General features: G+C 44.6%; 3 protein-coding genes and 1 pseudogene across 7 annotated transcripts in view; 1 reads left to right on the top strand and 3 right to left on the bottom strand.

Annotated features, from left to right (window-relative positions):
• Positions 1 to 2,936: 2,936 nt before the first annotated feature.
• LOC311135169 (tripartite motif-containing protein 44-like) lies at positions 2,937 to 122,009 on the bottom strand. Of its 4 annotated transcripts, none has more exons than XM_084169090.1 (6): positions 121,523 to 122,009; positions 118,522 to 119,192; positions 99,695 to 99,772; positions 74,917 to 75,210; positions 50,315 to 50,340; positions 2,937 to 4,257 (listed from the first exon to the last, which is right to left on the bottom strand). In XM_084169090.1, exons 2-6 carry the CDS (start codon positions 119,143 to 119,145, stop codon positions 4,185 to 4,187), a joined length of 1,095 nt encoding a protein of 364 aa, XP_084025216.1. In that variant the 5' UTR covers positions 119,146 to 119,192; positions 121,523 to 122,009; the 3' UTR covers positions 2,937 to 4,184. The 4 variants fall into 4 exon arrangements, with proteins under 4 accessions (XP_084025216.1, XP_084025213.1, XP_084025215.1 ...); XM_084169087.1 differs by lacking the exon at positions 121,523 to 122,009 and adding an exon at positions 119,926 to 120,341; XM_084169089.1 differs by lacking the exon at positions 121,523 to 122,009 and adding an exon at positions 119,894 to 119,979.
• A 20,178-nt stretch (positions 122,010 to 142,187) lies between these two features.
• LOC311134433 (four-jointed box protein 1-like) lies at positions 142,188 to 145,087 on the bottom strand. The gene has a single exon (XM_084168113.1). It carries the CDS (start codon positions 144,879 to 144,881, stop codon positions 143,598 to 143,600), a length of 1,284 nt encoding a protein of 427 aa, XP_084024239.1. The 5' UTR covers positions 144,882 to 145,087; the 3' UTR covers positions 142,188 to 143,597.
• Positions 145,088 to 200,423: 55,336 nt separating this feature from the next.
• LOC311135295 (putative nuclease HARBI1) lies at positions 200,424 to 214,712 on the bottom strand (annotated as a pseudogene). Its single transcript has 2 exons — positions 214,659 to 214,712; positions 200,424 to 201,382 (listed from the first exon to the last, which is right to left on the bottom strand). The product of its transcript is annotated as a putative nuclease HARBI1 (transcript).
• A 15,273-nt stretch (positions 214,713 to 229,985) lies between these two features.
• The window catches only part of LOC311135218 (inactive serine protease PAMR1-like), a 56,928-nt gene continuing 43,120 nt past the window's right edge, over positions 229,986 to 243,793 (top strand). The window contains exon 1 of the mRNA XM_084169150.1: positions 229,986 to 230,231. Within this exon, the coding sequence (XP_084025276.1) occupies positions 230,069 to 230,231 (163 nt within the window). The 5' untranslated portion in view covers positions 229,986 to 230,068. The remainder of the gene's footprint in view (positions 230,232 to 243,793) is intronic.

Below are 243,793 nucleotides of genomic sequence, written 5' to 3'. Positions count from 1 at the left end.
CGGATGTTTCCTGTAATCCATGGCTTCTGGTTGGGGTATGTACGTACAGTCACTGTGGGGACGACATCATCGATGCACTTATTGATGAAGCCAGTGACTGATGTGGTGTACTCCTCATAAATGGCATATTATTATATTATTATTGTTTATGTCCATGTTCCTCATTGCTCCGGTGTCTCATACCCCACTCCGTTGCCAGCAACATTGCTCTGCAATATTGGCTAAAAAAATTGCTAGTGTATCATCAGTTTAATGATTTTAATTACAACAGGACATCCATTCCATTTAGCTACTTTTTTTGTTGTAGTAGCAGCTTGTGACTAGTTCCTCATGTTGAAGAATATGGATAAGTAACCTAGGCTAGATCTAATAGCTGTATTATATGAACTCAGACCTGGCTGATCTGTTGTTATTGTCTTCTGTGGAATTCAGAACATTGTTGGAGATGTTTAAATGCTCTTTGTTCTTTGTATTCATAGAGACAGTTATTTTGTCAATCCTCCAATCAGAAATTGGGAGAACACAAATTTAGAATACCTGAAGCTTTAACAGTACTTGAGTGTGTGTGTGTGTGTGTGTGTGTGTGTGTGTGTGTGTGTGTGTGTGTGTGTGCGCATGCATGTTAAACTTCAAGAACATTGATAAGAGAGAGTAGGCCTACAAAAATATTGGTAGCCTTAATAGCTGTTTTATAGGGACTTTTGTGTTGTTTATGGTGAAAATGCTATTATAAACATTATGATACAGATTATTTTGTGTTTCTGTCCCTTACAATCAAAGCATAGTATGCCTGTAACTCAATGCACTGCTTTTTAAATGGGAAAATCTTGTGATTTTTTTGGGGGTCATTTAGCAGACGCTCTTATCCAGATCGACTTACAGTTAGTGAGTGCATACATTTTCATACTGGCCCCCCGTGGGAATCGAACCCACAACCCTGGCGTTGCAAGCGCCATGCTCTACCAACTGAGCTACACGGGACTGATTAATCACAATTAATTATTACAATAGTTTGACAACCCTAATTCATACTAATGACTATTGTATCCAAGCTTCTCAGTGTTCAACAACCCGTGAATAATGTTACTGTTTTGAGACTCCTTTTATTAAAAATGGTTGTTGCATACTGAACAATTAGTGAATTGATGCTGTAGGAAAAAGGACTTAATTGTCTGTAGTAGCAGGGTTCAAGAGCCAGAGGAATGCAGGGTGGAATCCTGCTGTTGATCATTATTTCGAGGGGGCTGGGTAAAGATGAATCAGAAAGTGCATTTACCCTGAGACAGGCAATACATTCTCTTCACCTGTGAGGCAATATGTAATCTAGGCAGGGGTGGGTCTCCTTAAATAAACGTCTTCTATCTTAGACAGGCCATCACGCACGGGCACACACAAAAGTGTAGCCGAATATTGAAAAGTGCAGCAATAGAACCAGGTTTGAGCGACTTGCAGTGTGTGGTCTGAACATTGAAAATAATTACAATTTCCCCCTGCTACTCCAGGCTTGATGCCAATAAGCAGAATCATTAAAGCATGTCATAGTGGGAAGGTGGGCGTGTGAGCTGCTCTGCTACTCTGAAACCACAGCCTACAGACGTCTTTTAAATGACAGAGAGAGACAAAGGGTCTATTAAACACAGTAATTAAAGCCACCCGCCACTAGCATCCCCGTCACGTAGCTAATTTAATCTCACAACCCACAAAAGCAATTAATTATTGTCAATACAAACACACATATTCTCTATTTTTCCTGTCGGAAAGACGGAGGTCTAACGGATGTGTGTGTGTTTGTGTGTGAGTGTAGGTATCTGTGCCGGTGTGTGTGTCTGTGTGTGTATACATGTGTGTGTTTGTGTACAGGCGTGCATGTTCAGCCAGGTGAGCCCATTCTGGGAGAACAGGTGTAATTGGGTGTGGAAAAAAGGGAACCTTGTGGTCCCTCTCGCTAAATTAGATCAGACAATCTTCTCCTCTCCATTTCCTCCTCATTGGGCTCATTGTTCCCCCTCAGGCCTGTTATTATGGCTTTGATCACTTCGGAATCGACGATTGAGGTTACGTGTTGAAAACAGCCCTCGTTTGATAGCATGAAAACCCCTCTCCCTCCATTTGTTTTCTCTGGCCAAAATCTATTTAGCAGAAGAAAAAAAGTCCCCTCTAAAAGGGTTTGAGTGCTTTGGTCCGCTGACACTCAGCAGTGGCTTAGCCAGGCCTGGGGATCAATGCCTCCTACAGTAAGTCATTAAGGCCCATTATTTCTATAAAGGGAAACAGGTGAGGAGAGCGAATGCAGAACCGCATACACTCCAGCTCCAGCTAACCATTACCAGCGGTTAAATTATTTTCTAGCCATCGATATCTCAATGCAAAGACATTGGCAGGTCTGCTGAGACAGCAGCTCCACACTTAATGGAGTATTCCATCTCCGCTTGAAAGCAGGTGTGAATCCGCAGTGTGTGCTGCGCCCCGATTGTGTGAAGGCATAAAAAGGAAAGTGGGGGGAGTGGAAGATGAGACAGTGTTTTTGATTGCGGCTGTGAGGGGATGAAAGTGGTTCTTTCTTGATGGGGTCTAAGGGAATATCTCCCTGGCTGTTGACTGCTTTTAAAATGTGCTAGCTGTTAGAAGACATCATTTAAGAGCACCTCTCCTTCTCCTCTTTCCTCCATTCATTCCTCCATTCACCCAACCCCCAATCCTGTTTGAATGAAAGGCTGCCATGAATCTTGATAAAGAAAAGACTGAAAAATACTCCCTTCCTCCCTCCCTCACCCAGCTCATCTACAAAGACCTTCCTACCTCCCTCCCTGTCTCCCTCCCTCCCTCCCAAAGTTTTCTGGTGAGGTGCCGAGAAGGAATGGCCCTCTCAGATGGGACTGGAAAATACCTCATCACAGGACTCAGCTTGTGTAACACATTACTTAGGGAGACAATATGCTTCTGAAACCATTATCTGTAATTTCATTTATTTATTAATTTAAGGCAACAACAAAAATTAAAACAATTTCATGTCTTGACTATTTTCCTTTTACCCTCTTTACTCTTACCATTATTGCTGAATAGAAACAATCAATACATCACTTTCTATAAATCATTATATGACTGTTACAAAATAACATGGTCCATTGGGTAGGGCTTGGTCCTGTTCACAACTCAAATCAATTTGATTAGGTCAAAGGTCACTTTCTCCTTTCAAATTAAGACTTGTTGTCTGTAGATCACATCACAAACAAAACACACACACACACACACCCTCTGTATGTGAATATTGAAAGACATGATGGAGTAAGACATAGTACTATGTGAAGTCAGTCATCAGGAGTCAGGACTGTGCTGTCTGTGCAGATTGTCTCGGGGTAATGAGGCGTAGTATTACAGAGAACGCTGACACTGCACAGAGAACTATTACATACAGGCCAAATACACTTTGATTTTCACCTAACATGTACTCTGCAGCTCTCACAAATTAATAATGTGTCAACCCTTCATCTGATGATGGATCTGACAAACACACACACACAAAGGGGGGAGGGGGGGGGTGGGGGGGGGTGGGGGGTTAGGTGAGGAAGAAGAAGAAGAGGAGAGGAGATGAGAGGTGAGTGCTAGGTTGTGTTTATACGTCAAGGAAGATTTTCGAGACACTTGTAATATATTTCCCTTTAGAGTATAAAACAGGAACACCCACCTTGTCCTGTACATTCTATGTTCCTCCTCTGATCTAAGTCCTGTCACCTGTCAACTTTTGTATTTTATTTTTGGGGGGTCAAGGCTGCTTGTCAAAACTAAATATACAGAAGAAATGAAAGTAAAGCACAGCGTGTCACATTCAGGATTTCATGTTCTATTCCTGACCTCTGCTGGGTTTTAGCAGGCACGCAGCCGCTACGCTTTCCTACCCACAGTCCTCTCTGAGCTAAGCTCACCAGCCAAATATCTGATTGGGTGTGAAAACTGAGCCTGACATAAATTGATTGCATGGAACTCATGCTCCTCAATTAAAATAGTTATTGTAGTTTTAAAAGTTCTTAAAGCAGAAAGATAGAGCCATCCATTTTGTTACACCACCAGCAGCCTTCTTCAAGGTCACTCCAATGTCAGCAGACATGAAGAGGAAAGGAGACTCTCTAGTGTTGCTGGTCTCCTGGACAGAGGCAGGAGGAGAGAGAGGAGTGGGAGGTGATTTGTCAGGGGGCGTGTCCCATTGAGGATCCGGATCCCTCTCCGTAGTCCCTGGGGTCTCGTCTCGGCTCAGGGAGTCTGATGGAACGAGACACACAAGAACATCATGGTGAGAAGAAAAGTGCACTCTCTCTCTCTCTCTTTCTCTCTCTCTCTCTCTCTCTCTCTCTCTCTCTCTCTCTCTCTCTCTCTCTCTCTCTCTCTCTCTCTCTCTCTCTCTCTCTCTCTCTCTCTCTCTCTCTCTCTCTCTCTCTCTCTCTCTCTCTCTCTCTCCAATCAAAAGTCTTCATTTTGAAATTTTGGATAGAAATATTTTATTCTACTTAGTGGCTGTCGAGTGACGCAGATAAAGGGATTGCCAAATTGGTGGAGCCTGTAGCAATCAGAGCGAGTGTAATAGATTCCATTCCACTGGGGACAGGCTGCACTAATCATATCCCCTAATTGGACAACCTTCTGAGGGTGATAGAATGACAGAACCTAGAGAGAAGGGAGAGGAAAAAGACAGACTTCTCCCCCTTCTTCTCTCATCCCTCCTCTTACCTCTCCCCGTCATCCCTGAGAGAAAAAAGACAATAAACAGACATTCTCCTCCTCACCTCTCATGTCTGCACACTTATCCTCCTCTTTTTCCCTCTATCTTTTCCTCCCTTCCTTCTACCCACTTCCTACTCTTCCTCCTCAAACGATCTCCCCACTCTGCTAACTGATCTTTCTCTGTACTTCTAACCATTCTCCTATCACTCTACTTCTCTCTTCTCACCCCCACATCCCCTCCCAAAGACCACATCTCTGCTGGTGCTCACTCTGTCTGAATCCAAAAATCCCTCTCCTCTCTCTCCTCTCCTCTCTTGTTGGGATCTCGTCAAAGAGCCTATCCTCTGTTCTCTCCTATTTTAACAACCCCTACAACCCATTCCTCTGTCCTTCCACCCTCTCGTCCTCCCTCCTGCTCCCTCTCTTCCTCCCTCCCGCCCCCCTTCCTGCTCCCTCTCTTCCTCCCTCTCCTGCTCCCTCTCTTCCTCCCTCTCCTGCTCCATCTCTTCCTCCCTCTCCTACTCCCTCTCTTCCTCCCTCTCCTGCTCCCTCTCTTCCTCCCTCTCCTGCTCCCTCTCTTCCTCCCTCTCCTGCTCCCTCTCTTCCTCCCTCTCCTGCTCCCTCTCTTCCTCCCTCTCCTGTTCCCTCTCTTCCTCCCTCTCCTGCTCCCTCTCTTCCTCCCTCTCCTGTTCCCTCTCTTCCTCACTCTCGTCCTCCCTCTCATCCTCCCTCTCCTGCTCCCTTTCTTCCTTCCTCTCCTGCTCCATCTCTTCCTCCCTCTCCTGTTCCCTCTCTTCCTCCCTCTCCTGCTCCATCTCTTCCTCCCTCTCGTCCTCCCTCTCCCTCTCTTCCTCCCTCTCTTCCTCCCTCTCCTGCTCCCTCTCGTCCTCCCTCTCCATCTCTTCCTCCCTCTCCTGCTCCATCTCTTCCTCCCCCACCTGCTCCCATCCTGCTCCCCAGCCTTAGACTGAGGTGCTGTCTCAGGCAGCAGAGCACCACATCCATTAACCAGGAGCAGGCATGCAGCTATCCCTGAGCCCTACTAAGCCCACCTCTGTGTGTGCGTGTGTGTCTTTGTTTTGCTCTGCAGTGTGTGTATGTGTGTGTGCATGTGTGTATGCTCTACAGTGTTTGTGTATGCTCTGTTATGTGTGTGTGTGTGTGTGTGTGTGTGTGTGTGTGTGTGTGTGTGTGTGTGTGTGTGTGTGTGTGTGTGCGTGTGTGTGTGTGTGTGTATGCATGCTCTGCTATGTGTGTCCCTGAGCTCTACTGAGCTCACCTGCCTGACACACTTCTCTTCTGGCTGCAGATATAAAGAGCCGCTTCCTCTGGTTCTGCACCTCAACAGACCTCTCAACTAACAAAGAGCAGACACGCAAGAAAACACACACGCGCACACACACACACACACACACACACACACACACACACACACACACACACACACACACACACACACCATTCCCCCATGCCTGACATGAGGGGGAGAAGCTGTGTTAAGGGAGAAACTCGGAAAGGCTTTTTTGTGTTAGGCAACTTCATCTTTCATCTCCAGTCAACCAAAAAGTATCCCTGCTGTTTGATATCAAAATGTAATTACAAATATATTTACATGGCTCTCCTACGGTGATAAATGAACTATTTATATTGCAATTGTCCTGGCTCAGCCCTAGGACACATGGATGTAACAAGTTATAAAGTATATGCCAACCGACCCGCAGGAGAGAGGCCATTTTGTCTAGAGAGAGAGAGAGAGAGAGAGAGAGAGAGAGAGAGAGAGAGAGAGAGAGAGAGAGAGAGAGAGAGAGAGAGAGAGAGAGAGAGATGTCAGAATAACGAGATAAATATTCCCTATAAGGTTAGAATACCTGTTTCTTTTTACCTGTCTCGCTCTCTTTCTCTGCAAATGCACATACGCACTTCCCCATCACCTCTCTGTCACTCTCTCTTTCTCTCCACCTCTCTCCACCACCTCTCCCTCTCTCCCTCCGCTCTGCCCTGGTTAGACCAGTGGGGTTGTGGGGAAGTGCTATCTTAATGAGGACTTTCCGGGTTCTTACCAGCCATTTCTTATTCATGGACTTTAGTGTAGTCCATGCATTATTGATCACCACCAATAATTTCCTCCTCCCCTTGCTTGTGACCGTGGCCCAAGGATAGGGGGCACGCTGTGCTGAAAAGCCCACTGCGGGGCTTACTGCAGAGTCTGGGGTTGGGACAGTCCTGGGGCTCCTGGGTGATGGATGGAGAGATGGGGTCTAAATGGATGGGATCGGATGTGTATCGTGTGTATGTGAGAGAAAAAGTTGTGAGAGAGTTCTGTGGGTGGAAAAATGTGCTGAAAGTGTCGAAAACATCTCCAAATCGTACTAATATCCACTGACTGGGTAAATTGGAAATGCCTAGCCAGTCTCCCCTAAAATGAAACCATCGCTCATTTTGGAAAACTTTAGGTGCCCCGCGAGGAACCAGAGGGTAGGATCAAACACTGTGTTGCCGACACACATTTCTCTCTCTGTTCTTTTTCTGGTGTCGTTGCTGAGGTCTATAGAGACAGACAGAGGGAAGGAGGGAGGGAGAGAATGGCAGAGAGGGAGGAGGGGAGCGAGCTGTGCCCTGATTGAGTTTGAATTCCCTGCTCTTGCCCTAGAAACCGCAGGGCTTCTAAGTCATCATCCGGAAATGCGCCCATCACGCTCCAGCCTTTCCGCCTCAATCTAGCCTTATTGCTCCGTGGATAATCAGAATGTGGTACTTCGGATGGGCTTAATGGGACGGGGGAAACAGGGATGGTGGTGGGGGGAGGGGGGAGATTTGAGACTGTGGCAGTGCCAGCTAGTGAACACTGCAGAGCTGCCTCCAAAACAAGATTCATGATGAAAAATGCTAACCTGTGTGAGGGAACAGAGATGCAGAGGAGAGGCACTCATGGCAGTCATCTGTGGGGTAAATAAATATCTTCATTTGCATTTCCAAACAGCGGTGACGCCGACTGGACCTACTCCATAACATTAGGCAGGGAGAGAGAGGCCCATTTCTCAGGGGACCCAAGGGCCCGCGAGGATAGGGGCCGTAATGAGAGAGGATCCTTAACGGTTATTGATAGGGCCCCCAGGACAGCCTCTTACCCTAGCTCTCCAGTAAGCAGTGCACTCTGCCGCTACTTAAAGTAAAACTATAGCTTCTCCGGGATGAATTAATATCGCAAACAGCTCTGAGACATGGACCAATCGATAAGGAGAGGGGGAGTGATAGAGGGAAGGAAGGAGAAAGGGAGAGAGAGAGAATGAGCGAAAGTATGAGTGATGAAGAATGAATGCGGGTTAGCAAGAGAACAAGAAAAGAAAGATAGAAAAAGAGAGAACAAACACGAAAGCGAGAGTTAGTCCACCCACATAATAAAATACTACAGTTTACTATAGAATACTACAGTACTTACTATAAAATTCTGTAGTAAACTGTAGTATGCTGTAGAATACTATACTACACACTGTAGTATCCCCCGATCATGTGTAGTACTTAGTATATAATTTTGTAGGATACTGTAGTAAATACTACAGAAATGTCCACAAAAACACTACAGTCCGCAAAACACTACATTTTTTAAACTATAGTAAATACTACAGTTTCAATTTGCATATACCCTGCCCATTCCCCTCCCCATATCCCAATTTGTGCCACCCGTAAGTGAGAAACCTACATGCCAGGTATTGACCATATTGTGTTCCCTGTTTTTAGAAAAAGAACAAAAGCCCTGAACTCTCCATTCAGAACCCAGTCCTACCTAAAGGCTATGGAACATTTGCTCTTTTAGTCTTTCTCCATGTCACGATCGTCGGGAAGAGAGGACCAAGGCGCAGCGTGGAATGCGAACATATTTTATTTAAATAATGATCACACGAACAAAACGATAACGTGACGTCCCTGGTTACATACACAAACCAACACGGAACAAGAAACCACACCAAATGAATGCCTAACGGCTACCTAAGTATGGCTCCCAATCAGAGATAACGAGCAACAGCCGTCTCTGATTGGGAGCCACCCTGGCCAACATAGAAATACAAAACTAGACTATCACCCTAGCACACAAAACACAAAGAAACAACACACCCTGGCTCAGAGTCCCAGAGCCAGGGCGTGACACTCCAGTAGGTTTCCTCAAGGAGAAAACACTCCACTTCTACATCAAAGATAATAAAACACTTTAGTAAATACAGTAATGTCCCCAAAAACACTACATTAAATACTATAGTATACTACAGTCCACAAAAACAATACAGTAAAAACTACAGTAAATACTATCAGCACTGCATATTTTGCTACGAAGAGACAGAATCATTAGATCACTTGTTTTGGTGCTGCCCTTATATAGCTTGTTTCTGGTCGCAGGTTCAGGAATGGCTGAATAATTTCAACATTTAACTGGAGCTAACTCTTCAAATTGTACTCCTGGGTGAGTCTTAATCCATAATATAAAAATGCTCTAAGAACATTTTTTTAATCTTTAATTTACAATCTGTAGAAACTATGAGAATAGAAAGGTTCAGAACTTTTATAAAACATCACAGCACAGTTGAAAAACATATGGCAATTAGAAATCAAAATGGGATGGTCTTCAGAGATAGATGGGAGGGGTTGATGGTAGCTGAATGGTGGGACTAAAAACAACAACAAAAAAGATGACTATTGTAAAATATACTGTGTAAGTAAAATGTACAGTGCATTCGGAAAGTATTCAGACCCAATGACTTTTTCCACATTTTGTTACGTTACAGCTTTATTCTAAAATGGATTTAATGTTTTTTTCCCCCTCATTAATCTAGACACAATACCCGATAATGACAGAGCAAAAACTGTTTTTTAGAAACGTTAGCAAATTAAAATAAAAAAAGTACTTTGTTGAAGGACCTTTGGCAGCGATTACAGCCTTGAGTCTTCTTGGGTATGACGCTACAAGCTTGGCACACCTGTATTTGGGGAGTTCCTCCCATTCTTCTCTGCAGATCCTCTCAAGCTTGGTCAGGTTAGATGGGGAGTGTCAATGCACAGCTATTTTCAGGTCTCTCCAGAGATGTTTGATCGGGTTCAAGTCCGGGCTCTGGCTGGGCCACTTAAGGACATTCAGAGACTTGTCCCGAAGCCACTCCTGCGTTGTCTTGGCTGTGTGCTTAGGGTCGTTGTCCTGTTGGAAGGTGAACCTTCACCCCAGTCTGAGGTCCTGAACGCTCTGGAGCAGGTTTTCATCATGGACTATTTTGTGTATGTCCATTACATGAAATCCAAATAAAAATCAATTTAAATTACAACAAATGCAACAAAATAGGAAAAACGCCACGGGGATGAATACTTTTGCAAGGTACTGTAAGTGTTGTTGTCCATTAGTTTACTCCAATTAGGGGAGGGTTGGTAGGGTTAGGGGAAAACAATAAAGAAGGAAAACATATTAACAAATATATATTTAAAATAATATACCTGTATATATTTACAAAAAATATATATGGAGGATTGGAAATGATGCAGACAATTACATTGATGGAAGCCACAATTTGTCTGCAATATTAAAGCTGATCTACCCCCTAAAAATAAATAAATATAAATACTATAGTGTCTCGTACTACAGTCCACAAAAACACTACAATAAATACTACAGTATACTACAGTCCGCAAAAACACTACAGTAATTACTATAGTATATGTGTTTTTTACTACAGTATTTATGCTATAGTAAACTGTAAATACTACAGTATACTGCTGTAAATTCTACAGTATACTGCAGTAAATACTTTGCGGACTTCAGCAACACTATAGTATTCTTTCAATTGAGCAGACGGCGATCCCTTGTGGAAAACGGAAGCAGGAGTTTGATGGGTAAGTTGACATATCACAGCGAATGCTCCACTGGGTCTAATTGGCCATTGTCCTGCAGGACACTCCATCTCTATTTTCCTCTCTCAGTCTCTCTCTCTTCATTTGTCTGTCTCTCTTTTCCTCTCTTTTCCTCTCTCTTCCTCTCTCCATAACAATCGCTCTCTCTCTTCTGGTTAATGTCAGTAGATCAGTCCTCCACCATTCATCCGACAGCTGTTCTGTGGAAAATGTGTAATTTAGAAATGGCCCCTGCTCATCCACCTGTCCCTGGGAGACCCTGTGCCAGCCCCCAGCACTTTGTACTGCAATCATCCTGCCACGGAGAACCTCAGCTGGGGATGAAGTGTGATGAGAGGGAATGCTGAGTGGAAGGAGGGGATGGAGGGAGGGAACGGAGGGACGTAGGGAATGAGGGAGAGAGAGATATGGAAAGGTGGAGAGGAAGATAAAAAAAAGATCAGTGCTTCACATGAAGCCTGAGGAGGAAATGGATTCTCTGTCAGAGTGATTCAGAGGAAGCAGGAGGAACTGCTATTATGTAAATTGGAGATGTGTGTGTGTGTGTGTGTGTGTGTGTGTGTGTGTGTCTCTGTCAGTGTGTAGCGTTTCATAGGTTGAAAGGGAAGAGAGGATTTTGTAAATGTATGCTTTCACCACAGCGCCTCTAGATAAGAGCTGTGAATAGCTATTCAATAAGCTGATTGAGAGTGGATCTTTCTACATACAGCTGTTATTGATGTTGGAGTGTCTATTATAAACTGCAGCAGCTTGCTGAGGCAACCTTCCCCGACCTGACAGGGAGTGAACGCCTGCCGGCCAGTCCATTCACTCATCATCATCTCACTCTTCACTTCACAGCAGCCACCACACACACACAACCACACACACCCACACGCACCCCCACGCACCCACACGCACACACACAACCACACCCACCAAAATAGAGACAAAGACAGGACAGATGGTCTAATAAAGCTGTGAAACAAAGCCGCAGAGGGAAAAAAGACATGAGTAGAGGTACTATTCCATGATAAAGGAGATACCAGCGCAAACCATTCAAAGCGTTGCTTGACATAATTCCCAGAACATTCTTTTTAACAATTCCTTTGATAAAGCTATCTGAAGACTGAGTTGCAGTAGAGAGAAAGAGAAAACAAAAAGCTGTCTAGCCACCAATCACATCCTGAATCTACAGGGAGTCTCAGAATCATGACCCTATGCAACAGCAGTGACTAGGGTCTGCTTTCAACGACGGGCTCCTTTGGCAACTTCGATAAGAGTAAAAAAAAATTCTGGGGTGGGTCCTCTTCAGACAGACAACTCTCCCAACAAATCACGAGGCAGACATGCCAGAACATTGCGATTTGAAACCAAAGTTTGCAGGCAAAACCTTTAGTGGTTTTAGTGAAGGTTGTTGATGCAAACTAGCCACTTGCAAAATGCAGTCATTAAATGACTAGGGTTGGAGCGAAAACCTGTGGGAGACAACCCGGATGTCTAGAGAGATTAGGGGGAGCCTGTCATGTGATGTACACATACTGTACATGTATACCAATCTATTTACTAGCCATGTTATCACAGCTATATACAGTGCCCTCCACAATTATTGGCACCCCTGTTTAAGATGTGGTCGAGGACTTTCAAAAATTCTCCTTTTTTTTTTAAACAACATAGAACCCAAATGCAAAAAAAGAGAAAAATCCAACCTTTTATTTAAGTACATTACTTTGGTGTAAAAAAAAAAAAATCACACATTTAGAAAAAAAAAAACTTGAAATCATGTGTCCCACAATTATTGGCACCCCTGATGTTAATACTTTGTACAACCCCCTTTTGCCAACAAGACAGCACTTAATCTCCTCCTATAACATTTCACAAGATTGGAGAACACAGAGAGAGGGATCTTTGACCATTCTTCTTTGCACAATCTTTCTAGATCATCCAGTGTCCTGGGTCCTCTCTTATGCACTCTCCTCTTAAGCTCGCCCCACAGGTTTTCGATTGGGTTGAGGTCTGGGGACTGAGATGGCCATGGGAGGACCTTGAGTTTGTGACTGCTGAACCATTTTTGTGTAGATTTTGCCACATGTTTTGGATCATTATCCTGCTGAAAGACCCAATGACGACCCATCTTCAGCTTTCTGGCAGAGGCCATCAGGTTTTTATTTAAAATGTCCTGGTAGTTCAAAGCGTTCATAATGCCATGCACCCTAACAAGGTTCCCAGGGCCTTTGGAAGAGAAACAGGCCCACAGCATCACAGATCCTCCACCATACTTCACGGTGGGCATGAGGTGCTTTTCGGCATACTCATCTTTTGTTTTACGCCAGACCCACTTAGAGTGTTTGTTGCCAAAAAGCTCAATCTTAGTCTCATCTGACCAAAGCACACGATCCCAGTTGAAGTCCCAGTGCCGCTTAGCAAACTCCAGACATTTACGTTTGTGAGTGTTAGTGAGAAAATGCTTTTTCCTTGCATGCCTCCCAAACAGCTTGTTGGCATGTAGAGAGCGTCTGATGGTTGTTTTGGAGACTTTGTGACCCCAAGATGCCACTCTTTGATGCAATTCTGTGACAGTGAGCTTAGGACTTTTTTTTACTTCTCTTACCATCCTCCTCACTGTGCGTTGTGGCAAGATAAACTTGGGACCTCTTCCAGCCTTGTTTGTCACTGTTCCAGTTGTTTTAAACTTCTTAATGATTCCTCTGACTGTAGATACGGGCAAGTTAAGGCGAGTGGCTATTTTCTTGTAGCCATTGCCTGACTTATGAAGGTCGACACAAATCTGCCTTACTTGAATGGTGTGTTCTCTTGTCTTTGCCATGTTGACAAATGGGTAAGAGAATTAGGCCTCTGTGTCACGTCATATTTATACCCCAGGGAAACAGGAAGTCATGAATTACTAATTAAAAGTTCCTAGATACCCTGACCAACTTTAGCAACTACAGAAAAATATATTTAAAAAAAAATCAATTACAATTTTCAGCGGAATTGTTAGGGGTGCCAATAATTGTGGGACACATGATTTCAAGTTTTTTTTTTTCTAAATGTGTGATTTTTTTTTTTACCACCAAAGTAATGTACTTAAATAAAAGGTTGGATTTTTCTCTTTTTTTGCATTTGGGTTCTATGTTGTTTAAAAAAAAGGAGAATTTTTGGAAGTCCTCGACCACATCTTAAACAGGGGTGCCAATAATAGTGGAGGGCACTGTGGATACTGCATTCCCTCTCATACATACATGTATACAGTACTGTACTGTCAATGGTGACTGAAGTATATTCCCTTGCAGGGCCAGGGGATCATCTTCTCATAGGAAAATAATGCACCTATGATTACACTGGCACTGTGCGTGAAATATATACTTTTTTCGCTAAGGGTAGAGAGATAGTATTCACCAATGGGAGATGTGTGATGCTACAGGCAGAGAAGCGGAGGGAGCTCAGTGCAGTAGGGTAAGAATCCATCTCATTAGCTTACTGATCCACAGCCTCCAGCTGCCCTGATTCCAGCTCATGTTCATGCATGCCTTATGTAAAAATGTACATTATGAAATTCACTGGATAATACCACTCACTTGCCCAAGAAGAAATCCATGCAATCTACCTACCATGTGTAGCATACATTAGCCTGAATATGCCTCTGTGTGCTACCGGCTCTGAACCACAACGCTGGAACACACAAGGTCAGTGATGTGGAATTAAATCAAGCGTTGTTGATGTTCATCCAATCTGAATAATCATTGAGGAGATAGATTGTGTGTGTTCGTATCAGTGTTACAGCTGGTGTTATCCACTGTTATCCACCAAGAGCCAATTTCCCGTGCGCATCGACAACGTACGCACCTGCCTTAATCGTTTACAGGAATTAACAAAGAGACATTCTGATAAGAGCATTAATCATGGTAAAGAGTCAATCTGACATGGGCTCATTTAGTTCTTTATCAATCACTGTTGCCACAGGGGCAATTGAGGAATTAATTGAGGAGAGTTGCATCGAGAAATGCTGCCGCCTGCATAGGGCAAATAAATAAAATCACTCATTAATTAGTAATGTGAAATAAAATTGGGGCTAAACAGAAAGATACAAAGCGGCCTAGTGGCTCGGCGCTCCAGGGAGGGATGTTCGTGTAGCCTGGCGTCACGTGGTTGATAATTCATCCATAAAGCCATTCTTCACAGAGATGTAAATAGACGATAAACAATTAGAGTACATCCTGGGCTCAGTCTGCGCCTGCCTCCTATACCACCTCCAGAGTCGTTAAAGTCCTATTAGCCGTCATTAGTTTCTAAAGAGCATCCTATAGAAGAGAGGAGAGGGGGAGAGAGAAAAACAAACATAAAATGGAAGCCCATGTATAGAAATAGGAGGAGAAGGAGGAGAAAAAGGAGAGAGAGAGAGAGAGAGGAGAGAAAGCGCGAGAGAGAGAAGTCATCTATAATAATAATAATAATATGCCATTTAGCAGACGCTTTTATCCAAAGCGACTTACAGTCATGCGTGCATAATTTTTTTTTGTGTATGGGTGGTCCCGGGGATCGAACCCACTACCCTGGCGTTACAAGCACCGTGCTCTACCAGCTGAGCTACAGAGGACCACGTCCTCTCTATTAGAAGCTATGGAGCAGTCCTGAAAAGCAGATGAGATTTGTTTCATTCTCCACCATCATTCTATTTGGGGCCAGATGGAGAAATGGAGCATATCAGTGCCTACAGTAATGCTGTAGTTTAATGTAGGACAATGTGCCGGGATCCCCAAAGCAAGCAGCTTGCAGAACACACCAGGCAGACAGGCAGGCAGGCAGGAAATGGGGAAGTGAAGGACCCATAACAACCAAGGCCTTGCATAGTGCTGGAGCCCTCTGTGTTTACGATGCACTGTAAAGACTTGTCCCCTGAGTGTGAAATGCCATTTGGTCCTGGGTTTCATTGGGACTGCATATGGGAACAGGGCCTGGAGCGGTATGGTACTGTACCACTCACCACCTCCCAGAAGGTTACTGTAGGTTGTGTCCCAAATGGCAACCCATTCCCTATATAGTGCACTACTTTTGACCAGAGCCTCATGGACCCTAGTCAAGTGTACTGCACTATGAAGGGAATAGGGTACCATTTGGGACGCAGCCGATGACTCTAGAGTCCCACCATGTGTCAGAGGGTAATAGAGCAGAGGCTCTAACCAGCTTGGACAAGCCACTCTTATGGAACTGCTGGGAGGTCACAGAACGGTCATAATTGGGTTCTGGAACATTGTGGAAATTATAAGCTGTAGCACGTGGTTGAATGGAGAAAAAGTTATTTGGAGTGACGAGGGGGTCATGGGAATTCCAATGTGACCAAGTGCCGGTGTTGCAGCCGGATGCTGCCAACTGTGTTGTAGAGTGTAACCATAGCATTTGATCACAACATTAACCATTGAATTATAGCAGGGATGGACCTTGATTAGCTGAATCAGGTGCTTTGGAGAAATGGGTGGCAAAACGTGTTGGAAGAAAGTCTTATGCTAATCAGGAAGTAAAATAAGTATTTGGATCTTTCTGCGGTTTACTTTGACATTTCTACAGAGGAGAGCAGAGTTTGGAGGAACTTTTGTTGTTTCTCTCCAGCTTCTTGCCAAGGATCCAAACTTTAAACCAGGTTTATTTTCCTACTCTCAGTTGAAAAAGCCTCTTTCTTCACCACTGCTCTAAATATATCTTAAACTTCTCTCCGGAAAGTTGGAGATTCAAGGACAGCAGAGAGAAAAACAGCAGGAAGATAAACTTGTATCTATCCCTCTATTAAAACACACCTCTGTTGTGCTGAGAAACCATATCAATAGCTAACAGGGAATAAATAACAGTAAAACCCTCCACCATCCCCACACTCTCCCTCCCTCCCTCCCTCCCTCCCTCCCTCCCTCCCTCCCTCCCTCCCTCCCTCCCTCCCTCCCTCCCTCCCTCCGTCAATATTGCTCTACTAGAGGGGGACTCCCCCTGGTGTGATATGCATATCTGGCCCATGTGATGTGATGTTTGGGTGCCGGGCCGGGCCATTATGAAGAGTGACTGGTCACAGCGTCCTCCCGCCCACAAACACAGACAGACAGACAGACAGACAGAGAAAGGGAAAAGAGAAAGAAGACTGGCACATCTCCCTCCTTCCCTCCCTGCCCTAACGGCAGATTACTGGCGCCGCCACCATTGGAGAATCACCCAGGTGCCGAGACAAGCTGTCCGGGAATGCTTCGGAATTCTGTCTGTGCGTGCTCTCTCGGTGCGACGTTATGGAAATCACTTCCTCCCCTTCTCTCCCTTCATCAGAGATGGAGAGATGGCAGAGGCACATATGGCAGCAGAAAAGGAGGAGAGGGAGAGAGTTAGAGAGAGAGAGTGTGGCGGAGAAGTGACAGCCTGGCTATTAGGCAAAGGCTTCTGTCATGTGAACACTCCCCCCATCCAAGTCCTGTCATCCACACGTACATAACCCTAGTCTGAAGGATACACAGGAAGCCTACAGCATCCTCTCTGCCTGCCTGTCTGCCTGCCTGTGTGCTGCTGTCAAAACTATCCCTCAGTTCCACATGTCCTCTCATAAATATATTTTTTTATCGACTGACAGAATTAGAACATTTGCCCTGAATGCTAACCACTGAGGATATCATTGATTACATAACTTTTAATGTTTGAGCATACAATCTGTGCCCTCATAATGAACCAGACAGAAGTGAATAGAAGCAAATCAAATAGAATACAAATAGAACAGAATAGAGCTGTGAGTATGTGTGTATGTTGCCTGGTCCCCGTGTCTGTGGTTCCTGTAGTAGCAGCAGCAGACTAGGTGCTGAGCTGAGACAGGAACAGAAAGAGAAGAAACAGGCAGAGACACTGTCACCGGGGCCTGACAGCTCCACAGCGCTAGCTGCTAGCTGGATGACTAATAAACTTTTATGTGTGCTAATGCATCTTGTAAAGCGTCTGTCATAAAAGCATGCCAACTCCTGGAGGTAACACCCCCCGATGATATTTAATCATAGCACTAGACAGAAGGCAATTTAAGTGTTTTGGGAAATCCAGTGGCCTGTCCATCCATGCCTATTAGTAAAAACACACCCCTACTACCCGGACACACCCACATAAATCCCTTCAGTGGAGGCTAGGGGGGAAAAAACACTAGACACTGTCATTTAAATCAGTCCAAGTCCACAGCAACCACCAAACATTCACATCTACAGTATAAGAAATACCATGATAACAAGATAACATCCTTCTCAACCCACCTCAAACATGTCATTCAAACGAAGAAAAACTGATCAGCAATCTGCCTCAACAATCTGCCTCAACAGCCCCACTCAATCCAAAGCCACCCCCCCCCCCCCAAAAAAAAACACAAAGTGAAAATAGTAAAAGAGAAAAAAGCTGTCTGGATGTGTGACTAGTGAGATGAGGTGTGCTATGTGGTATGCATACTAACACTCCTCTATAGCAGGGTAATTAAGAACTGGCTCCCTCCACTCTGCTCTACTCCCTGCCTCTACATTCCACTCAAGGTTGCCTTCTCCCTCCGCTGCCGAATACTGATGCTGAGGTGGGAGGCAACACAACGCCACGGCAACACATAAATCGTGAAAGCGATTGTCGGGAGGCTGCTGAATTAAACATGCTCATGACAATTTTCAAGTCGTCCCTCTCTCTCTTTGCTCTCTCTCTGGATGGAGGGAGAGAGGCAGGGAGGAAAGGAGAGGAGGGACAGACGTCTTCCGCATTTCTACCCTGCTGAGTTGGGGGCCATGAAGCGTGTGTTGTGATGTCATGCGATTGGGCGGGCCCCTGCCTGCAGTGGGACGGGAGTGGGGCTGGGGCTGGGGCTGGGGCTGGGGGATGAGGGGTTGTGATGTGGCACTGCGGTGGTGCTGGGTGATGATGTGGCTCTGCTGCTGCCGCGTTGACAGGTCAAACGAGGGGCAGGAGTTTGATAAGCAGCTGATTCATCAGCCTTTGTTCAGCTCACCGCTATCACCCTCCAGCATCTCCACTGAGCTGACACCAAACTTAGAACACTACCCCGGGGTGTCAGGGTTTGTTGCAGTGTGTGTTTAGATTGGTCGCAGTGTGTGTGTGTGTGTGAGTGTGTGTGTTTGTGTTTGTGTATGTGTATGTGTATGTGTGAGTGTGTGTGTGAGAGAGAGAGAAAGAGAAAGTGAGAGAGAAAAAGTGTGAGAGAGAGAGAGAGAGAGAGAAAAAGAGAGAAAAATACGCAAAATGAGCATGTAGTGTGTGTGCGTGTTGTGTTGTGTTCAGTCTTGTGACTTATTGCATGAATAATGCAATGAATAATTTTTCTATGTGCTGTAACTTCTAGTGTGTGTATGTGTGGGAGTACTCTCTAAAGAGATGCAGGGTGACAATCTGCTTTGGGAAGCCCACCGGCACTCAAAGAGAGAAAGAAAGAAAGAAAGAAAGAAAGAAAGAAAGAAAGAAAGAAAGAAAGAAAGAAAGAAAGAAAGAAAGAAAGAAAGAAAGAAAGAAAGAAAGAAAGAAAGAAAGAAAGAAAGAAAGAAAGAAAGAAAGAAAGAAAGAAAGAAAGAAAGAAAGAAAGAAAGAAAGAAAGAAAGAAAGAAAGAAGGGAGAGAGATTGTGCACTTCCTGTTTTCTATATCTGTTTCTGTACGTGTGTTTTCACATACAAAGGAGGAGGGAGTGTTATCCCCCAGTTACTGAGTCACAGTGCCCAGTTATTCCAACTCTACAAAACTCTTTGTCCCAGAAAACACTAAAGCAGACATTGACTTTCTTTTCACAAAAAATAGGCCTGCCTTGTGTAAGACCCATGATTCTACCAGCTTGGAGACTGAGACTGGCAGCTGCTAGTTGAAGTGGATGCCGTACGTCGCCAGTGCTCAGTTAGCCATCGTAGCCCATTACGGACCATTAAATGTTCTCCACTGCTGCTGCGTCCACTCCGTGACGATGGTGACCCTGCCTGGTCTCGTCACACTGTAACAGAATGATTCCCTCCAGAGGATGACTAGCATTTGATGGAGTCAAACTATAGACAGAGAATCACAAAACATCTGTGTTCTACTATACACTGCTACCACCTTCTCCTGCGGTCTACCTCTCATATAGGCTCTCTCTCTGACACACACATCCTTTTTCTCTCTCAAGCTTGCTGTTTCTTTCTCTCACTGTTTTTCTTTCTCTCCCTCCTCCTCAATAGCAGGTATCTGTTTCCTCCAGGACAATTGTTTTAATTAACACATTTACTGCGTCATATCCTTATTTATCTTGTCATCTAACACTTTTCTCTCTCACGCGATTACTTCCCAGGAAAGGAGAGTTGAGTAAAAGAGGAGAAAATACCCTTTTAATGAGCAGCTACAGAGAGAAAGAGACAAAGAACAAAAAAATGAGAAAGGATGAAGAGAAGGAGTGTTTCACAAAAACAAACCATCAATGTTGTGATTAATAAGCAGAAAATCAAATAATGGGAGAACACAGGAGAAGATAGCAAACTGTTTATACCACCGTACACGCTGAAGTTTGCTGTCAGACTAACTCATTGTTGTTGTTTTGTGAGATACTGTATGATTCACTAGGCTTGCTCCCATTTATCCTCCCCTATCCCTCTATATCACTGCATGCAGAGAAAGCTTATTTCCCCCATTTTACCATCTCCCCTCTTTCCCTTCTCTATTCTGAGTTAAACATGATCTCACCTTCTTGAATACTTAAAGCGGTACCCTCTTGATTTCCTTGTTAAATAGTTAAAGTACATCCTCTCCTGGCTCCTTTTCAATGTCACCAGAAAACGCTGAGGATAACTGCTTTCAAATGAATGTGTAGGCAAACACACTGTGTACATATACATATACAAACCGACACACACCGACAAACACACTCAGAAATAGACCATTCATTATTTACAGATACTACATGCTTATTTCATTTTAATTAACCAGGAAAGTTAACTCAGTAACACTTCCTAGAATCACAGTCCTGGTACTATACTAGTCTGCAATTGGTGCAGATTGTCACGGATGCCGCCGAGGCTGCTCCTCCTCCTTGCTCGGGCAGGCTTCGGCGTTCGTCGTCCCCGGAGTACTAGCTACTGCCGCTCGATGTTTCGATGTTTGTCTTGTATTGTCTAGTTGGTACACCTGTTTCGTATTCTGTATTGATTATGTACCATTTAAGTTCCCTTGTTTTATGTTTGTCTCTTGTATGTATGTTCGGCATTGACCATCTTGTTTATTACGCACTCCGCGTACATTTCTCCTCTTGTGTTTGGAGGCTTTTGTTTTGTGCGTATTTTACTTTGGAAAGTAAAGTAGTCGTTACTGATCCTCTGTGTCCTGCGCCTGACTTCACCGCCGCATACACCTCAGCATTGACAGAATAACACACCACCCATGGAGTCAGCAGGAGCAGCGGCGGTGACCGAGTCACTGGAGGATCGGGTCAGCAGCCAGGACGCCATGATCCATAGACTCGGCTCCGCCATGCAAGACGTGATGGACACCCTGCGCCGATGGGAAAGAGGAGGTTTGCCCACACCTCCTCCTACATTACCACCACCATCGGCCAGCCCCATCGTACCATCTCCGGAGTCCAGTGGGATTCGGCTCTCGCTCCCGAGGGCATATGATGGCACCGCAGCCGGGTGTCAGGGTTTCCTACTTCAAGTGGAACTCTACCTGGCAACCATACACCCAGCGCCCTCGGGATACGAGAGCGTTTCCGCCCTCATCTCCTGTCTATCCGGCAAGGCTTTGGAGTGGGCCAATGCCGAATGGAGGGGAATAGACGCCGCCACCATCAGCTACGCAGAGTTCTCCCGCTGCTTCAGGGCTGTTTTCGATCATCCCCCAGAGGGTAAAGCGGCGGGGGAGCGTCTGTTCCACCTCCGACAGGGGAAGAGGAGCGCACAAGAGTTCGCCCTGGACTTCCGGACTCTAGCGGCGGATGCGGGGTGGAATGAGAGGGCCCTCATCGACCACTATCGGTGCAGCCTGCGAGAGGACGTTCGACGAGAGTTGGCCTGCAGGGACACCAATCTAAACTCGATCAGTTGGTGGACATGTCGATCCGTCTGGATACCCTGCTGGCTACCCGTGGACGTCCGGAGTTGGGGCCGTCCAGTCCATCCCCCAGCACCTCCGAGCCGAGCCCTATGGAGCTCGGGGGTGCTGGCGCTTGAGTGAGGAGGAGAGAGATCCGGAGGGAGGCCGTCCTCTGCACCAACTGTGGCCGTAGAGGACACACTGCGGTTCGGTGCTGGGGAGGGTCTCCAGGGGATCGAGGCAACAGGTCACGCACTGGGGAGTCATTCCAGGTGAGTAGGCGCCCAACTCACCCAGAGCTCTCTGTTGTTCACCTGTGTATACAAGTAGTATTTCCCCAGGTTGCATCTCATTCCCAGCATAAGGCGCTAGTCGATTCAGGCGCAGCTGGAATTTTTATTGATCGTAATTTTTTGTGTTAAGTTAGGGATTCCCCTCCTACCAGTAGATGTGCCCTTTCCTATTCATGCCCTAGATAGCCGTCCGTTGGGATCTGGGTTGATTAGGGAGGTCACAGCGCCACTAAAGATGAGGACGCAGGGGGGTCATGAGGAGATCATTCAGTTGTATCTGATCGACTCTCCTTCGTATCCCGTGGTGCTGGGACTTCCTTGGTTAATCTCCCATGACCCCACCATTTCGTGGCAACAGAGGGCTCTCAAGGAGTGGTCTGACCATTGTGTCGGGCGGTGTCTAGGTGTTTCCGTAGGGGCGACCACGGTGGAAAGTCCGAACCAAATGCCCGCACTGCACATTCCTCCTGAGTATGATGATTTGGCACTCGTGTTCAGTAAGACGAGGGCGACGCGATTGCCACCTCATAGACAGGGGGATTGTGCGATAGACCTCCAGGCAGGTGCTGCACTTCCGCGTAGTCATGTGTATCCTCTGTCTCAAGAGGAGACGGCGGCTATGGAGACATACATAGCCGAGTCTCTGAGACAGGGATACATACGGCCCTCCACTTCTCCTGTGTCCTCGAGTTTATTTTTCGTGAAGAAGAAGGATGGAGGGTTGCGCCCGTGTATTGATTACTGTAGTCTCAATCAGATCACTGTTAAATACAGTTATCCTCTCCCTCTGATTGCGAGTATGACGGAATCATTACACGGAACGCGTTTCTTCACAAAACTGGATCTCAGGAGCGCCTACAACTTGGTGCGCATTAGGGAGGGAGATGAATGGAAGACAGCATTTAGTACCACCTCGGGTCACTATGAGTATCTCGTCATGCCATACGGGTTAATGAATGCTCCTTCAGTCTTCCAATCCTTTGTGGACGAGATCTTCCGGGATTTGCATGGGCAGGGTGTAGTGGTGTATATTGACGACATTCTAGTTTTCTCTTCTACACGAGCCGAGCATGTAGCCCTGGTGCGTCGAGTGTTGGGTAGGCTGTTGGAGCATGACTTGTATGTCAAGGCAGAGAAATGTCTGTTTTTCCAGGAGTCCATCTCCTTCCTGGGCCATCGGTTGTCCGCGTCAGGGGTGGAGATGGAGATTGACCGCGTTTCAGCCGTGCGTAATTGGCAGACTCCAACCACGGTTAAGGAGGTGCAGCGGTTTTTGGGTTTTGCCAATTACTACCGGAGGTTTATCCGGGGTTTTGGACAGGTAGCAGCTCCCATCACCTCCCTGCTGAAGGGGGGCCCGGTGTGTTTGCAGTGGTCGGCTGAGGCGGACAGGGCGTTTGGACAACTGAAGGACCTGTTCACCTCGGTTCCGGTGCTGGCGCATCCAGACCCCGCTTTAGCATTCCAGGTGGAGGTGGACGCGTCAGAGGCCGGTATTGGGGCTGTACTGTCTCAACGCTCAGGCACGCCTCCTAAACTCCGGCCCTGCGCTTTTTACTCGAAGAAGCTCAGCCCGGCGGAACGTAATTATGACGTGGGGGACAGGGAGCTGCTAGCCGTGGTTCAAGCCCTAAAGGTGTGGAGGCATTGGCTTGAGGGGGCTCAATACCCTTTTCTCATTCTGACTGACCATCGTAACCTGGAGTACATCCGGGCAGCTAGGAGACTGATCCCTCGTCAGGCTAGGTGGGCCATGTTTCTGGCCTGGTTTGTTTTTAAGCTCACTTACATCCCAGGGTCCCAGAACGTTAAGGCAGACGCCCTGTCCCGGCGATATGACACAGAGGAGAGGTCCATTGAGCCCACTCCCATACTGCCGGAGTCTTGTCTGGTGGCACCGGTGGTGTGGGAGGTCGATGCAGAAATCGAGCGGGCGTTACGTACCGACCCTACTCCTCCAGAGTGTCCATCGGGGCGGACGTACGTTCCGCTCGAGATTCGTGATCGTCTCATTTATTGGGCTCATACGTCACCCTCCTCTGGACATCCTGGTATTGGCCGGACAGTGCACTGCATTAGTGAAAAGTACTGGTGGCCAACATTGGCTAAGGACGTGAGGGTTTATGTCTCCTCCTGCTCGGTGTGCGCTCAGTGTAAGGCGCCTAGACACCTGCCCAGGGGGAAGTTACAACCCCTACCCGTTCCACAACGGCCGTGGTCTCACCTATCGGTAGACTTTGTCACGGACCTTCCCCCTTCCCAGGGGAATACCACTATTCTGGACGTTGTGGATCGGTTCTCTAAGGCCTGTCGCCTCATCCCAATGCCGGGTCTCCCTACTGCCCTACAGACTGCTGAGGCTTTGTTTACCCACGTCTTCCGGCACTACGGGGTACCCGAGGATATAGTGTCTGATCGGGGTCCCCAATTCACCTCTGGAGTCTGGAGGGCGTTCATGGAACGCTTGGGGGTCTCGGTTAGCCTTACCTCGGGTTTCCACCCTGAGAGTAATGGGCAGGTGGAGAGAGTGAACCAGGATGTGGGTAGGTTTCTGAGATCTTATTGCCAGGACCGGCAGGAGGAGTGGTCGGGGTATATCCCCTGGGCAGAGATCGCCCAGAACTCCCTTCGCCATTCCTCTACGAATCTGACCCCTTTCCAGTGTGTGTTGGGGTATCAGCCGGTTCTGGCACCATGGCATCAGAGCCAGATCGAGGCTCCTGCGGTGGATGAGTGGTTTCGGCGCTCGGAGGAGACATGGAACGCTGCGCATGTACATCTGCAGCCGGCTATCCGTAGGCAGAAGGCGAGCGCCGATCTCCACCGCAGTGAGGGTCCTGTGTACGCACCTGGAGATCGAGTCTGGCTCTCGACTCGAAACCTGCCCCTTCGCCTGCCCTGCCGGAAGCTGGGTCGGCGGTTTGTGGGGCCATTTAAAGTCCTGAGGAGATTGAACGAGGTATGTTACAGGTTACAACTGCCTAATGATTATCACATTAACCCCTCATTCCATGTGTCTCTCCTCAGGCCGGTGGTGGCTGGTCCACTCCAGGACAAGGAGATACGGGAGACTCCTCCACCCCCACTGAACATTGAGGGGGCTCCGGCGTACTCAGTCCGGTCCATCGTGGATTCGAGACGTCGGATGGGGGGTCTGCAGTATCTCGTGGAGTGGGAGGGGTACGGTCCGAAGGAATGGTGCTGGGTGCCTAGGAGGGACATTTTAGATCCCTCCCTCCTGACGGAGTTCCACCGGAGTCATCCCACGCGCCCTGCTCCGCGTCCTCCTGGCCGTCACCGAGGCCAGGGTCGGCACACGGCTGGAGCCGCGCGTCAAGGGGGGGGTACTGTCACGGATGCCGCCGAGGCTGCTCCTCCTCCTTGCTCGGGCAGGCTTCGGCGTTCATCGTCCCCGGATACCGCTCAATGTTTCGATGTTTGTCTTGTATTGTCTAGTTGGTACACCTGTTTCGTATTCTGTATTGATTATGTACCATATAAGTTCCCTTGTTTTATGTTTGCCTTTGTGTATTATTGTCCGCGTCTCTTGTATGTATGTTCGGCATTGACCATCTTGTTTATTACGCACTCCGCGTACATTTCTCCTCTTGTGTTTGGAGGCTTTTGTTTTGTGCGTATTTTACTTTGGAAAGTAAAGTAGTCGTTACTGATCCTCTGTGTCCTGCGCCTGACTTCACCGCCACATACACCTCAGCATTGACACAGATGTAGGATCTTAATTTGAGCCAGTTTGCTACAGCAGGAAAATAATCATGCAGCAACAGAAAATGTGAATTATTATGTGAATTATAATTAATGGACATTTTTGTAGGGGTTGATACATTTTTCGTAAGGGAAATTATAAACTTCAGAAACCTTTTTAAACCTCAAATATACTACAAATGTTAAATGTCCCTGCAACAGGGTGATCAAACTAAGAACCCACGTCTGTGCTTTATACCTTTGCTTTGATGGTCAATGCAGAAAACAACACCAATATTGTCCAGTATTGAATTCATACCTTAGGATTCAAAACGTTGCTCCATATACAGGCTACTGCTTGGTTGTGTGTTGTTGCAAGTCTTCCTATCTACAACTGAACTCAACCGGAGTTATCAGGCAGCTCCTCCACAGCAACATCCATTATAAAACTCTCTGTTACATCTTTTATGAAAAAACATTATTGTGGATAATTTTCTTGACGTGGGAGAACAGAATTTTGTGATTCAGATTGTGCCATTTCAGAAACTCAATTAATCTGAAAAGCTTTCATTTTGCAGTCTACTTTTAGCAGTACTACTCTTTCCATTTAAAGGCCCACGTCTGAAGAGGGGAACAAAATACAAAACCATAATGTACGGGTTGCTATGGCAACTCCCAACATTAAATTGTGATGGTAATCGGAAGTTTCTTGTGGTAAAATTACCTTTTATGTATTCCAGTGAATCCCTGAGAGATTAAAAAAAAACGACCATTAGTCATCTAAAGGAGCACATCAAAGATCACACACGCACACGTGTATAAGATATGTGCTGCTTTGAATGCCTTGTTGATGTCATTTGATAGTAGCCCTGAAAGTGAGTACCAGTGACATGTGCCTAAAGAAGTGTGTGTGCGCTGTGTCTAGTACATGTGAGTTATTCAATGAATAGTGCATGTTTATTTGTGGCGTGACATTCAATGAGTTGGTTTGTGTGTGTGTGTATTTGTGCTTGCACAGAGAACGAAATGAAAGGTGTTATGTCAGTGTGTGTGTTAGTGCGCACATGTCAGTGTGTGTGTAAGTGTGTTGTTAGCAGGATAGTGCAGAGGGTGAAGTAGAATGTGAGATCCACAGTCCCATTGGAGTGTGAATAAGAGAGGAGAGGAGTGTGAGGTGGAGGAGAGACACATGATCCTCCATCACCAACCACAGCAGCTAGCTGGGCCTTGTTACTCGTCTACTCACACACACACACACACACACACACACACACACACTCCCGAAATACACATACCAGCCGCACTTACTAAAACCCCGTTGGCTAATGTTATATAGCCTATAGCCACTAAAGTGTGGACATGTTGATTATACCGCAGCATACAGCACACACGTGATAAGGTGGGGAGAATGGAGGGATGAAGGACGGGAGGGGAGCGTGAGTGGGAGGCTGCAGTGCCTGTTCTTCTCTCTGGGTAATGTAAATATTTCACTGTGTTTCCATCTTAGGGGTCCATCCCCTGTCCTCTACCATTTCACTCCTTCCTCACTCCTCTCTTTCCTCCCTTCCTCCACCAGTCTGTTTGACCATCTGAAGAGCAAGTAGTCTCAACATCACACCCTTCCCTCTCCTGACCCTGGATGTGTTGACTGAACTGAACACCAGGAAGGCAACGCCAGAGAGCTCCCACTTCCTCTTCAGCCTCCATCCACAGAACCAGAACCCAAACAGAACACCACTATCTAGCCATCCATTCAACCAGAACACTACTAATTAACTAACTAACCATCCATTCAACCAGAACACAACCATCTAACCATCAATTCAACCAGAACACTACTAACAAACCATCCATTCAACCAGAACAGTGGAGAGTCAGGAGAGGGAAAGAAAGAGAGAAAGATAGTGTGTGTGTTTGTGTTTAAAGGCTCTGGTGAGAGCGATAGCCCTTAGCCCTCTTATCGCTAGTCTCTGAGGTTACGCTACTTCTCCTCAGGTCCTATGCATGATAAAACAGGAGAGGAAGTCAGGGGATGTTTTATGGCTCCAGAGACAGGGACAGAGCAGAGCACAGAAACATGACAGAGTGGAGGAATAAGTGGAGGGACCTGCTATCATCATTAGATGTGCCAGACTCCCCAGAGTGCCTATCATATTAGTGTGATTACATTGCATGATTTATATGCATGCCAATCCTTCCCTGCTAAGCAGGCTTTCTGCACATCACAGTCCCGTAGCTCTTTCTGACCCACATATGTCCTTTGTTACTGGAGTGGTTGCTCAAGTGGAGCAGTGTTGGCCAAACATGGTGTGAGCCAAAGCACTTTAAAAGCTCCACCACAGCAATGCCTTCTGGTGTATACAGTACAGTGCCTTCAGAAATTATTCATACCCCTTGACTTATTCCACATTTTGTTGTGTTACAGCCTGAATTCAAAATTGATTAAATAGATGTTGTTTCTCACCCATCTACACACAATACCCTATAATGCCACAGTGAAAACATGTTTTTATAAAAAAAATGAAATGTATTGAAAATGAAATACAGAAATATCTCATTCACATAAATATTCACACCCTTGAGTCAATACATGTTAGAATCACATTTGGCAGCGATTACAGCTGTGAGTCTTTCTGGGTAATTCTCTAAGAGCTTTGCATACCTGGATTGTACAATAGTTGCACATTATTCTTTTTTAAATTCTACAGCCTCTGTCAAGTTGGTTGTTGATTATTGCTAGACAGTCATTTTCAAGTCTTGACATAGATTTTCAAGCCACTTTACATCAAAACTGTAACTAGGCCGCTCAGGAACATTCAACGTCATCTTGGTAAGCAATTCCTTGTGTTTTAGGTTATTGTCCTGCTGAAAGGTGAATTTGTCTCCCAATGTCTGTTGGAAAGCAGACTGAACCAGGTTTTCCTCTAGGATTTTGCCTGTGCTTAGCTGTATTCCATTTCTTTTTATCCTAAACAACTACCTTGCCGATGACAAGCACACACATAACATGATGCAGCCACCACCATGCTTGAAAATATGAAGAGTGGTACTCAGTGATGTGTTGTGTTGGATTTGCCCCAAATATAACCTCTTCCACAACCAAGATGGCGTGGTAGTGCAGTCCTGTTTTTGTCGTGTGTCTGTAAATAGCCTGTAAATACCCTGTTTTTTTGTATTTTTCGTACATATTTCCCTATCAGACTTTTCATCCTTCTACAAAATATACTTTCCTGCAACCCGCCTCACTCAATGTGGAACAGATTCTATTATTGACTTAGCTTTTATCTAGAATCTCCAGTTGAAACTAGCTAGCCAGCTAACTAGCTACTTGCTATTAGCCACAGTTAGCGGTATTTCACCCAGAACATTGGATTTTTCTGCCGGGAATAATTTAATCACTGGACATTAATCACCGGATCGCAACTAGCTAGCCGCAACCGAATGGATGTTGCTGTTTGGCTAATCACCACTGCCCCCGATGCAAGCACCAGTTAGCCTCAAGCTAGCCTAGAGCCAGGCCCATATCCTGGCTATCTACCTCTCGGTCTACCGGACGGGAGTAGCCAGCTAACTAGCTACTTGCTATTAGCTACCGTTAGCGGTTTTTCACCATTGTCCGTGGCCTGCACCACCTACCAGCCAGCTCTAGCCTGGACTATTATTCGGCCAGTCTGCACTGTCTGCACAGCGCGTTATCGACCCAGAACATATCAGTTTTCCTGCCGGAATCACTGAATCACTGGACCTTTAACTCCGGATTCATCGCTACCAGCTAGCTGCAACAAAATGGACGTTGTGGTTTGGCTAATCATCCTGAGCTAGGCCCATCTCCCGGCTATCTACCTCTCTGTCAACCGGACGGGACCACCTAGTGTTGACAAGGAGCCCCGCCGATCCTACACGACTGGTCTGCCGATGAAATCGTCTGATGTGGTTACAACAGGCTTCCCGTTACGACGTCGACCACGAAGATTCCATCTGCTAGCCCCGGCTTGCTAGCACACGCTAGCCATGGCCTCTTGCTCGCTAGTGCCCCCGAACTACCTCCGAACTATCCTATTGCTGTTCACCGGACCTTATGATAACTCAACTATACAGCTGATGCCTGCTGGACTGTTCCTTTTTACGGTACCGCATCCTGTTTATGTTTAGCCTCAGCCCAAACTGTGTCGTCATTACCAGCTGTTGTCTTAGCTCTCTCAAATTACACCTGTGATTGCTTTATGCCTCTCTCCCATGTCAATATGGTTTGCTTATTGCTGTTTCGGTTATTTCTAATTGCACTATTTCACTGTAGATCCCCCAGCCCAGCTAAACCTGCCTTAGATAGCTCCTTTGTCCCACCCCCCATTCACGCAGAGACCGACTCAATCGGTGCCTCCAGTGATGCTATCTCTTTCATTGTTACCCAACGCTTAGGTTTACCTCCACTTTACTCATATCCTTCCATATCCTTGTCTGTACATAATGCCCTGAATCTTTTCTACAACGCACGGAAATCTGCCCCCTTTATTCTATGTACCCAACGCACCAGAAGACCAGTTCTTAAAGCCTTTAGCCGTATCCTTATTCTAGTCCTCCTCTGTTCCTCTGGTGATGTAGAAGCTAACCCAGGCCCTGCAGCCCTCAGTATCACTCCTACTCCCCAGGCGCTATCATTTATTGACTTCTGTAATCGCAAAAGCCTTGGTTTCTTGCATGTTTAATATCAGAAGTCTACTTCCTAAGTTTGAGTTATTCACTGCGTTAGCACACTCCGCCAACCCTGATGTTCTAGCAGTGTCTGAATCCTGGCTTAGGAAGGCCACCAAAAAATCGGAAATTTCCATCCCCAACTATAACATTTTCCGTCTAGATAGAACTGCCAAAGGGGGTGGAGTTGCAATCTACTGTAGAGATAGCCTGCAGAGCTCTGTAATACTATTCAGGTCTGTGCCCAAACAGTTTGAGCTTCTACTTCTAAAAATCCACCTTTCCAGAAATAAGTATCTCACTGTTGCTACAGACCCCCCTCAACCCCCAGCTGTGCCCTGGACACCATATGTGAATTGATTGCACCCCATTTATCCTCAGAGTTCGTACTGCTTGGTGACCTAAATTGGGATATGCTTAACACCCCGGCCATCCTACAATCCAAACTAGATGCCCTCAATCTCACACAAATTATCAACAAACCTACCAGGTACAACCCTAAATCCGTAAACATGGGTACCCTCAAAGATATCATCCTGACTAACTTACCCTCTAAATACACCTCCGCTGTCTTCAACAAGGATCTCAGCGATCACTGCCTTATTGCCTGCGTCCGTAACGGGTCCACGGTCAAACGACCACCCCTCATCACTGTCAAACGCTCCCTAAAACACTGTAGCGAGCAGACCTTCCTAATTGACCTGGCCCAGGTATCCTGGATGGATATAGATCTCATTCCGTCAGTAGAGGATGCCTGGTTGTTCTTTAAAAGTAATTTCCTCTCAATATTAAATAAACATGCCCCATTCAAAAAATACAGAACTAAGAACAGATATAGCCCCTGGTTCTCCTCAGACTTGACTGCCCTTGACCAGCACAAAAACATCCTGTGGCGTACTGCATTAGCATCAAATAGCCCCCGCGATATGCAACTTTTCAGGGAAGTTAGGAACCAATATACACAAGCAGTCAGGAAAGCAAAGGCTAACTTTTTCAAACAGAAATTTGCATCCTGTGGCACTAACTCCAAAAAGTTTTGGGACACTGTAAAGTCCATGGAGAATAAGAGCACTTCCTCCCAGCTGCCCACTGCACTGAGGCTAGGAAACACTATCACCACCGATAAATCTACAATAATCGAGAATTTCAACAAGCATTTTGCTACGGCTGGCCATGCTTTCCACCTGGCTACCACTACCCCGGCCACCAACTCTGCAACTTGCCCATGCCCCCCCCCCCCCCCCGCTTCTCCTTCACACAAATTCAGACAGCTGATGTTCTGAAAGAGCTGCAAACTCTGGACCCCTACAAATCAGCTGGGCTAGACAATCTGGACCCTTTCTTTCTAAAATTAGCCGCCAAAATTGTCGCAACCCCTATTACTAGCCTGTTCAACCTCTCTTTCGTAACGTCTGAGATCCCCAGAGATTGGAAAGTTGCCGCGGTCATCCCCCTCTTCAAAGGTGGTGAAGCTCTAGATCCAAACTGTTACAGACCTATATCCATCCTGCCCTATCTTTCGAAAGTATTTGAAAGCCAAGTTAACAAACAGATCACCGACCATTTCGAATCCCACCGTACCTTCTCCGCTATGCAATCCGGTTTCCGAGCTGGTCATGGGTGCACTTCAGCCACGCTCAAGGTCCTAAACAATATTATAACCGCGATCGATAATAGACAGTACTGTGCAGCCGTCTTCATCGACCTGGCCAAGGCTTTCGACTCTGTCAACCACCGCATTCTTATTGGCAGACTAAATAGCCTTGGTTTCTCAAATGACTGCCTCGCCTGGTTCACCAACTACATCTCAGATAGAGTTCAATGTGTCAAATTGGAGGGCCTGTTGTCTGGACCTATGGCAGTCTCTATGGGGGTGCCACAGGGTTCAATTCTTGGGCCGACTCTTTTCTCTGTGTATATCAATGATGTCGCTCTTGCTGCTGGTGACTCTCAGATCCACCTCTACGCAGACGACACCATTTTGTATACATCTGGCCCTTCATTGGACACTGTGTTAACAAACCTCCAAATGAGCTTCAATGCCATACAACACTCCTTCAGTAGCCTCCAACTGCCCTTAAACACTAGTAAAACTACATGCATGCTCTTCAATCGAACGCTGCTGGCACCCGCCCACTCGACTAGAATCACTACTCTCGACGGGTCTGACCTAGAGTATGTGGACAACTACAAATACCTAGGTGTCTGGTTAGACTGTAAACTCTCCTTCCAGACTCACATTAAGAATCTCCAATCCAAAGTTAAATCCAGAATCGGCTTCCTATTTCGCAACAAAGCCTCCTTAACTCATGCTGCCAAACATGTCCTCGTAAAACTGACTATCCTACCAATCCTTGACTTCGGCGATGTCATTTACAAAATAGCCTCCAACACTCTACTCAGCAAATTGGATGTAGTCTATCACAGTGCCATCTGTTTTGTCTCCAAAGCCCCATACACTACCCACCACTGTGACCTGTACGCTCTTGTTGGCTGGTCTTCACTACATGTTCGTTGTCAAATCCACTGGCTCCAGGCCATCTATAAATCACTGCTAGGCAAAACATTTTTTATCTTAGCTCATTGGTCACCATAGCAGCACCCACCCGTAGTCTGCGCTCCAGCAGGTATATCTCACTGGTCATCCCCAAAGCCAACACCTCCTTTGGCCGCCATTCCTTCCAGTTATCTGCTGCCAATGACTGGAACGAATAGCAAAAATCTCTGAAGCTGGAGACTCTTATCTCCCTCACTAACTTTAAGCATCAGTTGTCAGAGCACCTTACCGATCACTGCACCTGTACACAGCCCATCTGAAATTATCCCACCCAACTACCTCATCCCTATGTTGTTATTTATTTCGCTCTTTTGCACCCCAGTATCTCTATTTGCACATAATCTCTTGCACATCTAGCATTCCAGTGTTAATACTAATTGTAATTATTTTGCACTATAGCCTATTTATTGCCTTACCTCCATAACTTGCTACATTTGCACACACTGTATATATATTTTCTGTTGTATTTTTTGACTTTATGTTTTTTACCCCATATGTAACTCTGTGTTGTTGTTTTTATCGCACTGCTTTGCTTTATCTTGGCCAGGTCGCAGTTGTAAATGAGAACTTGTTCTCAACTGACTTACCTGGTTAAATAAAGGTGAAATAAAATAAAAATAACGCTTTGTATTCAGGACATAAAGTTAATTTCTTTGCCACATTTTTTGCAGTTTTACTTTAGTCCCTTTACTTTAGTCCCCCCCTGCAAACTGGATGAATGTTTAGGAATATTTTTATTCTGTACATGCTTCCTTCACTCTGTCATTTAGGTTAGTATTGTGGAGTAACTACAATGTTGTTGATCCATCCTCAGTTTTGTCCTATCACAGCCATTAAACTCTGTAACTGTTTTAAAGTCACGATTAGCCTCATGGTGAAATCCCTGAGCGGTTTCCTTCCTCTCCGGCAACTGAGTTAGGAGGGACGCCTGTATCTTTGTAGTGACTGGGTGTATTGATACACCATCCAACGTGTAATTAATAACTTCACCATGCTCTAAGGGATATTTAATGTCTGCTTCTTTAAAAAAAAAAAAAAAACATCTACCAATAGGTGCCCTTCTTTACGAAGCATTGGAAAACGTCCCTGGTCTTTGTCGTTGAATATGTGTTTGAAATTCACTGCTCGACTGAGGGACCTTACAGATAATTGTATGTGTGGGGTACAGAGATGAGGTAGTCATTCAAAAGTCATGTTAAACACTATTATTGCACACAGAGTGATCCCATGCAACTTAATATGTGACTTGCTGAGCAAATCGTTACTCCTGAACTTATTTAGGCTTGCCATAACAAAGGGATTGAATACTTATTGACTCAAGACATTTCAGCTTTTCATTTTGTATTAATTTGTAAACATTTCTAAAAACATAATTCCACTTTGACATTATGGGATATTGTGTGTAGGCCAGTGATCCAAAATCTCAATTCAATCAATTTGAAATTTAGTCTGTAACAACAAAATGTGGAAAAAGTAAAGGAGTGTGAATACTTTCTGAAGGCACTGTATGTAGAAGTACATTTCATTCCTCGGGGCCATCACTCAGTGATGTAATTGACAGCTAAAAAGGGATACAGTGATATACGGTATCAATCAAAAGTTTGGACACACCTACCCATTCAAGGGTTTTTCTTTATTTTTACTATTTTCTACACTGTAGATAACCTGCCTAAATGACTACCGACCCGTAGCACTGACGTCTGTAGCCATGAAGTGCTTTGAAAGGCTGGTCATAGCTCACATCAACACCATTATCCCAGAAACCCTAGACCCACTCCAATTTGCATACCGCTCCAACAGATCCACAGATGATGCAATCTCTATTGCACTCCACACTGCCCTTTCCCACCTGGACAAGAGGAACACCTACGTGAGAATGCTATTCATTGACTACAGCTCAGCATTCAACACCATAGTGCCTTCAAAGCTCATCACTAAGCTAAGGATCCTGGGACTAAACACCTCCCTCTGCAACTGGATCCTGGACTTCCTGACGGGCCGCCCCCAGGTGGTAAGGGTAGGTAACAACACATCTGCCACACTGATCCTCAACACGGGGGCCCCTCAGGGGTGCGTGCTCAGTCCCCTCCTGTACTCCCTGTTCACCCATGACTGCATGGCCAGGCACGACTCCAACACCATCATTAAGTTTGCCGACGACACAACAGTGGTAGGCCTGATCACCGACAACGATGAGACAGCCTATAGGGAGGAGGTCAGAGACCTGGCCGTGTGGTGCCAGGGTAACAACCTCTCCCTCAACGTGACCAAGACAACGGAGATGATTGTGGACTACAGGAAAAAAAAGAGGACTGAGCACGCCCCCATTCTCATCGACTGGGCTGTAGTGGAACAGGTTGAGAGCTTCAAGTTCCTTGGTGTCCACATCACCAACGAACTATCATGGTCCAAACACACCAAGACAGTCGTGAAGAGGGCACGACAAAGCCTATTCCCCCTCAGGAGACTGAAAAGATTCGGCATGGGTCCTCAGATCCTCAAAAAATTCTACAGCTGCACCATCGAGAGCATCCTGACTGGTTGCATCACCGCCTGGTATGGCAACTGCTTGGCCTCCGACCGCAAGGCACTACAGAGGGTAGTGCGTACGGCCCAGTACATCACTGGGGACAAGCTTCCTGCCATCCAGGACCTCTATACCAGGCGGTGTCAGAGGAAGGCCCTCAAAATTGTCAAAGACTCCAGCCACCCTAGTCATAGACTGTTCTCTCTGCTACCGCACAGCAAGTGGTACCGGAGTGCCAAGTCTAGGTCCAAAAGACTTCTCAACAGCTTCTACCCCCAAGCCATAGACTCCTGAACAGCTAATCATGGCTACCCGGACTATTTGCACTGCCCCCCCACCCCATCTTTTTACGCTGCTGCTACTCTGTTAATTATTTATGCATAGTCACATTAACTCTACCCACATGTACATATTACTTCAACTCCTCAACTAGCCGGTGCCCCCGCACATTGACTCTGCACCGGTATCCCCCTGTATATATAGCCTCCCTACTGTTATTTTATTTTACTTCTGCTCTTTTTTCTCAACACTTTTTTGTTGTTGTTTTATTTAACTTTTTTATTAAAAATAAATGCACTGTTGGTTAAGGGCTGTAAGTAAGCATTTCACTGTAATGTCTGCACCTGTTGTATTCGGCGCATGTGGCCAATAACATTTGATTTGATTTGATTTGATCAAAACTATTAAATAACACAAATGGAATCATGTAGTAACCAAAAATGTATTAAACAAATCAACATATATTTTAGCCACCCTTTGCCTTTATGACAGCTTTGCACACTTGGCATTCTCTGGGGGTGGCTACTTTGAAGAATCTCAAATATAAAATATATTTGTTTAACACTTTTTTGGTTACTGCATGATTCCATATGTGTTATTTCATAGTTCTGATGTCTTAACTATTCTTCTACAATGTAGAAAATAGTAAAAATAAAGAAAATCCCTGGAATGAATAGGTGTGTCCAAACTTTTGACTGGTACTGTATAACCCAGAAAAAAAATAATATGTAAAGAAACCACACAGAACAAGGGGTGGAGAAAGAGATTAATAGACAGAAAGAGACAGAAAGAGAGAGTGATTATAACGCGAAAGGGGGATGGCTTGTGACGCAAGTACTCCTGATCCTCTGCAGCTTTGATCAAGAAAAAGCTCACGATTTTTTAATATCCCTGAATATTCTATTAGGGCTTTCTCCATTCAAAACTCTGAATGGGGACATCTTAACTACTCAATAGAGTGAGCCGAAGAAAGCAGAGAGAGTTCCAAGTGGCATAGGCCTCAGTGAATGTCCCGCCTCTGTCTTTATCAGTGTCACGGATTCTGCCGAGGCTGCTCCCCCTCCTGGTACGAGCAGGCGTCGGCGGTCGCCGTCCCCGGAGTACTAGCTGCCACCGATCTATGTTTCTGTGTGTGATTGCTTTTGTCTGTCTGTCACACCTGTGTCCTATTGTGTATTCATCACCTGTCCTATAAGTTCCGTCTTTTTGCTTGGTAGGATTGTGTGTTGTTGTTCGCCTGTCGTTGTGCTGCGTGTTTTGTTTCTTGTTTGCATTTTTGTGTTTTACGCATGTTGCGTAAATGCTCGCCTCTTGTTGTTTGAGGTCGTTTGTTTTCCGTTTCCTTTTGGAAATTTTGAGTAAACTCTGTTGGACTGAGCCTCGGTGTCCTGCGCCTGACTTCCACCACACATACACCTCACCTTTTGACAGAACAACACACCATCTCCATGGAGTCAGCAGGAACAGCGGCGATACCCGATTCCTTGGAGGACCGGATTAATTACCAGGACGCCATGATCCGGCAACTCGGGGTCGCCATGGACGAGGTGTCCAACAGTCTGCGCCGGTTGATGAATCGGGAGGTGCCCACGCCTTCTCACACCATCCCAGCACCAACGGCCAGTCCTCCTCTCTCAGCACCGGAACCCAGTGGCATTCGGCTCTCGCTCCCGAGGGCATATGACGGTTCTGCAGCCGGGTGTCAGGGCTTTCTCCTACAGGTAGAACTTTACCTTGCCACCATACACCCGGCGCCCTCGGGATACGAGAGCGTCTCCGCCCTCATCTCCTGTCTCTCCGGGAAGGCGTTGGAGTGGGCCAACGCCGAATGGAGGGGAATAGACGCCGCCACCATCACCTACGCGGAGTTTTCCCGCCGCTTCAGGACTGTCTTCGATCATCCACCTGAGGGGAAAGCGGCGGGAGAGCGTCTATTCCACCTCCGACAGGGGAAGAGGAGCGCACAGGAGTTCGCACTGGAGTTCCGGACACTAGCAGCGGATGCGGGATGGAATGAGAGGGCCCTCATTGACCACTATCGGTGTAGCCTACGAGAGGACGTTCGTCGTGAGATGGCCTGCAGGGACACCAACCTGTCGTTCGACCAGCTGGTGGACATCTCCATCAGTCTAGACACCCTGCTGGCTACCCGCGGACGTCCCGAGTGGGGGTCGTCCATTCCATCCTCCAGCACCTCCGAGCCTATTCCTATGGAGCTCGGGGGTGCTGGCGCTAGAGAGAGGAGGAGGGAGAACCCGAGGAGGGCCAACCCCTGCACCAACTGTGGCCGTGGAGGACACACCACGGCCAGGTGCTGGGGAGGGTCTTCTGAGAGAGGGGACAACAGGTCACGCACTGGGGAGTCATTTCAGGTGAGTAGGCGCCCCACTTACCCAGAGCTCTCTGTTGGTCACATGAGTATTCCTGTGCGTTTTCCACAGGTGGCACCTCATTCCCAGCATAAGGCGCTAGTAGATTCAGGCGCAGCTGGGAACTTTATTGATCGTAAATTTTGTGCTAGGTTAGGAATTCCCCTTCGGCCGGTAGAAGTTCCATTCCCTGTCCATGCATTAGACAGCCGGCCGTTGGGGTCGGGTCTGATCAGGGATGTCACAGCACCGCTGACGATGACTACGCAGGGGGGTCATGAGGAGATCATTCAGTTCTATCTGATTGACTCTCCTGCGTACCCAGTGGTGTTGGGGCTTCCCTGGTTAAGTACCCACGATCCTACCATAGCGTGGCAACAGAGGGCTCTTATGGAGTGGTCTGCCCAGTGTGTAGGGAGATGTCTAGGTGTTTCCATAGGGGCGACCTCGGTAGAGAGTCCGAACCAAGTGCCCGCACTGCGCATTCCCCCCGAGTATGAGGATTTAGCACTGGTCTTTAGTAAATCGAGGGCAGCAAGGCTACCTCCTCATAGACAGGGGGACTGTGCGATAAATATCCAGACTGGAGCAGCTCTTCCCAGGAGTCATGTGTATCCCCTGTCTCAAGAGGAGACAGCAGCTATGGAGACATACATAGCCGAGTCCTTGGCACAGGGATACATACGGCCCTCTATTTCCCCAGTCTCCTCGAGTTTCTTCTTTGTGAAGAAGAAGGACGGGGGATTGCGCCCGTGTATTGATTATCGTAGTCTCAATCAGATTACAGTTAAATACAGCTACCCACTGCCACTGATTGCGACGATGACGGAATCATTACGCGGAGCGCGATTCTTCACAAAGTTAGATCTCAGGAGCGCGTACAATCTGGTGCGCATTAAGGGGGGGGATGAATGGAAGACAGCATTTAGTACCACCTCGGGTCATTACGAGTATCTCGTCATGCCATACGGGTTAATGAATGCTCCTTCAGTCTTCCAATCCTTTGTTGACGAGATTTTCCGGGACATGCATGGGCAGGGTGTAGTAGTTTACATCGACGACATCCTGGTGTACTCTTCTACACGAGCCGAGCATGTAGCCCAGGTGCGCCGAGTATTGAGACGACTGTTGGAGCATGACTTGTATGTCAAGGCAGAGAAATGCCTGTTCTTCCAGGAGTCCGTCTCCTTTTTGGGTTATCGGTTGTCCGCGTCTGGCGTGGAGATAGAGGTAGATCGGGTATCGGCTGTGCGTAATTGGCAAACTCCAACCACCGTAAAAGAGGTGCAGCGGTTCTTGGGTTTTGCTAATTACTACCGGAGGTTTATCCGGGGCTTTGGACAGGTTGCAGTTCCCATTACGTCCCTGCTAAAGGGGGGTCCGGTGCGCTTGCAGTGGTCAGCTGAGGCGGACAGGGCATTTGTCAAACTGAAGAACCTGTTCGCCTCGGCCCCGGTGCTGGCGCATCCGGATCCCTCTTTGCCTTTCCAAGTAGAGGTGGACGCGTCCGAGACCGGTATTGGGGCAGTCCTGTCACAACGGTCCGGCACGCCACCTAAGCTCCGCCCCTGTGCATTCTACTCTAAGAAGCTCAGCTCGGCGGAGCGCAATTATGACGTTGGGGACAGGGAGCTGTTAGCTGTAGTCCAGGCCCTAAAGGTGTGGAGGCATTGGCTTGAGGGGGCTCAACACCCTTTCCTCATTCTGACTGATCACCGTAACCTGGAGTACATCCGGGCAGCTAGGAGATTGAACCCTCGTCAGGCTAGGTGGAACATGTTCCTGACCCGGTTTGTTTTTAAGATCACATACATCCCTGGGTCCCAGAACGGTAAGGCAGACGCCCTGTCCCGGCAGTATGACACAGAGGAGAGGTCCATTGAGCCTATTTCCATACTGCCGGAGTCTTGTCTGGTGGCTCCGGTAGTATGGGAGGTCGATGCGGAAATCGAGCGGGCGCTGCGTACCGACCCTACTCCCCCCGAGTGTCCTGTGGGGCGGACGTACGTTCCGCTCGAGGTTCGTGATCGGCTTATTTCTTGGGCTCATACATCACCCTCCTCTGGACATCCTGGTATTGGTCGGACGGTGCACTGCCTTAGCGTAAAATACTGGTGGCCAACGTTAGCCAGGGATGTGAGGGTTTATGTCTCCTCCTGCTCGGTATGTGCCCAGTGTAAGGCACCTAGACATTTGCCCAGAGGTAAGTTACATCCTCTGCCCGTTCCACAACGACCATGGTCCCACCTCTCGGTAGATTTTGTGACCGATCTACCCCCTTCCCAGGGTAATACCACCATTTTGGTCGTTGTGGATCGGTTTTCTAAGGCCTGTCGTCTCCTCCCACTGCCGGGTCTCCCTACTGCCCTACAGACCGCCGAGGCCCTCTTTACCCACGTGTTCCGGCACTATGGGGTCCCCGAGGATATTGTGTCCGACCGAGGTCCCCAGTTCACCTCCAGAGTCTGGGGGGCTTTCATGGAACGCCTGGGGGTCTCGGTTAGCCTTACCTCGGGGTACCACCCAGAGAGCAATGGGCAGGTTGAACGTGTGAACCAGGATGTGGGTAGGTTTTTGAGGTCCTATTGCCGGGACCGGCCGGAGGAGTGGTCGAGGTATATCCCCTGGGCAGAGATGGCCCAGAACTCTCTCCGCCACTCCTCCACCGGATTAACACCTTTCCAGTGTATTTTAGGGTATCAGCCGGTCCTGGCACCGTGGCACGAGAGCCAGACCGAGGCCCCTGCGGTGGACGAGTGGATTCGGCGCTCGGAGGAGACGTGGGACGCTGCCCATGTCCATCTGCAGCGTGCCATCCGTCAACAAAAGGCGAGCGCCGATCGCCACCGCAGTGAGGGGCCGGTGTACGCACCGGGAGATCGAGTCTGGCTCTCGACTCGAAACCTGCCCCTCCGCCTGCCCTGCCGGAAGCTGGGTCGGCGGTTTGTGGGGCCCTTTAAAGTCCTGAGAAGGTTGAACGAGGTGTGTTACAGGTTACAACTGCCTATAGAGTACAAAAATATTAACCCCTCGTTCCATGTGTCTCTTCTCAGGCCGGTGGTAGCTGGTCCACTCCAGGAGAATGAGATAGGAGAGACCCCTCCGCCCCCTTTGGACATCGAGGGGGCCCCGGCGTACAGAGTCCGGACCATCTTGGACTCGAGGCGCCGGATGAGTGGTCTCCAGTATCTCGTGGAGTGGGAGGGGTACGGTCCGGAGGAACGGTGCTGGGTGCCCAGGAGGGACATCCTCGATCCATCCCTCCTGACTGATTTCCACCGTGGGCATCCCACGCGCCCGGGTCCGCGTCCTCCTGGCCGTCCCCGAGGCCGGGGTCGGCGCACGGCTGGAGCCGCGCGTCAAGGGGGGGGTACTGTCACGGATTCTGCCGAGGCTGCTCCCCCTCCTGGTACGAGCAGGCGTCGGCGGTCGCCGTCCCCGGAGTACTAGCTGCCACCGATCTATGTTTCTGTGTGTGATTGCTTTTGTCTGTCTGTCACACCTGTGTCCTATTGTGTATTCATCACCTGTCCTATAAGTTCCGTCTTTTTGCTTGGTAGGATTGTGTGTTGTTGTTCGCCTGTCGTTGTGCTGCGTGTTTTGTTTCTTGTTTGCATTTTTGTGTTTTACGCATGTTGCGTAAATGCTCGCCTCTTGTTGTTTGAGGTCGTTTGTTTTCCGTTTCCTTTTGGAAATTTTGAGTAAACTCTGTTGGACTGAGCCTCGGTGTCCTGCGCCTGACTTCCACCACACATACACCTCACCTTTTGACAATCAGAAAACGAACAGAAACTCTGTCCCTAATGACTGACTCCCTAAACGCCTGTCAGTCATCACTTGCAACTCACACAGGGTGAAAAACTGCTTAAAAAGGCAAGCAATTATCAACTTTTAGAGACAGAGAGACTTGATCGATTGGGATATTTAATTTGCTTTCTTTAAAAAAAAAAATATTTCTTTCTTTCTTTCTCCCTCTCCCTCTCCGTCTCCCTCTCCCTCTCCGTCTCCCTCTCCCTCTCCCTCTCCCTCTCCCTCTCCCTCTCCCTCTCCCTCTGTCGTGGAATCTTCTTCTTCTCCCGGCTATTTACACTGGACTCTTGGATGAAATTAGGACTCTGAAAAAGCGTTGGATCTGTTTCGGAAGCGACCACAGTTCCTAAAAAGGGACGGCCTGCACCCGAAAAGGAGAGGAGCTTGGATGCTGAGTGCTAACATCGAAAGGGTACTAAAAAAGTGATGGGATATCAGTCCTTGCCCGCAACAGGTAACACTCATTGATTCTTGTTTTAAATCCACGTCCTCTTTTGAGGCATAGACCAAATGACACAGTTCTAAGCAATTTGTATCTGTACCATTTCAAGCCAACCCCATGGCTATTTCATATAGAGGGTTACCTACTGATCATTGCATTGTTTGTATTAGAGACTCAGTCTGATCTGAAATACCACAGCTGTGGCCTTGGACTGATTCATGTAAATGTTAGAAGTTTGATTTCGAAAATTGATCGTATTGTAATTCTGGCCTCTCAGACCAAAGTGGCCATTTAGATAATTACTGAGACTTGGTGAAAACAGTCTGTGCCAGACTCTGATGTGTCTCTGAATGGATATAATGTGTATGTATCTGACAGAGCTGGCAGAGGTGGGGGTGTCGCCATGTTCATAAAGAACAACTTGAACGTTGCTGTGTGTATTACCACCTCTGTCCCCAAGCAATTTGAATGTCTTGTCCTAAATGTGTGCCTTGGTAATAATACCTAACTAACGTTAGTGGGAGTTTATCATCCTCCCACCGCCCTCCCAATTGCTCTTAGCAAATAGTCTGACTTGCTGTCTAACTATGCTAAATCTGAATTATTAATATTCAATGATCTTAACCTGGATTGGTTCAGATAGACTGAAATATATTTGTACTGAGCTAAATTTAACTCGTCTGATAACTAAACCAACCCGCCCCAACTAAAAGACCCTGAAAAATATACTCCTTTGGAAATCATTCTGATTAACGCCCTGCTTTGCTAACGAGCTCAGTGACCATTGTCCCATTGCCTGCATAAGAGATACTAAGTTACCTAAATCATGTCCGCACATTTTTTTTTTGAACGTTCAATGAGCAACCTTTCCTGTATGACCTGGGGTTGTATGATTAGGAGGGTGTGTCCTCTATCTCTGATTCGGATCAGGCCCTTGAATGTTTTAACTCTCTGTTTAACTGTGTTGCAGATAAGCATGTTCCATAGAAAATATTAAGGTTAAAGGACAGATCTAACCCACGGTTCACACATTCATTGTCTGAGAGATTTCATGAAAGAAACTTAGCCTGGGCTAAGGCTAGATTGACTGATACTACCTCTGACTGGCAGTCCTTCAGACATTTGAGAAATAGATGTCTTACTCGGGTTAGAAAAGCAAAGTCAACATACTTCTTGAATTGTGTATCTGAAAGTGGTGGAAATCCAGCTAAATTCTGGAAAGTGGTCAAATCTTTAAAACAAAATTCACCCACTCGTTGCCCCAGCAGGTTATGACAGCCTCTGGTCCCATAACAGTTAAAAATTAAATGTATGGTGCTTTTAATTACCATTTTGCCTCAGCTGGCCAGCTATTTGGAAGAATGCTTTCTGGAAATACCTCAAGTTATTCACCTCTAAACAGATAGCAGAGAATGATGCACTTCCAGGCACTGACTCTTTAAAAAAATAAATATGCAAATTAGTTGCCTTGCAAAAAATGTATGTAAAACAATTCATAGGAGATTATTCGCTTCATCCCTTTTTACTGCAGCTTTCTGCCCCCCTCATTGTCAAACCTTTGACCCACATTTTCTGTTTAACGATTGCTTCTGGTGCTATCCCTGAGATCTGGAAGGCGGTGAATACCCTCCCCCTTCACAAAGGCGGGGATTCTTCTGACCTAGATAACTATTTCCCAATTTCTAAACTATCTTACTTTGCTCAAATATTGGAATCACAAACTCTCAACTTTGTTAATTTCAAATTATATTCTTAATGTGCACCAGTCTGGTTTTATACATGGACATAGCAATGTTTCAGCAGCTATGTTTGTCTTAAATGACGTGTTAAATTGCTTAGATCATAGGCATCAGTGTGCTGCCATATTTATAGACCTATCCAAAGCCTTTGATACTGTCGACCATCCCGTACTCATTCAAAGGTTGTCTGAAATTGGCCTCGACCAGGCGTCTTGCAAGTGGTTTGGGAACTATCTGTCAGAGAGGACACAATGTGTGCTTTCTGATGGTGTCAAGTCAAGTTACCTCAATATTACTAAAGGTGTCCTGCCGGGGTCGACTTTACTATTTCTATAAATAATATTGGTCTATCTGCAAAAACCTGTAACATTCATCTGTATGCAGATGACGCGTCTGTACGCTATTGCACCTACAGCTGACCAGGCTATGTTAGAGCTGCAATCTGATTTTGTTGCCTTGCAGAAAGACCTTCTTGATTTTAAATTGTTACTTAATGCAGAAAAAACTAAATGTTGTTTTCTAATTCTCGTAGAAATATTTCATATGGTTCACACATTTAAGCATTGGATGGTTCTCTCATCGAGCATGTTCCCACCTATAAATATCTGGTCTTTTGGATTGTAAAAATCTGCATCTGCAGTGGAAGGTGGCCGAGCTACAGCGGTGTTTGTCAGAACATGAAACATCATAAAAATCGGTCTTCTCACAGAAGCTTCTGTAGCATCCGAACGGTTTGTCCTACAAACTAATACGACCACTCTATGGAAAGATAAGACTCTCACGAACACGATGGATCCGTTTCGCTCTATGACTCCCACAGTTGTCACGGAACTCGTCTGAAGGTAGCCCATACAAATGAATGGAAGTATGGAGGTAGTTTTGTGCCAACAAAAAGAAAGAGTTCAATATGTGTAGAAAAAAAAATATACATATATTTCCTGAGCTTTCTTATATCTCCTAGATACAGGACAGACACTTCAAAACCTTATTCCTTATGATTTATTTTTTACTGTCTTTTTTTTGCCATTTATGAATGTGTTATTCAATGCGTTTCTATGGGTTATAGTACTAAAGGCCAAATTCAATACTTTATCAAATAATTTCTATACCTAAAGGGATCCTAAAATTCAAAATCAAATAGCTAAATGATCCATGGTATGACCATCTTAAAACAATTCCTCTCTCTAAACATCAGGAAGCAGGTTGTAAAGGCAACCTTCCTGCCAGCTCTTGATTATGGTGACACCATTTATCAGAATGCAGCAGCCACTACTCTAAAACCTTTGGATGCAGTGTACCATAGCGTGCTTCGCTTTTTCAGGTTTAATACTCATCACTGCATCCTTTATCAGAAGGTCAGCTGGATATCTCTAAATTCCCGTAGATCACTTCATTTCTCCCTTTTTGTTTACAAAGCTCTGCTGCACAAGCTTCCAACATATCTCACTTCTCTGTTAAAGTATTAAAATACAAGGCACCAAACCCGCTCACAGGCTTGGTTAACTCTTGAGGTCCCTCGTGTCTCTACCAACCTAGGTAAATCAGACTTTAGTTTTAACGTCCCCCCATAAGTTACACATTTATTACATTACATCTTGAATACCTGGGGCCAATAGGGCAGTTTAGAACGCTGATGAGGAAGGAATTCACTGAGGTTTGCGAGTGTTTTGGTTGATTGTAATAATTTATTTGAAATGCATCTGTAACTGCTGTATCTGTATTTTCTTTTTTGCTGTTTTATTGAATTATCAAGTTGATTTGTGAGTTGTTTGTTCTCAGGGCACAATTGAGAATGAGACCCTGGTCTCAATAAGGCTCCCCTGAATAAATAAATGTTAATAAATAAATAAAAATCTTTCTCTCCCATTTCTCCTCCAATTCATTTTCTCCTCTCCACCGCCTCAATCCCCATCTTCCCGAGCGTGTAAGCTATAACCCTACAGACAATAAAAATATTTGTATTCCCTCCTCTCCCCCAGTCACATTCCTCCCTCTCTCCCTCTCTCCCTCTCATCCCTCTATCCCTGTCCTTCTTGTATTATGACTTCATTATATTTTATACCTGTCGTTATCTGATGCCTTTATCCAGGCAGGGATCTGGGCTAGATTCTGCACCCACAGCGTTTTATGAAGATGGAGAAAGGTAGTGTGTGTGTGCGTTCATGTGTGTGTGTGCGCATACCTTTATGTGTATGTGTGTATGTCTGTGTGTGTGTGTGTGTTAACCTTGACCAAGGGTATTGCAGAAGCGTTATCCCACCCTGTGGTCCCAAATTGCAGCCATCTGGTCTGGAGTAGAGAGTAGTGGATTGTGCTTGGGTCTCAGCATTACCATTGGCAGGCCCATCAGTTAAAGCCCCTATAGCCCCTGAGCTGGCAGTTATACTGGGCTTCTCCATGACCGCGTCAGGCTTTTTCTTTGCAACTCTGCCTAGAAGGTCAGCATCCCGGAGTCGCCTCTTCACTGTTGACGTTGAGACTGGTGTTTTGCGGGTACTATTTAATGAAGCTGCCAGTTGAGGACCTGTGAGGTGTCTGTTTCTCAAACTAGACACTCTAATGTATTTGTCCTCTTGCTCAGTTGTGCACCGGAGCCTCCCACTCCTCTTTCTATTCTGGTTAGAGCCAGTTTGCGCTGTTCTGTGAAGGGAGTAGTACACAGCGTTGTACGAGATCTTCAGTTTCTTGGCAATTTCTCGCATGGAATAGCCTTCATTTCTCAGAACAAGAATAGACTGACAATTTTTTGAAGAAAGTTATTTGTTTCTGGCCATTTTGAGCCTGTAATCGAACCCACAATTGCTGATGCTCCAGATACTCAACTAGTCTCAAGAAGGCCATCTTTATTGCTTCTTTAATCAGCACAACAGTTTTCAGCTGTGCTAACATAGTTGCAAAAGGGTTTTCTAATGATCAATTAGCCTTTTAAAATGATAAACTTGGATTAGCAAACACAACGTGCCATTGGAACACAGGACTGATGGTTGCTGATAATGGGCCTCTGTGCGCCTATGTAGATATTCCATTAAAAATCAGCCGTTTCCAGCTACAATAGCTATTTACAGCATTAACAATGTCTACACTGTATTTCTGATCAATTTGATGTTATTTTAATGGACAAAATTGCTTTTCTGTCGAAAACAAGGAATTTCTAAGTGACCCCAAACTTTTGAACGGTAGTGTATGTTCTGAAAATCCAACACAATTCCAAAGATAAAACACTGAGCCCTCTGTTATTTTTCAAAGCCTTTAGCTCAAAGCTTGTAGGTGTCTTTCTTATCAGACATTTTCTTCTTTAACCATTTTTCAACCAGATAGTACCTTTCAGATAAAGCATTTCTTTCCCACCCGAGATGCTGAGGCTGACATTTGCACAGCTCAGACAGGCAGACAGGGAGGCTCTGCCTGTGTCTCAGACCATTACTGATCATTTGTATGTGTGTGTGTGTGTGTGTGTGTGAGAGAGAGGTGGCGAGGTGGGCAGCCTGACATCAAGGCCTGGAGAGACACACACCAGAGAGACCGGACACAGCAGTGGGTGATGGGAAATCAGCTGCTGTGAGCAAGCGACTCCTCTCTGAAAGCCATGACAGTGTCAGGGGATCAATACGTGTTTGACTGGGTAAAGTCTATCTGTTACACCTACTGTTTCACACACTGTCTCACAAACTAACCTGCACACACAACATCTCACTCACTAACCTACACACACCGTCTCACACACTAACCTACACACACCGTCTCACACACTAACCTACCCACATTGTCTCACACACTAACCTACACACACCGTCTCACACACTAAACTACACACACCGTCTCACACACTAACCTACACACACCGTCTCACACACTAACCTACACACCTCTACAAGTGAGACAGACATAATGACAGTCAGACAAATGGACGAGAGGATGAACAGATGGACGTACAGATAGACAGAGATACAGACAAGTAGACAGGCAGGCACACAGACAGACAGGCAGGCAGGCAGACAAGACACACAACTTTCACACGACTACCTTCTAGACAAGCTTAGTACAACACAGACCATGCTGCCTAAGCAGGGTTGTTCCACCAGAGGGCTTGGGTGGACCCCAATAATCAAACTACAGCTTGACCACACACTAGTGGACAGTGTGTCTCTCCAGTGCCCAGCCTGGCCCGGCTTGGCCCAGTGACCATTGCAGTGGAAAGGGGCAGGTCACTCTGTGTGGCTGTTTAATTCCAGCGGGCATAGAGATTAGAGCAGCTAAATGCTGGCTGGGCCATGGATGTGACACACATAAGGCGCGTTCACACTGCACCTTAGCCCTGGCCTAAGGAAGATTTTAGCACGGGCCTAAGCAAGTGTTCTCTTTTAAAATAATATTACATTTGTCATTTTCTTATTTTTACTCCATATACAAACTTGTACATACGAACAACAACTTACAGACGCACACAAACAATGACTACATCTCCTCTGCCCAGACCTGCATGCTCACACCTCCATCCTTAGTGCCTGCATCATTGTTTGCCACTTGGCCTTAAATATAATCAATTTGCTTTTCTCGGTCGTGCATGCTAATTCAATATTTCAATAATAAATCATCTGATTTTTTCATTGTGTTAATGATGGCGGATTGATAGATTTCCAAGTGTTTAGTATACGTTTTATCAAGATGAGTGATGAGAAAAGAATCATCCAGCCCATTGGATATCTCACTACTCCCCCATATGCAGACAGACGGATTAAAATGTTTACATTGAAATACTTCTGACAGCCAACTTTCAAGCTCCATCCACAATTTTCAGACTTCATAGCATTCACAGAAAGCATGGATTTTTGAGACTTAAGACATGACTCTGCCGTTGTGCTATAGTCGCTATTGTCTCTTGGATAATACATTGTCGTTAACTGTAATTCCGTGAGTGATGCTCCAACTTTCCCTCCATCTTGTGCCCACATCAGTTATTTTTAAGACTTGGTCCCAATAGTTTATATTTTGCACATTCTAAAGTGGGCTAGCACCAACCTTAGCCCAGGGCTAGCTAACTCTGCTCCAGAGCAGGGTTAGCACCGAATTTTCAGGGTTAGCCCCAGAAACATGGTGCCAAAATAGCCTATGTAAAATGGGGTCAAGAACAACGCCTAGAATGCTCACCGTCCAATCACAAAAGCTGCATTGTCACTTAATTTACATATGCTTGTGATGCCTGTAATGCTTCTGCACATTATTTTGATAGGTAAATTCATACTATTTCATCCTTTCATCTGAGGACAAAAAACAATATACTTTCATCAGTGCAAAATCATGGTTGGTATGCCTAACAAAAATGGTTGCTTTGCAGGCTGGCTAACGTCTTCTCACGTAGCCATCTAAAGCTACAAACTCTACAGCTGGAAGGGCAGCAAACGCTCAATTTGCATCTGTTTTCATAGCTTTTCTATTAACATTTAATTTGATATATCCATGATAAAAATATTGTTACATGATTTCGCCTGGATCAGAAAAGTTGATGTATCGTTCGTTCACAGTATTCTCTGTACAGGGGCGAGATAGAATTTCAAAAGTGAAACATTGTTTCCGAGGTCAGACAGGCAGACAGCAAGGTTTGTACGGTTTATACAAACCATCACTGTTGGAAATCAAATGCTAGGCTAGAAGCAAGAGGAACTAATGTGTTAATAAATGTCTTGCTTATAACATTGGTTGCGTGCCAGAGATAGAATATTGGTCGCATGTTGTGTTTGTCCGTTAGCCCAGGGCTTTGGAATACAAGTGTGACTCCTTAGCCCAGGGCTAAAGCTTAGCCCAGGGTTAACAAATGCTTTGGTGAACACAGGCTAAGATAGCCCTGTGCTAAGAACAATGCAGTGTGAAAAGGTCTATACAGTACTACAGGGGAGGAGGAGAGGAGAGGAGATACAATGTTCAAGGGCTGGAAAGAGAAGTGTGTGTGTGTGTGTGTGTGTGTGTGTCTGTGTGTGTGTGTGTGTGTGTGTGTGTGTGTGTGTGTGTGTGTGTGTGTTTGTGTGTGTGTGTGTGTGTGTGTGTTTGTGTGTGTTTGTGTGTGTGTGCGTGTGTGTGAGAGAGAAGGCAAGAGAGAGAGAGCGATAGATAGAGAGAGCGTGCGGGTTTACTGTATATGTGAGTGTGAGCATGGATGTGTGTGGTATACTGATCCCCTCTCCCTGTAAACCCACTGTAAAATCAACTGAGTGTGGTGATTTGAAAATGTATTTTTTCTCCCTGCTCTGCCAGATACTGAGAATGTTATTAATCAGCCTTACCTTGGCCTGGCCTCAATGTCGCGCTGCTGAAAAAGACAAGGGAGACAGCAGTTTTAGTACAGGGGACCAGAACACAGAGGTGCTTTAGCTACACAGTATGCCTTCCAGTGGCGGCTCCTGAAAAAATTCTCAGGAGGGGCAATTTTTCTGATGATTTAGGTGACCTACACACATTTTAAAAAAGATATGTCCAGCAACAACATGAAGACAGGGGCAGCATATAAGTCAATACCAGAAGCATTTATTGACTGATCTGGGGAGATGGATTCCAGTTTCTGTGACAGATTATAAATAATCTCTGATGCCTTTGTTATATTAGCTTTTGGTTGAATGTACTGTCGTAGTAAATATATAATGTTATAGCTTGGTCTGACTAAAATCTTGTGCATGACCCATTTTGTGTTGGGCGTTTGTTTTCAATCAATGCTGTTCCTATCCTATAACAATGGACAAAAGAGTCCTATCTTGTCAGCAGGTGGCCAAGGACAACACCCACGCCATAGGTCTCTCAGTTCTTCCAACTCACGAGTTCTTGCTCTGAGGACACACACACACACACACACACACACACACACATCATCACTGATAACACACACACACACACACATCATCACTGTTAAACACACACACACAAAAATCCCCTCTCTTTAGGCTGAACATTTGAAGACAGAGAACCCGACTCAGAGCCAATGCAACAGTGGAGGGGACCTCGCCCAACTCATCAGGACCAATCAGAAGATCAGAACTACTAGATTCAACCTACATCATTTATTGTATAAAATGTCTGCACACAATGTTTTCGGGGCTCTCTTCAGATAGCTCCCTAAGAGTTTGACGAACGAGTCCGTGCACGCGATTCCAGATATCTTTACCTCTGAATAAACTGCCTTTATTATACCATATCCACCCTGTCCAAAGTCTCTACTTGGTCTCAGTTCTCCAGTAAACTTGTGATTATCAACAGTACACAACGGTAACAAACAATTGGGGGAACTCACGGGGCAGATAGTAAGGTCGCAGTGACACAGAAAGCAGTTCAATGTCGGGGGTACAGAGTCGCTCTCTTACCAGGATCGATTTTCCCTGTGACTGTCTCTGTCATCCAGCCAAGTCTCCCAGCTGTATTGGATTCCACTGCCAGCAGCGTTTTCATTATTTAGTCCGTTCGTAGCGGGTATGTACACGATCAACAAGATCAGTCCAAAACCCACCACTGGAAATCCATGGTTGGCAGAATGTTTGTAAACTAAGTGTACAAATTAAAAACATAAAATAACGCCACTAAGTGTACAAATTAAAAACATAAGATAACGCCACACTGCAGGTCGCAACAGAGACGCTGCTAGCCGCTATTTTCTTAGTTACGTTCATGGTTACGTCACGTATGACGAAAGCGCGTAAGTGCAAGCCCTCAGAAACACATAGAGATTGTATTGAAAGCTTTGAAATTTGAAAAAAATAGATTTTACATCAGAGTCTATGACAGACTTCTGGGCGATTTTCAACTTGACTGAAATCGCCCCAAAAACGGGCGGGGCCATTTGAAGCACGACTTTAGCCTGATTTGACATTTAGTGGCAGTCAGATCAGATTAGAACACTGATAACTACTGTTGCCGTGATATAATTGATTAGAAAAAAAATCCCTTCCTTTTCCCGTTTGGCAGTGCGTCGCCCATATCGCCCTATTGAACACACCGCCCCTGATGCCTTCACAAATCAAAAGCTATTCTCAAAGAGACTTACCAGTTCTTTAATACATTCACACTGTAGGAATTAGGTCAGACTTACTATAGACTTGCTCTACCACTACTTGTGGATTACATACACTACCCAAGGAGAAAAAGGGTTTAAGAAAGTGTCTGAGTATGAGTGTCTGTGTGATAGTGGCTTTGAGACTGTGCCTTAATGACAATGTTACAGTGTGACTTAGTAAGCGAGTGACTGTGTTACTGTGTGACTGTGGCTTTCACACATCAGTGTGTCACATGAGAAGAGAGTAAATTAATACAGTGGTGGAGCTCTACTCTGACAGTAGACACTGTTCACACTTTAATTAGCAGCCACCAGCCCAGCCACCAGCTATAGAGGAGGACCACAGAGACTAATTATACAGCACTATACTGCTAACACCATCTCTCTGCTTTTCATTAAAACAAGACTCATTCAACCCAATACTATCCTATTTCTTCCCACTTTGTTTAAAGTGGAGAATTGGATAGTAACATCTCATTGGAATAGGTGCAGAATTAAAATGAATTCAAAAGGTGAAGGTAAAAATAAGAACATATTGTGAGGCCGGGTGGTGTTTAGTTTACTATTATACAACGCTGATTGGTTAAATCCAGGCTCTGTCGTAGCTGGCCGCGACCGGGAGACCCATGGGGCGGCGCACAATTGGTCCAGGGTAGGCGAGGGAATGGCCGGCAGGGATGTAACTCAGTTGGTAGAGCATGGCATTTGCAATGCCAGGGTTGTGGGTTCGATTCCCACGGGGGGCCAGTATGAAAAATAAAAAAATTATGTATGCACTCACTAACTGTAAGTCGCTCTGGATAAGAGCGTCTGCTAAATGACTAAAATGTTAAAATGCCGGTTTACTCTGTTCCATCTGACTGCACAATCCAATGTCTCATCAGCCCAGCCAGGTATTTTATAAACTTGATCTCCACTATAAAAAGCATCTAGACATTATCTCACATTTCGTTTAGACTAACATTTAGTTGTCAACAGCAGAGATTTGTATAAACCTTGCTGTCTGTCTCTCTGATATTTGCAACATTGTTTCACTATTCAAATTTGATCTCTAGCTGTCCCATAGTAATGTTGAACGTGTCGGGAGTTGGGATGAGACAGACAGGCAGGCAGCTTTTCTCAGCCAGTCGAAATCATGAATCAGCATCATTTTTATGGATATATATACAAAGAACTACCAAAAAAATGACTAGAAAACAGCTTGAACAAATGCAAATGCAGCTACTTTGCTGTTATTCTGGCTGCACTGTTTGACGTGACTGTAAGTTGGCTAGCTAGCAAGCAAAGGATAAGAACAGTATGTCGGGCCTAACAACACCCGTGCCAATATATCCTCCAAACACCGGCTTCTCAGGCATTATCACTTAATTGTAACCCAGGTCTGATTGAGGCTGGTGAAAACATACTGTAGTATGAGTGGTCTACAGTGATGGCAGTAATTGTTTAGTCTCTATGAGCTTTACTTTCTAGACTTTTGGTTGTCTCAGATCAGCCTCTCTGCCCCTCAATGTGACCCAAGAAAGGACAGTTCAGGACCAGGTTAGGTCTGGTTCAGGACCAGTTCAGGACCAGGTTAGGTCTGATTCAGGACCAGGTCAGGACCAGGTTAGGTTCAGGCCTGGGTCAACACAGTCCGCACACCTGGTATCTAACGACTGACTAATGGCTGATTGGACCAACTCACTATACTCTCCTCTGCTAAACTCACACACACACACACACACACAATTGCTCATACAAAGGCACACATAGAAATGTGGACACTACTGTAACTTGCTCACACAAAGGCACACATAGAAATGTGGACACTACTATAACTTGCTCACACAAAGGCACACATAGAAATGTGGACACTACTGTAACTTGCTCACACTGTCACGCCCTGGCCTTGAGAGCCCAGTTGTCTTTAGTCGGTTTGGTCAGGGTGTATATCTAGTTTTGTAGTTCTATGTTTGGCCGGGTGTGATTCCCAATCAGAGGCAGTTGTCGCTCGTTGTCTCTGATTGGGGATCATACTTAGGTAGCCTGGTTGCCTACCTTAGTTGTGGGATCTTGTTTGTGTTCCTGTTAGGCTTGTGGTGTTACAGCCATAGGACTTCACGGTTACGTTGCTTTTGTTGTTTTGTCGAGTGCTTATTCGTTCTAATAAACATGTACGCATACCACGCTGCACCTTGGTCTGACCCGTCTCTCAACGATCGTGACAGAAGATCCCACCAAACAAGGACCAATCAGCGTGCCCAAGAGGAGCAAACACCCTGGACACAGGTGGGAGAGATGTGGTCTTGGGAGGAGATTTTTGCTGGAAAATGACCCTGGGCGAAGGTAAAAGCCCAGGTAGGAGAGGATCAACGGCGACATCAACGGTGCCGGCCGAAGAGGAAGCCCGAGAGGCAGCCCCAATATTTTTTTTTGGGGGGGGCTAAAGGGGTGGTCGGGGATCGAGAGAGAAGAGCCCCGACCATTGCACCCGTGGGGGTTCCAGGTGGATTCCCTACAACCATGGGAGCAGGAATGGGAGCAGTTTTACACAGAGGAGTCGGAGGAAGACGACGACGATGAATTTCTGTTCCCTCACTCGTGGGGGCTCCCGGAGGAGTCCTCACTGGAGGGGGATTGGCGGTGGAGAGGGAAGGACTGGAACAGTCGTACATCTCCAACGCCAGTTCCCAGCCCGGTACGCCCCGTGCCTGCTTCTCGCACCAAGCCAGTGGTGCGTGTTCCCAGTCCGGCACGGTCCGTGCCTGCCCCTCGCACCAAGCCAGTGGTGCGTGTTCCCAGTCCGGCACAGCCCGTGCCTGCTCCTCACACCAAGCCAGTGGTGCGTGTTCCCAGTCCGGCACGGCCCGTGCCTGCTCCTCGCACCAAACCAGTGGTGCCTGTCGCTAGCCCGGTACGCCCCATACCTACTCCCCGCACCAAACCAGTGGTGCATGTATCCAGTCCAGTACGGCCCGAACCTAATCCCCGCACCAAACCAGTGGTGCGTGTTGCCAGCCCGGTACGCCCCGTACCTGCTCCCCGCACCAAACCAGTGGTGCGTGTATCCAGTCTCGCACGGCCCGTGCCTGCTCCTCCCACCAAACCAGTGGTGCGTGTCTCCAGTCCGGCACGACCCGTGCCTGCTCCTCGCACCAAGCCAGTGGTGCGTGTTCCCAGTCCGGCACGGCCCGTGCCTGCTCATCGCACGAAGTTAGTGGTGCGTGTTCCCAGTCCGGCACGGCCCGTTCCAGGACAGAAACACGCACCTAAAATGGAGTCAGCAGGTACAGTTGGTCCGTCCGGATCTTTGGAGGAACGTATCCAACGGCAGGCGAGCAGGATCCAGGCTCTCGGCAGTGCAATGGAGCGCGTGGTGAGTACATTGGAGCGATGGGAGAGAGGTGGCGTTTCTACACCTCCTCCAACCACACAACTCACCCGACCTCCAGCGACGGTCCCCTGCAGGGAGCACTTTAACGTGTCGGTGCCCAGTCTGGGGCCGGCAACCAGCCCAATTACAGGGTTGGAAACCACCTCTGCGTCGGTGCCCAGGGTGGGCACGATGTACAGCCCCGTTTTGGAGCAGGAGCTCCTAAACGTGTCAGTGCCCAGTCTGGGGCCGGCAACCAGTTCTACTACAGGGCTGGAATTTTCCTTTGCGTCGGTGCCCAGGCTGGGCACGACGTTTAGTCCTGCTCCAGAGATGGGGATGGATACGGGTTCGGTCAGTGGCTCCACTCCAGAGCTAGAGCAGTCCGCTCCACCGGTGCCCAGTCCAGCTCCGGTCAGCTGCTCCACTCCGGAGCCAGAGCAGTCCGCTCCACCGGTGCCCAGTCCAGCTCTGTTCAGCGGCTCCACTCCGGAGCCAGAGCAATCAGCTCCACCGGTGCTTTGTCCAGCTCCGGTCAGCAGGTCCACTCCGGAGCCAGAGCAGTCCGCTCCACCGGTGCATAGTCCAGCTCCGGTCAGCGGCTCCACTCCGGAGCCAGAGCAGTCCGCTCCACCGGTGCCTAGTCCAGCTCCGGTCAGCGGCTCCACTCCGGAGCTAGAGTAGTCCGCTCCACCGGGGTCCAGTTCAGCTCCGGTCAGCGGCTCCACTCCGGAGCCAGAGTAGTCCGCTCCACCAGTGCCTAGTCCAGCTCCGGTCAGCGGCTCCACTCCGGAGCCAGAGCAGTCCGCTCCACTGCGGTCCAGTTCAGCTCCGGTCAGCGGCCCCACTCCGGAGCCAGAGCAGTCCGCTCCACCGGGATCCAGTTCCGGTCAGCGGCTCCACTCCAGGCCCAGATGTCAGTCCCTCTCCAGGGTCGGGGCCTCCCACACCAGGGTCGTCACGCCCGGAGCCGGAGCCGCCTCCAAGGCTGAATGCCCACCCGGACCCTCCCCTAATGAGTCAGGTTGGTGCGGCCGGAGTACGCACCTTTGGGGGGGGGGTACTGTCACGCCCTGGCCTTGAGAGCCCAGTTGTCTTTAGTCGGTTTGGTCAGGGTGTGAATTTCTATGTGTATATCTAGTTTTGTAGTTCTATGTTTGGCCGGGTGTGATTCCCAAACAGAGGCAGCTGTCGCTTGTTGTCTCTGATTGGGGATCATACTTAGGTAGCCTGGTTGCCTACCTTAGTTGTGGGATCTTGTTTGTGTTCCTGTTAGGCTTGTGGTGTTATAGCCCATAGGACATCACGGTTACGTTGCTTTTGTTGTTTTGTCGAGTGTTTATTCGTTCTAATAAACATGTACGCATACCACGCTGCACCTTGGTCTGACCCGTCTCTCAACGATCGTGACACACACAAAGGCACACACATTCTAGTACAATAACACAGACTCATACGGATGCAAACACACCTCACACAATTCAATGGAATGTGTTTCTTTGTGTATTGATGCACTGGGGCATGTGAGAGGGTCAGTGTGCATGACTGTCTGTCTGTATGGGTGGAGGCACTCCTTCCTGTCTGTGTCACTCTTGGAATATGTGTGAGTGTGACAAAAACGTGTTTTTCAGAAAGTCTAATCTGTGTCTGTGTCAACACAATTATGTGTAGTGTACACACATAGAGCAAATACATGTTGGTACTTTCCTGGCAGTCTGTACAGTACATCGTAAGCATAGGTAAATGAGTGTGTGTGTGCGTCCGGATGTACTCTGCTATATGTGTGTGTGTGGAAGTGTGTGTGTTCTCTGACTATGTGTGTATGCTACGTGAGGTGATGTGTATGTGTGTGTGTGTATTCTGTGAGACAGGCTGAGGGATGGTTTCCTCTGGGGTGACAGATCAGTGCTCAGTAATCATGGTGTGTGGTGATTGGAGGGTAAACACAGTGGCGTACTTCTGTACAGCTGCTTACCTACCGCCCGCACCGCTCTGTATTGATTTAATGACAGATCTGTAGATTACACTGCAAAACAGGAGCCCATGCATTTCTGTAATAAATGTCCACAGCAACTGCCAGAACAGCTGGCCCATTCTTTATCAGTCTTGCCTCTGGTTAGACTAACTGCTTAGCGAGCAAACACACACACACACACACACAATACAGAACTGAAACTCGTTGGATAATTTCTAGATTGTGTTTATAAATTGGTGTTAGGGGCTTCTTTCTCTCTCGTACAATGGCTTGCGGAAATATTCACCCCCCTTGACATTTTTCCTATTTTGTTGCCTTACAACCTGGAATTAAAATAGATTTTTGGGGGGTTTGTATCATTTGATTAACACAACATGCATATCACTTTGAAGATGCAAAATATTTTTTATTGTGAAACAAACAAGAAATAAGACAAAAAAACAGAACTTGAGCGTGCATAACTATTCACCCCCCCCCAAAGTCAATACATTCTAGAACCACCTTTTGCAGCAATTACAGCTGCAAGTCTCTTGGGGTGTGTCTCTATAAGTTTGGCACATCTAGCCACTGGGACTTTTGCCCATTCTTCAAGGCAAAACTGCTCCAGCTCCTTCAAGTTGGATGGGTTCCGCTGGTGTACAGCAATCTTTAAGTCATACCACAGATTCTAAATTGTATTGAGGTCTGGGCTTTAAATGTTTCCCCTTAAACCACTCAAGTGTTGCTTTAGCAGTATGCTTAGGGTCATTGTCTTGCTCAAAGGTGAACCTCTGTCTTTGGTTTGTTGTGGTGCCAAATTCTTTCCATTTTTTAATAATGGATTTAATGGTTCTCCGTGGGATGTTCAAAGTTTCTGATTTTTTTTTATAACCCAACCCTGATCTGTACTTCTCCTCAACTTTGTCCCTGACCTGTTTGGAGAGCTCCTTGGCATTCATGTTGCCGCTTGCTTGGTGGTGCCCCTTGCTTAGTGGTGTTGCAGACTCTGGGGCCTTTCAGAACAGGTGTATATATAATGAGATCATGTGACACTTAGATTGCACACAGGTGGACTTTATTTAACTAATTATGTGACTTCTGAAGGTAATTGGTTGCACCAGATCTTATTTAGGGGCTTCATAGCAAAGGGGGTGAATACATATGCACGCACCACTTTTCCATTATTTATTTTTTAGAATTTTTTGAAACAAGTTATTTTTTAAATTTCACTTCACCAATTTGGACTATTTTGTGTATGTCCATTACATGCAATCCACATAAAAAATCATTTAAATTACAGGTTGTAATGCAACAAAATAGGAAAAACCCCAAGGGGGATGAACACTTTTGCAAGGCACTGTATCTCTTGCACACACACTTTCCTATTTCTACCTCATCATGCACACACACACAATCAAATGTATGTATAAAGCCCTTTTAACATCAGCAGATGTCACAAAGTGCTTATACAGAAGCCAAGCCTAAACCCCCAAAGAACAAGCAATGCAGAGGCTTAGTGGCACACACACACCTAAGTGCCATTGTAGGAGCTCAGTCTCTCTCTCTCTCTCTCTCTCTCTCTCTCTCTCTCTCTCTCTCTCTCTCTCTCAGATGTCTCTGTCACAGCAGGCATTACTCACTGCAGCAATGACTTACAGGAGAGAACAAACAGGGCAACCATCACCATCCAATCAGGGCCTTAATGAACTCGGCCCACCACGGGCACATTCCTCACCCAGGAAACCAATCTGCAGGCCGGCCACAGCCATTAATACAGCCCCCCTTCCCTCTCTCCCTATAGCAGGTGAGTAATGGGCCAGCAGGATCTTTTAATTTAACCCTGTAAGTAATAAGAGCCTTCTCTTAACTAGTATGAGGGAGGAGGAGTGTGTGGAGAGGGGAGTGGGGATACATATACGCTACATGACCCAAAGTATGAGGACACCTGCTCGTCGAACATCGCATTCCAAAATCATGGGCATTAATATGGAGTTGGTCCCCCCTTTTCTGCTATAACAGCCTCCACTGTAATAAGGTGTTGTGTTATGTATTGTTTTATTGTATGTATGTTGTGGTTGGACCCCAGGAAGAGTAGCTGCTGCCTTGGCAGCCGCTAATGGGGATCCATAATGAATACAAAAATAAATACACTCTTCTGGGAAGGCTTTCCACTAGATGTTGGAACATTGCTGCGGGGACTTGCTTCCATTCAGCCACAAGAGCATTAGTGAGGTCGGGCACTGATGTTGGGCGATTAGGCCTGGCTCGCAGTCGACGTTTCAATTCATCCCAAAGGTGTTCGATGGGGTTGGGTTCAGGGCTCTGTGCAGGCCAGTCTTCCACGCCGATCTCGACAAACCATTTCTGTATGGACCTCGCCTTGTCCATGGGAACATTGTCATGCTGAAACAGGTAAGGGCCTTCCCCAAACTGTTGCCACAAAGTTGGAAGCATAGAATTGTCTAGAATGTCATTGTATGCTGTAGCTTTAAGATTTATCTTCATTGGAACTAAGGGGCCATGCCCAAACCATGAAAAACAGCCCCAGACCATTATTCCTCCTCCACCAAACTTTACAGTTGGTAATATGCATTCGGGCAGGTAGCGTTCTCCTGGCATCCGTCAAACCCAGATTTGTCCGTTGGAATGCCAGATGGTGATGAGTGATTCATCACTCCAGAAAAAGCGATTCCACTGCTCCAGAGTCCAATGACGGAGAGCTTTACACCACTTCTACTGCCAATGTTTGTCTATGGAGATTGTGTGCTCAATTTTATAAACCTATCAGCAACGGGTGTGGCTGAAATAGCCGAATCCACTAATTTGAAGGGATGTCCACATACTTTTGTATATATAGTGTATATACTAAACAAAAATAGAAACGCAACATGTAAAGTGTTGGTGCCATGTTTCATGAGCTGAAATAAACGATCCCAGGAATTTTTCATATGCACAAAAAGCTTATTTCTTTCTAATTTATGCACAAATTTGTTTACATCCCTGTTAGTGAGCATTTTTCCTTTGACAAGATAATTCATCCACCTGACAGGTGTGTCATATCAAGAAGCTGATTAAACAGCATGATTAGGGCTGTTCGGTGCCCGTATTATCGCCACACCGACAGTCACGAGTCATGAAGGCAGTCAAGTTCCACGTGACCGTTTAGTCACGGTAATGTGGCTTCTCCCAGCTCTGATGCTGCTGATGGTCATTAGTAGCCTACCAAACTTGCTAACTGCCTGGTACTTAGGATTCTATTGTCCCTCTAATCACTCTGACATCAATGCAAATGGTGTGTTAGAGGAATTTGGCTCTGCTTGCGGAAACATCTGGAAAACATTACTATAGGGGCCCCCTAAGACAGAGGAGATTCGGATGTGTAAAGCCAAGGGATTGGTCTATAAAAAACCACCCATATTATGTTATATATTATAAATACCATGGTTGGAACAAAGGACGGAGAGAATAACATATTAGAGATTGGGTTGGTTGTTCTCCAGATGTCTGCAGGAGTCTGTAAATTGATACTGTAATCTTTGATGTAATAAACCATTATAATCAAGGACAGTGTCAGCGGATTTCTTGTCATCACAGCATATCAGCATCGTTGTCTCGACACCACAGAATGGCGACGAGGATCTTTGGGACGTGTTGCGTCTTTTCTCAGCGTTCCATTCATGAGCTATGAAGTGACTCCCGCTCAAGACGCTGGCAGATAAGGTGAGATTTCTCACAATTTTGGGCGCTGGTCAGTTGGTGTGCTGTGTGTGTGCGTTGAGGAGATGTACCGTTTAAAAACTTGTGTGTGCACCTTGCTCTTATTTGCTGTGTGATGAGAATCCGTTCTAAATTTCAAAATTTGTTTGCGTTGGGAACAACGCAAACATGGTGGAGTGTCTATAGGAATTGATAACACTGGGCACAGGGATATTTGGCTTGAATAAAATTAAAGGGAAAAGGAATAGAATGAAGGAATAGAATAAGGAACTAAGGAAAAAAGTATACTTTTAGGACGTCGCTGATTTAAAGAAGCCCTCAAACGAGGCGATCATTAGGATGGGCCGAAAATCCTGAAAACTCACTAGGTTGATTTTTAAGGTCAGTTCTGGGAACTGGAGTTTGTGGAAGATACATTCCATTGTAAGTTACCTCTCGACATATAGTTGACGAGGTATGTGTTCGAAGTAACCTCTCATTGAATATCTACAACTCGAGGTAGCAGAAATGTAGGCAGGAACAATGAGAAATAAGGAGCGACGGTAGCATGCTTTAGAGGACCGTATGAATGGATGCATTCTTTTCATGTGTGTGTGTTAGGAAAGAGAGTGTGTGTGTGCGAAAAAAATAAAAATAAAGACGTCTCTGTTGTGTTTCAGCTGTGTGTCGACTCATGTTATGATAAGATTTATGTTAGAGATATATACATATATATGTTTTGGTTGAGAACAGGGGTTTTAGTTTTTTTGTAAGGAAATATGTTAGTTAAGGTTAAAATCTTATGAGTCTCTATAAAAGAGAACGTTTAATAATTGTTAAAAAACTATGAGCCCCCTGGGAGGACGTTAAGGTTAAAACCTTGTATGAGTCTCTATAAAAGAGAACGTTTAATAATTGTTGAAAGACTATGAGCCCCCAGGGAGGACATTATGATTGTATAGAGATTATTTGTAATGGATAAGAAAATAACTATAAATCTGCAGATTAGGATAAGTGAAGTTAAGAAACTTCGAAGTAGGATTTGTGTTCTATGTTCTGTGTTGGTTTGTGAGTTTTGTTAAGTGTTACTGTTTGTCTGTGTTGGAAATAACGGAGGGACAACTGGTCTGTCTGCTTTCTGTTGTTTAGCTTGGAGAGAGCTGCTTGGGAGAGCTCCTCTCACTCTGAAATCGCACTGGTGAATGAGCTGCGCATGCGTGGGATTTTATGAGTTTAGAGTTACGTAGAGCAAATATGCCACTCCCCTGCCTGCACTGAGCTGCTGTGACACCAGAATTAGTGCTACAGACAGAGAAGAAAGGGGGAGATTTTGAATACACACGGATAAAGTATTCTGTTTGATAAGTGGCTGTTGCTTAACTATGAAACTATTTGATTGAGATCTATTGAATTTACAAATGAGAGATATGTTGATGGATTAAAAATAAAAATAATTAAATAAATAAATAAAATAAAATGTTATTGCGCTATTTATAATATTCCTGAGTTAAGCTGTTTGCTTATTTCTTAGCGCGAATGTGAACATAGGTATGCATAAAATACTAAATTGTTGTCTGTTTCCTTTATTCTCCTGTCATGTGAGAGACGAGAAGGAGGAGACAGCGAGAGAGAGAGGAGGTGCTGACCAGTGCATCACGCGACAGTGTGTGCTTCTCCGGATCCAGTCCAATCAAGGCCAGTACTGCTCTGTTCACAAACTTACTTTCCCATACAGGATATTGTGTGTGCCTAGCATATTTCATGTTGTGACAATTTAACAGGGACTTGGCAACAGACTGATCAATTGATGTAATTAAGAATTGCACATTGGAGTTTTTTTGTGCATGGGTTGGTTTGATTAGAGTTGTGTTGGAAATCCAGCACTGACATTATTCTGTAAAATTAAGGTAATTGGGTGATTATTAAGCAATTGGTTTGTGAGTGCTGTAGTGTTGCTGGATTACAGGTCTTTCTTTTTTGGATTGCTCTGAAGTTGATACTTTCCTTTACTTTTCCTGATCGGATGTGGTAAGATTGCCACTAATCAATAATTTGGTAAAATAAAATAAAATAAACATTAATTAATACATTAATAAATTAATAAAAATAAATAAATTGATAAATTAATTAATTGAAAAGGAGGGAAACATAAGCCACATAGTCTAAAGTATGTTTTGGTAAAAAAAAATAATAATAATAATAATAAAATAATTCACAATAAAGGAATATAAAAGAGTTGTTACAATGGGGAAAAAGGACATAAAAACGATGAAAGTAATTACTCCTGTTGATGTAGTACAAAATAGTAATCCTCTAGTTAATGGTATTGCAAGGTTATCTGGAAAATGGAATAAACGTTGGCCTGACATTGAACAACCATGGCCAGTGGAAGGGACTCTTAACCCAGACGTCATCAAGATAATGAAAGTGCTTGTGGCCACATATAAGGCAGATCAAAAGAAGGGAAAAAAAGGGAACAACGTAAAGAAAAGAGACAAAGAGAGCTGGGTGTTCTTAAGCTGTTTGAAAATGAAGGACAAAAACTGATAAAAGATACAAAAGATAAAAGAGACAGAGGTATAGAGAAAATGGCAAAAGAGGTGAAGGTAACAGAAAAACTAATGGCAGAAGTCAATACACCTTTCTCACATATGGATTCAGCAAAAAGACCCCCACCTTACGAGGAAGAAGTAGAGTTTAAGGACGTCTATCCTCAGCTTCCAGTGATCATTCAGGAGGGTGATTATTGCATCAGAGATGAAGATTATTATTATTATATTATAAGATGAACGAATAATAGAGAGAGGACAAGCAGAAACGACCATAAAGATGAATCCAAACTCCAAAAGTAAGAAGAAAACGAGATGTCTGGAAACTAAGGGTAGAGTGAGGTTCAGGAGGATGGAACTTGAAGATGATGATGATGATGATCAGAGTGATTCAGAAGAGATCATGGGTGGATATGACCCTGTGATCAGACAGAGGTTGGCTAGAGCGGAAAGAAGGGGTGATGGAAGTTGGAAGAAGAAGGATACAAGAGATTCGATCTCTGATGAAAGTGAAAATGAAGACAGCGATGAAGATTTGGAGATTAAAGGTGCTTCATGTTCAAGAGGATTTTATCCTACAATGAAGGGAGCATAAGTACGAAGATGATGCCAGTGATAATTCGAGGACAGAACCTGGAGTATAAGCCTTTGCAGAATACCGATATGTCAGATATACTTGAGAAGCTGCCTACTCTTCAAGATGGAGCATATCCTTGGATTTCAAAATTGGAAGAAATTACGGTGGGAACACAGTCTGCCATAGGAGACATTAAGAGGCTTTTGGCTAATATCCTTGGGATTCCAGGTATGGGAGAATTTTTTCAGAGAGCTGGACTTCATCGATATGTGGGGACTGCAGTGAATGATCCTGAATTGTTGGCTGCAAGTAGAAATCGGCTGTGGAGAGCACTGAAAGATACGTTTCCAACAAATGTGCATCCTGACAACATTCTGATTGACCCACTAGGACAACAAGAAAATCAGAGAGCCTATGTGTCAAGAGTTCATCAAGTGTGGAGAAATATTACCGGAAATGATCCAGATGTGAGTCAAATTGAGCAGTCAATTTTGAGAGCTAAACTACAGATGGGACTGCCCTCACCAGTAAGGAGCAAACTGGCAGAGGTGGTTGGACTTGGAAGCATGACAGAAGGTGTCTATACAGATCATATAGCCCATCAAGTGGATCTGTACCGGAAAAAGGAACACAACCAGAAAGAACAGGACCAAGAAACTCTCCGAAAACTCAATCAAATACAACTGGTGGAGAATAAGAAGGAGACGAAATAAGCTTTGGTTAATCAGAATCAGTGTGCACCAAACGCATGACTGTAAGTCGCTTTGGATAAAAGCGTCTGCTAAATGGCATATTATTATTATTATTATTAAATCAACAATCACTGCCACAGCTTCAACCGAACCAGTTCCAACCGCAATTGTACCAGCTACCAATAGCGGTACCAGTTGTTTCATATCCACAGCCAGTTTCTGGACAGACACAGAATTGGAGAGGAAGAGGACGAGAAGGCTTAGGAAGAGGAAGAGGAGGAAGATTTAAGCCATACTTCCAGCAATCTTCAGAAGTGTGTTATAATTGTGGACAGGTTGGTCACTTTGCCCGTGAGTGTAATGGGCCAGGAGGAAACACCAGAGGGAATTTCAGAGGAAGATACAGGGGCCAGTCAAGATCAACTGGAGGACCGGTGAACCCTTATAGGGGCCCGGAGCAAGGATTCTAGGGGTGCCCAGAAGATCCGAAAGGGGGGTGTCAGCTGGTAGCATCAGGACCGGAAAAAGATCCAACAATTGAGGTGAAAGTAAACAACCGACCATTGGAAGTGATGGCGGATAGCGGAGCTGCTTTTACCTGTGTTTGGCCTGAAGATGCTACACATCTCCCTATGTCCAATCAACTAATTAGGACAATCGGATTTGAGGGAGTGAAACAGCTGATTCCTCTTACGGAACCAATTGAGCTCTGCTATGAAAATCAGAAAATTACAATACCCATACTGGTATCAGAACATACACCTATTGCATTGTTGGGAAGAGATGCATTGTGTAAATTGAACTGTACAATAAAATGTACACCAGACGGCTGTCTGGTAGAAGTGCCAAAGGAAAAGGTTTACCAATTGTTGATGACGACAGAGATGGATTCTTCTTCAGTATTCTGGATTGGAAATCTCAGTGAAGATTTTTTGAAGCAGGCTAAGATATGGGAGAAATTCATTGTGGCAAACATGCCAGATGCGAGGCTTCCGGAATATCCATTTCATTGTACGCTCAAGTATTTCAAGAATGATGCCCAATCGAACTCAGGGGAATGGTTGAGTCATCAACCAAAGAAAGTTCAACTCAGCTCAAGTTGCATAATTTTAGGACCACAAGGAGCAGCTATGAAGATAAACACAGACGATTATCTGGATAAAGAATTTGAGATTGAGAAGAGTGTGCCACATGTGACCTTGTTGGTTTCTGAAGGCTATGAGCAGAAGCAAATAGGAGAAATTATGACAGAAGCAGAGAAAGCTGTTTTCGTACCGATGAAAGAGAATTTGGCGATTTGGAGGAGTGAAGATCAGCGATTTCTCAAAATCATGATTTCGGCTCAAGGACAAGGAGAGCCACAAGCTGTACGGATGACACATGAATCTATTTGCAGTGCGAAGATGGATTCAGACCCTATGAAAGAGGAGATGTTGCAACAAGTTCCAGAATATTTGTTGTCTCAACACAGTACCGATATTGGACTTGTGAAATCAGCCCAACCGGTGAAAGTTGAACTTCGACCAGGAGCCAGACCTCCTTGGAAGAATCAGTATCCATTGAAAGATGAAGCAATCCAAGGGATCGAACCACAAATTGAAGGACTTTCGAAAGCAGGTGTTTTAAGGACAATAAAAAATCCTCAGAGTAACATGCCTTTGTTGTCTTTGGAGAAACCATGAGGGGTTGATAGTAGCGCCTCTAGACCTATTAGGTCTGATGATTCAGGAAGCACATGGGTTAGCTAATGTTGCAAGGGGGGAGGTTAGGAGAAAGATCACAAAGGAGTATGGTTTTTGGGAACCATATTTGCTTTAACAGGTTGACTATGTCATAGGCAGGTGCACAATCTGTCTGAAAAATAATATTCGCAGGGGTGTGACTGTTATTCCTGGTTACATTCCTACACCAAGAGGTGCATAATATGTCCAACTAAGCTAAAATATACTCAGTCGGTTGCAAAGTTCTTGTGTAAAGAAGTCATAAGCAGGTGGGGACTTCCCGATCGAATATCCTCAGAAAATGGGAAAGAGTTTTGTGGATAAATCAGTGAAATGGTTTTTGAAAAAATTGGGGAAAAAGTCAGACTAAAAAGTTATGGAAACTAGGGTTGAAATAACTCTAGGAAATTTTGAATATCCGATCATTTTTCACGTCTTTACATATTATTGTGATATTTAGTATTTTCTTATGAATCAAAGGGGGGAAATGGAATGTGATTCGTTTTATATATCATTTTATATATTATTGTATATATCATTTTTATATTATTGTTGATATTGATGTTTTAATTTGCATGTGTTGTTTTGCAAAAGATACTGGTTGGTGTTTTCTTTTCTTCCAGAAGCATATGGGGGAATGTGTAGAGGGGATTCAAATACTCAAACATGGACAATATGAATGGACTGGAGGAAGTGGAACAAGGAAGGTGTGGAAATGTTCAGATTCCATCATCAACGTTGCAGTAAAAGTCGACACTGCTGAGGAGATGCAGTGTAGTGGACTACATTCCAGTGTCTGCAATGATATATATATATATAGACATATTTGCATGTGTAATACATAATTTGTGTCATATTCTTTCTGTATAAATTTTTGAAGAATGATGTTTTCTGTTGTTGGGTACATGTGGGGACCTCAGATGTTGTTGTTTTTTTCGTCGATGCTTAGGGATATTGGGTCTAGGCAGGGAGAGAGAGAATCCACAGGAGGGTCCGATGGGTCGACCAGCCTGAATGTGGACATTTTTGATTGTATTTTGTTTTCTGAGGCTTTCATGTGTATTCAATTGCATCATAGTTTAAAATGCATTGATAAAGATTTATAAATTGATCTGGAGTACTTAGGTGGTCGCCTGGGGCAGAGGGGCCGTGAGAGAATTTTACTGTCTTGATTGATTGATGGATATTTGGAAAGAAAGCTGCCAGACAGGTTTTTCGCTCTTACACTCCATAACGATTTGTTTACACTTCATAAAAATGTGTTCATACTACATACATTTTTTTTTATTGTTAAAGTTACACAAGATTTGTCATAATCCTATTCTTTTTGTTTTCGAGACTTAATTTGTCTCGAAGGGGGGAAATATGTAGCATCTAAACAGTTTATGATGTTGCTGACTTTGCAAATGGTGTGTTAGAGGAATTTGGCTCTGCTTGCAGAAACATCTGGAAAATATTACTATAGGGGCCCCCTAAGACAGAGGAGATTCGGATGTGTAAAGGCCAGGGATTGGTCTATAAAAAACCACCCATATTATGTTATATATTATAAATACCATGGTTGGAACAAAGGACGGAGAGAATAACATATTAGAGATTGGGTCAGTTGTTCTCCAGATGTCTGCAGGAGTCTGTAAATTGATACAATAATCTTTGATGTAATAAACCATTATAATCAAGGACAGTGTCAGCGGATTTCTTGTCATCACAGCATATCAGCATCGTTGTCTCGACACCACACAAGCATCCCCCTTTTTCCTCCAAACATAACGATGGTCATTATGGCCAAACAGTTCTATTTTTATTTCATCAGACCAGAGGACAATTCTCCAAAAAGTACGGTCTTTCTCCTCATGTGCAGTTGCAAACCGTAGTCTGCCTTTTTTATGGCGGTTATGGAGCAGTGGCTTCTTCCTTGCTGAGCGGCCTTTCAGGTGATGTCGATATAGGACTCGTTTTACTGTGGATATAGATACTTTTGTACCTGTTTCCTACAGCATCTTCACAAGGTCTTTTGACGTTGTTCTGGGATGGATTACCAAAGTACATTCATCTATAGGAGACAGAACGCGTCTCCTTCCTGAGCGGTATGATGGCTGCGTGGTCCATTGGTGTTTATACAGTACTTGCGTACTATTGTTTGTACAGATGAACGTGGTACCTTCAGGCGTTTAGAAATTGCTCCCAATGATGAACCAGACTTGTGGAGGTCTACACATTTTTTTCTGAGGTCTTGGCTAATTTCTTTTGATTTTCCCATGATGTCAAGCAAAGAGGCACTGAGTTTGAAGGTAGGCCTTGAAATACATCCACAGGTACACCTCCAATTGACTCAAATTATGTCAATTAGCCTATCAGAAGCTTCTAAAGCCATGACATCATTTTCTGGAATTTTCCAAGATGTTTAAAGGCACAGTCAACTTAGTGTATGTAAACTTCTGACCCACTGGAATTGTGATACAGTGAATTATAAGTGAAATATTCTGTCTGTAAACAATTGTTGGAAAAATTACTTGTGTCATGCACAAAGTAGATGTCCTAACCGACTTGCCAAAACTATAGTTTGTTAACAAGAAATTTGTGGAGTGGTTGAAAAACAAGTTTTAATGACTCCAACCTAAGTGTATGTAAACTTCCAACTTCAACGGTATATATTACACTTGTGAATGATGCCCAGCATAAGAAACTGCCTTTTTTTGCGACTTTTTCAAATCATACAGTGGGGCAAAAAAGTATTTAGTCAGCCACCAATTGTGCAAGTTCTCCCACTTAAAAGATGAGAGAGGCCTGTAATTTTCATCATAGGTACACGTCAACTATGACAGACAAATTGAGAAAAGAAAATCCAGAAAATCACATTGTAGGATTTTTATGATTTTTTTTGCAAATTATGGTGGAAAATAAGTAAGATTTCTGACTCTCACAGACCTGTAACTTCTTCTTTAAGAGGCTCCTCTGTCCTCCACTCGTTACCTGTATTAATGGCACCTGTTTGAACTTGTTATCAGTATAAAAGACACCTGTCCACAACCTCAAACAGTCACACTCAAAACTCCACTATGGCCAAGACCAAAGAGCTGTCAAAGGATAATCAACTGTGGGAGCAATTATTAGGAAATGGAAGACATACAAGACCACTGATAATCTCCCTCGATCTGGGGCTCCACGCAAGATCTCACCCCGTGGGGTCAAAATGATCACAAGAACGGTGAGCAAAAATCCCAGAACCACACGGGGGGACCTAGTGAATGACCTGCAGAGAGCTGGGACCAAAGTAACAAAGCCTACCATCAGTAACACACTACGCCGCCAGGGACTCAAATCCTGCAGTGCCAGACGTGTCCCCCTGCTTAAGCCAGTACATGTCCAGGCCCGTCTGAAGTTTGCTAGAGTGCATTTGGATGATCCAGAAGAGGATTGGGAGAATGTCATATGGTCAGATGAAACCAAAATATAACTTTTTGGTAAAAACTCAACTCGTCGTGTTTGGAGGACAAAGAATACTGAGTTGCATCCAAAGAACACCATACCTACTGTGAAGCATGGGGGTGGAAACATCATGCTTTGGGGCTGTTTTTCTGCAAAGGGACCAGGACGACTGATCCGTGTAAAGGAAAGAATGAATGGGCCATGTATCGTGAGATTTTGAGTGAAAACCTCCTTCCATCAGCAAGGGCATTGAAGATGAAACGTGGCTGGGTCGTTCAGCATGACAAAGATCCCAAACACACCGCCCGGGCAACAAAGGAGTGGCTTCGTAAGAAGCATTTCAAGGTCCTGGAGTGGCCTAACCAGTCTCCAGATCTCTTTTCCACCATAATTTGCAAATAAATTCATTAAAAATCCTACAATGTGATTTTCTGGATTTTTTGTCTGTCATAGTTGACGTGTACCTATGATGAAAATTACAGGCCTCTCTCATCTTTTTAAGTGGGAGACCTTGCACAATTGGTGGCTGACTAAATACTTTTTTCCCTCACTGTATAGGCCAAGCCCATAGGCCTATATGTTTTGATAAGGTTTGATAAGTTTCCAAATAACTTCTTAAAATAGAGGACATTAATCCACTTTACAAGGGGTTTAGAGCCTAACTGGCATACATAAGCAGCGCGTGAGTTTCAAGTTTAGGGAAGATCATTTTTCACAATACAAATGCACCTTTATAATAAAATAAGGACAATCATAACCGCATTTGCGGTCACTTTTGATAATGGTGTTTTCCCGCTAATGGAATATTCACGCTTATAGCCTACTGCAATGTGCGCATTGCTGCGCTTATAACATGAAGAAATAGCCTAATAGTTTATCAACATTTTAAGCTAAACGTTCTGATCTGTTGCATCAGCCACATTGCATAAAACATTTTTGTGGTTGTATTATTTTGGGATGTATTGCACCCCACAACTGTCCCAGACTATATTAGGAATATTTATTTCTCGCACAGAATAGAATAGGTCGACTTTTGTACTATGGGGGATAGTAGATTGACATAGGCTAGTGCTTTGCTGTTCGTTAGGCCTACTCATCTTGTTGGCTGATGAAAAGTAAATGTGGACAGTTCTTCCAATATCTTAAACATGCAATTCAGAATTGGATAAGGACGTGCGCAGTTGCGTCCCCGATGTATCTGTCTTCACTTGTAGCCTGTGAGAAAGACCCGATCACGAGATGGAGAGCCATGTGAGTGAGAAGCGCTTCGGATTGTGTAGCGCACTCAGGGAGGAGGGCACAACCCAGCACACTGGGCCGCAAAAGGCATGGATTTTTTTAGGGTGCATTAGGACCACAAAGGGGATGCCGCCGTGAAATCTGAGGCAGTATCAAGTGCTTGTCAAATTGTGAATGAGAGACTATTGGCGTTTGTACAGCCTGAGCAAAAAAACTAAGCAGAGTTTAGCTTTTTCAAATCATCATTGGAGTCTCATCATGCAGCCTTACAATGTATTAAAAATAAAAACATATAGCCCAACGTTTGTAGAAAAACTAAAGTTACATTAATAACTCTAAATTAAGCATATAGGAGTACCAATTTGTTTTTTAACCGCTCAACACAGAATAGCCGCATGTGCGCACTCCCTCAAATCGTTTGGAGAAAATATTTATATTTTATTCAGCTTTGTTCAATTGCATTCTTCATACTATAAAATAATATAAAATAATGCCAAGGAATTATAAGCAAATCTTGTCTGCTAAATGAACTAGTATAGCCCACAGCCATTTGGCATAGCCACAGCAGGACCTAACATAAGGACAACTCAGAGTATGCTATTCTTTTCTTCTGAAATAGACTACATTTTCTTCATATCATGCTTCTTTAGACATGTCTAAAATAAATAATGGATTTATTGTGAAGGTGTAGGCTATATTACCTGGATTTATTAGACTTTTTAAAATGGCTTGTAGGCTATGTGTGGAAGCCAGGAGATGCTAAATGTGTTTATGTTAATTAACGGTCAATTACCGTGAGACCGACAGTTATTTGCTTGACAATCACCAACTGACTAAATTTCGTGACCGCCACAGCCCTAAGCATGATCATTATACAGGTGCACCTTGTGCTGGGGACAATAAAAGGCCACTCTAACATTTTCCGTTTTGTCACACAACACAATGCCACAGATGTCTCAAGTTTTGAGGGAGCGTGCAATTGGCATGCTGACTGCAGGAATGTCCACCAGAGCTGTTGCCAGAGAATTGAATGTTAATTTCTCTACCATTGGAGGCCAATGTCGTTTTAGAGAATTTGTCAGTACGTCCAACCGGCATCACAACTGGAGACCACGTGTAACCTCGCCAGCCCACGACCTCCACATCCAACTTCTTCACCTGTAGGATCGTCTGAGACCAGCCACCCGGACAGTTTTTGAAACTGAGAAGTATTTCTGTCTTTAATAAAGTCCTTTTGTGGGGAAAAACTCATTCTGATTGGCAGGTCCTGGCTCGCCAGTGGGTGGGCCTGGCTTCCAAGTGGCCTATGCCCTCCCAGGCCCACCCATGGCTGCGCCCCTGCCCAGTCATGTGAAATCCACAGATTAGGGCCTAATGAATTTATTGCAATTGACTGATTTCCTTATATGAACTGTAACTCAGTAAAATCTTTGAAATTGTTGCATGTGTGTGTGTGTGTGTGTGTGTGTGTATGAGTAAGTGAGAATACATACAGTGGGGAAAAAAAGTATTTAGTCAGCCACCAATTGTGCAAGTTCTCCCACTTAAAAAGATGAGAGAGGCCTGTAATTTTCATCATAGGTACACGTCAACTATGACAGACAAAATGAGGGAAAAAAATCCAGAAAATCACATTGTAGGATTTTTTATGAATTTATTTGCAAATTATGGTGGAAAATAAGTATTTGGTCAATAACAAAAGTTTCTCAATACTTTGTTATATACCCTTTGTTGGCAATGACACAGGTCAAACGTTTTCTGTAAGTCTTCACAAGGTTTTCACACACTGTTGCTGGTATTTTGGCCCATTCCTACATGCAGATCTCCTCTAGAGCAGTGATGTTTTGGGGCTGTCGCTGGGCAACACAGACTTTCAACTCCCTCCAAAGATTTTCTATGGGGTTGAGATCTGGAGACTGGCTAGGCCACTCCAGGACCTTGAAATGCTTCTTACGAAGCCACTCCTTCGTTGCCAGGGCGGTCTGTTTGGGATCATTGTCATGCTGAAAGACCCAGCCACGTTTCATCTTCAATGCCCTTGCTGATGGAAGGAGGTTTTCACTCAAAATCTCATGATACATGGCCCCATTCATTTTTTCCTTTACACGGATCTGTCGTCCTGGTCCCTTTGCAGAAAAACAGCCCCAAAGCATGATGTTTCCACCCCCATGGTTCACAGTAGGTATGGTGTTCTTTGGATGCAACTCAGCATTCTTTGTCCTCCAAACACGACGAGTTGAGTTTTTACCAAAAAGTTCTATTTTGGTTTCATCTGACCATATGACATTCTCCCAATCCTCTTCTGGATCATCCAAATGCACTCTAGCAAACTTCAGACGGGCCTGGACATGTACTGGCTTAAGCAGGGGGACACGTCTGCACTGCAGGATTTGAGTCCCTGGCGGCGTAGTGTGTTACCGATGGTAGGCTTTGTTACTTTGGTCCCAGCTCTCTGCAGGTCATTCACTAGGTCCCCCCGTGTGGTTCTGGGATTTTTGCTCACCGTTCTTGTGATCATTTTGACCCCACGGGGTGAGATCTTGCGTGGAGCCCCAGATCGAGGGAGATTACCAGTGGTCTTGTATGTCTTCCATTTCCTAATAATTGCTCCCACAGTTGATTTATTCAAACCAAGCTGCTTACCTATTGCAGATTCAGTCTTCCCAGCCTGGTGCAGGTCTACAATTTTGTTTCTGGTGTCCTTTGACAGCTCTTTGGTCTTGGCCATAGTGGAGTTTGGAGTGTGACTGTTTGAGGTTGTGGACAGGTGTCTTTTATACTGATAACAAGTTCAAACAGGTGCCATTAATACAGGTAACGAGTGGAGGACAGAGGAGCCTCTTAAAGTAGAAGTTACAGGTCTGTGAGAGCCAGAAATCTTGCTTGTTTGTAGGTGACCAAATACTTATTTTCCACCATAATTTGCAAATAAATTCATTAAAAATCCTACAATGTGATTTTCTGGAGAAAAAAAATCTCAATTTGTCTGTCATAGTTGACGTGTACCTATGATGAAAATTACAGGCCTCTCTCATCTTTTTAAGTGGGAGAACTTGCACAATTGGTGGCTGACTAAATACTTTTTTTCCCCACTGTATCTGTGTATATTTGTGTATGTGAGTAATGGTGTGGGCATATGAGAACTTAACCTTGGCAGGGATTGGTATGTAGAATAGGTGGTAGAGTATATCCAGCTGGTGTGTGTGTGTGTGTGTGTTTGCGTGTGCGTCCGTGCGTGCGTTCGTGCTTGTGTGCGTGCAGTCAGAGGGCATAAATAGCTACACTTAAGCCCGCGGCTATGCAGTGCTAAACATGTTTACATCTAAGAACCCACCATAGTTTTACACAAGCTGCTTTCCAATAAAAAGAAGCTTGTATAAACTGATTTTATCCCTGTACTCTTTATACCAATCAACATGAAGCTGCCTGCTATGCCTTTCAGATATCCTAGTGTGATGGTAGGGGTAGGATCAAATTACCCCTAGACATTGATATAGGTTCAGTTATAAAGTCATTGCTGCTTTACCACCCAATGATTAAGGTTAGTATATTTAGGGATGGTAAACTGATCCAAGATCAGTACCTATAGTGGTAACATCTACCCTGACCATGGTGGTGAATAAGGGAGAGGGGCCTCACCGCTGGTCTGGGGCTCGGGCCAAGTGCTCCTCCCTGGGCTAGGGCTGCTATTGCGGCCCCAGGCTGTGCCTCGGCCTGGTCCAGCTGGCCCAGCTGCTGTGTGATGCAGGCCATCTCCTCCTGGAGCCGCTCGGTGTGGACGGTGATCTCAGCGATCTTCTCAGCGGCGGCGGCAGTCAGGAAGGCTTCCTTCAGGTCCACCAGGTGGAGGGTCCTCTTCTCCTCCAGACGAACCAGCCGGTAGAGCTCATCAAATTGACTGTTGACATACTCCTCCAACTGCTCTGTAGACATCTGAAGAGACAGAGGGAAGGAGAAAGAGAGAGAGATATGGAAAATATTTCAGTTCAAATACTCTTGGAGAGATGGAAGGAGAAGGTAAAGAAATGAGTGGAAGAGGAGGAGGATGAGAGGGTGCGACAGTCACATTGACGGTCTACAGACACTCACCCTTATAAATTAAATGTTGTTTTGGCCAATGACACTTGTCGCATTCTAATGGTCTATAGACATGTTGTTAGACAGACTATAAACCAGCCTTAAGATGGAAACGGAGGTCAGAGGGAGAGAGTGTGTTAGGAAGATGTGTCAGGAAGATGAAGGAAGAGAGGAAGAAGATAAAATATGGAGAAGGAGGTGAAGAAAGTGAGAGAGAGTTCAGTAAGGTGAGGAGATACTTTACTGTAATTTCAAATGAACTACCTTTGTAGGATATTAATTATTGAGATATAGACCTAAAACCGGGAACAGAGACAGAGACATAGAGAGCGAGTGCATAAATGTAGAAGTAAAAGAGAGACGAGGAGACTATAAAATAACAGAGGTTGATGAGGTAAAAGACTAGAGCCAGAAGGTGACAGAGAAAAGGAGGAACGGTGAGAGAGAGAGAGAGAGAGAGAGAGAGAGAGAGAGAGATGAAGAGCAAGAGGGAGAGATAGAGGGATAGAGAGAGAGCGAGAGAGAGAGAGAGACAGAGACAAAGATTTCACTTTTGTTTATTATCTATTTCACTTGCTTTGGCAATGTAAACATATGTATCACATGCCAATAAAGCCCTTTTAATTGAATTGAGAGAAAGAGAGTGAGAGTGAAAAAGGGATGGGGCCTCAACCTCCTCTTTCTCTCTGTCTCTCACTCTCAGAGTGTCATGTTAATGCCTTCCCCTCTCTCTGTGCAGGACCAGTTCAAAGCGGTCGCTTAGGGCCCCCAGTCGCTATTTGGATTTCGTGTAACTGACATATACAAAATAGTCCAAATTGGTGGAGTGAAAAAAATTAAAATAAAAAATAATAATGGAAAAGTGGTGTGTAAATATGTATTCACTCCCTTTGCTATGAAGCCCCTAAATAAGATATTGTGCAACCAATTACCTTCAGAAGTCAAATAATTAGTTTTAAAAAGTTCACGTTGTGTGCAATCTAAGTGTCACATGATCTGTCACATGATCTCAGTATATATACACCTGTTCTGAAAGGCCCCAGAGTCTGTAACACCACTAAGCAAGGGGCACCACCAATCAAGCAGCGCCATGAAGAATAAGGAGCTCTCCAAACAGGTCAGGGACAAAGTTGTGGAGAACATCCCACGGAGCACCATTAAATCCATTATTAAAAAATGGAAAGAATATGGCACCACAACAAACCTGCCAAGAAAGAGGGCCACACACCAAAACTGACAGACCAGGCAAGGAGGGCATTAATCAGAAAGGCAACAAAGAGACCAAAGATAACCCTGAAGGAGCTGCAAAGCTCCACAGCGGAGATTGGAGTATCTGTCCATAGGACCACTTTAAGCCGTACACTCCACAGAGCTGGGCTTTACGGAAGAGTGGCCAGAAAAAAGCCATTGCTTAAAGAAAAAAATAAGCAAACACGTTTGGTGTTCACCAAAAGGCATGTGGGAGACTCCCCAAACATATGGAAGAAGGTACTCTGGTCAGATGAGACTAAAATTGAAGGAATGATGGATGGTGCGAAATACAGGGAAATTCTTGAGGGAAACCTGTTTCAGTCTTCCAGAGATTTGAGACTGGGACGGAGATTCACCTTCCAGCAGGATAATGACCCTAAGCATACTGCTAAAGCAACACTTGAGTCGTTTAATGGGAAACATTTAAATGTCTTGGAATGGCCTAGTCAAAGCCCAGACCTTAATCCAATTGAGAATCTGTGGTATGACTTAAAGATTGCTGTACACCAGTGGAACCCATCCAACTTGAAGGAGCAGTTTTGCCTTGAAGAATGGGCAAAAATCCCAGTGGCTAGATGTGCCAAGCTTATAGAGACATACCGCAAGAGACTTGCAGCTGTAATGCATGCTCCAGTTTTCTGTTTTTTTGTCTTATTTCTTGTTTGTTAGACAAAAAAAATATTTTGCATCTTCAAAGCGGTAGGCATGTTGTGTAAATCAAATGATACAAACCCCCCAAAAATCCATTTTAATTCCAGTTTGTAAGGCAACAAAATAGGAAAAATGCCAAGGGGCGTGAATTCTTTCGCAAGCCACTGTAAATGCCATTCTGCCATGCAAGCCTATTCCCCCTCAGGAGACTGAAAAGATTTGGCATGGGTCCTCAGATCCTCAAAAAAGTATACAGCTGCACCATCGAGAGCATCCTGACTGGTTGCATCACTGCCTGGTATGTCAACTGCTCGGCCTCCGACCGCAAAGCACTACAGAGGGTAGTGCGTACGGCCCAGTACATCACTGTGGCCAAGCTTCGTGCCATCCAGGACCTCTATACCAGGCGGTGCCAGAGGAAGGCCCTAAAAATTGTCAAAGACTCCAGCCACCCTAGTCATAGACTGTTCTCTCTGCTACCACACGGCAAACGGTACCGGAGCGCCAAGTCCAGGTCCAAAAGGCTTCTTAACAGCTTCTACCCCCAAGCCATAAGACTCCTGAACAGCTAATCATGGCTACCCGGACTATTTGCATTTTCTTTTTTTCACTATCTACAGTATTTTTTACTTAACACTTATTTTTCTGAAAACTGCATTGTTGGTTAACGGCTTGTAAGTAAGCATTTCACTGTAAGGTCTACACCTGTTGTATTTGGCGCATGTGTTAAATTTGATTTGATTTGACACGTTCCCAGGGGCCCTTACCTCCAGGGAGCCCCCATTGATTTTGTTAGTCATTCTCACTCAGATATCTGCAAAATGTCTAGAATTGCAGTAGATTAGCTGTAAAACTGCAAGTTGTTAATCTATGCCCCATGGCAAAATGAGTAGACTTGCATGAAATTTGTAATAAAATTGCAAATTGCCCCATGGCAAAATGTGTACTAGAATTGCAGAATACTTGCTTTAAAATTACAATATTTTCTCTACGCCCCATGGCAAAATTTGTAGAATTGCAGGAAATGAACTTTAAAACATAACATTTTCTCTCCACCTTGAAGAGAGGGGCCACTAAAATGTTTTGCCGCAAGATGCGGTGTCCCCCAACCAAATCTCGCTTAGGGCCCCCAAAAGGCTAGAGCCAGCCCTGTCTCTGTGCCATGTGGTTGCTGACTGGCTGCAGCCTGGCATGGTTTATCTCCTTCCCAGGCCCTCCTACATGTCTCCAGTCTGCAGATAGAGTCTTCAGAGCCCCTCTGCCGTGCCATCTGTTTGGCTTTCAGGGCAATTGAACTGCTTACTGAGATTCCCTTTTAATCAATTTCCCATCTCCCAAGACCGCCAGGTTCTCTTTAGCTATGACTCATTAGAATATGACACCTCCACTAGCAGGCCCCTCGCTGGGACGCCTCTGCCTCCAACACGCCAACGTAGATGGTGAAGCATTGAGGAGCACCACACTGCCCCCTGTCATGGTCCGCTGGCACCCCCTCTGCCTCTCAATGCCCTCACGTCACCTCACCTCCCGTCTTTATACTCCCTCCCCTCCCACGTCTTCTCATCTACCCTCCCCTCCACTCATCCTTCGCCTCCCCTCACCCCCCCCCCCCTCCCCTCACCTCATCCCTCCCCATAACTGCTCCGCTGTTTCACAGAAGTTGCCATAGCTGGGTGCCATTGGGGACTAAAGTCTTGTCAGTTATTGGCATTTCTGCACAAGCAATCAGATTGTCCAAATTACCCACTAACTCAACAAAGAGATGTTACATTTTTAATTTACTTCCTTTGTATGGGGAGAGTAGAAAAAAGCCCATCATTCATTCGGATCCAGGCGATCCAATCACAGCAAATTAGTAGGCACAGAACCAGTGTACTGATTCTAGAAGTTACTTTTTCAGTCCCATTTCACCTATTGGCGGGCAATTCCACAGAATTACAGTACCAGTCAAAAGATTTCACACACCTACTTATTCAAGGGTTTTTCTTAATTTTCTACATTGTAGTGAAGACATCAAAACTATGAAATAACACTTATGGAATTATGTAGTATCCAAAAAAGTGTTAAACAAATCAAAATATATTTTATATTTGAGATTCTTCAAAGTAGCCACCCTTTGACTTGATGACAGCTTTGTACGCTCTTGGCATTCTCTCAACCAACTTCACCTGGAATGCATTTCCAACAGTCTTGAAGGAGTTCCCACATATGCTGAGCACTTGTTGGCTGATTTTCCTTCACTCTGCAGTCCAACTCATCCCAAACCATCTCAATTGGGTTGAGGTCAGGTGATTGTGGAGGCCAGGTCATCTGATGCAGCTCTCCAACACTCTCCTTCTTGGTCAAATAGCCCTTACACAGCCTGGAGGTGTGTTGTCCTGTTCAAAAACAGATGATACTCCCACTAAGCGCAAACCAGATGGGTTGGCGTATCGCTGCAGAATGCTGTGGTAGCCATGGTGGTTAAGTGTGCCTTGAATTCTAAATAAATCACAGACATTGTCACCAGCAAAGCACCCCCACACCATCACACCTGGGAACCAAACATACAGATATCATCCATTCACATACACCTCACAAAGACACAGCGGCTGGAACCAAAAATCTCAAATTTGGACTCATCAGACCAAAGGACAGATTTCCACCGGTCTAATGTCCATTGCTCGGGTTTCTTGCCCCAAGCCAGTATTTTCTTCTTATTTGTGTCCTTTAGTAGTGGTTTCTTTGCAGTACTTCGACCTTAAAGGCCTGAATCATGCAGTCTCCTCTGAACAGTTGATGTTGAGATGTGTCTGTTACTTGAACTCTGTGAAGCATTTATTTGGGCTGCAATTTCTGAAGCTGGTAACTCTAATGAACTTATCCTCTGCAGCAGAGGTAACTCTGGGTCTTCCTTTCCTGTGGTGGTCCACATGAGAGCCAGTTTCATCATAGCGCTTGACGGTTTTTGCGACTGCACTTGAAGAAACTTTCAAAGTTCTTGACATTTTCCGTATTGACTGACCTTCATGTCTTAAAGTAATGGTGGACTGTCTCTTTGCTTATTTGAGCTGTTCTTGCCATAATATGGAATTGGTCTTTTACCAGATAGGGCTATATTCTGTATACCAGGTTAATGGTGCCGGAGAAGATGGCTGCCGTTTTACTGGCTCCTAACCAATTGTGCTATTGTGTGTGTTTTTTCGCGTTATTTGTAACTTATTTTGTACGTATGTTTCTACCACAGTCTCTTATGACCGAAAAGAGCTTTTGGATATCAGGACAGCGATTACTCACTTCGTACTGGACGAAGATTTTTAATGTCAATCATTGGAAAACAAAATAGACTAACTACGATCACGGATATCCTACCAACGGAACATTAAAAACTGTAATATCTTATGTTTCACCGAGTCATAGCTGAACGACGACATGGATAACATACAGCTGGCGGGATATACGCTACATTGGCAAGATAGAACAGCTGCCTCCGGTAAGACAAGGGGTGGTGGTCTGTGTATATTTGTAAACAACAGCTGGTGCACGAAATCAAATATGAAGGAAGTCTTGAGGTTTTGCTCGCCTGAGGTAGAATATCTCATGATAAGCTGTAGACCAAACTATTTACTAAGAGAGTTTTCATTTATATTTTTCGTAGCTGTCTATTTACCACCACAAACCGATGCTGGCACTAAGACCACACTCAATGAGCTGTATAAAACAGGAAAACGCTCATTCAGAGGCGGCGCTCCTAGTGGCCGGGGACTTTAATGCAGGGAAACCTAAATCCGTTTTACCTCATTTCTACTAGCATGTTAAATGTGCAACCAGAGGAAAAAAACTCTAGACCACCTTTACTCCACACACAGAGACGTGTACAAAGCTCTCCCTCGCCCTCCATTTGGTAAATCAGACCATAACTCTATCCTCCTGATTCCTTCTACAAGCAAAAACCAAAGCAGTGACTAGGTCAATAAAGAAGTGGTCAGATGACGCAGATGCTAAGCTGCAGGACTGTTTTGCTAGCACAGACTGGAATATATTCCGGGATTCTTCCGATGGCATTGAGGAGTACATCACATCAGTCACTGGCTTAATTAATAAGTGCATCGATGACGTTGTCCTCACACTGACTGTAAGTACACACCCCAACCAGAAGCCATGGATTACAGACAACATCCACACTGAGCTAAAGGGTAGAGCAGCCGCTTTCAAGGAGCGGGACTCTAACCCGGACACTTATAAGAAATCCCGCTATGCCCTCCGACGAACCATCAAACAGGCAAAGAGTCAATACAGGACTAAGATTGAATTGTACTACACCGGCTCTGATGCTCGTCGGATGAGGCAGGGCTTGCTAACTATTACAGACTACAAAGGGAAGCACATCCGCGAAATGCCCAGTGACACGAGCCTACCAGACAAGCTAAATGACTTCTATGCTCGATAGGAGGCAAGCAACACTGAAGCATGCATGAGAGTATCAGCTGTTCCGGACGACTGACCTTTAAACAGGTCAACATTCCCAAGGCCTTAGGGCCAGACGGATTACCAGGAGATGTACTCCGAGCATGCGCTGACCAACTGGCAAGTGTCTTCACTGACATTTTCAACCTGTCCCTGACTGAGTCCGTAATACCAACATGTTTCAAGCAGACCACCATTGTCCCTGTGCCCAAGAACACTAAGGTAACCTGCCTAAATGACTACCGACCCATAGCACTCACGCCTGTAGCCATGAAATGCTTTGAAAGGCTGGTCATGGCTCACATCAACACCATTATCTCAGAAACCCTAGACCCACTCCAATTTGCATATCGCCCCAACAGATCCACTCCACAATGCCCTTTCCCACCTGGACAAAAGGAACACCTACGTGAGAATGCTATTCGTTGACTACAGTTCAGCGTTCAACACCATAGTGCCCTCAGAGCTCATCACTAAGCGAAGGACCCTGGGACTAAACACCTCCTTCTGCAACTAGATGCTGGACTTCCTGACGGGCCGCCCCCAGGTGGTAAGGGTAGGTAACAACACATCTGTCACGCTGATCCTCAACACGGGGGCCCCTCAGGGATGCGTGCTCAGTCCCCTCCTGTACTCCCTGTTCACCCATGACTGCATGGCCAGGCACGACTCCAACACCATCATTAAGTTTGCCGACGACACAACAGTGGTAGGCCTGATCACCGACAACGATGAGACAGCCTATAGGGAGGAGGTCAGAGACCTGGCCGAGTGGTGCCAGGATAACAATCTCTCCCTCAACGTGATCAAGACAAAGGAGATGATTGTGGACTACAGGAAAAACAGGACAGGGCACGCCCCCATTCTACATATTACATCAGTTACCTCAACTAACCTCAGAAGGTCCACCCATGTACATTCTTTTCCCGTAAGCTCTCACCTGCAGAGAGGGACTTTGACATCGGAAACCGGGAACTCCTGGCAGTTAAGCTGGCTCTGGAGGAACGGCGTCACTGGCTGGAGGGCTCTGTAACCCCCTTCATCATGTGGACTGACCATAAAAACCTGTCCTACATCCAGACCGCCAAACGTCTGAACTTCCGGCAAGCCAGGTGGGCCTTGTTCTTCGGTAGATTCAATTTCACACTCACTTATCGCCCCGGTTCGAAGAATACCAAGCCTGATGCCCTCTCTCGCCAGTTCACCACCGACAACACGGGTACCGAGCCAGAAGCCATTATGCCATCCACCTGCATCATTGCCACCGTCACCTGGAAGATCGAGTCTCGTATTCGCCAGGCTCAGCAGAACCAGCCTGATCCGGGTAACGGTCCTAGTAATGCTCTGTTTGTCCCAGATTGTGTTCGCTCTGATGTTCTTCAGCGGGGCCATTCTACCCACCTCACCTGTCACCCTGGTATGAACCGGACCCTCGCCTTCCTGCGTTTGCGCTTTGAGTGGCCCACCATGGAGAGAGATGTCTGGGAGTTTGTATCAGCCTGTTCGGTTTGTGCCCGGAACAAAACCTCCACTAAACCCACTTCCGGTCTGCTCCGCCCTCTTCCCATACCCAGTCGCCCCTGGTCACACATAGCTCTGGACTTCGTCACTGGCCTTCCCCCATCTAACGGTAACTCCGTCATCCTCGCCATTATTGACAGGTTTTCCAAAATGGCTCAGTTCATTCCCCTCTCCAAGCTCCCGTCCTCCAGGGAGACTGCAACCATGTTAGTATCCCATGTGTTTCGTCTGCATGGCATCTCCACTGATATCGTTTCCGACAGAGGACCCCAGTTTACCTCACAGGTATGGAGATCCTTCTGTACAGCTCTTGGTATCAATGTCAGTCTCTCTTCTGGATATCACCCCCAGACCAACGGCCAGACAAAACGGGCCAACCAAGAGATGGAGACTGCCCTACGCTACGTGACTTCAGCTAACCCTTCCTCCTGGAGCGCACAGCTACCCTGGGTTGAATATACCCACAACACCCTCACCAACGCCTCGTCAGGTATGGGGGGGGGGGGGGGTTACTGTCACATCTGCTCCTGCAATGCCCGCTACTGCTCATCCTGTTACTCCTTGACCTGCCGCCACTCTCAGTCTCTGTCTCTGTGTGTGATTGTGTTGGCGGAGACAGGTGTGCTGGAGTCAGAGCAGATCCCCACCAGCTGCAACCTGTTCCATAACCAAGACCTCTACAAATACTCAGTCCTGCTACTTCCACACTGCCAGATCGTAATCTCTGCTCAGTCAGTCTACGGTTCTAGCCGTTTGTTACTATTCAGATCCTGTTATCCTGTTGTGCCTGTTTTCCTTGCCTGACGCTGTTTTCCTCTCCGCTACAGTTCTACCCGCTCTGAATCTGGTCCCTGTCACCAGTCCCACATCTTGTCATCCTACTACTCTGTCCTGGATTCCCCACTCTACTACTCCCTTGGATTCCCCTCCGGACAAGCTCACCCTGTCTCAACCCCCCTCGCCTCAGCCTCCGCACCTGGTTTCCAGCAGTTTCCCCTGACCTACACTCCATCTTCCCCCTGTGTTTCAATAAATACCTTTGTTACTTCATCCCAGTCTCCTCATCTGAGTCTGCTCTTGGGTTCCCCTGTTCCACTCTGCCTAACAGTAACATAATTACAAGGCACAAAGTAATGTTTATTAAACTTGGCAATACATATAATTGTTGGTATTAGTTGGCAGGGGTCTTCACTTCCAATACCTTTTTAAGAGTTTCTCTGGTAGATGCCTTTGCTTATTCCAAAAAAAATTTAGGATGGAAAATGGTTGAAAAATGTATATATGCTTTAATTTCTCTAAAATATAGACTCTTAGCTTCATTTGACACCCAATTTCACATGATCCTATGAACTTCATGTTGGTGCTCTCATTGGTCCTTTTAGATGGAAATGCCTTGGCCTTACAGCAGATCAATCTGAGAAGGAAAATAATTATTTGTCTGTACCCATTGGAGACTTAAAAGAGAAGAGCATTGCAGCCTGCAGCAAGGTTCTTAGGTCCTGTCCCTAAAGCATGAAACACACCAAGAATCTCACTGCCGAGAGGTACTTATCACAGTGGGATGCTGTTCCTTCTCTTGCTAGAACAAAAGCGGTACCTGCTGCATGCCGCCCTGGCAGCGACGAACCTACTATTTCTACTTGTAGAATCGCAATGCTCATCATTGGCCAGGAACTTGACTTGGAGCCAATCAGAGAGCACGAACCCCAATGTGGCGGAGCCACATTGTTTTTGTTGAAAAAATAGGGCATTTTCTCCATATATCCACGGATGAGCCAGTTACACTTCATATGCAATATAGCCTAGGGGATGGTAGTTAGCTAAATGCACAGACGCAATGCACACAACACTAAATACATCCGCCAAGCTAGCTAACCACTGTAGCTAGTATTGACATTATAAATAAATCACAATGGATTAGCTAGTTATCATGAAACAGCTGCCTGTGTTCACTGCTGAGTTAGTGAAGTGTCCTTAGCTAGTTAACTAGCGAAAATGCTAACGTTAGCTAGCTAGCTAAACATTTGGCTATGGGTTGGCACTGGCAGTATGGGTTTATGGAGAATGAATTAAATAGTTTTTTCATCTTGCTAGGTATTTATCTAGCTGTGACCATCTGTCTAGTATCAACAAGGGCTTTCTACAAAATAGCAACATTAGCGCAGCTAGCTTTGAATCTAGACCATAAGCCAAACACTTGGACATACATTGCCAAAAAAACTACTGCCACCTTCTGGTTTGGAGTATTTTAACAAGGCTGAGTGGCTGACATCTTCCAAGGTCTTTGCTGTGTGAACACAAAAGAGATCGACTGCCGACACTCTGTTCAGAGGTACTAAGTACTGTCGGCAGGCAAACGTTTGACAATCCTACTGCTGTGTCTGAGCTATTATCCATATAGCACAGCAAATTTGCGGGTGTTAAAATCTCAGTGTTGAGGTGAATGATGTTGTGAGTGTTATATCTGAGGGTTGATTCTAGTGGGGTTAACACCAGCGGGATTGAAATTGACACCACCTGCAGTGAATAAATGAAGTGTTATTTGAATCACAGTGGAATCAGCACTGTGTGGTGTTGTTGTTACAGTGGCTTGCGAAAGTATTGACCCCCCTTGGCATTTTTCCTATTTTGTTGCCTTACAACCTGGAATTTAAAATGATTTTTTTGGGGGTTTGTGTCATTTGATTTACACAACATGCCTACCACTTTGAAGATGCAAAATATTTTTTTGTGTGAAACAAACAAGAAATAAGTCACAAAAACAGAAAACTTGAGCGTGCATAACTATTCACCCACCCCAAAGTCAATACCTTGTAGAGCCACCTTTTGCAGCAATTACAGCTGCAATTCTCTTGGGGTATGTCTCTATAAGCTTGGCACATCTAGCCACTGGGATTTTTGCCCATTCTTCAAGGCAAAACTGCTCCAGCTCCTTCAAGTTGGATGGGTTCCACTGGTGTACAGCAATCTTTAAGTCATACCACAGATTCTCAATTGGATTGAGGTCTGGGCTTTGACTAGGCCATTCCAAGACATTTAAATGTTTCCCCTTAAACCACTCAAGTGTTGCTTTAGCAGTATGCTTAGGGTCATTGTCCTGCTGGAAGGTGAACCTCCGTCCCAGTCTCAAATCTCTGGAAGACTGAGACAGGTTCCCTCAAGAATTTCCCTGTATTTCGCACCATCCATCATTCCTTCAATTCTGACCAGTTTCCCACTATCTGCCGATGAAAAACATCCCCACAACATGATGCTGTCACCCCCATGCTTCACTGTGGGGATGGTGTTCTCGGGAGTATGAGAGGTGTTGGGTTTGCGCCAGACATTTTCCTTGATGCCAAAAAGCTCAATTTTACTCTCATCTGTCCAGAGTACCTTCTTCCATATGTTTGGGGAGTCTCCCACATGCCTTTTGGCGAACACCAAATGTGTTTGCCTATTTTTTTCTTTAAGCAATAGCTTTTTTCTGGCCACTCTTCCGTAAAGCCCAGCTCTGTGGAGTGTACAGCTTAAAGTGGTCCTATGGACAGAGACTCCAATCACCACTGTGGAGCTTTGCAGCTCCTTCAGGGTTATCTTTGGTCTCTTTGTTGCCTCTCCAATTAATGCCATCCTTGCCTGGTCCGTCAGTTTTGGTGGGCGGCCCTCTCTTGGCAGGTTTGTTGTGGTGCCATATTCTTTCAATTTTTTAATAATGGATTTAATGCTGCTCCGTGGGATGTTCAAAGTTTCTGATATTTATTTATAAGCCAACCCTGATCTGTACTTCTCTACAACTTTGTCCCTGACCTGTTTGGAGAGCTCCTTGGTCTTCATGGTGCCGCTTGCTTGGTGGTGTCCCTTTCTTTGTGGTGTTGCAGACTCTGGGGCCTTTCAGAACAGGTGGATATATACTGAGATCATGTGACACTTAGATTGCACACAGGTGGACTTTATTATACTTCTGAAGATAATTGGTTCCACCAGATCTTATTTAGGGGCTTCATAGCAAAGGGGGTGAATACAGTTGAAGTCGGAAGTTTACATACACCTTAGCCAAATACATTTAAACTCAGTTTTTCACAATTCCTGACATTTAATCCTAGTAAACATTCCCTGTCTTCGGTCAGTTAGGATAACCACTTTATTTTAAGAATATGAAATGTCAGAATAATAGTTGAGAGAATGATTTATTTCAGCTTTTATTTCTTTAATCAGATTCCCAGTGGGTCAGAAGTTTATATACACTCAATTTGTATTTGGTAGCATTGCCTTTAAATTGTTTGACTTGGGTCAAACGTTTCGGGTAGCCTTCCACAAGCTTCCCACAATAAGTTGGGTGAATTTTGGCCCATTCCTCCTGACAGAGCTGGTGTAACTGAGTCAGGTTTGTAGGCTTCCTTGCTCGCACACGCTTTTTCAGTTCTGCCCACACATTTTCTATAGGATTGACGTCAGGGCTTTGTGATGGCCACTCCAACACCTTTACTTTGTTGTCCTTAAGCCATTTTTCCACAACTTTGGAAGTATGCTTGGGGTCATTGTCCATTTGGAAGACCCATTTGTGATCAAGCTTTAACTTCCTGACTGATGTCTTGAGATGTTGCTTCAATATACCACATCATTTTCCTTCCTCATGATGCCATCTATTTTGTGAAGTGCACCAGTCCTTCCTGCAGCAAAGCACCCCCACAGCAATATGCTGCCACCCCGTGCTTCACGGTTGGGATGGTGTTCTTCGGCTTGAGAGCTTTCCCCTTTTTCCTCCAAACATAACGATGGTCATTATGGCCAAACAGTTCTATTTTTGTTTAATCAGACCAGAGGACATTTGTCCAAATAGTACGATCTTTGTCCCCATGTGCAATTGCAAACCGTAGTCTGGCTTTTTTATGGCGGTTTTGTAGCAGTGGCTTCTTCCTTGCTGAGCGGCCTTTCAGGTTATGTCGATATAGGACTCGTTTTACTGTGGATATAGATACTTTTGTACCTGTTTCCTCCAGCATCTTCACAAGGTCTTTTGACGTTGTTCTGGGATGGATTACCAAAGTACATTCATCTATAGGAGACAGAACGCGTCTCCTTACTGAGCGGTATGATGGCTGCGTGGTCCCATGGTGTTTATACTTGCGTACTATTGTTTGTACATATGAACGTGGTACCTTCAGGCGCTTGGAAATTGCTCCCAAGGATGAACCAGACTTGTGGAGGTCTACAATTTTTTTTTCTGAGGTCTTGGCTGATTTCTTTTGATTTTCACATGATGTCAAGCAAAGAGGCACTGATTCTGAAGGTAGGCCTTGAAATACATCCACAGGTACACCTCCAATTGACTCAAATTATGTCAATTAGCCTATCAGAAGCTTCTAAAGCCATGACATTATTTTCTGGAATTTCCCAAGCTGTTTAAAGGCACAGTCAACTTAGTGTATTTAAACTTCTGACCCACTGGAATTGTGATACAGTGAATTATAAGTGAAATAATCTGTCTGTAAACAATTATTGAAAAAATTACTTGTGTCATGCACAAAGTAGATGTCCTAACCGACTTGACAAAACTATAGTTTGTTACCAAGAAATTTGTGGAGTGGTTGAAAAACTTAAGTGTATGTAAACTTCAACTGTATATACTTATTATGGATACAGTATGCTTTACATTAGTTATCTTGTTGTTATTAGTTGTTGTTAGTTGTTATTAGTACCATCCTTCAACTCCATTCAACACCACAGATCTATCTCTTAACACCATTCATGTTGGATTTCTATTTGCCATATATTTTTCAACTGTACTGTGATGTTTTACAAAAGTTCTGAACCCTTCTATTCTCATTGTTTCTACAGATTGTAAATTGAAAATAACCTTTTCAGATCACCCAGTAGTGCTATCTGCAGGGTTAGCTCCAGGTAAATATTGCAAACCTTCAGCCATTCCTGGACCTGTGACCAAAAACAAGCTACAAATGGACAGTACCAAAACAAATGATCTAATGATTCTGTCTTTTCGCAGCAAAATCTGCAGAGCTGGGAAGATTGTATCCCCCATATAAATAACATTCTATTGGTAGCAAGAATTTTGAATAATAATTTTAATTGAAAAATTATAAGTTTTGAATCCGACGTCGTTTTGCGTAGCAGTTCATAAACACTATGCCATGGAATCGGTACGTCAAAAATCTCTTCCCAACTATTTTGTAATCTATATGGGACGGCTGGCAATCCTTTGGTCCTTAAATGAAACTGGAATACTTTTTTATTTATCACAATTTTCTTTAACCAATTATGTTCTTTAATAAAGGGCCGACAGACAAGTTCCTTCCTTTTTCCCCATTCCACTTTCCTCATCCATTTTTGCGGTAATGCTGCAATTATTTGGTTGTAATTTTGGGTAGAGCAGACATTTCCATATGTTTTTGTTAGCTGCATGTGACGGTTGTTCCCATTTAGATGGTTTAGGTAGTCTCAAATAGCAATCTTCTCTACCTTGGCACTCATTCTAACTGAGTTGTGGGTGATTAAAAGGTCAAATTGTTGGCTATCCTAACTGTGGCTAGATTCCAATAGGAATTACATACCACTTTGCAAGCCAGCATAATGTGACTTGCCAATGTGGCCTGCAAACCAGGAGTTTCAGACCACTGTGTTAGGGTCAAACTAGTCTGTTGAAGTATGGTATTGTAAAAAAATAAGTGAGGTATTGTCATAAATAATTACATTTTTATGATAAAATATTCACTTAGGCACTCCCTTGGTGAAGGCTACAAGACTGAAAGCCATCGAATGCAACAATCATGTCTCTGTCACTAGCAAACACAGTCATGGGTGGTACTGGTACCTCTAGAATTCACTGAAAGGCACCCTGGGAAATAAATATGTAAATAAGTCTTTACACCCTAGTGTTAAGAAAACAACCCAAAACGAGTTACTGAAACACCACAGGTGTTAATTCCCTAACACTGAGAAAGTGTAACAGCATCAGCTCTAATGATGTATTAAAGGAGAAGTGCTTTTTAAAACCAAATCTCTATTTTTGATGTAAATGGCATGTTATAGAAGGGTCCAGACACATTTGTATATTGAAAGCACGGGGTGCTTCCACACAGGAAGTTCCAGACACTTGTGGTGGCCCAACGCACTTTTAAGACGCTTTATGTTGGTGTTTCCTTTATTTTGGCAGTTACCTGTAGCAGCAGGCTACATGGAGAATGGAGCAGCTGGATAGGGGAAACGGCTTGAGTCGCGCAAAAGGGAATATAACATTGCAGATAAAGTTCGGAATTACACAATTTCATGTGTACAACATCTAAAGACCTGCATCACTATACTGAGAGCTTTTCCGTTAAAAAAATTACGTATTAGTATTAGTATTAGTTTTAAACTATTTGAGATGGTCAAATATACTTTCTAAGAAAGTGTTAAAATGTAACACTGTGGGTGTTAAAATTCAGATCGCAAATGTACTGTGTACATGGCATCAATCTGGCACGGTGACACATTCTCTCACCACCTCTACTATCCGTACCCTCTGCTGCTGGGTCCCTACGCTCCTAGCACTGGCCCCCTGTTTGTGGAGCATGGCCCTCTGCCCTTGGACCTCTCTCCCTGGTAGTCCTGATAGTGAGAGGGGAGGCAGCCATGCGTGCTAATCGTCATTTACACTGGAGCAGACTGAGGCCGCCAACTGGAGCCACCGGAGAGAGAGAGAGAGAGAGAGAGAGAGAGAGAGAGAGAGAGAGAGAGAGAGAGAGAGAGAGAGAGAGAGAGAGAGAGAGAGAGAGAGAGAGAGAGAGAGAGAGAGAGTACAGGGCTCAACAAGAGGAGGGGGAGGGAAAGAGGTAGAGAGGGCACTGGCAAGGGTGTGGACATTGGGCCACTGTGCCTCTGAGGCTACACGAAGACAGACAACGACTGTTTGGTATCAAAATGTTAAAGACAGAACAGCTGTTTGGTATCAAGATGTTACAGAGGAGAGTTGTGACTAAATATAGCAACATTTCTTAAACATTTGGCATGAGAGAGACAGAGAGAGAGAGAGAGAGAGAGAGAGAGAGAGAGAGAGAGAGAGAGAGAGAGAGAGAGAGAGAGAGAGAGAGAGAGTGCTGTGCACATGACTGCAGAAGTCTATACCGTGTACACTCCAATGAAATTGACAACGGACAGTGGCTCCGTTGGGGTTGGAGATTCAGAAGGTGGTGCTACCAATTAGTACTGATAGAGAATGCTAACATCGAGCCAACACTCAGAAATAGACCAAAGCAAAAGACACAACCAGCTACACATGCCATGTATAAGAAACAGGAAAACATTACACATTTAGCTCCAAAACAGCTAAAGCCTGTATGTGTTTATAATTTTCTTTCTGCAGGGTTAGCTTCAACTCATAGTCATGCATTGATTAGAAATCTTTAGCATACATATGCCCTAACGGCTACAGAAGATTAGAAAACATCTAAGGCCTGTACACTCAGGGATGGGCAAAAATGACAAAATACAATTACAAAATACCATAAAGATCAATGTATCAAAATAAAATGACAAAATACTTGTATTTTAAAATACAGGAATAGATTTTCAAGTAGCTGTCCCGAGCAGCAACAACATTCTCGGTAAAACAGAAACGTTTTACTTGCTATGACTGTGATATGTTGTTGTTTATCTACCTTAGTTGCACTGACTGCACTGACTGTAAGTCACTCTGAATAAAAGTGTCTGCTAAATGACCAAAATGTTAATGTATGTGTGAAATTGAACATACCAAAATGAACAGCAAAGCACACTGGGTATTATTATGGGCCTTGTTTCGGGGTCATGTCTAAATGAGATACAGCTTAACCTAAATATTCTAACCTGCTACGTTAATTATCCTAAACTGCTGCGTAAATTATCCTAAACCTGCCAAGAAAAGTACATTTTTACAAAAGCTGTATCCCTTCTTGGCAAAATCTTGTTTCAGGGCGGAGCTCATTCGAATAATACTCTGCATGCTTTGCGATTGTCCGTTTTCACATACACGTTTAGTCAATTTAGCAGACACTAAATTAACACACCATAGTGCCATCAGACTTCTGATACCAATACAGGGTGAAAGTGGGCCACAAAATGGTGAACCACTATAAAAAAATGGAATAGAAAAGTATTTTGTATTTTGAAAATACAAATTACAGTTCTCGAAAGTATCTTGTTACAACATACATTGGAGTGTAGTTCAGCCCAGTGTAATACAAATTACAAAATACTCAGAAGTAACTGAAATGCATATTTCAAATACATGTCACAGAAATACTGCACACCTCTGTGTACACTTGTTATGAAACTTTCTGTGAAGGTCCTCTCTTCCTATATAGGTCCTGCTGGTGCTTATCCCCAGTCCCAGGGTTTGTGTAATGTTTTTAAAAGGGCTAAAAAGCATTAATGGAACATTAGGAGCAAATGGCTTTGAACTGTCAGTCCCTCCCTCTGGCAACAATGGCCCGGTCCAAATTAACACTTTTCCAGGGAGATCCAAAGACCCATTCTGCGCTCTCTCTCTCGCTCTCGCTCTGTTATCGGTGTTTCTCTGCCAGCAATCAGATTCTCCAAATTACCCACTAACTCAACAGAGGAGAGGTAAAAAATAATATTTACTTTCGGTGGCATGTATTCATGGCTGCCAAGGGAAGCCAGGCTTCCCAAAAACATTGACCAAAAAACAAACATCAAATCATTTCAATTTAATCTCTCTCTGTTTCATAATTTCCTTCAATTCGCAAGAGGCTGAACGTATCTCATTGGAAAAAGCATCCAAACGAGCGAAGAATCGCCCCTCTCTGTGTCACGGAATCAGCCGAGGCTGCCCCTCCTCCTTGCTCGGGCAGGCTTCGGCGTTCTTCGTCCCCGGAGTACTAGCTGCCACCAATCTATGTTTCGGTGTTTGTCTAGTTTGTCCTGATTGTTTTCACCTGTTTACCATTATGTTATATTGTATTCCCTTTATAACCCCCTGTCTCTCATTGGTTATTATGTGTGATTGTTTTCCATGAGGTCGGCAGTTTCGGGTGTATGCGTATTTTGTTTCCTCCCTGATTGGAGGTTTGTTTGTATTTATATTACTGTGCTAGTAAAGTTCGTCTGCCAGTAGCTCGGTGTCATGAGATGGCCCTCATCGACCACTACAGATGAAGCCTGAGGGAGGACATGCGTCGGGAATTGGCCTGCAGGGACACCAACCTCAGCTTCGACCAACTGGTGGACATGTCCATTCGTCTGGATACCCTGTTGGCTACCCGCGGACGTCCGGATTCAGGGCCGTCCATTCCATCCCCCAGCACTTCCGAGCCGACCCCTATGGAGCTCGGAGGTGCTGGTGCTAGGGAGACCAGGAGAGAGACCAGGAGGGAGGCCGTCCCCTGCACCAACTGGGCAATGATCCCAAACACACCGCCCGGGCAACGAAGGAGTTGCTTCGTAAGAAGCATTTCAAGGTCCTGGAGTGGCCTAGCCAGTCTCCAGATCTCAACCCCATAGAAAATCTTTGGAGGGAGTTGAAAGGCTGTGTTGCCCAGCGACAGCCCCAAAACATCACTGCTCTAGAGGAGATCTGCATGGAGGAATGGGCCAAAATACCAGCAACAGTGTGTGAAAACCTTGTGAAGACTTACAGAAAACATTTGACCTGTGTCATTGCCAACAAAGGGTATATAACAAAGTATTGGGAAACTTTTGTTATTGACCAAATACTTATTTTCCACCATAATTTGCAAATAAATTCATTAAAAATCCTACAATGTGATTTTCTGGATTTTTTTTTCTCATTTTGTCTGTCATAGTTGACGTGTACCTATGATGAAAATTACAGGCCTCTCATCTTTTTAAGTGGGAGAACTTGCACAATTGGTGGCTGACTAAATACTTTTTTTCCCCACTGTAGGTTATCAGCCGGTCCTGGCACCTTGGCATCAGAGCCAGATCAAAGCCCCTGCGGTGGACGAGTGGTTTCGGCGCTCAGAAGAAACCTGGAACGCTGCGCATGTCCATCTGCAGCGGGCTATCAGGCGGCAAAAGGCGAGCGCCGATCGCCACCGTAGTGAGGCTCCGGTGTATGCACCGGGAGATCGGGTCTGGCTCTCGACCCGAAACCTGCCCCTTCGCCTGCCCTGCCGGAAGCTGAGTCGGCAGTTTGTGGGGCCATTTAAAGTCCTGAGGAGATTGAACGAGGTATGCTATAGGTTACAACTGCCCATTAATTACCGCATTAACCCCTCGTTCCATGTGTCTCTCCTCAGGCCGGTGGTGGCTGGTCCACTCCAGGAGAGTGAGATACGAGAGGCTCCTCCGCCCCCGTTGGACATCGAGGGGGCTCCGACGTACTCAGTTCGTTCCATCTTGGATTCGAGGCGTCGGATGGGGGGCCTGCAGTATCTCGTGGAGTGGGAGGGGTACGGTCCGGAGGAACGGTGCTGGGTCCCTAGGAGGGACATCCTAGATCCCTCCATGTTGAGGGACTTCCACCGGAGTCATCCGACTCGCCCTGCTCCGCATTCTCCTGGCCGTCCCCGAGGCTGGGGGGGTACTGTCACGGAATCAGCCGAGGCTGCCCCTCCTCCTTGCTCGGGCAGGCTTCAGCGTTCGTCGTCCCCGGAGTACTAGCTGCCACCGATCTATGTTTCGGTGTTTGTCTAGTTTGTCCTGATTGTTTTCACCTGTTTCCCATTATGTTATATTGTATTCCCTTTATAACCCCCTGTCTCTCATTGGTTATTGTGTGTGATTGTTTTCCGTGAGGTCGGCAGTTTCGGGTGTATGCGTATTTTGTTTCCTCCCTGTTTGGAGGTTTGTTTGTATTTATATTACTGTGCTGGTAAAGTTCGTCTGCCAGTAGCTCAGTGTCCTGCGCTTGACTTCACTCACCGCATACATGTCGCCCTGACACTCTGTATGTGTAGACCATCTATCTGATGCTGTCTGGTCAAAAGTAATATTACATTTTTGCTGCCCATAGCATTGAATGCAAGGGAAGCCAGCGAGCATTTGGCCTCCCTTGATAAAAAAAGTATAAAACAATAGCCAATCAGTGTTGAGCTAAACTAAGTGAGCTCAACTGTGAATCGTCCTGGCGAACCAAAAAAAAGTGTCAAGGGAAGCCAGTTTGGATTTGACTTCACTCCAATCACATCCCATTGAGAGCAAAAAAAAAATCTGATTCTGATCCAACCATAAATTCTTACATTGTGCCCCTGGCCTGAGAGGATGGAAGTTCAATATGTAGCTAGATGTAGTAGGCTAATGTTAACTAGCTGGCCTGGCGCATTGTTGTCCATGAAAGGAATTTAGGCTAGCAAGCAAGAATTTTAGCCAGGTAGCCTAGGACAACAAAAAAGAAAAGCGTGTAATGCATGACAGAGTCATAGACCGTTTTATCAACATGATCGAGGGAAGGATGGCAATAGCGTTTCTCTACAAGTAGGGTGAGTCAACATGTTTTTTCTACTTGCACAAATGCACACACAGACAGACAGACAGACATAAATCAGAACCATGGGCAGCCATATCATAGTTAGCCTACGTTGATTGGACTAAATTGGTTTTGGTATCTTTTAGGTGATTTGATGATGTTGAAGTTGAAATGATGCTGGCATAGTGGAGGCAGCTCCTGTTTTCTTTGCGACTTGTGATAACTTCCCATGGTTCTAACAATAGTTGTTTAGTAGTCTGAAATGTTGGAAACATTAACTTGCTTGACCATGCTGTAGGTCATGTAACTGTTTGTTTCACGCAATATATTTTGTGGACTTCACCGGACAGAGGTTACTCAAATCAAATCAAATCAAATCAAATTTTATTGGTCACATGCGCCGAATACAACAGGTGCAGACATTACAGTGAAATGCTTACTTACAGCCCTTAACCAACAGTGCATTTATTTTAAACAAAAAAAGTAAGAATAAAACAACAACAAAAAAAGTGTTGAGAAAAAAAGAGCAGAAGTAAAATAAAGTGACAGTAGGGAACTCTCAGGTTTTGTGATGAAACAAAGGTGTAGTTGAATTTATTCTGCCACTGTGTCTTCTTATTGTCTCGGCCTTAGGCCTATATATCACGGTCGCAAGGTATTTGAACTAATGGGTTATAGAGCAAACAACGCAATTATCACAACACATAGGTTGTAATATGGCTTTTTTTCTGGCTTCCCCAGTGATTTTACCCACGCACCGCTACTGTTTACTTTCACCCTTTTTTACTCTAAAATAATGTAAAATGGGGGAAAGCCAGAAAGGGGAAGAGAGAGAGGAAGAGAGAGGAAGGGAGAGAGAGGGCCTGTGGCATTCAAATGGCAGTAGTTTCAATGCCCTGCGCCTTTCACGGTTGTGAAGGAAAGTCAACTACAGTGAGCTCCTGGACAATGATACATACAGTAATTCAATTAAAATGCTGTGAAAGGAGAGAAAGAAGGACAAAGGGAGGGAGATGCAGAGAGAGAGGGAAAGATGGAAAGAGCAGGAGAAAGAAAGAAATAGGCCAACACCTTAGTTTTTCCCATGCATTTCTGTTTGTTCCTGGCCTCCCTGTGACAGTTTTAATGTGTACTTTTCTAGATTTTCTGAAGCAGGGAAAAGGGATGGAGCCGGATGGTGTGTGTGTGTGTGTGTTGCTCGGTGCTCCTGATATGGGCCCTGTCTGAAGCGAGCGAGCGAGAGGCAGCCAGCAGCACCACCCCAGCAGGCAGTGTGCCACTGACTGCATTATGCAGAGGAAACAGTAAATAAAATATGAGACAGAGGTAAATATGCTGACTACCTGCTGCCCTGATCCTCCCGGTTAACACATTGTTACCTGCTCTCTGAGACAGACACATAGACACACACACAAGCACGCGCACACTAAACACACACACCACACACACACAGAGACATGCAGGAAGGTTGGCAGGCAGTTAGACAGGCACGCAGGCAGGCAAGCAGGCAAGCAGGCAAGCAGGCAAGCAGGCAAGCAGGCAGGCAGTTAAGCCTAAATCATAGTCTACAGACGCTGAGATGCAATATTCCAGCGTCCCATTGTGACATAGCTACGCGGCTCTGACACCACCATCCGCGGGGGACGCACAGCCCGGACGCGCACCTCCCCACAATTCCCAACCAACGCGTCTCCGGTACGCGTCCTCTATTAATTTGAATGTGTTCACAGTTGGAGAAATTGCTTGAGCTGCGCTCAAATTGCTTGAGCTGTGTGTATATTACTATCCTCGTGGGTAGCGGAAATCCCCAAAAGTCCCCACAAGGATAGAAAAACAAGAAAATGCACAGGTCCCCATGAGGACAAAGGCTATTTTAAGGTTTGGGGTTAAGGTTAGGGTAAGGGTTAGGTTTAGGGGAAATCAATTTTAGGTCCCCACAAGGATAGTAAAACGTGTGTGCTTGTGCGTGTGTGTGTGCGTGCATGTGCGTGTGTGTGCATGCATGCTAGGAGGTGAGTGGATAAAAAAGTTTAACCCCTAACTGCTGTTTACTTATCTCCATGCTCCGTAGGGGGATGGAACAAACATACACCTCTTCCCTTGCTAGACTCATGTTTCCATGCTAAAGTTACATATTTTCAAACTTCCCCATCACACACACCCCTCCCTCTGCCACCGGTGACTGCACTGTATCAGCTTGCAGTCTTGCATAATGAGAAGCTGTGATGTTTGAGAGCGTGGAGAGGACACAGTGACAAATCCACCTAATGGTTCCTGACATGTCAGCCTGCAATGAGGAGGGAAGTGGATTCTCCTGAACACCTCTCTGGTGGGAGTACAGAAGTCAAAAGGTCCAGAAAGGCCTGAGGGCAGCGGGAAGGCCTGGGGGCAGTGCTGGTATTTCAGTATGATAAATTGCCGGGGCTGGTGCTGCCCATAAGGGTATTACCTGTTCAAATTAACCTGCTACATTATGGTGCATGGCTGCGGGTCAGCTCTCAGCGGGAGACAGAGTTATGTAACGACACAGCAGAGTGTTAGGCCTGCAGGGTTCGCTGGATGGCCAGATTCAACACTCTCTATGGTAAATAAATTAGACCTGGCTGGTTAGCACTGACCTAACTCCCAGACATGCACGCACACACACAGTTCTATTTCCAGTGACTATGTCCCTGTTACGTGAATTATTTAACAAACTATTTCAGTTTCTCTGTGCGTCTCCCAAAAGGTTGTAAGTCTTTTGGGATTTAAGTAACGGCCAGAGTCCCGGTCTGCATAGTCAGAGATATTTATTCATTGAGAATTCTGCCATCACAATTTCAGAGTCCATCTTTTATACTCATACGTCATACAAAAATAAATCCCTCCCCTCTGTAGGCGGGCTGTAGTTTTCCACTCTAAAACTGCTCTACTGACCTTCAGTTCACACAAACACACATATACACACATACATACACACATACACACACACACACACACACATATCCTACTCCCTGCTTTACTCAGTTATTGCCGTTCTCACAATATTCTGCACCATGTTTTCATAACAGTTTCTCCCCTCCCTAAATTGGGAGGCCTCTTTATCTTAGTTTCTCAGTTGTCTTTGTTGTCTGGCCTAACTCTTACTCACATTGCTAAATAGTGGCTCAATGCCATAGCCTTTACTGGTCCTACACTCACACATTTCTAACACATTATACACAGTTTCAGGGTGTAATAATTAGTCATTAATAATTAATCTATCAGTCCCCAAACTAACCAATCTGGGCAGGAATTACAGCTATCCTTTCCAAGGTCGACCTGGGATAGTGAAAGTCTATTTCAGTTGTAGGGAAACTCTACTAATATCACTCTATTAACAGGACCCCTGCCAAATAACCAACTCTATGTCAAACATGCATGTTCAATCACTTGCGCTAAACAAGAAGCTACCTAAAGGAACACCTGCAGTCACTAGCACTGTATGAATGCAATCCAGGACTCTGTGCTATGTCTCAGTAGTAAACAAGGATGTTGTGACGATATCTTGTCTATAGTACTGCTCAACAGAGCCATGTATGTGTGTCTGGGATGAGATGAAGACAGATTTAGGTGGTGATGTCATAAATCTCTAGGTTCTTAGACAGGGAGCCAAATGGAAGCCCTCCCAGTGAAAGGAACACAGTGAATAGATGGGAATAAGTGGCTCCCATGTATATCCCCTCTGTCTCATTTAGGACGTAATCTCTGTGTAATCCATCTTTAGCTCACGCTAGACTGATGTGTTATACTGCTGGGATTTGTTGTTATAGAATTTGAATGAAGAGAATCCTCATCAGACGTTCTCCTTCATTTTACATTTACATTTTAGTCATTTAGCAGACGCTCTTATCCAGAGCGACTTACAGTTAGTGAGTGCATACATTTTTCATACTGGCCCCCCGTGGGAAACGAACCCACAACCCTGGCGTTGCAAGTGCCATGCTCTACCAACTGAGCTACAGGGGACTGTACAAAGCAATGTTCGAGGTAGAAACACCATCGGCCATATTGGAATGTAAGTTGTAACAGTTTGGTTGTACTGACCTCAGGGTTGGTCCACTTGGTCTTGATGTGGTCAGCCATGTTCTGTGTGCAGCCCAGCAGGTCGTAACCCTCCCTGCTCTGGAGGAGAACAAAGACACCACAGAGACACAGTCAAACAATTTGAAGTTGATTTTTAAACTTTGTCAAATTCCATCACTCCTAGGCTTCATCTTTTATCATTCTAAATATTCCTAAGAGGAAAAATTGGTACTACAATGATACAATGATAAAGAATGTTTGTTTAGTTTTTTTGGATGCTCTTATCCAGAGCGACTTACTGTAGTGAGTGCATACAATTTTTTACTTAATCATCACTGATAATATCCTGATAATGTCATGATCATGTCTTGATAATATCCTGATAATGTCCTGATAATGTCTTGATAATGTCCTGATAATGTATTGTAACGGTCATCAAAATTGATAAAAGATTTTAAAAACAATTCTAATAAATGCAATAGTTGGACAATGGATGAAGATACTCCTAACTTTTAGAATGTTTTAAATTCATCAGATATTGACCGAATTATAGCACATAACACATTTTACTGGCACAGACAAATAATTAATGGAGTTCAGGGATTATGATGGGAATTCAGGTATTCAATGTATTGTCAAATTTCACTTATTTTTCTTAGAATGCACTCATATATACATTTTCTAATGGTATCAGATATTTGTTACAATATGTTGTGTTAAAATATAGAAAATGATATGTACCTAATTAGCATAAACACAATGGGTGTATTTTAGTATATGAATAAAGTAACATAAAAGGGGTGGAACAGGGCTGCAACCACCAAAAACTTGCTATGTCTACCTGCACTGTCTAGACTGCCTAATTAAACAGTTAAATTGGATTGAAAATGTAATCAGCGTAATCCCCAAAAGTGATTTTTATCATGAAAGGGCCATAAACAATAACTAGTAATGTTGCATACTCAAACAAAGGTTGAAATCTCACCTTTCTGGTAAAAACAGTTATAAATTGCTGAGGTGAAGTCACTTTTGAGGATACAAGCTCAAGTACACAGTACAAATATGAAATATTTTATATGATGTATTTCCTATTCAATAAAACTGTATGAATAAGGCTTGCATTGACTTATATGCTTTCTAAATATAGCATAATCAAATTATAAAATGACTAACTATAAGATTTTACCCTCCTTATAATTGTAAAATACATATTTGTATGTTTAGCATTAGAGACAATGTGCATAGAAGTCAATTCGACCTCAACCCAATTGAGATGGTTTGGGATGAGTCGGACGGCTGTCACGCCCTGACTCTGGGGACTCGTATTTGTTGAGTCAGGGTGTGTATTTTCTGTGTGGTATGTTCCTATGTTGTATTTTCTAGGTTTAGATCTAGATCGTCTAGATCTATGTTGGCCGGTGTGGTTCCCAATCAGAGGCAGCTGTCGCTCGTTGTCTCTGATTGGGGACCATACTTAGGCAGCCTATTATAGCACTCGTGGGTTGTGGGATCTTGTTCCGTGTTAAGGTATGTTGTGTTGTGCTGCCTTGGACTTCACATTTCGTTTTGTTTGTTATTTTGTCGTTGTGTTTGATATTTAATTTATCTAATTGATCAGCTGTGGTCAAAGCCAAAATGAGTATGACATCCGGGCATTTAAAGTATTCTCAATTTTGGAAATGCTGCAAACTTTTAAAATCATTATTTTTTCGCATTCTCAAACTGCCTACTATTTAGGACACGAGTATGAGTATTCATTGACCCTGAGATACGCCCACTCTTTGACTGGAAGGAGAGTGATAGCACTAATTGTTGAGAGTGAATTGTTTGTTGCAGAAAGTTAAGCTTAACAGGCTGGAGTCTATTTGTTTCATTTTCTTTTTCTTTGTTCTGGGTGTATTTACCGACAGCTTGTATGGGTTTGGGAAAATACATCAGTTATTGTCTCTTATTTTTTTACTCTACTGTAAATCGTTATATCTGTGACACGGATTCTGTTGCTATGTCTATTCTCATGGAGGCTTCCCAATTCGGAGGAAAAAATTAGAGTTCTGTGCGCTGCAGGGGCTGTATTTACTATGCTCTATTCTGGGACAATGTGGACCAACTGGAGTTCCAATGCAACCATTGTTCACTCGCAGAGGACTATAGCGAAGAAGTGGCTACTCTTAGCAAACAGATTTTACACAATCTACTGGGGAAAGCACTCACACCTTCCTTCTCTACTCCACAGACTGGACACCGTTTCGATGTGCTGAGAGTATCACTGCCATGTCAACACTCATTGAATTAATGGCCAATGCCTTCCAGGGACCCCTCCCAGAAGAAGTCTCCCACTTCCTTAGAAAATGGAGCAGGACCATTGCTTCTGATGGATTTAGTGGACGATTACTGTCACCATTCCTACTGCCCAACCATGGAAGCGCGTCAACCGCCGTAGGGCTAATGGAGGGAAGCGGCCTGTGGCGAGTGGGGCTTCTTTGGCGTTGGGAAGGCCGACCCGAATCCAGTTGTCGAACAGCTTCGCACTCCTGGCTTCAGAGGTTCCAGCGCAATTGTCCCCTATCCTGACTCCTTCCCAGGGGGATTCTGCATTGGATTCTTCCTTGGACTCGGATCACCTGACCTCGAGGGTGTCTGACGCACCGGCTCCTCCGTCAGCCACAATGTTTTTTTTTTGCGGCTGGCTCGAGGAGCAAAAACAGCCGGACCTCCTCTTCCATCTCACCAGCCGTTATAATCGGCAGCTCTATGGGGCAAAAACCTTTTGCTATCATGGGGCTCGGGTACAGGACATTACTAGGCTGCGTCCTACCATTTTACTCCAGAACACGGAGGCTATCGCTGTCGTAATCCATGTGGGAATGTCGTAATCCATGCGGTGTGCTGTCGTAATCCATGCGGTGTGTATCAGAGACTGGTGGTAATCCAGCCATCTTCTGGAAAGTGGTAAAATCTTTTAAACAAAACTCCACCCACTCGTTGCCCAAGCAGGTTTTGACAGCCTCTGGTCCCATTACCATTACATCCCATACATTATTACATTACCAATACTTATTTTCCACCATAATTTGCAAATAAATTCATTAAAAATCCTACAATGTGATTTTCTGGATTTTTTTTTCTCAATTTGTCTGTCATAGTTGACGTGTACCTATAATGAAAATTACAGGCCTCTCTCATCTTTTTAAGTGGGAGAACTTGCACAATTGGTGGCTGACTAAATACTTTTTTTCCCCACTGTATATGCCACATCGGCAGGATAGAACGGCTGACTCCGGTAAGATAAGGGATGGCGGTCTGTGTATATTTGTAAACAACACCTGGTGCATAAAATCTAATACTAAGGAAGTCTCGAGGTTTTGCTCGCCTGAGGTAGAGTATGTCATGATAAGCTGTAGACCCCACTATTTACCAAGAGAGTTTTCATCTATATTTTTCGTAGCTGTCTATTTACCACCACAAACCGATGCAGGCACTAAGATTGCACTCAATGAGCTGTATAAGGCCATAAGTAAACAGGAAAACGCTGGGGACTTTAATGCAGGGAAACTTCAATCCGTTCTACCTAATTTCTACTAGCATGTTAAATGCTTCGTCAACCATTTTGAAAAGAAGGTTGACGACATCCGATCCTCATTTATTAAGTGAAATGACACCGCTGGTCCTGCTCACACTGCCCTACCCTATGCTTTGACTTCTTTCTCCCCTCTCTCTCTCCAGATGAAATCTTGAGACTTGTGACGGCCGGCCGCCCAACAACCTGCCCGCTTGACCCTATCCCCTCCTCTCTTCTCCAGACCATTTCCGGAGACCTTCTCCCTTCCCTCACCTCGCTCATCAACTCATCCTTGACCGCTGGCTATGTCCCTTCCGTCTTCAAGAGAGCAAGAGTTGCACCCCTCCTCAAAAAACCTGCACTCGATCCCTCCGATGTTAACAACTACAGACCAGTATCCCTTCTTTCTTTTCTCTCCAAAACTCTTGAGCGTGCCGTCTCTAGCCAACTCTCCTGCTATCTCTCTCAGAATGACCTTCTTGATCCAAACCAGTCAGGTTTCAAGACTGGTCAATCAACTGAGACTGCTCTTCTCTGTGTCACGGAAGCTTTCCGCACTGCTAAAGCTAACTCTCTCTCCTCTGCTCTTATTCTTCTAGACCTATCTGCTGCCTTTGATACTGTGAACCATCAGATCCTCCTCTCCACCCTCTCTGAGTTGGACATCTCCGGCGCTGCTCACTCTTGGATTGCGTCCTACCTGACAGGTCGCTCCTACCAGGTGGCGTGGCGAGAATCTGTCTCCGCACCACGTGCTCTCACCACTGGTGTCCCCCAGGGCTCAGTTCTAGGCCCTCTCCTATTCTCTCTATACACCATGTCACTTGGCTCTGTCATATCCTCACATGGTCTCTCCTATCATTGCTACGCAGACGACACACAATTAATTTTCTCCTTTTCCCCTTCTGATAACCAGGTGGCGAATCACATCTCTGCATGTCTGGCAGACATATCAGTGTGGATGTTGGATCACCACCTCAAGCTGAACCTCGGCAAGACGGAGCTGCTCTTCCTCCCGGGGAAGGACTGCCCGCTCCATGATCTCGCCATCACAGTTGACAACTCCATTGTGTCCTCCTCCCAGAGTGCGAAGAACCCTGTCGTTCTCCGCTAACATCAAAGCGGTGACCCGATCCTGCAGGTTCATGCTCTACAACATTCGCAGAGTACGACCCTACCTTACACAGAAAGCAGCACAGGTCCTATTCCAGGCACTTGTCATCTCCCGCCTGGATTACTGCAACTCGCTGTTGGCTGGGATCCCTGCCTGTGCCATTAAACCCCTACAACTTATCCAGAACGCTGCAGCCCGTCTGGTGTTCAACCTTCCCAAGTTCTCTCATGTCACCCTGCTCCTCCGCACACTCCACTGGCTTCCAGTTGAAGCTTGCATCTACTACAAAACCATGGTGCTTGCCTATGGAGCTGTGAGGGGAACGGCACCTCCTTACCTTCAGGCTCTGATCAGACCCTACACCCAAATGAGGGCACTACGTTCATCCACCTCTGGCCTGCTAGCCCCCCTACCTCTATGGAAGCACAGTTCCCGCTCAGCCCAGTCAGCTCTGGCACCCCAATGGTGGAACAAGCTCCCCCACGACGCCAGGACAGCGGAGTCACTGACCACCTTCCGGAGACACTTGAAACCCTACCTCTTTAAGGAATACCTGGAATAGTATAACAGTAATCCTTCTAACCCCCCCCCCCCAAAAAAAAAAATTGGGTGGTTGTCCAACGGGCTATCCTAAGTTGAATGCAACAATTTGTTAGATAAGAGCGTCTGCTAAATGACTAAAATGTAAATGTGCAACCAGATGGAAAAAAACTCTAGACCACCTTTACTCCACACACAGAGACGCGTACAAAGCTCTCCCTTGCCCTCCATTTGGCAAATCTGACCATAACTCTATCCGCCTGATTCCTGCTTATAAGCAAAAACTAAAGCAGGAAGCACCAGTGACTCGGTTAATAAGGAAGTGGTCAGATGACGCAGATGCTAAGCTACAGGACTTTTTTGCTACCACAGACTGGAATATGTTCCGGGATTCTTCCGATAGCATTGAGGAGTACACCACATCAGTCACTGGCTTCATCAATAAGTGCATCGATGACGTCATCCCCACAGTGACCGTACGTACATACCCCAACCAGAAGCCATGGATTACAGGCAACATCCACACTGAGCTAAAGGTTAGAGCTGCCGCTTTCAAGGAGCGGGACTCTAACCCGGACGCGTATAAGAAATCCCTCCGACGAACCATCAAACAGGCAAAGAGTGAATACAGGACTAAGATTGAATCGTACTACACCGGCTCTGAATCTTGTCGGATGTGGCAGGGCTTGAAATCTATTACAGACTACAAAGGGATACACAGCCGCGAGCTGCCCAGTGACACAAGCCTACCAGACGAGCTAAATCACTTCTATGCTCGATTCGAGGCAAGCAACATTGAAGCATGCATGAGAGCACCAGCTGTTCCGGATGACTATGTGATCAAGCTCTCTGTAGCTGATGTGAGTAAGACTTTTAAGCAGGTCAACATTCACAAGGCCGCAGGGCCAGACAGATTACCAGGACGTGTACTCCGAGCATGTGCTGACCAACTGGCAAGCATCTTCACTGTAATACCAACATGTTTCAAGCAGACCAACATAGTCCCTGTGCCCAAGAACACTAAGATAACCTGCCTAAATGACTACCGACCCGTAGCACTCACGTCTGTAGCCATGAAGTGCTTTGAAAGGCTGGTCATGGCTCACATCAACACCATTATCCCAGAAACCCTAGACCCACTCCAATTTGCATACCGCCCCAACAGATCCACAGATGATGAAATCTCTATTGCACTCCACACTGCCCTCTCCCACCTGGACAAGAGGAACACCTACGTGAGAATGCAATTCATTGACTACAGCTCAGCGTTCAACACCATAGTGCCCTCAAAGCTCATCACTAAGATAAGGACCCTGGGACTAAACACCTCCCTCTGCAACTGGATCCTGGACTTCCTGACGGGCCGCCCCCAGGTGGTAAGGGTAGGTAACAACACATCTGCCACGCTGATCTTCAACACGGGGGCCCCTCAGGTGTGCGTGCTCAGTCCCCTCCTTTACTCCCTGTTCACCCATGACTGCATGGCCAGGCACGACTCCAACGCCATCATTACGTTTGCAGACGACATAACAGTGGTAGGCCTGATCACCGACAATAATGAGACATCCTATAGGGAAGAGGTCAGAGACCTGGCTGTGTGGTGCCAGGATAACAACCTCTCCCTCAACGTGACCAAGACAAAGGAGATCATTGTGGACTACAGGAGTAAAAAGAGGACTGAGTACGCCCCCATTCTCATCGACGGGCTGTATGGGAACAAGTTGAGAGCTTCAAGTTCCTTGGTGTCCACATCATCAACAAACTATCATGGTCCAATCACACCAAGACAATTGTGAAGAGGGCACGACATAGCCTATTCCCCCTCATGAGTCTGAAAAGATTTTGCATGAGTCCTTAGATCCTCATAAAGTTCTACAGCTGCACCATCGAAGGCATCCTGACTGATTGCATCACTGCCTGGTATGGCAACTGCTCGGCCTCTGACCGCAAGGCACTACAGAGGGTAGTCCCTATACCAGGCGGTGTCAGAGGAAGGCTGTAAAAATTATCAAAGACTCAAGCCACCCTAGTAATAGACTGTTCTCTCTGCTACCACACAGCAAGTGGTACCGGAGTGCCAAGTCTAGGTCCAAAAGGCTTCTTAACAGCTTCTACCCCCAAGCCATAAGACTCCTGAACAGCTAATCATGGCTACCCGGACTATTGTCATTACCCCCCCCACCACCACCCCTACCCCCTCTTTTACGCTGCTGCTACTTTGTTTATTATTTTTGCATAGTCACTTTAACTCTACCCACATGTACATATTACCTCAATTACCTCGACTAACCGGTGCCCCACACATTTACTCTGTACCGGTACACCCTGTATATAACCTCCCTACTGTTATTTTATTTTACTGCTGCTCTTTAATTATTTGCTATTTTAATTTTTTTTCTTTAACTGCATTGTTGGTTAAGGGCTTGTAAGTAAGCATTTCACTGTAATGTCTACACCTGTTGTATTCGGTACATTTGGCAAATACAGTTTGATTTGATTTGATTTGAAAGAGTTGCCAGAGTAAAATGAAAGCAATCAATCCAGCAAGATGTGACAAGTGGATTTTGCACCTCTCAAACACAGGAAATAGATGGCTGAAAAAGACCGATCCTCATGTGGGTGGGACATTCACGTTGCTAATGTTATCTCTCTACTCCCTCCGTAGTCAAGATGATGATGTGTCATTCTCGCTCCATGATATCTCCTCTGCCCACAGAGAGCAGTTAGTTAGTCGGTGAGTCACGGGACGGGAGGGGACGGCTTGTAAAACTCCTGCATTAAAAAGCCATCTGGGAAGGAGCCACGATGCAGGATGGAATTGATCCCTAGCCAAAATGACACTAGAATATCTTCCAAACACATTATTAATAGGGCTGGATAATTGGGAGGATTTGTCATGATGTCATTGTAGCTGTCACATGATGGCATATATTATTATTATTATTAATACATGACATCATTATGTGTTAAACATATGGAGATACTCTGCTCTACTCTTCTAGAGCCCTAGTGTGTTGACTTGAAGTACTCTATGAGTGCCTCAACGCTTTTAGTACACTACTATCATTTGATATTCCTCAGCTCTACTAGTGCACTACTACCATTTGATATTCCTCAGCTCTACTAGTGCACTACTATCATTTGACTTTACAGACACATAAACAATATTGTTTGTATCGTTTCTCCTATAGGGGATGTATTGTGCATGTTATGCAGATCATATACAGTAGAGAGCATATAAGGAGTCACATACAGGCTGTGTCACTGTGCTGTATGCTCTCTCACCATTAAGAATACATATGTAGTTCTGCTACTCAAGGACAGAGGTGGCTTATATATCTCACTCCCTTTACAATGGAATGTAAGTTATATGTTATATATGGTGGGAATGTGCTTATATCTATGTTATACATGGTGGGACTGTGCTTATATCTATGTTATAAATGGTGGGACTGTGCTTATATCTATGTTATAAACGGTGGGAATGTGCTTATATCTATGTTAGCACCTTTACAAAGTATTCATACCCATGCACTGCACTACACGTCACTTCCTGTTGAATGCGGAACGCTCTTTCCATATTATGTCTATCTCTGATAAGCTACCTCAGAAAGGGCTGAAAATAGCTGATATTAATATATGTAGCCTTAGAATAAGGTTCATGAAATCAATAACTTGTTAACAGCAGATAACATTAATATACTAGCCATTTCTGAGACTCACTTAGATAATTCATTTGATAATACAGCAGTAGCAATACAATAACATTGCTGTATATATTCAGAGCCATATCCCTGTAATGCTTAGAGAAGATCTCATGTCAAGTGTTATTGAAGTGTTGTGGTTGCAGGTTCACTTGGCACATCTAAAGCCTTGTCTTTTGGGGTGTTTCTATAGGCCACCAAGTGCTAACAGTCAGTATCTAAATAATATTTGTGAAATGCTTGATAGTGTATGTGATGTAAACAGAGAGGTATGATGATGTTAAAAATATATGTTGGTCTGATGTGATTAATAAGGAGCATCCAGACACTGCACTTGATGAATTTATGAAATTACTTCTTCCAATAATTGATAAACATGCACCTGTTAAGAAACTGACTGTTAGAACTGTTAAGGCTCCATGGATTGATGAGGAATTGAAAAACTGTATGGTTGAAAGAGATGGGGCAAAAGGAGTGGCTAATAAGACTGGCTAACTTACTGCAAATTAAGAAATGATGTGACTAAACTCAACAAAAAGAAGAAGAAACAGTATTATGATAGTATTATTCTCTCACGTCACCCCCCTCCTCCGCACACTCCACTGGCTTCCAGTTGAAGCTCGCATCCGTTACAAGACCATGGTGCTTGCCTATGGAGCAGTGAGGGGAACGGCACCTCCGTACCTTCAGGCTCTGATCAGTCCCTACACCCAAACGAGGGCATTGCGTTCATCCACCTCTGGCCTGCTGGCTCCCCTTCCTCTGCGGAAGCATAGTTCCCGCTCAGCCCAGTCAAAACTGTTCGCTGCTCTGGCACCCCAATGGTGGAACAAGCTCCCTCACGACGCCAGGACAGCGGAGTCACTCACCACCTTCCGGAGACATTTGAAACCCCACCTCTTTAACCCCCCCCCCCCCCCAAAAAAAAATAAAAAATAAAAAAAAGTTGTAAAGTGGTTAACCCACTGGCTATAGGGTGAATGCACCAATTTGTAAGTCGCTCTGGATAAGAGCGTCTGCTAAATGACTTAAATGTAAAAATGTAATGAAGCCAAGATCAATGATATACAGAATGATGGAAAAAAAACTTTGGAGTACTTTAAATAAAATTATGGGCAGAAAGACAAATTCAACTCCACCTTTCATCGAATCAGATGGCTTATTCATCACAAAACCATTTGATGTTGCAAATTATTTTAATGATTATTTCATTGGCAACATGGGCAGACTTAGGCAGGAAATGCCAACAACGAACAGTGAGCCATCGTACTGATGCATAAAAAAACTAATAATGAAAGAAAAGCATTGCAAGTTTGAATTTTGTGAAGTTAGTTTGGAAAAATGTATTGTTATCAATCAATAATGACAAACCTCTTGGCATTGACAACTTAGATTAAAAGCCATTGAGGATGGTAGCTGACTCTATAGCCACTCCTATCGGTCATATCTTTAATCTGAGCCTAGATGAAATTCTTTGTCCTCAGGCCTGTACGGAAGCAAAAGTCATTCCGCTACCCAAGAGTGGTAAAGACGCCTTTACTGGTTCTAACAGCAGACCTATCAGCTTGCTGCCAGCTCTTAGCAAACTGTTGGAAAACATTGTGTTTGACCAATGTGAGAGTAAAAATTACCTGCTTTGTTTTATATTTATAGTTAACAATTACAGTGGGGAGAACAAGTATTTGATACACTGCCGATTTTGCAGGTTTTCCTACTTACAAAGCATGTAGAGGTCTGTAATTTTTATCATAGGTACACTTCAACTGTGAGAGACGGAATCTAAAACAAAAATTCAGAAAATCACATTGTATGATTTTTAAGTAATTAATTTGCATTTTATTGTATGACATAAGTATTTGATACATCAGAAAAGCAGAACTTAATATTTGGTACAGAAACCTTTGTTTGCAATTACAGAGATCATATGTTTCCTGTAGGTCTTGACCAGGTTTGCACACACTGCAGCAGGGATTTTGGCCCACTCCTCCATACAGACCTTCTCCAGATCCTTCAGGTTTCGGGGCTGTGGCTGGGCAATGCGGACTTTCAGCTCCCTCCAAAGATTTTCTATTGGGTTCAGGTCTGGAGACTGGCTAGGCCACTCCAGGACCTTGAGATGCTTCTTACGGAGCCACTCCTTAGTTGCCCTGGCTGTGTGTTTCGGGTCGTTGTCATGCTGGAAGACCCAGCCACGATCCATCTTCAATGATCTTACTGAGGGAAGGAGGTTGTTGGCCAAGATCTCGTGATACATGGCCCCATCCATCCTCCCCTCAATACGGTGCAGTCGTCCTGTCCCCTTTGCAGAAAAGCATCCCCAAAGAATGATGTTTCCACCTCCATGCATCACGGTTGGGATGGTGTTCTTGGAGTTGTACTCATCCTTCTTCTTCCTCCAAACACGGCGAGTGGAGTTTAGACCAAAAAGCTCTATTTTTGTCTCATCAGACCACATGACCTTCTCCCATTCCTCCTTTGGATCATCCAGATGGTCATTGGCAAACTTCAGAAGGGCCTGGACATGCGCTGGCTTGAGCAGGGGGACCTTGTGTGCGCTGCAGTATATGAATCCATGACTGCGTAGTGTGTTACTAATGGTTTTCTTTGAGACTGTGGTCCCAGCTCTCTTCAGGTCATTGACCAGGTCCTGCCGTGTAGTTCTGGGCTGATTCCTCACCTTCCTCATGATCATTGATGCCCCACGAGGTGAGATCTTGCATGGAGCCCCAGACCGAGGGTGATTGACCGTCATCTTGAACTTCTTCCATTTTCTAATAATTGCACCAACAGTTGTTGCCTTCTCACCAAGCTGCTTGCCTATTGTCCTGTAGCCCATCCCAGCCTTGTGCAGGTCTACAATTTTATCCCTGATGTCCTTACACAGCTCTCTGGTCTTGGCCATTGTGGAGAGGTTGGAGTCTGTTTGATTGAGTGTGTGGACAGGTGTCTTTTATACAGGTAACGAGTTCAAACAGGTGCAGTTAATACAGGTAATGAGTGGAGAACAGGAGGGCTTCTTAAAGAAAAACTAACAGGTCTGTGAGAGCCGGAATTCTTACTGGTTGGTAGGTGATCAAATACTTATGTCATGCAATAAAATTCAAATTAATTACTTAAAAATCATACAATGTGATTTTCTGGATTTTTGTTTTAAATTCCGTCTCTCACAGTTGAAGTGTACCTATGATAAAAATTACAGACCTCTACATGCTTTGTAAGTAGGAAAACCTGCAAAATCAGCAGTGTATCAAATACTTGTTCTCCCCACTGTATATGCTTAAGATTGGTAAAGAGATTTTGATAACTTGCAATACTATGCTTCTGAGAAGGGATGGTTCCACTCTCTGCTCCCTGCAGCTGGTCTGTGCGTATCGTCAAGGATATGGGGCGACTCAGAGATAACTTGTGACTCGGGATAGAGATAAAACTTGAGGAACAACCTGTTATCGTTTTGTATCATCTTTACTTCTGAGTAACTTGGTCACACGGCATAAGACAAAGAGCCTCTGAGAAGTGACCACAGTGTCTCAGTTCATCCTGTTCTTCTGTTACCTTTCAAGGGCACAGCTGTGTAAGGATGTGAGGTGAACAGGTTGGCTTGAATGGAGGGGAGTAACGGAACTAACTTTATCACTTGTTTGTGCGCTATGAACCGATACACATAGCCACGAGAAGAAAACAAGGTAGATTGTTTTCTTCCGAGCTGACGTGGAGGAGTGGAACCAGCCATGACTAAGCATTTTTAGGTCCACTATATAAGATGTCTGTTTATCTCTGTATGTCAGAGCTCTCGGCCCAACACTCAAGAGTCTTGGGTCGACCAGCCTCATTATTGCAGACCACTCACCCAATTCACTTGTGTGTGTGGTGTGACCTACTCCCTTATTAATACGTTTTGAATAAAGTAATATCCTGATTGGTGATTGACCTTGTCTCTCCTCACTGTTAATGTAGAATTTCCACGACACCAAATACAATGCTATTTCTCTGTAAACAAATTAACAACATACTTTCAGCATGCTTATAGAGAAAAGCACTCAACATGTACTACACTGACACAAATAACTGATGATTGGTTGATGGAAAATTGATAGTAAGAAGATTGTGGGAGCTGTACTGCTAGATTTCAGTGCAGCCTTTGATAATATTGACTATAACCTGTTTAATAAATAAAAAATAAATTATGTGTTATGGCTTTTCAACCTCTGCCATATCATGGATTCAGAGCTACTGTATCTATCTAATCGAACTCAGAGGGTTTTCTTTAATGGAAGCTTCTCTAATGTCAAACATGTAAAGTGTGGTGTACCGCAGGGCAGCTATCTAGGCCCTCTACTCTTTTCTATTTTTACCAATGACCTGCCACTGGCAGTAAACAAAGCATGTGTGCCCATGTATGCTGATGATTCAACCATATACGCATCAGCAACCACAGCTAATGAAGTCACTGAACTCCTTAACAAAGAGTTGCAGTCTGTTTTGGAATGGGTGGCCAGTAATAAACTGGTCCTGAACATCTCTAAAACTGAGAGAATTGTACTTGGTACAAATCATTCCTTAAGTTCTAGACCTCAGCTGAATCTGGTAATGAATGGTGTGGCTGTTGAACAAGTTGAGGAGACTAAATTACTTGGTGTTACCTTCGATTGTAAACTGTCATGGTCAAAACATATAGATTCAATGATTGTAATGATGGGGAGAGGTCTGTCCGTAATAAAGAGATGCTCTGCTTTTTTGACACCACACTCCACAAAGCAAGTCCTGCAGGCTCTAGTTGTATCTTATTTTGATTATTGTCCATGTCATATGGTCAAGTGCTGCAAAGAAAGTTAGTTAAGCTGCAGCCGGACCAGAACAGAGCCGCACGGCTTGCTCTTCATCGTAATCAGAGGGCTAATATTAATACTATGCATGCCAGTATCTCTTGGCTAAGAGTTGAGGAAAGACTGACTGCGTCACTTCTTATTTTTATTAGAAACATTAACGTGTTGGAAATTCCAAATTGTTTGCATAGTCAACTTACACACAGCACTGACACACACACTTACCCCATCAGACATACCACCAGGGGTCTTTTCATAGTCCCCAAGTCCAGAAAAAAATCAACGAAACGTACAGTATTATACAGAGCCATGAGTGCATGGAACTCCCTTCCATCTTATATAGCGCATGTGAACAGCAAACCTAGTTTAAAAACAAATAAAGCAAACCTCACGGCACACCGCCTCTCCCACATGTGACCTACTTGTTGTGTGTATTTACAGACATGTACAGTTGAAGTCGGAAGTTTACATACACTTAGGTTGGAGTTATTAAAACTCGTTTTTCAACCAATCGACAAAATACTTGTTAACAAACTATAGTTTTGGCAAGTCGGTTAGGAAATCTACTTTGTGCATTTCACAAGTAATTTTTCCAACAATTGTTTACTGACAGAATATTTCGCTTATAATTCACTGTATCACAATTCCATTGGGTCAGAAGTTTACATACATTAAGTTGACTGTGCCTATAAACAGCTTGGAAAATTCCAGAAAATGATGTCATGGCTTTAGAAGCTTCTGATAGGCTAATTGATATCATTTAAGTCAATTGGAGATGTACATGTGGATGTATTTCAAGGCCTACCTTCAAACGCAGTGCCTCTTTGCTTGACATCATGGGAAAATCAAAGAAAATCAGCCAAGACCTCAGAAAAAAAATTGTAGACCTTCACAAGTCTGGTTCATCCTTGGGAGCAATTTCCAAGCACCTGAAGGTACCACGTTCATCTGTACAAACAATAGTATGCAAGTATAAATATCATGGGAACACGCAGCCGTCATACCGCTCAGGAAGGAGACGCGTTCTGTCTCCTAGAGATGAACGTACTTTGGTGCAAATCAATTCCAGAACAACAGCAAAGGACCTTGTGAAGATGCTGGAGGAAACAGGTACAAAAGTATCTATATCCACAGTAAAACGAGTCCTATATCGACATGACCTGAAAGGCCGCTTAGCAAGGAAGAAGCCACTGCTCCAAAACCGCCATAAAAAAGCCAGACTACGTTTTGCAACTGCACATGCGGACAAAGATTGTACTTTTTGGAGAAATGTCCTCTGGTCTGATGAAACAAAAATAGAACTGTTTGGCCATAATGACCATCGGTATGTTTGGAGGAAATAGGGGGTTGCTTGCAAGCCGAAGAACACCATCCCAACCGTGAAGCACGGGGGTGGCAGCATCATGCTGTGGGGGTGCTTTGCTGCAGGAGGGACTGGTGCACTTCACAAAATAGATGGCATCATGAGGAAGGAAAATTATGTGGATATATTGAAGCAACATCACAAGACATCAGTCAGGAAGTTAAAGCTTGGTCGCAAATGAGTCTTCCAAATGGACAATGACCCCAAGCATACTTCCAAAGTTGTGCCAAAATGGCTTAAGGACAACAAAGTCAAGGTATTGGAGTGACCATCACAAAGCCTGACCTCAATCCTATAGAAAATGTGTGGGCAGAACTGAAAAAGCGTGTGCGAGCAAGGAGGCCTACAAACCTGACTCAGTTACACCAGCTTTGTCAGGAGGAATGGGCCAAAATTCACCCAACTTATTGTGGGAAGCTTGTGGAAGGCTACCCAAAACGTTTGACCCAAGTTAAACAAGTTAAAGGCAATGGTACCAAATACTAATTGAGTGTATGTAAACTTCTGACCCACTGGGAAGGTGATGAAAGAAATGAAAGCTGAAATAAATAATTCTCTCTACTATTATTCTGACATTTCACATTTTTAAATTAAAGTGGTGATCCTAACTGACCTAAAACAGGGATTTTTTACTAGGATTAAATGTCAGGAATTGTGAAAAACTGAGTTTAAATGTATTTGGCTAAGTTGTATGTAAACTTCCGACTTCAACTGTATGTGTAACTCAGTGTTTCCCAACCCTGGTCCTCGAGTACCCCCAACAGTACACATTTTTGTTGTAGCCCTGGACAAACACACCTCATTCAGTTTATTGAGGGTTTGATGATTAGTTGACATGTTGAATCAGGTGTGCTTGTCCAGGGTTACAAAAACAATGTGTACTTGAGGACTAGGATTGGGAAACACTGGTGTAACTGATATATGCACACACACACACGCTATATCTTAATGTTTTTAAATGTATGTACATTGTAGTCTTTTGTCTGTAATGTATTTTTCATGATGTGTCGGACCCCAGTAAGAATAGCTGTTGCCATTGGCGTTGGCTAACGGGGATACTAATAAATCAAACGTTATAAACATGGTACTATGCTTATATCTGTGTTATAAATGTGGTACTGTGTAATGTCTGTGTTATAAATGTGGAATTGTGCTTATATCCATGTTATGAATATGGTACTATGATTATATCTATGTTATAAACGTGGTACTGTGTAATATCTATATTATACATGTGGCACTGTCTAATATCTATGTTATAAATGTGGTACTGTGTTTATATCTACGTTATAAATTGACATTTCCCCTCCGCTGCTCCCCCTATGGACATTTCCCCCCCACCATCCCAAATGACTTTTACATTCATCAATGTTGAGTTGTTAATATGTATATTATTGTTTTTTAAAATTATTATTGTTTTTATTTCACTTGGTCCCCACACCCCCTCAATGGTCATGCTGCTTCCCCTATGGTCATTACCCCACACCCCCTAAACAGTCTTTACTCTGCCTCCACCCCAATGGACATTCATTTATTCATCACTGCTACAGTTATGATGTACAGTGTATAGTGCTATTTCTATTTCAATTGTTGTTGTTTTTTATTACCATTTTCATTCTTTTATTTCACTTAGTCCTGCATGTTGGAGCGCGGAGCCTAATATTTTCACTGTACCCTGCAATCACACCTGCAACCCTGTACATGTGACTATTAAACACTCTTAATCTCTTCATCGGAATCTGAATAAACAGTGGTACAGTGTAATATATATGTTATAAACAGGTGTTGACAGGTAGTGATCATGCTCAATGTGAATTCACTGAGAGTCCGCCTACAGATACAGTGCTTTCAGAAAGTATTCATACCCTTTCCCTCTCACCCATCTACACACAATACCCCATGATGACAAAGTGAAAACATGTTTTTAGCAATTTTAGCTAATTTATTGAAAATGAAATACAGAAAAATCTAATTTACATAAGTATTCACACTCCTGAGTCAATACATTGTAAAGCACCTTTCGTGGGGATTACAGCTTTGAGTCATGCTGGGTGTGTCTGTATCAGCTTTGCACGTCTGGATTTGGGGATTTTCTCCCATTCTTCCTTGCAGATTTTCTCAAGTTCTGTTAAGTTAAATAGGGAGCGGCGGTGAACAGCCATCTTCAAGTCTTTCCACTGATTTTCAATTAAATTCAAGTATGGGCTTTGGCTGGGCCACTCAAGGACTTTCACATTCTTGTTTTGAAGCCATTCCAGCATTGCTTTGGCTGTATGCTTGGGGTTATTGTCCTGTTGGAACGTAAATCTTTGCCCCAGTCGTTTGCACTCTGAAGCAGGTTATCATCAAAGATCTGCCTTTATTTGGCTCCATTCATTGATCCCTCTATCCCTACCAGTCTCCCAGTCCCTGCCGTTGAAAAACATCTCCATAGCATGATTCTGCCACCACCATGCTTCATGGTAGGGATGGTGTTAGACGGGTGATGAGCTGTGCCTGGTTTTCTTCAGATGTAGCCCTTTGCATTCAGGCCAAAGTGTTCAATTTCTGTCTCATCAGAGCACAGACTCTTTTACCTTATGCTCTCAGAGTCTTTCACGTGCCTTTTTGCAAACTCCAAGCGTGCTGTCATGTGCCTTTTTATCAGGAGTGGTTTCCGTCTGGCCACTGTCCCATAAAGCCCAGATTGGTGAAGTGATATAGAGACTGTTGTCCTTCTCGCAGGTTCTCCCATCTCAGCCCAGGAACTCTGTAGTTCTGTCAGAGTGGTCATTGCGTTCTTGGTCACCTCCCTGACCAAGGTCCTTCTTGCCTGGTTGCTCAGTTTGGTCGGATGGCCAGCTCTTGGCAGAGTCTGGGTAGTTCCATATTTTCCACAGTGCTCTTGGAAACTTTCAACACTCTAGAAATGGTTTTATACCCTTCCCCAGATAATTTATATGCCTCTTAACAATTCTATCTTGGAAATCTACAAATAGTTCCTTGGACTTCATTGTATAATTTTTGTTCTGAACTGTACTGTCAACTGTGGGACCTTATATAGACAGGTGTGTTTCTTTCTAAATCATGTCCCCAAAATGTAATTGGCCACAGCTGGACTCCAATCAAGCTGTAGTGACGTCTCAAGGATGATCAAAGGAAATTGGATGCACCTGAGCTCAATTTGGTGTGTCATAGCAAAGGGATGTGAATACTTATGTAAATGAGATATTTCTGAATTTCATTTTCAATATATTTGCAAAGACTTCTAAAAACATGTTTTCACTTTATCATTATGGGTTATTGTGTGTAGATTTTTTTTTACATCCATTTTGAATTCAGGCTGTAACACAACAAAATGTTGAATAAGTCAAGGGTTAAGAATACTTTCTGAAGGCACTGTATGTCACGTTCATTTAAGGATGGGTCAGACCAAGGCGCAGCATGAAATGCGTACATGTTTATTTAACTGATAAACACACGACAAAACAACAAACCAACGAAACGTGAAGTCCTAGGGCTACACACAGAACAAGCCTACTCACGGAACAACTAGTGCCAATAGGCTGCCTAAGTATGATCCCCAATCAGAGACAACGAGCGACAGCTGCCTCTGATTGGGAACCACACCGGCCAACATAGATCGACACATACTAGATCATACACATAGATATACACAACATAGAATATTCACACCCTGACTCAACATATAAGAGTCCCCTGAGTCAGGGCGTGACACTGTATGCGTGAAGGATGTGCGACTCACCTTCTGCAAGACGTAGGCCTCGCGCAGGGTGATGATCTCATGTTCGCGGTGCTCCCCCTGCACGGCACACACCACACAGATTACCTTCTCGTCAGCCTTGCAATAGAGAGTGCCCTCCTGGCCGTGCTCCTTACAGCGCAGCCTCTCCACTGTCACTGTGTCCCTCTTACTAACCCCCTCTAGGGCCACCACTGCCTCTTCATCGCCATCGTCTTCTTCATCATCAACCTTCCCCTCCCCCTGGTCTCTCTCTCCTCCACACACCCCGTTCTCTTGTAACCCAGCCGCACCGCATGCCCCATTTTCCACCACCCCTGGCTCTGCCGCAGGCCTCATTCCCTGTACCCTTTCCTCCCCCGCCCCCTCCCTTGTGTCTCTGGCCCTGCCCAGCTGTTGGGACTGGGGCTGCAACACGTCCTGGCCATAGGGAGTCAGCTGGTGTCGTGTGCTGCAGGCGTGTTTCTCGGCGTGGGCAGGGCAGAAGGCGAAGCTGCAGGTGTGACACACCTGGGTCGCCGGCTGGGCCTCGTCAGGCTCGCACGCATCACATGACCCATCCATCTGCGGTAGCTCGTCCTCCTCAGGTCCTCCACTTCCTCTCCAGGGTTCCCCTTGGTCTGTCATTGAAGTGGGTTTGAGTAGGGTGAGTAAGGGGGTAAGTGAAGGACACCCTGTGGGAGAGATGAGTAGTAGAGGACAGGGTATATAAATAGGTACTTACTTTACCTAAGCAAGAGTAACAAGTTGTAGGGACTACTGTCAGAGGGAAAACAAAACACATCCCTTCCAAAGATACTGTATCTGCCAAAGTTTACTGCTTTTGTCTGCAAACACACCCTCTTTGTTTGCATACCTTTCCCCACATACACATACTGTAGATACACACGCAACTACTGAGAGTGCATACACGCATGATCAAATGCATACACACTCTCTTTCTCTCCTAGCTCCTCCTCCTTCTGTCCAGCATCAGGGCCTGACCATTTAACGCTTCACTATTTTTGTCTTTCTCTCCTCTCCCTCCCCCTTTCATTTAACTCTACGGGAGAGCATTTTAAGAATGGAGGCTACCCACGCTGCCTGCCTGACACACACAGCAGGGCCTGAGCTGCATACAAAAGTATATATTTTGCTCTCTCTCTCTCTCTTCCAATCTCTCTTTTTCTAGCTCGCTCTGTGGGGGCCTACCCCTCCTGAGCACTGCTCGGCTATTCTCTCTCCTTTCTGACACAAACAACCAGAACCAACTGGGCCTCACTGCACATAAAACTCCCTCTACTCTTCAATTCTCTTCTCCACTCTGCTATCTCCGTTTCTCTGACTCATTCACACACCGACACACACACACTCTCTCTCCCCCTGTGGGGCCTACCCGTGTGAAGCTCGGTTCCAATGTGTACTCACTGGTATATCTGTGAGGCAGGCTCTGCAGTCTCATTCGCTTTTTGTCACTCTCTGTTTCTCTCTCTGCCGCGGAGAGCACAGCCAGTGTTGACGTTAGCTAGCTAGCACTTCCTTAGCACAGCTGCCCTGTTCTCTGTGCTCTAGCCTGCTCTTCTTTCACTTCACAGTTGAAGCTCAGGCCCTGGCTGCATTAACTTCCTTGTTTTCCTCAGCTGCTGGGTATTTTTTTCTCTCTTTCTCTCTTTACTTCCTGGTTCTAGTGGCAGCCGGAGAGAGAGACACACAGAGGTGGGAGAGAGAAACTGGCTTGACAACCACAACAAAGGCAGAGAGAGTAGCCTGCTAGCAAACACAGACAATGCAGCATGATTAGTAGGCTTGAGAGGGAGAGGGAACAAACTCTTCCACTGTTCTCCTTAGAGAGAGCTAAGAGGCTATTGAGCTTAGCGCCACATTAGAAGCAGTGTTTGGTGTTTGGCCAGTGAGTGCTGCCTGCTACTCTATGGTGAAACATAAATAAGTTTTACACTCTAAGCTGTAATCACAGTCTGGGTCTCGCTGGATAAGGATGAAGATGTTTTGCCAATTGAGCAGCTGAAAGACCAATTGAATTGACTTTAATAAAAAAGCACTTCATGTTCTCATATAAAAGACCACAGCTGGAAAAAGCCTCTCCGCAAGAGAATAAACAGCAGAGGCAAAATAACAAAACAACAACAATGTAGTACAGAAACAGATGAGAAAATTATACCCATTGTCCAAATCTTTAGCAATTTGCACTGGAAAATAAATAAAAATCTATGGTAAAACAAAGAGGTCTGATTTCAAAGAAGGTAAAACATGGGGTCCCCCAGAAAGAGTGAAACTATGCAGAGGGGTTAGTACGAGCTTTAATTAATATGACAAGACCACCTACTCACTAAACCCTGATCAGATTATCCCATAATTTTTCTTGACCCAGTGAACCACGTTGTTTGGAGAGAGATGGAATCTGGAATCAATATAAGGTTGGGTGGCCATCTGACACTCAGCGGGGTTTGGCTGTTGACTTAGGAATGCGATAAGTTACAGAACAATACCTACCTTTACTGACCACTCACGTGGAAATTATTATTTTTCAGGTCAACACATGACAATACTTTATAGTGACAAATTCACAAAATTCACAGATACAGCTCCAGTCAACAAGCATACACAAATCAACAGATTTCGGGATCATGCATTACATCTCTCATTGGTTCCACCCAAACCCCGAAGCAGCTAGAGGGAGCAATGAGGTAATTACCATCAGCCCACGCTAAACTGTTTCTGGACAATTAGCAGGGCCATTGACTTGATTCTAATTACAATATACAACATAATTACACAATGAGCCCAAAAGCAAATGTGAAACAAACAAGTGTTTTTTATGTTTCACACTTTTTGTGACTCACAGTTGTATAATGAAAGTAAAGCCACAGTTATAAAATACTATACTGCAGTTTAGTAAAGACATTTCTTATGATAAAGATTCAAGCACACAAAGACCAAGAATGAATGGGATGTTTTGGCCGACAGACAGAGAGATGAACAAGATAGAAAGAAAACATTTACCTACTGCGTCATCTGTAACGTTGTGGTATTGGCATGAAAGATCAGACATCTGTCCTGGGCAGAGAATACCAAACAGCATCACTTTCAGGAGAACAAACACTTATAGCTTCTTCTTCTTCTTCTTCTTCTTCTCTCTCACTCTCTCTCGCTCTCTTGATGTCTGTCCCTCTCATTTCGTCTCTCTCTCTTTCAGAGTCACAATATCTCTCAAATCAGGTCGATAGTTAATAATAAAGAAGCATTTCATTCATGTCCATTATCCTCTAAGAGCAGTTGTAATGTACAACCTAGTTTGTTCTCCTGTTCATGCATCTTGGTTGAACTGAGAGGTACAAAATACATGTTTCTTTCTCTCTCTCATCTCAAAACAGGTCAGTTCCTGGGCCGCTCTCTTCCAGCACAGTGCACCCTGTGTCTGTTATAACACTGTGTCAAATCAAAAAGAAGAATCAATATGGTTTCAGAGAGTAAGTCAGTGTCTGGACTGGTGGTGATCAGCTGGGTCTGTGTGGAGGGAGAGAGGGACAGCTGTCATCAATGATCAGAGAGAAATTGAGAGGGGGGAGATGGAGAGAGAGAAGGGGACAGTGGGAATGAGAAAGAGAAATGGAAGAAGGAGAGAGATATAGAGAGGAGGGGAGAGAGATATTGATACATAGCGGGAGACATACAGTTTTAGATGCTATGCAAAGATAAATAACATTTTTTTTTTTCCTAAACTAATCCAATCTGTTAGTAATTGGACTTATTGCACCCGTTACTGAGACGGTTGTTCCAGTTTAGATGATTGAGGTAGTCTCAGTATTCAATCTTCCCTACCCTGGCAGTCATTCTGAGAGCAGGTTTCCAAAAGGAATTACACATCACTTTGCAAGCCAGAATAATGTGACTTGCAGGCCTGATGTGGCCTGTAAACCAGGAGATTCCTAACACCCCTGTGTTAGGATATAACTAGGTCCTCAAAGAAAGGCCTTATATATGTAATGTATTCTCATAAATAATTACATTTGAAAGGCTAGTAAGGCTCGTGGAACTGTGCATAGAGAACCCTCCAAAGATAAAAGGGTTCTAGGAAGAACCCTCCAAAGATAAAATGGTTCTTGGTAGAACCCTTCATAGAGGGTTCAAAGTATAACCATATACAAGGGGTTCTTTGAAGAACCCTACGTAAAGGGTTCTAGATAGAAAAAAAGGTTTCCCCTATGGGGACAAACCGAAGAACCCTGTATGGTCCTACTTAGCACATTTTTCTAATAGTGTAGAGGAAACAGAGATGGAGAAAGAGAAGGACAGACAGAAAGAGACAGAAAGAGAGAACGAGAGAGAGAGATTATAACGCCAAAGGGGGACATCGGCTTGTGACGCAAGTGCTCTTGATCCTCTGCAGTCCTGATCGAGGAAAAGCTCAAGATTTCAGAATCATCCCAGAATATTCTATTAGGGCATTCTCCATCCAAAACTCTGAACCAATTTTCTGCGGATTCCTACATTACTCAAACCCCCTAATGTATAATGTTCAGTATTCAAATATGCTCTGTATATTTCTGATGCAGTCAGAATGAAATTAATCAAAATACTGTACATACTTATGGCCTATAGTTCATTACTTGCTGTCCTGCTTTGATGTACAGGGAGAAATTGTGAGAACTCTGCACACATACTCTCTGTTTATCTATCTATTTATCTCACTCTTTCCATCTCCAGCGCTCTCCACTCTCCTCAGCTATACTTTCGTCCCTCACAGCACAGGCTATAGAAACACAATGAGCAATGCTAAGAGTGCTCTCTTTTGAAAATAAAATACCTCCTACTTGCGACTCTATTCATCCCACACAAAAGCCCTTGATGCGAGGCACATATAGGCCTACTGTGTCAGCGTGGGTTTGATTCTGGCCCACGCCGTTCTGGCACAAATAACTCAATCCCCCGATTGACTTGATGTAGTTACATTTTTCCAATATGGACATTCCAGGGTTATTTTACCCCAGATCTTGATAAGAAATGACCATACCAGACACTTGTGGATAACATAAATAAATCCACCAGGATAATCATGATATCCCAGGATAACAATGTTATCATGCAGATTTGTCAGGACATTCTAATTTATGAAGCTCATTCTAAAATGCAGAAATAATTTCTGTCCCAGGGGATTACACTGTGTGTAAGTAATTTAGACTATAATTAGTTGAATTAGGTGTTAGTGAAGGGCTGGAACCAAAATCTGTAAACTCCTGTCCTGTGTATAAAAAATATATGTGGCTGTCATGACTAAATTTGCCCTCATGTAATGAACAAGTTTATGAATGTTGGAGGTTAATCTCATTGATGTCCCTCACTTGGGAATTACTTATTTTGTACAATTTACTGTGTTTTTTAAGGACTCACGCACAGACAAAGGAAAACCAATAAAAATGTTAACATTTATTCCAAATTAAAAGTGGTGATGTCTCCACGTTTCTGGTTTTGAGGCTTGGTCATCTGGTGACTGCAGTTCATCTGTCTAATCCCCTGCAAGGAGAGAGAAAGGCATCAACAATATTACAAAGCTGTATTCATTTGATTGTATATATATTCTTGTTTGATATGCATTTATAGAATTATATTGGACATGTTATCCTTTATACATTTACATTTAGTCATTTAGCAGACGCTCTTATCCAGAGCGACTTACAGTTAGTGAGTGCACACATTATTCTTTTTTTATTATTCTTTTTTTTACTTTTTTCTTTCACCTTTGTTTTTTTACTTATATATTTTTTTAATTTTTTTCATTTTTTTTTTCATACTGGTCCCCCGTGGGAATCGAAACCACAACCCTGGCGTTGCAAACGCCATGCTCTACCAACTGAGCTACATCCCTGCCGGCCATTCCCTCCCCTACCCTGGACGACGCTGGACCAATTGTGCGCCGCCCCATGGGTCTCCCGGTCGCAGCCGGCTACGACAGAGTCTGGATTCGAACCAGGATCTCTAGTGGCACAGCTAGCACTGCAATGCAGTGCCTTAGACCACTGCGCCACTCGGGCGCAGTGGTCAGCAATGCATTTAGCTTACATTAGGATGGATTAGCCTTCTAATCTAGATAGAGTCCATATCACCGTTCAATATTAGTGTTCAACAAATATATAAAACCATGTTTTCTTGAACACCTGTGTCATTTAATAATATGCATGGGTGTGATAGTTGTATGAATTAATCACAATGCAAGCCTACTCATTAGGAAAAAAAACAGCAGCTCTAATGCATATTAGCTTCACAGTGAAACTCCACTATTCTCAGCCTGGTCTTATAGACTAGACATAACATGGTAAATTTAAATCCGGAACACAGACATTAGTATCATATGTTACGTTTGGTATGGTTACATAAGACAGAAGGTTACTTAAGGCAAAAACGAAAGTTGGTAGGCGTATAACGTAAAGGTCTAGCAACCCAAAGGTTGCACGTTCAAATCTCATCATGGACAATTTTAGCAACTTTGCAAATACTTACTACTTCTTAGCTACTTTGCAACTACTTAGCATGTTAGTTAACCCTAACCCTAACCTTAACCCTTTAACCTAACTCCTAACCTTAACCCCTAGCTTTGCTAACATTCACCACCTAGCTAACGTTAGCCACAACGAATTGGAATTTGTAACATATCGTAAGTTTAGCAAATTCGTTACATATCGTACAAATTGCAATTTGTAACATATTGTACGAATTGCAATTCGCAAAATATCATGTGGATTGTAATTCGTAACGTATCATACGAAATGGATGATGGACATACACAAATACCATATGAAACGTAACATATCATACAGATTGGAGTGTGCCGGATTTACATTTACTATGTTACGTCTACCCCTGATTCCAGGTTGCTATTCTGGCTATGAATCATTCTTAAACAGTCAGTAAAAACAGTCAGCTTATTTAGCTATAAAAACAATCGTAGCCTATATGATATCATGCATGCAATCTTACCTGTCATGTCCACCGATGGAGCAGCAGACCAAGCAATATGCAAAAGGAGGACCCTATACCGTAGGATAATTATTCTGGTCGGTGTCAACTTCATTAACAGGTACTGAGGAGATCGATTCTGTTACTTGTTTACTTGTTATTCGTGTCAGATATTTCCATTTTGGGATAGTTGTTCACTGAATTGCTAGCCCTAGTTGCTCACGCTGCTAAAGTGGCTACAATGTGGCTACAAACGTCTCTCGCTCAGTGGAATGTGAATGCGTTATCACGTGATGCTGCCTTCGAATCCCATCCCAAATGGCAATAACCTACTGAAAAAGTGCTGCATACTAAGGTAGGTGCCTTTGGAGGCAGATAGGTAGCAGCCTTTGGATTGGTTAAATAATAACAGTATGCTACACCAACATTAGCTTCCATTTATACAAAGTGTCAAAATGATTGCCCAGTACTGGGCGCAAACATGTGATGCTCAGAGCCGAAGCCATGCTGCTCAGACCACAGCGCTATGTCAGTTCACAATCCTCTAGCAAGCCTGAGAATACTTGATGAAACTTTATGATATGAGTTCGGTTGGTTTGCAGAGCCTTCCCCAAACCATAGCCCCTAGGTACGATACTGCATTGTATAGCCTACAAACACCGCTTCCAGCTGTCCCATGGTGGCGATCATACATTTTAAATATTTATTCAAATCCTCCTGCTGTAGGATTATTTTCCTCCTGCGGCGAAATAGTTAATATTAAGATCCGACATCTGTAGCAAATGGGAAGGCTAGGAGCCACAGTGAATTGGTGTGAGAGAGAGCTTCTTGGCAAGAAGTTGCAGGTCTGAACCTACTGACTAAGACACAACATGATGGAGCGCAATCATCTTCTCCTATACATATAAAACATTTAAAGATTCTCAGCCCCCAAAATAATAAAGAAAACACCCCAAATCACTAAATCCTCTGTTTATCTGTCTAAAACATTTAGATTTTGAGAGTATGTATGGTACAGTAAAACAATACGCTACAGTGAATGGGTTGACACTGGCATCTATTTGATTGACGAGACGATTGATACAATCAAATAACTGTTGGAACGAAACCGTATATTAATTCACGGTGATTCATTGAGTACCTACAGTACAATAATATAGATAATAGCTCCTGTCACTCTGTGGCTCAGATGAAAAGCATTTCCCCGATGCTGTCAAAGCCTGACACCCAGCTAGCTGTCTGGAAACAGAAACTGAAAAGGAGATGTAAGCTGGTAAACATCACCACTGTCATCAGCCTTATCAAAGCTTCTTTATATCAATCACTTTACCTATCAAAGCTAATGAACTGGTCTCCTGGTCCCAGCTCAGAACAGCCATCAAGACAGGGAACAAACACAGACTCATTTGTCCACTAAGGCCAATATTTGATGTTTTCTCTGCTCAAAAGGGTTGAAAACAAACCAGTCATCCAAAGGTTGAAAGTGTGCCCTGTTTTCCAATGACGTCAGAGCACAATATGTTTCTCTTCTGTTCCATCTCTCATGCTCTTGGCTCCAGCTGAGCTCCGCTGAGCTGCAAACGAGATGCTAGCGGTCGATTTGTCTATGGTTCAGATCCAGTGCCACGTCAGACAGACAGACACGTAAATAATCAGATACATCGGTGACGCACCGTCAGAGCCCTGGCGAATGCAGTCCTGTCCCGCGGCCTCGTTCCATCCTGCTGGATTCAAACGACTACCTCTTATCAGCCCCCTGCACACAAGCCGTCCCCACGGTAACGGTCTTCCACCACCAATCCGAGGGCAGCGATGTGCATCCACCGGTTTCCAGCCGGGTCGGCGCTGGCCTGCTTTTGCTCACTGCTGCAGAACTGGCCTCTATCTATCTATCTGGGGAAACAAGAGAGAGTTATTTAGAGCCAAACAACCCACTCAGCTAATATTATGACATTTGTTTTGCCCTCTAATATCTGCTTGTCTTAGATTTCCGTTTGTGCTCGATCTCAAGAGATACTGTCAAGTTACGATGCCAATCCGCTTAACTTCAAAACACTTATTTGAACAGAACCGTAGGTTAGCAAGGTTCAAACAGATATTGTCCTTGATAGATGATGTTGACCACTTTTTAACAGAATACTTCCCAAAAGAAATGTGAAGTTACAGTTAGTTTACTGTAGCCTCTGGGCTTGTTAAGGCCTTATGCTCCACAGAGAGCAAAGAGGAGTAGCTCTAAGTAAGAAAATACTGTCGCCTACGTTGTCAAGCACAAGTCTGTCCTAACACAACTTTAATCCTGTTAAGATCAGCAGAATAGAGACAGAAACACTGTGACTGCCAGGAAAAGCAGGGTATAAAAGTCCTAACCCAAACACAGTGGGGATTTGTCTGAGACTGTCATGTCTTGGCATAGTGTACAACGCTGGAGGCATCCGCTGTTATAGTGTATCAGTGGTTCATCTGAGGCGGGCAAGTCTCTGCCTGTTCCTTCCCTGAGCTCTAGTCATCCCTCATGCTTACTTACTCTCCCTTCTCCACTGAGCCTGTGCTGTGAATGCCTCCACTCACAGCGCACAATTAGCACACAATTAGCAGACTGTTTGTTCTATTCTCACGTTGTTACACCACATCTGGAACGCTCACAGTGATGACATCATAGCAGAGGACACAGAACAGATCCATGGACTCCTCCTTACAATAACACCCAATTTTCCCCCTCTCACTAGGGTCCTAACCGTGTGTGCAGGGCCCAAAATTGCCCTCTGTGTGCCCACTACCCTGCCGTATGCCATCCTGGTTTTGTTGTGGCCCTGGGGGGCTCCCAGGCCAGACTGTCCAGCCTCCTTTCCTCCCTCCTCTTGTCCTTCTCTTTTCATACTGTATCTAACCTTCAGACCGGGCCCTATTTCAGCACTCTGTTCAGGTTGGTGTGAAGCTCAGAAAAGCTTCTCTTAACAACTGTCAATCAGAGGTCAGCAGCATCAAAAAGCTGTTCTGTTCTCTATAAGAGAAGCAGGGGGTTCGGAGGGGTGGAGGGGGGTTGCTAGCATTTGGTTCAATTATTCAGGTAATTATATATTTGACGGTGAAAGAGAATGACATAATGTCCCCTCAAACAACACAACACAGCCTGAGGCAAACCCAACAGAAGAGAGGCGAGGATAGAGGTATGTGACTGATGGGGAGAGAGAGAAAGAGTGAGAAGGGGAGGGTGAGTGAAGGAGAAAGGAAACATGACGAGAGAATAGGGGGTAGAGAGAAAAAGAATAAGCGGTGAGTGGAAAAAGAAAGAGTGAGTGAAAGGAGGAAGATTCCATGTTGTCCCTCTCTTGATCTCTCTCTCTCCCTCTCTCTCCCTCTCTCTTCCTCTCTCTCTCCAGCTCTCTCTCTGTCTCCCTGTGTCAGTGTTCCAATATAAACTTCTAAAACAATTATTGAGCTGCCGTAGGGGGAGCACAGAGCACAGTCAGCAAACAGACCTGGGAAGAATACATGTCACAGAGAAAGAGGGAAGAGAGGAGAGAGTGGTGAAAGAAAGGATAGGAACAGGGGGAGGAGGGAGAACTGAAGAATCATCGTAAAAATGTAAATGTAATGAAAGTTAAGCCCCGTATTGATTCGGCTGACAGTTCACATATGAATGTGTGTGTGTGTGAGAGAGTGTTTGTGTGTGTGTATGTGTGTGTTCTCTAGCTGTATGTCGGGCATCTTCGGAAGAAGACAAATCTACTCAAGGCAAAAGCAGATTATGAGATTAAATATAAATAAATAACCATGTAAATGAATGCACTAGTAAAATGGGTTGGAAGTCATTCTGCTTAAGCTTGCTAAAGGACTGTGTGTGGATTTGCATCCCCTGTGTGTGTGTGTGTGTGTGTGTGTGTATGTGTGTGTGTGTGTGTGTGTGTGTGTGTGTGTGTGTGTGTGTGTGTGTGTGTGTGTGTGTGTGTGTGTGTGTGTGTGTGTGTGTGTGTGTGTGTGTGTGTGTGTGTGTGTGTGTGTGTGTGTGTGTGTGAGAGTGAGAGAGAGAGAGAGAGAGAGAGAGAGATGATGATGACTTTGTAATGGCATCTCTGAGAGGTGGGAAATGAATATCTTAATCAGTGCATGGCATGTTAGCTTAGTAATGGCCTCTAGGTTGGGAATTACCTGCAGAGCATCTCTGCCCCTCATGACTTTGCCCTTTTCCTTTCATTTACTGTAGCTGAGCACTGATTGGACTACCCTGCCTAAGACTGTATGGCCAGGCAGCGGTCAAACCAATCTCGGTTTATACAGTAGAGTAAATCTCCCATGCACGCTATTATTTTACTAAGACCTCAGCACAATGTTAGAGTAACACTGAACTGCTTATAACATCAACAATGGTGTAATCATATAGAAGTATAGGTCTTGTTTTGTTATGAGACTGCTATTGTTTAAATGGCAGGAGAAAGGTCTTGTGACACTTTTAAAAGTTTAATTACACTGTTTGAAATGGATGGAAGTAACATATGCATTGCAAACTGAGCACAGCAGACTTGGTGTGTGTGTGTTTGTGTGTACTGTATGTGGAAATAGTAAGGAGCACTCAACACCCAACATATGGCAGCAGATGTGAGAGGGTGTGTGTGTGTGTGTGAGAGAGAGAGAGAGAGAGAGAGAGAGAGAGAGAGAGAGAGAGAGAGAGAGAGAGAGAGAGAGAGAGAAAGAGAGAGAGAGAGAGAGAGAGAGAGAGAGAGAGAGAGAGAGAGAGAGAGAGAGAGAGAGAGAGAGAGAGAGAGGAGAGAGAGAGAGAGAGAGAGAGAGAGAGAGAGAGAGAGAGATGAGGGTTGAGGAATGGAGAGGAGTTTAGAGGCACCCAACACTTTGCACAGCAATGTCACATTCTGCCTGGCACAATGATCTGTGGGGCTGCTCTAGTTATATCCTTGTCTCTGTCACCACACACACACACACAGTCCATGAGTGTGCTCTTCTCCAACACAGAGGAGTAGGTAGGTTGCTGGGGCTCGCCACAGGAGAGAGAGAGCGGGAAAGAAATAGAGCAAGACAGGTGGAAAGAGAGAATAAGAGACATATAAAGCTGTGGGGGAGAAGGAAGGACAGGTTAGGTTCACAAGTAAGCAGAGAGGGTACAGGAAGAGGTGAGGTTGGGGTTGGTTTACAAACTAAATCATGACAGTTTGGTTCAGAAACTCAGGGATATGCTTAACTATAGTTAGGGTCACAAATAGCAAAACTTGGGAAGGGGTTAACTAAAGTTGGAAGGAGTGGGTTTACAAACCAAAGCAGGGTTAGGGGGTTCTCAGTCCAACTCAAACACAGCAAATGCCTGCCTGGTCTCAGGGCTGGCAGGCCAGACTGGCGCTTTGAGAGAGAGAGAGAGGAGTGACTGTGTGAGAGAGAGGAATGAACAAACAGAGTAGGGATGGGAGGGGAGGGGGGGGAGGAGGGAGCTGTGCCTTTTGGAGCCCCAGCTAGTGAGAATAACAGCCATCTTACATCAGCTTGTTCCCTTCCACTTTAATGACAACAAGAGCTGGGAACAGAAGGAGGAAAGGGAAGTCTAAGCGGGGTGTTGATAAAGAGAGAGGAAGAGAGAGAAAAAGTGAAGAAGTTTGACGTGTAAGCGATGGCACAGCAACACATGTTTAATTTAATTAATTTCTCCTCTCACATGGACAAAGACATTGTAGTAGTTAATGTGTTAAGAGCCCTACCACCAGATAGGAACAGATACTGTAGGGATGAGGATGTAACGGAAGGCAGCATGGCACCTTGACTTGGACTGCCTATCTTCTTATGTGAGTGGACAATAGCCTGATTACAAAAGCTCTTTTGATTTAACAAAATGCACAGTGTGGATAAGAAGATTGTGGGGATTATCTCTCTCTCTCTCTCTCTCTCTCTCTCTCTCTCTCTCTCTCTCTCTCTCTCTCTCTCTCTCTCTCTCTCTCTCTCTCTCTCTCTCTCTCTCTCTCTCCTTTCTCTCTCTCTCTTCTCTCTGAAGCTGTGTCGCAGTCTTAACGGTCGGGCAAGCAACCACTGCATGTTAAACGCTCTTTGTTTGTAATCAATCAGCACAAATGTTACAAGAGCAGAACAGGGTTTATTACACAAGCGGCTCAGAGGAATGACACCAGTCTGCACGTCCATCAACTTTGCACCATAGGGCCCTGCAAAATAACACTCCCTATTCACCAACCATGGCACATATAATGGGCGTGGATGTCCTATAACATGGCAGGCAAAGTCACGCAAAACAAATTCAAATATCATTGGAGAAGACGGTTGTCTAAGAGCAGGTTGAATACCTTTGCAGGTGGAATATAAGACGCTAGAAAGGCAATCGGTGAAATGTCACCTCTTCTGTCATTCGAAAAAGCTAAGTCCCCATTTGAGATAACTGCTAAGCTCTGTCACAAGCATTCGTCTGAGTAACAAACCAATTTCAGTAGGACATGTTTTCCCCATGATTTGGTCCCTGGCCGTACCACACTGAAACCTGCTGAGACCAGAGAGAAGAAGAGCATGTGTGTGAACACTCCAGCTATCAGACACACAGACTAAAAGAAAGAGAGAGAGAGAGAGAGAGAGAGAGAGAGAGAGAGAGAGAGAGAGAGAGAGAGAGAGAGAGAGAGAGAGAGAGAGAGAGAGAGAGAGAGAGAGAGAGAGAGAGAGAGAGAGAGAGAGAGAGGAACATAGAGAGAGAAACAGAGAGATAATGAAAGGAAAAAAACAAGAGGCTTGCTTGACTTTGAAGTGGCCCTTATCACCTTCCCTCCCTCCTTCCTTCACTCATCATCCCCTCCTCCCCCCTTCTCCCTCCCCGTCCTCAGTGAGTCATAGATCCGTCTCCTCACTGTCAGGATGCCTCTGAAGTTTAGGAATGTCTTCCCTGGATCTGAGGCCCTGTGTACAAAATTATGTACAAAATTATATGAAACCAAATGAGGTCAAATGGAGGGAATTCATCCCGCTAGTAGAGAGTGCCAGGACCACCGCACACGTTGTGAGAGAAAGAGTAAGTGGTGAGACAGATTTAGATTCATTTTCAGTGGCATTGATTTTGTAGGAAGGTGTCTTTGTAGCCAGCCTGCATGATTAGTCCCCCCAATCAATGACTCCACGGAGGATTTCTCACTGGCAATTTTTCCACAGGCCAAACGAGCCTGGGAAATTAGAATGATGAGAGATAGAGAGAGCAAGAGAGAGAGAGAGAGCAGAGAGAGAGAGAGAGAGAGAGAGAGAGAGAGAGAGAGAGAGAGAGAGAGAGAGAGAGAGAGAGAGAGAGAGAGAGAGAGAGAGAGAGAGACAGCGAGAGACAGCGAGAGAGAGAGAGAGAGAGAGAGAGAGGGAGAGAGAGAGAGAGAGAGAGAGAGGTAGGGGGGAGAGGGGAGAGGGGAGAAGGGGGATAGTGAGTGAGAGTGAGAGAACGAGAGAGAGAATGAGAGAGTAAAGAGGAGACGGGAGGGAGAGAGAGACAGTGAGAAAGAGAAGATAAAGAGGGGGAGAGAGAGAGAGAGAGAGACAGAAAATTAGAGGGCGAGATGGAGACAGAGCTTCCCATGAAACACAAAAGAACACCACTTATATTTATTGTCTGCGAGCCAACACGCCTGCATTGTTTGTTTGCTGTAATGGCTGCCCTGCTGTAATTCTCTGGGTGACACTCCCTGTCCCTGTCCCTGTGCCTCTATTTGGACCTTCTGAGTATTCAATTTAGTCAAGAGGAAAAAACCTACACTTTTTTCCCCTCGATTTACACGTGCTACAAAAGTGTCTCTCCACAGAAAAACGTCCATATTTGCCCCTCTCTTGTGTTTGGGTAATGTGAGGGTGTTCGGATGTGAAGTGTTCTGAGTAGGCAGATAGGACCGAGAGCTGAGCCCTGTAATTGTCTCAAACAGTGATTCCTGTGGCTCAGGGTGTGGGAGACCTCAGCCTGGATGTCAGACTTGTGATTTGAGGTGATTCAGAGTCAGGGATCAGGGTTTATTGCAGGTGTGCAAGGTTTGGAATGCATGCAGAGAGAAACCTGATGTTGAGGCTTTACATACAATTGGCTAGTGTCAGAGCTATATACATGTTTGTCCTGTTGTAGAGGTGGAAAGGATGTTATAGATATGTGGAAGTATAATCTTAAAATATACAACACTATTCCCCTCACCTTTATGTTTTATGGTTTGCTCTTTCCCTTTGTGTCAATTTCTCCTTATGTATCTACGTCTTCTTCACTATGTTGTGTTGCTGTGACCAGGGCACCCTTGAGAATGAGACCCTGGTCTCAATGGGTTTACGCTGAATAAATAAAGAAGACATTTAAAAAACTAAACATTTAAAACGATGGCATGTCCCCGCTTGCTGTAAGGCACTGATACTGAAACAGACTCAGCCCATAATGCTTCACTCCTGTCTGTCTATAATAAGCTGATACCCATGGTTCCCTTCCAAACGGTATTGGATCTCAACCTGACTGACTGACTGACTGACTCATCAGTTAAGCAGAGCTTTAATCATTTCAATGTAACACTGCGCCATCACTGGCCCGAGCATGTGTAGGCTACAACAGCCTAGTACGGCACAAAGCCCGATTTACATGGAAATTACCAAATTACCAAGCACAGGCCATCATTCAAAGTGACTGAAAAATAGTAACGACACACACGCCTCTAATATGCTAAAAGCCGTGAGCCAACACTAACATTCAGAAAGGCCATGGAGCTATGAAGGGAGGAGAGGGAAAGTGCTGAATCAGCGATGTGCTGGTATTTTGTCATCAAGTGCCACATATCCCCTTGCCCTTCTCTTTATCGATTCTCTCAGTACTCAGCGGTGATGTGGACAAAGCTCTGATGTCACAGTCAGGGCACACATAACCACGAGTTCCGCCAGTCATACTCAAATGTCGCTGGCATGAACGATGGCTATTTATTTTCCTTGCCTCTGAGCGCCATCCACATCCATGGTCTTATTGTGGATGGCGTGGTTGTGTTTATGTATTTCAAAAGCGTCAGGCATAAGGAGAGTACAGGTTCATAGTGTGTGGAGTTGTGGCTGCAGATGTGCTGCCTGCTGTATTTAGAAAGGTCACAGCCTCCACGGTGTTACGCAAGCGGAACCATATGTCCGTCCAGCTCATTCAGACCGGCCAACATCTAGAATGCTGCATCACTTGCCTTGCACCATGCAAATCCTAAACTCACACTGCACTGCATTAGCATAGAAATATCTTCATTAAGCACAGCCCAGGTGGGTCTGAAGGAGCCTCATTCAAAAGCCAAATGATAGATTATCTCTATGAATGTGATCAGTTATTCTCCCCCCTCAGAAAAATAGTCATTTCCATAAGCATACTAATTCACATTTACATAGAGATTAAGCCTTATGCTAATGACCCAAACTCAGTGTGCTTGGTAGAGGCTGCACCGAGGCTTCAACAAGCTTCACCCAGAAGATTATAGACACCCTTACTGACAGTTGTGGCTGCTTCGCGTGATGTATTGTTATCTCTACCTTCTTGCCTTTGTGCTGTTGTCTATGCCCAATAATGTTTGTACCATGTTTTGTGCTGCTACCATGTTGTGCTGCTGCCATGTTGTGTTGCTACCATGTTGTTGTCATGTGGTGTTGCTACCATGCTGTGTTGTCATGTGTTGCTGCCATGCTATGTTGTTGTCTTAGGTCTCTCTTTATGTAGTGTTGTGGTGTCTCTCTTGTCGTGATGTGTGTTTTGTTCTATATTTGTATTTTTTATTGCCACCCAGCTATTGGCACCAGTGTTAATTTGCTAGCTGTTAGAGACAGATAGAGAGAGATAGAGAAAGAGAGAGAAGGCTACAACCAGCACATAAAGTAAAGATAACCTTCAGATATATCCAAGCTACCTGTCCAATTAAAGCCACATAATGTATTGACTATTATTTGAATAATGTGTAACACCCAGTGCTTAATTTGTAAATCGGGAGGCCCGGAACACATAGTGAGCACGAGAAGGGGGGATTATCGGGGGGCTCTGAGGTACCGGAACACATTGAGAAAAAAAGTATCAAACACAACGTAGCAGCGCAACAGACAGAGTAAACAGCCAAGTAGCCTACTATCTATGCTGGTGAAACGGACAGCACTCTCAAAGGTGCTGATTAATTAAATGCATTTTAGACGTCACTGCATTATGCCCACACACTTTAGTATAGCTGCGGAGCTTACACAAGTCCGAATTACTTATAGCCTAATTTTCTAGACATCAATGTACACCAACATTTTTTGACGACACTGCAGAACACCCGTCATATGCGTATGCACACATATTCAGCTGTGGGGCTTACAAGACCCGAATTTCATTACATCAATGTAGCAATAGAACAAATATCACAATATCGGAATATAACTTCAAATAAAATAAATCAATGTTGGCTACAGCAGAACACACATATGAGAATATACACTATCAGTCAAAAGTTTGGACACACCTACTCATTCAAAGGTTTCTCTTTATTTTTACTATTTTCTACATTGTAGAATAATAGTGACGACATCAAACTATGAAATAACACATATGGAATCATGTAATAAACAAAAAAGTGTTAAACAAATCAAAATATATTTGAGATTTGAGATTCTTCAAATAGCCACCCTTTGCCTTGATGACAGCTTTGCACACTCTTGGCATTCTCTCAACCAGCTTCACCTGGAATGCTTTTCCAACAGTCTTGAAGGAGTTCCCAAATATGCTGAGCACTTGTTGGCTGCTTTTCCTTCACTCTGCGGTCCGAATCATCGCAAACAATCTCAATTGGGTTGAGGTTGGGGGATTGTGGAGGCCAGGTCATCTTATGCAGCTCTCCATCACTCTCCTTCTTGGTAAAATAGCCCTTACACAGCCTGGAGGTGTGTGGGCCATTGTCCTGTTTAAAAACAAATGATAGTCCCACTAAGCCCAAACCAGATGGGATGGCATATTGCTGTAGAATGCTGTGGTAGCCATGCTGGTTAAGTGTGCCTTGAAATCTAAATAAATAACAGACAGTGTCACCAGCAAAGCACCCCCACACCATAACACCTCCTCCTCCATGCTTTACGGTGGGAAATACATCCGTTCACCCACACCGCGTCTCACAAAGCCACGGTAGTTTGAACCAAAAATCTCTGATTTGGACTCCAGACCAAAGGACACATTTCCACCGGTCTAATGTCCATTGCTCATGTTTCTTGGCCCAAGCAGGTCTTTTCTTCTTATTGGTGTCCTTTAGTAGTGGATTCTTTGCAGCAATTCGACCATGAAAGCCTGATTCACACAGTCCCCTCTGAACAGTTGATGTTGAGATGTGTCTGTTACTTGAACTCTGTGAAGCATTTATTTGGGTTGCAATCTGAGGTGCAGTTAATTGCTGATTTCTGAGGTTGGTAACTCTAATGAGCTTATCCTCTGCAGCAGAGGTAACTCTGGGTCTTCCTTTCCTGTGGCGGTCCTCATGAGAGCCAGTTTCATCATAGTGCTTGATGGTTTTTGCGACTGCACTTGAAGAAACTTTCAAAGTTCTTGAAATGTTCTGCATTGACTGACCTTCATGTCTTAAAGTAATTTCTCTTTGCTTATTTGAGCTGTTCTTGCCATAATATGGACTTGGTATTTTACCAAATAGGGCTATCTTCTGTATACCAAACCTACCTTGTCACAAAACAACTGATTGGCTCAAATGCATTAAGAAGGAAAGAAATTCCACAAATTAACTTTTAACAAGGCACACCTGTTAATTGAAATGCCTTCCAGGTGACTACCTCATAAAGCTGGTTGAGAGAATGCCAAGAGTGTGCAAAACTGTCATCAAGGCAAATGGTGGCCATGTTATATGTTATATGACATGTGAGAAAATAGCGGTTTACACATTTTCCATGATACATATCACCACAAAAATCAGTCCATCTTGACTGCATATTTCCTAAGGAAGTTATTCTCATTAGATACCAGTGGAGGCTGCTGAGTGGAGGATGGCTCATAATAATGGCTGGAATGGAGCAAATGGAATGGCGTCAAATTATGTGTTTGATGTATTTGATACCATTCCACCAATTCCGCACCAGCCATTACCACGAGCCCGTCCTCCCCAATTAAGATGCCACCAACCTCCTGTGTTAGACACAATCTCTTTTTCAAGAGAGACCTGGTCCAGGATGATTGAATGAAAGAATGCTCTGGTATTAAATGGAGGGAGGATATAGACTAGTTGTTTCAGCCATGATTGGATAAGGAGATGCTGGGGTACAATGAGAGCAGCAGACCAGTGTGATGGAAGATTACAGGGCGGATGTAATCTTTTCTATAATTGCTGAGTGCAGCAGGCAGGCCAGGCACTGAAAGGATGGACAACAGCTGGAGATCTGTATGAGTGTTCCCCAGTGAATGATTTACTCTGACAGAGCCCTGCACAAACCAATTCCCCCACTCCACTCAACTCCACCATGCAACTGTGTCGAGCCGCACGGCCTTCAGATCTTAGGGAAATCTGCTCTGCTAGAGAATCAAATCAAATCAAATCAAATTTTATTGGCCACATGCGCCGAATACAACAGGTGCAGACATTACAGTGAAATGCTTACTTACAGCCCTTAACCAACAGTGCATTTATTTTTAATAAAAAAAGTAAAATAAAACAACAACAAAAAAGTGTTGAGAAAAAAAGAGCAGAAGTAAAATAAAATAACAGTAGGGAGGCTATATATACAGGGGGGTACCGGTGCAGAGTCAATGTGCGGGGGCACCGGCTAGTTGAGGTAGTTGAAGTAATATGTACATGTGGGTATAGTTAAAGTGACTATGCATAAATAATTAACAGAGTAGCAGCAGCGTAAAAAGATGGGGTGGGGGAGCAGTGCAAATAGTCCGGGTAGCCATGATTAGCTGTTCAGGAGTCTTATGGCTTGGGGGTAGAAGCTGTTGAGAAGTCTTTTGGACCTAGACTTGGCACTCCGGTACCGCTTGCCGTGCGGTAGCAGAGAGAACAGTCTATGACTAGGGTGGCTGGAGTCTTTGACAATTTTGAGGGCCTTCCTCTGACCTCTTTTATACGTTTTTATATTTTAACGCACATTCAGTACACACACACTCTGGCACCATCTGCCTATCTCTCTCCCTCTCTTTCTATTGCTCTCTCTCTCTCTATCTCTCTATCACATACACAATCACACAGAGAAATGTAAAAGCAGAGCCAGCCACTATAGATTAATGCAGTTGTGGGGATATACAGTAGATACGTATAAAAACAGATAACCCTTTGGGATAAAAATTATCATAAACAAATGTCCACCTCTTACACAATTCTCCCTCTACCACTCACGTAATCACATTATATAAACAGCATAACCAAAACTCTATAATTATATGCAACCGTATGTGTTTTGAATTTAAATTCATTTATTAGGAAATTCAATAGGCCTAGCTGCCTCTCCACCTTCCTGCATGCCTTCCTACCTCTGTCTCTGCATGGAGGGTTTAACAGGGTAACCCCCAGGACAATGACCCTGCTCTGACTGAACCAGGCAAAATGCCAGCTCGCCTGCCTGGCTGGCACACCACACAGTCCTCACCATTCCCTTCCTCTAGCCCCCCATTCCCCGTGCCAGCCTGTGCCATCCCAGCTCCTGCTCTCCGCCCCCCCCCCCGCCCCCCCCCACTTACTGCCCCTCAATTACCTTGTCCCCCAGCCTTGGCCGTGCTGCCCAGTCCCAATCTCTACCCTCCTCTAGCCCACCAATCCCCTAATACCCTTGCACCTCTCTAGCTCCCCAACCTTGATCTGTGCCTCCATTCCCTGGCCTCCATCCCCCCAGGTCCCATCTCCCTCCAGCACCCCAGTCTAAGCCCCTTGATTTCCTCTAGTCCTCTCTCCCTCTGGTACCCCAGCATGTGCTCTCCTACCCCACAGTCCGAGCCCCTTGACGTACCCCAGTCCCCTCTCCCTCCAGCCCCCAGTCCGTGTTCTCCAGCCCCTCAATACCCCTGCCATGGCCTGCAACCAGTCAACTGTGACTGAGTGACTCTCCTCTCCCCCTAGTATGCACACAGCTTTATAATGAAGTCACTCACTTACGCACACAGACAGGAAGTGCCATGTACTGTGCAGCCACGAAGGAATGCCAGTTATGTCCGTCCACTGGCCCACGATGTGGACATGGCCACCTCTCTAAAGCGAGCCAGGCTGGATAGTCCCCTGGGATCTGGCAACTGAGGCCCAGTTGTTACTCTGTGCTGTTTTGTTGAGTTGATTTTTGTGGAGGCTATTTACACTGAGTTGACATTCACAACTATGACATCTTTAATGAAGCGAATACAAAACAATATTGTTTAGTAGAAATTGCTTTGTGTTAAGTGAATATAAAACAATGTATACTCTATTTATATATCAAAGTCATGAGTATCCCTGTTTTCAAATGACAACCTGACCTGTTGAAAATAACATTATCTGAACGTGTGCCCTTGATCAAATAGATCATTAAAGAAATAAGTGAAAACCTCACTGCCGACAGCTGAGCTTCAATACACAGCTGTGTCTAACCCGCTCGCGGGATTCTGGGTTGTGTGTGTGTGTGTATGGAGGTCCACCCTTGCCTCCTCAGGTATGTCTGCAGTGTGGGAGTCTCTGGATTGCAGACCAGGGAGAGAGGATCTGTTTTTTTACCTTTACTCTATAAGCTCAGGCCCCATCCAGAGACAAACAACCCTAGCTCCTACCCTCAAAGTACTTCATGTAGATCTGAAAATATTAGATAGTTAGGTATAAGCAATATGGCGGTAGCTTGACCTAGGTTAGGAGGAATGTTTGCCATATTGGATATGGTAGCTACCAATCCAATACTTTCAAATCCAAGTGTAGGATGTAGGGCTAGGGGTTGTTTTTGGATAGGGCCTCAGGACTACAGAGAGCAGAGAGCCTCTGCCTGCTTATAGTACATAGCTGCCTGTGCCTGCCTGGCTCCCTGGCCGCCCTGTGACACTGACAACAAACAGAGCATGAATAGGCCCAGAGGACGGCCATAGAGGCCTGGCCCCTGCGCTCTGCATGGCTAACTAGCTCACACGTCCAGATGGATTGAATAAAAACCACTGCCCTTAGCAGTGGCCAATGAGGAGTTGCCATAATGAGGCCATGTCACATAGGGGGGCTTGGAGAGTTCACTGCCTCAGTGTGGACAGTGGGAGGGTGGTGGGATAGAGGGGAGGGGGCGGTACATTTTGTGAGGTTTGTGGCCAGTTGACACAAGCCAGACATTGAGTAAGAGGGCGAACATCTGATCTGTTAGGAGCAGTTCTGACAAAAGGCTTTGATATCAGCCGCTAGTGTCATATAAACCCAATCCATTAGAAGTGACATGAGCCATAGTAAAAAACAAGAGGGGTTTCTCATGCAAAACATATATATAAAAAAAATAACTATTAAGAAAATAGAACCTTTGTTTTCCATTTAGCTAACCACTATAGACAGATGCTAGGCAGGGACATGGGTAGACGAAGGGAGAGGGGGATAGAGGGAATGAGGGTGGGGTGCAAGTCTTATTTAGGCATGCAGACCTAGGTTTAACATTGGTTTTAATCTCTGGTGTCTGCAGCCTGTCGTAAATTTCCTGGACGGTTGGCCCTTACCTCCCCCACATACTCCTCTGCCTCCCCCTTCCCCAGACCACTGTTAAAATGACCTGCTTTCCCCCTCCACAGCAGTCAGTGCACTTATTGATCTGAAAATCCCTATTACAGGACCAACAAGCAGGAAGGCAGGCAAAAAGGCAGGCACCAGGGAGGCAGCTAGCCCTGCTAAAGCCTCCAGCTCCACCTGCTCAAACCCCAGCCGCGTCTCAGGCCGCTAATCGTTCCCTAATAGGGAGAAACACAGATCGATGGCAGTGACACGCGTAGTGGACACCACGGGTTGTGTTCTCATAGAAGTCAGGATAAGGCACCTCATAGTGCATAAACCCCTCCTCATAGTGCAGCCCCCTCCTCTCCCCTCCCCAACCCTACCTCTGCCTGGAACAGGATGATTAAATGTTATGGAGCGCCCTGCAGCTAGCTATCAACAAAAGGTGTAAAAGGAACCAGAAGAGATTAGGGATAGAGAGAGGGGATGGAGGGATAGAGGCATGAAGGGAGGGCTGGAAACCATTAGCCCTTCAAACATTATCACTGACATCCCTACGATGTGCCTCCAGCATGTCTGGATACAGGAGATCACAGGCACCTGAGAGGCCGCTGTGGAACTAATGAGAAAGAGACTCACTTTAGTTTGTGAAATCAAATAAATGCTGTGCTTCCAAGATGTGGCAGTTTATGTAACAATAACAAAAAAGGGGCCTCAGGTTAGCAGATGGATTTGGTCAGATGCCTTCACCTTGTCTGACAATAAAATGAACCCTTCAAATAAACTAATGAAGACACCATTTGTTTCAAATAAATGCTGTGGCTCCATGATGCAATGGTCGAGGGAACAATAACAAAAAGGCCTCAGGGAAATAGACGGGTTAGGAACAGTGGAGGCTGCTGTGGGGAGGACGGCTCATAATAATGTCTGGAAAGGAGCAAATGGAATGACATCAAACCATGTGTTTGATGTATTTGATACCATTCCACCTATTCCGCTCCAGCCATTACCACGAGCCCGTCCTCCCCAATTAAGGTGCGACCAACCTCCTGTGGTTATGAACAGTGTGGTGAAATCCTTTGTCTTTCAATAAAATGAAACATTTAACAACCCTTTTAATAACTTTTACATGAGGCTGAATTCAAATAGCGAAGTCATCACTAGTAATAGTTTTGTTAATATATTTAACACCAGTAACTGTTAAAATAGCACCACCAAGACAAAGCATTGATATCTGCGCGTTATGATAAAGATAGTTCTAATAGGCCTATGATACATTTCTCTGTTATATGAATCTTCAAGAAAAAAAAAATACTTCAAATGACCATGAACAGCAGAAAATTTCCCAGATTGTGCCTTTAAGCAGAGCTTGGATAAGGGGAGGGGGGTTAGAGCTTTGAGAGACAGCGAGAGAGAGAGAGACAGCGAGAGCGAGAGCGAGAGAGAGAGACACAGCGAGAGAGAGAGAGAGCGAGAGAGCTCAGAGTTCCCTGGTAACAGGCTCTGAGGGCACGGCATTTCAACAGCACAATGGGTGCACTGTAGTGGACAGGGATGGGATGGGGCCCTTTATATAAAAACCCCAGGACTGCACACACGGAACAGGCACATTTTTGACCCACCATTGTACCCCGCTGAAGAAGGATTGAACACGAAACACGTGGTCTGACAACTTAAATTACAATATATTTAACAAAAAGACAGAAAGATTGGAATGTTACAATGCACATTGAATTAGTGAAGTAGATTACAATTGTGAATGTCAAAAACTGGTTAACAGATACAGTATTCACATACTTACAGCATGTACAACAAATATGACTGGGTCATGACATTAAGGCTATAGATACAATCATAAGACAACCAAATACATGAAAATGAGTGTTTGCTTTGACAGTTGATTGTACAGTAGGCTAGAGCTTCTATAAAAGGATGTGACAGGTGACAAATTGTACATCACAAATGCATGTGTCAACAAATACTAAACTATTTAGGACTAACCTATTAAGGCTTGGTTCTTATGATCAAGCAGTCAGTTTCTTATTGAAAATATTAAGCACAATGCACCTTGCCCATAAAGATGATACAAAGTGGTTATTGTTAACCCCCCTGACACCACAATAGCTGATTCCTATTAAGGAACACAATTGTGTATCAAACTGGAGAGATTGAAGGCTGACCATTAAACCTAAATAGGTACAAAGATGCATTGGCTCTCATCACGTTATTATATTGCAGTTATGTTTTGAGGCTGGGTGAAAATAAATTATGGCATATCCTGCACGAAGCTAAAAAAACAACGTCAATATTTTATCCAGACATATAAAGTAGGCAAAACATTGGTTTACACGAGGTAGTTCATTAATATATTCAAAAACCGTTTCAATTGACGCGCGTTAATCTAGTACAGGTGTGTGGTTACTGGGCTAGGTTACTGATTAGCAGCACACGTCATTCTGTGTGGCAGGTGCGAGACACAGAACCATATATCTGAGAGGAATCAGAACTAAATGCTCACAGCTGGTGGTACTCCTCCTTGCAATGCGATATGTGTTTGTATAATCTGTCTATTCGGTTCTGTAATACTCCTGCGTGTTCGTAGGAGAGAAAACCTAATTCCGGAGACAAAGGTTCGCTGTCTCTGTACAGCTCGAGCAGCCGAGTCCTGGTGTCCCTGCGCCGGTGCAGTTCTATCACGCGCTGCGCTGTCCTCTTTCTGAACACAGACACGGAGCCCAAGACGGTGCTGTGGTACTTCTCCCACATATCCAGCACCCGGTATCCGTGTACAAGCCCTGCCTCGTTGTCTATGAAAACCAGGTCACCGCGGGGCGTTCTGAGCAGGTTGTTGGTCTCCCTCTCCATCACGCGCGAGTCCCACTGCAGGCTAAAGAGGTTGCTTACGAGCCTGTCGAAGTTAGCAGACAGGTAGTCCAATATTATCAGGTCGGTCCACTGCATTAGCTCGAGCAGCTCCGCGGTGGTTTTGTTCCCCAGTTCCCCTTGCAGAGGACGCAGCCCCTTGCTCTCCTGGCGCAGCGGCGCAGGTGTGACTACCCCGGTCAGGTTGGCGACCCACTCTGTGAGTGAGACCACGGCCCGCTCACTCCACTGTAAACCGCCTATTCTTCTCCTAACAGAAGCCCATTGTTCACTGTCAACGTTCAACTGGGCAAGGATAAGCGGCGGTAGATTTGTAATTCCTAGCAAATTAGCCAGGTAATAAGTCAGAGTTTCCCCCTGCACCTGTTCCGCGTTTATTCCATAACGCACGCAAGCTTTGGTTCCGTCCGAAAAAGTAGCCAGCTGATTGGATATTCTACCACAGCCTGGCTCCAGTCTGACTATCCGGTGTCCCCGGGCTCTCGCTCTCCATGCTAGGGCATGTTCCTCGCTGAAGCTGGCGGGAAGCTGAGCCTCAAGTCTTTCACTCCAGAAAATACCCTCAAGGAGAGAGCCTAATTTGCCCGGGACCCCCCTCTGTGCTGACCCCTTGTTATCTACATTCATATGGTAATCTCTGCTTCCTAAAGAGCCAATTTGATCCCTAACACCAGTAAGATTGTGGACATCCAGTCTGCCCCCCAAGTGCAGTCTCTGTGCGGCTGGAACAGCTAGCAAAGCCCGGAAAGTTTTAGCGGAGATGTCCGGGGATGGCCCAACGTGAAAGGAGCTCGATAATTGTAGTCCCCGTTTGTCTCTCTCCAGCCGACTCTCCAGCCTGCTCCATACGTAGAATACACAGGCACAAGTGCAGAGAAAGAGCAGTGCAAGTAAGTTCGCCGACACAGCCCTCATGGTTACTGACAGCAGCCCTTCCCTTTGTTGAGCAGAGACGACTTGCACAGCCCCGACGGCAACGAGGTTCGCATCTCTGTTCCCCTTGGGTGAATTAATTCCTTCTCCATCGATAGATGAGTATTTTATTTAACAGTCAATCTTTTTTTCAGCGTATTTGGTTTCCGACAGCGAACGGCGTTCTCTCTGCGTCTCCATCCCTCCGGTCTCCACTGGGTGCTGCTGGTTTAGTTTGATTTGTCTACTAGCTTCGGCTCAGAGATACTAGGCGGGGGCACACGTGACTCGGGTTGGGAGCTGGTAGGCGTATCGTGGGAAGTGGTGGGTCCTATGGAAGCGGTACTTTGGAGAGCTACACATCCAGAGCAAGTGCAACCGCGACGCAACAGGGGCACCCGAAGGTGTAGGCTTCTATCAGAATCAGACCGGCACTTTATTACATTCTTTCAGGTTTGGAAATAAAAAGTAATTCCAATTGTTCATGGAAAACTGTTATATAATTGCGAAAGAGTGCCCCTGAAATCCATGGAGTCTGCTAAACTATCCTAAACCGAAAACATAATGTAGGGTAACATTTAAAGGTCCACTGCAGCCATTTTTATTTCAATATCAAATCATTTCTGGTAACAATTAAGTACTTTACTGTGATTTGTTAAATCAAAATGGTAAAAACAAACAAAAAATAGCTTCTTAGCAAAGAGCAATTTCTCAAGCAAGAATTTTGGTAGGACTGTCTGAGTGGGGAAGGGAAAACTGAAAATGAGCTGTCATTGGCAGAGGTTTGGAGCTCTCTTTCTTATTGGTCTAACTACAGTAATTTATGCAACAATTTCAATGATTTTACTGAGTTACATATAAGGAAATCAGTCAATTGAAATAAATAAATTAGGCCCTAATCTATGGATTTCATATGACTAGGCAGGGTTTCAGCCATGGGTGGGCCTGGGAGATAGGCCCAGCCAATCAGAATGAGTTTTTCCTCACAACAGGGCTTTATTACAGATAGAACTAGTCCTCAGTTTCATCAGCTGTCCAGGTGGCTGGTCTCAGACGATCCCGCAGGTGAAGAAGACTGATGTGGAGGTCCTGGGCTGGCGTGGTTACACGAGGTCTGCGGTTGTGAGGCCTGTTGGACATAATTCTCCAAAACAAGGTGGCTTATGGTAGAGAAATGAACTGTAAGTTCTCTGACAACAGCTCTGGTGGACATTCCTGCAGTCAGCATGCCAATTGCATGCTCCCTCAACTTGAGACATCTGTGGCATTGTGTATTGTGACAAAACTGCACATTTTAGAGTGGCCTTTTATTGTCCCCAGCAGAAGGTGCACCTGTCAAATCAAAACCAATTTTTATTTGTCACATACACGTGTTTAGCAGATGTTATAGCGGGTGTAGCGAAATGCTTGTGCTTCTCGCTCCGACAGTGCAGTAATATCTAACAATTTCACAACATATACCCAATACACACAAAACTAGTAAGGAATGGGATTTGAGAATATATACATATATGGACAAGCAATGACAGAGCGGCATGGACTAAGATACAATAGAATATTATAGAATAGAATGCAGTATATACATATGAGATGAGTAGTGCAAGATATGTAAACATTATTAAAGTGACTAGTGTTCAATTTCTTAAAGTGGCCAGTGATTTCAATAGGCAGCAGCAGCCTCTGTGTAATGATCATGCTGTTTAATCAGCTTCTTGATATGCCACACCTGTCAGGTGGATGGATTATCTTGGCAAAGGAGAAATGCTCACTAACAGGGATGTAAATAACTTTGTGCACAATTTGAGAGGGCTTTTGGTGCGTATTTAAAATTTCTGGGATCTTTTATTTCAGCTCATGAAACATGGGACCAACACTTTTTCATGTTGTGTTTATATTTTTGTTCAGTATATTTAAAACACAGTAAAATCACATTTTTAACTGTGCTGGCCCTTTAACATCTATGCTCTCTTTTAGTTAATTTATGAATATGACCTAAATATTATTTCCTTGCTGTGACCTCAATTAAGTATGCTTCTTGCCTCAAAGCCTCATGCTCTAATTTATCAGAACACGTTTGCTTCTAATATGGCTTTGCAACATTGTGGATTGGAATTAGGCCTATAGGCTACTCATTGCATGCAAACAATTAGGTAAACATTCTGTGTGCAGTCTCTTATAGGCCTTGGCCGGGTTTCCCGATAGCGATGGAACTTAAAGGCGCTACTTGGTCAATCCGAGTTCTGCATTGGCCGTGCAGCATTTACGGTGATATGCAGAAGTCAGGGCATTCCTACTTCTTGTGCTTCGCCGAGCAGCGCAGAGCTGTGGTGAAGAAAGTGAGTTTGTGTTTATACAGGACCTCTCGCCCTCACCTACCGTCAACTAATCATGTCAATGCAGAGCTATAAGGAGCCCTCTGCATTGTTAGAGAATTTGAGAGGCACATGGCAATGCGGTACGGAGCTCAGTTTGGCCTCTGCGTACCTCTAGGGACTCCGCAATTGCGTCACACCGTCCATACGGCTTCTCCGACCACATTTCAGATCAAGCATAAATTGGCTTTTAGGCTTGCGAGTGATTTAAAGATGCATCTTTCCTACAACGGAAGAAGATGTAACATACGTTTCACAAAACACCATGCAGAGAGAACGGTCGCTAAGTCCGTCATTGGAGCATGTGTCGATACTGATAGGATCTAAAGAAAGGGAGCTCAGCTCTTGAATCAGGTTTCTCCATTCAAATATTTCCTTAACATTAGAAGTGTTTCACAATACTGACGACGGATCAGCTCCTAGAGAGATATTACCACCTACGGCTGCAAATATTGAGGTGGCTTGTTCTATGCTTACTAAATAAAAATGCACTAAATCACAGATTGGGCACATCATTGCGCACCTGTTAGGCTAAACATCATGAAATATTTTGAGACAAATTATAAGTAGCAAAATATAACTAAATTGATTGGACAATATAATTGAAATAACCTATAGCTTACTGTTTATTTTTAATGCAGTCATTTTGATTTTCTTTTGGTAACACTTGATTTTAAGGGGTCCTTAAGGGTTTAAGGGGTCCTTATTACAGTGTAATTACGTGTCAAACGACCACCCCTCATCACTGTCAAACGCTCCCTAAAACACTTCAGCGAGCAGGCCTTTCTAATTGACCTGGCCCGGGTATCCTGGATGGATATTGACCTCATTCCGTCAGTAGAGGATGCCTGGTTGTTCTTTAAAAGTGCTTTCCTCTCCATCTTAAATAAGCATGCCCCATTCAAAAAATTCAGAACTAAGAACAGATATAGCCCCTGGTTCACCCCAGACTTGACTGCCCTTGACCAGCACAAAAACATCCTGTGGCGTACTGCATTCGCATCGAACAGCCCCCGCAATATGCAACTTTTCAGGGAAGTCAGGAACCAATATACACAATCAGTTAGGAAAGCAAAGGCTAGCTTTTTCAAACAGAAATTTGCATCCTGTAGCACTAACTCCAAAAAGTTTTGGGACACTGTAAAGTCCATGGAGAATAAGAGCACCTCCTCCCAGCTGCCCACTGCACTGAGAATAGGAAATACTGTCACCACCGATAAATCTACGATAATCGAGAATTTCAACAAGCATTTTGCTACGGCTGGCCATGCTTTCCACCTGGCTACCCCTACCCCGGCCACCAGCTCTGCACCCTCCGCTGCAACTTGCCCATGCGTTGCAACCCCTATTACTAGCCTGTTCAACCTCTCATTCGTATCGTCTGAGATTCCCAGAGATTGGAAAGCTGCCGCGGTCATCCCCCTCTTCAAAGGGGGTGACACTCTAGATCCAAACTGTTACAGACCTATATCCATCCTGCCCTGCCTTTCGAAAGTATTTGAAAGCCAAGTTAACAAACAGATCACAGACCATTTCGAATCCCACTGTACCTTCTCCGCTATGCAATCTGGTTTCTGCTGGTCATGGGTGCACCTCAGCCACGCTCAAGGTCCTAAACAATATTATAACCGCAATCGATAAAAGACAGTACTGTGCAGCCGTCTTCATCGACCTGGCCAAGGCTTTTGACTCTGTCAATCACTGCATTCTTATTGGCAGACTAAATAGCCTTCGTTTCTCAAATGACTGCCTCACCTGGTTCACCAACTACTTCTCAGATAGAGTTCAATGTGTCAAATCGGAGGGCCTGTTGTCTGGACCTCCGGCAGTCTCTATGGGGGTGCCACAGGGTTCAATTCCCGGGCCGACTCTATTCTCTGTGTATATCAATGATGTTGCTCTTGCTGCTGGTGACTCTCAGATCCACCTCTACGCAGACGACACCATTTTGTATACATCTGGCCCTTCATTGGACACTGTGTTAACAAACCTCCAAACGAGCTTCAATGCCATACAACACTCCTTCCGTAGCCTCCAATTGCTCTTAAACGGTAGTAAAACTAAATGCATGCTCTTCAATCGAATGCTGCTTGCACCCGCCCGCCCGACTAGAATCACTACTCTCGGCGGGTCTGACTTAGAATATGTGGACAACTACAAATACCTAGGTGTCTGGTTAGACCGTAAACTCTCCATCCAGACTCACATTAAGCATCTCCAATCCAAAGTTAAATCTAGAATCGGCATCTTATTTTGCAACAAAGCCTCCTTCACTCATGCTGCCAAACATGCCCTCGTAAAGCTGACTATCCTACCGATCCTTGACTTCGGCGATGTCATTTACAAAATAGCCTCCAACACTCTACTCAGCAAATTGGATGTAGTCTATCACAGTGCCATCTGTTTTGTCACCAAAGCCCCATATACTACCCACCATTGTGACCTGTACGCTCTCGTTGGCTGGCCCTCACTACATATTCGTCGCCAAACCCACTGGGTCTAGGTCATCTATAAATCACTGCTAGGCAAATCCCCACCTTATCTTAGCTCACTGGTCACCATAACAACACCCACCCGTAGTATGCACTCCAGCAGGTATATCTCACTGGTCATCCCCAAAGCCAACACCTCCTTTGGCCGCCATTCCTTCCAGTTCTCTGCTGCAAATGACTGGAACAAAGTGCAAAAATCTCTGAAGCTGGAGACTCTTATCTCCCTCACTAACTTTAACCCTCCCGTTGTACTAGGGTCAAAATGACCCGCCACTGTGTTGAACCAACTTTATTAAATTTTTATATTTTTTGGATCATTTGTGAGAAGGAGGCAGTGATACTTACTTTAAAGTCTCACAGCCTCCTTCTCACAAATGATCCCAAAAATATAAAAATTAAATAAAGTTGGTTCAACACAGTGGCGGGTCATTTTGACCCTAGGACAACGGGAGGGTTAAGCATCAGTTGTCAGAGCAGCTTGCTGATCACTGCACTTGTACACAGCCCATCTGTAATTAGCCCACCCAACTACCTCATCCCCATATTGTTATTTATTTTTCTCATTTGCACCCCAGTATCTCTATTTGCACATCATCTTCTGCACATCTATCACTCCAGTGTTAATACTAAATTGTAATTATTTTGCACTATGGCCTATTTATGGCCTTACCTCCATAACTTACTACATTTGCACACAATGTATATAGATGTTCTATTTTGCTATTGTGTTATTGACTGTACGTTTTTGTTTATCCCATATGTAACTCTGTGTTGTTGTTTTTATCGCACTGCTTTTCTTTATCTTGGCCAGGTCGCAACTGGCCTACCTGGTTAAATAAAGGTGAAATAAAATAACATTAAAATTAAATACACTAATAAGTATTGTAATTAATTGTAATAACTCATAGTTACACTGTAAAACATGTAACTGGTGGTAATTGCGGTCTGTAATTACAGAGGTGTAACAACAAATGTTTGTTAACATGTCCCCTGTAGCTCAGTTGGTAGAGCATGGCACTTGCAACGCCAGGGTTGTGGGTTCGTTTCCCACGGGGGGCCAGTATGAAAAATGTATGCACTCACTAACTGTATGTCGCTCTGGATAAGAGTGTCTGCTAAATGACTAAAATGTAAATGTAAATGTGTTAAAACGGCCAACTTCAGTCAGCTGATTCTAGCCATCCCTTCTGGTTAGTTCTAGTCGGGCAGCTTAGTCTCCCATTCAGAGGACCCCCACTTTTGTTAGTGTCTTATTGGTCAAGGTCACTCCAAATACTTATCACCATATCTCGTTCAGCCTATCAGTGGCCTTGATTCCCCGGACTTCAGTTTCAGTTAGTATATGACACCAGCATGCTGTGTGGTCAGAAACATACTTTCCCCATCCACAGTTTAGTTTCCCTCCTGCTGAAATGTTCCTCCTGTGGACTGAATCCCTGTATGTCTGATGTTTAATTGTGCGCGCATCAAAACGTAAGTGCCTTGAGATCTGTGTCTCATTATGTGGAGCTATGTTCTGTGGTCTATCGTGTATAATTACCGTGTGTTGAACTTGTTGGCTAACTCGCGCTCCCGCTAGCGTTAGCACTACCTTTAGCATTTTGCATTGGAATGCATGAGCATTTTAGCGTGACTGTTAGTGTCACGATCGTCGGAGGAAGTGGACCAATGCGCAGCGTGATAAGTGAACACACTTTATTCTTTAGAGAACACCACACGAACAAAACAACAAACGATACGAAACGTGAAGTCCTTGGTTACAATACAAACCATACGGAACAAGATCCCACAACACACTGTGGGAAACAGGCTGCCTAAGTATGGTTCCCAATCAGAGACAACAAGCAACAGCTGATACACGTTGCCTCTGATTGAGAACCACACCGGCCAACACAGAAACAAATGAACTAGAAAATCACCCTAGCACACAAAACACATAGAAACAACACACCCTGGCTCAACATAACAGAGTCCCAGAGCCAGGGCGTGACAGTACCCCCCCCCCAAAGGCGCGGACTGCGACCGCGCCAAACATAAACCGAACAGGGGAGGGCCGGGTGGGCATTCCTCCTCGGAGGCGGTTCCGGCTCTGGGCTTGACCCCCACCCTCCAACAAACCCCCCAAAGCGCCCCTGGTCCGGTCTGGCCCTGCTGGCCGGAGCTGGACTGAACACTGGTGGAGCGGATTGCTCTAGCTCCGGAGTGGAGCAGCTGACCGGTGCCGGACCAGGCACCGGTGGAACAGGCACGGGCTGTGCCGGACTGACGACGCGCACCACAGGCTTGGTGCGGGGAGCAGGGACGGGCCGGACCGGGCTGACGACGCGCACCATTGGCTTGGTGCGGGGAGCAGGGACGGGCCGAACCGGGCTGACGAAGCGCACCACTGGCTTGGTGCGGGGAGCAGGAACAGGCCGGACCGGGCTGACGACGCGCACCACAGGCTTGGTGCGGGGAGCAGGGACGGGCCGAACCAGGCTGACGAAGCGCACCACTGGCTTGGTGCGGGGAGCAGAAACAGGCCGTTCCGGGCTGACGACGCGCACCACAGGCTTGGTGCGAGGGGCAGGAACATGCCGGACCGGGCTGGCGACGCGCACCACAGGCTCGGTGCGAGGGACAGGAACAAGCCGGACCGTACTGGGGACACACACCACTGGCCCTACGCGGGGATCAGGAACGGGCCGGACCGGACTGGCAACACACCCCAGTACCTCTCGCCGTGCCTCTACATTCTCCTTCCCCCTGGTGACCAGTGACTCCCGTAACCTGGCGGCCTCCTTTGCCAACCCGCTGAACCACTCTATCCCGGCCTCCTGCTGCCCCGTCGTCCACGGCGTGAGCCCCCCCCTAAAAATGTTCTGGCCGTCTCTCCTCCCCGTGGGCCAGGCCTCCATGGCTCTCGCCAGACTCTCGCTCCTCTGCTCCAAAGTCCAGCCTCTCTCCTCCTCACGCTGCTTGACCCAGTAGAGGTTGATATTCATCAGAGGCACCTCTGGCGTTGGCTCCTGGACACGCTGCTTGGTCCAGTTATGGTGGGATCTTCTGTCACGATGGTTTGTATTGTGACCAAGGACTTCACGTTTCGTATCGTTTGTTGTTTTGTTCGTGTGGTGAATTATAATTAAAGTATGTTCACTCATCACGCTGCGCATTGGTCCACTTCTATCGACGATCGTGACAGTTAGTGATCAGCCGTTTATTACTATTGCTCATTTATGGTGCTAGGCTATTTTCTATTCTATATATCACTCATGCTCATTGTAATTATATTATGTATACATTTCAACATTACTGTAATGTTTATTTGAGCACATTTGCCTGAATTTCATGTCTACAAGTCCAATAGGCTGTTTAGTCTATTGCCATGTGACTAGGCCTTATGCCTGCTGTAGTGTATAGCCCTTGCTGTTATACACTTACTGTGCTGGTTTATACATCCATGTCATTCATATTATAGCAGTGCTATAGCCTACGTTTGCTTTCTCCTCTTTCCTTTCATAACCACATAGTTAATGTCAGTTCTCACTGGACATGATTATCAGTTATCTGAACCACGAGTGATCAGATGTGTGTGAATGTGGACATCTTCTTCCATTAAACTCCCCTTAACCTGAACATCCGCCTCATCCTCGTTCTGACAGGACATTCAGTAGTGATTGCTACCGGCCTTAAGCTAGCACCTAAGGTTTCTTATTATTGGTCCTTCGATTCTCTACAACCCTACCCCAATTTCTCACCATGATTGTCACTAAATTCACTTAGTGTTTAGTTTCTTCTCAGCTGCATCCGATTCAGTAATAACTGTCACAAGATTGTAATCTCATGTGGACAAATGCGCTGGGTGTCCGAGATTACAAGGGTTGGAGGCTCAATAGGCTTTAATTACCTACCCGTGAATGAGCACTCTTCAAAATCTCCACTCAATGTTGTTGCTAGCACTTGCCCCCAACAAGTGTCCCATCTGGGTTAACTTGGTTGAGTTTACAAAAAACAGATCAGCTATAGGTCAACGTCACTGACTGGGGTCTACAATACTGGTGTCATTCCTGATTTATTATATAAAATTTATTTTTTTAAGTATAATGAATGTGTACATTACCCATTATGACAACCTGAACCTCCTAGCCATCCAAGTGACAGGATAAACCCACAAGTACAACACAGAGTACATGTAATATCTGCATAAGTACAATGTAATTAATTGGTGTAACTCAGGATTTAGCTACTTAAAATGAAGTGCATCTTGAGGGCTACTTACTTGTAATTAATGTGTACTTATATAGTACGTTACCCATCCTGACAACCTGGCCCTAATTTTAAAGCTTCTGGAAGCACCATCTAAGTGGGAAAATAAAAATACTAGTGAACCACACAGTTCATGCAATATCTGCATGAGTACAATGTAATTTGTAGGTGTTAAACTTAATTTTAACTATCTAAATTCTGTGTATCTCGAGTGGTACTTACTTGTAATACATGTGTACTTACACTACCGGTCAAAAGTTTTAGAACTCTTACTCATTCAAGGGTTTTTCTTTATTTTACTATTTTCTACATTGTAGAATAATAGTGAAGACATCAAAACTATGAAATAACACATATGGAATCATGTAGTAATCAAAACAGTGTTAAACAAATCAAAATATATTTTATATTTGAGATTCTTCAAATAGCCACCCCTTGCCTTGATGACAGCTTTGCACACTCTTGGCATTCTCTCAACCAGCTTCATGAGGTAGTCACCTGGAATGCATTTCAATTAACAGGTGTGCCTTCTTAAAAGTACATTTGTGGAATTTCTTTCCTTCTTAATGCGTTTCAGCCAATCAGTTGTATTATGACAAGATAGGGAGTATACAAAAGATAGCCCTATTTGGTAAAAGACCAAGTCCATATATAGTCTATTTTGTTTTCCAATGATTGACATTAAAATCTTCGTCCAGTACGAAGTGAGTAATCGCTGTCCTGATATCCAAAAGCTATTTTCGGTCATAAGAGACTGTGGTAGAAACATACGTACAAAATAAGTTACAAATAATGCGAAAAAACACACACAATAGCACAATTGGTTAGGAGCCAGTAAAACGGCAGCCATCTTCTCCGGCACCATTAACCTGGTATACAGAATATAGCCCTATCTGGTAAAAGACCAATTCCATATTATGGCAACAACAGCTTAAATAAGCAAAGAGAATCGACAGTACATCATTACTTTAAGATATGAAGGTCAGTCAATACGGAACATTTCAAGAACTTTGAAAGTTTCTTCAAGTGCAGTCGCAAAAACCATCAAGCACTATGATGAAACTGGCTCTTATGAGGACCGCCACAGGAATGGAAGACCCAGAGTTACCTCTGCTGCAGAGGATAAGTTCATTAGAGTTACCAGCCTCAGAAATTGCAGCCCAAATAAATGCTTCACAGAGTTCAAGTAACAGACACATCTCAATATCAACTGTTCAGAGGAGTGTGTGAATCAGGCCTTCATGGTCGAATTGCTGCAAAGAAACCACTACTAAAGGACACCATTAAGAAGAAGAGACTTCCTTGGGCAAAGAAACACGAGCAATGGACATTAGACTGGTGGAAATGTGTCCTTTGGTCTGGAGTTGGTCTGCAGTTGGATTTTTGGTTCCAACCGCCGTGTCTTTGTGAGACGCGTTGTGGGTGAACGGATGATCTCCGCATATGTATTTCCCACCATAAAGCATGGAGGAGGAGGCGTTATGGTGTGGGGGTGCTTTGCTGGTGACACTATCTGTGATTTATTTAGAATTCAAGGCACACTCAACCAGCATGGCTACCACAGTATTTTGCAGCGATACACCATCCATCTGGTTTGGGCTTAGTGGGATTATCATTTGATTTTCAACAGGACAATGACCCAACACACCTCCAGGCTGTGTAAGGGCTATTTTACCAAGAAGGAGAGTGATGGAGTGCTGCATCAGGTGACCTGACCTCTGACCTCAACCAAATTGAGATGGTTTGGGATGAGTCGAACTGCAGAGTTAAGGAAAAGCAGCCAACAAGTGCTCAGCAAATGTGGGAACTCCACATTCCAGGATAAGCTGGTTGAGATAATGCCAAGAGTGTGCAAAGCTGTCATCACGCAAAGGGTGGCTTTGAAGAATGTCATATATAAAATATGTTTAGATTTTTTTAACACTTGTTTGATTTGTTTAACACTTGTATGGTTACTACATGATTCCATATGTGTTATTTCGTAGTTTTGAAGTCTTCACTATTATCCTACAATGTAGAAAATAGTAAAAAATAAAATAAAAACCCTTGAATGAGTAGTTGTTCTAAAACGTTTGACTGGTAGTGTATATAGTACATTACCCATCCTGACAACCTGGCCCTCATTTGAAGGTGTCCGGAAGCACCATCCAAGTGAGAAAATAAACACGCTGGTACACCACAGAGTACATGTAATATCTACATAATTACAATGTAATTACTAGGTGTTACATATTTAGCTAGTTAAAATGAAGTGTATCTTGGTGTACTTACTTGTAATTATTGTGTACCTACAAAGTACATTATCCATTCTGACAAACTAATCGTCAGCTTCTGAATGCCTCATCCAAGTGAGAACATTTCTATATAATTATTTATTACTCAGTACCAGGTAAAAATACCTACTAACAAAAGATGAGCTTTACTTTTGTCAACTTTATTTCAACATGTAAAAAGACCATACATTTCATACAAAATTATAATGATTTGTATTATATTAATAATTTGATTAAACAAAAATATAGGCCTACTAAATAACATAAAAGTAACTGTTCTAGTGGGGACTCAAATCTGTAGCTTATAGTGTGGCGAGTAGCCTAGATAGCTTATTTAGAAAAATGGGATTGTCTTTCTTCCCTTTTAAACATTACAAGTAACAATGAAAATCGACAACTGTCTCTGACTGTCTTCATCTGTTTCTTTCTTGTAAGCATTTTCCCATACTGGAGTCTGAGACCTTGTGGGAATCTGTGGTAGAGAAGAATAATGTATAACAATTTAGCATTGACATTCTACATTACCCCTAGTTATCATGATTTCTATAGTTTAGGCATATTGCTAGCTAGGCCTAGCTAACTAAAGAAATGTCCCTTTTTCAGGACCTTGTCTTTCAAAGATAATTAGTAAAATCCAAATAACTTCACAGATCTTCATTGTAAAGGGTTTAAACACTGTTTCCCATGCTTGTTCAATCAACCATAAACAATTAATGAACATGCACCTGTGGAACGGTCGTTAAGACACCAACAACTTACAGACGGTAGGCAATTAAGGTCACAGTTATAAAAACTTAGGACACTAAAGAGGCCTTTCTACGGACTCTGAAAAACACCAAAAGAAAGATGCCCAGGGTCCCTGGTCATCTGCGTGAACGTGCCTTAGGCATGCTGCAAGGAGGCATGAGGACGACAGATGTGGCCAGGGCAATAAATTGCAATGTCCGTACTGTGAGACGCCTAAGACAGCGCTACAGGTAGACAGGACGGACAGCTGATCGCTCTCGCAGTGGCAGACCACGTGTAACAATACCTGCACAGGATCGGTCCATCCGAACATCACATCTGCGGGACAGGTACAGGATGGCAACAACAACTGCCCGAGTTACACCAGGAACGCACAATCCCTCCATCAGTGCTCAGACTGTCCACAATAGGCTGAGAGAGGCTGGACTGAGGGCTTGTAGGCCTGTTGAAAAGGCAGGTCCTCACCAGACATCACCGGCAACAACGTCACCTATGGGCAGAAACCCATCGCCGCTGGACCAGACAGGACTGGCAAAAAGTGCTCTTCACTGACGAGTCGTGGTTTTGTCTCACCAGGGGTGATGGTTGGATTCGTGTTTATCGTCGAAAGAATGAGCATTACACCGAGGCCTGTAATCTGGAGCGGGATTGATTTGGAGGTGGAGGGTCTGTGGTGGTGTGTCACGCTGTGCGTTACAGGGAAGACATCCTCCTCCCTCATGTGGTACCCTTCCTGCAGGCTCATCCTGACATGACCCTTCAGCATGACAATGCCACCAGCCATATTGCTTGTTCTGTGTGTGATTTCCTGCAAGACAAGAATGTCAGTGTTCTGCCATGGCCAGCGAAGAGCCCGGATCTCAATCCCATTGAGCACGTCTGGGACCTGTTGGATCGGAGGGTGAGGGCTATGGCCATTCCCCCCAGAAATGTCTGGGAACTTGCAGGTGCCTTGGTGGAAGAGTGGGGTAACATCTCACAGCAAGAACTGGTAAATCTGGTGCAGTCCATGAGGAGGAGATGCACTGCAGTACTTAATGCAGCTGGTGGCCACAACAGATACTGACTGTTACTTTTGACCCCCCCTTTGTTCAGGGACACATTATTCAATTTCTGTTAGTCACATGTCTGTGGAACATGTTCAGTTTATGTCTCAGTTGTTGAATCTTGTTATGTTCATACAAATATTTACACATGTTAAGTTTGCTGAAAATAAATGCAGTTGACAGTGAGAGGATGTTTCTTTTTTTGCTGAGTTTAGCTACAGTACCTAGCTAGTTGTTTGTTATCCAGCTAGCAATAATAGTGCTCGCTAACACTAAGTTAGCAAGTGTTTAGTTACATTGAAAATGAACTTTACTCATAGTGTGTTGACACAGTAACTAGCTAGCTAGCTAACATTAACATGCTGGGGTAAAGGATACCCTCTGGGAACAAGGTTCTGGGAAGACAAGACCCTCGAGCCCAGCTAACGTTAGCTAGCTGGTTATCCTGCGAGTAGCGACCATAGCATATTTGCCAGCTTTAGCTAGCTAGCCAGTCAAGGTAAAAATAACTAGCTAGCAAGCTCGTGTGCTAGCTAATCCAAAACAATGCCACATATTTCATGGAAAGTCTATTCTATAGATGGTAACTAACTAACTAGCTAGCTAGCTAGCTAGCTATTCTAGTTATAGGCCCAACAAAAATGCCAGCTAACTACCTATGCTAAATCGTCTAGCAGAATTCATGTATCCCAAAAAACTAAACAAATTGCATGGAAAACATACTTTCTATCTCCTGTGTTGATGTTTTTGACCTACAGCACTTTGTTTCTTTCGCGGCAATCTTTCATGTCTGGATTTTGCACACTGACCTTCTTGACCCCATTCTTTGCCCACTTCTTCTTCTTCTTCTTCTTCTTCTTCTTCTTCTTCTTCTTCTATGATGGCGTTCGAAACAATTTGATGTGCATTCCGCCACCTAATGTGTGGGTGAATAATAAGGATCCCCAAAAAGGAAGTAATGTGGGTAAAAATAAATCAAATATCAAACAAACGATCAAAAAATTAATTAAATCAACCTGCTTTTCTGTAAAAAACGAATTCTAATCAGGTCCCTACACAGGCTCGAAAGACTCCTGTGAGGGCGAAAATAGTCCTTGCGGTGCTTCTGTCATGAAGTTTTGGAGCCCAAAAAACTTCTCGGTTGCACATATAATGATGTCCAGCTTCTTGGATTTCTTAGACACTTGTGCTGTACAATTAATCACTGTGGCTATAAATGCCACAAAATCCACTTTCTTCACAGTGAGTGTGGTCCTCTGTAGCTCAGCTGGTAGAGCACGGCGCTTGTAACGCCAAGGTAGTGGATTCGATCCCCGGGACCACCCATACACAAAAATGTATGCACGCATGACTGTAAGTCGCTTTGGATAAAAGCGTCTGCTAAATGGCATATTATTATTATTTATTATTATTATCCAGATCACTCGATTGACTTAAAACACTATGCAATGCATCCACCGCCTCTTGCCCCTTCGACTCTCTTCACCACATCCATATAGGAGATCTGCTGCACAGCCCTGATCCTTGACACCTCGACCTCCTTCACCCTAACAGGACACTCAAGGAAGTCCGGAGTATGATCCCCACCACTGTTGCAACATTTTCCATTGACAGATTCTTCTCCCATCTGCAAACAATTGACACATGACCATATCCTTTACAATTCCACACACTATAATGGTTTGGACACATGCTCTCACCGCATACCTCACATATTCAAGCTTCACATATTCAGGTAGAGTCTCCTCAAACAACAATAATATCGAAAGGCTTTTTTCCTTCCTTCCATTTACAATACAGGTGCACTGACCACTCCTGGGATTTTCAGACTAAAGTACTCGTCATCTATATCCAACGAGACTCCAGCTATAACTCCTTTGGCAGGCGCCCTGAAGTGAACAATTTTGCCAGATCCAGTGCACGCTTGTTCTGTTAGAAGGCCGCTTCTAGTCACCTTGATTGAATCCACCTTTCCCGCTGCTTTCTTCACAGTCCTTGATATTCCAAATGGATTTCCCAAATGAATCTCCTTGTCCAAAAAATGTATTCCAATAAGAAATGTTCTTTGCCCACTGTTACATGACAACACGTGGACACATTCAAGGTCGTCGTTATTTCAAGCGTGTTGAGCAGATGGGCAGATCTTGACATGATGCCTTAATTTCTGTGATAAGTAAATAATTGCACCAATGCATCCCATCCAAAAGTGAGAATGTTCCTCAACACGGAAACCCTTGCACGGTTACATTATGGAATAAGAGTTTGTCTTATGACCAATTTAAGTGCATTTATAAACCATTTTTCAACCAAGCTTATTACAATTTGGCAAGCACGGACGACTATTTCACATTTCTAACCATAACTTTTTAAAATATGTCAAAACATTTTGAATTGATGGTTAAAGTAATTGATTGGGCTTGGGCATCAGATTCCAGAGCCCTCTATTGCAGGGTCAGTGCTATCAGGGATCCTTGGGACTTCCCTAAACCTAACCCTTACCTTAACCTTAACCCTTACCTAACCGTAACCTTAACCCTTACCTTAACCATTTAACATTTTAACTTCAATGGGGTAGGGATGTCCCAAGGATCCTCGGATAGCACTGACCCTTACTGCAGAATTGTGTCAATGAGGTGGTCTGTTTTCAATTGGCTAACACTTATTATGTGTTTTGTGCAGGCTGAAATATGGTGCGTTGAGATGCTATCGGAAACTTTAACATTTGTAAAGGGCATGGTAACAAGCATTTGTTGTTCCACCCATGTAATTACAGACTGCAATTACATGTTGGTATTACAGTGTAACTATGAATTATTACAATTCATTACAATACTTGTTACAGTTGTCGTGACGTGACTTTCATTAATCTGATGACTGTTATTTATCGAATCAACTAACTATGTTTAATTGTTACTCAATTATTATTATTATTATTATTATTATTATTATTATTATTATTTTTTTTTTTTTGGGGGGGGAATGGATCAGCTTAATATTGCAGATAGATTGTATCTTCTATCAATGTAATTGTCTGCATCACTTCCAATCCCCCATGTTTTTTATATATATATTCCCCTTTATTACTTTTCAACCCCACCATCCTTTCCCTACTTGGAGTAAATTAGTGAACAACAATGCCCAGGCCTCTACTTCCGGACTATACTTACTATCTAAACCTTATGGACAGAGTTAATTTTACAATAATTCTATTATATATATATATATATATATATATATATATATATATATATATATATATATATATATATATATATATATATATATATATATATATATGGGTAATTCTTCAACTATGGTACTCTTTGAGCTAGACAGTTTCAGAAAATAAAAACATTTCTACAAACAATTTTTTAGTATCAGTTGGTTTCTCAATCCGTCTGGAAACCTTCCCTGAAGTTGGCTGTGATGATTTGTATTTACTAATATATATTTTTTGCCATTTTTATCTGACAGTCCAAGAAAACGGTCATTTCCATCACATAACAAAACATGTATTTTTAAGAGAAAATAATGAAATATCTTCTGTTATAAATATATTTGATTAAATAGCACACACATATCTGCTCAAATTTGTAATTTATTATTTTTTTCAGAAATGTAACTGTAAAGATTTTACAATGTTTACACTAAAAAACACCTAAAACTAGGTCAATGGAACATTTCATTTTCTTATCATAGCTCAAAATCATATATTTCTCAAAGTGTATACACAAATCTTAGCCATAACTGCACAATTATCAACACCACTGAATATAGTTGGTTTGATTGTATGTTTTTTATATGTTTTACTTTAAAATATATGTTGTGGTGGAAATGACATGGCGTGGCGGAAGAGACAGTGTGTGGCGGAAATGACAGATAGGCAACTTCCAATTAAAAACAATGTTTCTACTGCTCTATGTGGTGAACCAGAGCAAATCAATAAGCAACAGCATTTGTGAACAAAAACATATCACCAATATTTTTAAATTAAAAACAATCCAAAAAATGAAAAAACATGAATTTGTGTTAAAAATCAGCAAATCATTTCTTCACTGTTTTCTACATGCTGAACTAGAGCAAACTAGTACAAACTAGAGCAAACCCTTTATGTCATCATTACCTTAACATTTTATTTTTCATCTTTGTAATTGTCTCTTTCTTTCCAGTAGTGGCCCTACTGTTATCGTCGCGTTCTAAAAACTTTATATTTTCCTTCACTTCTTGGCTGACTCTGTTTCGTTGTGTTTTGCGGGTGTATTTGAGTTTGTCGGCCCTTGTCATGTTTGTCCTGATTAGTTTTGTAGAGAATCCAAACTCCTTCTTGGCCATGGTGACCAGGCGGTATTTTTTAAAGATCTTGCCAGCCACAAGTTTGGAGATCAGTTGCCGAGCTTTACGATTGTCAACATTCTGATACTTTTTTCTTATTTCTGACATAATGGTGTTATGGAATAGGAGTTTCTTTAATTGCTTGCTTTCTTGCTGCATCTGTTGCTTTGTTTTCATTTTAGGTGACTCTAGGATCCCCAGGTTCTTCTTCAGTCGATTACTTCTTTTTTTGTATTTTTCAACTTTTCTGAGGGCATCCTCAAGCTTTTGTTTAATGTCATTAAGATCTCTGTACACCTTTGCTTTTGCCTTCGCAACCTTTTTTCTCCCTCTTTTCCTCTGTGGAGTTCTCTCTGGTGTAGGCTCACACAGCTGAGGTGTTTCAGGGATGTCTTCTGCATTAACACTCATGTTGTCTGGTGATGGTGGTGGTGTTGTATGTGCCATGAAACTATTCACTGCTGAGACCATTTTCCATTTCCTACGTCTGTTTCGTTGAGAAATTCGCCACTGTCTTCTCATTTTTCGTTGTTCTCTTTTCGGCATTTCTGTCACAGATTTAACAACACCTTGTTGCTTTTTCTTCAGGTATCTTTCTCTGTCCTTCTTGAGGGACTCTGCATATTTAAGTGGATCTGATTTTATTCTTTCTCTGTATGATCTTGACCTCTGTGCTGTGGTATTGCTTGCCATCTTAAAGAAAGAGCCAAGACATCATGTCAAACCTACTTATCTATTGTTCTCTTATTTACCAACAATATTGTAATATTGTTAAAACTGTTTTTGAATTTAGTATCAGTATTATAGCCCAAATAATTTGCTGTTTAGCACGAACAATGTCATTTCCACCACAACCTGTCTTTACCACCACAATGAACACCGTGGTGGAAATGACTGTGGTGGCAATGACATTTCCCCACTTTCCCTCTAAAATCTCATGCTATATTAGCCTGCTAATATTAGTTTTAGAGTTAGCATTAAATATACACAAATTACACATTATTAAATTAAATGTATCCAGTTATTTTTACGTCCATGTGAAATATGAGCTGTTTGGAAATGACGACCAATAAACATACTCTCAGTTTTACTCATATTTACCTTGATTTTTCTTCTTTTCATTACCCCCTGTAGAGGACACCATTTCATCCAGCCATGTGTTCCACTGTGGAGTTTCTGTTGCTATGGTTACTAAATATACAAACCTAAAACACTGATCCCAGGATTCTATTTTGTACAGTGTGGTGGAAATGACAGTGACCCCAAGGGACAAGGGTTCTATTTATGAAAAATATAGGAAAATGTGAATATGTATCACAATATATAATATGTAGAATTGAAATAAATGGTATTTTATCATTTGTACTTGAAATCTACATTATTTAAATATTTAATTTAGAATTAAGCGAGGTTGAAGATACAAAGTCTGGCTTAGGGACAGAGGGAAAACAGTAAAAACCATGCATAAAAGGCCTCATATTATATAATAAAAAGAATGATTGAGCCATGATACATTTTTTATAAGTTCCCCTTAGGGTGGAGTAAGTATGACAAAAACTAAAAAGAAGAAATGTTTTTTAGTTTTTATTATTTCATCCAGGGACAAGAAAAGTACCATAGTTAAAGAATCACCCATATATATATATATATATATATATATATATATATATATATATATATATATATATATATATATATATAATTTATTTTTTGCTCCTGAACTTCTTCTACTCTCAACCTCTCCGATCATTTTCATGATGTCCATCCGGTTTGCTTCTATATGCCATATCTTTCTAACTGTGCTCTTTCCCAAAAGCTCCCAACATACAACCTATATACTTATTATGGAGACAGTATGCTTACATTATTAGCTATCTTTGTTATTATTTGTTGTTATTTGTTATTAGTCCCATCCTTCAACTCTATTCAATACCTCCCATCTATCTCTTAACACCATCCATATAGGATTTCTATTTGCCAATTAAATTAATCATGAAACAATTAACTCATTAGGATTTGGGGCACCACGGAAGAAGTTGTTTATAGAGTTACCATCTCCCGAATTAAACTCTAAAAGGTCTTTACCTATCACTATGTATAAAACTGTCAACGTATCAATCATTACCTCTTATCAGTCTCATTCTGAACGTCGCATAATCCTTGAATCCGCAAGAACCCTAACCTTACTTATGAGTCAGCAATACACAAATTGGCTTAATTATTTATTTACTAGCTAACTAATAATAACACAGAATACATACATACTTAATACATGAGAAAAGTCCCTAGCGGACTAGATTAACAATAGCATGACTGTTTGGTTATAAAAAGATGGAGGAATCACAAAGAGAGGGAAATGGAGAGAAAAGGAGATTCAACTTATCGTTGTTACATTTGGAAACCACCGCTCATTCGGATAAGAAATGCAATGCATATTTACTCGTAGCTGTCCTTGATCGTCGTCTCTCTGTTGAACCACTTTCTCAAAAAGGGTTTGAGTGTCCTATCCCACATCGGTGAGACTCGGCTTGTCTTTGAATGGAGTGTTCGTTAGAATAGATACTTCAGATGTACCAACGGTTGTCTGAGATGGGATTGTCCTTCCCAACTCGTGTCTTTAGTGAAAGTTCTAGACTACTTTACATGCCAGCTGCAGACTGGTAATGCTACGGTCTATGAGTTTCTTCTTCTTGTGTAGAGATTGAGAGTTTCAGAGTTTCTCACAATTTCAAACGTGTGAACTAACGTCTCACGTTTCCTGGTCTTAGGTGCACGTCGGCTGGTCTTTCTGGTCTAACCATTTTAAGCCGTGTAGCCACAGCTCCACGCTTTCTGGTCTCTGATTAAAAGTTCTAACCATTCTAAACATGCAGTCGCCACTCTCACGTTTTCTGGTCTTTCTGGTCTAACCATTTTAAGCCATGTAGCCACAGCTCCACACTTCCTTGTCTTGTAGAAATTCAACCATTTGCAACATCTGGCTTATACCATAGTATGCTTGGCCTTCCTTTGGTAATGGAGTTGTAGTTTTAAACCATTTTGTAACGTTTAGCTCACACTTCACATCTGCTGGTCTTGTAGAGTGTCAACCATTTTAAGCCTTGGGGCTTCCTGGCCTGAGGTGAATTTCGTCACAAGGCTTTTTATGCACTTGGGGTAAAAAGGGCGTTCCATCATGTTTGTGCTCATCTGGGCGTGGCCACTGACTGAGAACAAATCAATATGGAAAACAATCATCTCATCTAGAATGCTAAAATCACATTGTTATCTTCACAAAAGTATTATTATACTTCATCATTTGTTTTATACAACAATTAGATGCAAACCTCATAACTGGGAAGTGTACACCCCCAGAGATACAGTTATGTTGTTGCACCGTCTTTAATGACATCACATCATAGTAACGAATTTGACATGATTGTTCTTTAAGTCCCCACTAACCATTTCCCACATTATTTTAAGTAGGAAAATTGTTTCATTATCCACTTTTGGATGTTGGAGTCTTGGCGGGAAGACTTCCTTTGTTTCTCAGGGAAATTCTCTCTCCCAATACTGAATGGCATGGAAAAGAGAGTTTCACAGTGTCATGACACAGTGTAATTACATATGTAATTGCACTGTAGTGTAATTGCATATATAATTGCACTGTAATAAGGACCCCTTAAAATGAAGTGTTACCCATCTTGGTATACGTCACTTGTTTGTATCAATTGCAAAGACATTGGCAACTTTGTATTTGTAGTCAACTTTGTTCTGAGGTTATCAGCGGTCACAGAGGGACAGATAAACCATTATGATTCTATGTTTAGCAGAGATCTTCTGTGTATAAAGTGGACAAAAGAGGGCAACAAAAATATAAATTACGCACTTCACTGTTCTACGAGTAGTCTGAGGCAGGCATTAGATTGCGAGCATTTTCAAGTGCAACATTAATAACAATGGTTTTGGGAAACAGCTCAGAGATTTAACGATGCTCATACAAAGGTTCTAACGATTAACTTAGCCTTAAGATGCTTTTGGTTAACTGGGTCCTAGTTATTTTCACTTTCACTTAATTTCATCATTTATTAATGACTGTCATTTTCATTAGAAGTCCAGTCTGCATGATTAGTACTTCTGCTGAATGCAGCTCTTTTGAGTGGATAAGGAACCACTTCTCTGGGATAACACTGGAGCGTTTTCCCTTTGTCTCCAAAGTGCCCTTTTGGGTGGTGGTATAATTTCCCCAAAAATTATTTTTTAAATAAAACCATTTGTCATTGTTGTTCGGAACCCACTGCCCGCAAGTCGTCATCAAGTTCAATCCAGGTTAGCATTTTTCCATCACGAATCTTGTTCTGGAGGCAGTTCTGCAGAGTGGCACAGCCACAACATGAGCGAAATTGCAATGGGGGATGGGGGGACATGTCCCCCCCCCCAATATGTGACTTGTTTCAGGAAACTAGGCCTATGTCGTGCATCACTACTTCACAGGAGAGCCATTTGAACATAAACATTTTTTTTTTATCAAAATGTTTTTTTGGCAGAAATGGAACATGTCAACTTTCATGTGCCTTAATAACAAATGTGTATGCTATCTGTAAATACGAATACAATTGTTAAATTACGAGCCTAGTTGGTTTAGCCACAGAGAAAGAGAGGAACCTTCCCGCTAGCCATGACTGGCTGAGATAATGAGTGGGCTGGACATGAGTTCGGAGTGGTCTGCCATGTTGTGTAGGTAATCCTTTCTAACGCTATTTAAAAAAAAAGATATCACGTAGTAGAACTGCACAAGTGTTGCTCTCCACTTTCTGGAGGACCGAGTTTTGAAATCAGTGGAATTAATATATGATAGCTAAGGAGTTGGAAAAAATTCTGGCATTTAATTGCAAATATGCAGACGGTGTCGAAAAGGGAACGCATAGAAGGCTGTTGTATAAAACACCTGTCTCCGGATTACATGTTCAAACTAAGGGCAACCATGTCATCTGTGACAGAGAGGGAGAAGCGTCCATCCATGTATACAGGTAAGATAGTCTAGCTAGCTACATTTTCAGATATTACACGTTTCAAATTTTGTCAGAAAGTTGTTTTCATTTCAAGTTAAAGTGGCTGGCTCGCTAGGTAACGTTACATGTATGATCTGTGTAGTTATATTATTCGTATCTCAGAGCCATTTGCATTGCTAGTTATAGCCTAATGTTAGCTAGCTAACATTGAGCCTGGTTGGTTAGCTACCTGCAGTTTCATTTACATTTTAGTTATTTAGCAGATGCTCTTATCCAGAGCGACATACACTCTGAGCACACTCTGGCACTCCAGATTATATTTACGAACACACCCGTAGTATAAACCAGCCTTTAGTCTTGAAATCTATGGTTGTTTAGTACATGGCCTCACATGTGAATCCTTAAAGAGATGAGGGTGTGAGCGATGCTGAATGGGTGTAGACGAAGAGCTCTCCGGTTGGTGTACCAAAACATTCAAGGGCCATTTTCTCAAAAGTGAGTTTATCAACTTTCAAAGCAGAATTACTTTCCCATTGTTCCTCAACTGTAGTGTATGATCTACCATTTTCTAGCTCTGAGTCTCTACTTTTATCCAATATAAAAAACACAATTTCAAATTATGCTACATAAGATCGAGCTGGTCTGTCACATATTCAGGACAGGTCAAATCGTCCGCACAATAATTTCTATAAAATATAAATAAAATGTAATGTATGTATACAGTGCCTTCAGAAAGTACATTCCTTGACTTTTTCCAAATTTGTTGTGTTACAGCCTGACTACAAAATTGATTACATTGATATTTTTTGTCACTGGCATAAACACAATACCCCATAAGTGTTGTTGTTTTTTTGTTGAAATTTGTACAAATTAATTAAAAATGAAAATCTGAAATGTCTTGAGTAAATAAGTATTCAACCCTTTTGTTATGGCAAGCCTAAATAAGTTCAGGAGTAAACATTTGCTTAACAAGTCACATAATAAATTGCATGGACTCACTCAGTGTGTAATAGTAGTGTTTAACATGATTTTTGAATGACTACCTATAATAAAATAATTGGTCATTTAGCAGACGCTCTTATCCAGAGCGACTTACAGGAGCAATTAGGGTTAAGTGCCTTGCTCAAGGGCACATCGACAGATTTTTCACCTAGTCGGCTCGGGGATTAGAACCAGCAACCTTTCGGTTACTGGCACAACGCTCTTAACCACTAAGCTACCTGCCGCCCTACCTCATCTCTGTACCCCACACATACAATTATCTGTAAGGTCCCTCAGTCGAACAGTGAATCGCAAAGAAGGTCACCTATTGGTAGATGGGTAAAAATAAAAAAAAGCAGACATTCAATATCCCTTTGAGCATGGTGAAGTGAATAATTACACTTTGGATGGTGTATCAATACACCCAGTCACTACAAAGATACAGGCATCCTTCCTAACTCAGTTGCCGGAGAGAAAGGAACCCGCTCAGGGATTTCACCATGAGGCTAATGGTGACTTTAAACATTTACGGGGTTTAATGGCTGTGATAGGAGAAATTGAGGATGGATCAACAACATTACTAACCTAATTGACAAAGTGAAAAGAAGGAAGCCTATACAGAATATTCCAAAACATGCATCCTGTGGCAAAGCAATTCAATGTGGCAAAGCAATTAATGTTTTGTCCTTAATACAAAGTGATATGTTTGGGGTAAATCTATATTTATCTATATTTACTGGAGCGCCAAGTCTAGGTCCAAAAGGCTTCTCAACAGCTTCTACCCCCAAGCCATAAGACTCCTGAACAGCTAATCATGGCTACCTGGACAATTTGCACCCCCACCCCCACCCGTCCCCCTTTTTTACTCTGCTGCTACTCTGTTTATTATTTATGCATAGTCACTTTAACTCTACCCACATGTACATATTACCTCAATTACCTCGACTAGCCGGTGCCCCCGCACATTGACTCTGCACCGGTACTCCCCTGTATATAGCCTCCCTACTGTTATTTTATTTTACTGCTGCTCTTTATTATTTTATTTTTTAGCTTAACACTTTTTTTATTTGTTTTACTTTGCATTGTTGGTTAAGGGCTTGTTAGTAAGCATTTCACTGTAATGTCTACACCTGTTGTATTCGGCGCATGTGGCAAATATATTTTGATTTGATATTTTCAAGTATAGTGGTGGCTGCTTCATGTTATGGGTATGCTTGTAATCATTAAGGACTGGGGAGTTTTTCAGGATTACAAAAAAATGGAATTGAGCTAAACACAGGCACAATCCTAGAGGAAAACTTGGTTCAGTCTGCTTTCCACCAGACATTGGGAGATGAATTCACCTTTCAGCAGGACAAGAACCTTAAACAGAAGGCCAAATCTGTACTGGAGTTGCTTACCAACAATATAGTGAATGTTCCTGAGTGTCCGAGTTACAGTTTTGACTTAAATCTACTTGAAAATGTATGGCAAGACCTGAAAATGGTTGTCTAGTAATGACTAATAACCATGTTGACAGAGCTTGAAGAATAATGGGCAAATGTTGCACAATCCAGCTGTGAAAAGCTTTTTGAGACTTACCCAGAAAGACCCACAGCTGTAATCACTGCCACAGGTGCTTCTACAAAGTATTGACTCAGGGCTGTGAATATGTATGTAAATGAGATATTTCTGTATTTCATTTTCAATAAATGTGCAAAAGTTTCTAAAAACATGTTTTCAATGTGTCGTTATGGGGTATTGTATGTAGATGTTTGAGCATTTTTATTTTATTTTTAATCCATTTGAGGCTGGAAGACAATGTGGAATAAGTAAAGGTGTATGAATACTTTCTGAAGGCACTGTATATATACAGTTGAAGTCAAAAGTTTACAAACACTTAGGTTGGAGTCATTAAAACTCATTTTTCAACCACTCCACAAATTTCTTGTTAACAAACTATAGTTTTGGCATGTCGGTTAGGACATCTAATTTGTGCATGACGCAAGTCATTTTTCCAACAATTGTTTACAGACATATTATTTCACTTATAATTCACTGTTTCACAATTCCAGTGGGTCAGAAGTTTACATACACTAAGTTGACGGTGCCTATAAACAGCTTGGAAAATTCCAGAAAATGATGTCATGGCTTTAGAAGCTTCAGATAGGCTAATTGACATCATTTGAGTCAATTGGAGGTGTACCTGTGGATGTATTTCAAGGCCTACCTTCAAACAACTCAGTGCCTCTTTGCTTGACATCATGGGAAAATGAAAATAAATCAGCTAAGACCTCAGAAATATGACGCAGCTGTCATACCGCTCAGGAAGGAGAAGCGTTCTGTCTCCTAGAGATGAACGTACTTTGGTGCGAAAAGTGCAAATCAATCCCAGAACAACAGCAAAGGACCTTGTGAAGAGGCTGGAGGAAACAGGTACAAAAGTATCTATATCCACAGTAAAACTGTCACGGTTCAGACAGACGACCAGAGGACCACAATTGCGTCACACCAGAAAGTTTATTAAAACTTAAGGGAAAAGGGAAGTAGGGAGTGAGTGAAGGCTCCAGGGATCCCGTCCAATGTGCTGGGTCTGTGCCCCCCCCCAGTGGCAGCGATGCGTCCTATGAAGCCGGTGGTGGGTGGTCCAGAAGTCCTGGGGGGGGGGGGGAGACACAGACACAACAGGGCGGATGAAACAAGGCAGCAGTACAGTTCAAGGGAAATCCAAATACGTAGTAGCAAGGCAGAAGGCTGGTCAGAGTTACCGGGATCGAAGAGTAGTCAGGAGTCGTTATGGCAAAAAGCAGGTCTGGATCTCCTGGGGCAGAAGAGTATCCAAACATCAGGCAGGTCCGGGAACACAAAACCAGGGTGAGCCAGAAGCGCGAGCAAACAGGTTCCGGGTGTGAGCTTTGCAGACGATCTGACAAAGGAGAGCTGAAAGACAGGGCTTTAAATACTGGGAGAGGTAGTGGGTAATGCAGCGCAGCTGGCAGAGTAATTAGAGCAGAGCAGAGCAGGGACAGGTGGAGCTAGTTAGGCTGAGTAGAGAGAGTGGTGAGCAGAGTGGAAGAAAATTAAGGTGGTAACCCGGTGGAGTGAGAGGCTCATGACAGAACCCCCCCCCCAAGGGACGGCCCCAGAAGTCCCAAGAGCAACACCACGCCGGGCGGGAGGAGGGGAGCCGGAGGAGGGCTAGAACTCCTCCGAACGGTCCGAGTGAACGTCCTCATCCTCGGAGGAAGCCGGAGGGCCGTGGTCGGGAGATGGGACAGGTCCCGAGACAGGATCAGGCACAGGACAGGAAGCCGAGCGGGCAGGACGGTTAGGGACCCCTCTGGGGCGGCCCCTACGGATTGCAGGTTGATCAGGATGCCGTTGGTGGAAGGCGGTGATGAGAGTCCTATCCACAATCCGACTAGCTGGCACCCAGGTCCTTTCCTCAGGTCCATAGCCCTCCCAGTCAATGAGGTACTGGAGACCCCTACCCCTCCGTCTGGACCGAAGCAGGCGGCGGACGGTGTAAACCAGACCACCATCGACGAGCCGTGGAGGAGGAGGACAAGGCGCAGCAGGGACCAGCGGACTCTCATGAATGGGCTTAATCTTAGACACATGGAAAGTGGGGTGCACCCTCAGGGAATTAGGCAGTTGGAGCCGGACAGCAGTTGGGCTAATCACTCTTATGATAGGGAATGGGCCAATGAACCGAGGTGCCAGCTTCTGCGACTCCACCCTGAGTGGCAGGTTCTTCGATGACAACCACACCCTTTGACCAACATGGTAGGTGGGAGCAGGAATTCTCCGACGGTTGGCCCCGGTAGTGTAGCTGGCAACGGATCTGAGGAGTGTGGCTCGGGCTTGTGACCAGGTGCGGCGACATCGACGGGCAAAAGCAAGTGCAGATGGGCAAGTAACCTCCTCTTCCTGGCTGGCAAATAGAGGAGGCTGGTATCCATAAACACATTGGAAAGGGGACATACCGATGGCAGAGCAGGTCAGAGAATTGTGTGCGTACTCCACCCATGTCAATTGCTGCGACCAGGAGTGGGGGTTGCGTGAAGTCATGCATCGCAGTGCCTTCTCGAGCTCCTGATTTGCCCGCTCTGACTGCCCATTGGATTGGGGATGGAATCCGGAAGTCAGACTGACTGTGGCTCCCAGCAGGTGACAGAACTCCTTCCAAAAAGCGGAGGAGAATTGTGGACCACGGTCAGAAACTACATCCTTTGGCAGTCCGTGGATCCGGAAGACGTGTTCCAGGACCACCTGGGCGGTCTCCTTGGCGGTTGGGAGCTTGGGGAGGGGAATGAAGTGTGCCATCTTGCTGAATCGGTCAACTATGGTGAGAATGACGGTCATGCCACTTGAAGGGGGCAGCCCCGTGACAAAGTCAAGGGCGATGTGAGACCAGGGACGTCTGGGCACAGGCAGGGGCTGCAGCAATCCGGCTGGGGGCTGGCAGGACGACTTGTGTTGGTTGCAGATGGGGCAGGCTTGGACGAATTCCCGTACATCCTTTCTCAGAGAGGGCCACCAGAACCTCTGGGCGAGCAGGTTGTAAGTGCGGGTGGAGCCAGGGTGACAAGCTAGGCGGGAGTCATGTCCCCACTGAACGACCTGGGACCTCAGGTTTTCGGGGACAAAAAGGCGGTCAGCTGGGCAAGTGCTGGGACCTGGCTGGTTACGGAGAGCTTCCAGCACCTGTTCCTCAACAGCCCAGGTCAGAGCTGCTACGATGCAGGGACTTGGCAGAATTGACACAGGGTCCTTGGAGGGGGTGTCATCCTTCTGGAATTGACGGGAGAGGGCGTCTGGCTTGGTGTTGCGTGATCCAGGCCGGTATGACAGAGTGAAATTAAACCTGGTGAAGAACAGGGCCCAGCGGGATTGCCTGGAGTTCAACCGTTTGGCCGTGCGGATGTACTCCAAGTTCTTATGATCGGTCCAAACGAGAAATGGAATGGTGGACCCCTCCAGCCAGTGACGCCACTCCTCCAAGGCAAGCTTCACAGCCAGCAGCTCACGGTTCCCTATGTCGTAATTGCACTCAGAGGGGGACAACCGACGTGAGAAAAAGGCACAGGGATGGAGCTTCCTATCCTCCGCAGCCCACTGAGAAATCACAGCACCAACTCCCACATCCGAGGCGTCCACCTCCACAATGAATTGCCGGTCCACATCAGGCATCTGGAGGATGGGAGCGGAGGTGAACCTCACCTTGAGGGTACTGAAGGCTTTGTCGGCTGCTGGGGTCCAGGTGAAGGGTTGCTTGGTGCTGGTTAGAGCAGTGAGAGGGGCAGCAACGGTACTGTAGTTCCGGATAAACTTTCTATAGAAGTTAGCAAACCCCAGAAACTGTTGCAGCTTCTTTCTGTTCTCCGGAACTGGCCATGACGTGACTGCTGATACTTTGGCAGGATCCATTTGGATACTTCCCTCTGCCACTATGTACCCCAGGAAGGCCACTGTCTTGACGTGAAACTCACATTTCTCTGCCTTGGCGTAGAGGGAATTCTCCAGAAGACGGTGAAGGACTTGCTGGACATGGCGGGTGTGTTCAGACAGGTTTCTGGAGTAGATTAAGATGTCATCCAGGTAAACGAAGACAAACTTGTTTAACATGTCCCGCAGTACATCATTCACTAGAGCCTGGAACACAGCAGGAGCATTGGTGAGTCCAAAAGGCATAACCAGATACTCGTAGTGGCCTGTTGGTGTATTGAATGCGGTTTTCCATTCATCTCCCTCCCGGATCCGCACTAGGTGGTAAGCGTTTCTGAGATCCAACTTGGTAAAAACAGTGGCTCCCTGGAGCAACTCAAAAGCAGAGGTGAGCAGAGGCAGAGGGTAACGGTTTTTCACTGTGATGTCGTTGAGTCCCCTGTAGTCGATGCAGGGGCGAAGAGATCCGTCCTTCTTCCCCACAAAGAAGAAGCCAGCACCAGCAGGAGATGAAGATGAACGGATTAATCCTGCGGACAGAGAGCCATTGATGTAGTCCTCCATGGACTTTCTTTCAGGAGCAGACAACGAATAAAGACGGCCCTTTGGAGGGGCTGTTCCAGGGAGGAGGTCGATGGCACAGTCGTACGGTCGGTGAGGGGGCAGAGATGTGGCTCTTGCTTTGTTAAACACTTCTCTGAGACCATGGTAGCATTCTGGGACATTGGAGAGGTCAGGAGCGGAGTTAGTAGGTACTGGCCGAGGGGGTAGTGCGGCAGCAAGCAGGCAGGTTCGGTGGCAGTCCTCTCCCCACTCCCTGATCACCCCGGTCACCCAGTCGAGCTGAGGGTTGTGCCGGCGGAGCCATGGGTAACCCAGGATGAGGGGTTGGCCTGGAGAGGGGAGCAGGTGAAACTGGATAGTTTCTTGATGGTTTCCGGACAGACCCATCGAGACCGGGGCCGTGACATGAGTGACCGATCCGAGTAAGTGTCCGTCCAGTGCCCGGGCAGGAATAGGAGGTGTCAAACGGAGGTTCTCCAGTCCCAGTTGGCGTGCCAGCTTGATGTCCATTATGTTGGCTTCGGCGCCAGAATCCACCAGAGCAGCCAGGGTGTGAGTTGAGTCAGAGAGGCGGAGGTGAACTTGCAGCAGGGGTTTGCGGTCGGAGGACTGGATGGTCATTGAACTCAACCGGACTCCCCCTATGCCCGGTGAGCTTCGGCCCTTTAAAGGGCAGGTTACCACACGATGTCCATCACCTCCACAATAGAGGCAGAGGTTTGAGGTGAAGCGGCGCTGGCGCTCTGCAGGAGTGAGAGAGGCTCGCCCAATCTCCATAGGCTCAGACTGATCAAGCTGACCTGGGTGAGTGGCAGTAGATGACAGGAGCCCAGTCGGATCTCTCCGAATGCCGGTAGTAGGTGGACCTTGGCGCCCCCTCTCACGACGACGGGTCTGTATCCTTCTGTCGATCCTGACAGTCAGTGCGATGGCTTCATCAAGAGTGGAAGGCAGTTCATGGGAGACCAACTCGTCCTTGATATAGTCAGCCAAACTATGGAAGAACGCGTCCACCAACGATGGTGTGTTCCAAGAACTTCGTCTAGCCAGGGTTCGGAAGTCGATGGAATGGTCTGCGACTGTACGTCTGCCTTGTCGAATACTGAACAGTTCACGAGACGCCTCTGCGGTTGGTGAATCCAGGTCAAACACCTTCAGCATCTCCTCAGCAAACAGGTCGAAGGTTGCACATGCGGGGTTCTGACGTTCGAACTCTGCTGTTCCCCAGAGTCGAGCTCGGCCCGTCAGGTGAGTGATGGCATACCCAACCTTAGCCCCCTCCGTGGCGAAGGTCCTTGGCTGCAAGGAGAACTGAAGTCGGCAGCTAGTCAGGAATGGCCGGACCTGGGTTGAATCGCCGTTGAACCGCTCGGGATTTCCAATCTTGGGTTCCGGAGCAGCGGCTGCAATGACCGGGGCAGGTAACTCGGGGGCAGGGCTGGTGGGCAGACTGGCTGGGGTAAGGTTGGTGAGGAGTTGAATGATCATGGCGAGTTGTTGTTGCTGCTGCTGGAACTGCTGCTCATGCTCGTCGGTTTCCATGTCGGGGGAAGTGTGCGCTGAGTCCATAATGGTCAGATCGTACTGTCACGGTTCAGACAGACGACCAGAGGACCACAATTGCGTCACACCAGAAAGTTTATTAAAACTTAAGGGAAAAGGGAAGTAGGGAGTGAGTGAAGGCTCCAGGGATCCCGTCCAATGTGCTGGGTCTGTGCCCCCCCCCAGTGGCAGCGATGCGTCCTATGAAGCCGGTGGTGGGTGGTCCAGAAGTCCTGGGGGGGGGGGGGGAGACACAGACACAACAGGGCGGATGAAACAAGGCAGCAGTACAGTTCAAGGGAAATCCAAATACGTAGTAGCAAGGCAGAAGGCTGGTCAGAGTTACCGGGATCGAAGAGTAGTCAGGAGTCGTTATGGCAAAAAGCAGGTCTGGATCTCCTGGGGCAGAAGAGTATCCAAACATCAGGCAGGTCCGGGAACACAAAACCAGGGTGAGCCAGAAGCGCGAGCAAACAGGTTCCGGGTGTGAGCTTTGCAGACGATCTGACAAAGGAGAGCTGAAAGACAGGGCTTTAAATACTGGGAGAGGTAGTGGGTAATGCAGCGCAGCTGGCAGAGTAATTAGAGCAGAGCAGAGCAGGGACAGGTGGAGCTAGTTAGGCTGAGTAGAGAGAGTGGTGAGCAGAGTGGAAGAAAATTAAGGTGGTAACCCGGTGGAGTGAGAGGCTCATGACAAAAACAAGTCCTATATCGAAATAACCTGAAAGGTCGCTCAGCAAAGAAGAAACCACTGCTCCAAAACCGCCATAAAAAAGTATGGTTTGCAACTACACATGGGGACAAAGATTGTACTTTTTGAAGAAATGTTCTCTGGTCTGATGAAACAAAAATAGAACTGTTTGGCCATAATGACCATCGTTATATTTGGAGGAAAAGGGGGTGACTTGCAAGCCGAAGAACACCATCCCAACCGTGAAGCACGGGGGTGGCAGCATCATGCTGTGGGGGTGCTTTGCTGCAGGAGGGACTGGTGCACTTCACAAAATAGATGGCATCATGAGGAAGGAAAATTATGTGTATATATTGAAGCAACATCTCAAGACATCAGTCAGGAAGTTAAAGCTTGGTCACAAATGGGTCTTCCAAATGGACAATGACCCCAAGCATACTTCCAAAGTTGTGCCAAAATGGCTTAAGGACAACAAAGTCAAGGTATTGGAGTGGCCATCACAAAGCCCTGACCTCAAGCCTATGGAAAATTGTGGGCAGAACTGAAAAAGTGTGTGCGAGCAAGGAGGCCTACAAACCTGACTCAGTTACACCAACTCTGTCAGGAGGAATGGGCCAAAATTCACCCAACTTATTGTGGGAAGCTTGTGGAAGGCTACACGAAACGTTTGACCCAAGTTAAACAATTTAAAGGCAAATACTAATTGAGTGTATGTAAACTTCTGACCCACTGGGAATGTGATGAAAGAAATAAAAGCTGAAATAGATCATTATCTCTACTATTATTCTGACATTTAACATTCTTAAAATAAAGTGGTGACCCTAACTGACCTAAGACAGGGAATTTTTACTAGGATTAAATGTCAGGAATTGTGAAAAATGATCTATCTATCTATAGATGGGGGGAGGGGGGCAGATAGCATATGAACACATCATAAGCAATGGTAAAATGTGTAGAATTGCAAGACATTTGCTTCAATGGTCGACTTTGGGCATGAACAAGGAGAGATGGGGTGTGCCTTTGGTGGTCTACAGTGTGTAATTTTGGCCATGCTCACTGTGACAGACGTAGCTAGTTCGTTAGCTAAGCTAGCCATTTGTAGCAAGCCAGTAAATCCTCCAGTATGTCTTGTCATTTTACAGGATTTTTGTTTTGGAAGCAATAAGCATTAAATGACCTGGTATGATGGTGCATTGATCAGTTATACAGCTTAAAGCTTTGTTTTTGCATTTTTGCCCAGTTTTTTTCAGATTTCTATAAAATATGACCTATAACTAATTACAATTTGAGTGAAATCATTTTTCTTAAAAATAATTGTAATTAAGTATGATAAAAAGTAGTTTTTATTTTTTGGAATGGTGTGGGCATACCCCAACAATAGAATGGTGTGGGTGTATACCGTTCATTAAAAATATTCATGCGAGTAGACTGCTGATTGGCCAGCTCATCCTCCTTAGGAGGATGTCATCATCTTCTATGAGGAAATAGCAAGCATTTTTGAAACTATCTGTTTGAGATACAAGTTTGAGGTTGGGTTTTTGAAGTGTTTTCTCCAATTTATGCTTTAGCCACAAATACGAGTATAGGATGAGTCAACAGCATTATTAGGGTATGAGTTAACAGAAAAATAACTTTGAAAAGTTCGATTTTCACCAGAGATTTATTTTAAAACTGCAAATTTTCTCTCAGCGTCATGGCAAAATGTGTAGAGTAGCAGGAAATTAGGTTTAAAGCTGCAAAATGCTCTCATCCTCATGGCAAAATGTGAACAATAGCATGAGATGAACTATACTGAACAAAAATATATGAGGATGAGCTGGCCAATCAGCAGTCTACTCGCATTAATATTTTTAATGACCAGTATACGCCCACACCATTCTGTTGTTGGGGTATGCCAACACAGAAAATAGGCTTTTTAACATACTTAATTACATATTTTTGGAAGGAAAATTATTTAACTCATATTGTAATAAATTATAGGTCATATTTCATAGAAATCTGAAACACTGGACAGTTACTTTAAATGTCGACTTTGCGCAAAAACACAAAAATAGTGCAATTTCTTACCGATCTCTACAGCTTCCGTCCAAAAACAAATCCTGTGAAATTACATCAACACATACTGGAGGAGTTACTGACTTGCTAGAAGTGGCTAGCTTAGCTAACGAACTAGCTATGTCGGTCGCAGCACGCATGTCCAGAATGAAATATCGAAGAACCACCAAAGGCAAACCCTATTGAGAAAGAGGAGGAGTTTGACCGTTTTTTGTGACCCAAGTCGACAGTTAAAGCTAATTTGCTGCAATTCTACACATTTTGTCATTGCTTATGACAAAATGCCCCCAACCTCCAGGGTGCCCCAACCCTACAGAGGCATTTGGGGTATATTATGAATTTCGCTATATGAATTATGAACGTTTTCTTTTTCTCCTTGTGGGGGTGCCCTTTTTTATTTTGAGTACCTGCCCCCTGAAAGGTCTGTGCATGGCCCTGAGCACAGGCCTATCTCCTAGACCTAATTAAGATTAATAGGGACGCACAATGGAAAGGACTTTATTTTTTTTCCTACTCTTTGAGCCTGTTCCCACCATGGTTTATTTTTTAGAATCCACGGGGGAACGCTGCAATTAATAATCTCTAATGTAGCATGAATGAGTGCACATACAGTACATCCAGAGATGGATGAATCTAATTAGCTCTCATCCCCATCCACTCTCCCTCCAACTCTTTCTAATTCAGGCCTCACTTTTCACAGACAGTCAACTCTGTATTCTGAACTTAAGTTCTTAATCAAATTAATTGGGTGATTTTTACAGTAGCATACTGGCATACCAAATTGCCTGAGTCCAGAAGAACACAGCTCCAGACTGAATGCTCAATTACCAGGTCTAAAATAGCCAGGAGTCCAGCCACGCACTGCACGGCACGCCATACTGCTGCTCCCAACGCCTGGAGACTGACGGCTCCAGACTGATCATAGGGTTTACTGTCTCCAGACAACGCTGACATTCACTGGACACATTGGCAAGAGGCAGGGAGGCGGGGAGGAAGACACACATGACTACTGCCTGTTGTTGATGTCGGTTAGCATGACTCTGGGAGGGAGGAAGATAATGAACAACAGTGTTCTGAGGTGGCCTTCCGTCGTAAGAAATTATGCCACTTTAATATTGACATGAGATTGTTCCTCTGTTATGCTGAGAGAACAGGACCTGTGGGCCAGATAGCTAGTTGCCCCATGTTACTTTCACTTCTCCAGCCCTGGCAGATCAGTGACAACAAGGCAAAGCTTAGACATAGGAAATGAAGCCGGTTTTAAAGTGTAGTATTGGCCTTCCGTCTAGTGGGTGTGTGCTGTGGAGGACTGGTTTGAGTCTGGTTTGACCCAACTGTGTTGACTGGCCCTGCTCCACTCTGTAGCAGTATGCACTGTCCCATTCTCCCAGAAGCACAAGTGCAGGCCTGCGTGTTCAGATATCATGCCTATCCATTTCCTGACATGTGTTATCTCCAGGTCACCGTGCCTCTGAGCCCCCACCTCCCTCCCGCATTCCTCCTTTATTCCTCCCTCTCGTTCCTCGTAAAAACGCCAAACCCCAAGAGGGCCGTATAACACTGGCCCCAGCCACTCTGCTCCAATCACCTCCCTCAGTGGTGACTGCCAGTGCCACGACAACATGAGAGCCCGTGCTGTCTGTCATTCCGTCCACAGCATGGCTACCGGGACACAGTAAATCCGATCCCAGCCTGGCCACACCACACTAGCTGTGAGAGCTCAGGTTCTCTGTGGTGTCTGCCTACCTGTGGCAGGGGACAAACAAACGAGAGGAGGAGAAAGCACACCGACCAGGCTGCTGTCATTCCCTGTCTAAGGTTTGCCCATGCTGAGCCATAACTCATGTTCCCCCTGACATGGCCCATCACTCTGGTTGCAGGGCTGAATAATGAATGGACATGTCTTCCATTAGTGCAGAGAGCTGCCATCATTTCACTGGGCCTGACAATTACTCACGCTCAGGGAGTTGGGAACACACTGGGCTCATATCACCTAGAAGGAAGGAATTCACTGCTTGGTCTACGGGGTCTGGTGTGATGATACCTATAGTTTAAGTGTGAGTGTCTCTGTGTGCATGAGGAGGAGGCATTAATGTGTAGGCTATGTGTTTGAGATAAATTATGTAGATACAGTAAGTCAAAAAAATTGATTAAGAACATGGAGAGGGAAATATATATACACTGAGTGTACAAAACATTAGGAACACTTTCTTAATATTGATTTGCACCCCCTGTTGACCTCAGAACAGCCTCAATTCAAAGGGACATGGACTCTACAAGGTGTTGAAAGTGTTCCACAGGGATGCTGGCCCATGTTGACCCCAATGCTTCCCACTGTTGTGTCAAGTTTACTGGATGTCCTTTGGGTGGTGGACCATTTTTGATACATACTGGAAACTGTTGAGCGTGAAAAACCCAGCAGCGTTGCAGTTCTTGACACAAACCAGTGCGCCTGGCACCTACTACCATACCCCGTTCAAAGGCACTTAAATCTTTTGTCTTGCCCATTCGTCCTCTGAATGGCACACATACACAATCCATGTCACAATTGTCTCAAAGCTTAAAAATCATTCTTTAACCTGTCTCCTCCCCTTCATCTACACTGATTGAAGTGGATTTAACAGGTGACATGAATAAAGGATGATAGCTTTCACCTTTTAGTCTATGTCATGGAAAGAGCAGGTGTTATTAATATTTTGAACACTCAGTGTATATCTATTTGAAAAAACTTTATTATTCTTTTTTTAAAATAATACAACTAATACCCACTGTTCCTACACTTTAGGGTGGGGAGGCATAGAAGAACAATTACAACTTAAATTCATGTCTGTCCTTCACTATGAAATGTTTTTGGTGTGTGATTGCACTTGTTGTATATATAGAAAATAATTATTATAAAAAAATTGATATCAATACTAATGGTTAGCATAGATGCTGGAATTAGCACCATATATGACTATACCTGACGTCCCTATACATACACAAAATAGTCCAAATTGGTGAAGTGAAATAAAAAAAATTACTTGTTTCAAAAAATTCTAAAAAATAAATAACGGAAAAGTGGTGCGTGGCTATGTATTCACCCCTTTGCTATGAAGCCCCTAAATAATATCTGGTGCAACCAATTACCTTCAGAAGTCACATAATTAGTTAAATGAAGTCCACCTGTGTGCAATCTAAGTGTCACATGATCTGTCACATGATCTCAGTATACAGTGGGGGAAAAAAGTATTTCGTCAGCCACCAATTGTGCATGTTCTCCCACTTAAAAAGATGAGAGAGGCCTGTAATTTTCATCATAGGTACACGTCAACTATGACAGACAAATTTAGATTTTTTTTCTCCAGAAAATCACATTGTAGGATTTTTTATGAATTTATTTGCAAATTATGGTGGAAAATAAGTATTTGGTCACCTACAAACAAGCAAGATTTCTGGCTCTCACAGACCTGTAACTTCTTCTTTAAGAGGCTCCTCTGTCCTCCACTCATTACCTGTATTAATGGCACCTGTTTGAACTTGTTATCAGTATAAAAGACACCTGTCCACAACCTCAAACAGTCACACTCCAAACTCCACTATGGCCAAGACCAAAGAGCTGTCAAAGGACACCAGAAACAAAATTGTAGACCTGCACCAGGCTGGGAAGACTGAATCTGCAATAGGTAAGCAGCTTGGTTTGAAGAAATCAACTGTGGGAGCAATTATTAGGAAATGGAAGACATACAAGACCACTGATAATCTCCCTCGATCTGGGGCTCCACGCAAGATCTCACCCCGTGGGGTCAAAATGATCACAAGAACGGTGAGCAAAAATCCCAGAACCACACGGGGGGACCTAGTGAATGACCTGCAGAGAGCTGGGACCAAAGTAACAAAGCCTACCATCAGTAACACACTACGCCGCCAGGGACTCAAATCCTGCAGTACGAGACGTGTCCCCCTGCTTAAGCCAGTACATGTCCAGGCCCGTCTGAAGTTTGCTAGAATGCATTTGGATGATCCAGAAGAGGATTGGGAGAATGTCATAGGGTCAGATGAAACCAAAATATAACTTTTTGGTAAAAACTAAACTCGTCGTGTTTGGAGGACAAAGAATGCTGAGTTGCATCCAAAGAACACCATACGTACTGTGAAGCATGGGGGTGGAAACATCATGCTTTGGGGCTGTTTTTCTGCAAAGGGACCAGGACGACTGATCCGTGTAAAGGAAAGAATGAATGGGGCCATGTATCGTGAGATTTTGAGTGAAAACCTCCTTCCATCAGCAAGGGCATTGAAGATGAAACGTGGCTGGGTCTTTCAGCATGACAATGATCCCAAACACACCGCCCGGGCAACGAAGGAGTGGCTTCGTAAGAAGCATTTCAAGGTCCTGGAGTGGCCTAGCCAGTCTCCAGATCTCAACCCCATAGAAAATCTTTGGAGGGAGTTGAAAGTCCGTGTTGCCCAGCGACAGCCCCAAAACATCACTGCTCTAGAGGAGATCTGCATGGAGGAATGGGCCAAAATACCAGCAACAGTGTGTGAAAACCTTGTGAAGACTTACAGAAAACGTTTGACCTGTGTCATTGCCAACAAAGGGTATATAACAAAGTATTGAGCAACTTTTGTTATTGACCAAATACGTTTTTTCCACCATAATTTGCAAATAAATTCATTAAAAATCCTACAATGTGATTTTCAGGATTTTTTTTTCTCATTTTGTCTGTCATAATTGACGTGTACCTATGATGAAAAATACAGGCCTCTTTCATCTTTTTAAGTGGGAGAACTTGCACAATTGGTGGCTGACTAAATACTTTTTTTCCCCACTGTATATACACCTGTTCTGAAAGGCCCCAGAGTCTGCAACACCACTAAGCAAGGGGCACCACCAAGCAAGCGGCACCATAAAGACCAAGGAGCTCTCCAAACAGGTCAGGGACAAAGTTGTGGAAAAGTACAGATCAGGGTTGGGTTATAAAAAATATATCAGAAACTTTGAACATCCCACGGAGCACCATTAAATCCATTATTAAAATTTTTTAAGAATATGGCACCACAACAAACCTGCCAAGAGAGGGCCACCCACCAAAACTCACGGACCAGGCAAGGAGGGCATTAATCAGAGAGGCAACAAAGAGACCAAAGATAACCCTGAAGGAGCTGCAAATCTCCACAGCGGAGATTGGAGTATCTGTCCATAGGACCACTTTAAACTGTACACTCCACAGAGCTGGGCTTTATGGAAGAGTTGGCCAGAAAAAAATAAGCTAACACGTTTGGTCTTCACCAAAAGGCATGTGGGAGAATCCCCAAACATATGGAAGAAGATACTCTGGTCAGATGAGACTAAAATTGAGCTTTTTGGCCATCAAGGAAAACACTATGTCTGGCGCAAACCCAACACCTCTCATCACCCCGAGAACACCATCCCTACAGTGAAGCATGGTGGTGGCAGCATCATTCTGTGGGGATGTTTTTCATCGGCAGGGACAATGACAATGACCCTAAGCATACTGCTAAAGCAACACTCGAGTGGTTTAAGGGGAAACATTTAAATGTCTTTGAATGGCCTAGTCAAAGCCCAGACCTTAATCCAATTGAGAATCTGTGGTATGACTTAAAGATTGCTGTACACCAGCGGAACCCATCCAACTTGAAGGAGCTGGAGCAGTTTTGCCTTGAAGAATGGGCAAAAATCCCAGTGGCTAGATGTGCCAAGCTTATAGAGACATACCCAAAGAGACTTGCAGCTGTAATTGCTGCAAAAGGTGGCTCTATAAAGTGTTGGCTTTGGGAGGGTGAATAGTTATGCACGCTCAAGTTTTCAGTTTTTTTGTCTAATTTCTTGTTTGTTTCACAATAAAAAATATTTTGCATCTTCAAAGTGGTAGGCATGTTGTGTAAATCAAATGATACAAACCCCCAAAAATCCATTTTAATTTCGCAAGCCAGTATACACAATAAATAATTGTATCTGATACATTACTCTACATGGGATGTGCATAAAAGACATGCCATGCTGTGAGACTTTGTGCATGTGTGCATATGTGTGTGAGAGGGTAATAGACAGAGAGTTAGAACAGGTTGGCCAGAGGGGGGATGAGTAATGTAATTGCTTGATGGGCTCAGTATTCTGGTGGTGAATCCTGAAGCTTGCCAAGGTGTTTATACTTGCCATGCATTCTGGGAATCAGACTGTTTCCATCTGTTCATGTTTCCTTTATTGGTTCTGTCTCTTCCACAGAGAATGATAGAATCAGGCTGGAGAAAAGTCAATGCCAGTAGAAACAGGGATGTATCTTAAAATAGACCCCAGCATCTACACAGACTGATTTAGTAAAGTGACAAGTAACTACTGGTTACATGAAGTGCAACTTGTGTTGTGTTTGTTGGATGATGCTGAGAGGGAAGATGACAGGCTGTCACCACTGTGTCATCTCCCCACAACTGAACATTTGAATTATGCATTTATTACACAGGGCCGACATTGTAAACAGTTGCATGTGATACATGTATGCACCACATTGTGCTGGCTGCCTGCTGTACTGCCACGTCTTGCTTCGCTTTGGAAAGTTACAGAGGATATGCTTTTAATCTTGGCTGAGGATAACACAGTTGCTTGGAACGCTAGATTTCTTCCTCTACAAAATACTGTAGCTCACATGCATGGGTCTTATTTGCCAATTTTCCATTCTGACTCGATGCACCATTAAAGGCAAATGCCCTTTCTCCTTTTCTCCTCCATCTAAACACAAAGGTTGGCGCACTGGTTATACAAAGCATAAAACCCAGCCTTTGGATAAAGCTGAGGCTGGAAATCCGCTACCGACCCGGGACCTGCACAGCATCGCACACTATTACACAGTAGAGCTCTTCACGGATCCACCTGTACCCGAATACCCGAAACCCGATCCAGGACCCGAGCGGGTCCAGATCCAGAATTCTAAATAATGTCACAAGTCTGGGTCGGAGCTGATATGATTGTTACGGGTCTTGGGTATACGTTATTTTTACTTACTTGTCCGGAAGGATCCATATACTGTAGATCCGAACACGACTGCTGCAGTAGAGTCCGAGATAGAAATTCTATAATTGTATATATTTATGCTGCAGCTCTTTGCTTCTCATGCGTGTAGCTTGTTGTTGTTGTTGGCCAATCATAAGTCATCAAAGCGGTAATAGGCTACAGTCATAGAGCCTCCGTGTGTGGCAAAAGTTAGGAGATATTTAATCAATGGAAGATGGAATTAAAATGATGGAATTAAAAGTTAAAGGTGAAGGATAGGCTACAACAACCAACAGCCAACAGGTAGGCTGCTACTCAGCCTGGTCTCATAGACTAGACGTAACATAATAAACGTATTTCTAGGACCCTCAAATTAGTAGATATATTACGTTTGTTATGGTTACATAAGACAGAAGGTTACTTAAGGCAAAAATTAAAGGAGGGTGGTTGGTCAGGGTGGATGGCTGGACATATAATGCGAACGTCTAGTTCGAATCTCATTTACATTTACATTTTAGTCATTTAGCAGACGCTCTTATCCAGAGCGACTTACAGTTAGTGAGTGCATAAATTTTTTTCATACTCATCACGGACAACTTATATATTTAAAACATGTATTTAAGGTCCTCTCTCGCTCTCTCTCTCCGCTCTCTCACTCCTCACTCACACACATGCACGCACCATTTCGGAACGGTCCAACTTTCTGGACTGTGAAGGCCTCTACTACACAGTCCCCCCAAACCTATGCCTTTTACAATATTCAATATTAGCTTGTCTTTGCCATTTTCTTGAGCCCCCTTGGTGGTGGCCGATAAGCGGGCCCAAGGTTTTTATAGAGCTGATTTATGCAGCTCAGCCCTGGCACGGCACCATGGCCCCCTATCCCTCCTCTCCTCCTCTCCTCACTCACCCTGGGTTATTGCACTCTCAGCCAGGGAGGAAAGATTGGGAGGAAAGACTGGGCAGTTTGATGTACTGTATTCCACTCATCTCCATCTGGGGAAAGGAGAGAGAGATAGAGAAAGGGGGAGAGAGAGAAAGACAGTTGCACTGTCTAGCAACTCCATTAAGGAATCAGTGTCCAATCTCCTGGATTGCACCCACTGACCTGACACACCAAATCCCCTATTAAATAATTCAACAATTGATTTTATTTTTCTATGTTCCCCTCCACTAACTGGCTTATTGACTCTGGTGTGCTCAGTGCTTAGTGGGAAGGCCTGCCTTTAAATTGGCTAAAGGGGAGCTTAACTGCTTTTGATTGTTGTTAGGAGACTCAGATGCAGAATCTCATTTATTTGTTCTGGTGAAATGTACCATGGGTTATGATCGGGTCCGGGTCTCTTACAAGGGTCACATGGTCGGATTAGAGATGGTGCTCAAATGCTCGGCTCCTAATGTTTCACCTGAAGATTTACGCCACTAAACGAGAGCAATAAAAGGCCTGAGTTTAATGGGTGCACAACCTGAAACGCTTGTTCTCATCACATTGGGAAGGTTTTACCCCTTCTTAACCCCCCTCCACAAGCACGTACGCATGCATGCATGCACACACACACACCACCCAACCAAACTCTTCCAACCCAACCAACCCAGATCTTTCAAACCAAGTCAGCCAACCTCTAATTGAAAGTGTGCACTGTGAGGCATGTGAGCAGAGAGAAGACAGAACTTGGCTGCGTCTCTAACTGGGGACATCTGTCTAGCTGTGCATATCCTGCCTTCTGCCTCCAACGGCTTTGCTGTTTTTAAAGGGAAAACTATCTGCCTTCCTGATTCCCTAATCCTCTCTCTCTCTCTCTCTCTCTCTCTCTCTCTCTCTCTCTCTCTCTCTCTCTCTCTCTCTCTCTCTCTCTCTCTCTCTCTCTCTCTCTCTCTCTCTCTCTCTCTCTCTCTCTCTCTCTCTCTCTCTAGTAAACACAAGTGAAATAAATATTAACAGTAAACATTACACTCAGAAGTTCCAAAAGAATAAAGACATTTCAAATGTCATATTATGTATATATACAGTGTTGTAACAATGTGCAAATAGTTAAAGTACAAATGGGAAAATAAATCAACATAAATATGGGTTGTATTTACAATGGTGTTTGTTCTTCACTGGTTGCCCTTTTCTTGTGGCAACAGGTCACAAATCTTGCTGATGTGATGGCACACTGTGGTATTTCACCCAGTAGATAAGGGAGTTTATCAAAATTGGGTTTGTTTTCGAGTTCTTTGTGGATCTCTGTAATCTGAAGGAAATATGTGTCTCTAATATGGTCATACATTTGGCGGGAGGTTAGGAAGTGCAGCTCAGTTTCCACCTCATTTTGTGGGCAGTGTGCACATAGCCTGTCTTCTCTTGAGAGCCAGATCTGCCTACGGCGGCCTTTCTCAATAGCAAGGCTATGCTCACTGAGTCTGTACATAGTCAAAGCTTTCCTTAAGTCAGTCACAGTGGTCAGGTATTCTGCCACGGTGTACTCTCTGTTTAGGGCCAAATAGCATTCTAGTTTGCTCTGTTTTTTTGTTAATTCTTTCCAATGTGTCAATTAATTCTCTTTTTGTTTTCTCATGATTTGGTTGGGTCTAATTCTGTTGTTGTTGTTGTCCTGGGGTTCTGTGGGGTCTGTTTGTGTTTGTGAAAAGAGCCCCAGGACCAGCATACTTAGGGGACTCTTCTCCAAGTTCATCTCTCTGTAGGTGATGGCTTTGTTATGGAAGGTTTTGGAATCGCTTCCTTTTAAGTGGTTATAGAATTTAACGTCTCTTTTCTGGATTTTGATAATTAGCGGGTATCAGCCTAATTCTGCTCTGCATGCATTATTTTGTGTTTCTTGTTGTACACTGAGGATATTTTTGCAGATTTCTGCATGCAGAGTCTCAATTTGGTGTTTGTCCCATTTTGTGAATTCTTGGTTGGTGAGCGGACCCCAGACCTCACAACCATAAATGGCGATGTGTTCTATAACTGATTCAAGTATTTTTAGCCAGATCCTAATTGGTATGTCGAATTTTGTGTTTCTTTTGATGCCATAAAAGGCCCTTATTGCCTTGTCTCTCAGATCGTTCACTCCCTCTCTCTTTTGGGGGCACTAGAATTTAAAGGACAGTTTGAATGGTTTTCCATGAGTGGCTGAAAATCTCTTCAACATGTTATACAATCATACGTTTCGGCACCTAGTGCCTTTTGTCAATTCATGTTACCTCAGTTGGTTCGCAAGGTTGCGGAAATATTCTTATAAGTGTTCCGCTCCCATCCAGAAGTAATGGAACACTACTTCTGCCCCACTGGGTCCCTTGTCACTGGATTAACCCCTGGCTATTCTGCAACAGCAGAACACTGGGAGGGGCTAAAAGGTCAGAATCCTGGACACAAGACTGACCCCTGACCTGTTGACCCCTGGGTGTTCTGGGACAGGGCTGTTGACAACACCATGGTGGGGGAGGGGTAAGCATGCTGGTCACAGGGGCAAGAAGGGTTCAAACCATTACCGATCCCCCACACAGCATTTGATGCTACTATTTTCATCCACACACCCCAAGTTCTGAGTGAAGTGGTTTCAAGAACTTTTGAATTTTTAATGCTTGATCTCAAGTTACCATTCATTCCATGTAGTTCAGCCAGAGTGCTTACTTGGACAAATATAGAAATTAATTGTTTGAGTTTTTTGTTTTTGCTTGGCACAGTACACCCAAACTTAAAGAAATAAGTAAAATACAGTACCAGTCAAAAGTTTGGACACACCTAGTCATAAAGGGTTTTTCTTTATTTTTACTATTTTCTACATTGTAGAATAATAGTGAAGACATGAAAACTATGAAATAACACATATGGAATCATGTAGGAGCCAAAAAAGTGTTAGACAAATCAAAATATATTTTATATTTGAGATTCTTCAAAGTAGCCACCCTTTGCCTTGATGACAGCTTTGCACACTCTTGGCATTCTCTCAACCAGCTTCATGAGGAATGCTTTTCCAACAATCTTAAAGGAGTTCCCACAAATGCTGAGCACTTGTTGGCTGCTTTTCCTTCACTCTGCGGTCCAACTCATCCCAAACCATCTCAATTGGGTTGAGGTCGGGTGATTGTGGAGGTCAGGTCATCTGATGCAGCACTCCATCACTCTCCTTGGTCAAATAGCCCTTAAACAGCCTGGAGGTGTGTTTTGGGTCATTGTCCTGTTGAAAAACAAATGATAGTCCCACTAAGCTCAAACCAGATGGGATGGCGTATCGCTGCAGAATGTTGTGGTAGCCATGCTGGTTAAGTGTGCCTTGAATTCTAAATAAATCACAGACAGTGTCACCAGCAAAGCACACCTCCACCATCACACCTCCTCCTCCATGCTTCACGGTGGGAACCACACATGCGGAGTTCATCCGTTCACATACTCTGCGTCTCACAAAGACACGGCGGTTGGAACCAATAATCTCTAATTTGGACTCATCAGACCAAAGGACAGATTTCCACCGGTCTAATGTCCATTGCTCGTGTTTCTTGGCCCAAGCAAGTCTCTTCTTATTATTGGTGTCCTTTAGTAGTGGTTTATTTGCAGCAATTCGACCATGAAGGCCTGATTCACGCAGTCTCCTCTGAACAGTTGATGTTGAGATGTGTCTGTTACTTGAACTCTGTGAAACATTTATTTGGGCTGCAATCAGAGGTGCAGTAAACTCTAATGAACTTATCCTCTGCAGCAGAGGTAACTCTGGGACTTCTTTTCCTGTGGCGGTCCTCATGAGAGCCAGTTTCATCATAGCGCTTGATGGTTTTTGCGACTGCACTTGAAGAAACTTTAAAAGTTCTTGAAATGTTCCAGATTGACTGACCTTTATGTCTTAAAGTAATGATGGACTTTCATTTCTCTTTGCTTATTTGAGCTGTTCTTGCCATAATATGGACTTGGTATTTTACCAAATAGGGCTATCTTCTGTATACTACAGTTACCTTGTCACAACACAACTGATAGGCTCAAACGCATTAAGAAGAAAATACATTCTACAAATTAGCTTTTAACAAGGCACACCTGTTAATTGAAATGCATTCCAGGTGACTACCTCATGAAGCTGGTTGAGAGAATGCCAAGAGTCTGCAATGCTCTCATCAAGGCAAAGGGTGGCTACTTTGAAGAACCTCAAATATTAAATATATTTTGATTTGTTTAAAACTTTTTTGGTTACTACATGATTCCATGTGTTATTTCATAGTTTTGATGTCTTCACTATTATTCTACAATGTAGAACATTTTACAAATAAAGAAAAACCCTGGAATGTGTAGGTGTGTCCAAAGTTTTGACTGTTACTGTGTATATATAATGTTTTATCCCAAACTGGGAGTAACCGCTTACTCTGATCTCTTTTCATTTCACTGAACTGTGCTATGCATTAATCAAAAAGTCCAGTTTTTTTAATAGCCCAGTTCAATGACAAAGAGTGGAGCCATCCATTTGATCCAAAGAGGATGCACAACACCAGCACCTGATGTAATTGGCTGTATTTCATTCAATGTCAGCCATAAAGTGGGGACCACATTGTTTATGACCTCGCCCTTGCCAAAGCATGCATCTCCAAAGGTTTTGGTGTTACGTGTGTTTTTGCCTCCCCATGCTTCACTTGTTCCTGTGAGCTCTAATGTGGCGGATAGCCTATCGCCACTGATGGATTTGTGTCCCCTGGGACTGGCTTGTATCACTGTGGGATGTCAGCGCATACATCACTCAGTTTAAGAGAGAATGATCACCACCATTAACAACAAAGGAGCCCCAATTCAATTATCTAGTGTGGTGGGTAGTGATGGTAGCAGACCATCGCTGATAGATAGAGGGTGATCAAATACACACCATTATCAAACACACACACACACACACACACACACACACACACACACACACACACACAGCAGGGGGGATATCAATAATATGATCACGGGATCTGTTACAGTATGGTGGGTCTGTTCTGTTCCAGCCCACTGCTCCCACTCAGCAGGAGAGGATGTCTTGCTCTTAGCTGGCACATTGGAAATCAATACCAATGCAACATTAGAAGAAGTCAAATGAGTACGAAGAAAGCTCTGTCTGTGGACACCTTCATCCAGACTGATGCGAGAGAAATGGACAGAAAATACCTTATACACTTATATTACAACCTCTCCTGTCCTCTCCTATTCTCAGTTCAGTGGAGATGACGGAGAGGAGGAGACAAAGCCACTGTCCTGCCCTCCTTATGTAGCGTCTTGCTGACTCTGAGGTTATGGTGCCCCCTAGAGGGTGGTAGTAAAAACAGACAGAACCAATCTGCCTCTCCCCTCCCGGCCTTTGTTTAAATACCACATTTATCCCAATGACTGATAACTCATCCTCATGAATAATTATGGACAGTTATACTGATAATGACTGGCCTTTCAAACCCACTTTAATCTATGCAAAGAAATGCTATGTGTCTCAGCATTATCTATTTTTGTCCTCATAATTCAGTCCTGAAATATTGTTTAGACCTGTTGACCTTCATGTTTTCTTAAAAGGTGAAACACAGGTTTTTAAATCAATTGTGCAATGCATTTTTATTAACTGTATCTTTATCCTAGCTCATACCCACAGTTAGAAATAGCTTTGGATCAATAAAGGGCTTAGCATGGATCTGCACGTTCTGACTCAAACTCATATCATTACTTCAAATTAGTTTTCCAGTCAATTGTGGGAATTATCTCAGTGTTTGTTTCAGTTCTTTCTTAAGGCTGAGTCTTTACTCAAAAAATCTGCACACGTCACTTAAGTGTTTGAACAAATCTTCCATAGACATTAATGCAAGATTATGAGGAAAGTTCCAGTCATACATGGATTATTATCAACCATTGTCATAAACCTAATTGTATATCATTATATCACTATACAGGGCTGCATCAGAGCAGAATTGAGGTCTAGATACCTTCTAGGCTGTTTGATCACTACCCTATAGGCACCTCTCAATAAATGATGGAATGTTTCAAAGTTAACTATTTTTATGAGACTTCTCTTGGAGGGGAGGCAGACTCATATCTACACTGGTTAATTATTCAACAGTAATCAATAGCTTTGAGCCCAGTCGATGTCACAGACACATTCTAACATTATTCCCTCTGGGTTCCCTAAATGAATTGTAGACGCGTTGCCTACCCTGACAGTCACAGCTTTATACTAAAATAAGATGCCAGAGAGAGACAGGAGAGAAGGCTGCACTATCCACTCTCTATTTATCACTATCTCTCTCATTCCCTTCCATCACTCTCCCTCTCCCCCCTCTATTTCCCACTTTCTCTCTTTCTTCTCCTTCTCCTTCCCTCTATTCCATTCTCTCTCTCTCTCTCTCTCTCTCTCTCTCTCTCTCTCTCGCTCTCTCGCTCTCTCTCTCTTTCTTTCTCTGATGATGTGCTCCCTCCCTGTTGGCTGATGATTATCAAGGCAGTGTGTTGCTGTCTCAGCTCTGAGCTATAACAGACACCTCACCAGTCTCCACAGAACCCCCTAGAGGGGTGTCAGATCCCCCTCCTCCTCTTAGCAAAGATGTCCAATACCTAACCCAGCAATCTACCATCTCTCCATGTCACAAGGGACCACCACACATGCAGTAACACAGTGTCCACACATAGAGTATTGCCTTGGCTGAGGATTACAAAAGATGTCTCCAACAATTGAATGTAGCCTAGGTGATATTAAAATATCAAAATAACTATTCTGCTTTGTCTTATCCAACTCCATAGAAACTCATAACAATTTGAAGTGTCCAATAAAAGAAAAAAGAAATGGTCTACATTGACATTTATGCACTATTTTGGGCAACAACTCATCTAAATGCTTCCCTCTAAGTCGGAGAAAGAGAAAATAAGGTCATATTTCAGGCCTCACAGCATTTGTCTACATAAGATTAATATCATACTGTGGTCAGCTATTCAGAAAACAGCTCTGTGTTCAGAATGAGTCTATAGAGACTCATAGCTCATAATCAACAGAGTGAACGAGGACAGCAGGCCTCTGCTTAGCTTAGGTCCCTCAAAACCCAAAGGTCATTAAGAGGTTTCAAGGCATTCAGAAAATCAAGAACTGGCTGAAATACCTTATTATAGACAGTGTACACAAACCTTGCTTTTGCACCACAGGCGAATTGGCTCAAATCACCAGACCCTAGTGGTTTTGGGTGTACCGATCCTGGCTGTAAACACCAGGCGAGCGTTAAACTGACTTACTACACTGTGAATACCATGCTGTTCCTGACGTGGCTGCAGCTTGCCTTGTGGTCAGGACCTCTGCCCACACGCTGAGACAAGCAACAGTTCATGAAGTCCAACTATTGGCCACAAGAGGGTGATGTGGTGCCAGAGGCTCAGGCTGAGGAATGAGTGATAGTAATGAGCTTTTTCCTTCTTCTCTCCCATGGGAATTTGTATTTGTATTTGCATTTATTAGGGATCCCCATTAGCTGCTGCCTAGGCAGCAGCTACTCTTCCTGGGGTCCAAACACTTTAAGGCACTTACATTACATATAAAACAAAAGATAAAACAGTACATATAACATTATTACGCCACTACATATATACAATACAAAATTTATAATACCACCATACAACAATATTACAATGTATGTGTGTGCTAGCGCTTGTGTGCATGTGTCTGTACATTTGTGTGTGTCTCTTCACAGTCCCCACTGTTCCATAAGGTGAATTTTTACCTGTTTTTTAAATCTGATTCTACTGCTTGCATCAGTTACCTGATGTGGAATAGCGTCATGAGAGATTGACATGCATATCATTCATGTTAGCTCCCTGTGTAATTTTAAGGGCCAGCCGTGCTGCTCTGTTCTGAGCCAATTGTAATTTTCCCAAGTCCCTCTTTGTGGCACCTGACCACACTACTGAACAGTAGTCCAGGTGCAACAAAACTAGGGCCTGTAGGACCTGCCGTAGTTTATAGTGTTGTTAAGAAGGCAGGGCAGCGCTTTATTATGGACAGACTTCTCCCCTATCTTAGCTACTGTTGTATCAATATGTTTTGACCATGACAGTTTACAATCCAGGGTTACTCCAAGCAGTTTAGTCACCTCAACTTGCTCAATTTCCACATTATTCAAGTTAAGGTTTAGGATTTAGTGAATGATTTGTCCCAAATACAATGCATTTAGATTTGGAAATATTTAGGACTAACTTATCCCTTGCCACCCATTCTGAAACTAACTGCAGCTCTTTGTTAAGTGTTGCAGTCATTTCAGTCACTGTAGTAGCTGACGTGTATAGTGCTGCGTCATCCGCATACATATGCAATTCCTGATTCTACCTGGACTTTGTTGGAGAGGCTTCCATTAAAGAACACCCTCTGTGTTCTGTTAGACAAGTAAATCTTTATCCACAATATAGCAGGGGGTGTAAAGCCATAACACATAAATTTTTTACAGCAGCAGACTATGATCGATAATGTCAAAAGCCGCACTGAAGTCTAACAAAACAGACCCCACAATCTTTGTATCATAATTTTCTCTCAGCCAATCAGTCATTTGTGTAAGTGCTGTGCTTGTTGAATGTCCTTCCCTATAAGCGTGCTAAAAGTCTGTTGTCAATTTGTTTACTGTAAAATAGCATTGTATCTGGTCAAACACTATTCTTTTTCCAGTTTACTAAGGGTTGGTAACAGGTTGATTGGTCGGCTATTTGAGCCAGTAAAGGGGGCTTTACTATTCTTACGTAGCGGAATGACTTTTGCTTCCCTCCAGACCTGAGGGCACACACTTTCTAGATATGATTACCAGGTTGCAGGCACTGGTTACGACAGCTTGATGAAAACCCAGGAAATATTTAAATCACACAGAAAATATACTTCTTTGTTGATATCATATATATTACCAAGCATTTCACACATATTATCCAGATACTGACTGTTAGCACTTGGGGGTCTACAGCAGCTTCCCACAAGAATGGGCTTTAGGTGAGGCAGATGAACCTGTAGCCATATTACTTCAACAGTATTTAACATGAGATCCTCTCTGAGCCTTACAGGAATGTGGTTCTGAAAATAGACCGCAACACCACCCCCATTGGCATTTCTGTCTTTTCGGTAGATGTTATAACCATGTATTGCTACCACTGTATCATCAAAGATATTATCTAAGTGAGTTTCAGAGATAGTCAGAATATGAATGTCATCTGTTACAAGCAAGTTATTGACTTAATGAACCTTGTTTCTTAGGCTACATATGTAAATATGGGATAATGTACATTTGATGCAGCATTATGAGAACTCAGCGTTACAATGGTAGGCATTAACAGAGCTGGTCTTGGGTCATTGATAAGTAATTGTCTCAATGCAGACTTGAAATGCATGGACAGAGTCCAGGAGCAAAGATGATTTTGATGGACTACGTCATTCCTGTAGAGCAGGGTTCTTCAATTCCGGTCCTGGAGGGCCGAAACACCTCTGTTTTTCATCCTCTCCTTCTAATCAGGGGCTAATTCAGACCTGGGACACCAGGTGAGTGCAATTAACTACCAGGTAGAAATAAAAAACAGAAGTGATTCGGCCCTCCAGGACCGGAATTGAAGAACCCTGCTGTAGAGTATCTTCTGTTTCCAGAAGGTGTCAAAGTTATTTATAAAAGTGATTCCAACAGAGCTACAGTAATCTTTTAGCCAGGTGTGCAATGCCAGTAGCCTGCTGAATCTTTCACATCCGCGGCCCAATGATGGTAACGGTCCTGAAATGATTGGCCACTTTTTGGGATCTTTCAGTGCTAGAATCAGTTCTTTAAAATCAATTTTCAGAAGTTCTGAGCTGGCCCTCCTTATGTCGTTTTACCCCACATGGGCTATGACAGTGTCAGCTCCCGGCATCTGTCGTAGAACGGTCGGAGGCAGCCTTGTAATGTCCTGTAGTCGTGCTCCTGAGTAGCACAGGGTTTTTGCACTGGGAACTGAGATGTTTCTCAACATAGAGCTGCCGATGATGACAGCTGATGAAATAGCAGAGGAGGTCCGGCCGTTCTTTCGCTTCAAGTGGTTTAGAAGACCCCTCGAGGACCGAAGGGTGGTGGGGTCCGATGGACACAAGCCAGCTGTAGTATCCATCGTGGATGATGAATGGGCCGATCTCTCAGGCAGCCTCATGGTCTGATGAGGGTGGGAGCTCTGAGGATCTGAACCCGAGGTAGAAGCCTCCGGAGAGGGAGACAGAACAGAGGACTAAGGCGCAGCTACCTCCGGATCCAATCTCGAATCAGAAGCCCCTGAGGAAGAAGGCTCCGGAACCTCTGGATCCAGGGCGGCAAAGCCGTTTCTGGTCTGTGTCCGGTCCGGGCTTAACATCTCCAAGGAGGCCCCTGTTGCCAGAGGACGCTTTCTTCTACTTCCATGGCGAGTGACATATCTCCATGGCTGGTTGGTTGCGTCCAGAACAGGAACATCCCCCAAGTCAACCAGGAGCATCCTTCTAGCTCCGTTCACCAGGGAAGGGGGAGACCCCTTCAGGGAGGGATCCATGCAGAGTACTGGCCAGTCGGATGTGGAGAGCTGACATGGCAGTGACACTTCCACCAGACCAGACCAGAGCGGCGTCCGGCTACTGGGGTAGAAGAAAAAGAAAAAGTAGGCCGGCGTGGATTCCCCAGTAGCTTGTGTAGGTTCGCTACTTGTTTGCTAAGAGTAGCCACTTCGCCCCTGTAGTCCTCTGCAAGCAAACAGTTGCTACATTGAAAGTCCGGGCGGTCCACATTTTCCCGGAATAAAGCAAAGTAAACACAGCTCCTGCAGCGCTGGAAACGTTCAATAGCGACCTCCATTTGAGACTGCCGAGCCAGCTAGGCTAGCTGTGTTTCTGTGTGTCTCTCTTTACATGGAATCTGGCAGGATCCCGGGACAGATAGTAGCGTTCACAGCAACTGAGCCCAAGTGAGCTGCGGGATCCAAAATCCAAAATCCAAATAAAAGGTATATAAAATCACACTGTCACAACTTTACCAAAACAATGAACCGATAAACCGAGGTCTCTTGTTCAGCGTTCAACAGTGAATCAAGAAGATACAGAAGGTAAAAAGAGAGAACTACTGATGTACATGCTAGAGAATATATAATTTGTGTTATTGTGATGTCGTGTTTAATTGATCACGTTTGATTGAGGCTGTGTAATGGAGGAACAAAACACATCTATTCTATAGTGGACAATAAAGAAGTCAAACTTTGGACTTGAACATGGGTAATGGATAAGAACCATGACCTCAGATATTGACGTCTTTCTTTGCAACCATGGCCCATTGCAATGCACTGAGGCATACTGTAACTCTTCCTCTGATATTTGGCCAGGACACAGGGATACCACTCCGACTCTTATTATGATGATGGATAACCCACCCAGAAACAAGATAAAAAATGTAAGCAAGTGGACACACACACACAGACAGAGAGAGAGACAGACAGACAGAAAGACACAAACCACCACACACACACATATCAGGTGGGTGAAGATCAGTGAAGGCTGCTGAGGGGAGGATGGCTCATAATAATGGCTGGAACGGAGAAAATGGAATGGCATCAAACACATGGAAACCATGTGTTTAATGTATTTGATACCATTCCACTAATGCCACTCCAGCCATTACCACGAGCCCATCCTCCCCAATTAAGTTGCCACCAACCTCCTGTGGTGTAGATCCATCCACACCCCCTGTCCCAACATCCAGCACAATGTGACTGATCCTCCTCTGTTTGTTTTTTTCATTATGTTTGTTGGGGCTCGTTAACTGGTTCTGTGGAACCAAGGTTTGGTCCTGCCAACAGCTCCTCACCCACCCAGATAGCACTGACTGTGCGTATGTTACCACCAACTGGGTGAGATCATTGCCTCCTGCCTGCGTAGACTCATATGACATTATTACCAATAGAAACCAATAACAAAACAAAGCCGTGAGATCAAGACTTGGGTTTTGCTGAAAGGTCCAGAATAAAAGGACTTTAAACTGAGAACAGAGATGATGTCTTTGCTGTAAAGTCTTGGAGTTTCTGGGCTGTTTTGGGTGGTGTTCCCTTCTTTTTCGGTTTGACAGCTTCGAATTCCATTTTCTCACTCTCACTGTAGACGCACACACACGCAAGCACACACACACGCACAGACACACACACAATACTTTCACAACCTACACATGTGCATGTAACACACATCCATACATCTGACCAAATTTCCAAAGTAATGGCACAGAATTGGTGCTCCACTTGATACAGAACTGGAAACAAAAAAAGTGACATACAACATGGAAACTTTGTTGCTAGGGCGAAACAAAACAAACTGTTGATTGTGAACCGTCTGTCTGCTCCGTTGCCTCTGGCTGTTCTCCAGTACAGGCTTTCAAAACACGCAGACATGCTCAGGGTACAAGGATGATGGGAAAAAGAGAAAACAACAGGCTTGTGTACAGCAGGGTATGTAGTGCTTGTTGTGAAACTGATGAGTAGGGTCAAGAGGAACATCCTGACCATGTGACCTGTCTGGTAAAAACAACCCAACCGATGAGCACGGAGGGACCAGAGGAAGCAGTGGCATGTGTCAGAGACCTTTTTGGCTCCCTGTAGGAACGTGTGGCCGGGCCAGACGGAAAGACTCATGCCTCTTTCTCCTCCTCCTCTTTTCCTCTGTGTGTCATTCCCCCTCTACTCTGTGCTTTCCATTACATGACCAACGGTTTTTCCCAGAGTGCTCCTGTCTTTCAGGCCAGTGGCTCGGTCAGCAGTCCTACCGCTGGAGGAAGTCACAGAGTCTTTTTTGAAAAGCTGGAGGAAGTCACTTTTGAAAAGCGATATCCCAAGTATAAATACAGTTAAGTACACACTACAGGGTAAAAAATAGTTTATGGAGGAGGGCATTCATGGAGTTGGTCTGATGGGAATTCGGGATGTCATCGGCCTCCCCCCTTGTTTAAGGAACAGTAGAGGCGCAATAGAGAACAAAAGAGGAAAGGCTCACCCCCCTACTTGCGCTATGTCATGACTTACCTGGACCACCTATCGAGATGTTCCTTTTGTTAAGTAAACCAGGTGTTAAATGAGGTGAAAAGGAGACTGGAGTGTCACTTTAAGGAAGGAAGGAAGGAAGTGTTCATAATGCATCTTGAAATGTTCTTGATTGGAATGGTTCAGGCTGTTGACATCACGCTCCCACTGCGTCTCCATGTGACGGAGCAAGGCTGTAACTTACAGTATCCTGCCTGTTCCATTAGCCTCATTTGGAACAGTTCACATTACATGTTGGATGTTCAGATGAGCTGGAGGACTTGTTGACTGGGATCATTGATAGCCAGCAACCCCTGGATGGTATCCCCGATGATGACCATTTGGACAGTTCAGATGGGGGACCGTTCCAATCCTAATTTGGTAGGACACATTCAATCAACATGTGCCATCCCCAGACGGCAGGGAATATGTAATGTTGTCAGTCATCTCTTGCACTCCCATAATAAAAAGTATATAATGAACTCAACTCTTGAAGAAATAATGTTATCTAATGCAGCAACGTAATCATTTTCTAGAGGCAGATGATCACAATAGCTTGGAGGGGATAAGACAGAATGAAGGTCAGCCCACTACATCTGCAGCAGCCAGGAGGGAAGATTGTGCCACTAACCCAGGCCGGAGGATAAAGACAAAGAAAGAGGCTGAGCATGCATGAGAATGGAATTTCATGAGCACAAACTAATGTATTTAAAAGAAGACCATGATATGAAGAAGCAAATTCTTCATGTTGAGTTGGCTATGAAGGAGGAGGAGAGAAACATGAAGCAGCAGCAGTACCAATGTTCTTCTCAAACCAGCACCAGTTCAGGATCCCGATATTTCCATTTGTGAATTAAAAACCTTTTTGTTACCAATCCATGGCTATTGTTTGAGCTATTTTTGTTGTGAAAGTGCCGCATAGCAAAAGCATCTCTGCAGTCTAGACCATTTCTGTCATTGTCTGCCTCAACCATGGGAACTTCTGGGTCATCCTCATTTTCAATGCGAGGATCTGGGCAGCCATGCTGTTTGAGGTAATTGTGAAGCACTGCTGTTGCAATTATGACACAGCAGCATCTTCTTGGTTGAAAGTGCAGTGTGTTTCTGGGACACTGGAAACTACTCTTTCATACACCTAACATGCGCTCTACTGCACCTCTGGTGCTTGGTTGTACCGTGCTTGGTTGTACCGTTATTGCTCAGGTCCTATTGCTTGAAGATAGGGGGTGAACAAGAAGTTGGTCTGTGCATAGCCACTGTCACCAATGATGATTCCACTATGTTGTCCTCCTTCAAGCTGAGCAGACAAAGAGGAGTATAGGGTAATCCTTGATTCATGAGTTGCACCTTTCCAACGTGCAACAATGTTGGAGAACTGCAAATTGGAAGTGCACTCACTTTGTACATTTATTGAGAACCAGTTTTTACGATTCCTGTACTCCTCAGCATCTGCTGTATAGGGACACTTGATGGGAATATGACATCCATCTATACAGCCAATGAATCTAGGGAAGTTCCCATATTCATAGAACTCTACCTTGTAGATGGTTTGGGCAGCAGCATCAGGGAACTTTATGTAATTGTCTTTCAGTTCACATATAGCATTGTAGACTTTGTGGACTATTCTGCATTCAGTCGGTTCACTTACACCACACAAATCTCCTGTTTCACGATAGAAGGTTCCCCATACCAAAAACCTCAAGGTGATCAGTACTTGTAGGGAAGGAGGGATGGGCCTTCCCCTAAGAGAGTCAGATGAAAGCCTTGGCTCAAGCGGAAACGGTCAAGGAAATTGATTTAATCAAATTAATTCAGTGGTTTGCTCCTGTCTATAACTGCACTTCTGTCTGGCCTTGGTGGTGCTCTTTGATCATCATTGAAATAATCCAGGTAATCCATTTTCCTCCATTGCCAAGGTCAACCTGGGGGCCAACATCCATTAATCTGAAGTTAAACCTGCCTTTGGCCAGGTTTAATTTAAGCCTCCACTTAGATCTAGATTAACTGTAATCGTATTTCTGGAAATCAGACTTTTAAAATCTAGACTATGGCAAGTCTGAGAATATTTTAAACCATGTCTGAGAAATGCCATTTCAGCTAGTCCAGTTTAAAAGTGCAATTTAGTCTAGGATTGGGCCCCGTGTAGCTCAGTTGGTAGAGCATGGCGCTTGCAACGCCAGGGTTGTGGGTTCGATTCCCACGGGGGGCCAGTATAAAAATATATATATATATGTATGCACTTATCAGGATGTGTATAGGTGACATTGTGCCCACTATGACTATTAAAACCTACCCTAACCAGAAACCGTGGATAGATGGCAGCATTCATGCAAAACTGAAAGTGCGAACCACTGCATTTAACCATGGCAAGGTGACTGGGAATATGGCAGAATACAAACAGTGTAGCTACTAACTCCGCAAGGCAATGAAACTGGCAAAACATCAGTATAGAAACAAAGTGGAGTCGCAATTCAATAGCTCAGACACAAGACGTATGTGGGAGGGTCTACAGACAATCATAGACTTCTTTGCCCGCTTTGAGGATAACACAGTGCCACCGACGAGGCCCACTACCCAGGACTGTGGCCTCTCCTTCTCCGTGGCCAATGTGAGTAAGACATTTAAGCATGTTAACCCCCGCAAGGTTGCCGGCCCAGACGGCATCCCTAGCCGCGTCCTCAGAGCATGCGCAGACCAGCTGGCTGGTGTGTTTACGGACATATTCAATCTCTCCCTTTCCCAGTCTGCTGTTCCCACATGCTTCAAGATGGCCACCATTGTTCCTGTACCCAAGAAAGCAAAGGTAACTGAACTAAATGACTATCGCCCCGTAGCACTCACCTCTGTCATCATGAAGTGCTTTGAGAGACTAGTCAAGGATCATATCACCTCTACCTTACCTGTCACCCTAGACCCACTTCAATTTGCTTATCGCCCCAATAGATCCACAGACGATGCAATCGCCATCACACTGCACACTGCCCTATCCCATCTGGACAAGAGGAATACCTATGTAAGAATGCTGTTCATTGACTATAGCTCAGCATTCAACACCATAGTACCCTCCAAGCTCATCATTAAGCTCGAGGCCCTGGGTCTGAACCCCGCCCTGTGCAACTGGGTCCTGGTCTTCCTGACGGGCCGCCCCCAGGTGGTGAAGGTAGAAAACAACATCTCCACTTCGCTGATCCTCAACACTGGGGCCCCACAAGGGTGCGTGTTCAGCCCCCTCCTGTACTCCCTGTTGCGCCTAAACTGCAATATTATATTGCATATTTTTTTGTTTCTATTTTCTTTTACCAGATCTTATGTGTTATATTGTCCTATATTAATTTCACATTTCCACAAACCTCAAAGGGTGTCCTTTCAAATGGTATCAAGAATATGCATATCTTTGCTTCAGGTCCTGAGCTACAGGCAGTTAGATTTGGGTATGTCATTTTAGGCGAAAATTGAAAAAAAGGGTCCGATCCTTAAGAGGTTAATGTCTTTTGATTGTGTATTTCACTGTAATATTGATTTGTGTATGAGTACACTTCAAATACATTTTGATTTAATTATAGTCAGTGTGAGACAGACGATCCATGCATCATCCTCATGTACAGTTGAAGTTGGAAGTTTACATACACCTTAGCCAAATACATTTAAACTCAGTTTTTCACAATTCCTGACGTTTAATCCTAGTAAAAATTCCCTGTCTTAGGTCAGTTAGGATTACCACTTTATTTTAAGAATGTGAAATGTCAGAATAATGGTAGAGAGAATTATTTATTTCAGCTTTTATTTCTTTCATTTCTTACAATCAATTAGTATTTGGTAGCATTGCCTTTAAATTGTTTAACTTGGGTCAAACATTTCGAGTAGCCTTCCACAAGCTTCCCACAATAAATTGGGTGAATTTTGGCCTATTCCTGCTGACAGAGCTGGTGTAACTGAGTAAGGTTTGTAGGCCTCCTTGCTCGCACACGCTTTTTCAGTTCTGCCCACACATTTTCTATAGGATTGAGGTCAGGGCTTTGTGATGGCCACTCCAATACCTTGACTTTGTTGTCCTTAAGACATTTTGCCACAACTTTGGAAGTATGCTTGGGTTCATTGTCCATTTGGAAGACCCATTTGCAACCAAGCTTTAACTTCCTGACTGATGTCTTGAGATGTTGCTTCAATATATCCACATAATTGTCCTTCCTCATGATGCCATCTATTTTGTGAAGTGCACCAGTCCCTCCTGCAGCAAAACACCCCCACAGCATGATGCTGCCACCCCCGTGCTTCACAGTTGGGATGGTGTTCTTCGGCTTGCAAGAAACCCCCTTTTCCTCCAAACATAACGATGGTCATTATGGCCAAACAGTTCTATTTTTGTTTCATGAAGATCAGGGGACATTTCTCCAAAAAGTACAATCTTTGTCCCCATGTGCAGTTGCAAACCGTAGTCTGGCTTTTTTTATGGCGGTTTTGGAGCAGTGATTCCTTCCTTGCTGAGCGGTCTTTCAGGTTATGTCGATATAGGACTTGTTTTACTGTGGATATAGATACTTTTGTACCTGTTTCCTCCAGCATCTTCACAAGGTCCTTTGCTGTTGTTCTGGGATTGATTTGCACTTTTCACACCAAAGTACATTCATTTCTAGGAGACAGAACACGTCTCCTTCCTGAGTGGTATGACGGCTGCGTGGTCCCATGGTGTTTATACTTGCGTACTATTGTTTGTACAGATGAACATGGTACCTTCAGGCGTTTGGAAATTGCTCCCAAGGATGAACCAGACTTGTGGATGTCTACAATTTTTTTTCTGAGGTCTTGGCTGATTTCTACAGATTTTCCCATGATGTCAAGCAAAGAGGCACTGAGTTTGAAGGTAGGCCTTGCAATACATCCACAGGTACACCTCCAATTGACTCAAAATATGTCAATTAGCCTATCAGAAGCTTCTAAAGCCATGACATCATTTTTTTGAATTTTCCAAGCTGTTTAATGGAACAGTCAACTTAGTGTATGTTAACTTCTGACCCACTGGAATTGTAATACAGTGAATTATAAGTGAAACAATCTGTCTGTAAACAATTGTTGGAAAAATTACTTGTGTCATGCACAAAGTAGATGTCCTAACCGACTTGCCATAACTATAGTTTGTTAACAAGAAATGTGTAGAGTGGTTGAAAAACGAGTTTTAATGACTCCAACCTAAGTGTATGTAAACCTCCGACTTCAACTGTATATCCTATGTCCATGACTATGTAACCATGGAAATGGGACTCTCTCTCCGTCACATGACGCTATGATTAGATTTCTTGATATTAAAACCACGTGGGTTCCACAGGCTCATCCCTGTCTCATGTGACCCTGAAGTTCACATTAACCTCTCAAGCATCTCTTCGACCAATTAACAGGCAATTATGTCCCTCCTCTAGCCTTCTCTGATAGGCTACTGTGCTCACTTACAGGCATTCCAGACACGGAACCAAGCAAAACTGACAAAACCCTGAGTAAATAATTAAGTCTCAAGGGCTCTCTACCAAAACCATGATAGTGCAATGCATGTTTGATTGAATTGAGCCTATAAATTCATAGGGAACTATAAAGAAGTTAAGTTCAAAACCCAGGGATGCTGGAGAAGGTTACTTAGTAGCTCTTTTCCCCATTCTCTTAGAAAAAGGGTTCAGAAAGGGTTCTTCAACTGTCCCCATAGGGGAACCATTTTTAGTTCTAGGTAGAACCCTTTTTGGTTCAAGGTAGAACCATTTTGGGTTCCATGTAGAACCCTCTGTGGAAACCCACATAGTTCTATCTGTAACCAAAAGGGTTCTACATAGAACTAAAAATGGTTCTCCTATGGGGACAGTCGAAGAACGCATAAACCAGCATATGCTGGGGACTATAGTGCTGGTTTTGCTGGTGACTAGCCTTCATTGTGCTTTCTACACTTGCTGACCAGCTTATGCTGGCATTCTGGTGATGCTGGTATGATGATGACATCATAAGCTGGCCACCAGCAAAACCACCATCAAAGTGCTTAATTATTTAAGACAATAAATTAAATACACTACTGTAAGTCGCTCTGGATAAGACCGTCTGCTAAATGACTAAAATGTAAAATGTAAACTGGAACAACCATTTCAGTAAAAGGTGCAATAAGTCCACCTAACAGATTGGATTAGTTTAGAAAAATGAAAAGATATTGAAACAAACAATAGAGATTGCTGGGAAATATGATAATGATGGGCGTGGTTTTGCCAGCTAGACCATGCTGGACCAGCATAGACCAGCTTGGTCACCAACATACCATCATCACCAGCATAAGCTGGTCACCAGGGGCCGGTTGCTCCAATTGGGTGTAAAAAGTTGGTCTTAAATGCTACGTTGGGCTTAGTAGCTACGTCCGAGATCAGAATTTACATCTGTTGCACCAACCAAAAATAATACTAGTCATAGCTAAGTCCAGCGTAAGCAATGCGTGTTCATGAGATTTTAAGCTTCATAATGATGGTTGCTAGGCAAGTGGCTGTTGCTAAGATGTTACCATCCTCGTGGAAGTTCTAAACTTTGCGAGGCATGTTACTTCGCCCATCACTTCATAAAGACCCCCACTTTGCATGCACGTTTTCCTAACCACAATTGGATGGATCCATAAAGAATTACTGTGGTAATGAATAGCAATGAATTATGAAAATATTGAAATTAAGCAGGCTAATTATCATGACTCAGGATATGACCCAGATGCAGACACAGGAGATGGATGGTTCAGTTCTCAGATCATTTATTATAACACGGGGGGCAGGCAAAGGGCAGGTCGAGGACAGGCAGAGGTTCGTAACCAGGTCAGAGTCCGACAGGTACAGGACGGCAGACAGGCTCAGGGTCAGGGCAGGCAGAAGTTTATAAACCAGGTCAGAATTAGGCAGGTACAGAACAGCAGGCAGGTTCAGGGCAGGCGGAACAGTCAGAACCGGAAAGGCTAGAAACAAAAAACTAGAGCACGGGGAAAACCAGGAAACACGCTGAGACGACCTGACAAAACAAGACGAACTGACAACAGACAAACAGAAAACGCAGGTATAAATACACAGGGGATAATGGGGAAAATGGGAGACACCTGGTGGAGGGTGGAGACAAGCACAAGACAGGTGAAACAGATCAGGGTGTGACACTTAATGCCATTTAAAGTGAAACTGACAGTCTTTTAGCAACATGAAATGTTAAAAAAATATGTTCATATACACCCCCAGGAAGAATATGACAATAAAAAATGAATACATTCTAACAAGCGAGCACTTAGATATGGTCATTTTCACGTTGTCATAAATTCATAGAATGTTTGGGAATGACGTAGAGTAAGGCATTTGTGAAAATTCTATAGCAATATAAAGTGGGGAAACGGTCGTGCATTTGGACAATTAATAGACACTGCAGTAAATAAAACTGAATAAAACATCTTGTCTCTTCCAGGACCGGAGTCCACGCATTCGTGTGCGCTATAGCCAATCAGAGCTACAGTAGGCATTTATGCAATTAAGCCATTTGCCACATGGGCCTGCCATCATTCACTTTGAACTGGACTGTGTGTTTACAGGCAGTAGCAACAGCACGACTTTAGATCATTAGATTCGCCAAAAGCCAAAAAATACACCTGAATGGATTTCTGCAAAAATGTAAATACCACATTTGGGAACTTTACAGTCCTATTGATCAAACAACCATAAAAAGGTAGGCTCGCTCTCCCTCAGTTATGTACATCAACAACAACTAATTCAACAACTAATGCTACCCAGTGCATGATGAGCTAAAATCTAACCAGGGAACATTAAACAACCCCTCTCAAACTTGTTCAACTAGTTGGCCTTAACAATTGCACTGAAAAATGATGGGGAATAATAGCCTGCTCCTCCTTCTGCAGCTTGCCTGCCAATGCATGCTTGACCCAACCCACGTTTTGACATCTGCACGGGAACTTGCCTGCCTGCCTATTTGATCATGCCAAACACATTTGATTGACAACTAAGGGTGTGTTCGTAAATTGCCTCCAGTGTGTCAAAGTGCGCTCTGGGTCGTTCATAAATTCAGAGCGTTGTCAGATTGTCTGTTCGTAAATTCAGAGCATTCCGCTCTCCGAGCGTTCAGAGCATACACTTAAGTGATAATGCCCGAGAAGCCTGTGTTTGTTGGATATATTGGCATGGGTGTTGTTGGGTTACCAACATATTAAAATAATGATTGACATATTTTCATTAAAAACGTTATTTTGATTAATTTATCCTTCCACAAGATATAGTCCTGACACAAATCTAGGGTATCTATGGACCCAATCGTTCAGTCTTTTTGTTCTGTATCTATAGACTCGACCCAGTCGTTCGTTCTAAATGTTGCATTGCCATACTATCTGACAACGTTCTTATCCCTTACTTGCTAGCTAGCCAACTACGGCTAACTTACAGTCACGTCAAAAAGTTACGCCAGAATAACAGCAAAGTAGCTGCATTTGTTTAAGCTGTTTTCTAGTGACATTTATTTGAATACATCCATGTGCTCACTCGTCAGCACACTGTTGGTCAGAGGAGCTAGCCAACAACACAGCAACAGTAACACAATCACTTCAAACTGAAGCTGGAAAGACTGCAAATTAGCTGCGTTTCGTTTGACCCTTTTTCAATGGACATACACTTTTATACACTGCTCAAAAAAATTAAGGGAACACTTAAACAACACAATGTAACTCCAAGTCAATCACACTTCTGTGAAATCAAACTGTCCACTTAGGAAGCAACACTGATTGACAATAAATTTCACATGCTGTTGTGCAAATGGAATAGACAACAGGTGGAAATTATAGGCAATTAGCAAGACACCCCAATACAGGACTGGTTTTGCAGGTGGTGACCACAGACCACTTCTCAGTTCCTATGCTTCCTGGCTGATGTTTTGGTCACTTTTGAATGCTGCCGGTGCTTTCCATCTAGTGGTAGCATGAGACGGAGTCTACAACCGACACAAGTGGCTCAGGTAGTGCAGCTCATCCAGGATGGCACATCAATGCGAGCTGTGGCAAGAAGGTTTGGTGTGTCTGTCAGCGTAGTGTCCAGAGCATGGAGGCGCTACCAGGAGACAGGCCAGTACATCAGGAGACGTGGAGGAGGCCATATGAGGGCAACAACCCAGCAGCAGGACTGCTGCCTCCGCCTTTGTGCAAGGAGGAGCAGGAGGAGCACTGCCAGAGCCCTGCAAAATGACCTCCAGCAGGCCACAAATGTGCATGTGTCTGCTCAAATGGTCAGAAACAGACTCCATGAGGGTGGTATGAGGGCCCGACGTCCACAGGTGGGGGTTGTGCTTACAGCCCAACACCGTGCAGGACGTTTGGCATTTGCCAGAGAACACCAAGATTGGCAAATTCGCCACTGGTGCCCTGTGCTCTTCACAGATGAAAGCAGGTTCACACAGAGCACATGTGACAGACGTGACAGAGTCTTGAGACGCCGTGGAGAACGTTCTGCTGCCTGCAACATCCTCCAGCATGACCGGTTTGGCGGTGGGTCAGTCATGGTGTGGGGTGGCATTTCTTTGGGGGGCCGCACAGCCCTCCATGTGCTCGCCAGAGGTAGCCTGACTGCCATTAGGTACCGAGATGAGATCCTCAGACCCCTTGTGAGACCATATGCTGGTGCGGTTGGCCCTGGGTTCCTCCTAATGCAAGACAATGCTAGACCTCATGTGGCTGGAGTGTGTCAGCAGTTCCTGCAAGAGGAAGGCATTGATGTTATGGACCGCCCGTTTCCCAGTCCTGAATCCAATTGAGCACATCTGGGACATCATGTCTCGCTCCATCCACCAACGCCACGTTGCACCACAGACTGTCCAGGAGTTGGCGGATGCTTTAGTCCAGGTCTGGGAGGAGATCCCTCAGGAGACCATCCACCACCTCATCAGGAGCATGCCCAGGCGTTGTAGGGAGGTCATACAGGCACGTGGAGGCCACACACACTACTGAGCCTCATTTTGACTTGTTTTAAGGACATTACATCAAAGTTGGATCAGCCTGTAGTGTGGTTTTCCACATTAATTTTGAGGGTGACTCCAAATCCAGACCTCCATGGGTTGATAAATTTGATTTCCATAAATAATTTTTTTTGTGATTTTGTTGTCAGCACATTCAACTATGTAAAGAAAAAAGTATTTAATAAGATTATTTCATTCATTCAGATCTAGGATGTGTTATTTTAGTGTTCCCTTTATTTTTTGAGCAGTGTATGTATCCATAAAAAGGATGCCAGCTGATTCATGATTTCGACCGGCTGAGAAACGCTGCCTGCCTTTCTGTCTAGTCCCAACTCCTGACACGTTCAATACTATGGGACAGCAGGAGATGTGAATATTGAAACAATGTTGCAAATTTTTATTTTATTTTTATTTAACCTTTATTAAAACCAGGTAAGCCAGTTGAGAACAAGTTCTCATTTACAACTGCGACCTGGCCAAGATAAAGCAAAGCAGTGCGATAAAAACAACAACACAGAGTTACATATGGGGTAAACAAAACATAAAGTCAAAAATACAAACAGAAAATATATATACAGTGTGTGCGAATGTAGTAAGTTATGGAGGTAAGGCAATAAATAGGCCATAGTGCAAAATAGTTACAATTTCGTATTAACACTGGAATGATAGATGTGCAAAAGATGATGTGCAAATAGAGATACTGGGGTGCAAATTAGCAAAATAAATAACAATATGGGGATGAGGTAGTTGGGTGGGCTAATTTCAGAATGGCTGTGTACAGGTGCAGTGATCGGTAAGCTGCTCTGACAACTGACGCTTAAAGTTAGTGAGGGAGATAAGTGTCTCCAGCTTCAGAGGTTTTTGCAGTTCGTTCCAGTCATTGGCAGCAGAGAACTGGAAGGAATGGCGGCCAAAGGAGGTGTTGGCTTTGGGTATGACCAGTGAGATATACCTGCTGGAGCGCAGACTACGGGTGGGTGTTGCTATGGTGACCAGTGAGCAAAGGTAAGACAGGGATTTGCCTAGCAGTGATTTATAGATGACCTGGAGCCAGTGGGTTTGGCGACGAATATGCAGTGAGAGCCAGCCAACAAGAGTGTACAGGTCACAATGGTGGGTAGTATATGGGGCTTTGGTTACAAAACGGATGGCACTGTGATAGACTACATCCAATTTGCTGAGTAGAGTGTTGGAGGCTATTTTGTAAATGACATCGCCGAAGTCAAGGATCGGTAGGATAGTCAGTTTTACGAGGGCATGTTTGGCAGCATGAGTGAAGGAGGCTTTGTTACGAAATAGGAAGCCGATTCTAGATCTAACTTTTGATTGGAGATGCTTAATGTGAGTCTGGAAGGAGAGTTTACAGTCTAACCAGACACCTAGGTATTCGTAGTTGTCCACATACTCTAGGTCAGACCCGCCGAGAGTAGTGATTCTAGTCGGGTGTCGGAGAGACAGACAGCAAGGTTTATACAAATCCCCGCTGTTGAAAACTAAATGTTAGTCTAAAAGAAATGTGAGATAATGTCTAGATGATTTTTATAGTGGAGATCAAGTTTATATAGTGCCTGACTGGGTTGATGCAGTCATATGGAACAGTGTAAATAGGCATTTTAACGTCTTAGATTTCGCTGGTGGTAACTTGTGGAATAGACACCGGCTGGAATGCGGTTTTAACCAATCAGCATTCAGGATTAGACCCACCCGTTGTATAATGCACTATTGACACTGGACGCTCTGGCCGAGGAGTAGGGTTGATGCAAGCGTTCCTCACAACGGCAGTCAAGCACCCAACATATTGGCTAATGTTGGCTAGCTTGCTAGCTACTTCCAGACACAAATGAGAGAACATCTCACTCTGAACATTTTACTCACTATGCAGAGCTGGTTAGGCTGTTTACATGTTATCTAGAGTGTTAGTGACTAACTGTGCTGCTGGCAACAATTTAATTATTTTTTTGCCAACGTTTACTGACACCGGTCATATTCAGTGGGTGTTGCACGTTCATCAGTTATTCTGCCCTCTGGCACACTCCGATGAGAGTGCTCTGAAATCAGAAAAGATAGCCAGGGTGATTTACAAACGCAAGAGATATGTTCAGCATAACTAGCTAGCTAGCAAAGAGATTCACAGTTCTTGCTAGCTAACCAAATTACACCTGCATCTCTAGCTGTAGCCTCCGAAAAACTATATGAGGGGAAAAAGTCGGTCACTCACCCACTCCTCCAATAACATGTTATCCTCCTAGCAGCTAGCTAGCTTACGTTAGGCTCCGGGTTTTTAGCTTGCTAAATAGCTACATAAATAGATACGCTAGTTTATTAGCCACGTTATAACTGACTTGTGATCATTGCCATTGCTAGTTTGTTTGTATTGACATTCCCAGCCTTAGTTACATTTGTCCGTTTTTTTGTCCAAAATATTGAGTCATTGAAACTGAAACAGTGCATCCCCGAATGGGTGGAGGTAGCAAACAATGTACAGGCCAGCTGTGATTTACAACCTGATAGCAATAGTTTTTAGACTACCAAGAAATATATTAATCATGCATTGAACTGCATACATCTATTCTGTCAACAATGCCATGGGATTTTGATTAAAATATAACCTATTTTTAAAACCTCATAGAAATCTGGTTTTGTAGCATAAACTGGGAATTACATATTTTTGACTGATATTATGATTGTCTGTTTGTTTGATATCTGCAAAGTAGTTAAAACGCTGTCAGTTCCAATTTAAGGCATGTATCAAATTGTTGTTTACTGAAACTCCCAAAGTCATCCAATCGATTTAAATAATTTAAAGCAATACAGCCGCGTGTGGTCAACTATAATTTTAGCACCATTTTTATTGGGACAGCGCCATGGTTTCCACTAGATAGCACAGCCTTGAAGTCAAAATTGGCTACAGGCTATCGTAAAAATGTATGAAAACAAAAATGTGCTTTATGGTCGTAATTTTATGTAAGGGTTAGGCATAAGGTTAGTAGTGTGGTTAAGGTTAAGGTTAGGGTTAGGGTTAGGGTGCTTTGACACAACCGTGGGGACTCGTCTTGATAAATCAATCAATGTAAAAAAATGATTTTCACTGAATCTCCGTTTGAATATTTTGTTACAATTAGGCTGGAAAAATGTTAGGCATATTGAGGTAAGTGCTCATGATAATCTTTAGTCTAGTCTGCTCATCTATTAGCACTGATCAGACATTTTTTCTAGCATGTTAAAGCCAGTATAACAAGTGGACTAGTAGCCTATATTCCATCCAAAAGCCCTAGACTTGTCTGATAATGAATCAATGTGATTTTGTTTCACTGAATCTCCATCTGTAGGCTATATTTGATTATTTGATCTCTGGCTGGGCAAATAAGTGGAGGTGGTAGGCCTTGCTCATCTATTGATTTGCTAATCTATCACTGATCAGACACTGTTTGCATGCTATAATGTAGCATAAACTAAGTGTATTATTTTGCTATTGACTCGCACATAGGAAACTCCAGAAGCCTGCGGAGGTTGTGAAATATGAACACGAGACTCAAATCCTTGTGAAAAGAATTCCCCAAAAAATTATGGGAATTTTTTAAAATGGGAATCATGCTGAAGATAGTCCCAATTTAACACCATACACCAGCTCCCTACTAGGAGTAGAATCTACACCCAGTCTTAGCTCATAGAAGAGAAAACAATTCAAAACATCTAACTGCAATAGAGCATGCTTGGAAATATGATAATGATGGGCGTGTATTATTGCGCCCGGTGGTGCAACAGGTATAATTTAAAATGACTAAAACCAAATCGAAACTGTGTAGAAATGATAATGGACCTACATTTGTACAGTTTCTTTGCTGTGTCCAGCTCGCTAATAATTACAGAAATGAAAGCTAGAGAGTCAGGGAGCATTGAAGTTTCCAAAAACGATGGATAGAGAACTATTTTTGGCAAATTTTGATGGCGAGGAAATATTTACACATTTTCAGTGCGGACCTCTGGACCTCATTGAAGACCGAATGCGGCCCCCGGGGGAAAATTAGTTTGACATCCCTGAACGAGACTATGCTGGTCAGCCAGCATAAACAGCTGGACCTTGCTGGTCAACCAGCATAACCAGCTAGACCATGCTGGTCAGACCAGCTTGACCAGCTAGACCACGCTGGTCAGACCAGCTTGACCAGATTCAAACCAGCACTGACCAGCATAGACTAGCATGGACCAGCTTGAAATGTATGCTTGTCTATGCTGTTCTTTTCAGCAGGGTACTACCATCAGGTAGACTGTGTAAACATTGTTTGATTGAATTTCACTTTCAGGTTGTCATTGAACCAGTCATTGAACCAAGCAACTGACTGAGTTACTGCAACTAATGAGGCCTCTGGAGCTCTCTCCTCAAACCATAATATCACCCAGTATCACTGACTTTCATTTTGATGTCCCAAAGAATATGAAACATTTAAAACTGTGAGTTTTATATTTTACAACTCAGTTAATTTGCTACGCCCCTGCTGTGACTTCCTTTGTTAACTTGGTAATGAGATTTTATAGTGAGATTGGACGCATTACAGTAGCCCACTTGCCTTTGGCAGACCACAGCCAGTGTGGCGCTAGCTAGCTCTGACCCACAGCCACAACAACAAGCCCTAGCGACATCAGCAAACTCCATTAGAATGAATTGAAAATTATGTCTGTTTTCTTCCAAAAACGGTTATGAACAGAATCAGCATGGTGGATGGCTGATTAACGGAGCTACCAGCAGCCTCTTAGACTGCTCCTCACCCCCTGCCTGTGTAAGGGAGGTTAGGCCAGGCCAGCAACAGCACAGAGAATAAACACAATGTGGGCCAGTGAGGAAAACAACAGAAAGAGAGACACCCATACACACAAAACACAATACAACTGTAAAGGCGACAGACTGGGCAACTTGTATCCTCCACCACTTCATATTGGATGGGGAAAAATAAGATATGTAGTTACAATTTTAGTATTAAACTGCCAGTGTAAACATAGTCTACACTCTAAATCTAGAATCTAAACACTGTTGACACTGGGCCATGTAGTACATCTTCTCCTGGGGTGTAGGCTCGGTGTGCAGATGTGGTCTCTGTGTGGGGCATGTTGGTCCAGCACCAAGGCCAACATCCAGATCAGCCCCAGAAGCCTAGGGTATAAACCATTAGGCATCTGAACAAACAGTAAGGAGGTGGTGGAAGGTGCAGAGAAGTTTCTCTCCATGTCTATTTGTCTTTCTTTCTTCCCTCTCTCTCTCTCTCTCTCTCTCTCTCTCTCTCTCTCTCTCTCTCTTTTCTTTCTTCCTCTCTCTCTCTCTCTCTCTCTCTCTCTCTCTCTCTCTCTCTCTCTCTCTCTCTCTCTCTCTCTCTCTCTCTCTCTCTCTCTCTCTCTCTCGAAGATACCATGTGTTCCTGCTATGGTCAGTGATATTTGATGCCTTTACTTTGAGTCATCTGATCTGCATTAACTGTTAGCTATTGCATGCAGTCTGAGGTCCCATGCATGTAAAGTATACAAATTGTTCAGTCTCAATAAAACACACCCAGGAGATCTCATGAATAACACGGCTAGAAAATGTCAATACACTCTGAAACCATGAAACATTATTAAGTGTTTTCATCTTAAACACATGCGTTAAGAATGCAAGATTAAACATGATAGTCAGCTTTTTCCAGTCAGTTTCCAAAAAGAACACCTACTGTATATCTCCTAAGTGTTCAGATTTTAAAACCCTGTCCACCCTTTATTAATATTTTTCATTATTTTATAATTAATAAACATTATTTTTTTTAAACCACAGAAAATCTGGTGTTTCTCTGTCAAACAGTTTTCTTATAATTCGGTCTTCTGTGATGTACTGTATCTGGAGGCGAACTTTAAGGTGAAAACTTTTAAGAAATTGAAGATGGCGCTGCAGTGGATAGCAGCTGTCTTACGGGCTCCTGACCAATTCTAGTTTCGCGTTTTAATGTCACGTGCATAAGTACAGTACAATTTTTCCCCCCCAAAAAATGTGTATGCTGATCTTAACTTTCTTTGTACATACTGTAATGTCTCCACCATCATTTCCTATGACCGAAACATCAGAACATTGATCCCTAACCTCGAATTTGGATGAACATTTCTACTTCAACGAGTCAGCAGCTCTAGACATTCTGCTTACTCCGGACCAGGCCCTAATCAAAAGAGGAAGCAGCGGCAAATGAGAGGCAGGCAAGGCGGCATCCTGACGAGACTACGTTGGTGAACAAATAGACCCCCATTCCCTTCTGTTCTATTCTGTTCTGTTCTATTCTATGTGCAGTCACTGGAGAACTAACTGGATGAGCTCCATTCAAGACTATCCTATCAATGAGACATTTTTAATATCCTACGTTTCGTGGCTGAAAGAGGACATGGATAATATAAATCTCGCTTGTTTTTCTATGCGTCGTGAAGATTGGACGGCAGACTGGGTAAGACGATGGGAGAAGGGGTGTAAGCTGCACACCATACTATTTACCAAGATAGCTTTCCTCTACATCCTCTTTAACAGAGTCTCCCATCAAAAATGTAAATTAATTCAGTGGCACTAACATATCTAGATGAAGCATGAATTGTAGACTATTCCATGCCTCTGGTGCACAAGACGAGAAGGCTGTCTTGCCTAATACTGTAAATGTCCTGGGGACTTTAAGTAGCAACCACCTAGCAGACCGGGAATGGTTACTGCTAGTGGTGAAGGAGACCAGACTACAGAGGTAAAGAGGGAGTTTACCCAAAGTGGCTTTGTAGATGAACACATACAAATGTAGCTTTCTGCGCATATAAAGTGAGGTCCGACACACCATTTGGTACAAGGTGCAATGGTGGGTGAGTGACTTGGCATTTGTAATAAAGCACAAGGATGCATGATAAACAGAGTCCAGTCTCTGTAAGACAGAGGAGGCTGCATGCATATACAACAAGTCACCATAATCAATTACAGAGAGAAAAGTGGCCTGAACAAGCTTCTTTCTAGTGGGAAGCAAGCCTTATTACAAAAATAAAAATCAAATTTCAATTTAAGCTTCCTCACAAGATTATCCATATGAACTTTAAAGGACAGCTTGTCATCCAACCATATACCTAGGTATTTGTAGGATGACACTTTTTCAATGGATAAGCCATCAGATGTGACAATGCTAACCTTCAATGGCTGAGTACGAGCTCTGGTAAAGGTAATGAATTTTGTTTTTTTGTACATTCAAGACCAGTTTGAGATCATAAAGGGAGGCCTGCAGTGACTGAAAAGCATACTGGAGCTCTTCAACAGCCTGAACCAGAGAAGGAGCACATGCATATTTGACTGTATCATCTGCAAATAGATGCAACTTTGCTGGTTGCATCCCATTTCCCAAATCAATAATAAAAATTGAGAACAACACAGGAGCTAAAATGGAACCCTGGGGCACACCTCTATTAATCTGAAGAAAGCTAGACTTGTGATTGTCAGCATATACACATTGTGTTCTTTCAGAAAGATAGTTCCTAAACCAATTTACTGCCCCTTCACTGAGACCAATGTTACTGAGTCTAGCTAGCAACAATTAATGGTCAACTGAATCAAACAGAGCAGCACAATGTTGCTTTTTATCATGTGCATTTATGATGTAATTTGCCACTGCCATAGCTGCAGTTGTGATGCTGTGCCCCGATCTAAAGCCAGACTGAACCCCGCTCAGTATGTTCTTTTCAATTAAGAAGTTTTTTAACTGTGAGTTTACTAGGGATTCATAGACTTTGGCCAGGATAGGAAGTTTGGATATATGACAATAGTTATTAGCATCTGAGGGATCTCCACCCTTTAGCAGTGAGAGGACATAAGCTGATTTCCAAATGCTGGGTATGGAATTGGTCAAGAGACTCAAGTTGAAAATGTGAGCCATAGGTTCAGTAATAATACCAGCTGCTATCTTTATGTCACGAGCTGATGTGGATGTGGTGTTGGAGTCAGGCGCAGGACACAGAAGCTTAGTCCAACAGACTTTACTTGTCAAAACACGACAATACAAAAATAACGGGCCTCAACACAACGGAGGCGAGCGATTACGCATACTGTGCGTCAATACACAAAATACAAGTGATTGCGCATACAGTGCGTCAATACACTAAATACACGAGAGCAAAATCAAATCACCAACGGACAGGCGGACAACAACACACAACTACAAACAAAACCAAAGGAAACTTATAGGTGACATAATCAATACGTGATATGGAACAGGTGCACTAATCAGACAAAACCAAACAAACATAGATAACATCAAACGGTAGCAGCTAGTACTCCGGGGACGACGAACGCCGAAGCCTGCCCGAACAAGGAGGAGGAGCAGTCTCGGCGGAATTCGTGACAGTACCCCGCCCTTGACGCGCGGCTCCAGCCGTGCGCCGACCCCGGCCTCGGGGACGGCCAGGAGGACGTGGAGCAGGGCGCGTAGGATGACTACGATGGAACTCAGTCAGGAGGGATGGATCTAGAATGTCCCTCCTAGGCACCCAGCACCGTTCCTCCAGACCGTACCCCTCCCACTCCACGAGATATTGTAGACCCCCCATCCGACGTCTCGAATCCACAATGGACCGGACTGAGTACGCCGGAACCCCCTCGATGTCCAGTGGGGGCGGAGGGGTCTCTCTTATCTCACTCTCCTGGAGTGGACCAGCTACCACCGGCCTGAGGAGAGACACATGGAATGAGGGGTTAATGTGATAGTCATTAAGCAGTTGCAACCTGTAACACACCTCATTCAACCTCCTCAGGACTTTAAATGGCCCCACAAACCGGCGGCCAAGCTTCCGGCAGGGCAGGCGAAGGGGCAGCTTTTGAGTCGAGAGCCAGACTCGATCTCCAGGGGCGTAGACTGGACCCTCACTGCGGTGGTGGTCGGCGCTCGCCTTCTGCCTGCGGACGGCCCGCTGCAGATGTACGTGGGCAGCGTTCCACGTCTCCTCCGAGCGCCGAAACCACTCATCCACCGCCGGAGCCTCGATCTGGCTCTGATGCCATGGTGCCAGAACCGGCTGATAACCTAACACACACTGAAAGGGGGTCAGGTTAGTAGAGGAGTGGCGGAGAGAGTTCTGAGCCATCTCTGCCCAGGGGATATACCCCGACCACTCCTCTGGCCGGCCCTGGGAATAGGATCTCAGAAACCTACCCACATCCTGGTTCACTCTCTCCACCTGCCCATTACTCTCAGGGTGGTAACCCGAGGTAAGGCTAACCGAGACCCCCAAGCGTTCCATGAATGCCCTCCAGACTCTAGAGGTGAATTGGGGACCCCGATCAGACACTATATCCTCGGGAACCCCGTAGTGCCGGAAGACGTGGGTGAACTGTAGGGCAGTAGGGAGACCCGGCATTGGAATGAGACGACAGGCCTCAGAGAACCGATCCAAAACGACCAGAATAGTGGTATTCCCCTGAGAGGGGGGAAGGTCCGTGACAAAGTCCACCGAGAGGTGAGACCACGGCCGTTGTGGAACGGGCAGGGGTTGTAACTTCCCCCTGGGCAGGTGTCTAGGCGCCTTACACTGATCGCACACCGAGCAGGAGGAGACATAAACCCTCACGTCCCTAGCCAATGTTGGCCACCAGTACTTAACACTAAGGCAGTGCACTGTCCGGCCAATACCTGGATGTCCAGAGGAGGGTGACGTATGAGCCCAATAGATGAGACGATCACGGACCTCGAGCGGCACGTACGTCCGACCCACTGGACACTCTGGGGGAGTAGGGTCGGTGCGTAACGCCCGCTCAATTTCCGCATCGACCTCCCATACCACCGGTGCCACCAGACAAGACTCCGGCAGTATGGGAGTGGGCTCAATGGACCTCTCCTCTGTGTCATACCGCCGGGACAGGGCGTCTGCCTTACTGTTCTGGGACCCTGGGATGTAAGTGATCTTAAAAACGAACCGGGTCAGGAACATGTTCCACCTAGCCTGACGAGGGTTCAATCTCCTCGCTGCCCGGATGTACTCCAGGTTACGATGGTCAGTCAAAATGAGAAAAGGGTGTTGAGCCCCCTCAAGCCAATGCCTCCACACCTTTAGGGCTTGAACCACGGCTAACAGCTCCCTGTCCCCTACGTCATAATTACGCTCCGCCGGGCTGAGCTTTTTAGAGTAAAAAGCGCAGGGACGGAGCTTAGGAGGCGTGCCGGAGCGTTGCGACAGTACTGCCCCAATACCGGCCTCTGACGCGTCCACCTCTACCTGGAACGCTAAAGTGGGGTCCGGGTGCGCCAGCACCGGAGCCGAAGTGAACAGGTCCTTCAGTTTACGAAACGTCCTGTCCGCTTCAGCCGACCACTGCAAACGCACCGGGCCCCCCTTCAGCAGCGAAGTAATGGGAGCTGCCACCTGTCCAAAACCCCGGATAAACCTCCGGTAGTAATTGGCAAAACCCAAAACTGCTGCACCTCTTTAACAGTGGTTGGGGTTTGCCAGTTACGCACGGCTGACACCCGGTCAATCTCCATCTTCACCCCTGACGCGGACAACCGATGACCCAAGAAGGAGATGGACTCCTGGAAAAACAGACATTTCTCTGCCTTGACATACAAGTCATGCTCCAACAGCCTACCCAACACTCGACGCACCAGGGCTACATGCTCGGCTCGTGTAGCAGAGTACACTAGGATGTCGTCAATGTACACTACCACTCCCTGCCCATGCAGGTCCCGGAAGATCTCGTCTACAAATGATTGGAAGACTGAAGGAGCATTCATTAACCCGTAAGGCATGACAAGATACTCATAATGACCTGAGGTGGTACTAAATGCCGTCTTCCATTCATCTCCCTCCCTAATGCGCACCAAGTTATAAGCGCTCCTGAGATCCAGTTTTGTGAAGAAACGCGCTCCGCGTGATGATTCAGTCATACTCGCAATCAGAGGTAGAGGGTAACTGTATTTCACAGTGATCTGATTGAGACTACGATAATCAATACACGGGCGCAAACCTCCGTCCTTCTTCTTCACAAAAAAGAAACTCGAGGACGCAGGGGAAGTGGAGGGCCGTATGTATCCTTGTCTCAGGGACTCAGCTATGTATGTTTCCATAGCCGCCGTCTCCTCTTGAGACAGAGGATACACATGGCTCCGCGGAAGTGCCGCACCGGTCTGGAGGTTTATCGCACAATCTCCCTGTCTATGAGGTGGCAATCGCGTCGCCCTCGTCTTGCTAAACACGAGTGCCAAATCCTCATACTCAGGGGGAATGTGCATTGCGGGCACTTGGTTCGGACTCTCCACCGTGGTCGCCCCAACGGAAACACCTAAACATCGCCCAACACACTGGCCAGACCATTCCTTGAGAGCCCTCTGTTGCCACGAAATGGTGGGGTCATGGGTGATTAACCAAGGAAGCCCCAGCACCACGGGATACGCAGGAGAGTCAATGAGGTACAACTGAATAATCTCCTCATGACCCCCCTGCATCTTCATCTTTAGTGGCGCTGTGACCTCCCTAATCAACCCAGATCCCAACGGGCGGCTATCTAGGGCATGGACAGGAAAGGGTGCATCAACGGGCAGGAGGGGAATCCCTAACTTAGAGCAAAATTTCCGATCAATAAAATTCCCAGCTGCGCCTAAATCGACTAGCGCCTTATGCTGGGAATGAGATGCAACCTGAGGAAATACCACAGGTTTACACAAGTGAACAACAGAGAGCTCTGGGTGAGTGGGGCGCCTACTCACCTGAAATGACTCCCCAGTGCGCGACCTGTTGCCTCGATTCCTTGGAGACCCTCCCCAGCACCTAGCCGCAGTGTGTCCTCCATGGCCACAGCTGGTGCAGGGGACGGCCCCCCTCGGGTTCTCTCTCCTTCTTTCTCTAGCGCCAGCACCCCCGAGCTCCATTGGGCTCGGCTCGGAGGTGCTGGGGGATGGAATGGACGGCCCCATCTCGGGACGTCCGCGGGTGGCCAGCAGGGTATCCAGACGGATGGACATGTCCACTAGCTGGTCGAAGGACAGATTGGTGTCCCTGCAGGCCAGCTCTCGACGAACATCCTCACACAGGCTACACCAATAGTGATCGATGAGGGCCCTCTCATTCCACCCCGCATCCGCCGCTAGAGTCCGGAAATCCAGGGCGACCTCCTGTGCGCTCCTCTTCCCCTGTCGGAGGTGGAACAGACGCTCCCCCGCCGCTTTACCCTCAGGAGGGTGATCGAAAACTGCCCTGAAGCAGCGGGAGAAATCCGCGTAGCTGATGGTGGCGGCGTCTATTCCCCTCCATTCGGCGTTGGCCCACTCCAACGCCTTGCCGGAGAGACAGGAGATGAGGGCGGAAACGCTCTCGTATCCCGAGGGCGCCGGGGATATGGTGGCCAGGTAGAGTTCCACCTGAAGGAGGAACCCCTGACACCCGGCTGCGGTGCCATCATAAGCCCTCGGGAGCGAGAGCCGAATCCCACTGGATTCCGGAGCTGGTCTGGTGGGGCTGGCCGATGGTGGTGGTATTGTAGGAGGAGGTGTGGGCACGCCTCCCCTTTCCCATCGGCGCAGGGTGTTCATTACCTCCTGCATGGCGGAGCCGAGTTGCTGGATCATGGCGTCCTGGCAGCTGACCCGATCCTCCAGCGACTCGGTCGCCACCGCTGCTCCTGCTGACTCCATTGTATGGTGTGTTGTTCTGTCACGAGCTGATGTGGATGTGGTGTTGGAGTCAGGCGCAGGACACAGAAGCTTAGTCCAACAGACTTTACTTGTCAAAACACGACAAAACAAAAATAACGGGCCTCAACACAACGGAGGCGAGCGATTACGCATACTGTGCGTCAATACACAAAATACAAGTGATTACGCATACAGTGCGTCAATACACTAAATACACGAGAGCAAAATCAAATCACCAACGGACAGGCGGACAACAACACACAACTACAAACAAAACCAAAGGAAACTTATAGGTGACATAATCAATACGTGATATGGAACAGGTGCACTAATCAGACAAAACCAAACAAACATAGATAACATCAAACGGTAGCAGCTAGTACTCCGGGGACGATGAACGCCGAAGCCTGCCCGAACAAGGAGGAGGAGCAGTCTCGGCGGAATTCGTGACACATAGGGATCCAGGTTGTCTGGACCTGCAGACTTTTTATTGTCTATTGCCTTTAGTGCTTTATAGACCTCAGCATAAGAAACAGGCTCAAAGTTAAAACGGTTCACATGAGGACGTATACCATAGTTTACTGTAACATAGCTTACATTAGAGGCCTGGGCACCACCATTATCAAAAACTGAACCAGCAGATATGAAGTGCTTGTTAAAAACCCCTACAATATCGCCTTTATCCTTCACTTGATTAGAATCCATCATTAAATGGTTAGGAAGGCCAGAGGATACATTAGAACCTGACACTGATTTGATTAGCTTCCAGAACTTGGTAGGACTGTTAGGTTCTCTGTGACTGCATTTAGATAGAAATCTGATTTGGACTTCCTGATCAATCCTGTACTTTTGTTTCTTAGCGCTCTGAAGGAGGCCCAGTCAACAGGAGCATTAGTATGTCTAGATTGAGCCCAAGAGACATTTCTCTTTCTAATTAATTCTGCCAAGTTATCTGAAAACCAGGGATTGTCCCTTCCACTGATTCTAAATTTCTTCATAGGGGCATGCTTATCACAAATGGACACAAATTTCATATCAAAATAGTCCCAGGCAGTCTCACAATCGGGAATTAGACTTACTCTGTCAATATTATGGAACAGATCATGTAAGAACGCTTGCTCATCAAACTGTCTAAAATGTATTTTAAAAATGTAACGGGGTTTGGCTTTGGTCATTTTTGTATTTCTAACACAATCAATTGCACAGTGATCACTGACATCATTACAGAATATCCCAGTCGATGTGTATTTCTGAGGGGTATTTGGTAGGAAAATGTCAAATTGCGTTGATTTGTTAGGTGCTCTGGGATTCGATCTTGTAGGCGCATTAATTAATTGTGCGAGATTCAGAGAGTCACACAGTTCTTTAAAAGAGTCCGTAACAGATGTAAGCATGTCCCAGTTCAAATCTCCTAAAATAATGAATTCAGAGTCATTTAGCTTGTGCAGGACATCAGAAATAGAGTTAAATGCGTCTCCCGAAGCTGAGTGCGGTCTATAGTAGCTGACTACAGTGATGTGGGAGTCCTTATATACGTTCACTTTAACCGCAAGCAATTCAAAATGTTTGGCTTTGGTAATCGAGAGAATTTCAGAGGTGTTAAACTTGGATTTCACATAAATTGCAACCCCTCCTCCTTTACTCATCCGATCCGCTCTAAAAACAGTGTACCCATCAATAGAAATCGAGTTATTTAACACAGATTTCTTTAGCCAAGTGTCTGATAAAACCATTATGTCCGCATTTGTCGTATTGGCCCATATTCTAATCATGTATATTTTTGGAAATAGACTTCTGACATTAACATGTAAGAGGCCAAAACCTGCTCTTTTTTGAAAATTATAGGGAGTCGGTAGAGATTGCATGGTATCTACCGGCCCAGGGTTTGGTCACACATTACCAGAGATCAACAATAAAAGCACAACAATCCATCTCACTTGCCCAATGCTTGAGGACTTGGAGGAGCCAGCACCATTGTCAATAAAACGAGCGGAGTCTTTCGACACAGAAAGTGTAGGCCCACTTGCGTTTGAGAGTGGTACAAATACAATTGCAGAGAGAGACCAAGTTCCTGGTGGTATTGACATGATGGTCTCGTCGGAGTGTTTGCAAATTGTAGGGCATAAGGCGAAGATAATTCCCTCACCCATTGATCATTCAGCCTATTTAATCCAGGATGGCATTGAGTAAAGAGCAGGCACAGTAACAGTGCGCACCTGCACTCGCGTAGCAGGCCTTGTGCGCAGACATACACTCCTGACTCGGCACGCTCCAACTTCAAAAAGGTGTAGGCTACAGTTTACGAACTCTATCCTCCTGCTTCCTGCTTACAAGCAAAAACTCAAACAGGAAGTACCAGTGACATGCTCAATACAGAATCTATCCGACGAAGCGGATGCTAAACTACAGGACTGTTTCTCTAGCACGGACCGGAATATGTTCCGGGATTCATTGGATAACACTGAAGAGTTTACCACATCAGTCACTGGCTTCATTAATAAGTGCATTGACGATGTCATCCCCACAGTGACCGTATGTACATACCCCAACCAGGCTACTTCCGTACTGAACTAAAGTCTAGAGCTGCCGCTTTCAAGGAGCTGGACACTAATCCGCATGCTTATAAGAAATCCCACTACGACCTCCGACGAGCCATCAAACAGGCAAAGTGTCAATACAGGACTAAGATCAAATCCTACTACGGATACATGGATTACAAAGGGAAACCCAGCCAGGATCTGCCAAGCGACGCGAGCCTAAATGCCTTCTACAGTGGGGAGAACAAGTATTTGATACACTGCCGATTTTGCAGGTTTTCCTACTTACAAAGCATGTAGAGGTCTGTAATTTTTATCATAGGTACACTTCAACTGTGAGAGACGGAATCTAAAACAAAAATCCAGAAAATCACATTGTATAATTTTTTTATAATTAATTTGCATTTTATTGCATGACATAAGTATTTGATCACCTACCAACCAGTAAGAATTCCGGCTCTCATAGACCTGTTAGTTTTTCTTTAAGAAGCCCTCCTGTTCTCCACTCATTACCTGTATTAACTGCACCTGTTTGAACTCGTTACCTGTATAAAAGACACCTGTCCACACACTCAATCAAACAGACTCCAACCTCTCCACAATGGCCAAGACCAGAGAGCTGTGTAAGGACATCAGGGATAGAATTGTAGACCTGCACAAGGCTGGGATGGGCTACAGGACAATAGGCAAGCAGCTTGGTGAGAAGGCAACAACTGTTGGCGCAATTATTAGAAAATTGAAGAAGTTCAAGATGACAGTCAATCACCCTCGGTCTGGGGCTCCATGCAAGATCTCACCTCGTGGGGCATCAATGATCATGAGGAAGGTGAGGGATCAGCCCAGAACTACACGGCAGGACCTGGTCAATGACCTGAAGAGAGCTGGGACCACAGTCTCAAAGAAAACCATTAGTAACACATTATGCCGTCATGGATTAAAATCCTGCAGCGCACGCAAGGTCCCCCTGCTCAAGCCAGCACATGTCCAGGCCCGTCTGAAGTTTGCCAATGACCATCTGAATGATCCAGAGGAGGAATGGGAGAAGATCATGTGGTCTGATGAGACAAAAATAGAGCTTTTTGGTCTAAACTCCACTCGCTGTGTTTGGAGGAAGAAGAAGGACGAGTATAACCCCAAGAACACCATCCCAACCATGAAGCATGGAGGTGGAAACATCATTCTTTGGGGATGCTTTTCTGCAAAGGGGACAGGACGACTGCACCGTATTGAGGGGAGGATGGATGGGGCCATGTATTGCGAGATCTTGGCCAACAACCTTCTTCCCTCAGTAAGAGCATTGAAGATGAGTCGTGGCTGGGTCTTCCAGCATGACAACGACCCGAAATACACAGCCAGGGCAACTAAGGAGTGGCTCCGTAAGAATCATCTCAAGGTCCTGGAGTGGCCTAGCCAGTCTCCAGACCTGAACCCAATAGAAGATCTTTGGAGGGAGCTGAAAGTCTGTATTGCCCAGCGACAGCCCCGAAACCTGAAGGATCTGGAGAAGGTCTGTATGGAGGAGTGGGCCAAAATCCCTGCTGCAGTGTGTGCAAACCTGGTCAAGACCTACAGGAAACGTATGATCTCTGTAATTGCAAACAAAGGTTTCTGTACCAAATACAGTGAGGGAAAAAAGTATTTGATCCCCTGATGATTTTGTACGTTTGCCCACCGACAAAGACATGATCAGTCTATCATTTTAATGGTAAGTTTATTTGAACAGTGAGAGACAGGATAACAACTAAAAAATCCAGAAAAACGCATGTCAAAAATGTTATGAATTGATTTGCATTTTAATTAGGGAAATAAGTATTTGACCCCTCTGCAAAACATGACTTAGTACTTGGTGGCAAAACCCTTGTTGGCAATCACAGAGGTCAGACGTTTCTTGTAGTTGGCCACCAGGTTTGCACACATCTCAGGAGATTTTGTTCCACTCCTCTTTGCAGATCTTCTCCAAGTCATTAAGGTTTCGAGGCTGACGTTTGACAACTCGAACCTTCAGCTCCCTCCACAGATTTTCTATGGGATTAAGGTGTGGAGACTGGCTAGGCCACTCCAGGACCTTAATGTGCTTCTTCTTGAGCCACTCCTTTGTTGCCTTGGCCGTGTGTTTTGGGTCATTGTCATGCTGGAAAACCCATCTATGACCCATTTTCAATTCCCTGGCTGAGAGAAGGAGGTTCTCACCCAAGATTTGACGGTACATGGCCCTGTCCATCGTCCCTTTGATGCGGTGAAGTTGTCCTGTCCCCTTAGCAGAAAAAAAACCCCAAAGCATAATGTTTCCACCTCCATGTTTGACGGTGGGGTTGGTGTTCTTGGGGTCATATGCAGCATTCCTCCTCCTCCAAACACGGCGAGTTGAGTTGATGCCAAAGAGCTCCATTTTGGTCTCATCTGACCACAACACTTTCACCCAGTTCTCCTCTGAATCATTCAGATGTTAATTGGCAAACTTCAGACGGGCCTGTATATGTGCTTTCTTGAGCAGGGGGACTTTGCGGGCGCTGCAGGATTTCAGTCCTTCACGGCGTAGTGTTACCAATTGTTTTCTTGGTGACTATGGTCCCAGCTGCCTTGAGATCATTGACAAGATCCTCCCGTGTAGTTCTGGGCTGATTCCTCACCGTTCTCATGATCATTGCAACTCCACGAGGTGAGATCTTGCATGGAGCCCCAGGCCGAGGGAGATTGACAGGTCTTTTGTGTTTCTTCCATTTGCGAATAATCGCACCAACTGTTGTCACCTTCTCATCAAGCTGCTTGGCGATGGTCTTGTAGCCCATTCCAGCCTTGTGTAGGTCTACAATTTTGTCCCTGACATCCTTGGAGAGCTCTTTGGTATTGGCCATGGTGGAGAGTTTGGAATCTGATTGATTGATTGCTTCTGTGGACAGGTGTCTTTTATACAGGTAACAAACTGAGATTAGGAGCACTCCCTTTAAGAGTGTGCTCCTAATCTCAGCTCGTTACCTGTATAAAAGACACCTGGGAGCCAGAAAACTTTCTGATTGAGAGGGGGTCAAGTACTTATTTCCCTCATTAAAATGCAAATCAATTTATAAAATGTTTGACATGCGTTTTCTGGAGTTTTTTGTTGTTATTCTGTCTCTCACTGTTCAAATAAACGTACCATTAAAATTATAGACTGATAATTTCTTTGTCAGTGGGCAAACGTACAAAATCAGCAGGGGATCAAATACTTTTTTTCCCTCACTGTATTAAGTTCTGCTTTTCTGATGTATCAAATACTTATGTAATGCAATAGAATGCAAATGAATTACTTAAAAATCATACAATGTGATTTTCTGGATTTTTGTTTTAGATACCGTATCTCACAGTTGAAGTGTACCTATGATAAAAATTACAGACCTCTACATGCTTTGTAAGTAGGAAAACCTGCAAAATCGGCAGTGTATCAAATACTTGTTCTCCCCACTGTATGCTTGCTTTGAGGCATACAACACTGAACTATGCATGAGAGCACCAGCTGTTCCGGAAAAAATTCACAAGGCCGTGGGGCCAGATGGAATACCAGGACGCGTACTCAGAGCATGCACTGACCAGCTAGCAAGTGTCTTCACTGACATTTTCAACCTATCCCTGACCCGGTCTGTAATGCCAACTTGTTTCAAGCAAACCACGGGGGGCCAGTATGAAAAATAAAAAAATTATGTATGCACTAACTGTAAGTCGCTCTGGATAAGAGCATCTGCTAAATGACTTAAATGTAAATGTAAAATGTCCCCGTGCCAAAGAACGGCAAGGTAACCTGTCTAAATGACTATCACCCAATAGCACTCACATCTATAGCCATGAAATGCTTTGAAAGGCTGGCTATTGCTCACATCAACTCTATCATCCCAGACACCCTGGACCCACTCCAATTCGCATACCGCCCAAACACATCCACAGATGACGCAATCTCTATTGCACTCCACACTGCTCTCACCCACCTGGACAAAATGAATACCAATGTAAGAATGCATTTCATTGACTACAGCTCAGCATTCAACACCATAGTCCCCTCCAAGCTCATCACCAAGCTCAGGACCCTGGGACTGAACACCTCCCTCTGCAACTGGATCCTGGTTTTCCTGACGGGCCGGCCCCAGGTGGTGAGGGTAGGCAACAACACATATCCACGCTGATCCTCAACATTGGGGCCCCTCAGGTGTGTGTGCTTAGTCCCCTCCTGTACTACCTGTTCACCCACGACTCTGTGGCCGTGCACGACTCCAATACCATCATGAAGTTTGCTGACGACACGATGGTGGTAAGACTGATCACCGATGACGATGAGGCAGCCTATAGGGAGGAGGTCACAGACCTGGCAGTGTGGTGCGAGGACAACTACCTCTCCCTCAACGTCAGCAAGACAAGGTACTTGATTGATGGGGCTGTAGTGGAGCGGGTCGAGAGCTTCAAGTTCCTCAGTGTCCACATCACTAATGAATTAACATGGTCCACACACACCCACACAGTTGTGAAGAGGGCATGCCAGCACTTCTTCACCCTCAGGAAGCTGAAAAGATTTGGCATGGGCCCTCAGACACACTCTCTCACACACACACACACACACACATAGACACACACGCACACACACTTTCACACTCACCACATACGCTGCTGCTACGGTCTATTATCTATCCTGTTGCCTAGTCACTGTAGCCCTACCTATATGTACATAGCTACCTCAATTACTCCCTGTATATAGCCATGTTATTTTTACTGGTTATTGTTATTCATTGTGTATTTATTCCTCGTGCCACTATTTCTATTATTTCTATATTCTTTAACTCTGCATTGTTGGAATAGTACCAGTATGTAAGCATCTCACTGTTAGTCTACACTTGTTGTTTATGAAGCATGTGACAAATAACATTTACATAAATTTTTCTGGACAAGACACTCACATTAATACACCTCTTGGAGTTAGTTCTGTTTCTGAAAAGACAGTGTGTGTGTGTTTGTATACAGCTGAGCGAGAGCATAATGGGTTAAACAGCCTATGGTTTAATTCAAGAGCAGTGACATCATCTGAAGAGAGGAGCAGGGCTGTTGGAAGCCCTTCCTGACTGGAGCTCCTTAACAGGCTGGGCTGTAACCTGAAGCCAAGGAGAGAGAGAGAGAGAGAGAGAGAGAGAGAGAGAGAGAGAGAGAGAGAGAGAGAGAGAGAGAGAGCAACAGAGGGAGAGGGAGAGAGAAAGAGTGAGAGGGTGATGTCAAACCAGCTGAGATCAGAAAGTAAACAGAGCTCCAGACTGCAGCATGCTTTCTGCGGGACGGGGACTGCAGCTGGGGGAAAGCCATGGGGGGACCCCTACGCTCCCTCACACCGGCACCCACCACTGCCCCGGGACCCCTGGCTCTTTCCTCTTCATCACCCTCTTCATCATCATCTCCCTGCACCAGGGGATAGCATGGCCCTATGGTAAGAACCCTGGCAAAATCAGATATGTTTCTGTCTCTCCACCCTTCCTCCTGTCTTTATCTCTCCTTCTCTTAAAGGGCAGAAAGGCTTTCAGAGTGCCTTGTGAAAGAAGAGCCATAGAGTGAGATGTTAAGTAGAGGCTTTTGAAGAGGGAGGAAACAGAGTTTGTTGTTGGTTTGACTTAAATACCCTGCTGTGGGATCCTTCTATGGGATCCTGCATGAATCAACCTCTTGGTGTTTTAACTTGTTATTGTCAACTTAATAGTCATCACGCTCTTTCTTTCCTCCCCTTTACTTATTGTGCAACATGATTTCACTTCTGCTGAGTACTTTACATTTTTTTCAATTCAACTGGCCATCTCTTATCTGAGATATGTCCTGGATCCCAAAACAAAGCCACACATTCCTTGTAAATAGATGGAGCCGTTCCGAGCCTGCTCATCATCCTGTTAAAAGTTTGGCAGTCTGTGTCTACAGAGTGTTGTGGATGAGGTCTGCTCAGAAGCATTTGTCCATTGGCCCTCAGTGACCATTTGAACCGCTGCAGGGTATGAGTGATATTGGAGTGAATAATGCTGTCTCTGCTGATGTGTCTACCATACAGTGTCTCTCAGACCTTTCCAAAGACATGTCCTCACCTCCTGAACCCTTAGCAGTGAACTACACAGACACTTACCAACAATAACTAAAACCTTCAGGTGTTGTGGCAGTACAATAAAGCCTAATTGAAAAAAAAATTACGAGGTAGACTACAACCATTTTAAACACCTGTAATGAAGATACCTCCCTTTGGCGATGAGAGATGTGCCAGAGTTTACTACTTACCTGATATTAAACAGCAATTACAGCAGTGAGGCTGACTCAGGATATTTATGCACCAGTCGCTTCAAATTCTTTATACAATCAGATGATGAAGAATGAAATTGGTTGAGCAAAACAGCAAACACTATGCAACTGTGCCTAGAGGGAAGGCTGTGCGTTTGATGTATTTTCTTAAAGAGCAGAGGTGCTTACACACTGGAGCCAAGTATTTGGGGTGAGGGCAGTGCAAGAGAGGAAGAGTAAGAGAGCGAGAGACGAAGATAGAGACAAAGAGAGACAGAAAGAGAGAGGGGGGGGGGGGGGGACTGGAGAGAGAGATAAAAACAAAGACAGACAGATACATCTTGTGAGAATCCATAACTCTCTGAGGCTCAAGCTGAGTTCAGTCAGCAACAGGCTGCAGGCTGCCTGGACATCCATTCCTGATGAATGTGGGGTTCTCCCTCCACTGTGCTCCCAGAGGCCCTCTGTACTTCTTACACATTTCCTACTCTCCAGTCAGTCAATGATGTCTCCTCACAGCTTATTTGGCTAAGATCCCCAGGAGGCTGGTTTAGGCTAATGGGTAGTTAGCAGTCAGAAATAGAGACCAAGGTCACTGGCAGATAGAAGAGAAGGATAAAAGGAGAAAGAAGAGGGTAGAAATAAGAGGGAATAGGGGAGAGAAGAAAAGGGGAAAGGATGAGGGGTGAGGGGAAAGGGCAGAGTGGAGGTGGGAGAGGTGAGAGGAGAAGAGAGAGTGATGGGAGAAAAGATTTGGAGAGTCTGCCATTGACGAGAAAATGTTGGGGAAGTCGAGCGTTTGGAAAATAGAATGTCATATTGTCTGAAGGAGTTCAGTTTAAGTCTCAAGTTAACGGACCAAAGGTCTAAAACAAATGTGCATATTTCAGGCTCCTGTTTGACCTAGATTTCAGTATACATTTTTACACACGACACATCATATAACTAAAGTGGACAATAGGGAAACGGGGTATGTATTCAAATGGGCTTGTGGTTTCCTATCGGACAGATGTTTACTTAAAGCATTGAGGAGGTTGTCTGTGGAGATCTATGTTTGGGATCAGGGTCCATATGTGTGAACAGAGCTACAGTATCCCCAACACACTCCATCCCACATACAGTACAGCACACAGGAGGTTGGTGGCACCTTAATCGGGCTTGTGGTAATGACTGGAGCGGAATGAGTGGAATGGTATCAAATACATCAAACACATGGTTTGATACCATTCCACTCGCTCCGTTCCAGCCATTATAATGAGCTGTCCTCCCCTCAGCAACCTCCACTGGTACACCACAACCCCCAGGGGAGATTCCTGTTCCACGGCCGCTAAATCGCTCAGACCCCAAAATACCAGACAGCTGCAGCCAGGGAGCAGAGAGAGTCAGCATGCACACACACACACGCACGCACAAGCGCACACACGCACACACTACAGATGAGGAATCAGCTATTTTTCGACAGCTAGTGTCACAGCTATTCTGCTTTGAGTACGGGGACAATTTGTTTGGTAGCAGATGCAACGTGTCATTTTATTGATAGTTTCCTGACACAACTGCTTATTTCATACAACTCAGACAAAGAGCCTGACACAACAGTGGCGAGGCCACAAGACACACGGCTCCTGAATCACAACACTTCCTGTGACATAAACACATGCAGCCATCAACAGGCAGCAGCAGGGAAATATGGAGATTTTGAACAGCTTTGACAGAGCCCCGAATGCAGACGGCATTCATCTCTAATACAACGTTAACTCACTGCTCAGCAAAGCTCAGCGCTTCCGTTCTCTCGCTCGCTTGCTCACATTCATGAACACACATACACACATGCATGCACACACACATGCCCGCGCACTCGCTCTCGGTGGTGTCTGACTCTATTGTGATCTTAATGGTCCTCAGCTGTAGTAGCAGGCTTGACTTAAGGAGACAGTCACGCCCCGCACAGTCTACGGTATGGTGCCATTTTTAGAGCAGAGGAAAGGCTAGAGTAGACAATACGTTTTCTTTGGGGGGGGGGGGGGGGGGTTGAGTACAGTACTCACAGCTGTGCCTCTCAGTGCATTTGGATTTGAAATCAGAGATGATAGGAAGGAAAATAAGTGGATGTTTTCTACACAACAAATAAAGAGACTGTAGAGCAACCTTGAGTTTGACCCAAAAATTTACATTTATAGGGGGACTGCCATGAGTTGATATGAGTTGGCATGCTGCCAGGGCTGGAGTGCATGCTGGTTTATGGTCAATATTAGGATTTTGGCCAATAATATTCTCCATAATAGGCATATTTTGTGTATCAGTCAGAGCAGCCACATATTGGACGTGGCATATCAGTCCATAAGGCTCCTTGTGTTTGTGTGATAGTGTATGACCTCTCCGAAGGTCTTGTTGCTATATGAGACCTGTGGCATGGAGGGGGCAGTAAGGCAGCAGGGTAGCAGGGCTACTCACCAGCTCTGCACCCTCCGCTGCAACTTGCCCATGCCCCCCCCCCCCCCCCCCCACTTCTCCTTCACACAAATTCAGACAGTTGATGTTCTGAAAGAGCTGCAAAATCTGGACCCCTACAAATCATCTGGGCTAGACAATCTGGACACCTTTCTTTCTAAAACTAGCTGCCGAAATTGTCGCAACCCCTATTACTAGCCTGTTCAACCTCTCTTCCGTAACGTCTGAGATCCCCAGAGATTGGAAAGCTGCCGCAGTCATCCCCCTCTTCAAAGGGGGTGACACTCTAGATCCAAACTGTTACAGACCTATATCCATCCTGCCCTGCCTTTCAAACGTTTTTGAAAGCCAAGTTAACAAACAGATCACCAACCATTTCGAATCCCACCGTACCTTCTCCGCTATGCAATCCGGTTTCCGAGCTGGTCATGGGTGCACCTCAGCCACGCTCAAGGTGCTAAACGATATTATAACCGCGATCGATAATAGACAGTACTGTGCAGCCGTCTTCATCGACTTGGCCAAGGCTTTTGACTCTGTCAACCACCGCATTCTTACTGGCAGACTAAATAGCCTTGGTTTCTCAAATGACTGCCTCGCCTGGTTCACCAACTACTTCTCAGATAGAGTTTAATGTGTCAAATCGGAGGGCCTGTTGTCTGGAACTATGCAGTCTCTATGGGGGTGCCACAGGGTTCAATTCTTGGGCCGACTCTTTTCTCCGTGTATATCAATGATGTCGCTCTTGCTGCTGGTGACTCTCAGATCCACCTCTATGCAGACAACACCATTTTGTATATATCTGGCCCATCATGGAACACTGTGTTAACAAACCTCCAAACGAGCTTCAATGCCATACAACACTCCTTCAGTAGCCTCCAACTGCTCTTAAACACTAGTAAAACTAAATGCATGCTCTTCAATCGAACGCTGCTGGCACCCGCCCACCCGACTAGAATCACTACTCTCTACGGGTCTGACCTAGAGTATGTGGACAACTACAAATACCTAGGTGTCTGGTTAGACTGTAAACTCTCCTTCCAGACTCACATTAAGCATCTCCAATCCAAAGTTAAATCTAGAATCGGCTTCCTATTTCGCAACAAAGCCTCCTTCACTCATGCTGCCAAACATGCCCTCGTAAAACTGACTATCCTACCGATCCTTGACTTCAGCGAAGTCATTTACAAAATAGCCTCCAACACTCTACTCAGCAAATTGGATGTAGTCTATCACAGTGCTATCCGTTTTGTCACCAAAGCCCCATATACTACCCACCACTGTGACCTGTACGCTCTTGTTGGCTGGTCCTCACTACATATTCGTCGCCAAACCCACTGGCTCCAGGCCATCTATAAATCACTGCTCGGCAAATCCCCGCCTTATCTTAGCTCATTGGTCACCATAGCAACACCCACCCGTAGTATGCGCTCCAGCAGGTATATCTCACTGGTCATTGTCACGATCGTCTTGAGAAGAAGTGGACCAAGGCGCAGCGTGGAATGCGAACATACTTTTATTTTTAATGATCACACGAACAAAACAACAAACGATACGAAACGTGAAGTCCTACGGTTACACAAACCAAACGGAACAAGATCCCACAACACACTGTGGAAAACAGGCTGCCTAAGTATGGTTCCCAATCAGAGACAACAAGCAACAGCTGATACACGTTGCCTCTGATTGAGAACCACACCGTCCAACATAGAAACAAATGAACTAGATAATCACCCTAGCACACAAAACACATAGAAACCACACACCCTGGCTCAACATAACAGAGTCCCAGAGCCAGGGCGTGACAGTCATCCCCAAAGCCAACACCTCCTTTGGCCGCCATTCCTTCCAGTTCTCTGCTGCCAATGACTGGAACGAATTGCAAAAATCTCTGAAGCTGGAGACTCTTATCTCCCTCACTAACTTTAAGCATCAGTTGTCAGAGCACCTTACCGATCACTGCACCTGTACACAGCCCATCTGAAATTAGCCCACCCAACTACCTCATCCCCATATTGTTATTTATTTTGCTCATTTGCACCCCAGTATCCCAGTATCTTGTTGTTTTTATCGCACTGCTTTGCTTTATTTTGGCCAGGTCGCAGTTGTAAATGAGAACTTGTTCTCAACTGGCTTACCTGGTTAAATAAACGTGAAATAAAATAAGAAAAGTATAGGAAAGGATTTGGTAAATCTGTGCTATTTCCCTCACACTCTCACAATTATGTTGTCAGGCATGGCAATTGCAGAAAACACCTAATTTACAGATAATTAGGAACAAAAATGCATGCATACACATTTTTTGAAAAAGTCACCTTATAGGCCTACTGTCATTAACATATAGCCTATTTGTTGGATAGATTGGATGCGCATTGGTGTCTAGCTGTAGGCTAGTTGTCTAGTGATATTGTCGACCATCATCAGCGGATCCAGGAAAGAAAATAATAAAGCTAAATAAATGGTCTATTACACGGAACAAAAATATAAATGCAACATACAACCATTTCAAAGATTTTACTGAGTTACAGCTCATATAAGGAAATCAGTCAATTGAAATAAATAAATTAGGCCATAATCAATGGATTTCACAAGACTGAGAATACAGATATGCGTCTGTTGGTCACAGATACCTTTAAAACAAGGTAGGGTGGATCAGAAAACCAGTCAGTCTCTGGTGTGACCACTGATCTCCTTCGCATAGAGTCGATCAGGTTGTAGATTGTGGCCTGTTGAATGTTGTCCCACACCTCTTCAATTGCTGTTCGAAGTTGCAGGATATTGGCAGAAACTGGAACACGCTGTTATACAAGTCGATCCAGAGCAAATTAAATCAAGCTTTATTTATATAGTACATTTCAGACTTCGAATGCAACGCAACGTGCTTTTTACAGAAAAAAACTAATACAAAAAATATGAAAATAAATACTAAAATATTTACTACACAACAAACATAAAATAAAAAACAAAAGACTGACACAAACTGAACAAATAAAAAGCACCCTAAGGAAAAGCAAAGCTAAACATATGTCTCCTGAGTGGCGCAGTGGTCTAAGGCACTGCATCGCAGTGATAGCTGTGCCGTTAGAGATCCTGGTTCAAATCCAGGCTCTGTCGTAGCCGGCCGTGACCGGGAGACCCATGGGGCGGCGTGCAATTGGCCCAGGGTAGGGGAGGGAATGCCCGGCAGGGATGTAGCTCAGTTGATAGAGCATGGCGTTTGCAACGCCAGGGTTGTAGGTTCGATTCCCACAATAATAATGTAAGTCGCTCTGGAAAAGAGCGTCTGCTAAATGACGTAAATGTAAATATGTGTTTTAAGATCTCTTTTAAATATGTCCACAGTTTTGGCCACCCTCAGGTTCTCTGGCAGGCTATTCCAGAGGCTGGGGGCATAATAACTAAAGGCTGCCTCTCCATGCCTCTTGGTCGTAGGCTTTGGGATAGTTAAAAGGCCAGTGCCAGAGCACCTGAGGGACCTACTGGGTACATAACTTAAAAGCATGCCGTAACCCCACTGCCACCACGGGGCACTCTGTTCACAACATTGACATCAGCAAACCGCTCACCCACACGACGCCACAGACGCTGTCTGCCATCTGCCCGGTACAGTTGAAACCGGGATTCATCTGTGAAGAGCACACTTCTCCAGCGTTCCAGTGGCCATCGAAGGTGAGCATTTGCCCACTGAAGTCAGTTATGACGCTGAACTGCAGTCAGGTCAAGACCCTGGTGAGGATGACAAGCACGCAGATGAGCTTCCCTAAGACGGTTTCTCAGTTTGTGCAGAAATTCTTTGCTTGTGCAAACCCACAGATTCATCAGCTGTCCGGGTGGCTGGTCTCAGACGATCCCGCAGGTGAAGAAGTCTGGATGTGGAGGTCCTTGGCTGGCATGTTTACACGTAGTCTGCGGTTATGAGGCCGGTTGGACGAACTGCCAAATTCTCTAAAATAACGTTGGAGGTGGCTTATGGTAGAGAAATTTAAATTAAATTCTCTGGCAACAGCTCTGGTGGTCATTCCTGCAGTCAGAATGCCATTTGCACACTCACACAAAACTTGAGACATCTGCAGCATTGTGTTGTGTGACAAAACTGCACATTTTAGAGTGTCCTTTTATTGTCCCCAGCACAAGGTGCACCTGTGTAATGAACATGCTGTTTAATCAGCTTCTTGATATGCCACACCTGTCAGGTGGATTATCTTGGCAAAGGAGAAATGCTCACTAACAGGGATGTAGACAAATTAGTGCACAACATTTGAGAGAAATACGCTTTTTGTGTGTGTGGAACATTTCTGGGATCTTTTATTTCAGCTCATGAAACATGGGACCAACACTTTACATATTGCTATTATATTTTTGTTCAGTGTACTTCGGGCCACGGATGGCACAGAGAACACCAGTATAACCAGTAAAAAATTAAAAGTAAAAATATACTCATTTCTTTTCTTTTTTTTACAAATTAGAAGAAAAAATATATATATATATTTAAAAACAAAAAGTAAAGTGGTTGTCCCACTGGCTATCATAAGGTGAATGCACCAATTTGTAAGTCGCTCTGGATAAGAGCGTCTGCTAAATGACGTAAATGTAAATGTAAAATATCCGCACGCCAATCTGAAAAACATAGCTGACTGACTGCATAGCTGACTGACTGCAAACAGCGACAAATCAATGGATAAATCTAATGCATTGGAATAAATGCTATTTCTATCAAGTACGCATGGCAAACAAATGTCACAAAATGTTAAGTACAAAGGAAAATCTATGCTAAAGGAGCTGAGGCTGAAATGCAGCACTACTGAGTGAACAGGTTAAAACGATGACAGAGAGGTGGGGGTATTTGTTTCATTTGGAAGCTTTTATTTTCATATTTTGTGGTTCACACAAACAAGAACACACACACAGTGAATTCACACCAGCCCTAATGTCTCCCCTTGTAAAACCCACAAAATTGTTAGGCTACTATCCAATGTATAGTGTTTGCAGGTGTTGAGCTTGATGCCTCACGCATGTGTGTTTATAGGGCAGTAAGCCATATCTCTCTGCTTTGCATAATACCCGCTCTTCAGGCACATGGCAAAGCACAAACCAGCAGATGTGCTACCACTAAGTCCTGGCAAACAGTCAGTAGTAGAGGAGATGGGTGGGCTCCCCTCAGATATAGATGTACTGTACATTCCTGCATGGTCCAGCACTGACAGAGAGAACACTTTTAGTCACAATCATATTTATCAGCATGACTCGGTCTCAGTAAACACAGTCTGTCTCTTTACTCAGTATAAATACAATATAACACAGTCTGGATGTATTTACTCCAAAAAGATAGAGCAACTAGCTCTCACAGTCTCACGTCAGAATTAGAAATTCATCCATGTTTCTCAAACAGAAAATGTCTAAGTTGTTGCAAACATCAAATTTCGAAGTGTTTAAGGTTACATTTAGGCATTAGCTATGATATCTTAAGGTCAGGCATTAACTTCACACGTTTAAGGTAAGGGTTAAGTTTTGGGATAGGCTTAAAACAAAAACCTCAAAAACAACTTTCTATCGCTCGATTCGAATTTGCAACCTTTGGAATCAGAGGCAGATGCTTATGCCCCATCCACAACACCCTAGCAAAACCGAAACCTACTTGAAGGTAACAGCGTTCACTGTTGCCCCTAGTGGCCGGTTTCCACGTCATCTCCCGACGTCCTCAGACGTCGAAAACTGACTTGTATCACATGTGACCTAGCTGGATAGAGACCAACAATTCACGAGTTCAGCTTCTCGCCATCTGACGAACATTTCAGAAGGGGTAGTAGTTGATGGAGGTTTTTGGCGTGGATGGTGGTCGGAGATGCCAGCCCCTGGTCATGGACCGGGATTGCTAGCTGGCCTCCGGGCAGGGTCAGCCCCCAGTCGTGAACTGTGGTTGTGCTGAGCCTGCTGGCAGGGTCAACCCCCGGCCATAGGCCGAGGATGTGTTGGCCCTCTTGCTGGCGGGGACAGCCCCCGGTAGTGGCCCGAAGTTGAGCTGGCCCCCCCAAAAGGAACGTCCAGCCAACTGGAGGGGTACGTAGGGGTTTTAGACTTCTGCTTGTTGTATGAGCGTCGGCCAGACCGTGATGGTGGAGGTTAGCCTTGTTGTGTGGGAAAGGGGTGGAATCCCGATGTGATTACGCCTGGGGCCCACAAGTTTTGTTGGGCATATCGGACGTGTGTTGGGTTTGAGCGGATGTAAGTGTTTTAGGCTTCGGAGGACCAACGGCCGAGGTGCTTGATGATGGCAGCGGCGAAGCCATTATGTGGAAGAGGTGGGAGGAGTAGAGGTGAGCAGGGTAACCGACGTGGGAGATGGTGGTCTTCAGGTGTGCCTGAAACCAGTATCTGGTGGTGGGGTGGCCTCTGTCAGTTATGAACAGAGACTCATAAGGGGAAGAGTGAAGGGCATGGTAGTGGAAGTAGGAGGAGAGGGAATCGAAGTGGTTGAAGAAGGAGGGGTCCTTCTTGCTGTACTTGAGGTGGTATCGTATGGTATCTGGGTCGAGGATGGTGAGGTCAGAAAAGCAAGGTTGGTGTGAAGATATGTGCAAGGGTCGTGAATTCCGAGCAACAGAGGAACCCAAAGAACGCAAGTGTGTAGATGGCTTCCAGGGTCCGGTTGGTGTGGAGAAGAACAAGTCCGGTCCTGAGAGCGGTGATGCAGGCAGAGAGGATATCGAAGGTGATGGGGAGCCGGGTGAGTGTGCTGGAGGGTGGTTGCCTCTTGCGGATGCCCCTCAGTAGAAGTGCAGTGTGGGGGTGTGTGATGGCTGTGCAGGGGGAGCTGTGTAAATTTGTGCATGAATTGCAGGCTGCTGAGGTAGGTTCTAATGCTGGTGTAGGGGTGGAGGTGCTGGTGGGCATACGTGACATAGGATGTGATGGTGGGAAGGTCGAAGTTGGGGAAGCAGAGTGAGTGCTGGTGGTGGAAGGTTCTGAAGGAGTTCCATGGAGTCCAGTAGGTTTGTAGGGTACTGGAGATGAGGCCACGGAGAATGGTGGCTCTGGTTTGCTGGTTGAGTGTGTGGAGGGGATGATCTAGAGGAAGATCAGCTCCGAATAGGGTGGTACAGGTGTCAGGTCCGGGTTCGTGTCTGGCACCAATTTCCTGAATCTCTGTAGGTGGAAACGGGAGAGAGAGTCAGATTTGAGATTATTGTTCCCTGGGACATGTGCAGCTCGGTTGATTAAATTGTTGCAAGTGGAAATCCAAGTGAGGCCGCAAAAAAAGGGAGCAATGTTTGATTTTTTATGAATTTTTATGCAAATTATGGTGGAAAATAAGTATTTGGTCACCTACAAACAAGCAAGATTTCTGGCTTCTTCTTTAAGAGGCTCCTCTGTCCTCCACTCGTTACCTGTATTAATGGCACCTGTTTGAACTTGTTATCAGTATAAAATACACCTGTCCACAACCTCAAACAGTCACACTCCAAACTCCACTATGGCCAAGACCAAAGAGCTGTCAAAGGACACCAGAAACAAAATTGTAGACCTGCACCAGGCTGGGAAGACTGAATCTGCAATAGGTAAGCAGCTTGGTTTGAAGAAATCAACTGTGGGAGCAATTATTAGGAAATGGAAGACATACAAGACCACTGATAATCTCCCTCGATCTGGGGCTCCACGCAAGATCTCACCCCGTGGGTTCAAAATGATCACAAGAACGGTGAGCAAAAATCCCAGAACCACACGGGGGGACCTAGTGAATGACCTGCAGAGAGCTGGGACCAAAGTAACAAAGCCTACCATCAGTAACACACTACGCCGCCAGGGACTCAAATCCTGCAGTGCCAGACGTGTCCCCTTGCTTAAGCCAGTACATGGCCAGGCCCGTCTAAAAGTTTACTAGAGTGCATTTGGATGATCCAGAAGAGGATTGGGAGAATGTCATATGGTCAGATGAAACCAAAATATAACTTTTTGGTAAAAACTCAACTCGTCGTGTTTGGAGGACAAAGAATGCTGAGTTGCATTCAAAGAACACCATACCTACTGTGAAGCATGGGGGTGGAAATATCATGCTTTGGGGCTGTTTTTCTGCAAAGGGACAAGGACGACTGATCCGTGTAAAGGAAAGAATGAATGGGGCCATGTATCGTGAGATTTTGATTGAAAACCTCCTTCCATCAGCAAGGGCATTGAAGTTGAAATGTGGCTGGGTCTTTCAGCATGACAATGATCCCAAACACACAGCCCGGGCAATGAAGGAGTGGCTTCGTAAGAAGCATTTCAAGGTCCTGGAGTGGCCTAGCCAGTTTCCAGATCTCAACCCCATAGAAAATCTTTGGAGGATGTTGAAAGTCTGTGTTGCCCAGCGACAGCCCCAAAAAATCACTGCTCTAGAGGAGATCTGCACGGAGGAATGGGCCAAAATCAAATCAAATCAAATCAAATCATATTTTATTGGCCACATGCGCCGAATACAACAGGTGCAGACATTAACGTGAAATGCTTACTTACAGCCCTTAACCTTAATATATAAGGCTATATATACAGGGGGGTACCGGTGCAGAGTCAATGTGCGGGGGCACCGGCTAGTTGAGGTAGTTGAAGTAATATGTACATGTGGGTAGAGTTAAAGTGACTATGCATAAATAATTAACAGAGTAGCAGCAGCGTAAAAGGATGGGGTGGGGGGGCAGTGCAAATAGTCCGGGTAGCCATGATTAGCTGTTCAGGAGTCTTATGGCTTGGGGGTAGAAGCTGTTGAGAAGTCTTTTGGACCTAGACTTGGCACTCCGGTACAGCTTGCCGTGCGGTAGCAGAGAGAACAGTCTATGACTAGGGTGGCTGGAGTCTTTGACAATTTTGAGGGCCTTCCTCTGACACTGCCTGGTATAGAGGTCCTGGATGGCAGGAAGCTTGGCCCCAGTGATGTACTGGCCCGTACGCACTACCCTCTGTAGTGCCTTGCGGTTGGAGGCCAAGCAGTTGCCATACCAGGCGGTGATGCAACCAGTCAGGATGCTATCGATGGTGCAGCTGTATAATTTTTTGAGGATCTGAGGACCCATGCCAAATCTTTTCAGTCTCCTGAGGGGGAATAGGCTTTGTCGTGCCCTCTTCACGACTGTCTTGGTGTGTTTGGACCATGACAGTTAGTTGGTGATGTGGACACCAAGGTACTTGAAGCTCTCAACCTGTTCCACTACAGCCCTGTCGATGAGAATGGGGGCGTGCTCAGTCCTCTTTTTTTTCCTGTAGTCCACAATCATCTCCTTTGTCTTGGTCACGTTGAGGGAGAGGTTGTTGTCCTGGCACCACACGGCCAGGTCTTTGACCTCCTCCCTATAGGCTGTCTCATCGTTGTCGGTGATCAGGCCTACTGCTGTTGTGTCGTCGGCAAACTTAATGATGGTGTTGGAGTCGTGCCTGGCCATGCAGTCATGAAGGTGAACAGGGAGTACAGGAGGGGACTGAGCACGCACCCCTGAGGGGCCCCCGTGTTGAGGATCAGTGTGGCAGATGTGTTGTTACCTACCCTTACCACCTGGGGGCGGCCCGTCAGGAAGTCCAGGATCCAGTTGCAGAGGGAGGTGTTTAGTCCCAGGATCCTTAGCTTATTGATGAGCTTTGAGGGCACTATGGTGTTGAATGCTGAGCTGTAGTCAATGAATAGCATTCTCACGTAGGTGTTCCTCTTGTCCAGGTGGGAAAGGGCAGTGTGGAGTGCAATAGAGATTGCATCATCTGTGGATCTGTTGGGGCGGTATGCAAATTGGAGTGGGTCTAGGGTTTCTGGGATAATGCTGTTGATGTGAGCCATGACCAGCCTTTCAAATCACTTCATGGCTACAGACGTCAGTGCTACGGGTCGGTAGTCATTTAGGCAGGTTATCTTAGAGTCCTTGGGCACAGGGACTATGGTGGTCTGCTTGAAACATGTTGGTATTACAGACTCAGTCAGGGACATGTTGAAAATGTCAGTGAAGACACTTGCCAGTTGGTCAGCACATGCTCGGAGTACACGTCCTGGTAATCCGTCTGGCCCTGCGGCCTTATGAATGTTGAACTGCTTAAAAGTCTTACTCACATCGGCTACGGAGAGCGTGATCACATAGTCATCCGGAACAGCTGGTGCTCTCATGCATGCTTCAGTGTTGCTTGCCTCGAAGCGAGCATAGAAGTGGTTTAGCTCGTCTGGTAGGCTTGTGTCACTGGGCAGCTCGCGGCTGTGCTTCCCTTTGTAGTCTGTAAAAGTTTTCAAGCCCTGCCACATCCGACGAGCGTCAGAGCCAGTGTAGTATGATTCAATCG

The sequence above is a fragment of the Coregonus lavaretus genome (assembly GCF_964263955.1).
Source record: "Coregonus lavaretus genome assembly, chromosome: 9".
In the NCBI taxonomy this organism is placed as follows: domain Eukaryota; kingdom Metazoa; phylum Chordata; class Actinopteri; order Salmoniformes; family Salmonidae; genus Coregonus; species Coregonus lavaretus.
Note: the sequence above shows the minus strand (reverse complement) of the source record. Positions and strands in the feature narration are given on the sequence as shown.

Excerpts from the sequence above, each read along its gene's own strand:
- LOC311135169 (XM_084169087.1), bottom strand. The coding sequence starts at position 119,959 with ATGAGACTGCAGAGCCTGCCTCACAGATATACCA. Across the intron at positions 119,193-119,925 it reads CCTGCCTCACAGATATACCA|GGTGTCCTTCACTTACCCCC; the intron begins GTGAGTACACAT and ends TCTCTCCCACAG. Across the intron at positions 4,258-50,314 it reads GACATTGAGGCCAGGCCAAG|ACTCCCTGAGCCGAGACGAG; the intron begins GTAAGGCTGATT and ends TCGTTCCATCAG.
- LOC311134433 (XM_084168113.1), bottom strand. The coding sequence starts at position 144,881 with ATGAGGGCTGTGTCGGCGAACTTACTTGCACTGCTCTTTCTCTGCACT.